The sequence below is a fragment of the Dendrobates tinctorius genome, unplaced genomic scaffold (assembly GCF_039654945.1).
Source record: "Dendrobates tinctorius isolate UK_male_01 unplaced genomic scaffold, ASM3965494v1 ptg000016l, whole genome shotgun sequence".
In the NCBI taxonomy this organism is placed as follows: domain Eukaryota; kingdom Metazoa; phylum Chordata; class Amphibia; order Anura; family Dendrobatidae; genus Dendrobates; species Dendrobates tinctorius.
Genome location: NW_027361684.1, coordinates 34,086,151 through 34,369,055, shown reverse-complemented (window position 1 = coordinate 34,369,055; position 282,905 = coordinate 34,086,151). Strand labels below are relative to the sequence as shown.

The 282,905-nt window shown below is 44.4% G+C and overlaps 2 protein-coding genes across 8 annotated transcripts; one reads left to right on the top strand and one right to left on the bottom strand.

Annotated features, from left to right (window-relative positions):
• Nucleotides 1-46,618: 46,618 nt before the first annotated feature.
• Nucleotides 46,619-140,197, bottom strand: LOC141080440 (coiled-coil domain-containing protein 63-like). 5 transcript variants are annotated; one of them, XM_073565659.1, is made up of 11 exons: nt 139,928-140,197; nt 71,309-71,484; nt 69,883-70,072; nt 66,357-66,458; nt 64,137-64,318; nt 60,308-60,492; nt 58,005-58,228; nt 57,623-57,697; nt 56,027-56,216; nt 53,561-53,755; nt 46,619-46,826 (listed from the first exon to the last, which is right to left on the bottom strand). In XM_073565659.1, exons 2-11 carry the CDS (start codon nt 71,467-71,469, stop codon nt 46,699-46,701), a joined length of 1,632 nt encoding a protein of 543 aa, XP_073421760.1. In that variant the 5' UTR covers nt 71,470-71,484; nt 139,928-140,197; the 3' UTR covers nt 46,619-46,698. The 5 variants fall into 5 exon arrangements, with proteins under 5 accessions (XP_073421760.1, XP_073421758.1, XP_073421759.1 ...); XM_073565657.1 differs by lacking the exon at nt 139,928-140,197 and adding an exon at nt 115,974-116,086; XM_073565658.1 differs by lacking the exon at nt 139,928-140,197 and adding an exon at nt 115,413-115,569.
• A 2,204-nt stretch (nt 140,198-142,401) lies between these two features.
• SLC43A2 (solute carrier family 43 member 2) lies at nt 142,402-222,666 on the top strand. Of its 3 annotated transcripts, none has more exons than XM_073565654.1 (14): nt 142,402-142,628; nt 159,569-159,754; nt 188,298-188,520; nt 188,602-188,657; nt 189,933-190,009; nt 204,925-205,017; nt 206,150-206,283; nt 206,367-206,569; nt 209,386-209,532; nt 215,986-216,124; nt 217,311-217,443; nt 217,582-217,655; nt 219,402-219,525; nt 220,028-222,666. In XM_073565654.1, the coding sequence occupies exons 2-14, from the start codon at nt 159,595-159,597 to the stop codon at nt 220,187-220,189; spliced, it is 1,725 nt and encodes a 574-aa protein (XP_073421755.1). In that variant the 5' UTR covers nt 142,402-142,628; nt 159,569-159,594; the 3' UTR covers nt 220,190-222,666. The 3 variants fall into 3 exon arrangements, with proteins under 3 accessions (XP_073421755.1, XP_073421757.1, XP_073421756.1); XM_073565656.1 differs by lacking the exon at nt 142,402-142,628 and adding an exon at nt 146,476-146,605; XM_073565655.1 differs by lacking the exon at nt 142,402-142,628 and adding an exon at nt 157,903-158,056.
• The last annotated feature ends 60,239 nt before the right edge of the window (nt 222,667-282,905 follow it).

Genomic DNA, 282,905 nt, shown 5'->3' with positions numbered 1-282,905 from the left:
TTAGTCCCAAACTATTTTAATTACGGGAAAGGCTATATAAAGGAGAGATTCAGAAAAACTCTCTGGATATGAGATTTATATTATGGTATTGAGACTGAAAAACCCGTCTAGAGTTTGGGTTACTACCTACTGCATCTTCAAGAGCGGTTTGCGTGTCTTTCTGTTGTTGTTTGTGTTTTTGTACATATTGACTGTTAATAGGGACTGTGGTCCTTTTTTAATTTTTGAAAAAAAGTAGATTAGTTTTATGTCTTAAGTTTATACATGACTGGCCTGCTGCAATACTTGTATAATCTGAGCTAGTTGATCACCTGCTGAAACTTGATTTGATATAGGCTATGGCAGGGTTCTTGACCACTGGTATTGACACTAATGCATGGATTTCAGAGGCTAGAGAAGTTTTTTCAGACAAAGTATTTACTCAAAAGAGGTATACTCCATCGTACAGTGCAGCATTTAAGGAATTGGATAAAATCTATAGGGATCAGATAGCCTCGTGGTGGGAGGTCCAAAGTCTGGATAACTATAAACGTTCTGGCATTGTACCTCGCCATCTGAGAATTACCCTCACCCCTGGTTTTAGAAATAAGAGTGCGCCCCTACTCATTAAGTGGGAGAAGGAGGCAACTGAGAGTTCTATCAGATTTATGAGACTCCTCTTGGAGGAGGAAAAGAGTAATCTCAGTAAACTCAATGAATCCTTAAAAGAGCAAATTGAGATTACCAAAAAATATTCAAGTGAGTCTGATTTCTCCGTAAAAGAAGCCAATCTGCAAAGTAGCCTTGAAAAATTTCAATACCACCTAAAAGAGAAGAAACATAAGCTGTATAATAGAGATCTCCAAGAATTTAGAGACAATAAAGCGGATTCAGTACAGGTGGTCAGGAACAATAGACCAGTAGAAACTGATATATCCTCGTCAGAGGCAGAATTTTCCGATACAGAGAATAGATCAAGGCACTTTAGAGGTAGAGGAAGAGGTAGAGGGGGATGCGGAGGTAACTATAATAGAGGCTCTAACAAGAGGTCACCACAGAAAGATTTTTTAGATCTAAGTTACCCTCTAAGGAACCGCTTGAATCCACACAGCGGACAAGAGGGCCAAAGGTGATCAATCTGTCCCAACGACCCCTAACTGAAACTGAGATGTGCGTATTAAGTAAAGGTCTCTCGTTTGTGCCAACATCAGATTTGGACATTTTTGAAACCGTTAAAGATCTACACCTGTTTGCCCGAAAATTAAAATGGAAAAAGCACTTTGCTAAGCAAGATCAGAGGTCCTCTCTAGAGTTGGGTATTTCTGAAGACCTGTTACAGGATGTACGGTTCTTGTTCCATCTGGGGGACACTGATCCAAATCTGAGAGGAGAGGGCCCATTTTCAGATTTGAAAAAGAAAAGCACGACTATGCCCCCTCCCTCTGGTGATGTCAATTCAATTGACATCTTTGTAAATCTTGACACAAATGATCTGATGAAATCTGGCGATCTCTTGAATTCAAAGCCTTATAATTTGAGTAAAGAGGAGATGGTGAGTCTCAAGAGACTTGAGAACGATAACAGTATTACTATCAAAAGCTCTGACAAAGGGGGTAATACTGTTGTCATGGACACAACGAAATATAAGAGCTTGTGCCTCTCTATACTAGAGGATCAGGTGAACTATGAGACTCTACCATCAAACCCAATAGCGAATCTATCTGATTCCCTCAAATTGTTGGTTAATGAAGGCTTCGATGTCGGAGTTATTGACAAAAAGGAGAAGGATTTCTTGATTCCATTACATCCCACTATGGCGACATTCTACTGTCTCCCAAAGATCCATAAAGGTCTGACCCCTTTAAAGGGCAGACCTATAGTGGCAGGTATTGATAGCGTGACTCAGAATCTGGGCATGTATATTGATCAGATGCTAAGACCATTTGTGACAAATTTGAGTTCATAAATACGGGATACGGGTGACCTTCTATGTAAATTGGATGGTCTATGCCTTGAGGAAGACATGATTTTTGGAAGTATAGACTTGGAGGCCCTATACTCCTTGATACCTCACGAAAAAGGACTGATGGCCGTTGAATACTACTTAAAGACTCGTGGACGCTTTTACACGAAACATAATGTCTTTGTTTTGAAGGCTTTAAAATTCTGCCTAACGAATAATGTCTTCCTGTTTGGAAATAAGTACTTCCACCAGTTCAGGGGCACTGCAATGGGTTGCCCCTGTGCGCCCACTTATGCAAATTTTCTCCTGGGATGGTGGGAAGAAAAAACTGTATTTAATTACATGAACTCTCGACAGGATAGCGTAGCCTTATGGCTACGCTATATTGATGATATATTTGTGATTTGGAAGGGCACAGAGCTTGATTTTATCTCTTTTGTGGACAGTCTAAACTCTAATAATTTGGGCCTACGGTTTACCCATGAGGTACATGGGTCAGAGATGATGTTTTTGGATGTTTTCATCCAAAAAGGGATTAATGGAGAAATAGAAACCAGTAACTATAGGAAGCAGACAGCTACTAAATCATTGTTGAGATGGGAGAGCAGCCATCCTGTCCCTCAAAAAAGGGGAATACCAAAAGGGCAGTATCTAAGGATACGCCGACACTGCTCAAATCCTCTGAAATTCAAAGAACAGGCTGATGATATGAGAGGGAGGTTTCAAGAGAGAGGATATCCAGACTATGTACTGAAGGCTACCTATGAAGAATCCCTTAAAAAAAGATTGCAAAGAATTATTAAAGAAGGTAGAAAAGAATGAAGAGAAAGAGGTCACATGTTTCATCACTAAATTTTCAAACGGGTCGGCGAAATTCAAAGAAATCTTAGAACGATATTGGTCAGTTCTTAGAATGGATGCGGACATCGAAAAAACTCTAGGTCCTAGACCTCAAGCGACATACAAAAGGAATAGATCCTTGAAAGACAGACTAGTGCATAGCCATTTCAGAGAGGCCCCGACACGTACATGGCTAGAAAGGGAGGTCAAAGGGTGTTACATGTGTGGGAGTTGCAAAGCATGTCAGTCAGTGACACGGGGGAAGACTTTTAAAAGTACAAATAATGACAAAATATACACTATAAAACAATTCATTAATTGCCGCACCACTGGGGTAATTTATAAGGCTACATGAACATGTGGGATGGAGTATGTGGGGAAAACGAGGAAGGAATTCAGGAAAAGAATTCGTGAACACATTGGTGATGTGGTGAATCGAAGAGATACAGCAATAGCGAACCACACTAATATGGTACATCAAGGAGATCACAAGAAAATTCAATTAATGGGGATTGAAAAAGTTTCTTATCCCTGTAGAGGAGGAGATTGGGGTAAATTGATCCTCCAGAAGGAATGTAAGTGGATCTTTTGGCTGAAGACGCGCCAACCAACAGGTCTGAATGATCAATTATCCTTTGCGGCTTTTTTATAGGTCTCCCTCTCTGCAACATTTTTGAATCTCTCTACCATGTGATTTGAGTGTTAACCCAGAGGTTACCCTCCATTGTGCTCCACGTGAAGCCAGATCCCTGTATAGGGGTTATAGTGTTGCGGGGTTACTCGGGAGTTTACCTGAAGGTTTTTTCACTCTTTTTCACTATAGGAAGAATATTATATGCTATATCCTCCCCATGATGTACTAAGAAGCTGAAAAATTATTATTTTTCACAGTTAAGAGAAAGAAACAGAATAAGGCAAGAAGTTCTTCTTTGAATCAAGCTGGATGTGTCAAAACCATGTCAAGTACTGTACATTGTCCTAGGTGACCCATGTTGGATTTAATAAGAAAGGAGAATATGATAAGGTTTGAAACTCCTTTTTATACTGGAATAGATTGAAAACTGAGTGAACAGTATCTGGGTGGATATCTATGACTATTCTGATGTTTGCGATGATTGCCATCCTTATATAATAATATCGAAATTAGGTATGGGTTTTTGTCTGTTGTCACTTGGGGGTCTAAGATGACGAGGAGTTTTACTAATTTGCATGAAATAAAACATGCTGCTCTGTGAAGATATGTTTAGCATAATGTATTATTTTTCTCTTAGACGCCGTAGGTATACAGAGGGAGCGCGTGCACAATGTTCACCATTAATTGGATTGTATATAGTGGCAGATGTGCGCATGCGCCATATATTTCCATACCACAATCAAAAAAAGAATGTAAAGCAGCCGAGACTACGCAATTGATTTGAATGTAGGCTGCTGAACGCTATGTGGGGAGCGCGCATGCGCGGTACGCTCCTTCGGCATATTGATGTCCTTGCGTGACAGCCTGAGAGGCGTGACTACGCAATCGACCTGACTAAGCGTAGGCTGTTGAATGCTGTATGGGGAGTACGCATGCGCGGTACGCTCCCTCGGTATATGGATGTTCTGGCATGACAGCCCGATAACAGGAAGTATTGAGCGCACCTGCGCAGTAGAGCGGAATGAATGTGATATGGTGAGTGGAGTGTGGGAAGCGCGCAAGCGCTGTATGCTTCCCCATAGAACTTGAAGAACAGGAAGTGGTCATTGGTAATTATCCGCCCATCTGCAAGAGGCAGGGAATTTTGAAAGGAGCGCATGATATAAAGGCAAACAGGTGAGCAGCCTCGGTGATGGCATTTCTTGAATATGGAGGCATTGAGCCTTACCCAGAAACTCCCCTGATGATCTGATAACCAGTGAAACGCGTAGGGAGAAGGGAGCGTTATGTGTATGGAGGAACTCATCACTGAAATGGTTATGGGTGAGACCCCTCCATGATATATGATATATGTGCAAATTCTGAGATTATGAGAAAGCATATGAAGTATAAGCCATATGAGCAATGAATATGTATACATAAAGCAAAGAATCTCAGTTTGCATGATATGCCACCTATTTTTTACAGATTGTCACTATTATAACTTGTCTGTGAGAATTGTGCGCAATGATGGTATATGCGGATATATAATCACCACATCGGTCTCTGTATGTTAGACAGACCATAGACAGTTTATAACACCCTAGAATTTAGAGAGGAGTGTTGTTGTTAGTCCCAAACTATTTTAATTACGGGAAAGGCTATATAAAGGAGAGATTCAGAAAAACTGTCTCTGGATATGAGATTTATATTAAGGTATTGAGACTGAAAAACCCGTCTAGAGTTTGGGTTACTACCTACCGCATCTTCAAGAGCGGTTTGCATGTCTTTCTGTTGTTGTTTGTGTTTTTGTACATGTGCACTTTTAATAGGGACTGTGTTCCTTTTTTAATTTTTGAAATAAAGTAGATTAGTTTTATGTCTTAAGTTTATACATGACTGGCCTGCTGCAATACTTGTATAATCTGAACTAGTTGATCACCTGCTGAAACTTGCTCTGTTAACAACGTAGCAGACAAAGCGGCCCACAACCAGACAGGCCCTTCTGGCATTTGCCAGAATTGTCAGATGGCCAGTCCAGCCTTGTATGGGGGCATAATACTGTGCGTTGGACATCACTAAGGACATCATTCTATGTATGTGGGTCTCTATTTGGACATTATACTGTGTGGTGGGACCCTGGGGATATCATACTATGTGTAGGGAGATACTGTGGCAGTATCATATTGTGTTTGGGGACACCAAACACATAATACTGTGTATGAGGAGGAGACTGTGGGACATCAAACTATATGGTGGGACAGGTGAATCATGTGGATGTGTGGAAGGGGGAAGCCTACTGTGTGGGGAGGGGGCACTATGGGGCCTCATACTTAGTGTGGGGGCGGTGTGGGAACATCACACTGTGTGTGTAGAAATCTCTGTGGGGTAATTCTACACTGTACGCATTTACTTTACACTGCTCCATAATGATAGCCCACGCATAAGCAAAAAATATTAAAGGGGGGGACTTATGGCCGCATAGACCCTTGTTGTGGTCCCTATTCTATGTAAAGGTCACTTTGGGGTCAAATTTAGGTTAGTTATTTGAGCTGTGTTTTACTGTAAACAAGCTGGAACCAGTTTTTACCCGTTCTTGGCGCCTATTTTATTTGAGTTGTGATTGGCTAATGCCCTTTTTGCGGGCTGTTTTGTGGCTATAAATAGCCCTGTTTTTATCTCTGGGGACTATTACGTCAGTGGTTGAAGAAAAGAAGATCCCTCCCGCCCTCCCCTGTTTTTTAATTTATTATTTTTGTCGTGATGTTTTTTGTGGGGAAATCGCCCATGTCCTGGGTGGATTGGTGTTGGTCTTTGAAGTATGGTTATTTAATACGGTATTTATTTATTGTGGTAATTTATTAAAAATTAATTTATGTAACCCAAATAAACATCACGGCCATTTTCTGCCAAAAAAGTGTGTCAAGCTTTTATTGTATGAATGGGTTTTGTGCGGCCATGCATAAATACTCCCCTTTACAGGCAGATAGTTGATTTCTAAACAATAATTGCTCAGTATTAATAAAATTATTCTTTATAATTGTGACAAAATAATTGTTATCTGTAGCACAATTGATAAATGTAAATGCATTTTACTGACTTTAACAGTTCCTACTACTACTTAGTGCCCAGCCAGATCCTGTTGTTTAGTGACTGTAGTGCATGGGATAGCAGGCGCCAAAACTCCCACGCCTCTAACCACCTTCCCCACTTACCAAATAAATGACACAAAACACATGGTATGAAGATAAAAGGCCGCGGTATTTATTAATGGTTACTCAAAAATAAATATATTCAACCAATAAATAACAATAAAATTCATTACTCCATGGACAATAAAACCATCCAGTCTCCACCCAGAAAGCTGAGCGAGCACCATCTAATAAATAGCCTGACCACGTTAACTTAGGGAGGGCGGGCAGCTGTAACTAAAATCCCGGCTGCTGTAACTCTTCTGACAGGAATGCAGTGTTTAAGAAGTTCTTCTCCTTGGCGCTGAAATCTGTTAACCAATCAGATTCCTGCTGCTCATTTCTGCCTGTCACCTGAGGACTAGAAGAACCAATCACCAAAAGGTAAGTACCATTAACATAACAAATCAAAGAGGGAGGAGATATGAATAAACCTTAAACATTGAGAGAATTAAGGGAACAGACCAAAACTTAACTCTAATCCAATTAGCCAATAGAAAACTTGGGGGAGCTGGTGCTGCAATCCCATGAAGACCCCATGCTATTTGCTCTAAAGGGGGGCTTGTACATTCCCAAAGAATCATGGGCTCTACTTGGAAATACAGGGCACACAATGCTGTATCCAAACAAAATGCATAACATTAGCTCTACCCCTAAAAATTAGTATAGTGGCTTAATATTAACACCATACCTAATTGAATAATACAACTCTACCATACTATGACTAGATAACACTATCGTTACTTATTACTAGCACCATACTGCAATAACTCCACATGATAAAATATGCCACACCTATACATTACTATACAAACCAGCATGCTGCATTGAAAAGAAACAAAAAACACCTGTTATCAGTGAACCGGTTAATGGTATGGAGAACTAATCTCTATATGGTGTTCAATACCCAACCAAATAAAAGATTTAAAAAAAAATGTTGGGCATCACCAATATAGATTGTACAAATTAACTTAATCTATAGAAAAATGGATTGAATTATAGAGCCCTCAACATATTAGATAGCTGTCTGTTCAATAATAATAATAATAATAATAATAATAATAATAATCTTTATTTATATAGCGCCAACATATTCCGCAGCGCTTTACAGTTGAACTGTTTCAAACACAACAGTCATAAGTAACAACGTTAACAATACAATAATTAAAGCGAAATAAGCCACCCCTGCTCGTGGGAGCTTACAATCTACAATGAGGTGGGGGAGATACAAAGCACAAGTTTGTATTTACAATGATGTATTTACAATGATGGTCCAGCCATCTTCAGGGGGTGGGGGTTAGATGGAGATAGTGAATGGGCTACACACACACACAAACATAAAATGACTTTGATTACTGAATGTGATAGGTCGCTCTGAACAAATGTGCTTTGAGCGAGCGCCTAAAACTATGCAAATTGTGGATGGTCCTAATATCTTGGGGTAGAGCATTCCAGAGGATTGGCGCAGCATGGGAGAAGTCTTGGAGTCGGGAGTGGGAGGTACGGATTAGGGCAGAGGTTAGTCGAAAGTAATTTGCAGAGCGCAGCGGTCGGTTAGGCCAATAGACAGAAATGAGGGAGGAGATGTAAGGGGGTGCCGCACTGTGGAGAGCTTTGTGGGTGAGAACAAGTACTTTGAATTGTATCCTGTAGTGAATGGGCAGCCAGTGCAACGACTGGCGAAGAGCGGACGCGTCCGATTAACGATTAGCCAGATGGACAACCCTGGCTGCTGCATTAAGGATGGACTGGAGAGGGGAGAGTCGAGTGAGGGGGAGGCCAATTAATAGAGCGTTACAGTAGTCCAGGCGGGAGTGGATCAGGGCGACAGTGAGGGTTTTTGTTGTTTCCATGGTGAGAAAAGGGCGGATTCTAGAGATGTTCTTTAGGTGTAAGCGGCAAGAGCGGGCAAGAGATTGTATATGGGAGGTGAAGGAGAGATCGGAGTCAAACATAACACCCAGACAGCGCGCCTGCTGTCGCGGTGTTATTATGGTGCCACCCACGGAAAGGGAAATGTCAGATTTAGGGAGGTTAGTAGATGGCGGGAGCAGAAGAAGTTCAGTTTTGGAGAGGTTGAGTTTCAGATAGAGAGCAGACATGATGTTGGAGACTGCAGACAGACAGTCAGTGGCGTTCTTTAGTACAACAGAGGTAAGGTCAGGGGATGATGTGTATAGTTGTGTGTCATCAGCATAAAGATAGTACTGAAAGCCAAATCTGCTGATGGTCTGTCCAATTGGGGCCATGTAGAGAGAGAAGAGAAGGGGGCCAAGGACTGAGCCCTGAGGTACCCCGACAGTGAGAGGAAGAGGAGATGAAGTGGAGCCAGAGAACAGAACACTGAAGGAGCGGTCAGAAAGATAGGAGGAGAACCAGGAAAGAGCAGTGTCCTTAATGCCTAGTGACTGGAGCCTAGAGAGTAGGAGAGGGTGGTCAACAGTGTAGAAAGCTGCAGAAAGGTCGAGAAGAATGAGCAGAGAGTGGTCACCATTATATTTTGCTGTCAGAAGGTCATTGGTCACTTTGATGAGTGCAGTTTCTGTCGAATGTAGGGGGCGGAAACCGGACTGTGAAGGGTCTAGGAGGGAGTGAGTGGAGAGGTAACGGGTAAGGTGGGAGTATATCAGGCGCTCCAAGAGTTTAGAGATGAAGGGGAGATTGGAGACTGGTCTGTAGTTGTTTGTGCAGGATGGGTCGAGGGTGGGTTTCTTTAGTAATGGAGTAATGATAGAGTGTTTGAAGGAGGAGGGGAAGCAAAAGGCAGCCCCCAACATATAATGACGGTGAAGCAAGAAGAAAGAACACTAACACAGACAGAAAGATAGACTGAGCAAAGACGGGGCCCAAGCTAACTAGATAGGAAAGGACAGGTAGGCTGCTGTCTGCAACCCGTGAAAAACCCTATGAAAATAAGAGCCAACAGACTGACAGTGAAAAAGGCCCTGAAGACACTAGGCTTCAAAATGGCTATGTCAGTACTCAGGAATATTCTGAAGACAGAGCAACCGGCAAAAGGAGATTCAGCTCACCCCAGCAGGGAATGGCAGAATCCAGAAAAGCAAGGAAAACAAAAACAAAACCAAATGCTAACAAGCAAAGCAGAAAACTTAGCTTTAGAGGAGCAGAAATCAGACTGGTGTCCTAGAAGTCCACAGAGAAAACACCCGCAGGGCAGAAGGGCGTCGGCAGCCTTATATCCAGTCCGTGACTCCACTCAGCCAGTCATCCTCATTAGGCTCAGGTGCCTGATAATCAGGCTCATTACCTTCCTTTACCAGAATAGGGAGTTCACCAGACCTCAGTGACGAAGGGGAAAATGAACTCACAACAGTACCTCCCCCTTGAGGAGGGGTCACCGAACCCTCAACCACGCCACCAGGGCGATCAGGGTGAGCCCGATGAAAGGCACGCACCAATCTTTTGGCATGAATATCAGAGGCAGAGACCCAGGAATTATCCTCCTGACCATAACCCTTCCACTTAACCAAATACTGGAGTCTCCGTCAAGCCAGACGGGAATCCAGTATTTTCTCTACCTCGTATTCCATGTTACCTTCAACCAATACAGGGTCCGGAGGTGCCACCCCAGGAACAACTGGTTCAACAAACCTCTTCAACAAGGACTTATGGAACACATTATGGATTTTAAATGTGACAGGAAGAGCCAAACGAAAAGAGACCGGATTAATAATCTCCAAAATCTTGTAAGGTACAATAAATCTAGGCTTAAACTTAGGAGAAGCCACCTTCATAGCAATATTTTTTGATGATAACCACACCATATCACCAATCTTAAACTGGGGACCAATGGTCCTATGTCGATTGGAAAACCGCTGGGCCTTTTCCTGGGAGAGAGATAACTTATCCACCACTTGGTCCCAGATGTGGTGCATTCTCTCCACCACAGTGTCAACACCTGGGCAGGCAGAAGGCTCCACCTGCCCTGAAGAAAATCGAGGATGAAACCCAAAGTTACAAAAAAAAGGTGACATCAAAGTGGCAGAACTAGCTCTATTATTTAAAGCAAATTCGGCCAAGGGCAAAAATGAAACCCAATCATCCTGATCAGCGGAAATAAAACATCTCAAAAACGACTCCAAGGTCTGGATTGTTCTCTCTGTCTGCCCATTGGTCTGAGGGTGAAAAGCAGAGGAGAAGGACAACTGAATTCCCAGCTTGGAACAGAAAGTCCTCCAAAATCTAGACACAAACTGAACTCCTCTGTCAGATACAATGTTCTCAGGAATCCCGTGCAAGCGAACCACCTGTTGCAAAAACAGGGGCACCAACTCAGAGGAAGACGGCAACTTAGGGAGTGGTACAAGATGAACCATCTTAGAGAACCTATCACAAATCACCCAAATAACAGTCATTCTTTGAGAGACCGGCATATCAGAGATGAAATCCATTGAAATATGGGTCCATGGCCTCCTGGGGACCGGCAAAGGCATCAACAACCCACTAGAGCGAGAACAAGATTTAGACTGGGAGCAAGTCCCACAGGACTGCACAACATTCCTGACAATATGAGACAAGGTGGGCCACCAAAAAGAGCGACTCACCAGATCTCTAGTTCCAAAAATACCTGGATGACCAGCCAATGCAGAGCAATGAACTTCAGACATCACTCTCTTCTTCCACTGGTCAGGAACATACAACTTTCCACTGGGACAACGCTCAGGTTTGTCCTCCTGGAACTCTTGCAGAGCAAGTCTCAAATTGGGCGAGATGGCAGAAAGAACTACCCCTTCGCCTAAGATGGTAGCAGGCTTGGTCACCACAGGAGAATCAGCAAAGAAGCTCCTAGAGAGGGCGTCTGCCTTGACATTCTTAGTTCCAGGAAGAAAAGAGACCACAAAATCAAAACGTGTAAAAAACAAGGCCCACCTAGCCTGTCTAGGGTTCAAGCGTTTAGCCGACTCTAGGTAAATCAAATTCTTGTGGTCAGTGAGGACCACAACTTGATGTTTAGCTCCCTCCAACCAATGTCTCCACTCCTCAAATGCCCATTTCATGGCCAATAGTTCCCGATTCCCCACATCATAGTTACGTTCAGATGGAGAGAACTTTCGGGAAAAGAAAGCACAGGGATTCATTTTAGATGTTACAGGATCCTTTTGGGACAAAACAGCTCCTGCACCAATCTCAGAAGCATCCACCTCTACCTGGAACGGGAGAGAGACATCAGGTTGCCGCAAAACCAGGGTGGAGGTAAATCTTCGCTTCAGCTCCTGAAGGGAAGCAACAGCCTCCGGAGACCAATTCAACACATCAGCAACCTTCTTAGTCAGATCAGTCAATGGCTTGGCAATACTGGAAAATTTTGCTATAAATTTCCGATAAAAATTAGCAAAACCCAAAAACTTCTGGAGGGCCTTCAAAGAAGTGGGCTGAACCCAATCATAAATGGCCTGTACCTTGGCCGGGTCCATTTCAATAGTTGACGGAGACAAAATAAATCCCAAAAATGAAATCCTCTGTACTCCAAAAAGGCATTTCGATCCTTTGACATACAGGGAATTCTCCCTCAAGATCCGGAACACAGTCCGAATATGTTCCACATGAGAATCCCAATCCTTGGAGAAGATCAAAATATCATCCAGATAATCAAAAATTCATCGACAATGTCTCGGAAAATATCGTTCATGAAGCACTGGAAGACAGAAGGGGCATTAGTGAGCCCAAAAGGCATCACCAGGTACTCAAAATGTCCCTCCGGAGTATTAAACGCCATCTTCCATTCATCCCCCTGCTTAATGCGGATAAGATTATACGCCCCCCTGAGGTCAAGCTTGGTAAACCAGCAAGCACCTCTAACTCTAGAGAATAGATCCGAAATCAGGGGTAACGGATACTGATATTTAATAGTAATTTTGTTGAGGGCACGATAATCAATACAAGGCCTTAAAGAACCATCCTTTTTGGCCACAAAAAAAACCCGGCACCTAAGGGTGAAGAGGATGGTCTAATATGACCCTTCTCCAATGCCTCCTTAATATAGGATCGCATAGCCTCGTGCTCGGGTACAGATAAATTGAAGAGCCGACCCTTGGGAAATTTACACCCCGGGCTCAGTTCAATTGCACAGTCATAACTCCTATGAGGAGGCAAAGGTGCAGACTCATTCTCACTAAATACATCATAAAAGTCCGCCAAATAGTCAGGAACATCATGCGACTGAGGAGAGGTGGAAAAAAATGGAGCCTCACTAAAGGCACACCGACAACTCCAACTCACCACAGACACAGATTTCCAATCCAAAACTGGATTATGAATTTGCAACCAGGGAAACCCCAGAACAACGGCATCATGCAGACCATGCAACACCAAAAATCTGCAATTTTCTTGATGGTCTGGGGCGACCCGCATGACCACCTGGGTCCAAAACTGAGGTTTATTTTTCGCCAAAGGAGTAGCATCAATCCCCCTCAAAGGGATAGGCATCTGCAGAGGTGTCATCGGAAATCCAACAACAACAACGTTTAGCAAAATCCAAGTCCATTAGGTTTAGCGCAGCTCCTGAATCCACAAAAGCCTTGGCGGAAAATGTGGTCAGGGAGCAGATCAGAGTAATTGCCAGAAGAAACTTAGGTTGCACACCACCAACAGAAAACGTGTGTGCAAAGCGTTTCTCTCGTTTAGGACAAACAGAAATAATATGCGAGGCATCTCCACAGAAAAAACACAGCTTATTACGCCTTCTGAACTCCTGACGTTGCGCCCTAGACAAAACTCTATCACATTGCATAGGTTCAGACGTTTGTTCAACCGGTGGCAACACCTCTCGTGCAATCCTGCGTTCACGTAAACGCCGATCAACCTGAATGGCTAATGACATAGAATCGTCCAGACCAGAGGGAACAGGAAATCTCACCATAGTATCTTTTACGGCTTCTGACAAACCCTTCCGAAAGAGAGCAGCCAAGGCATTATCATTCCAGGTAGTAAGGACCGCCCACTTTTGGAACTTTTGACAGTACAACTCTGCAGAATCTCGACCCTGGTTCAATGCCAACAGGGTCTTTTCAGCCTGATCAATAGCATTAGGTTCGTCATATAACAACCCCAAAGCTTGAAAGAATGCGTTCACATTAGTCAGAATAGGATCATCTGGTTTCAAAGAAAACCCCCAATCCTGGGGATCGCCACGCAGCAAAGAGATGACAATTTTAACCTGCTGCGCGGAGCTCCCTGATGAGTTAGGCTTCAAGGCAAAAAATAATTTACAATTATTTTTGATACTCAAAAATTTAGATCGATCCCCAAAAAATACATCAGGTGTAGGGATCTTTGGTTCAACACCATGCGAACGAGCAAGGTAGGCGGAAATTCCCCGCACTTCCGCAGCGAGCTGCTCCACATGATCAGACAATTGCTTTATCTCCATTGAGAGAAAAAAAAATTCCCCCTACGGCCTCAGAGATATAGAGGAAAGAATATACACACTCTTTTTTTTTTTTTTTTTTTAAACACAATTCTTTCCTGCTATTGAGTACCCTAGGATCTGCGGTATGGCGGGTGATTCTGTTATGAATGAGTCACCGTAGGAGGCAAAAACAGAAATGCTAGCTAAGTCTAGAAAACCAGAGAAGTTGGCAGCTATCGGATTGCAGACCCCTGAACCTATCAACACAACTAACAGTAGCCGTGGGGGGTTCCTACGATGCCCTAGACCCCTCGATCACAGCCGGAGGACTATTTAGCCTAAAGACAGAAAGGGAAATCTAAACTGCCCCAGAGCAGACCCCAAAGCAAAAGGCAGCCCCCAACATATAATGACGGTGAAGCAAGAAGAAAGAACACTAACACAGACAGAAAGATAGACTGAGCAAAGACGGGGCCCAAGCTAACTAGATAGGAAAGGACAGGTAGGCTGCTGTCTGCAACCCGTGAAAAACCCTATGAAAATAAGAGCCAACAGACTGACAGTGAAAAAGGCCCTGAAGACACTAGGCTTCAAAATGGCTATGTCAGTACTCAGGAATATTCTGAAGACAGAGCAACCGGCAAAAGGAGATTCAGCTCACCCCAGCAGGGAATGGCAGAATCCAGAAAAGCAAGGAAAACAAAAACAAAACCAAATGCTAACAAGCAAAGCAGAAAACTTAGCTTTAGAGGAGCAGAAATCAGACTGGTGTCCTAGAAGTCCACAGAGAAAACACCCGCAGGGCAGAAGGGCGTCGGCAGCCTTATATCCAGTCCGTGACTCCACTCAGCCAGTCATCCTCATTAGGCTCAGGTGCCTGATAATCAGGCTCATTACCTTCCTTTACCAGAATAGGGAGTTCACCAGACCTCAGTGACGAAGGGGAAAATGAACTCACAACAGTACCTCCCCCTTGAGGAGGGGTCACCGAACCCTCAACCACGCCACCAGGGCGATCAGGGTGAGCCCGATGAAAGGCACGCACCAATCTTTTGGCATGAATATCAGAGGCAGAGACCCAGGAATTATCCTCCTGACCATAACCCTTCCACTTAACCAAATACTGGAGTCTCCGTCAAGCCAGACGGGAATCCAGTATTTTCTCTACCTCGTATTCCATGTTACCTTCAACCAATACAGGGTCCGGAGGTGCCACCCCAGGAACAACTGGTTCAACAAACCTCTTCAACAAGGACTTATGGAACACATTATGGATTTTAAATGTGACAGGAAGAGCCAAACGAAAAGAGACCGGATTAATAATCTCCAAAATCTTGTAAGGTACAATAAATCTAGGCTTAAACTTAGGAGAAGCCACCTTCATAGCAATATTTTTTGATGATAACCACACCATATCACCAATCTTAAACTGGGGACCAATGGTCCTATGTCGATTGGAAAACCGCTGGGCCTTTTCCTGGGAGAGAGATAACTTATCCACCACTTGGTCCCAGATGTGGTGCATTCTCTCCACCACAGTGTCAACACCTGGGCAGGCAGAAGGCTCCACCTGCCCTGAAGAAAATCGAGGATGAAACCCAAAGTTACAAAAAAAAGGTGACATCAAAGTGGCAGAACTAGCTCTATTATTTAAAGCAAATTCGGCCAAGGGCAAAAATGAAACCCAATCATCCTGATCAGCGGAAATAAAACATCTCAAAAACGACTCCAAGGTCTGGATTGTTCTCTCTGTCTGCCCATTGGTCTGAGGGTGAAAAGCAGAGGAGAAGGACAACTGAATTCCCAGCTTGGAACAGAAAGTCCTCCAAAATCTAGACACAAACTGAACTCCTCTGTCAGATACAATGTTCTCAGGAATCCCGTGCAAGCGAACCACCTGTTGCAAAAACAGGGGCACCAACTCAGAGGAAGACGGCAACTTAGGGAGTGGTACAAGATGAACCATCTTAGAGAACCTATCACAAATCACCCAAATAACAGTCATTCTTTGAGAGACCGGCATATCAGAGATGAAATCCATTGAAATATGGGTCCATGGCCTCCTGGGGACCGGCAAAGGCATCAACAACCCACTAGAGCGAGAACAAGATTTAGACTGGGAGCAAGTCCCACAGGACTGCACAACATTCCTGACAATATGAGACAAGGTGGGCCACCAAAAAGAGCGACTCACCAGATCTCTAGTTCCAAAAATACCTGGATGACCAGCCAATGCAGAGCAATGAACTTCAGACATCACTCTCTTCTTCCACTGGTCAGGAACATACAACTTTCCACTGGGACAACGCTCAGGTTTGTCCTCCTGGAACTCTTGCAGAGCAAGTCTCAAATTGGGCGAGATGGCAGAAAGAACTACCCCTTCGCCTAAGATGGTAGCAGGCTTGGTCACCACAGGAGAATCAGCAAAGAAGCTCCTAGAGAGGGCGTCTGCCTTGACATTCTTAGTTCCAGGAAGAAAAGAGACCACAAAATCAAAACGTGTAAAAAACAAGGCCCACCTAGCCTGTCTAGGGTTCAAGCGTTTAGCCGACTCTAGGTAAATCAAATTCTTGTGGTCAGTGAGGACCACAACTTGATGTTTAGCTCCCTCCAACCAATGTCTCCACTCCTCAAATGCCCATTTCATGGCCAATAGTTCCCGATTCCCCACATCATAGTTACGTTCAGATGGAGAGAACTTTCGGGAAAAGAAAGCACAGGGATTCATTTTAGATGTTACAGGATCCTTTTGGGACAAAACAGCTCCTGCACCAATCTCAGAAGCATCCACCTCTACCTGGAACGGGAGAGAGACATCAGGTTGCCGCAAAACCAGGGTGGAGGTAAATCTTCGCTTCAGCTCCTGAAGGGAAGCAACAGCCTCCGGAGACCAATTCAACACATCAGCAACCTTCTTAGTCAGATCAGTCAATGGCTTGGCAATACTGGAAAATTTTGCTATAAATTTCCGATAAAAATTAGCAAAACCCAAAAACTTCTGGAGGGCCTTCAAAGAAGTGGGCTGAACCCAATCATAAATGGCCTGTACCTTGGCCGGGTCCATTTCAATAGTTGACGGAGACAAAATAAATCCCAAAAATGAAATCCTCTGTACTCCAAAAAGGCATTTCGATCCTTTGACATACAGGGAATTCTCCCTCAAGATCCGGAACACAGTCCGAATATGTTCCACATGAGAATCCCAATCCTTGGAGAAGATCAAAATATCATCCAGATAATCAAAAATTCATCGACAATGTCTCGGAAAATATCGTTCATGAAGCACTGGAAGACAGAAGGGGCATTAGTGAGCCCAAAAGGCATCACCAGGTACTCAAAATGTCCCTCCGGAGTATTAAACGCCATCTTCCATTCATCCCCCTGCTTAATGCGGATAAGATTATACGCCCCCCTGAGGTCAAGCTTGGTAAACCAGCAAGCACCTCTAACTCTAGAGAATAGATCCGAAATCAGGGGTAACGGATACTGATATTTAATAGTAATTTTGTTGAGGGCACGATAATCAATACAAGGCCTTAAAGAACCATCCTTTTTGGCCACAAAAAAAACCCGGCACCTAAGGGTGAAGAGGATGGTCTAATATGACCCTTCTCCAATGCCTCCTTAATATAGGATCGCATAGCCTCGTGCTCGGGTACAGATAAATTGAAGAGCCGACCCTTGGGAAATTTACACCCCGGGCTCAGTTCAATTGCACAGTCATAACTCCTATGAGGAGGCAAAGGTGCAGACTCATTCTCACTAAATACATCATAAAAGTCCGCCAAATAGTCAGGAACATCATGCGACTGAGGAGAGGTGGAAAAAAATGGAGCCTCACTAAAGGCACACCGACAACTCCAACTCACCACAGACACAGATTTCCAATCCAAAACTGGATTATGAATTTGCAACCAGGGAAACCCCAGAACAACGGCATCATGCAGACCATGCAACACCAAAAATCTGCAATTTTCTTGATGGTCTGGGGCGACCCGCATGACCACCTGGGTCCAAAACTGAGGTTTATTTTTCGCCAAAGGAGTAGCATCAATCCCCCTCAAAGGGATAGGCATCTGCAGAGGTGTCATCGGAAATCCAACAACAACAACGTTTAGCAAAATCCAAGTCCATTAGGTTTAGCGCAGCTCCTGAATCCACAAAAGCCTTGGCGGAAAATGTGGTCAGGGAGCAGATCAGAGTAATTGCCAGAAGAAACTTAGGTTGCACACCACCAACAGAAAACGTGTGTGCAAAGCGTTTCTCTCGTTTAGGACAAACAGAAATAATATGCGAGGCATCTCCACAGAAAAAACACAGCTTATTACGCCTTCTGAACTCCTGACGTTGCGCCCTAGACAAAACTCTATCACATTGCATAGGTTCAGACGTTTGTTCAACCGGTGGCAACACCTCTCGTGCAATCCTGCGTTCACGTAAACGCCGATCAACCTGAATGGCTAATGACATAGAATCGTCCAGACCAGAGGGAACAGGAAATCTCACCATAGTATCTTTTACGGCTTCTGACAAACCCTTCCGAAAGAGAGCAGCCAAGGCATTATCATTCCAGGTAGTAAGGACCGCCCACTTTTGGAACTTTTGACAGTACAACTCTGCAGAATCTCGACCCTGGTTCAATGCCAACAGGGTCTTTTCAGCCTGATCAATAGCATTAGGTTCGTCATATAACAACCCCAAAGCTTGAAAGAATGCGTTCACATTAGTCAGAATAGGATCATCTGGTTTCAAAGAAAACCCCCAATCCTGGGGATCGCCACGCAGCAAAGAGATGACAATTTTAACCTGCTGCGCGGAGCTCCCTGATGAGTTAGGCTTCAAGGCAAAAAATAATTTACAATTATTTTTGATACTCAAAAATTTAGATCGATCCCCAAAAAATACATCAGGTGTAGGGATCTTTGGTTCAACACCATGCGAACGAGCAAGGTAGGCGGAAATTCCCCGCACTTCCGCAGCGAGCTGCTCCACATGATCAGACAATTGCTTTATCTCCATTGAGAGAAAAAAAAATTCCCCCTACGGCCTCAGAGATATAGAGGAAAGAATATACACACTCTTTTTTTTTTTTTTTTTTTAAACACAATTCTTTCCTGCTATTGAGTACCCTAGGATCTGCGGTATGGCGGGTGATTCTGTTATGAATGAGTCACCGTAGGAGGCAAAAACAGAAATGCTAGCTAAGTCTAGAAAACCAGAGAAGTTGGCAGCTATCGGATTGCAGACCCCTGAACCTATCAACACAACTAACAGTAGCCGTGGGGGGTTCCTACGATGCCCTAGACCCCTCGATCACAGCCGGAGGACTATTTAGCCTAAAGACAGAAAGGGAAATCTAAACTGCCCCAGAGCAGACCCCAAAGCAAAAGGCAGCCCCCAACATATAATGACGGTGAAGCAAGAAGAAAGAACACTAACACAGACAGAAAGATAGACTGAGCAAAGACGGGGCCCAAGCTAACTAGATAGGAAAGGACAGGAAGGCTGCTGTCTGCAATCCGTGAAAAACCCTATGAAAATAAGAGCCAACAGACTGACAGTGAAAAAGGCCCTGAAGACGCTAGGCTTCAAAAAGGCTATGTCAGTACTCAGGAATATTCTGAAGACAGAGCAACCGGCAAAAGGAGATTCAGCTCACCCCAGCAGGGAATGGCAGAATCCAGAAAAGCAAGGAAAACAAAAACAAAACACAAATGCTAACAGGCAAAGCAGAAAACTTAGCTTTAGAGGAGCAGGAATCAGACTGGTCTCCTAGCAGTCCACAGAGAAATCACCCGCAGGGCAGAAGGGCGTCGGCAGCCTTATATCCAGTCCGTGACTCCACTCAGCCAGTCATCATCATTAGGCTCAGGTGCCTGATAATCAGGCTCATTACCTTCCTTTACCAGAATAGGGAGTTCACCAGACCTCAGTGACGAAGGGGAAAATGAACTCACAACATCCCCCCTTTAGAGGGTGCTACGGCGGCATTACCTGTCGGTAATCGGCCATGCGCACCTCAGCGGGTTCGCCCCGGCGGGACAACCCATCGGCATTGCCATGTTCACTGCCCTTTTCGTGTTGTACAGTAAAGTCGTACTGTTGAAGGGCAAGGCTCCAGCGGAGCAACCTTCCATTGGTTCCAGACACTGTGCAACCATCTCAGAGGGTTGTGGTCGGTTACCACCGTGAAGGTGCGCCCATACAGGTAGGGCTGCAAACGTTGCAGTGCCCACACCATGGCCAGACACTCCTTCTCGATGGTGGAGTATGCCATTTCCCTCGGCAAAAGTTTCCGGCTCACGTACAACACGGGGTGCTCCTGGTTCCCCGAGTTGACCTGACTGAGCACAGCACCGAGGACAAACTCGCTGGTGTTGGTCTGTACCAGAAACAGGCGACTGCTGTCGACTGCTCTCAACACTGGAGAGCTGCACAGGGCTGCTATGAAAGCTTGGAAAGCCGCCTCACAGTCATCTGTCCAGTTGACTGTTTGGGGTAGCCTTTGCTTGGTAAGGTCAGTCAAGGGTTTTGCAAGGGCGCTATAGTCTTGAACAAACCGCCTATAGTACCCTGCAGTGCCCAAGAAGGACTTCACCTGTTTCTTGGTCCTGGGGGTGGGCCAGAACGGGATTGCGTCCACCTTTTCTGGCTCCGGACTCATGGAACCCCCGCCTATCCGGTGCCCCAGGTAGTGGACCTCGCGCATGCCATCTGGCACTTTCCCGGCTTGATAGTCAGGCTTGCCTGGTGAAGACGCTTGAGCACCTCCTGGAGATTCTGAAGGTGTTCCTCCCAGGTGGAACTGAAGATGGTGATGTCGTCTAAGTACGCCACTGCGTACTCCTCTAGTCCCCGAAGCAGGTGGTTGACCATCCGCTGGAAAGTGGCAGGGGCATTTTTCATGCCGAAGGGCATGACTGTGGACTCGTACAGTCCAAAGGGGGTGATAAAGGCGGATTTCTCCTGCGCCTCAGGGCTCAGGGGAATCTGCCAGTATCCACGACTCAGATCCATGATGGATATGTACCTTGCTTTCGCCAACCGCTCAAGCAGATCCTCGATGCGCGGCATCGGGTGGGCATCAGAGGTTGTGATGGCGTTGAGCCCCCTGTAGTCCACCCAGAACCGGGTGGTCCGATCCTTTTTAGGTACGAGGACTACAGGTGAGGCCCACGCGCTTTTTGACCATCGAATCACCCCCAGCCTCAACATCTCATCGATCTCTTGGCGCATGACTTGTTGCACCGCCTCAGAGATCCGATAAGGTGTTCGCCGTAGTGGGGCGTGATTCCCGGTGTCCACCTCATGAACCGCTAACTCCGTCCTCCCAGGTCGGTTGGTGAACACGGCCCGGAAGGGTTCCAGGGCTTCCACCAACTGCGACCGCTGGGATACGGTTAGCAAACCACTTATCTCCATGTCCTCAATGGACTCATCGGCCTTGGCTTGGGCCAGCATGTCCAGGAGGGGATCTTCCTCCCCATCCTCGGGCAGGTTGCAGACTGGTAGGGCGCACGCTTCACATTCCTGGTGCGCCTTCAGCATATTGACGTGAAAGGCCTTGCGCCTACCCCGAGCATGGTCAAGCGTGACCACGTAGGTGACCAGGTTTTGCTGTTGGTGGACGATATATGGGCCTTCCCAGGCTGCCTGAAGCACCAACACCTTTTGACCCACCTGGTAGGACCGCTCCCGGGCATTCTGATCGTACCAGTGCTTCTGGTCAGCCTGAGCCTGCGTCATGTTGTCATGCACCAACTGCGTCAAGGTCTGCATCTTGTCACAGAAGCGCATGACATAATCCACGATGGACACTTCTGTGGGGTTTGGCTCATCTTCCCAGGATTCTCTTATCAACCCAAGGGGTCCCCGGACTCGCCTGCCATACAGGAGCTCGAAGGGGGAGAACTCGGTCCAGGCCTGCAGAACTTCTCTGTAAGCGAACAGCAGGTGTGGGAGGTACTGCTCCTAGTCGCGCCCTTGGGTCTCAACCAGCATGCAGAGCATCTGTTTGAGGGTACCGTTGAAGCGTTCACACAAACCATTAGTCTGTGGGTGATACGCACTCGATACCAGGTGCTTCACCTGCATTTTCTCACAGAGCCTCCATTAGGCGAGACATGAATTGGGTTCCTTGATCGGTAAGCATCTCCCTGGGAAATCCTACCCTTGAAAAGGGTGGTCACCAGTGCGTCAGCCACCTTATCTGCCCTGGTTGAAGACAGAGCTACTGCCTCTGGGTACCGGGTAGCGTAGTCTACCACGGTGAGAATGTATCGCTTTCCAGAGCTGTTGGGGACGGCCAGCGGGCCTACAATGTCCACCGCGATTCTCTGGAAAGGCTCCTCTATCACCGGCAAAGGAATAAGGGGAGCCTTAAGCGCAGGCCCCGCCTTACCCACCTTTTGACAGGTGTCACAGGAGCGGTAGTATTGTGTTACATCTGTCCCCATCTTGGGCCAATAGAAGTGTTGAGACAGCCATGCCTTTGTTTTGCTGATCCCCAAGTGTCCAGCGAGTGGAATCTCATGGGCAATCCGCAACAACTCAGTTCTGAACTGTAGGGGGACGACTAGCTGTCTTTCCCTCAACCACTCCTTTTGAGGATCTCGGGTACTGTCTCCCGGTACAACCTTCCTCGTTCCCAGAACACCCAGGTGTCTCAATTTCTCCAGGCTGGCATCTGAGTGCAGAGCAGCCTGGAACTCCTTGCTGGAGGCTACCAGAAGTGATGTCAGGGTCCCTTACTTACTGGGACCCTCTGGAACCGGCTCTGGGTTCACCTCTGGTTCAGTCTCTCCTGTAGCAGAAGAGGGTCCAGAAGACAGTGCGCTACCTGCGATCTGGGCACTCTGACTGCGTGTGACAGCTGCTATGTATGCTGTCTCCCTGGGGATGTCTACAGACCCACCAATCGGTGCTGCCAAGGGCCCTACCTCCCCATCCACCCCCAACACTTCAGGAGCAGTGGTACTTATGGGCCAATTACCTTCCTCGTTGGCACTGGTCAACTGCATAGCATTACCTTCCTCATGGTCCCCATGCACCTCCCCATTTCCTTGAGCACCATTGCTTGCTCCTGCCAGGGGTTCCTCAGCCATCTCACTTCGCAGAGTGATGGGGCTGAGCACTTCGGTACCTGTGGACACATCTACCATTTCAAAGAAAGGGTTAACAGGTTCAGTCGGCACAGATACATCATCATCATCATTATTCCTAGGAACAGAATGGTTATCAGATTGCTTTGGTACATTCACATCACCATCAGCATCATACCTGGGGAAAGAATGGTTGTTAGTTGCATCATTACTCATCAAGGCATTAGCAGGTAACACATTCAGTTTCCCATCATCATCAACACCAGGGTTAACGTTACCCTTATTATCAGATTGGGGAAGGCTGTCAGGGACATAGTATGCAACCATCCTCCCCAAGTCAGTCCCCAATAAAACATCAGTGGGCAGGTTTTCAGACATTCCCACCTCCGTCAACCCGCTCCCAGCACCCCAATCAAGAAAAACCCGGGCCACTGGCAAGGGACAACGGGTGCCTCCAATCCCGGTGACAGTCAGGGTTTTCCCCTCAACAAACTCTTCAGGGGCCGCCAGTCCAGGACGGATGAGGGTTTGTTCAGCCCCAGTGTCCTTGAGGCCTGTAGCAAGATGGGCCCCCACCTGAACAGGTTGAATGTTGTAGTCAGTCCTCCCAACCACACCTCCCACCAAAAGAACAGAGGCGTTGGGCCCAGAGGCCTTGGCTGGGTGGTTCTTTGGCCTCTCCGGAAAGGTGTAACTGAGGTGACCAGGCGGCTTGCAGTTGTGACACAGGCGACTGTCAGTAGTAGGCCTGGTGTTGGCAACAGGGACAGGGCCTCCGGAGTGACGGCTAGCTGGGGCACTGGGGTTGGTTGCAGGCTTACCCCCTCTCCAGCTGATGTTGACTGGCCTCCGCATCTCTGGCTTCCGGTTGGCCTCATAGTTGTCGGCGATCTGCGCCGCTTTGTCCGCATTCGGTGGTTCGCAGTCCAGGATGAACTCAGCTGGCAGAGATGCAGGAACTGGTCTTTGATCATCAGGTCCCGTAGCTGCTCAAAGGTGTTCACTGACAGTCCATGGATCCACTCGTCAAAGTGGGTCTAGAGTCCTTGCACCACATCACTATAGCTATCGTGTGGGCCACGTTGGAGGTTCCAGAACTTCTTTTGGTATACCTCAGGTGTCAGCCGATATTTGGCGATCAGGGCCTGCTTTATGGTGTCATAGTTGTCATCTTCTTCTGGTGGAAGAGAAGCAAATGCCTCCAGAGCTTTGCCCTTTAGCCCTGGGGTCAAGTACCTGGCCCATTGGTCAGGGGGCAGACGGTACTGTCTGCAGGCTTTCTCAAAGGCTCGCAGAAACGTGTGCAAGTCCCCGTCCTTTTCCATCACGGGAAAATGCTCTGGCCGGGGTTTAGGAGTCTGGACGCTGCTGGGCTCACTGCTTCAGGCTGTGGGGGCATTCCCCTCTTGTTGGAGCATCTCCAGTTCATGGGCTCTCTGAGCTTCAGCTTGGCGCTCAGCTCTCTCTTCCTGTGCCTGTCGCTCGGCTGTAAAAAATGCGTATTCTTGTAAAATACTTAGGACTAGTTACCAGATGTGATATGACAATGCAAATATTCTTATGAAAAAATGTAGTGGTTTATTTGGATTCTTCCATCAAAGAAAAGGTTATTACAGAAAAACATAAAAATAGGTGAAGAGATTGTCCATTTGTTCATAGCAAAGCAACATGTATTCTTCTTTCTCTGGGATCCCACATGGCAATGGCGTCTGTCTCTCTTAGGCTTCTTACGTAGTAGTCAAGTTACATATCAGCTGTCCATTCAATGCTATGTCCGTGCAGAGATGACATCCTTGCGTCTGTGTCTCATGATGGGGAGAGAGCAAGCGTGACCCCTAGAGTAAGCCCCCACCTTAAATATACATCTTTCAAAGCACGTAGTCTCCACATATGGAGTTGTCCTTTTCCATGAGCTAACCTTACAAAAATAGCCTATGTAATGTCAGCTAAAGCACTGTACAGAACTGTGTGTAATAAGAAATTAACGGATTATTAATATTTAACAATTCCCCCTTTTGAGGGAGACAGACATTAATTGGAACCCTCAAAATATAATAAGGTCTTCTTTCTTCTTCTTTGACAAAATAATTTAATATCAATAATAATATCAGATTATTGTTGTGCGTACTCAATGACATAATTGATGTGAATTCATGTTATGGTAAGCCGTGAACAATATTCATATAAAATATATATAATTATACTTCCCTAAATCTAAATTGAAGCATCTCAGGTCCAGTCATCATCATCTGATGTCATGTGGTCTTCATTTTGTTGTCTTCTGTCTTCTTTTAAAAACACAATTTTCCTATAGCATATAGATGTTGTAGAAATCGTGTTGTGTATCAAATCAAAGTCCATAAATTCAAATGTTGATAAGAAAACAAAGTCTATAGATGAAATGTAGCTTTAATATCTGTGCCTTGGATATTTCTGGAATCCTCCATCGGTACTGGTCTTTGAACAGGTGTGACGTCTTTGGTCAGCAAAGCAAGGGTTAAAATGACTCTTCCTTGCTAAACATAGCACCATAACCAGTCCTCAGTCCTAATGCACAGGACATATGTCAGGGTTGTAGCTCCCTGACAATTACCTTATTGTTCACCAGCCTTCATTGAAGCTTTTCAGGTGATTGAAAACCACTGGAACTTGGTAAGAGCGTGATAACATAGTTCATCTCAGCATCGTAGGATCATCGTCCTCTGGTTGTCAGGTTAGACACTTTAATTGTGACTGTCAGTGGTGGATACTGCACTTGTAATTAACACAGTCCATTATTACTCAGAAATCATAGCTTTGTTACCTTCTGGGACTACTGGATCACATACTTCTTCTTGCAACTGATAAGAATCAATTTAGAAATATGAAAAGTCTTTATTAACGTAATTTCAGTATCTTGCTTGAAGTCTTCATTCCCATTTCTATACCAAATCTGGTAATTTTCCTAACCTATAATATCACAGCGAACCATAGCAATCAGTAATATCCATATAATTATCAGAATTTGTTCCATATATGGATTTCATGTTTAGAAATAATAAACCAATAATAAGTGATAATACATTATTAACCATATTCTTCATGTGATAGAACATTTTTTTTGTCATAGGTGTAATTACCTTTTTCAACCCATAGGTGTCAGTGTGTTTTATGTAACAAGTGTTTTCATCTTTATTAGTAAGGAATATATTTATTATACCAATAATATGTAAGAATGTATAGCCATGAACCAAAATACCAAAATAAGAATATATGAGTGAGTGAATGGATGAATGAAAGAATTGTTGCATATAACTCAGAATTGAAACATTTTTCTTTGTAATGGAACCATATCATCGCTATATTTAATGAAGCAATATTCTTATAGTAGATATTACTTTATTAAATATTGATGGAAGAATTAAAAATAATGAAAAATAAAAATAAGAATAAAATAAGAAATAAAAATAAGGATAAAAATAAGGCCTTTATGTTGATACCAAATGCAGAGTAGTTATGTCCTCAGTAACATGTACCCTTAATATTTCCATGATCTGGATTATTTCATAATTGTCATAAACTTGTGTTACCAAAATATTCGAAATTATGCAACTTTGCATGTAATACTCTTCTTAGTGTAAAGAAATGACTCTTTATAATACTCAATGTAATTATACCCAATACTTATACCATTGTACCTTATTTATATTTCTTCTTTATTAAAATTTGTGAAGAAGAGGTATTAATCAAATGTGATGATGTAGTCAGGATCAAAACACATTTTCCCCCTTAATACCAAAAAATATTGTTTCATGAAATAATTCATTTATCAAAACCAAAATTAAAAATAATTAATTTATAAATTGCGTGAATATTATTCTTGCGTTATACCATTTATTTGTCTGAAGATGTATAACCATTAAAATTAATTTGAATATCATAAAATTATCCTTTGGAAAAATTAATCTAAATGTAGATTTTCTTAAACCATTTTGATGTGTGATAGCACTTATCCACAATTAACTAAATCAAGAAATAATTACTAAAGAAATATAGAAATATATGTTGTGCAGCATAAAATATCTTAATATTCTAATAATTTGACTGACCTGTGTATTTCTCCTAAAAAATAAAGGTTTTTGGGGTTTTTTCTCTCTTGCATACAAAATCCTGAGGGTTAACACACATCAAAAATATCACATTTGTCATGATCCAGGACGGGGTTTCGCTTTGGCCCGTCCTGGTTTGACTGGGGGTTAATTGTTCCGCCTCTCCCTGGCAGAGGGCGGCTATTTAATGCTCACTGGACCTAGGTCCGGTGTCAGTTATACGCCTGCCCTCGGCTGAGTTAGTTGACCTTGTGCGTACGTGTGTCTTGTGCCTGATAACTTGCTTGCCTGTTTGGTTTTGATCCGGTTCTGTCCCTGTTACGAGTTCTGCCTGTCCCTCTTGTACTGCGCTACCTCTCGTGTATGACTCTCTGCTTGTGACCCGACTTCTCTCTGCTCGTCCCCTTGGTACCACATCGCCCTCTTGTGTATGACCTTTGGCTTTGTCTGACCTCCCGTCTGTTTATCCCTCCTGTACCTCGCTGTCTGTACTGTGTATGAACTCCGTTTTGCCTGACTCTGAGTTTTCTGTCTTCTCTGAAAGCAGGACGCTAAGCCCCGCCCCATTGCAGTCACGTGACCGTAGGTCCCGTGCCGGCTTGCTAAACTTCATCACTCAGGTCCTGTGCACCTATACTTTATGGCTGTCCTGATCCCCAGGGGTCCCTACAGTGCGGGTGAGTCCCTGCTCAGCGAAGGCTGTACGCCGGCGCTGTCAGGATCCTGATACATTACTCCTAAGCAGCTGCTCATACACTCATCTTGTCATATGTCACTCAGACTGTGTCACATATAAGTTTAAACCAAATTCCACAAACGAAGGTGTGATGAATACATGTATTTTAACTCAAATTATAGTATCCTAATTATCAATGCGCATTGTAAACTATTAACTTTAGTATTTAATATTTCTTTGAATATTCCCCAAATACACATAACATAAATATATATTGTATAGCTATACTTGAAACTTTAGGCCTGGGAAAAAAATTCCTTTGATTTGCAAAAGCTGAGACCCCTTTAAAAATTCTTTTCACTAAAGAACAGGGACATGGTATACTGGTATACTTATTATTAGGACAAGGTTCAGATATCATCTGCTGTAGTTGTCATGTCAAGCTATGCAGCACACAGAACACATTTAAAATGCTGTTAGTTATTTTCTTTTAAGTGTTAAATATATGAAATCATGCAATTATTGCAACTTCCTGTGTAAATAAAGGCATAAATCCTTGTAAGAGAATTTTTTCCGGATTAAGTCCTGCTTTGAAATGAAAATTCTAAGGAAAAAATAAAAGAGAAGGTTAATATCATATTCATAATTCTAAATATTATTACTGGAGCAGATTTTAATTTTCACTAAAAAATACAGTTCTACAATCTCTACTTCTACAAACACTCTATATATACTGTATGAATATGTATATCTACAAAGCTATAGAACTACAGAATTATACTCTATATAATAATTACATATAACTGACATTTTTACACTTTTACACAACATTTAATTACATTTTTAGCCAATTCCTAAACCCAGTCTTATAATATGTCTTGAAATATTTTTGCTATTTTGAAATTAACGGATCCTCTGAGCAACTCAGATAATGGACAGTTCAGCTCACAGTTGATGTCACTCTCCACCTGCTTCTGTCCATCAGATTCCGATGGACTCTTCAGCTCACAGCCAATGGTCTCACTCACCACCTGCTTCTGTCTGTCAAATTCCGCCATCTTTTTTACAGAAAGATCAGAACTCATCTTTACATACGGCTTATAACAAATATGTGATTTTCTTCGTTCTTCATAGATTTGATTTCGGGGATACTTTAATACAGGCTTCTCATAAGATTTTACTTTGCCTGTCTTCACAAAATTAGCACGATTTACTTTCCTTTCACGACTCTCGTGTTTTCTGGCAAAATGAAGGGATTCCGCACATTCAAATAAAGAATCTTTTTGTGACGCAATAACACGAGATGAAGGATTTAGAAACCAAAATTTGCATACAAAAGTCTTTATGAGGGACTGTGTTTTGACATTCTCCATGACCGTTCTATACAAGCGGTGAAATATGGACATGAATGTGTAGCTCCATTCCTTCCGACCAATCCTTAATTTTTGAAGAATATCAATATCTGGATAACTTTCATTTGATGCACAAAAAATCTGAATTTTTAATCTGTCTTTATCATTTAAGTTCTCATGTGTTTCACCAGATATCTTTAAAGATAATCTCCTAGCAAAGTTTATAGGAATCCACATTTTAAACAACTGATTATTTTCCTCGTTAGTTAAATCAAATTTGTCAACACAGCTTTCAAAAACCTCAGAGTTTCTACAAACATGGATTTTGTTATCATATGCAGGAATGATTTTGCATATTTTTAACAAATTTTTCCTTACTTTACTTCGGAGTTGGGCCTGTGAGTCGTCTATTTTTAGTGGTCCATCTTTCCCTTGTACGGCATCTACATCAGTTCTGAAGTCTCCTCCTACTTCTCCATCTTGTTCCACATCTGCAAGGTCACCTTGAATGGCTGCTACAGACACTTGATTACAGTCTTGTTCAATCTCCCTAACTTTACAGCCAATCTCAGGAACATCTGCACAACAATCATTTTTGGATTTCTCTGACACAGATCTATGAAAAATATCTACCATTTGTAGAATATTTTCTAATTTCTCTCTTTCTCTATTAAAAAGCTTAGAATCTAACTTCAGATTTTCCACTTCACATTCTGCATATAAGTTGAGCCATAATACGTCTAAATTTGACTCTTCTACAGACTTAAATTTCAGTTTACTCTGCTTAGAAAAAGAAGTAATGACATCAATTTTTCTTACCTTGAAATATCTCAGCTTGTAGTTCCTTTGATGGACAACGCTGGGCTCTTGTCTTCACATGACTACCTTCAGCACGTCTGACACTTGTAGTACTTCTCAATCCATCTGGCAATTCTTAGTCCTCACTTCTAGGTTCTGTCTGATTCTTGTGAGTAGTGGAGTTCCTGATAACTTGCACACCTAGCAAAGTTCATTAAAATTCCCCCTCTTGCAAGTTGAAGGAAATCCACAAAAAAGTACAAAAATTCAGATCTGGCTGGCTCTCCAATGTAAAAAATGCATATTCTTGTAAAATACTTAGGACTAGTTACCAGATGCGATATGACAATGCAAATGTTCTTATGAAATAATGTAGTGGTTTATTTGGATTCTTCCATCAAAGAAAAAGATTATTGCAGAAAAGCATAAAAATAGGTGAAGAGATTGTCCATTTGTTCATAGCAAAGCAACATGTATTCTTTCTCTGGGATCCCACATGGCAAATGGCGTCTGTCTCTCTTAGGCTTCTCACGTAGTAGTCAAGTTACATATCAGCTGTCCATTCAATGCTATGTCCGTGCAGAGATGACATCCTTGCGTCTGTGTCTCATGATGGGGAGGGAGCAAGCGCGACCCCTAGAGTAAGCCCCCACCTAAAATATACATCTTTCAAAGCACGTGGTCTCCACATATGGAGTTGTCCTTTTCCATGAGCTAACCTTACAAAAATAGCCTATGTAATGTCAGCTAAAGCAATGTACAGAACTGCGTGTAATAAGAAATTAACGGATTATTAATATTTAACATCGGCTCTCTCAGCCTCTCGGGCCTTCTGCCGATATTGCTGGATCAGCCTCACCCGCCCCTCACGGTCTTCGGCGGGGAGTTCGTCCAAGGCCATTTGCAGATAGGGGTCCACCCCGCTCTGGTTGAATGTGGGGCCAGCGTTCATGAGTGGAGCCTCTGCTGCAGCCCCATTGTCACTTGGGCCAACTTCTGCGCCTGCTGGATTCTGGTCGTTGTCCAGCTGCACCAGAGCAGCGATCAGTTGGGCTCTGTGTTTGTTCGTGGCATCAAGGCCTTGGTACGTGCATAACCCAGCAAGAACTTCCTTTGTCTGCTGTTTGTACCAAGTTTCTCCTTTTGCGGCCATGGTTGCCAAATAAAAGACAAAAGAAAAACGGAGAGAAGGAAGGGAATACTTGCAAGTACACACTAATGTCTCAGGACTAGTTACCACTGAGTCTGTTCTCCAAAACCTATGATGCAAGATTCCCGCAGGAACCGTGCAGGTCTTTAGTGAGAGGAATGATTGCTCAAACCAAATCACTAATGCTCTAGGATTATCCCACCGCTCTGCCACCAATATGTGATGAACAGCCCACCGCTCTGACACCAAATATGTGACGAACGGGGGTCCCGCTGCCACCAAAACGTGACGGACAGCGGACCCTGTGTCACCACTATGTCACAATCCCACCACTGACACGGGTGTATCAGCGGACGGAGGGACGCGACACACTGCCAGCACATGGCTATTACAGGCACAGTGGGGACTTATCTTAGTTATCCCACCACTGGTACCATGTGACAAAAATGCAGCAAGCTAACCTTGCTCTAACAATTTACCGCAGGGGGGGTAATTTTGGATGCCCCACCACTGCTAACAACCTTCCAAGAACTGCGGGGATTTATGTATATCCCACTTTCTCAGCTCCACTTTGGAACTCGCAGCTCTCCAGCACCCCCTTACCCTCAGGTCAGTCAGGGAACTGCACCTAGGATAATTAGTCGCCGGACAGGCTGCTTGTTGTGCACGGGCAATTAGACTACTGCAGTAAGGGAATTATCAATGCTGTGGCCGCAGCCCCCCTTTAGCAATATAAGACCCTTCTGTCCTGCCAACTCGCCTAATCAATCGCACACACCACGCTGCCACCATCCACGCTTTACTTAATCAAAGAGTTAATTAAGAGGGTCCGCCGCAAACCCCTTGAATCAGTAGCCATTATCTAAGCAAGGCATATAGTTCGTTTCCTAGAGCATGAAGGCAGACTGAATTATTATATCATTTATTCCCCAAAACGAGGGCAGTGATTATATAGATAAAAGTTGCTATAAAATTGAGACATAAAATATGTACAGATACAAGTATAAAACAAAATGGATGAAAGAACAGAAAATAACACGCACATGTGTGTAGTCGGTATCAGGCAGACCATGTGGCTGGGGAGAGAAGGCGGAGCCACACGTCTCCACTCATCTGGGTTCTGGTCAGCACGGACGCTGTAGCTCCAACTGCCCTGGAATATGGTAGGGAATGCCTATAGACTAGGGTTTGTGACCTCATGAAAGGGGCGGTCTGGAGAGGACCAACCTCCCTCTCTTCAAGTTATGATTTGGCTACAAAACTTATGAGGATCATATCTTAGCGAGGGGAGCCCGCACAAACACATATATGGTATCATTGTTTGTGATTTACCGAATAGAATCTGAAAACACCAAGCATGCCATAACTAAGACCCTCTATTTGGGAGCAATCCATATTTCAGGTTCTGGAGGTCCGAGAACCTCGCCAGAGGCACCGTAGCGAAGTCGGTTCCACTCAGATCACGGAAATATGGCTATTATATCTCTGTCATGAGCGGAGTATGAGCTAGACTTCTTTTAATATTTCCTATACCTGTAACCAGCCTTTGGTTTTAAACAAAGGACCATCTTTTCACTTAGCTAATTAACATTCCTAGCTCACAGGAAATGGACAGTTTCAGGTTTCACAGAGCTGTGCACATGAAGACACTGGTGTGTGTGTGGGGGGAAGAGAAAGGGGGTTTGCAGCTACATGGCAGGCTGCAATGTTCTGATAAGGGGAGACTTCTAGAAGGTTCCAACAGAAGACATCATATTTTGCAGACATTACATTACAGACCTTTACTGGCCAGCCATGCTGTGGACTATTTGGATGCATGTGATGGAGCATTGTCCTGCATGAAAATCATGTTTTTCTTGAACGATACCGACTTCTTCCTGTACCACTGCTTGAAGAAGATGTCTTCCAGAAACTGGCAGTAGGTCTGGGAGTTGAGCTTCACTCCATCCTCAACCCGAAAAGGTCCCACAAGTTCATCTTTGATGATACCAGCCCATACCAGTGCCCCACCTCCACTTTGCTGGCATCTGAGTTGGAGTGGAGCTCTCTGCCTTTTACTGATCCAGCCTCGGGCCCATCCATCTGGCCCATCAAGAGTCATTCTCATTTCATCGGTCCATAAAACTTTAGAAAAAATGGAGATTAGACCTACCGGTAATGTTATTTCCAGGAGTCCATCCTGACAGCACGATGGGGCTGTCCTTTCATCCTTACAGGGACAGGAAATGCACGAGAGGTTAAAGGTCCCCTCCCACATCCACACTCCGGTGACTTTTCCAAGTACCACACCAGTATGGATGCAATTAATATCTATTGAGATTTAGTACAAGCATAGTAACACAAATACAAATCATCAGGAGGGAACTACCAGTGCTGTCAGGATGGACTCTTGGAAATAACATTACCAGTAGGTCTAATCTCTGTTTTCCAGGATGTCCTATCCTGACAGCACGATGGGGAATACCAAAGTAGGAATTCGCTTAGGGTGGGACTACAGCTTGTAGCACCTTACGACCAAAGGTCGTCTGGCTGGCTGTTAACGTGTCCAATTTGTAATGTCTACAGAAAATGTTTAGTGTAGATCAGGTGGCGGCCCTGCATATCTGCTCTACTGAGGCTCCCGCCCTCTCTGCCCATGAATTTGCCATTGCCCTGGTGGAATGGGCTCTAAGCCCCTCTGGTATAGGTAACCCCTTGGCTTCGTACGCTGAGGCGATAACTGATGTTATCCATCTTGCTAGCTTGTGTGTAGATGCGCCTCTACCCCTATTTTTACCCCCGTACTGGACAAACAATTTTGTGTCCTGTTACCACTCCTGCGTGACCTCTAAGTAGCGTGTGACTGCTCGTCTGACGTCCAATCAGTGAAAGGGCTTTTCTTTATTGTTTTTCAGAAATGGGAAGAATGAGGGTAGGACTATCTCCTGGTTTAAATTCTGGGGAGATACCACCTTAAGGAGGAAACCTGCGCTCAGTTTTAGTATTATGCGGTCCTCGAAGATCTGTATGTAGGGGTTCTGGACTGACAGGGCCCGGATTTCGCCCAGCCGCTTGGCTGAGGTGATGGCTACCAGAAAGACTTTTTTTGTGTGAGCCTTGTGATGTCTATCTCGGATATTGGCTTGTAAGGAAGCCTGCTGTTATGAATTAGTCACCGGAGGAGGAAAAAACAAAAACACAAGCTAAGTCCAGAAAACCAGAGAGGTTGGTAGCTAGCGGATTGCAGACCCCTGATCCTATTCACCACAACTAACAGTAGCCATGGGGGGTTCCTACGGTGCCCTAGACCCCTCGACACAACCGGAGAACTAAATAAGCCTAAAGAAAGAAAGGGGAAATCTAAATTGCCCCAGAGCAGACCCCAAAGCAATAGACAGCCCCCAGCATGTATTGTCGGTGGAAAACAGATGAAAACACAAACACAGACAGAAAGACAGGCTGAGCAAATGATGGGGCCCAACTAACTAGATAGGACAGGACAGAAAAGATGCTGGCTGCAATCCGCAAAAACCCTGCCAAAAATAATGTCATAGAATCATAGAATCATAGAATCGTAGAGTTGGAAAGGACCTCCTGGGCCATCTGGTCCAACCCCCTGCTCAAAGCAGGATTCGCTAAATCATCCCAGTCAGATGTCTGTCCAGCCTCTGTTTGAAGACTTCCATTGAAGGAGAACTCACCACTTCTCGTGGCAGCTTGTTCCACTCATTGATCACTATAACTGTCAAAAAGTTTTTCTAATATCTAATCTGTGTCTCCTCCCATTCAGTTTCATCCCATTGCTTCTAGTCTTTCCTTGTGCAAATGAGAATAAAGTTGGTCCTTCTACAATGTGACAGACCTTTAGATATTTGTAGACAGCTATTAAGTCTCCTCTCAGTCTTCTCTTTTTCAAACTATAAATCCAAAGGGAGTTCGTAGCTATATTCCGCGCTGCCGCTTTAGACAAATTCCAGGAGAATGCTGTATGATTGCAGTGGTTTTATTCTACGCGTTTCAGGGGTCTCATGCCCCCTTCATCAGGAAATACCACAAAATACATACAGGTATCACAGACATAAATAGGTTTGGAAGGACACGTCAAAGTGAATGAGTGACTTCATTAAAGATAAGATCGCAGGCAGCTTTTGTGTTCAACGCGTGACACATAAGTCTTTCCACTGCACAGGAGAGGCAGTAACATTCTTGTACTGCTCACTACTACAGTACAAGAATGTTACAGCCTCTCCTGTGCAGTAGAAAAACTTATGTGTCACGCGTTGAACACAAAAGCTGCCTGCGATCTTATCTTTAATGAAGTCACTCATTCACTTTGCCGCATCCTTCCAAACCTATTTATGTCTGTGATACCTGTATGTATTTTGTGGTATTTCCTGATGAAGGGGGCATGAGACCCCTGAAACGCGTAGAATAAAACCACTGCAATCATACAGCATTCTCCTGGAATTTGTCTAAAGCGGCAGCGCGGAATATACAGTAGCTACGAACTCCCTTTGGATTTATCATTTCTTCTGGTCATTGAAGACCTGTGGATCTGCTGCAGCCGCTACCTACACGCTCTTATCTCATCCTAACCAGGTGAGCATATTTCAAGATATACTGTCCTTTGTAACGTGGATAAGACCCTATTGCGCTTTTGTCTCCCCCCTTTTTCAAACTAAACATTCCCAAATCCTGCAACCTTTCATCATAAGACAGGGTTTGCAGACCGGTCACCATTCTGGTTGCTCGTTTCTGAACTTGCTCCAGTTTGTTGATGTCTTTTTTAAAATGTGGTGCCCAAAACTGGACACAATATTCCAGATGAGGTCTGACCAAAGAGGAGTAGAGGGAAATAATGACTTCACGTGATCTAGACTGTGTGCTTCTGTTAATACATCCTAAAATTGCATTTGCCTTTTTTGCTGCTGCATCACACTGTTGACTCATATTCAGTCTGTGATCTATTAGTATACCCAAGTCTACTATACCCAAGTCAGACGTGTCCAACACGTCTGATAGAAAAGGCCCTGAAGTCACTAGACTTCAAAATCACTATATCAGCACTCAGGTATATTCTGAAGACAGAGCAAAGAGATCAACTGATCAGAGACAAAATGGAGTTCAGCCCGTCCCAACCAGGGCAGGCTGAACACAAACACTAAGTAAACAGACAAAATCTCATGGAAAAATAGCAGAGCAAAAATGTAGCTTTTAGTAGACAGGAACTAAACTGGATGCAAGAGCTCAGAGCAGAAAGGATCACCAGCAACCCTGCAGGGCGTTGGCTGCCTTATATCCACTCAGAGATTCCGGATGTCCAATCACACTCCGCCTGTTCAGATGACAGGCTCTTCCCATCCCAATCAATTTCACTACCTCTCTTCACCAGCAGAGGGAGTTCATCAGACATCAAAGGTGAAGGGGAAAATGAACTCACAACAGCCTCCATAGGGCGTTAAGTACCAGATTTTAGTCCCACGGGGGAACCGTTTTCCTTAACATGGGTCTCAATCTCTGGATGGCCTTTGTAAACCGCGCTATCCATGGATGAGAGGCTAAGGAGAAATTAAAGAAAGAACTTAGAGCTGCTATCTGGACTTTTAACATGCTTGGAGATAGACCCTTATTAAATCCTGGCTGCAGGAAGTCAAGGATCTGAGGGAAATTTGGGCGAGACGGGTCTATAGGGGTACTACCACCTTCCAAGCAGAACTTCTTCCAAATTTTCCGATATGTAGCACCGATGGCACAGATCTCCGAAGATCTCTTCCTTCAATTCCCACTCGGTGGCTCGGACTTCCTGTCTGCTCAGATAATTGGCTATGCTGTTCTGGGAGCATTCTTCTAGGTGTACTGCTGACAAGGAGCGAACATTGTTTTCTGCCCAGGTGAGGATGCGGGCTGCTAGGTCCTGCAGTTTCCTGTGTCTTGGGCCACCCTGATGCCTTAGGAAAGCTACTGTAGTCATGTTGTCTGACATGATCTTTATGTGTTGATCCCGTAGCTCTGAGCTGCTTCGTTTTAACGTCTCCCACACTGCTCGTAGCTCTCTGTAATTTGAGGACTGCGCGCTGATGTTTCCAGGCCGTGTTCCCCGCAGGTACTTTCCTTCCAGATAGGCTCCCCATCCGTCTCTGCTGGCGTCCGTGATGATCGTTATGGATGGTGATAGGATCCAAGGCACCCCCTGGCTGATATTCCTGTGACTGATCCACCATTTTAGCGATGCTTTCAATGCTGGGGACAGCCGAATCTTTTTGTCCAGAGAGGACTGCCATCTGTCCCATTTTGTTAGGATCTCCCTTTGTAGGCCTCTTGTGTGGGCCTGGCACCACATTACACAAGGTATACATGCGGTCAGAGTACCCAGGATCTTCATAGCAGTCCTTATGGATTTCTGATCCCGCCATAGCTGACGAACCTTGTCCCTGATGGGTCTCTTTTTCTCCTCTGGTAGAAACGAGATTCTTCTCCTGGAATCCAACATGACTCCCAGGAATTTTTTTCTGGGTACTGGGCAGCAGGTCCGACTTCTCCTTGTTTAAGATTCAACTTAGGCTTTCGAGCGTGGTTATCACCGAGACTAGTTGTTGCTTTAACTCCGCCGTTGACTGGGATATTACCAGGAAGTCATCTAGGTATGGCACGATGATTATGTCGTTCTGCCTCAAGTATGCCACCATCTCAGCGACAAGCTTCCTAAATACTCGAGGTGCTGAAGCCAAGCCGAAGGGAAGAGCCTGAAACTGATAGTGGTAGTACCTGCTTCCTTTTTTGAAGTGCAAAGCGCAGGAACTTCTGAGAGTAAGGGTGGATGGGAACGTGATAGTATGCGCTTTTTAGATCTATTGTGCACATAGCCGCATTCCGGTCTATCAGTGGGGTGGTGGTCTTTAGAGACTCCAATCGGAATCTTTTGTATCCGATCCACTAATTTAATGGCTTTAGGTTTATAATGGTGCGACTGTCCCCCAACGTTTTTTTTTACGATGAAGAGGGTTGATTAGTGGCCCTCTTTCCTTTTCTGGGACCGGAACTACTAGCCCTGATTTTAGCAGGTCCTTTATGTCTGCCCAAATGGGGTCTATAAGAGTCTTGGACCGAGGATTTGTTACGACGAACCGTGCAGGGAGGGGTTCTGTGAATTCGAGGGTATAGCCCTGGGAGACCATATTGAGGATCCACCGGTTTTGAGAGATGAGTTCCCATGCCCCCGCGAAGTGTCTGAGGCGACCCCCTACAAGTATGGCGTCATTGTCTCCTGCACCTTTGTCTGGAGCAAGACGGGGAAGCCCTACTTTTCCCCCCTTTTGTGTACTCCCAGCGAGGTGATTTCCCCTTCCCTGTATATTCCTTATATCGGGGTCTCTGAAAGGGAAATTGTCTTTTTGGTTTTTCCTCCGGAAGACCTTTTTTGTCAACCGAGGCATTCTCCAGGATCTTATCTAAGGCCGGCCCAAAATACCCTCCCACCTGGGTATGGCACATAACTTATTTTTTGACTGATAGTCCCCTGACCAGGTCTTCATCCAAATGGCTCAATCAGCCGCATTGGACAAAGAATTATTCCTGACCGCGAATCGTACGGATTCAGCTGAGGCGTCCACCAGGAATCCGGTCGCGATTTGTAACAGGGGAAGGCCTTCTAAGATTTCACCTCTAGGGGTTTTATCCTTCAATTGTTGTTCTAGGTGGTCGATCCATAGATGCATGGATCTGGCGACCGATGTGGCAGCTATGTTTGTCTTCCTAACCGCTACAGAGGCCTCCCAAGCCCTTTCCAGGAGCACATCAGCCTTCTTGTCCATGGGTTCCTTGAGGCTGGAGGAATCTTCAAAGGGAATTGAAGTCTTCTTTGACACCCTGGCCACTGGGGTGTCGATTTTAGGCACCTCGTCCCAAGTGTTAATGTCCTCCTGGCTAAATGGTAGTCTAAGTCTCGAGGTATGACTAGTAGTTTCTCGGTGTCCTCCCATTCCTCCAGAATCATCGAACGGATATGGACGTTAACTGGGAAGACCTGACGGATCCTCGCTCTCAGGTCTCCGAACATCTCATCCTGGATGGATTTTGTCTTTGGGGCCTCCTCAATTTGCATGGTGCTTCTCAAGGCGCTGAGAAGCTCGTTCGTGTTGTCTGAGGAGAAGAGGTATCTCTTCCCTATCTCCAGGGGTTCAGAGGTGATCTCGCCTTGCTCCTCCGAGTCCGTGTCAGGGATCTCCTCGTCCGACAACTGATTGGACTTCTATCTTGGTCTCTTAGCCTGGGGCTGGCTGGAAGACTGAGCGAGTAGCAGTCTGGAGACGGATGTCTGGACCTCCTCTCTGACCATTGTGCGTATTTCTGCAAAAAGAGAGGCCTGTTCGCCCCTGATGATCTTCAGGGTGCACTCCACATAGGGGCTTTTCCATGACCCCGGTAATTTATTGGCACAGATGGGGCATTTGGGTCTCTTGGAGGTTGATGCTGTGGCTGCCGGTGCCGTCTTCTCCTACAAGAACAGGAGTTTTATTAAGCTCCTGCCTTTTGGAATATACAGCCCCCCACTCTAGAGCCCTACTTACGGACGCTGGCTGCTCGGGCTGTGCCGCGTTTTCCATGGTGGGGAGTGACTACAGCGCATCTGCCTGGTCGCCCCCTCCCCAGTTTTATCCTACCTTGTCCTGAGCAACCTGTCCACCGCGTCCGGCCACGCTGATGTCGACTGTCATGGCGCCGCCGGAAGTTGTCATCGGGCACCCGGAAGTGACGCGGCCGCCGACACCTCCAGCATCTCTGGACCATGCGGCGGGAGCTGAGAGTCCCGGTGAGTGGAAGCGGCTCCGAGTCCCGGAGCAGCGCTCCACGGGATGCCTGGCGGAGAACTCCCCTTAGGGGGGTGCCGCCCCGGGCCCTCTGACGGGAGGATCCGGCGTTTGGACCCCGCTCCTCCTGGCCCTCGGCAAGTTCTTGCTTGCTAGATGCCGCGCTTCTGCAGCGCTCTCGTGCCAGTCCTTACAGGGACAGGAAAAACAGTGGAGAGTGGATGTGAGAGGGGACCTTTAACCTCTCGTGCATTTCCTGTCCCTGTTAGGATGAAAGGACAACCCCATCATGCTGTCAGGATAGAACGTCCTGGAAATCAGTCTTAAGATAAAATGTCAAGACTGGGCCAAGAAATATCTTATGTTTCTTGTTCAAAGGTGGTCGTTTTTCAGGCTTCCTTACCTTGGCCATGTCCCTGAGTATGGCACGCCTTGTGCTTTTTGATACTCCAGTAACGTTGCAGCTCTGAAATATGGCAAAACTGGTGGCAAATGGCATCTTGGCAGCTTCACGCTTGATTTTCTTAAATTCATGGGCAGTTATTTTGCGCCTTTTTTAATCAACACGCTTCTTGCGACCCTGTTGGATATTTGCCATGAAACTGTCATGATCCAGGACGGGATTTCGCTTTGACCCGTCCTGTTTAGACTATGGGTTAATTGTGCTGCCTCTCTCTGGCAGCAGGAGGCTATTTAGTGCTCACTGGTCCTGGGTCCAGTGTCAGTTATACTCCTGCCCTCGGCTGAGTTAAGTGACCTCTTGTATACGTGTGCGTTGTGCCTGATATCTTGCTTGCTTGTTCGGTTGTGATCTGGTTCTGTCCCTGTTACGAGTTCTGCCTGACCCTCTTGTACTGCGCTACCTCTCGTGTATGACTCTCTGCTTGTGACCCGACTCCTCTCTGCTCGTCCACTTGGTACCACGTCGCCCTCTTGTGTATGACCTTTGGCTCTGTCTGACTACCCGTCTGTTTGTCCCTCCTGTACCTCATTTGCCCGTACTGCTGTGACCTCTGTTTTGCCTGACTCTGAGTTGTTGTATGGTGTCCTGTCCTATCTGAATACAGGACGCTAAGCCCCGCCCCCTTGCAGTCACAAGACCATAGGTCCCGTGCAGATTATTCAGTTTCAGTGTCCGCAGGTCCTATGCCTCTTTACCTTCCAGCGCTGACTGGACCCTGACACTATTAGCCTGAAGCACGCATGGTCACCTCTGCTGCCCGTCTCTACAGGTATCTTTTAGCACTGCATCTGTACTCAGGACACGCGCACTGGCTCTATGAGCAAGTGCAGTGTGGTGTCTCTGACATTATAACTGACCCATACCATTTTTTTTTCCTCTGCTCCCATTCACCTGTGTGTGATGGATCCTATGCACGCTCTTTCTGAACAGGTTAAGCATCTGACGCAGATGTCTCAGAAACTCTTTGGAGAACAAAGAGTCCTGGCTCAGTCTCAGCAGCTGATCGCTGACACTGTGCAGGGGGTTCTTTCATGGGGGGCTCGGGATGTTACATTAATTTCCCCTGAGTCTCCAGTGAAGTTACCAGATACCTTTTCTGGAGATAAAAATGACTTCAGAGTTTTCAAGGAGGGCTGTAAGCTTTTTTTTCCTTAAGACCACACTCTTCTGGGGATGAAAGTCAGAGAGTGGGGGTCATTATGTCTCTGGTAAGGGGAGCCCCCCAAGCTTGGACTTTCTCCCTTCCTACCACGGCCCCTGAGCGTATGACTGTGGATGCATTTTTTGAGGCCCTGGGGCATATTTATGATGAGCCTGATCGGGTGCGTATGGCTGAGGACAGGCTGATGAATGTTTGCCAGGGGAAACACTCAGCCGAGTGGTTTTGCTCAGAGTTCAGACGCTGGGCTGCTGAGGTCTGCTGGAACTACGTCGCTCTCCGGGGGTTGTTCCGTAGAGGCTTGTCTGAGCATCTGAAAGACGCCTTGGCTCTCCACCCCCCACCTGATGCCCTGGAGGAAGCTATGACACAGGCCGTCCGAATGGATCGCAGGTTACGGGCAAGGGGAGTGATACAAACCGAGACATCATTATTCTCCCAAGGAAGGGGAGCCAGTTCTTCATTGAAAATCACGGAGATGGGAACCATCAACCTTAAGGAGGAAGAAAGGAGACAACGGCATGTGAGAAAATGCTGTGTTCACAGTGGCGAGTCTGGACATGGGAAAAAGGATTGCCCCTCCCGGCCACTAACCAACAAGCGACTGAGCCCGGGTGATTATCGTGGAGGTCACCCAGGCTCTCAGGTACCCTTTTCTGCATTTTCTAAAATGTCATTTCAAGTGGAACTTTGTTGTGGGGGTGCCTCCACATCCACTTCTGCCTTCGTGGATTGCGGTTCATCATTGAACTTTATTGACTCTGACTTGGTGGCCAGGTGTAAGTTAGGGACAGTTAGGTTGGAGACTCCGATTCACCTTGTTGCTATTGACAAAACACCACTGGTTAAGAATGACATTGTGTTTTGTACTGAAGAGTTTCTCCTTAAAGTGAGTTCCTTACACCAGGAACGTATTTCATGTTTTGTAATGAACAACCTGCCTGCGGGACTGGTGTTGGGGTTCCCCTGGTTACAGCTGCATAATCCTGTGATTAATTGGGAATCTCGGGATATTGTTAAATGGGGTCCCTATTGCTCTGAGAAATGTCTTGTTTCTGTGTCTGTGTCGTCCGTGGGTCTAGAAGGCATTCCGGAGTGCCTGATAGATTATACTGACGTTTTCTCCGAAAAAGAGGCTGAGGTTTTACCACCACACCGCCCATTTGATTGTGCCATTGACCTGGTTCCAGGTGCTAAATTGCCCAAAGCCCGCCTGTATAACCTCTCGGGTCCGGAATGGGCTGCGATGAAGGAATATATTTCCGAGAGCCTCCGTAAGGGACATATTCGTCCTTCTGTTTCTCCTGTAGCGGCAGGGTTCTTTTTTGTAAAAAAAAAAAGACGGTGGTTTGCGCCCATGCCTCGATTTTCGTGAGTTAAATAAAATAACTGTGAGGAATACTTATCCCCTTCCACTTATTCCTGATTTATACAATCAGTTGTCCGGAGCTAAGTGGTTTTCGAAATTAGATCTACGGGGAGCGTATAACCTTATCCGAGTCCGGGACGGAGATGAATGGAAGACCGCTTTTCTCACTACTGAAGGGTTGTTTGAAAATTTGGTCATGCCCTTCGGCCTGACCAACGCTCCAGTGGTCTTCCAAAATTTCATAAATCATGTGTTCTCCGATTTGATTGGACGTTTTATGGTGGTGTATTTGGATGACATTTTAATCTACTCGCCTGATAAACAGACTCACATTGGTCATGTTCGGGCAGTTCTCCAAAGGCTCAGGGAGAACTGTCTGTTTGCTAAACTTGAAAAATGTTTATTTTTTGTTCAGGAACTGTCCTTTCTGGGGTTCATCGTGTCTGCTGAAGGGTATCGCATGGATCCTAATAAGGTGCAGGCCATTCTCGAGTGGGTTCAACCGTGTAATTTGAAGGGTCTGCAACGTTTCCTAGGGTTTGCTAATTATTATCGGAAATTTATAAGGGGGTTCTCACAGGTGGTTAAACACCTCACAGACATGACTCAAAAGGGGGCCGATATCAAGAATTGGTCAACCGCAGCGGTAGCGGCATTTCAGTTTTTGAAAAAATGTTTCATGTCGGCCCCGGTTCTTATCCAACCGGACCCCTCTGAACCATTTATTGTTGAGGTAGATGCCTCAGAGGTGGGGGTGGGGGCGGTATTGTCCCAGGGACCCGCCACTTTGACCAATTTAAGACCTTGCGCCTTTTTCTCAAAGAAGTTCTCCCCTGCGGAGAGAAACTATGATGTGGGGAATCGGGAACTTCTGGCCGTAAAGTTGGCTTTTGCAGAATGGAGGCATTTTTTGGAGGGGGCTGTTCATCCTATAACGGTAATCACGGACCACAAAAACCTAGCTTACATTGAGTCAGCTAAAAGGTTGACTCCCAGACAGGCTAGATGGTCACTTTTTTTTTCCCGATTCAACTTCTCGATCACTTTTCGACCAGGATCCAAGAATATCAGAGCGGATGCGTTGTCACGCAGTCTTGATCCGGTGTCCCCCCGGAACCTCCATCCTCCATTCTTCAGCCTGGGGTGGTGGTGGCAGAGGTTTCTAATGTGTTGGAACGGGAGATTCGAGAAGCCCAGGCTCTTGCACCTCCAGCTAAGCCGGTGGATAAACTTTTTGTGCCAGCTCAGTTTCGTCTCAAGGTCCTGCAGGAGTTCCATGACTCAGTTCTGGGTGGACATCCAGGGATCTCAGCGACCCGGAAGGCCATTGCTAGAATATTCTGGTGGTCTTCTTTAGCCTCTGATGTTGGGGAGTATGTGTCTGCGTGTGAGGTTTGTGCCCGTGCGAAAACTCCCCATAACCGGCCGGCCGGGGAATTGGTACCACTGCCAATTCCTGAGAGACCATGGACTCATCTGTCCATGGATTTCATCACCAACCTTCCCCCTTCCAAGGGTAATACCGTGGTCTGGGTCGTAGTGGACAGGTTTAGTAAGCAAGCACATTTTGTACCTTTGGCAGCTCTACCTAATGCGGAAACATTGTCCAGATTGTTTGTGGAGCATGTGGTGCGGTTGCATGGGGTACCCCTGAATGTGGTGTCTGATAGGGGAGTGCAATTTGTGTCCAGATTTTGGAGAGCTTTTTGTAGGAGGTTGGGTATTGGTCTGTCCTTTTCATCCGCCTACCATCCAGAGACTAATGGGCAGACTGAGCGGACCAATCAGTCTCTGGAGCAAATTCTGCGTTGTTTGACCTCAGCCCGACAGGATGATTGGTGTTCTGTGTTACCATTGGCTGAGTTTGCTTTTAACAACCGCACTAACCAGTCTACGGGTACATCTCCTTTTTTTTTGCAATTATGGGTTTCATCCTCATTTTGGAGAATTTTCCCGCTTGAATTCTGGGTGTCCTGGGGCGGACGAGACGATCCAGCGGTTGGGGGAGGTATGGCGAGAGGTCCAGAATAACATTACGAAGGCCCAGGACAAATTTAAATTTTTTGCGGACAAAAAACGATCCGTGGGTCCAGTGTTTCAGGTCGGAGATAAGGTATGGTTATCCACCAAAAATATAAGGCTCAAGGTCCCCTCTGCGAAGCTTGGACCCAAGTTTATAGGTCCCTATGTAATTACCGAAGCAGTTAACCCGGTGGCTTTTCGGTTGAGTCTTCCGCCATCTCTAAGGATCCCTAATGTTTTCCATAAGGCCCTTTTGAAACCTGTGAGGTCCAGTGGGGAGGGATCATCATCTTCCCCGACACCGGTTCTGGTAGATGGGCAGGCTGAGTACGAGGTGGAACGAATTGTCGACTCCAGGTTGGTCCGTCGCGCCCTTCAGTATCTGATACATTGGAAGGGCTATGGTCCTGAGGAACGCTCGTGGGTTCCTGCTCGATCAGTTCATGCGGATCGGTTGATCCGAGCCTTTCACGCCAAGTACCCTGAGAGACCTGGGGGTCCGGTGGCCCCCCATTGAGAGGAGGGTACTGTCATGATCCAGGACGGGATTTCGGCTTTGACCCGTCCTGGTTAGACTATGGGTTAATTGTGCTGCCTCTCTCTGGCAGCAGGAGGCTATTTAGTGCTCACTGGACCTGGGTCCAGAGTCAGTTATACTCCTACCCTCGGCTGAGTTAAGTGACCTCTTGTATACGTGTGCCTTGTGCCTGATATCTTGCTTGCTTGTTCGGTTGTGATCTGGTTCTGTCCCTGTTACGAGTTCTGCCTGACCCTCTTGTACTGCGCTACCTCTCGTGTATGACTCTCTGCTTGTGACCCGACTCCTCTCTGCTCGTCCACTTGGTACCACGTCGCCCTCTTGTGTATGACCTTTGGCTCTGTCTGACTACCCGTCTGTTTGTCCCTCCTGTACCTCATTTGCCCGTACTGCTGTGACCTCTGTTTTGCCTGACTCTGAGTTGTTGTATGGTGTCCTGTCCTATCTGAATACAGGATGCTAAGCCCCGCCCCCTTGCAGTCACATGACCATAGGTCCCGTGCAGATTATTCAGTTTCAGTGTCCGCAGGTCCTATGCCTCTTTACCTTCCAGCGCTGACTGGACCCTGACACTATTAGCCTGAAGCACGCATGGTCACCTCTGCTGCCCGTCTCTACAGGTATCTTTTAGCACTGCTTCTGTACTCAGGACACGCGCACTGGCTCTATGAGCAAGTGCAGTGTGGTGTCTCTGACAGAAACGCTTGATTGTTCGGTGATCACGCTCCAAAACTTTGGCAATTTCAAGACTCCTGCATCCCTCTGGAAGACATCTCACAATTTTTGACTTTTCAGAGTCCGTCAAATCTCTCTTCTGACCCATCTTGCCAAAGGAAAGGAAGTTGCCTAATAATTAAGCACACCTTATATAGGGTGTTGATGTCATTAGACCACACCCCTCCTCATTACAGAGATGCAAATCACCTGATTTACATAACTGGCAGTTGGCTTTCAAGCCTATATAACTTGGAGTAGGACAACTTGTATAAAAAGAATGATGTGATCAAAATACTCATTTGCCTAATAATTCTGCACACAGTGTTACATTGGTATTGGAGTGATGTCTTCCCTTTTCTGCTGCATGTAAATAGTGTCAGCAATCTGCTGATGGATGCAGGGCTGTAGTGAATAAATGTAGGATTTACATTACGGACACATGAATAAAGGTATTTAATATTACTTATTTATTGCCTCTTGATGTTAACACGTCATATTTTTCAGGCTGTGCATCTTATTAATTTTTATTGCCTCTTGATGTTTCCACATGTCATATTTTTCAGGCTGTGCATCTGTCTCTTTGTCTTAGTCTTCTTTTCTCTGAATATCACTTGATTCAGAACTTTTTCCCGTAGTTCTTTAAATCCCAGAACTTTGCAAATGAAAAATGTACAGAAAACAATCATTAATGTAAATAATATACAATGATTTCCATCCCCAAAGTCTTGCTCGTTTAGACATCATAATTCTGAGCAGTAACCAAACAGGTAGGTGACAAACCCAGTGAGATTGAGATAGACTGAGAAGGGTGATAGCTCCTTTGGAGCCAACCACTGAGCTCCTGTAGATAGAGTGAAGGAACTACACAATTAAGGCTTCAAGTAGGATTTACCGTCAGTATTTAATATCCATTGGATACATTGCGGTAAGTACAGTATTACGTTAATGTTTTGAGTGAAGAACCTTCATCAGACGTAAAGGCTATGTTCAATGCATAAAGGTCAAAGGGGTCCAGGCTGTGGGGTGGGATTCCTTGAAACAGGGACAGCCAGGATCCAGCTGTATTAAGGCCTATATGTTGTATATGCATTGAACTTAGCTTATACGTCTGTTGAAGGGTCTTCACCTGAAATGCTAACGTAATATTCTACTTACCGCAGTTTAACTAATGGATGTGAAATACCGTCAATAAATCCTATATGAATGTAACCCCAGTGGGGGGAGACTGGTGTAAAGAAACCAAGTCTGACAGGAGGAGAGAGTATCAGAGAAAATGAGGACTGTCATACATTACTGGAAAGAGACAGCAGTGAACCAGAAAGAGAGCATCGAGTGCAGACTGATAGTTCTGCAGCTCCATGTGAGAGGACAGTGACTCTTGGAGCTACACTACAACTGCAAAGCAGCCAGGTTTTGTAGGGTTGCCCACCTCCTCCTGGCTTCCCATCATGGAGAAGAACTCGGCCTCGCATCCCTAAGCAATTAAATCCTGAAGTTTCAGGCTGGAACCCTGTGTGACTGTAGAACTGCCACATCGAGGAATGCGTAGCTTACTGGGACTTGTGGTTCCACTGAAGACAAGTACATTTATGGGAAAAAGTGTTCACTCCCTTCCTGATTTTCTATTCTTTTCCATGTTTGTCACACTTAGGCTAGCTTCACACTAGCGTTTTTGAGCGCGGCGATGGCCTGCGCACGGCCGCCGCTAAGCCCCGCCCCCTGCCGCACCTCCGTCGGTAGCTCCGCCTACCGGCGCATGATGCTGCATGCGCCCTGCGTCCCCTATCTTTATCACTGGGGGTGCAGGCCGTGCGCAGTATGCGTTTGGCGGCGCATGCGCCTTTTTGACGGTGCGCCGGGGCAACCAAACTGCAGCAGGTTGCGTTTGGCGCAGGTCGTCGCACCGTCAAAAGGACGCATGCGCTGCCAAACGCATACTGCGCACGGCCTGCGCCCCCAGTGATAAAGATAGGGGACGCAGGGCGCATGCAGCGTCATGCGCCGGTGGGCGGAGCTACCGGCGGAGGCGCGGCAGAGGGCGGGGCTTAGCGGCGGCCACGCGCAGGCCGTCGCTGCGCTCAAAAATGCTAGTGTGAAACTAGCCTTAAATGTTTCAGGTCACCAAACAAATTTAAATATTAGACAAAGATAATACAAGTAATCACAAACTGCAGTTTTTAAATGAAGGTCCTTATTATTAAGGGAGAAAGAAATCCAAACCTACTGGACACTGTGTGAAAAAGTGATTGCCCCCTAAACCTAATAATTGGTTAGGCCACCTTTAGCAGCAGCAACTGCAATCAAACGTTTGCGAGAATTTTAGCCCACTCATCTTTGCAGAGTTATTGTAATTAAGCCACATTGGAGGGTTTTTGAGCATGAACTGCCTTTTTAAGGTTATGCCACAGCATCCCAATCAGATTAAGGTCAGGACTTTGACTAGGCCACTCCAAAATCTTAGTTTAGTTTTTCTTAAGCCATTCAGTCGTAGACTTGCTGTTGTGTTTTGAATCATTGTCCTGCTGCATAACCCAAGTGCGCTTCAGTTTGAGGTTATGAACAAATGTCCGGAAATTCATCTTCAGGATTTTTTGGTAGATGGCAGAATTCATGGTTCCATTTAGCACAGCAAGTCTTCCAGGTCCTGAAGCAGCAAAACAAGGACCATCACACTACCACCACCATATTTTACTGTTGGTATGATGTTCCTTTTCTGAAATGCTGTATTACTTCTGCATCAGATATAATGGGACATAAACATTCCAAAAAGTTCAACTTTGTCTCGTCAGTCCACAGATCAGTCCACAGATCCCAAAAGTCTTGGGGATCATCAAGCTGTTTTGTGGCAAAACTGAGACGACCCTTTATGTTCTTATTGCTTAGCAGTGGTTTTCGTCTTTGAATTCTGCAATGCAGGCCATTTTTACCCAGTCTCTTTGTTATGGTGAAGTCATGTAAACTGACCTTCACTGAGGCAAGGGAGGCCTGCGGTTCTTTGGATGTTGTTGTAGGGTATTTTTATACCTTTAGGATGAGTTATCACTTTGTTCTTGGGGTAATTTTGGTCGCCTGTCCACTCCAGGGAAGGTTCACCACTGTTGTAGATTTTTGCCATTTGTGGATAATGGATTTAGCTTCACAATTTGCTTTATAACCTTTTCCAATTACTTTGTTTCTCATTTGTTCCAGAATTTCTTTGGATTGCGGCATGATGTCTAGCTATTGAGGACCATTTGATGTCACGCACAGTGTAGGAAAGACTAAGTGCAACACGAAGGTATGAGGAAAAGAGAGCCCAACACTATTGAAGGGGGGAGTGGAGACCCCTAGGCATCCTGAGTCTAAGAACTTGTGTGTTTGAAGCGCGCCCAGGTGCTCTGCAATTCAGTCCAAGGTAATTCCCTTCAATGGGTATACCTATTTGTACATAGCTGCCATTTTGTACTAATGATTTTACCAAAGTTAAAATAAAAATCATTTTATCCTTTGAGCGGATTTCCCCATTTTTTGGAACATTCTCCAGGTTTGCAGAGACTAATCCGTGCTCGGATTGCATCATGCCAACAAAGAAACAGTGAGGTGAGCTGAAATAACTCCTGTGAGATCTAAAGTCACCCTGTCTGCCCTAAACATCCCTCTATACAGTGGGGAAAACAAGTATTTGATCCCTTGCTGATTTTGTAAGTTTGCCCACTGACAAAGACATGAGCAGTCTATAATTTTAAGGGTAGGTAAATTTTAACATTGAGAGATAGAATATCAAAAATAAAATCCAAAAATTTACATTGCATAAATTATATAAACTCACTTGCATTTTGCAGTGAGAAATAAGTATTTGATCCCCTACCAACCATTTAAGGGGGTTTTACACTAAGCGATATCGCTAGCAATATCGCTAAAACGTCACTGGTTTTGTGACGTTATAGCGATATTGCTAGCGATATCGCTATGTGTGATACTTACCAGCGACCGGCTCCCCCGCTGTCCATCGCTGATCGCGCGAGAATGCCCGGCTCCATTTCTCGTCGGGCGCTTCCTGCTGAGACTTCCTGCTGTGACGACGAGCGACGCTGGACGCGGGCGGGAGGACGCAGGATCGCTGTGTGTGAATGGTAAGTATCGTGCGCTGCGTCGCTGCTGCATCGCTGTGAGATCTTTCTGTATGAAAGCTCACTAGCGATCATTTAGCGATGCACCAGCGATCCTGACCGGGTCGGATCGCTGGTTGGATCGCTGGTGCATCGCTAAATGTAAAAGGGCCTTAAGAGTTCTGCTCCTAAAGGCCATGTAGACACTTCTAATCAAGCCGTTATCTGCACTAAAGACAGCAGTCTGACAAAGTCACCTTTATAATAGACTCCTGTCCACAGACTCAATTAATCAGTCAGACTCTAACCTCTACAACATGGGCAAGACCAAAGAGCTTTATAAGGATGTTAGGGACAAGATCATAGACCTGCACAAAGCTGGAATGTACTACAAAACCTTAAGTAAGATACTGGGTGAGAATGAGACAACTGTTAGTGCAATAGTAAGAAAATGGAAGAAATCTGGGGCACCATGCAAAATCTCATCTTGTGGGGTATCCTTGATCATAAGGAAGATGAGAGATCAGCCTAAAACTACACGGGAGGGAACATTTTAATGATCTCAAGGCAGCTGGGACCACAGTTTCCAAGAAAACCATTGGTAACACATTACGCCAGATGAGACAGAAATTGAGGTCTTTGGCATTAACTCAACTCGCTGTGTGGGAGGAAGAGAAATGCTGCCTATGACCCAAAGAACACCGTCCCCACTGTCAAGCATAGAGCTGGAAACATTATGTTTTGGGGGGCTGTTTCTCTGCTAAGGGCACAGGACTACTTGGCCGCATCAGTGGGAGAATGGATGGATTCATGTACTGTAAAATCCTAAGGGACAATCTCCTTCCCTCCGCTAGGATATTAAAAATGGGTCGTGGCTCGGTCTTCCAGCAAGACAATGACCCAAAACATACAGCCAAGGCAACAAAGGAGTGGCTCAAAAAGAAGCACATTAAGGTCATGGAGTGGCCTAGCCAGTCTCCAGACCTTAATCCCATAGAAAACTTATGGAGGGAGTTGAAGCTCCGAGTTGCCAAGTGACAGCCTCACAATCTTAATGATTTGGGTTAGATCTGCAAAGAGGAGTGGACCAAAATTCCTCCTGACACATACGCAAACCTCATCATCAGCTACAAAAAACGTCTGACTGCTGTGCTTGACAACAAGGTTTTCTGCCACCAAGTATTAAGTCTTCTTTGCCAGAGGGATCAAATACTTATTTCTCACTGCAAAATGCAAATAAATTTATATACTTTATACAATGTGATTTTTCTGGATTCTATCTCTCAAAGTTAAAATTAACCTACCCTTAAAATAGGCTGTTCATGTCTTTGACAGTGGACAAACTTACAAAATCAGCAAAGGACCAAATACTTATTTCCCCCACTGTAGGTTCTGCACCTATTGCTGAGCAGGAACTTAATCCCTGCCTGACGCTGACGATAAGCCCTACTTAGAGATTGATGAGGGGAAACACTTGTCGATCACCACTACCACTAAAGACAGCTGGGATAGATGAACAAGAGGAACTCCGTTCTTGAGTAGACTCAGAGATTTAACAAAGACATACTCCCGCAACACTAAAGATGAAGATAGCCGACTGCTATAGCTCCAAGCCTCAACAGAGGGAAATGAAAGTGTCACTGACAACTCCCAGCAGCAGGCTGGGAATCTATAAACAAACAGGTCCAGGTGTGTCAATTAGAGCCAGAGAAAGGTTGCCACTGGGTCAAAGAGTCAGAAGGGTTAAGAAGGTGTCTGCTAGATGCCGCCTCTGACATAGCCGTGACATTTGGTCTACTTCATTTTGTCAAGCAGGTCCTATTTAAGTGATTTCTTGATTGAGAACAGGAGTGGCAATATCCAGCCATGACTGTAGCTAAGGAATTTGAGCTCAGCTTCCCAAAGATGTGATAAACCACAGTTAAATCACAGATTAAGGGAGGGAGTCAATCACTTTTTCACACAGTGTACTGTAGGTTTGGATTTCTCTGTCCCTTAATAATAAAACCCTTCATATAAAAACTGCATTTTGTGTTTACTTGTGTTATCTTTCTCTAATAATTTAATTTGTTTGCTGATCTGAAGCATTTAAGTATGACAAACATGCAAAAGAATACGAAATGAGGAAGGGGCAAACACTTTTTCGCACAACTAAGAGCTATCTATAATGGAACATTTCTGGGACTTGTGGTTCAAAACTTGCAGTTATAATAGGACCAGCTGTGGATGGAATCTTGTTCCTATGCATTACATGAACCAACGGATTCTGCAAAAGTGCCATCACCCATGGCAACCAGGCTCCAAAATTAAACTTTGTTTTTTCCATTGCTGCAGCCATTTATAGTTTCATCTGTATAAGTTAGCTGTGTGCTTTTTACAATTTAAAAGAAAAGTGTCATCCTAACATTCAGGCTAACTGCAAAGTCAGATTGTGTAATACTATTTGTTTTATTTTTGCTTGCTATTCCCCTTACCATATTCATCATTTTTCAGCTGGTGGCATGAGGAGGGGCCTTCAGCAAAGGTATAAATTTAATCTGTATTACTTTAAATTACAAAAAAATTGTGCTGACAGGTTCTTTTTAAGACTGGAGCTACATGGCGACTTAGGTAAACACCACAGAGGCAAGATATTGGCACGTCATCAGTAGAGTTAAGTGAATTTTTGAAAATTCAGTTCCTATTATGATCGGCGACAAATATGGTTTTTGTAATATTCGCTGAACACAGCCGAACGTCATTGGAGTCAATGGGAGTGCAAATGACTGAATATCAAACATAAATTTGGCACGAATATGGCACCAATCTGGCACGAATATGGCAAATTCAGATTCAGCGACCGATTCCAAACATATTCGCTCAACTCTAGTCATCAGTTCAAAAAAGTAAGACAGATGAAAATCACCGGAACGGTGACGCGGAAGCAACAGGGAATTAGCCATTGAATATAAATAATACTTTTAACAACATTTTCTGCTTTTAAATTCTAAATACCTTTGTAATTTGCTTTGTGGTGGTGCTGTGGGGGGAATTGAATGCTCAGCTTTTTGATGGGGTCCTCACAGCAGGACAATTTGGATTGAGTTTATTATAATCTGAATTTTAAATCCCTTGCTTGGGCCATTCCTGATATGTTTATCCTCTCTTTGTGAGCGTCTTCAATATTTGTTTATTTTTAATTGTTTTCAATTATTCTGTTACAATGTTTCAAAGACTTATAAAATGTATTCTTTATCATTCAGCCTATGATTATTAGTAAAATCCAAGCATTGCTTATGATGCAATATATAAAACTTACCAGTGTCATCAGTGACTTTGATCGTTTTTGGCATGGATGGTAAAGAAATCTTCTTGTGACCCAAAATACAAGACACCTTAGACGGGACCAAAGTGGAGCTAATAGTGGTAGATGAAAGACTCCCTGGAGCCACATCACGTAATGCACAATAACTGTGGAGCTGTATTAGTTTGTCCATTTCCATTTCCAAAATTTCTAAGAAAAACATAAAGAAAAATTCAAGTCACACTTTTTTTTAAATCAAAATTAGATGTCATAAATGCAACATCCATCATGTGCTGACAGCCAGAGACAGTGACTGAAAGCTTGTTCCATGGCACAAAACAGATAGACAAAGCTGCCACCATGGCAGAGCAGCTGGTACTGAAAAAACTGGAGCAAGCGGTGAGTCCCATTACTGGACACAATCTGCAGCTTGGTGACCTTTACATAGGAGTCCATGCATTTTAATGTGCCAGAAACACTGGATTTGTGAACAAGTTACAGTTTTAGGATAGGTTCACACAAGCTTTTTTTCAGTCCAAAGGTCTACAAAAAAAAGGACAGCACAAGAACCGAGCTTATTCAATGGGGCAGTACAGTTAAGCGATTTTTTTTCATGGACCGAATCCATGTATGAAAAAAAAAAGTAGTATGTACTAATTTCATTCAGATTCACCCTTTGAATTCTATGGGTGTGCAGAAATAAACAGATCCCATATGAAGCCACAGTATACCATCCATTTTTTTATGGATACATTGCAATTCTTTAACATAGGAAACTGTACATGGTCCTATAAATGGTTAATAGCTGCTGCTGTAAAAACCTATTGCACACAGATGGCACGGGAGAAAAAAATTGTTGAAGTTTTCTCACGTAAACCCAGTTGAGGAGGCACATAGGGCTTGGTACACGAGTAGCAGGCATACGAGGTGCGTCTGACAAGTTGCTTCCTAAATGTTGCCCTGGCTTTCCGCTGCATCACTAGGAAAGATTTAGTACTGGCTTCCTTACTGTTAATGGCAACATGGTTTCTCCAATTCTATGCAAACAAAAATTAAAGGGACTATGGCAGCAGGTTTTTGCTACCTTATCTGACAGCAGCATAATATAGGCAAAGAGAAGCTGAATCCAACGATGTATCACTTAGATTACTGGGTGCAGCTGTTCTGAAACATTCAGAGTTTTTAGATTTAGAATGAAGCAGAGCTGAGAAAGCTAACCCCACCCACAGTCCAGCAATATTAATCTTGTAGTGATAAATGTTTCACAGTTAGTAAACTACAGCATGCACTTTGACAAGTGACACATCCCTGAATTCTGTGTTTCAGCCTCTATCTCCAGCTGTCTTGAGATTAAATAGCAAAAACCTGCTGACAGATTCCCTTTAATTTCTAATGATGCAGCAGAAAGCCAATGCAACATTGAGGAAGCAGCTTTTCAGGGGCCCAAGAGGTAAAGGAGGCCCACTTCTACCTCTGTAAGGGGTCACAGAAATGGTTTATGCCCTAAACACATCCCGGTTCTGAATGTCTTACTTTGAAAAATACTTAATGTACTTAATGCTGTTATATGTATATTATTGTTCAGGGAAATCATAGTAATTAAGTTAGCCCACTAGTGGGGGCATTTTAGCACACTTAGTTTAGGATAGGCAACTGTTAACTTTAGAGGGGCCAACTGTGCGTAAGCCAACAAGTTCGCAGCATTTTAGGCAGTAGGACCAGGGAGCCCAGACAGTCCAATAGGGCCTTAGAGCCCAGGCCACACAATGGACCACATAACGTTCAAGATAGGAGCCCAGTCATTCAGGGCTTGGGACCCGAAGGCCCCAGCAGCAGAGGATTGCAGAGCAGCACCAAGATGTGGCAGCTGACTACATGGGCTGATGCCCTTATGTCTGGGGTGAAATGGACAGGGAAACTCCTGAAGGTAGTTAAGCTGGACAGAAGGAACATTGCAGTAGCGGACGAGTCGGTACAACCCGGGAGCATTCTAGAAGAAGTGGGGAAAACCACAGGAATAGACAAAGATGCGTACTGTGATGTTCCCTGTGATGTTGCTGTAACTGAGCTGGACATACTGCGAATGGATTCAAGTAAAACTGTTTGTTACAAGTTTAAACTGGACTCTGTCTCTCTTTGAATGATACTGACAGGAGTGAACCCACCACAGATCAGAGGAGACCCTGGTGGTTCAGAAGGCATTAAAGAAGGTACGTTGCAAAGGGGACATTGTATGCATGTGACGGGAGACCAGGGCGTGATTGAGCAATCTATGTCAGCCACGACTATGGCCCTAGCACCCCTCACACCTCCAAGGCAGGTGTAATTGTATGTTGGACTGCGAAGGGCCCATATGTTGTTCTTGCACCTGGGCCTCTTCTGTCTGCGTCCGATTCTGCTATAATATGGGACAAATGATTCAGCAAATCCTTTATAGCGTCTCACTTTCTTCAGTAGGGTCGTATATTACACAATACTTACTGAAATACTGTAATTTCTCCTGACATGTGGATTTGTCAAATCTGAGCTTCTTCTTCATTGATGATATGTCACAACCCAGATTGTTCACCAAATCCTCAGCGGCCGATGTTATTAGTAATAGTTCTCTACTCATTTCGCTGTATTTAATTTTATATTTTTCTGTTGTTTCAGAAATGTTCTGCAATTTTTCCTGCAAGAATTTCACATAAGAAGAAGAGATATGAGTCGGTTTATCAATAGAAATGAGCTTCCTAACATGAGTCACAAATCCCTGGATTTTAGAACAGCAGGAAGAGTTTTTCACATGTTGTCATTGTCTGAACCACTCCCAAGAAAGAAAGCAGTATTGCGGTTTGTTAAGACAGTTGCAACACACAGTGATACAAAGATGAGGTAGCAAAAATCTGCTGACAGATTCCATTTAACCTTGTAATCTAATCTGGAAATACATAATTCAAATAGGGCTTGGGAGAAACCTTGGAAGAAAAACTTCACCTATGAAATTATTCCGCTAATACAATTTGAAGATGGCACCTTTTTCTGGGCTAATGGAATATGTCAGCAGTTTTTTTCTATTTAATCTGAGAGCTTCATGATGTGGGGGCTGAGACACTGATTCCAAGGATGTGTCACTTAGCTGTGTGCTGTAGTTTCGATATAATCAGTATTTTATCAGAAGGAGATTATGATTAGATGACTTGTTGTCAAGTGCAGGCCAGTCAGGCTAATCTGTGTAATCCCGCCCTCACCACTGATTGGCAGCTTGCTGACAATGTACGGTGTACAAAGGGATCAGCCAATCATGGGTGTGGATGGGGTGATACAGAGCTCAGAATACTGTACCACTGTTACACCTACAGCAGAAAAAACAGGGATGCTGAATATCCAAATATCTACTAAGCCAGCATGGAGCTGTGTGTAGTGTGATAGCCACTTCCTTACATGTTTTACCATGTCACCTCTGTTTTAGTCCCTTCTTTTTATATGTCTTTAATTCCCCAATTATATAATTTATTAAAGGATATATTTAGACGGCATTAATGTCTGGCATTTTCTCTTCCCCCCTCTTTGCTATACAATTTTGTGTATGATTCAGGCACAGGATTTTGACTACATTTTTGCCCTGTATGATTACTACGTTGCACAATGCAAAATCTTGCAGCAGGGTGTGGATGCTATAATAACCATCATCTGCATCAATCAACGGCCCCGGGGCTGGTATATCAGCAGTGGACATCAGCATGGACTAGCGTGACTGTATATAGGGCGCTGGATGCGGCACTACCAGGAAGGAATAGCTATCAGTATACAAAGGTGCTTTCTAACACAGATCTAATACCACTATAATGAAGCTTAAATCGGGCAATCATTTGTAGGTCTATGAGTGGTGGAAGGTAATGCGCTACTAAACCCATCCAAAGAGCGGTCTGTGACAGACAAGCCACAATATCTGTTCCTTCTGAAAAAACAAAGCATGATCCCGTCATATATTGAAATATCGGCATATCCATACCATTCCATACTGACCCTGAGCAGTCTAGCAGTCTAGTTGGAGGGAAGAGACCCCAATAATCCTCCATAATAACAATCTCTTACCTCTAATTCCTTCTGCCTGACGAGTTGCTCATCCAAAAGGTTTTTGTTGCAAGATTCCAAATTTAAAATTTCATCCTAGATGAACAATAAAAACAAGAAGAATGAGTAGATATTCACACAATGGCAGGAAGAGTCATAGAATGGTAGAGTTGGAAGGAACCTCCTGGGTCATCGTGTCCAACCCCCTGCTCAATGCAAGACTCACTAAACCATCTCAGACAGATGTCTGTCCAGCCTCTGTTTGAAGACTTCCATTGAAGGAGAACACACCACCTCTCGTGGCAGCCTGTTCCACTCATTGATCACCCTCATGCACAAAAACAATGTGAAAAACCCCCAATAGTGTTCCTGAAAGAGGTGACACTGGTCAGACAACTCTCACCTCAGAAGATTTGATGTCTTGTTTAATCTCTTCCACTTCATTATTCAGTTCGGTGACGTATGTAAAAAGTGAGTACATTTTCATGTCATTCAACATATATCGCTTTGCCATCTTGTCGAGGTCTACATCCTGTTGTCCAAATATATGTCTTAGCCTCTCACAGATGGAGTTGTAGTTGTCAATGATTCCCTGTTTGTGCTTTTTCACTTCTTCAAGTCTTTTTTCTACAAAAAGATGTACAGTTTATTACTGAACCAAGACCTAGCATTGTATTGGCCTATTGGTCATTTTCAGTATTTTTCTCAATATTTTCAGGCCTGTCTGAGATCTCTACTTGTAGAGTCGAGTGAGTTATAGGATCTACCAGAGGGGCACAGCAGCTGATATTTTATGCACTCTTAGTTTGGCTGGCCCTATAAAAGTAACCGCAGCGTCAGTTGCAACTTATCATCTACTCCGTTGCTTTATGAAGCAGCGATGCACTGCTGTTCTCATGATCATGTGGGCAGATGATAATTAGTGATTTGGAGACAACATTTTAGAGGTTGTTCTTTTGGAATATAAAAATGTAAATACCGTATATACTCGAAAATAAGCCAAGATTTTCAGCCCAAAAAATTGGGCTGAAAGTTTCCCTCTCGTCTTATATTCGAGTCATATACAAAGGGGGGTCAGAGGGGGGGCGGGGGTGTCAGGTCATACTTACCCGTCCTCATGATACAGTATGATCAAGGCCACATGGGTCAATGAATGGGTCACTATCCTCTTAGTATATTGATTCCAGGTGTGATTTTGTTCAATTCAAACCTCAGGATTGGACTTTCATGACCTGTTTTCTGACCCTATGTTTCTATGAGCGTTTGATTATAAGATTAGACACTTTTGTATACACCTTGTTTGAGACAGTATTTTGTTTATAGGCAGGATTTTTGTATTTTATACAATTTAGTAAAAGTTATGTTTTATTCTACCTCTCACTACCTCATGACCTCACACTGTCTTCATATTTGACAGTGAGTTGCAGTGTTAGGCTGGGGTCAGACTAGCGTATGGCATCCGATGCGATATGCTAATGACCCTCGGCTCCTGCTCTGCTGCGAGCGGGATCCGAGTGTCATGCTACTGTGCTCTGAGGCTCTCGCACAGAGAGGATAGGAGCACAGCTGCGGAGGAGGCAGAGAAATGAATTTCTCCATCTCCTCCATTGCTGGGGTCAGTGTATATTGCACAACACTCAGATGATAACCGAGTGATGTGCGCTGTGTGACTCGCACCCACAGGCTTATATGGGTGCGAGTGCGCCGAGACTCGGCCGAGTGTTGGTGACGAACGCAGCATGCGGTGATTTCTCTCGCCCGTTGAATACGGCCAAGAAAAAAAGCGCTGATGTGAGCGGCCCCACAGATGAATACTGGTTCGAGTACTATGCAATGTTTTATCGCATAGCACTCATCCTTATTCATCGCTAGTGTGACCCCGGCTTTATGGTGGTATGCACTCCAACTTTTTTACGGTGTTCTGTCAGGTTTTTATATAAATCAATCAAACATATGACGGACTATTAGTACAACAGAATAGCCCAATACCTTACAGAGAATAAATGGCAGTATCTTAAATTGATAATCTGCCATAATATATGGTTCCACTCCATACATACATATATATTCAGGAGAACAGGAGTGATTGAATCCAAGAGGATTTATTTAATATCAAGCAAATTGCCAATTTATTAGTACAAAAACACATAAAAATATGTAACAATCATAGCACAGTTGCACATAGTATGTGACGTCAAAAGCCAGGAGGAATATGTGGGGATAATCAACAAGGCACCATCATGCTGAAGCTCATTGTGAGGGTATGGCCCCTGAATATAAACCCGCTATCTCTATAGAGTATGGTCAGAATCATAATAAGTCAATAGTAGCTGTAGGGCCTCACACAAAAGCTCAGTACGCATAGAAGATGTTAATCTTCTATGCGTACTGAGCTTTTGTGTGAGGCCCTACAGCTACTATTGACTTATTATGATTCTGACCATACTCTATAGAGATAGCGGGTTTATATTCAGGGGCCATACCCTCACAATGAGCTTCAGCATGATGGTGCCTTGTTGATTATCCCCACATATTCCTCCTGGCTTTTGACGTCACATACTATGTGCAACTGTGCTATGATTGTTACATATTTTTATGTGTTTTTGTACTAATAAATTGGCAATTTGCTTGATATTAAATAAATCCTCTTGGATTCAATCACTCCTGTTCTCCTGAATATATATGACGGACTATGCCTAACTTTACCTTGTCTCATTTTTTGCAGCTCCCTTTCCTTTGAAGAGCGATCAAACAATTTTGTTTCATTAAATTGCTGTTGCTTCTTCAGATGGTCGAGATATCTGTTAAGCTCTTCAATCTTTATATCAAATTTTTTAGACTCTTTTTCTGCTACGTCTTTAATGGTCAGGACGTCTGTCTGGATATCAGTTCTATAAGATTATGACATAACACTTATTAGTTTGATAATTTAGTCCCACAAGTGCTGCGATTATAGTGATGGTGAAGTTCAGAAATGCAAAGTTGAAAGGGGATCAAGGTTACTAGTGCTGTTCACCTGGGAAAATAGCCCAGACTTGGTGGCTAGCTTTCCTGTTCTCAAAGGTTTTGCACAGTGGTGCACACTCCAGGTTGAAGGCTTCATGACCATGGAGTCTGCGCTAGTCTGCAAAACCCATGGGCATAGAAAAGCTACCAATGGAGTCCAGGCTATTTTTCAAGGCTATCAGTGCAAGTAATGTTATTCCCCTTTCCACTATCCATTCAATTATTCATCGTATCAACATGGACAAATCCAAATTAGACCCAGAGCAGCGGTCTCCATACTGTGTAAGGCCCCCTTCTCATGTCTACTTAAACAAACATAGCAAGAGACAATCCGTTTTTACTTTCTGGGTGGTTTTCTGTTGGCCATGTGTACTTGTGTGCCATCCATGTGCCATCCACGTGTACTTGTGTACCATCCGGGTCCTGTCTGTATGCCATCTGTGTGACATGTACCGGAATAAAATGCATTCTCGAAATTCTTGTGTTTTATGTGTTAAAGATGTGTAAAGATAATAGATAGATACTAAATAGATAAACAGATAGACAGATAAACAGATAAATAGATTGATAGAAAAATATATAGATATCCATCAGACATATAATTTCACAATCCCACAACAAATTATCAAATTGCATCCTTTAGTGCTTTGCATATGGAGTTCATTGTACAGTTTTGTATTAACCTAATAAGTAAATAAAAACAACGTGGGGTCCCCCATTTTTGATAGCCAGCAAATGTAAAGCAGACAGCAAAGAGCTTTTATTATCAGGCTGGAAAGGTCCATAGTTATTGGTCCCTCCTCAGTCTAAAAATATCAGCCACAACCGCCCCAAAAGTGGAGCATCACATGAGATGCCCTATTTCTGGCGGTACGCCTTGCCACTTCCCGATGCCCTGGTGCATTGGAAATTGGGCTAATGGTGCTTGGGGTTGTTGTCAGGTGAGAACTGTCCAAAAACACACCTGACATGAAAACATGGTGCTGGTAATGGAGAGGTGTCTATCATATACCCCCATTACTGACTCAGGAAAAAAGGAAACACACACAAAAAATTCTTTATGGAAATAAACACTCCGAGACATTTTCCCTGGTTCAACACTATAAAAAAAATGTTCCCACGCAAGTCCGACATAGTCCAAGCGAGTCCAATGAAGTCCAGTGAATCCCCCGTACAAACCTATGTATCCTCGTTCTGACGCTCCATAGGTTTTGCAAACGTCCACTTCTAGGTACGCAGTGTTGTGCGAGACCCGGTCATTCTGAAGAGTGGTGATGTCAGTAACATTCTCCTGTGAGGGTGAATGAGTGACAGTGTCTGTTTTATTTCTCTGTGTTTCTCTGTGTTTTGTGTATATGTTCTTTTTAGGTTTCTCTTCGCTGAACTATGTCTGATTTGGTGGACTACGTTGCACCGCGTGGGATTTTTTAAAAAATTTAATAAAATGGTGAACCAGGGAAAGTGTCGGAGTGTTTATTTAAATAAAGTATTTATTTTTTGTTTCTTTTTTTTCCTGGGTTAGTAATGGGGGTGTCTGATAGACAACTCTCCATTACTAACACCAGGGCTTGATGTCAGCTGTGTTTTTGGACAATTCACAGCTGATATCAACCCCAAGCCCCATTACCCTGATTGCCATCAGAGAATCAGGAAGAGCCAAGACGAAGGCGAAACGCCAAAATTGGAGTATCTCATGTGATGCGCCACTTCTGGGGTGGATGTGTGCCAGTATTTTTAGGCAGGGAAGGAATCAAGAATCATGGACGTTCCTAGCCTGAAAATATCAGCTCAAAGCTGTCTGCTTTACCTTTGCGGATTACAAAAAATGGGGATGACCCAAAGTGTTTTTTTTCCATTTATTTAATTATTTATTAGGTTAATACAAAGCTGTACAATAAACACTACATGCAAGGAACTAAAGGGTGCAATTTTATGATGTCTCATGGGGTTGTGAAATTATACATATGACGGATATCTATCTATCTGTTATCTTTGCACATCTTTAACACATAAAAAAACAGTAATTTCAATTCTGCATTCTATTCCAGTACATGTCCCATGGACCCATAGACTTTTATTGGTCTATGTCATCTGAGCTGCCAGTACAAAATGGACATGTCTGTATGTGCGTAACACGGAAGTGAGCAGCCACATAGGTTATAATGGGTACATGTGGATACGTGTCTCCGGTAAGTATGAAAATGGATGCCACACGTACCGGAAACACATACATGTGAAGGGGACCTTAGAGAAACTCCAGCTCAGGTTAACTCTTATAAAGACAGTTGTTAGGAATCTGTGTCCTGCCATACTTATGCAGAGATCCAGATCCTCACATTTGTCTCCAGAGGCTGTCCTTTCAGCCAGCTTCTGAGCATGCTCGTGGAATGAGCTCCCATTGGAGTTCAGGAGTCAGGTGCTCAGGTCCTGCTCCTGATTCCATTGGTTCAGCTCAGGGCTCTGGAGATTTCCAGCAGGTCCCGTACGCTATAAAAAGTGCGCATGGCCGTTCCGCCATGCGCTAGTATTTTCATACTTGCTGCTGTGTGTTTGGTAATGGATCCTTGGACTGGTGGATGACTTATTATGAAACCCCTTCCCTCTGATATTACGATTGTGTGAGTGATTGGGCAGCCGCCAGTAGCAGCGCTAGCGCCAGCACGCTCCAGCCATTCGTTTTGCAGCAGCTAAGCGTCCTGCATTGTGCCAGCGTCCTTGCAGCGCCTTGCTTGCGGCTCTGTTCACGCCGCGCTGCGGTTGCAGCCTCCCGGGTGTTCACAGTTGCGACACCTCGTACCTTATTTTTTACGGTAGGTCTAGAGGGGATAGTCCTGGTGTTTAAGGCTATTTCTGTGACCTTTAATACCGTGTCCACATCGCTGAAGTCTGTGACTCTATACAGACTCAGCGGTATTTATGTTTTTGTTGGCAGCTATAACCCTGTGCACATTACCGCCTGAGTGTCCTGCCTCTTTTAGCAGCGGTTACCCCATCTACTGCACGGTGGACCCCGAGCGGTGAACGCACTTTATTTTAATTTTTATTTAGTGCGTTCCACCGCTCATAACAACAGTGTTAAGAATAACAATTCTTTTTAAGATCTTACACATGAGCTCACGCTATGTGTCTTTTGTCTTTTCTATTTTCTCATAGAACTATAAGAGAAGTAGTTGTATTTTTATTAAATGTACTATATCGTATAACTTTAGAGTGCAAAGTTCATGTACTGATGAGATGCCAGGTAGAAATGAAATGTGGGACCAATCATAGAGTCTTCCATCATGGACGCTGTGAAACACCAGGCCACCCGCCCTGCTGGTGCATTGTCGCTGTGATGGTGGTTAGCGCACAACTCCGCTCCTTTAAGGCGATAAAACTTAGTACTCACTAAGGGTCGCCGTGACGTGGCAGTGGGCATCATACAGTCTGATCAGCATGTTAAGCTGAGAACCTAGCGGCATTAGATCAATGTATGATTTTTTGGAGGTGCTGTCCATGCTCTTTTTTTTAGCAGATAGAGGTCACTTACTTTTCATTATGCATGGACGTGATCCTCTCTTGCATTTTCTCGGTGAGGGCCTTCTGATGGGTAATCTTCTGGTGCATTTTATCAATCAGGTACTGATATTTTGCTTTCTTGAAGCGCAGATGGTTAATACTCTCCTTGAGTTTTTCATTTTCAGTTTTGATCACATTAAAAGTTTGAGTAACCTGTGTTAAGATACATCACAATATTATAATTGATTGTTCCACACTTTATGAATAACCAAAAGTTTGGTCTCAAAAGTTAGGTTTTTCCCATATATCGTTGAGTTTGCTGGCCTTAAACTCTATCCGCATTTCTTAATTTGCTTCTGTTAGGCTGGTTTCACATTTGCGCTTTTGTGCGCAGCGCATCGTGCGCACCCGTGCGCATGCGCACTGCGCACCTATGTTTAACATGACGTGCGCATGGTCTTGCGCACACTTGCGTTTTCGTGCGCATGCGTTTTTTTGTCTTTTGCGCCAGGCACGCCAGACGCAACATGTTGCATTTTTTGGTGCGCCCTGTCTCGGCAAAAAAACGCATGCGCACGGTTGCGCACGGAATGCGCAAAAACAACACATTGAAGTCTATGGGAACGCATGCGTGCGCATGGTCTTGCGCACGGTTGCATTTTTTTGCGCATGCATTTTTGAGTGAAACAAGTCTAGAATGTTCTCTAGACAATGGAAAAAATGTCACACCTAAAAACGCATGTGCATAAAAAAACGCAAACGCATGCAAAAACGCATGTAAAACGCAAGCAACGCTGCGTTTTTTTGACGCATCAGCGTGCGCATGACGTTAAAAAAACGCGCGTTTGTTTTGCGTTTTTCTTTGCGTTTTATATGCGCACGATGCGCTGCGCAAAAAAACGCTAATGTGAAACTAGCCTTAGAGGAGCTTTCCAGATACATCACACACATGGTACACCTCTGACAACAGCATCAAACATATGGCATATAGTGCAATACATAAGCCTTTAGCTCCCATTATAAAAAATTGTATACTGTGCAGTGTCTATTTTTCTGCCATGTTCCTAGATGTGGGATAGCGGAATCTGGTACTCTTTTCCGTATGGACTTGTAATGTGACTTGATAGAAATAGCGTTAACATAGCTTTAACAATTAATACATAACACTGGGTGACATGGAAAGAAATAGCCACAGCACATGCGACACACATCATAAATGCGATTTCTTTTCTGAGGAGATACTGGATGGCCTGACACCAATGGACAGCACCAGAATAAATACTAAGTCACAGAGCTTCAACTCAGGGTTGACTAATGTCATGGTGCTGTCAGCTCTACTAATTTCTGTTCCCCGGGAACCGTCCCAGCAGGAACTAAACCATAACTCAATAATGAAGGGTCAACATATCTATGTAATTCTCCATTAACCAAGGCCATCCTTGACCTCTTCATCTCCTGCTGCTATGACATGATATTAAACAACCAAAGACCATCACATTACCGCCAGAATTTATATAATAGCAGAAGAAAAGGGGCATAACATAAGGACTGATGGTTCACTGTTCCTCGATCCACAAGGTAAGATGAAGATCCACAGTTCCTCCTTTTCTTTTTAAGGTACCTCAGATTCCCTCACCCCCTTTCACATAACTTCCTATGCGTTCCTAAACAGAATCCCATCCCAAGAGACCTAAACTCAAACCCCACGCTCCCTAACTTTCTTTTGTGGATATACAAAAATAACTATTAATCCTTTCCTAGCTGAAATAGCTATTAACCTTTTTCTTGCCTCCTCCTTTAAATCCCTGTAATGTCCGGGCCTACACTTTAGCTATGTCCGTTGCAGCCCTATCTAGAGAGTAATATATTTAGACTACATTAAACACTATATTGTTGGGATTCACTCTCTCTGGTAGGCATTAACCATTAGGAGGTAGATAGCATTCACACAGACAATGAAGCTTTGGTCTCTCTCAGCTCATTCACCAGCAGCACACTTGACTCTGCTTCACCCAGCAGACTGAGCCTCCCTCAGGAGACTGACACTCCATGAAGCTACTTCCTTTTTTTAGCAAAACCCCACAGGTGTATCTAAACAGACACTGCAGAGCTGGGATTTAAACCTGTCCTTCCCAGCTATGCTATATATAGACAAGAGTTGTAGAGGTTATGGGATTGCCAGACAGCCCTTGCTGTAGGCAGAGCAGACCATATGCTGGGAGTACAGTGTGAGAAGAGAAGGGATACATACGTGTTGCAGTTCATTTTCCAGCTGAACAGTACGTCCTTGTGAGGTTTTAGTGTTGGACATTGCCTTTTTCTGTTGTACAATTTCTTCTTCTTTTTCTTTAATCTGTAATAAATTATCGTAAATTAGAGTTAACATGTCGCATTTGGCCTGTGAATAGGTGATTACTGGTTGTTAAATAAAGGTGACACGTGCCAGAGACATTTGCCAAAGCAAAGTGTGTTCATTGGGGAAAGAGGGCACATTCTCTTTTATATTAATGTGCCCTCTCCTTCCACTGTTCATGTAAAGCTTCTTGTAGCCTCCTGTCCATCCATTATAGCCTTACTGCTGCAATGTTTCAGTGTCCAGTATCTGCCCCTAAAAACTTCCTTCCTGCAGAATATGGGCACATTGATGCATGCCGAACGCAGCCGTTAAACGACCGCTGATCGGCTGATGCAGGCCACTTAGTAGCCTGTTTAGACCACACTTCTACATGAACAGAACAATAGTTCGATCGTTCTGTGTACATACAGTATAGCATCATTATAAAAGTAGCACATGTCCTGTTTGCACAGCATGGTATGATGCCCAAAACAATAATTTTACAGTTTACCTAAAATTCATTGTAAATAACAAACGAATGTTTTGCTCATTCGTTGGGTGATCAGGAGCCTGTTTAGATGGGCTGATAATCAGGTACACTAGTTATACGATCTTTGGCCTGCCTCAAAACAGTGTTTTGCTTGCTTGTAATGTGTTGTGTATCCATGTGTGTTACGTATGCTGTGACATGTATAAGTTTGGGCACCCCTGATCAAAATTACTGTTAATGTGAACAATTAAGCAGGTTGGAGATGAAATGATCTCTAAAAGGGCTAAAGTTAAAGATGACACATTGTATTTCAGGCAAATATATATATATTTTCATATTTTACATTTTAAAATTACAAACTGGAAAATGGGCCGATGCAAAAGTTTTGGTTCCCTGCATGGCTAGTACGTAGTAGCACCCCTTTTGCAAGTATCACAGTTGGTAAACGTATTTTGTAGCCAGCCAAGATTCTTTCAATTTTTGTTTGAGGGATTTTCATCCATTCTTCCTTGGAAAATTCTTCCAGTTCTGTGAGATTTCTGGGTCGTCCTGCATGCACTGCTATTTTGAGGTCTAGCCACAGATTTTAATTGATGTTCAGATCCGGGGACTGTGAGGGCAATTGTAAAACTGTCAGCTTGTGCCTTTTGAGGTAGTCTCTTGCGCCTTTTGATGTGTGTTTAGGATCATTATCCATTGGTAGAGGCCATCCTCTTTTCAACTTCAGCTTTATTTTACAGATGATGTTATGGTCTAGAATTTGTTGAAATTTCCTTTAATCCATTTTTCCCTCTATCCGTGAAATGTTCCCTGTGCTATTGGCTACAATACAGCCCCAAAGCATGATTGATCCACCCCATGCTTAATGGCTGGTGAGATGTTATTTTCCTGAATTTCTGTGCCTTTTTTCCACACATACCTTTGATCATTATGGCCAAAAAGTACTATTTTAACCGGTCCATAGGACTGGTTTCCAAAATGCATCAGGCTTGCTTAGATGTTCTTTTGCATACTTATGGTGAGGATGCAGGAGAGGTTTTCTTCTGATGACTCTTCCATGAAGGCCATACTTGTGCCGGTGTCTCAGAAAGGTAGAACAAAGTACCACAACTCCAGATTCTGATATATATTTCAAAGGTCTTTTGCAGTCAAACGGGGATCTGAATAGCCTGATTTGATTTAGCTTGGTCTTCCAGACCTTATCCTAACCTCGACTATTCCTCTTAACTGCCATTTCTTAAAGGGTATCTGTTACCGGTTTTGTGATATAGTAGCTAAAAATATCGCTCTATTCAGTGTCTGCTATGCATTCCCTACATCCTTACAGAACCCCCTGACTCCCCTTGTATACTCATGAAAATGTTTTTTAATGTCTCCCGCTCTGTATGGTAATCTTCTCAGTCCGGTCCAATGGGCGTGGTTTTGGGACTCTACATCACTCCCATTGGCTGTTGCTCGCTGTCCTACTGCATGGATAATGCCTCTTGCGCCGTGTGACATCTTGCGCCTGCTCAGAAATATTGCATTTCACGCCTGCACAATACACTTTGCTCAACTGTGGGCAAAGCCGAAAAACAGAAGTGTGGATGCGCTGGCAAATGTAGTTCCTGTTCATGTTATGTTTAATAGCATTTTGAACTGAGGAAAGGGCAACTTGAAAATGCTTTGTTATGTTCTTATAGCCTTCTCCTGCTTTGTGGGCCTCCACCATTTTCAGAGTACTAGGCAGCTGCGTAGAAGGACCCATGGCTGCTGTTTTTGGCACAAGGTTAGAGGAGGTTGGGTTTTTATAAAGATGGGAAACTTGAATCACTTGCCCTTTCCTAACGATGATAGCAAACAAGCCATAACCCTAACAAGCTAATTAAGGTCTGAAACCTTGGTCAAAGTTATTTGAGCACACACATCTCCACGGGTGCCTAAACTTTTGCATTTCCCTTTTAAAAGGTTAAAAAATGACAATATATTTTTTTGCCTAAAATGCAAAGGAAATGTGTAATCTTTAACTTTAGGCCTTTTAGAGATTATTTCATATTCAACTTGCTTAACTGTTCATGTTAACAGTAAATGTGACCAGGGGTGCCCAAAGTTTTACATGTCACTGTACATGTACACAGTTTCAAACATTTTACATCATTTTAGGCACACGTCGTCTTTCATAGGAAATGGTTACTGTTATGTTATGTGGTCATTCTGTGTACAGCTAGTTATTGTCATGAGATCATCATATTGATCATGAATCAGATACCGTCTGCGCAATTATAGCCAGGTATGTTTTACTCCAAAACGCTGTAGTGTTTCCGAATACACTCGGAATTAAAAGCCGGCAGTAACTATGGGACTGATTCATCAAGCATAGCACTCGCTCACAAAACGCCGATCATGGTGGAACACAAAAGGAGACTTATTCATGAAGAGGACAATGCCCCTTAATGAATTTAGCGCTTCTTCTCAGTGACATGTGCCTCTGTGTGCCGTGCCAGAAATGAGGGCATTTTTGATGAATTGGGCGGGAGGGTGTTGCCAATACCATCCTGGCTCCTTCTCAGCTCCTCCAATTTTGGCATGGCTGATTCAAATTGACGTGAAAACTTGCGCAACGTTTTTGTGACTTTTCAACACTTTTTACAAATTTTTGTGACTGTGATGACTCGGCCTCTATGGATCTTGACTGACTAGTCCATGGCAAGTTTCCAGCCACCTTCTCCCTATTCCACTTGTCATTCAAAGAGACTGGGGAGGGCGAAGGTGGCCAGGGTCCATATTGGTTTAGTCAGTTGAGTCACAGTCCTTGGACGGCTTTTTAAAGTATGAATAATCTAAATTACCGCAACATTTTAGACAAAACCATAATTGGCTGCAATCGCGCAGTCGGCGTCTGAGTCTGTGGTTCGGGCAGCATGATCCTCATGACAGGTTTCCAGTATGGTAATAAACAATAGCACACACTACCTTCATGTTCAGGTCACTTATCAGCTTCTTCTGCTCTTCTACAAGACGGTTATGTTGGTCTTGCGCTTCTGCCAGTTCACAAAGCTTTTTGGCGCTCTCTTGATCTTTCAGAAAACATTGCCGAGATCCTCTGCACAATTTGGTAAGTTGCATTGCTTTCTGTTGCTCCTTCAGCAGATTTATTTCAGTTCTATAATAATACAATGTTTTGGTTATTTATATAAATATACTGTTATATGTGATGACTGATGCTCTGTTCACATCGGAGTCAGAGGCTTTGTCTGCATCATGCATCACAGATTCCTTATAAAGACGGCTGAAACAAGAGTGCAGAATGATGGGCTATTTATTTCTGGGGGGCAGACACTACAATCCGAGTCTAGAGACCCCATTGTAGCCAATTGGGACAGTTGGATGCCAATAGTGTCTGTCATGTGATGCTGCGGCTAATCACTGATTGCAGTAGACATGTCTGTCCATACAGAGCAGGAAGTATAGAGACCCAGCCAATCACTGCAGTCACGCTTCCCTGGTCTTCAAAAAGTACCTAACCTGGTGGAGACCATGCAAGTATTGGCGTGGGGAACTGAGTGTTCTCTTACTATGTTATATGACCTGCCATCCCCATCAGTCATATGGATGCAATAGAAGGTGGTTCTCACCTGGGACCAGGGCCAGACTGGCCATCTGTCAAATGCCAGAAGAGCCTGTCTGGTGGTGGGCCACCTTGTCTGCTATGTTGTTAACAGAATCAGTGTTCTCAAGACACCCATACTGTTAAGAGTTGTGACGGAGGTATCATTAGAAATATTGGTCTTGTAGTAAATCTTGCTTTCCTCCACACAGGGTAAGATTAGTAATATATCCCATCTGGTGCTTGGGGACAAGGCAACATGGGCCTGTGTGTTTTCAAATGCCAGGGCTGAATTTCAGCCCCAGTCCGTACCTGCCTGGGACTCTGTGACCAAGAACAGAAGTCCAGTCATCCATCAATATCATTGGCAAGTTTATTTGAATGAGCAGAATGTAATGCTATATGTCTCCTAAATGTTCTCTTTAGGATAACAGCAGACCTCACCTCTGGAAATTCAAGAGGCCAGGATCAGCCTATTTTTCTTAAATGGTTGTCTTAATGAGACAACTCTTCTATAATAGTACAATACATGAGAAGGACCTGATATTGAGGCGCATTTCCAGATTTCATCACAATCTAGCATTGTTCTTGAGACTGAAGATTATTCCCCTATTTAAAACAATTGGGGAATTTTAATAAGGGCTTAATGATGTCACATGTGACATATCTGGCTCCATAGAGATATCACTGTTATCCAAATTCCCACAAAAGTGTCTAATCTCTGAAGAAGAAATTGATTTTATATATAGAATTGATCTACAATGTCTGTGAAACGGAGACAATCAAACTTACTGCTGACTGAGAAGATGATGTTCTGTCTGCTTTCTGAAGGACGCTTTCATGATCTCAGCCACTCTATAATGCTCTTCTAATTTTTTTAAATCCCTTTCTGTGGGTTCGGCATCTTTATTCTTACCAAGGCTTGGTAAGTGCCAGTTGAGCTTCTTCTCCATTAGTATCTTTGTATGCTGGATATCAAATGGATATAGGAGTTGTTATCAATTTGCAAAAGAAAAAAAACTTAAAGAATCAGCACTGCATCCTCCACCGGTCTGGTGAGACCAACATAAAACAGGGACTTCTCGTGAGTGATGCAGCCAATCACTGAGCGCTGAACAGCTGCAATGCTCATATTTAAGGCCCACAAACATATTAGACTAATGTTGGCTGAACCCGCCTAATGTGTATGGGGGACTTCCAGGTCCTCACAGAAGATGATGACAAACAACAACAGAAAAGTCTGGCCCTCACTTGCAAGTCTTTTTCTTGCCTAGACACGAAAACCATCTACTCCGAGTGACAATTGGAATTGATATTCCGACGAAGATGTCGGAAGAGAAGGATCCGACATGTCAGATTTCCAACAACTGATCCTTTTATTTTTTAAGCCACCATCAGAGGAGTCTGGCATTCATTCTCTCATAAAGAACACAGAAGAGATCTACGGAGCTGAACGTTCCTGTGTATGGTGAACTCGGGAGAGATAGCTGATGGCCGAATGATCGGCTGTTTCATGTGTTCGGGGGCTTTTAATCCAAACCAAGCTGAAAAAAATACTATTTCTTTATACTCTTGACAAAATGTGAATGCTGCAGCCAATCAGCGGCCATTGATTGTCTGCAGCACTCATGTCACGCCTCTGATGGATGTTGATCACAGAAAACAATGGGGAAAGCAACTCTGACCATGGAGGAGGAGGAGCAGCAGTCCAAGGGGTTACTATAATTTTTTTTGTTACTTCTCATGACCCATTTATAAGGGGGTGACCAGTAGGGGACAACTCCTTTACAGTCAGGTGAAACTACCAATGTGTAGGGGATTTCTTCATTCTCTCCTGATATCAGATGTCTGAAGAGGGAAGGATCAGGTAGTTGTATTTCAACACAGCTGATAATGTCTGTTACCTTGATCTTTATACCACAGCAGAGAATTCATCAAGTTGTTAGTATGTACCATGTATGTGCCATGTATGTACCATGTATGTGCCATGTATGTACATGGTCAGCCGAGCTGTTGGTACTATGTGGGTACATGAGCTCATGGCTCTGATAGTACAACTGATACACAGTTCACAATGGTTGGGATAAATAGCACAATATATATATTTCTGTCAATCACGTGTAACACATTAAGTGTTGTGGGATAATCATGTGGAATGTGATTATTATTTTTTTTATTACTTATTGTATTATTCCCTGCTCAAATAAAGAGAAATAAAAAATAATTGGGTCTATGTGTCAATACTAATTTTTTTGACAAAACAGTTGAAAAATGTGTCATAGTGATTAATGCTGGTTATTAAATATGGCCCATCATTAGACTGCCTGGTCTGAGTTTACGACAAATCATGAAAGATAAAAATGCATTTTGCCAAAGTTCATTTTTATCAAGGCTAAAATCTACATATTAAATCAAAGGTCACGTGTCGGAAAAGATTGAATTTTAGGCAACTGCCATATGCAGCCAAAACCATGTGCACATGTGGTGGTCAATGACCCAAGGATTCTCAACTGGGGTATTACCGTTACACTCTCCTGACCATACTAAACTGCAGCCGCACCGTGAATCCGGCCGAGAGCTTATTGTAGGATTTCACAACTATAGTTCAGCTGTTCATTTTTCCCCAGAGAAAGTTTCCTAATAATATCAAAAGACTGATCATCACTTCCAAACAGAAAACTGGTGTGAACAGGTGCATACTAAGAGCAGCCATATCCATCCATAACTAACAAATAAAGTTGCGCTCTGTGGATATATACATATATTACCTGTGTAAGCGTTATAAGGTTTGGTGACTTGTTTCATCAGAATCTGTGACCTACGTACACGCTGTAAGCCTTCATTGTGACACCACACGGCATTCCATTGGGTTATGTGTGTATCAAGCCCCGCCCCTCATTATGATGTCATAAAGGTTGCCATGGCGACGCTGATGTCATAATATGTTGCAATGGCGAAGATGATGTCACATTGGTTGCCATGGTGACGATGATGTCATAATGGTTGCCATGGTGACGATGACTTAATAGGTTGCAATGGTGACGGTTATGTCATAACGGTTGCCATAGTGATGATGATGTCATAATGGGTTTATGGGCACTGGACTATGGGATGTAGGATATGTATGATGGGTATATGGGCATGGGACTATGGGATGGAGAATATGTATGATGGGTATATGGGCATTGGAATATGGGATGGAGGATATGTATGATGGGTATATAGGCACGAGCCTATGGGATGGTGGATATGTATGAAGGTATATGGGCATGGAACTATGGGATGGAGGATATGTATGATGGGTATATGGGCACGGGACTATGGGATGGAGGATATGTATGATGGTATATGGGCATAGGACTATGGGATGGAGGATGTGTGATGGGTATATGGGCACAGGACTATGGGATGGAGGATATGTATGATGGGTATATGGGCATAGGACTATGGGATGGAGAATATGTATGATGGGTATATGGGCATGGGAATATGGGATGGAGGATATGTATGATGGGTATATAGGCACAAGCCTATGGGATGGTGGATATGTATGAAGGTATATGGGCATGGAACTATGGGATGGAGGATATGTATGATGGGTATATGGGCACGGGACTATGGGATGGAGGATATGTATGATGGTATATGGGCATAGGACTATGGGATGGAGGATATGTATGATGGTATATGGGCACAGGACTATGGGATGGAGGATATGTATGATGGGTATATGGGCATAGGACTATGGGATGGAGGATAATTATAATTTGTTATAACTAATCACAGTTAGTTAATATGCCCGGGCAATGCCGGGTTCTTCAGCTAGTTATGTATATAGTTAGGCTGCCCCAGACTGTATGTTATAGTGACATTATCTATATTCCATAGGGTTATTATGTGTGTAGTGACCTTGGGTATATACAGTACTTTGCACCATTATAGAGTAGAGAACTGGAAAGTTAAACGGGTTACACACTCCTTTTTTGTATTAAATGTGTAGCAAAACTGTGATGCAAAAAATTGTTTTTAGATCTCCCATGATTACTATGTCCTGCCGAATGGGTCCCCCTACACTATCCTGGCCTGGTCAGCACTTCGCTGCTGCATCTAGTCAGGGGCTACAGCTGCCACTGATCATGTGCCAACAAGGATGAAGAGAAGGAGAGGCGAGTGGCTGTCTGAATAGGGGACTGTTCTTCTCAAACACATGGGGGCCGATTAATCAAGACTGGCAAAGTGAACACTCGCACCACAGTTTTTGCTGGAGTAGAAGGCACTAAATTCATTAAGTGGCACATGCCACTGCGTGCTGCACCAGAATTGCTATTTCAGTCAGTGACTGGAACTGGTACTCTTGATGAATTTGACAGGGGGTCATGATCAGGCACCTTTCCCTCACTCGGCCCCATTCCGGCTCTACCTATTTCGGCAGAGCTGATTCAAACTGGCAGGAAAACACTAAAAGGTAGAAAATATCCAATGGTAAAAAGAATTTAGGAACACCATTTCTAGGTTCAAGTTTAGGGGGGCCCCTTACATAATAGATAAATTGATAGCTGTCAACTGAATGTTGACTGAGCCAATGGTTTGGCCAGCAGCAGTCTCTCCTAACTACTCCATACCCGGGAACGATTGTTCTGGTTTGTGCTTCTGTGTCGTCTCCTCTGGTGGTAACTTATGCAGCCAAGAACAAAAGGATCAGCAGTCCGAAATCAGACATGCTGGATGTTTATCTTCTCTGCCTGTCGGTGGAGAGTTGGGACGACCTCCATACACATTAGACTGTCTACCGAGCTCGGCAATTTGGACAAAATTCCAATGTGTATGGGACGGGGCCTCTAGAATCCTACAGTCATCTACATCTCACATACTCCTAACTACAGGAAAGATGTAAATCTTTGTACCGTTTAGCCAGTAGATAGAAAAATATTCAGGATTGAGAGTCCTTAGTAGTTGATACCTTTTAATGGCTAACTGAAAAGATGGTAACACATTGCAAGCTTTCGAGACTACTCAGGTCTCTTCATCAGGCTAGACGAATACAAAATACAAAATCATTTTTTCTAGGCTGTATTGTGCATAAATATGTGACTTCAGATTTTGTATTAGTCTAGCCTGATGAAGAGACCTGAGTAGCCTCGAAAGCTTGCAATGTGTTACCATCTTTTCAGTTAGCCATTAAAAGGTATCCACTACTGAGGACTCTCAATCCTGAATATTATTCATACTCCTAACTATAAACCACCTTAGGGCTCATTCAGACATCAGTGATTTTTCATCCATTTGTTTGGCTGCACAATGACAAGTGACGTTCGAGTCATGTGACAGTCTTAGTTTGTGCAGCTTAACGAATACAGTCTTTTTATAAGAATTGTGCATGGCTTTGGGAACCAGTCCTAGGGGGTTGGCACACAAAAAATGTTTTGTATATGTGATAGAAATACATAAACTAATAGCTTTTTACAACTCCAAAAGAGTGACACCACACTAATCAGCTAAACCAGTGTGCACAGAGACCTCTTGTATCACTTCATATAGGAATATGGTGGGGCTCAGCTTATATAGCAGAATAAGATGCCAGAAAAAGCGGCACTCGCATTCCATAAACTAGTCCCATATTCCATATCACGGGACATAAAGTGGTAAGCAGGGAGCAAGGAGGCTGACATTAATTAGCTCACTATTAATAATATATTAATTATAATAATTTTATATTAATAGTATCACTTAACACACAGCCCCCTATATATAGTATGATCCCACACGCAGCCTCTATATACAATATGATCTCACTACCAGCCTGTCTATATACAGTATGATCCCACACACAGCCCCATATATACAGTATGATCCCACACACTGCCCTCCTGTGTACACTATGATCCCACACACAGCCCCCTATATACAGTATGATCCCACATACCAAACCCTACATTCAGTATGATCCCACACACAGAACGCTACATACAGTATGATCCCACACATAGCCCCTATGTACAGTATGATCCCACACACAGCCCCCTATATGCAGTATGATCCCACACACAGCCCCCTATATACAGTATGATCCCACACACAGCCCCCTATATACAGTATGATCCCACACACAGCCCCCTATATACAGTATGATCCCACACATCGAACCCTACATACAGTATGATCCCACACACAGCCCCTATATACAGTATGATCCCACACACAGCCCCCTCTATACAGCATGTGATCCCACACACAGCTCCCTATATACAGTATGATCCTACACATATATACAAGTGAACACAGCCCCATATATACAGTATGAGCCACACATAGCCTCAGTATATACAGTATGACAAAACCACATACTCGCCTCGCTCCCATTTCCTCTGCACTGAGCTCCAGTCTTTGCTGTTCTCACACCATTTTCACCCAGCTACAACAAAGTGGGCTGAGCTGGGGTGGAAAGGGTGCAAGGAGTCTGCTGCTAGTCAACTTCATGAAGGTTTCGCTATGCTACGAATCTTAGTCCAGTAGAGACAGGAGCAGGATTTGAGATGAGGTGCATGCAGAAGTGTTTGCCACAAGTTTGCAGAACCATTTGGGCCCAACTGCACCCTGAAAAAAATATAAAAAGTGCACAGAAAACATATGGGCCCAAATGGTTCTGCAAACTTGTCGCCTCTGTTCACAAGGGTTGCATTGTAGTTGGCACTGGGCAGCCCCCCTATATGGTGTTACTAAGAGGTTATGAACCAGAAGCCCTGCATTCCCTGTGTGAACACTGCCACATGCGGATTATTTCTTCTGCACTGGTGTACCACACGGCCAATCCCTGATTGTAGGCTGGCTGTTTCATTTGATATTTATGCACCTGTGCAGCTGCCATTTTACTTGGGTCCGCTGCACCCTGCATTAGTGCAGATGCATTTAGGCCTGTCTGGTTTGTATCTGAATTTTTTGGAGGATTTTTTCCTCTTTTTGAGGTTTTCATGTTAGAGTAAGACTGGCAAGTGTAAGGAACTTTGACACAGTTTGCCAGCTTCCGTATTAAGGCCTTAATATCAACCAATACCTTACATATATTGATGTTTTTTGTGCACTTTTTATATTTTTTTCAGGGTGCAGTTGGGCCCAAATGGTTCTGCAAACTTGTGGCCTCTGTTCACATGGGATACATTCTAGTTGGCACTGGGCAGCCCCCCTATATAGTGTTACTAAGAGGTTGTGAACCAGAAGCCCTGCATTCCCTGTGTGAACACTGCCACATGTGGATTATTTCTTCTGCACTGGTGTACCACACGGCCAATCCCTGATTGTAGGCTGGCTGTTTCATTTGGTATTTATGCACCTGTGCAGCTGCCATTTTACTTGGGTCCGCTGCACCCTGTATTAGTGCCGATGCATTTAGGCCTGTCTGGTTTGTATCTGAATTTTTTGGAGGATTTTTTCCTCTTTTTGAGGTTTTCACACAACAAAGCTGCAGGGGCCCCCGGGATTGGACTGAGATACCAACGCTATTGTGAGTGTTAACCTCTTTTGTGTAAAGGCTAGGGTTCAGAATAGGCTGCAATAGATAGAGCACGGCAGCTGTGTGGCCGGTGTAGCAGAGGCCAGATAGGTTATAGTTAGTGTAGCATCATACATTAGTTTACTGTGTTGTCTTGCCAGTTGGATAAATACACTGAGCTCTTATATTCGGTGCTCCATGCTGTTTCACGGCCCAGCTAGAGAATATTACCCTTGTAAATTGTCTGTTTTCATTGCATACCCCTTTTTCTGCATTTTCCTTAATGCTGCATTCCTTGCCTGTAAATATATTAACCCTTTTTTGTTTGCACCTCATCTTGTGTGTGGTGGCCCCCCGGCCATCGCTTCAAGTGGCGCAGCGAACAGGGTTACTGTCACCAAGATGTAGGCAGCAGGTGGCAACAGCGAGAGTGCTAGTGTTAGTGGGGATGCTGTGGGCATTAGTGGAACCTCTGCAAGGACACTCCCAAAGGGCACCATATTTAGTGTGCTTCCAAAATTTGACGGCATTAATATCCCCCTGTCTGATTGGGTGTCCCGGCTTCAAAGCACCCTGAAGATTTATAACATCAGCACAGACCTTGAAGTGGACATTGTGTTGACTGCCTTGGAGGGACATGCCCATAAAAATGTCTGTCTACAGCTGGAACTCACCCGTAGTACCCTGAAGGAGTTAGTGAAATTCTTGGAAGAGATCTACGGCGAGACTGCTAGCGTGGGACACCTTTGTGTCAAATTTTTCTCTAGACTGCAGGGGGAAGAGGAAGTGATCTCTCAGTATGCGACAGCACTGCAAGAAGTGTTGGCAAAAGTGTAGAGGAAAGAGAAAGATGGGCTCAGTGGCATTGGCTTCAAAGACTGGATACTCCGGGAACAATTCATTCTGGGTGTCATGATACCAGTGCTGGGTGACCGGCACTGCTGGGGTTAATGTTCTGACCTCAGTGCAGACTCTCACCTGCACACCTGGGACCTATTATGGTGGCCTCTCATTGGTTCTGGGGAGGCTTCTTATAGCCTCAGGAAGCTCCCATCCCCTGTCAGGTATACTTTCACCCTTGGCATTGTGTGGTGACCCCTGAGTGTGTTAGTGCTGTGTTCTGGCTGCATGATTCTCTGTGTATGACTCGGTCTGTTCTCTGGATATTGCTTTTGATTCTGCTTGCTACCTTCTACGTCTGTTTGGTTTTGATCTCTGCTTGGCCCTGACTATCCGTTCTAGCTCATCCCTGGTACTTTACTGATATCTTGTGTATGACCTTTGGCTTTGTCTGACCTCCCGTCTGTTTATCCCTCCTGAACCTCGCTTGCCTGTACTGTGCATGACCCCCGCTTTGCCTGACTTTGAGTTTCCTACCTTCTTTGAAAGCAGGATGCTAAGCCCCGCCCCCTTGCAGTCACATGACCGTTCACATGACCGTAGGTCCTGTGCCGGCTTGCTAAACTTCTACATTCAGGTCCTGTGCATCTTTATTTTCCGGCTGTTCATGTCCCCAGGGGTCCCTACGGGGGCGGGTGAGTCCCTGCTTAGCGGAGGCTGTACGCTGGTGCTGTCAGGACCCTGACACTGGGACTGCACAACACATCCTTGAGGAGAGCACTGTCAGAATGGATCCGCGCAGATCCGGCTCTTTCATTCCGTCAAATCCTGGCAGAAGCAGTGTCTCGAAGCAAGGAAGATAGCTACGCGTCTGAGGTGAAGCGTTTCCAGGGTGCCAATACCAGAGGGGACCCAAATCATCAGGAGGCGCTGGTCCAGGTAGTGCAAGACTTGCAGCGGTCTCTTGTCAGTATGCAAGACAAATTAACCCGGATGGAGCAAAGAATGGGAGAACAACAGTCTGACCCATCGTACTTATATAACCACTCTTCGGCTAGACCCATAAGGGATCAGTGGGTGCAGACCCCCTCCCGTCAGACATCGGAGGCATGAATACAGGCTCAGGGTGCCCCTTGGCGGAGAGGAGGCATCCAATGCTGGGAATGTGGAGGACAAGGGCACCTTGCCAGAGACTGTCGGAATTATGCTCAAAGCCAGTCACAGCCACTGTTAAACTACCAACCCCTGCAGTAACGCAGCACTCTGCGGGGGAGGTAAGAAGAAAAGCCGCACCTTATCATAATGAACATTTGATTGCTGGGACTCCCATCCTGTGTGCCGAATTTGAGGGTGTTCCAGTGGATTGCTTGATAGATACTGGGTCACAAGTCACAGCGATGCCAGAATCATATTTCAAACAGCATTTTCAGGCCCTGGCCAAGCCAGAGAAGGAGATATTGATCCAGTTGTTTGCTGCCAATCAACAACCAATCCTGGTCACGGGGGTCATGTAGATGAAGATTCGAATCTGTCGGCAAGAAGTGGGAAAGAAAGGGATTCTGCTAGTCCCTGAGCCCATCAAAGAAGATGTGCCTGTAGTACTGGGAATGAATATCCTACGAGAACTCGATCAGATAATGTTTATCAAACGGGGACCCAGTTATTGGAAGAAGGCTGCTACACACAAGCCTATTCAAGAAGCCCTTCAGCGATTGATCCGCATCTGTGGGACCCAGAAGAGTGTGCCGTCCTATCAGAAGGTAGGGGTTATCAGGGCCCAGGGAAAGATCTTGTAATCCTGCCTCCTGAGCGAGAAAGTAAATTATACCTTCCAGTGGGGACTCAACGCAACCTTGACAGGCTGGAGGTGATTGTTCAGCCTGTGGTAGACGGAAGAGTGGGCCAAGAAGTCATGATAGCTCGTACGATATCGGTGGTCCAGCGAGGACACGTGTCCATAAGAGCTTTGAACGTGGGCCCTAGGGAGGTCACCTTGCCGCGAGGGACAGATCTGGCCCGGGTGTACCTACACAAGGGCAATGGACCACATAGTGTTACAAGACAGGGTTCTACCCTCACCGGAAAAAGTGGCTGCTATCCAGAACTGGCCAGTCCCTCGAACAGTGAGGGAACTCCAGGCCTTCCTTAGCTCGCCGGGTACTACCGACGGTTTGTCAAAGATTTCGCAATGATGGCGGGTCCCCTGAATGAGCTGCTGAGGGTGACTGTCGGAGTGCCGAAGACCCAGTGCATCCCTTAGGACCAGAGGCGAGATGAGGCCTTCCAGGCTATAAAGAATGCTTTTACTTCAGCCCCAATTTTGGCTTACGCAGATTTTGATCAACCGTTCCTGTTGTACACAGACGGTAGCCTTCATGGACTCGGTGCAGTACTTTCCCAAATACAGGATGGACATGAGATAGACATCGGGTATGCTAGCATGTCCCTGCAAGACAGCGAAAGAAACCCCTACAATTACAGTTCTTTCCAGTTAGAGCTCCTGACCCTGGTGTGGGCCATGATAGTGAAGTTTGCGGGCTTCCTGGCAGAGACCAAGATTCTAGTTCGAACGGACAATAACCCCCTGGCCCACCTTGAGAATGCTAAACATTCGGAAACACCAGTGGGGGGCCCTCAGCCGAACAGAAATAGTAATCTTCCGGAGGCACCACTGCCGCCACGTGACGATGAGTCCAGACAAGAGCCTACTACAACTCCTGCAGCAAGTATTCCTCTGGAAGATAGTCAAGACATCCGGAGATCCCAGAGCTCCACTGCAGGGGTTCCACCAGCCTGATACATAGCCTGATACATAGAACAGAGCCTGATACATAGAACAGTGCTCTCTGTCTGTTTCTCCGCTTGTGTTTTCTTCCCTATAGGTGCTGTTCCGCATTGCAAGTGGCTCTATCCCACTGCAACCTTAATGCTGTGATGGTCGAGAACGACCATCTTTAAGTAGGGAGGCATTTAAAAGGGTGGTGTTGCTATGGACCATAGAGACAAGCTGCCACTTTAAGAGACAGAACCCCCTTGGTTAGAGCAGTTGGACATTCTGTGCTTCCCTGCTGTAAAGACTGTTTGGTTTCTTCTGCCAGGCTGGAGAGGGGAGGGGTTGCTTTTCTGTGTGTGAGGAGAGAGCCGAGATTTCTGCAGGAATGACACGTGCCTGAGCTGTGAAGGAAAGACTTTGTAAACTCTTCTGTGGAAAACAAGGTGGCTTTCCTATGTTGCTGTGAGGAGCCACGAAGAAAAGACAAGAAAGGAATCCAGAGGAGGGAATCCACCATTTCTAGGAGCATCACTGGACCTGCACACAAGGAAAAGACCACGTTGCACAGAGCTTCCAGGAAGAAGTGCGCACCATCTTGCAAAGCTGCAGGGGCCACTGGGCTTGGACTGAGATACCATTGCTATTGTGAGTGTTAACCTCTTCTGTGCACATGCTAGGGTTTAGGATAGGCTGCAATAGATAGACCACGCTAGCCGTGTGGCCGCTGTACCAGAGGACAGATAGGTTATAGTTAGTGTAGCATCATACAGTACTTTACTGTGTTGTCTTGCCAGTTGGATAAATACTCTGAGCTCTTATAGTTGGTGCTTCGTGCTGTTTGACGGCCCAGCTAGAGAATATTATCCTTGTAAATTGTCTATTTTCATTGCATACCTGTTTCTGCATTTTCCTAAACACTGCATTCCTTAATTGTAAATAAATTAACCCTTTGTTGTTTGCACCTTATCTAGTGTCTAGTCTTGTTAGGGACAGGGGAACGCACTAAATATGAAATAACGTAAAGTGGGTTTGCCACCCGGGGTCCACCGTGCAGAAGGTGTTAACACTGCTGCTAGCTAATGGCGGACATACAATATGGCGGTATTACGCACGCGGGTTGAACGTCACCCAGGTGCGCTGAGCGATCTCTGTTTACTCACAGAGTTGCCTTAAGTGAAAAACACAAAAAGGCTGAGCCTGTTAGCGTCACAGGTCTCAGAGAAGTGCACGCACGATATATGGTCACAGGAGCTGGGCCCTAGGCAGAGGGTCTGCGTCCATCTAGACCTACTGTGCGTGTGGTGTTGCAACTGCGGACGCCAAGAGGAGCTGCAGACTGCAGCGCGGCGACAGACACTGCCGCTAGTCGACAATGCCTGGAAGCAGGCGCACTGTCGGATGCTAGCACTGTGAAGGATGCTGTAGTGGCTTGTAGCTTGCCACTGGCTGGCGCTGACTCTATAGCTAAGTCCCTATACACACTCGTAATATGAGAGGGAGGGGATCTTAATGAGTCATTCGCAGGTTCATGCATCCATCAGATCTGGAGAAGGACCTGGACATGTGGCTCCCGATCTCCAATGGGAGATCGTCTCGTGAGCATGCTTAGTGGAGCGACAGAAGGACTTAGCCTCTGGAGCGATTTGCTGCTGAGCAGCCTGCATTGCCATTGCTGACCCAAAGGTGGCAGCAATAGCCAACCCTACAGAGCAGGTCTGGGCAGAGCATCTGGGAAGCTGGGATTGCTGAGCAATCTCCTCTAAGGTTGGGAGACCACAGAATGTGAGGCTCTGGATTCCAGTTGAACTGCTGCAGTGGTCCAGTTGCGACAGAGGAAGGGACTGGATGCGGGACCAGGATAGCGGGAATCTTTTTGTTCAACACTTGTAGTAATGTATCAGAAATAAATAGTTTATTAACAATAATTACACACTAAAATAGTGAGTGTATTTTTCAGATAATGTATAGCTTTACTAATACCATCTTATGATGCTATACACTGTCTAATGGACAGCAATAATTACATATTCTTAATCTTAATTACATACTGTAAACCTGAGTAATGTTCCTTAAAATTTTAGCAGAATCTAAACTCTTGTGTGAAACACAATTTGTAATAATAAAATAGAACAGCCTTTTCTTATGTGTATTTTTATAACAATGTTCTGATGGGATCATCCTATACTGACATCAAGCAGTGGCGTAGCAACTGTTTGTGGCGCCCGGGGCGGTCGAAAAATTTGCCGCCCCTTTGGTCGTTGATAATTCGGAAGCATCCGAAGAGCCCACACTACACTCAAAGATCTAATTTTTAGTCTGCTACTAACTCTGCTATTATTTCTAAATTTCTAGACTTTCAACTTCTTGCAGTTCTCTATATGTATGTATTAGCTTGATGATGCTGGATGAAGACCTAATGGCTTTTTTTAATACTAATTTTTAATAATGTGACAGAAAAAAAAACAGAAAGTACAAATTATTTTGGCGGACAGGGGGCGGACACTGACAGCTTGGGGTCCCTGTGCAAGAAATGTGTCCGGGCCCCCCTCCTTTTATGGCGTCAAAGCTACGTGTGTGTATATATACATATATATATAGATTATTGATGTTATATAGCCACACACACACACATACAGGTATATATTACATAGTCTCCTTTATTATGTATATCCCAATCCCCCACACCCCTCATTGTCCTCCTCCCCTCGCATCCCATTATTGTCCTCTCCCCCACCTCCATCATTTTCTTCTCCACCACTATCTTTGCTTTCTCCCCCACCACTCCCATCATTGCCCATTCCACCACCTCCATCATTTCCTCCTCCTCCACCACCCCCATTTATTGCCCTTTCCACCACCACCATCATTGCATTCTCACCCACAACCCCATCATTGCCCTCTCGACCATCACCCCATCATTGTCTTCTCCCCATCACTGCCTTCTCCATCACCCCATCACTGTCTTCTCCCCATCACTCCCATCATTGCCTGCTCCATCACCCCATCACTCCCATCATTGTCTGCTCCATCACCCCATCATTGCCTGCTCCATCACCCCCATCATTGCCTGCTCCATCACGCCATCACTCCCATCATTGCCTTCTCCATCACCCCATCACTGCCTTCTCCATCACCCCATCACTGCCTTCTCCATCACCCCATCACTGCCTGCTCCATCACCCCCATCATTGCCTGCTCCATCACCCCATCACTCCCATCATTGCCTTCTCCATCACCCCATCACTGCCTTCTCCATCACCCCATCACTGCCTTCTCCATCACCCCATCACTGCCTGCTCCATCACCCCCATCATTGCCTGCTCCATCACCCCCATCACTCCCATCATTGTCTGCTCCATCACCCCATCACTGCCTGCTCCATCACTCCCATAATTGTCTGCTCCATCACCCCATCATTGCCTTCTCCATCACCCCCATCACTCCCCTCATTGCCTGCTCCATCACCCCATCATTGTCTGCTCCATCACCCCATCACTGCCTGCTCCATCACCCCATCACTGCCTGCTCCATCACCCCATCATTGTCTGCTCCATCACCCCATCACTGCCTGCTCCATCACCCCATCATTGTCTGCTCCATCACCCCATCACTGCCTGCTCCATCACCCCATCACTGCCTGCTCCATCACCCAATCACTGCCTGCTCCATCACCCCCATCACTGCCTGCTCCATCACCCCATCACTGCCTTCTCCATCACCCCCATCATTGTCTGCTCCTTCACCCCATCACTGCCTTCTAGACCATCACTCCCATCACTGCCTGCTCCATCATACACACAGACATACACACAGACATACACACACAGAGACATACATACATACATACACACATACATACACACAAGACACCACCTCTCTCCTCTCACCTGTCCGCAGCATCGCCAGCGCTTCCTCCCTCACACAGCAGCGGCCGCTGAATGATGACGTCATTCAGCGGCGCTCCTCTGTGTGAAACAGGAAGCGCGGCCTCCGGGCAGGAAGCAGGACGGACCCTTGCCGCTCCGTTCCTGCTATTCACTCTTGCAGGCAGCGGAGCTGCCGTGATCGCATCGCTCCCTGCCCGCCGCTGCACTGCACTGCAGGGTGGAATTGCTGCTGCCGCGCCGCCCCCACACACATGCCGCCTGGGGCGGACCGCCCCCCCCGCCCCCCCACGCTACGCCAGTGACATCAAGTATTAGTGTTGGCATAGACTTTACTTTAGAAGCTGCATATAAGTATGGATTGAGAAACAGTCAAGATGTTGTATGATTTTGGCAAAATTTGCCAGCAATCTTGTATATAGTATTTAGCATAAATAAGTAGACTCCAACAGATTAGTCAGAAAACCTTTAGTTTCCGTTCAGAATCAACCATACTAAAAAAATACCCCCACAAATGTGGGCCATTGATTAAAAACAAGATTTGTTAGTGTACACACAAGAAAGTAATTTTCATAACAAATTCCTTCAAGACCATGTTGCAAATGAGTACACACCAATGAAAGTCCTAGGGGCAAAGTTATTAGACTACAATATTCTAATTACCAAGAATTCAACCACAGGTAAGTCTAATTATTCGTTAAGCAGTAGACAGTTGCTTGTGAAAGGTTGTAAGAAAAACATTTCTTTACACAAAAAAGGTGAAGGCTACAAGAAGATCAGCAAGACTTTACTTATCAGACATAAAATGGAACTGCAACCATCTCACTGAGATGTCCAGGCTGGCCACGGAAGTTAACACCTAATGATGAGAAGGGTTGAAGGAAATCGACAAGCAAGTTCACTGCAGTTAGCTACAGAAGTAGAAAGCCAAACTGGGGTGTTTTTCTGAGACACCTTACAATGTCATCCGAGTGCAGTCCAATGTATCACATGCACTTGTATGGGTGAGCGAGATAAGACCATTGGAGGAACTCACAACATGATGCAATCATTTTCTCATGCCGAATTGGCATGATAAAATAATAATAATAATAATAATAATAATAATAATCTTTATTTATATAGCGCCAACATATTCCGCAGCGCTTTACAGTTGAACAGTTTCAAACACAACAGTCATAAGTAACAACATTAACAATACAATAATTAAAGCGAAATAAGACGACCCTGCTCGTGGGAGCTTACAATCTACAATGAGGTGGGGGAGATACAAAGCACAGGTTTGTATTTACAATGATGTATTTACAATGATGATCCAGCCATCTTCAGGGGGTGGGGGTTAGATGGAGATAGTGAATGGGCTACACACACACACAAACATAAAATGACTTTGATTACTGAATGTGATAGGCCGCTCTGAACAAATGTGTTTTGAGCGAGCGCCTAAAACTATGCAAATTGTGGATGGTCCTAATATCTTGGGGTAGAGCATTCCAGAGGATTGGCGCAGCACGGGAGAAGTCTTGGAGTCGGGAGTGGGAGGTACGGATTAGGGCAGAGGTTAGTCGAAAGTCATTTGCAGAGCGCAGCGGTCGGTTAGGCCGATAGACAGAAATGAGGGAGGAGATGTAAGGGGGTGCCACACTGTGGAGAGCTTTGTGGGTGAGAACAAGTACTTTGAATTGTATCCTGTAATGAATGGGCAGCCAGTGCAATGACTGGCGAAGAGCGGACACGTCCGAGTAACGATTAGCCAGATGGACAACCCTGGCTGCTGCATTAAGGATGGACTGGAGAGGGGAGAGTCGAGTGAGGGGGAGGCCAATTAATAGAGCATTACAGTAGTCCAGGCGGAAGTGGATCAGGGCGACAGTGAGGGTTTTTAGTTGTTTCCATGGTTAGAAAAGGGCGGATTCTAGAGATGTTCTTTAGGTGTAAGCAGCACGAGCGGGCAAGAGATTGTATATGGGAGGTGAAGGAGAGATCGGAGTCAAACATAACACCCAGACAGCACGCCTGTTGTCTCGGTGTTATTATGGTGCCACCCACGGAGAGGGAAATGTCAGATTTAGGGAGGTTAGTAGATGGCGGGAGCAGAAGAAGTTCAGTTTTGGAGAGGTTGAGTTTCAGATAGAGAGCAGACATGATGTTGGAGACTGCAGACAGACAGTCAGTGGCGTTCTTTAGTACAGCGGAGGTAAGGTCAGGGGATGATATGTATAGTTGTGTGTCATCAGCATAAAGATGGTACTGAAAGCCAAATCTGCTGATGGTCTGTCCTATTGGGGCCATGTAGAGAGAGAAGAGAAGGGGGCCAAGGACTGAGCCCTGAGGTACCCCGACAGTGAGAGGAAGAGGAGATGAAGTGGAGCCAGAGAACAGAACACTGAAGGAGCGGTCAGAAAGATAGGAGGAGAACCAGGAAAGAGCAGTGTCCTTAATGCCTAGTGACTGGAGCCTAGAGAGTAGGAGAGGGTGGTCAACAGTGTCGAAAGCTGCAGAAAGGTTGAGAAGAATGAGCAGAGAGTGGTCACCATTACGTTTTGCTGTCAGAAGGTCATTGGTCACTTTGACGAGTGCAGTTTCTGTCGAATGTAGGGGGCGGAAACCGGACTGTGAAGGGTCTAGGAGGGAGTGAGTGGAGAGGTAACGGGTAAGGCGGGAGTATATCAGGCGCTCCAAGAGTTTACAGATGAAGGGGAGATTGGAGACTGGTCTGTAGTTGTTTGTGCAGGATGGGTCGAGGGTGGGTTTCTTTAGTAATGGAGTAATGATAGAGTGTTTGAAGGAGGAGGGGAAAATGCCAGAGGAGAGGGAGAGATTAAAGATTGTAGTTAGGTGAGTTGTGACGACTGGAGTGAGAGACTGGAGGAGATGTGAGGGAATGGGGTCGGTTGTGCATGTAGTTGGACGAGAGGAGCCTGGAGACTTCTTCTGTGATGGGATCGAATGTGGAGAGTGAGCCAGGGGAAATGCAGGGAGGGATGGGAGTCACTGAACTTGGTGATTGGAAGCGGATTTCCTGACGGATATTGTCTATTTTCTCTATAAAGTGGGAGGCCAGGTCATCAGCGCAAATGTCTGTGATAGGGGCTTGTTCTTTTGGCCTGAGGAGGGAGAGAAAGGTGTCAAAAAGTTTCTTGGGGTTGTTGGATAGTGAGGAGATCAGGGTGGTGAAGTAGGTCTGTTTGGCGAGGTGAAGGGCAGAGTTATATGTCCTTAACATAAATTTGAAGTGTATGAAGTCTTCTGGTGTGCGTGTTTTCCTCCATAAGCGTTCAGCACACATAGAGCATCGCTGGAGAAATCGGGTTTGTGATGTGAGCCAGGGCTGTTTCACTCTGTGTTTGGAGGTTCTGAGGGTGAGGGGAGCTACTTGGTCAAGGGTGCTTCTAAGAGTGTCATTGAAGTGAGGTACAGCCAGATCAGGACAGAAAAAAGAAGAGATTGGGGACAATGATGAGTGTAGGGAGTCTGAAAGTGTATGAGGGTTAATGGCTTGTAGATTTCTGACTAAATGGTAGGTAGGAGGGTGCTGGGGTGAGTGAGGATTTGTGAGTGTAAAGGAGAGAATGTTGTGGTCAGAGAGGGGAAGCGGTGAGTTATCTAGGTAGGAGATTTAGCAGAGCCGGGCGAAAACCAGGTCCAGGGTGTTACCGTCTTTGTGTGTTTCAGAGGTTGAGAGCTGTGAGAGGCCTAGAGAAATGGTTAGTGATAGAAGCTGGGATGCAGATGTGGAAGTGGGGCTGTTAATGGGGATGTTGAAGCCTCCTAGGATAAGGGTTGGTAGTTCTGAGGACATGAAGTGCGGCATCCAGGCAGAGAAATGGTCCAGGAAGTGGGTGGGTGAGCCTGGGGGCCGGTATATGACCGCTACTCTGAGGGAGAGGGGACAAAAGAGCCTGATGGTGTGGACTTCAAAAGAAGGGAATGAGAGTGATGGAACTGGGGGGATGACCTGGAAAGTGCATTGTGGGGACAGGAGTACGCCGACTCCACCACCAGGTCTGTTTGTCGGTCTCGGGGAATGGGAGAATTGTAAGCCACCATGGGAAATGGCAGCAGGAGAGACAGTGTCAGAATCCTGAATCCAGGTTTCCGTGAGGGCCAACAGATTCAGAGAGTTTTTCAGAAAGTAATTGTGTAGGAAAGGAAGCTTGTTGCATACAGACCGTGGATTCCAAAGGGCACAATTAAAAGAAGGAGATGAAGGAGTGCAAATAATATTAGTAAGATTATTAAGGTTTCGATGTGAGGTAGAGTAGGGGTTGAGGTTGGGGGATGGTGGACTGGGGTTGGGGGAGATGTCCCCTGAAATCAGTAGGAGCAGGAAGATAAAGAGCAAGTAGTTTTTGGAATTGTATGAAGATTTTTTGTGCAGTATGTTTGGGCAAGATGGGCTGAGGTTTTTTAAGAAGGTGAGAAGCGCATGGGAGCTGTACATGGGAGAAGGAAAGAGAGAGGAGCTGATGTATATGAGTCGTGATGGAGGGGGGATTGGTCGGTGAAAGTGGATTGCAAGAGAACATAGGAGGATAGGAATAAAGCACATGGATAAAAGGGAGAGCAGAGTGTGGGTTACCAGACTCCTGCCCTGACTAACTGCCATGTAATAACTGCTGTATCACGACGCTTATCTTCGTGACGCTTTGCTTCTGTGATGCGTGCACCCTCACATGCGTGCACCCCTAAGGATGGTTCTAAATTTATAGTCCAGACTGCAGGGTCAGAAGAGATGGATTGTGGGAACTGGTTGAGGATAATTTGCCAGCTGGGGTCAGCAGTTCAAGTTGTGCAACCGACAGCTTTCACCTCTGCGTTCCCCATACACAGAAACGCTCTATGATAGAGCCACTCTCCAGACTCCTCTGTCCTCCCCCAAACTCTTCCATCCTCCAGACTCCTCTGTACTCCTCCAAACCCTTCTTTCCTCCAGACTCCTCTATCCTCCTCCAAACCCTTCTGTCCTCCAGACTCCTCTGTACTCCTCCAAACCCTTCTGTCCTCCAGACTCCTCTATCCTCCTCCAAACCCTTATATCCTTCAGACTCCTCTGTCCTCCTCCAAACTCTTCCATCCTCCAGACTCCTCTGTACTCCTCCAAACCCTTCTGTCCTCCAGACTCCTCTGTCCTCCTCCAAACCCTTCTGTCCTCCAGACTCCTCTGTCCTCCTACTAACCCTTCTGTCCTCCAGACTCCTCTGTCCTCCTACTAACCCTTCTGTCCTCCAGACTCCTCTGTTCTCTTACAAACCCATCTGTCCTCCTCTAATTCCTTCTGTCCTCCAGATTCCCCTGTCCTCTTACAAACCCATCTGTCCTCCTCTAATTCCTTCTGTCCTCCAGATTCCCCTGTCCTCCTCCAAACCCTTCTGTCCTCCAGACTCCTCTATCCTCCTCCAAACCCTTCTGTCCTCCAAACTCCTCTGTCCTCCTACAAACCCTTCTGTCCTCCAGACTCCTCTGTTCTCTTATAAACCCATCTGTCCTCCTCTAATTCCTTCTGTCCTCCAGATTCCCCTGTCCTCCCACAAACCCTTCTGTCCTCCTCTAAATTCTTCTGTCCTTCAGACTCCTCTGACCTCCTCCAAATTCTTCTGTTTGCCAGACTACTCTGTCCTCCTTCAAACTCTTCTGTACTCCAGACACCTTTATCCTCCTCCAAACCCTTCTGTCCTCCGGACTCCTCTGTCCGCCTCCAGACTTCTCCAGCGACGTCGGCTCGGCACTGCAATTCCCAGCTGCTGATCATCTGCTACTTTTATTAAACCATTAGAGCAGACGTCCACTCAGAATATTGATGAGCTGCAACCAATAAAGGTGTCATTTTTATAGGGGCACGTGTATTTAAAGGTATGATTTTTATACAGGAGCATGTGCCTAAAAGGTATAATTGTAATAAAGGGACCAGAGCCTACTCATTTTTACCACTACTTCCAAATGTAAAAATATTCTGACAGGTTCCCTTGAGGGTGGACATGCACATTAGATAGCTGTTGCCTGACCGCTATCTTTCCCGAACCAACCATACACATTCAGGTCTTGTTCAGCCATGAATGCATGTGTTCTACATGGGGAGAAATGAGTAAGCCACTGTCAGACATTTCTGGGGACAGGTTATTTTCCGGGAGCAGAAAAGCATCAGACATTAAAATCAGTCCAATGTTCCTCTCTCTAGACATCACCTGTCAGGGGAGAGCCAGGTGGCCATCGTACACATCAGATGGTTGCAAAATTGGTAGGTTTGAATGACGTTAATCTAATATGGATGAGGACCTTTATGTTTTTTTTTCAGGGTGCCGGCCAATAAAACTGACCTTCCCAGAAGCAAGCAATGTTTTGATGGATATAATGTAGATATGTTCTATGACATTCAATTTTGTTGATATTATGCAATAATTATTATTGTGCTACCAAATTACCAGATTTGCATCATTGTAACATATATTTATACTACAAATAGAAGCTGTATTTTTACGTTATTCAGTAGGGTTGCTCAACTTTTCTGGACTCTGGAATTTGTTTTTCAGATAAAAAAACAAGGACAGCCATCTTCATCACATCCAAAGGAAATGACTGCGTAAATCTGTGTAAAGAAGATTTCTTTGTACAAATTGTTCGGCCAAGTTTTGTCTGTGATAGATAACATTAATCACTCTTTTAAAACATCAGTTACCCGTTATCTACAATATGTGAAGATGTTGGTCAGCAGAGATCTTATCATAATAGTGTTTTCTTAAATTGAAAACACACTTTACAATGTCACTGCATGTAAAGTGTTCTAACTGTGGCAGAGCTGACATTAGTTTTTTTTATTGTGTTATCATTTCAAAAAATTATACCATGTCAGAAAAACCAATAGTAGCAAGGCTGAATCAACTTACCCAATAATAGAACAGTTAGGTTGTGTGCCCACGTTGCCACGCTACTAAAACGCATCTCCATGGAATCCTATGGGATTCCGCAGTTGCTGTGCTAATGCTGCAGATTTTACAGCTGCGGAATCGCATAGTGGTAAAATCTGCAGCATGGCCATTATTTCTGCAGAATCGCAGTGATTCCACCACCATAGGATTGCATTGAAACGCTCACTTTACGCATGTAGCTAAGCCCACCATGCGTAAAGTGAGCGCTTCATGTGCGGATGGTACCCAGGGCCTGGAGGAGAGGAGACTGTCCTCCATGCCCTGGTACCATATTCCTGTTAAAAATAGAATTAAATAAAAAAATAGTGATATACTCACCTTTAGAGATGAGCGACTTTGCCTTTTTTAGGGTGGAGTCGGGTTTCATGAAACCCGACTTTCTCAAAAGTCGAGTCGAACGAAATTAGCCGACTATCGTGAAAAGTTGAAGGTCCGACTGAAACACGAAACCCAATGCAAGTCAATGGGGAAGAAAAGTTGTCAGGGAGTGGAGGACAGTAAACACACCTACATGCCGGACTGCTTTTTTAAAGTGCGCGAAAACTCTCTCTCTCCCCGGACGCTGCACACATGTCATCTCGTTGCCCACAGTGTACGTCCTTGCTCATTGGCTGAAAAAAAGTCACGTGCAGGCATTCTGGGAAAACCGACTTTGTCGCTCGGGTCGACGACCGCATGGCCGACTTCACGCTGTGGTCGGGTTTCGGTTGGCAAAACCCGACTTTGCCATAAGTCGGCGACTTATGAATCTGGCCGACCTGTTTCATTCAACTCTACTCACCTTCTGATGGCCCCCGGAGTGCTCCCGCCTCTCAGCCACGCTGCCAGCATCTTCTGTTCGCAGGAATGCATTGCGCGAATGACCTCTGATGCTACGTCATCAGAGGTCATTGTCTCAAGGCATCCCTGGGAACGGAAGATGCTGGCAGCGTGGCTGAGAAGCGGGAGAAGTCCGGGGTCTGACAGAAGGTGAGTATATCCCTATTTTTTATTTTTTTATTATTTTTAACGTTCTATCTTTTACTATTGATGCAGCATCAATAGTAAAAAGTTGGTCACACTTGTCAAGCACTATGCTTGATAAGTGTGACCAACCTGTCAATCACTTTTCCAAGCAATGCTTCCAATTGCTTGGAAAATCGCAAGCATTCTGCAAGCTAAAAACACTTGCAAAACGCTTGTGTTTTACGGGAAAATGAATGCGAATTCCGCATGCGTTTTACCCGCGGCAGGGAGTTGCGGAAATTCTGCGGACATTTCCGCAGCATTTCTGCAACGTGGCCACTTAGCCTTAAAGAGGTTGTCCGCTACTTCATTTGCGGCCACTATCAGAAGTCGAGCAGCTCCACAGTTCAAGACTTCCAGTCTAGAACAGTTGATCAGTGGGGGTGCCTGGTGTCGGAATCCGATGAGCTATTCTAAGGATAGGTCATCAATGATAAAGTAGTAGACAATCTCTTTAAGAAATATGTACCTGACCCGGATAACTAGACTAAAGTTCCATTCACACAGGCTGATTTCTGTCTATAAACAAGCACTGATTGATGCTCATTTAATGGCCTGTTCAATTGGGCAGACATTACTAGTCCAGGACAGAAAGATTGGTATCATGGTTATTTTGTCCCTAAACAGCATATATGTTGCCGGCATCACATCCCGTTTACATGGGGTAATATGCTGACATAAGCGACCCAATCAGCGGACAAATGAGCACATTGCTCGTTCAACTGAAGATCAGCATGATGTTGGCATTCACATTCGTATAAAGACCCGTTCATATCAGCCGGCAACGAGATCTCGTCCCCCGAGATCTCGGGACGAGATCTGAGCCCGCGCATGCGCCGTCCCCGGACCGGCGGCCATCTTTCCGGCGTCCATGTTCCCGGAGGCCCCCGCAACATGGCGGCGGCCAGCAAAGGATGTGCGGGGGCCTCCAGGCTGCGAGGAAATGCCGGCGGAGCCGCCGCCCCTGCATCGGAGCACAGCCCGCCGCCACCCTCACCCCGCAGATCCCCGCCCGCTGCCACCACCGCACCTAAGAGCCCCACCCGCTGCCACCACCGCACCGCAGGTTAGTATATTGCGACCATAAGACGCACCCCCCACTTTCCCCAAAAATTTTTGAAATACGGTATATAGATATATATACACTCACTGGCCACTTTATTAGGTACACCATGCTAGTAAGGGGTTGGACCCCCTTTTGCCTTCAGAACTGCCTCAATTCTTCGTGGCAGAGATTCAACAAGGTGCTGGAAGCATTCCTCAGAGATTTTGGACCATATTGACATGATGGCATCACACAGTTGGCGCAGATTTGTCGGCTGCACATCCCTGATGCGAATCTCCCGTTCCACCACATCCCAAAGATGCTCTATTGGATTGAGATCTGGTGACTGAGGAGGCCATTTGAGTACAGTAAACTCATTGTCATGTTCAAGAAACCAATCTGAGATGATTCGAGCTTTATGACATGGCGCATTATCCTGCTGAAAGTAGCCATCAGATGTTGGGTACATTGTGGTCATAAAGGGATGGACATGGTCAGCAACAATACTCAGGTAGGCTGTGGCGTTGCAACGATGCTCAATTGGTACCAAGGGGCCCAAAGAGTGCCCAGAAAAAATTCCCCACACCATGACACCACCACCACCAGCCTGAACCGTTGATACAAGGCAGGATGGATCCATGCTTTCATGTTGTTTACGCCAAATTCTGACCCTACCATCCGAATGTCGCAGCAGAAATCGAGACTCATCAGACCAGGCAACGTTTTTCCAATCTTCTACTGTCCAATTTCGATGAGCTTGTGCAAATTGTAGCCTCAGTTTCCTGTTCTTAGCTGAGAGGAGTGGTACCCAGTGTGGTCTTCTGCTGCTGTAGCCCATCTGCCTCAAAGTTCGACGCACTGTGTGTTCAGAGATGCTCTTCTGCCTACCTTGGTTGTAACGGGTGGCAATTTGAGTCACTGTTGCCTTTCTATCAGCTCGAACCAGTCTGCCCATTCTCCTCTGACCTCTGGCATCAACATGGCATTTCCGGCCACAGAACTGCCGCTCACTGGATTTTTTTTCTTTTTCGGACCATTCTCTGTAAACCCTAGAGATGGTTGTGCGTGAAAATCCCAGTAGATCAGCAGTTTCTGAAATTCTCAGACCAGCCCTTCTGGCACCAACAATCATGCCACGTTCAAAGGCACTCAAATCACCTTTCTTCCCCATACTGATGCTCGGTTTGAACTGCAGGAGATTGTCTTGACCATGTCTACATGCCTAAATGCACTGAGTTGCCGCCATGTGATTGGCTGATTAGAAATTAAGTCTTAACACACAGTTGGACAGGTGTACCTAATAAAGTGGCCAGTGAGTGTATATACACTGTGTTCAAAATTATTATGCAAAAAATATTTCCTCATATTTTCTCTAAATTACCTCTATGAATTGCAGTCATTGTTATTTTCCAGTCATCTAATACTCTAGTATAATTGCAATGTTTTTGAACAAACTGCCTATGAAAACAGTATATTTTTAAAAATAAGAAACACTCAAAATGCATGTTCCAAATTATTATGCACAGCAGAGTTTTCAACCTTTTTATTTTTATTTTGAACAAAAAAATGGTCAATTGTGAAATTATAAGCATTATCAGCTTATTACAAACTGAAATCAAACAGTTTTCAAGTCAAAACTTTATTCTAGGTGATGTTACATTTGCACATAGGACCCCTTGTTCGAAAGAAGCTTCTGAACTCTCTCGTCCATTGAATTTGTCAGTTTTTGGATGGTTTGTGCTTCAATTGTTTTGCATGTGGACAGAATACCCTCCCAGAGCTGTTGCTTAGATGTGAACTGCCTCCCGCCATCATAGACACTCCTTTTGATGATGCTCCAGAGGTTCTCAATGGGGTTGAGGTCAGGGGAAGATGGTGGCCACACCATGAGTTTGTCCTCTTTTATGCCCATAGCAGCCAGATATGCAGATGTGTTATTTGCAGCATGAGACGGTGCATTATCATGCATGAAAATGATCTTGCTGCGGAAAGCACGGTTCTTCCTCTTGAACCATGGCAGGAAGTGCTGTTTTAGAAACTACACATAGATTATGGAGTGCATCTTTACCCCTTCAGGGATCCTAAAGGGGCCGACAATCTCTCTCCCCATGATTCCAGCCCAAAACATTACTCCACCTTCTCCTTGTTGGCGCCTTAGCCATGTTTTCATGGGGTGTCCATCAACCAGCCATCCTCCACTCCATCCATCTGGACCATCGAGCGTTGCACGGCACTCATCGGTGAACAAATCAGTTTGGAAGTCAGTCTTCATGTATCGTTTGGCCCACTGGAGCAGTTTCCGCTTGTGTGCAGTGGATAGAGGTGGTCGACAGGATGGCTTACGCACAGCTGCAAACCTCTGAAGGACCCTGCATCTTGTTGTTCGGGGGACGTTGGAGGCACCAGCAGCTTCAAAAACTTGTCTGCTGCTATGACAAGGCGTTTTTGCAGCTGCTCTTTTAACCTGACGCAATTGCCTGTTGGAAAAAGTCCTCAATTTTTCCTTATCAGCACGCACACGTGTGTGCTCGGAATCAGCTACATACTTCTTGATTGTGTGATGATCACGATGAAGTGTCTTGGCAATGTTGATTGTAGTCATGCCTTGACCTAAATACTCCACAATTTGTTGCTTCTCAGCAGCCGACACATCTTCTTTCTTTCCCATTTTGGCAAAAAATGTAGGCTGCTTAATAATGTGGAACAGCCTTCTTAAGTAGTCTTGCCTTTATTTGGACACACCTGCCAAACTAATTTGCACAGGTATCTGCAATTGCTTTCAGTGATATAAAGAGCCCTGACACACATCACCATCAATGAGTTTAAATGACAAACAAAAAAATTCTAACCTTATCACTCCGAAACTCTTTTTGCATAATAATTTGGAACACAGTTTATATATACAGTAGAGCGGTGCATTCACATGCACTAGTGTCACCTTGCTAGTCTTTAACTATTTTATGTTTTTATTTTTTAGATGTTTCATTTATTTGTCTTATACGTGGACTGGAGTCTGCCTTTGGACCTTTGGAGTATTTGCTTTCTTCTACCCTCTTGGTTAACAACACTTCTGGATATTGCCATATTGAAGACATGGATAATATGTCATATGCTGTAAATCATATAGTTATATCTTGTGCAATTCTAAAGCTTATGCCATGGATATAAAGTGATACTTTCCTTACACAGATATTTATATTTGTAGTTATAACCATTATATATGTACGTATAATATGAATTTTCATATATATCTATATAAGGCATATAGTATTATTAAGGGCAAAGTTGTTATGAATGGGCACCGAGGAGGATAGCAGGCCCAAGCTAAGCCACAGAAAACCAGAGAGGTTGGTAACTAAGTGGACCCCTGATCCTGTCCACACAACTAGCAGTAGCCATGGAGCGTGCCTACGATGATCCTAGACGCCTCGGCACAGCCGGAGAGCTAACTAAGCCTAAAGCATGAAAGGGGAAATCTAAACTGCCCCGGAGCAGACCCCAAAGGAATAGATAGCCCCCAAACATATATTGTCGGTGAGACAAGATGAAAACACAAGCTCAGGCAGAAAAATAGACTGAGCAAACGGTGGGGTCCACACTGACTAGACAGGACAGGAAAGGAAAGACACTGTCTGCAATCACGCAAAAAACCCTGCAAAAAGTCCAACACTTCTGATGCACAAAAACACTGAAGTCGCACGACTTCGCCCCCACTATATCAGCACTCTGGTATATTCTGAAAGCAAAGCAAAAAGAGACCAATATAACAGGGGAAAAAACAAACTGGCACATGCAGTAACATATGGGCGGTGATTCAGCACAGCCCCAGCCGGAGCTGGCTGACCTGCACAAAGTAGAGATAAACAAAACCAGATCAAATGCAAACAGAATAACAAATGAACCACTTAGCTGAACATGCAGGGAAAGAGCAGGAGAAATCAGACCTCAGAAGGACATGGAAGAAAATCACCAGCAGGGATAGAGGGATTCAGCTGTCTTAAATCCCAATAAGAAACCCCAGATCTCCAATCGTCTGCCTCATTATCAGGTGGCAAGCCTCTGACAATCAGATCAGCTCCACTACCTCCAGTAACCACCATAGGGAGTCCAGAAAGAGAACTCGCAACCCCTCTGTCAATCTGACACAACACATAGTGGTTTGGCATTATACAGTGGGGAAAAAAAGTATTTAGTCAGTCAGCAATAGTGCAAGTTCCACCACTTAAAAAGATGAGAGGCGTCTGTAATTTACATCATAGGTAGACCTCAACTATGGGAGACAAACAGAGAAAAAAAAATCCAGAAAATCACATTGTCTGTTTTTTTTTTCATTTTATTTGCATATTATGGTGGAAAATAAGTATTTGGTCAGAAACAAAATTTCATCTCAATACTTTGTGATATATCCTTTGTTGGCAATGACAGAGGTCAAACGTTTTCTGTAAGTCTTGTCTTCACAAGGTTGCCACACACTGTTGTTGGTATGTTGGCCCATTCCTCCATGCAGATCTCCTCTAGAGCAGTGATGTTTTTGGCTTTTCGCTTGGCAACACGGACTTTCAACTCCCTCCAAAGGTTTTCTATAGGGTTGAGATCTGGAGACTGGCTAGGCCACTCCAGGACCTTGAAATGCTTCTTACGAAGCCACTCCTTCGTTGCCCTGGCGGTGTGCTTTGGATCATTGTCATGTTGAAAGACCCAGCCACGTTTCATCTTCAATGCCCTTGCTGATGGAAGGAGGTTTGCACTCAAAATCTCACGATACATGGCCCCATTCATTCTTTCATGTACCCGGATCAGTCGTCCTGGCCCCTTTGCAGAGAAACAGCCCCAAAGCATGATGTTTCCACCACCATGCTTTACAGTAGGTATGGTGTTTGATGGATGCAACTCAGTATTCTTTTTCCTCCAAACACGACAAGTTGTGTTTCTACCAAACAGTTCCAGTTTGGTTTCATCAGACCATAGGACATTCTCCCAAAACTCCTCTGGATCATCCAAATGCTCTCTAGCAAACTTCAGACGGGCCCGGACATGTACAGGCTTAAGCAGTGGGACACGTCTGGCACTGCAGGATCTGAGTCCATGGTGGCGTAGTGTGTTACTTATGGTAGGCCTTGTTACATTGGTCCCAGCTCTCTGCAGTTCATTCACTAGGTCCCCCCGCGTGGTTCTGGGATTTTTGCTCACCGTTCTTGTGATCATTCTGACCCCACGGGGTGGGATTTTGCGAGGAGCACCAGATCGAGGGAGATTATCAGTGGTCTTGTATGTCTTCCATTTTCTAATTATTGCTCCCACAGTTGATTTCTTCACTCCAAGCTGGTTGGCTATTGCAGATTCAGTCTTCCCAGCCTGGTGCAGGGCTACAAATTTGTTTCTGGTGTCCTTTGACAGCGCTTTGGTCTTCACCATAGTGGAGTTTGGAGTCAGACTGTTTGAGGGTGTGCACAGGTGTCTTTTTATACTGATAACAAGTTTAAACAGGTGCCATTACTACAGGTAATGAGTGGAGGAAAGAGGAGACTCTTAAAGAAGAAGTTACAGGTCTGTGAGAGCCAGAAATCTTGATTGCTTGTTTCTGACCAAATACTTATTTTCCACCATAATATGCAAATAAAATGAAAAAAAAACAGACAATGTGATTTTCTGGATTTTTTTTTCTCAGTTTGTCTCCCATAGTTGAGGTCTACCTATGATGTAAATTACAGACGCCTCTCATCTTTTTAAGTGGTGGAACTTGCACTATTGCTGACTGACTAAATACTTTTTTTTTCCCCACTGTATGTGAAGTTCAAATGAGGATATTAACGATATGGTTTTTATGATGAGCCGATATGGTGCTGCAGTCATTCAGTATTCTAGATGAACAGTATTGACTCCACTAATTCCCTGTGGGCACATTTGGCTGATCATGGAGCTATATTTGATGGTTTCTTAGATATGCGATCACCCATCACAAGTACTCTATGAGGCTTCTTATGTTTAGGAAGCTTGGTCATGTTTTGGCAGTGCCGCGGCCATGTACGCATGCGCACCTTGCCCCGGCATGCTTGATGGCTTTCGGTGTCTCTATATGGTGTTGGTTGTCATGGCAATTCACCTGACACCGCGCAATGCATGACGCCGATGCCACCTGGCATCTCGGGTTGTCATGGCTGCAGATGCGTCACTTCCAGTCCGCGGCATCATCATTTCCGGTCCGGCGGCAATTTAAACCCCAGATTTCTATTCACTGTTACGCCCCCTGATGAAGGAGCAAGTCACCGAAACGTGCGTTGGGGTAGACGTGCAGACCCGGACCACACAGAGTCACCTTTTTAAGGTAATATCATAAAATGGATACCTCTATTAATTCATAAGATTAAGCTTTTGGGATAGGAGTTGGCCCTAATATGGTCAATGGGGATTGGGATATTGGCTATGCCAGACTGGAGTATATATGCCTGACCTAATTGTAGGAGGCAGTTATTTATAGCATCTTCCCCTTTTATTGTTGTGCTAATTCAATTATACATTATCCTATATATATACACTCACTGGCCACTTTATTAGGTACACCTGTCCAACTGTGTGTTAAGACTTAATTTCTAATCAGCCAATCACATGGCGGCAACTCAGTGCATTTAGGCATGTAGACATGGTCAAGACAATCTCCTGCAGTTCAAACCGAGCATCAGTATGGGGAAGAAAGGTGATTTGAGTGCCTTTGAACGTGGCATGATTGTTGGTGCCAGAAGGGCTGGTCTGAGAATTTCAGAAACTGCTGATCTACTGGGATTTTCACGCACAACCATCTCTAGGGTTTACAGAGAATGGTCCGAAAAAGAAAAAAAATCCAGTGAGCGGCAGTTCTGTGGCCGGAAATGCCATGTTGATGCCAGAGGTCAGAGGAGAATGGGCAGACTGGTTCGAGCTGATAGAAAGGCAACAGTGACTCAAATTGCCACCCGTTACAACCAAGGTAGGCAGAAGAGCATCTCTGAACACACAGTGCGTCGAACTTTGAGGCAGATGGGCTACAGCAGCAGAAGACCACACTGGGTACCACTCCTCTCAGCTAAGAACAGGAAACTGAGGCTACAATTTGCACAAGCTCATCGAAATTGGACAGTAGAAGATTGGAAAAACGTTGCCTGGTCTGATGAGTCTCGATTTCTGCTGCGACATTCGGATGGTAGGGTCAGAATTTGGCGTAAACAACATGAAAGCATGGATCCATCCTGCCTTGTATCAACGGTTCAGGCTGGTGGTGGTGGTGTCATGGTGTGGGGAATTTTTTCTGGGCACTCTTTGGGCCCCTTGGTACCAATTGAGCATCGTTGCAACGCCACAGCCTACCTGAGTATTGTTGCTGACCATGTCCATCCCTTTATGACCACAATGTACCCAACATCTGATGGCTACTTTCAGCAGGATAATGCGCCATGTCATAAAGCTCGAATCATCTCAGATTGGTTTCTTGAACATGACAATGAGTTTACTGTACTCAAATGGCCTCCTCAGTCACCAGATCTCAATCCAATAGAGCATCTTTGGGATGTGGTGGAACGGGAGATTCGCATCAGGGATGTGCAGCCGACAAATCTGCGCCAACTGTGTGATGCCATCATGTCAATATGGTCCAAAATCTCTGAGGAATGCTTCCAGCACCTTGTTGAATCTCTGCCACGAAGAATTGAGGCAGTTCTGAAGGCAAAAGGGGGTCCAACCCCTTACTAGCATGGTGTACCTAATAAAGTGGCCAGTGAGTGTATATATATATATATATATGAATTCATGGTATCTTGCCATATATATTTCTTGTTAGGGCTTGTGGAACGCACCTAATAATATAAAGTAGAGGCTAGGTGCGTTCGCAGCCCGGGGTCCACCGTGCAGAGATGGTAAACTGCTGCTTAGTAATGGCGGAGTACAAAACGCACACCGGCGGGTTAACCAGTGACACGGTGTGCTCAGGAGCAAACTCTGCTACCTCACAGAGCCGCTAAAACAAACGCCGGAGCCTGTTGAACTCACAGAGCTCGGCTGGGTGAGCGCTAAAGGTCACAGAACTCTGTCCCAGAGGCACAAAACTAGAGTTCCTCTAGACCATCAGCGCTCGGCGTCGTGGCTGCGGTGCCAGCAAAAGGAAAGGAATATATAATCGCACCAAGTGCGCACTGTACAGCTTCGGCGGACGCCACTAACCACCCAGAGTGGGGAGGAAAGCGCTAGAGTTGTGCACGGCGCCGCGCTGGCGGCTACTGCTACCTGGCGTGGTACGACAGTGCCCTGAGCAGAGAGGCACAATCGAACGCTAGCAAGTGCAGAGGACTGGGATGCATTGTGGCATATAGCCTAGCCACTGACTCCAACCACAAAACCCTAACAACAGACACAACCAAGGGTAGGGGTTTTATAATGAGTCAGTCACCAGATACATGCATCCATCATCATACACACCATAAGCATTTGAGTCTATACTAGCACATGGCCGAGCGGCCATGCAACTCTTTTATAGCAGCGTCCTTCCGGGACCTTCCCAGTGGACCAATCCGAGCAGGAACGGGACCTGCGCATATGACCTTCGACCTCCAATGAGAGGATGTCCCACGGGCATGCTCAGTAAGCAAAACACAGGACTTAGTCCCAGAAGCGTCTGCTTGCTGCTGACTCAAGCATGGTGTTATAGCAGAGCCAGAAGTAGCAACCAGACGCCTAGCATCAGCCTGGGCAAGACGCCTGGACCGACATCTCTGCGGGCGCAGAGGAATGGGAGACCGCAAAGGGCATGGCTTGAGATTCTCCCTGTGCAGTGTTTGTCTAAAATACTTAATAAATGAAATTGTTTTATTTTTCATGGATCTTTGGTCGTACTTGTGGTTTTCACACCCCCTCTGCTTTCAGCTATTTATTAGCGATCGATCCACATTAATGTCCATGATTTGACAGCAAATATTATCTACGTAACTATGTTACATTGATTCTGTAGGCATACGTATGATGTTGCTGTCTACTATTTGCTTTATTCTATTTTGGAAGGTGAGCAGGCAGATATCTGCACACATGGCATCAGTGACACTGGTCATCACTTGATGAGGAAATGTGAGGGGCTGTTTTACCCCTTTATCTTTTGAGGGAACTGATTAGATTTAAAGTCTGTGTGGTCCATAAGTCAGGTATGTATTTTGCAGTTGTGCCAGATGTCTACTGTTAAAAAATGACAACTCACCTGATGTAGATATATAGCAAAGTCATTTGCAAGAACCACACACCAACAGTTTCACCAAACCTAAGAGACTCACCCAAGTGACGTTAAAGACTGTACAGAGAAATACAGGGTTCTGGATTATTCTCACCAGTAGAAGACCCTTCAAGGAGTGAGTTCCTGGCTGAACACGACATCATTTCTTCTACCAGGCAACAATGCAGAATGTCCAAGGGAAAGCACAGGTCTTCCATCAGGGACTACACCCACAGGTCAACATCCTCTCCTCCACTCTGCCTTTTTGCTTACATAGTAATATATTTCCATATCATTAACATGTCTATGAATATTATGATTTCCAAAATTCCATGACTTTTTCTTCTTGGTGTTACAATTTCAATGTAAAGGAGTATATCAGACCAGAAGAATCGACTTGCTTACAGGCTGAAGACTGAAACCAGACAAAATGCTAATACAACCAGAGCTGAGCTCAAATGAGAATCAATGCTGGTATGAACTATATCTGGCAACTCCAAGCATTAAGTTAGAATATTATGTAGGGAGTGGAGCATTCTCATTGGCAACAGCTGAACAGCACACACTCAGGTGCCCACGTAGCGTTTTTCATGCAGAATATTCCTGAGCGGAAACGTACACCCTCTTCCCGGGAAAACGCATGCGTTTTATGGAGCGCTTTTGTAAGCGTTTTTGACTCTTTTGTTAAGCGTTTTAGCATGCGTTTTTCTATGCGTTTTTGCAATACAATTGTATGTATGCAGAAACGCGTGCGTTTCCGCAAAATTAATCAACATGCTGCGTTTTTTTCCGCTTAGCGTTTCCGCAGTGGAAAATAACGCACCATTAGCACAACATGTGCGGATTCAATTATGTTTCCATGGGATGCTTTTCTTAAGCGTTTCCGTGGCAGAAACGCGTCTAAAAGCGCCACGGAAACGCTTAAAAAACGCAACGTGGGCACACAGCCTCATACTGCCAGACTAGACGGCACAACTGGTCCCAGTTACACTAGCCTCTGTGGCTGGACAGAGCCTGCGCTGCCAAGAATTTCTGGTCCTCCTTATGTCTCCTCCATTATTATTATTATTATTATTATTTATTGTTATAGCGCCATTTATTCCATGGCGCTTTACATGTGAGGGGGGTATACATAAAAACAAGTACAATAATCTTAAACAATACAAGTCATAACTGGTACAGGAGGAGAGAGGACCCTGCCCGCGAGGGCTCACAATCTTCAAGGGATGGGTGATAATACAGTAGGCGAGGGTAGAGCTGGTCGTGCAGCGGTTTGGTCGATCGGTGGTTACTGCAGGTTATAGGCTTGTCGGAAGAGGTGGGTCTTCAGGCTCTTTTTGAAGGTTTCGATGGTAGGTGAGAGTCTGATATGTTGTGGTAGAGAGTTCCAGAGTAGGGGTGATGCGCGAGAGAAATCTTGTATGCGATTGTGGGAAGAGGAGATAAGAGGGGAGTAGAGAAGGAGATCTTGTGAGGATCGGAGGTTGCGTGCAGGAAAGTACCGGGAGACGAGGTCACAGATGTATGGAGGAGACAAGTTGTGGATGGCTTTGTATGTCATGGTTAGGGTTTTGTAATGGAGTCTCTGGGCAATTGGGAGCCAGTGAAGGGATTGACAGAGGGGAGAAGCTGGGGAATAGCGGGGGGACAGGTGGATTAGTCGGGCAGCAGAGTTTAGAATAGATTGGAGGGGTGCGAGAGTGTTTGAGGGGAGGCCGCAGAGCATGAGGTTGCAGTAGTCAAGGCGAGAGATGATGAGGGCATGGACTAGGGTTTTTGCAGATTCTTGGGTGAGGAATGAACGGATGCGTGAAATATTTTTGAGTTGAAGTCGGCAGGAAGTGGAAAGGGTTTGGATATGTGGTTTGAAGGAGAGATCAGCATCAAGGATTACTCCGAGGCAGCGAGCTTGTGGGACTGGGGAGAGTGGGCAGTCATTTACTGTAATTGATAGGTTCGTAGGGGGGGTCACGTGAGATGGGGGAAAGATGATGAATTCTGTTTTGTCCATGTTGAGTTTCAGATATCTAGTGGAGAAGAAGGATGAAATAGTGGACAGACATTGAGGGATTCTGGTTAGTAGGGAGGTGATATCTGGTCCAGAGATGTAGATCTGTGTGTCATCAGCATAAAGATGATACTGAAAGCCATGAGATTCTATGAGCTGTCCCAGGCCAAAGGTGTAAATAGAGAACAGCAGGGGCCCTAGGACTGAACCTTGTGGGACTCCGACAGATAGGGGGCGAGGTGAGGAGGTGGTGTGTGAGTGGGAGACGCTGAATGTCCGGTCTGTTAGGTATGATGAGATCCAGGAGAGGGCCAAGTCTGTGATGCCGAGGGATGAGAGGGTCTGTAATAATAGGGAATGGTCCACTGTGTCAAAGGCAGCCGACAGGTCCAGGAGGAGGAGGACAGAGTAGTGTCGCTTGCTCTTGGCAGTTAAGAGGTCATTGGTGACCTTAGTAAGGGCAGTTTCAGTGGAGTGGTGTGACCGGAAGCCAGATTGTAAGCGGTCGAAGAGGGAGCAAGAAGAGAGATGGGAGGACAGTTCAAGGTAGACGTGTTGTTCCAGTAGCTTGGAGGCGTATGGGAGAAGTGATATAGGGCGATAGCTAGATACAGAGGATGGGTCAAGAGAGGGCTTTTTGAGGATAGGTGTGATGGAGGCATGTTTAAAGCTTGAGGGTAAAACACCAGTTGTTAGTGATAGGTTGAAGAGATGGGTTAGGGTTGGGATGAAGACTGTGGTGAGGTTTGGGATGAAGTGGGATGGGATCGGGTCGAGTGCACAGGTGGTGAGATGTGATCTTGAGAGTAGAGTGGAGAGTCGATCTTCTGTAATGGTGGAGAAGTTGGTTTTGAAGGTGGAGGGCTGGGAAGTCGGGAGGAAGGGCTCTGGGGGTTGTTGACCAAAACTGTCCCTGATGTTATCAATTTTCTGCTTGAAAAATGAGGCAAAGTCTTCAGCTGAGATGAGTGGGGAGGGAGGAGGTGCTGGGGGGCGGAGGAGAGAATTGAAGGTGTTGAATAACTGTTTAGGGTTGTGAGACAGGGAGGATATGAGAGATGAGAAGTAGGTTTGTTTAGCTGTGGCGAGTGTGGTCTTGAAAGTAGTGAGGGACTGTTTGAATGCGATGAAATGCTCGTTGGAGTGGGATCTTTTCCATCTGCGCTCAGCAGCCCTGGAAGCTCGCCTCAGCTCTTTGGTCAGGCTGGTGTGCCAGGGCTGTCTGTTGATTTTGCGAGTTTTGGTATGTGTAAGTGGGGCAGCGGATTCCAAAGCTACAGCTATTGTGGTGTTATATAGAGCGGCAGCGTCATCCGCATTGTGTAAGGAACTTATATCTGTAAGAGGGAGGAGGGATTCGGAGAATGAGTGTAGGTCAAGGTGTTTAAGATTCCTGCGAGGGTGTGAAAGTTTGTGGGGTGGGGATTGTAGACATGGAGTGAAGAGGGAAGAGAATGTGAGCAGGTTGTGGTCAGAGAGAGGAAGAGGTGAGTTAGAGAGGTTAGATAGGGAGCAGAGGCGGGTGAAGATGAGGTCCAGTGTGTGGCCATCTTTGTGGGTGGCTGTAGAAGACCATTGAGTGAGGCCGAAGGAGGAAGTGAGAGATAGAAGTTTAGTGGCAGCTGAGAGGGAAGTGTCAATGGGGATGTTGAAGTCGCCCATGATGATAGTAGGGATGTCCGCGGAAAGGAAATGAAGTAACCAGGTGGTGAAGTGGTCAAAGAAGGTGGTGGCTGGCCCTGGGGGGCGGTAGATGACAGCCAGTTGGAGGTTGGAGGGGGAGTAGATGCGCACAGAGTGCACCTCAAAGGAAGGGAGGGTAACAGAGGGTGGCAGTGGGATTGGGGTGAAGGAGCAGGTATCTGACAGGAGAAAACCAACTCCTCCACCATGTTTGCTGCTGGGGCGGGGGGTGTGAGAAAGGTGGAAGCCGCCATACGAAAGTGCAGCAGGAGAGGCTGTGTCAGAAGGGGTGAGCCAGGTTTCGGTGATGGCGAGGAAGGAGAGTTTGGTAGTAACAAAAAGATCATGGATGTAGGAAAGCTTGTTGCAGACAGAGCGAGCGTTCCACAGAGCTCCTGTTAGTGGGACTGGGGAAGCGGGGGCTGGGTGAATGGGTATAAGGTTGGAGAGGTTACGGAAGGTTGTGATAGAGTGTGGATGGGAGGTAGAAATGACTGTGGGAATGTGGTGAGGAGGACCAGGATTTGGAGAGATATCACCAGCAGTGAGAAGGAGCAGAGAAAGTGTTAGCAGGTGGGAGCAGGAGAGGGCATGAGGGGGCTGTCTGTGTTTGGAGACAGAGGATTGTATGTTAAGGAACAGTTTTGAGGCGGAGGTGAGGTGGATGGGGAGGATTGAAGAAGAGATGAACAGTTCCTTACTAGGAGTAGGGATTAGGGGAATTAGCAGAAAGTGAAGGATTATTGGGGTGAAAGTGAAAACAAACAGAAACATTGTTTACAGTGACTGTGTCCAGTTACCTTCAGTTCCCTTCTGGTTCAATTCTGGTTTTAATTCTTAAATTAATCTTCACACTTCTAGCACACACTTATAGCAATCACAATGCAGACTGAAGTCTATGCAGACTTGTGCTCTGCAATATATGTACAACTAAGTGCAGTCAGGTGTGAAGCAGAGAGGAGTGGTCTCTGCTCATTTTGGTCAGACAATTAAGAGTGGACCAGATGTATATGATCAAGCCAGAGTACCAGTGACACCCCAAGAATGAATACAACAACACCTGATTACAGAAGCAGAAGTCGTGGAATCAGATCCAGGTTCAGATGTGGCACCACAGATGTGTTGTTGAGCAAATTCCATACTCAGTTCTGTACTGGTTGAGTATGACTAAATGTTGTGAAGACAATCCTCCCTGTATCATATATGCTCCAGCTTCCAACATGCACTGTCTATAAGTACAAGCACGTCTTCTGTCGGGGCAGCATCCTGTGTCCTTTCCCCAGTGTGAGCTTGTAGGAGGAGGAGTCCCCGCTGTGTATCCGGGCCGGAACCAAGGGGGGCGTCACCAAGGTTCCTAGGGAGACTGTTTCTGGGGGACACAATTGGGGGACGGACCACAGAGACTTCTAGCAAGGTTGGGGGAGGAGCTACTATAAAAGGGGCTGAGGACGCCAGGAGTCAGTCGACGCAGCAGCAGGAGAGGAAAAGTGAGGAAGCTAGAGGGCGCCAGAGAGCCAGAGCAAGAGCCAGAACCAGAGCAAGGAGAGCAGAGCAGCGACAGGAGAGACTGAAGGGAGACTCACCACTAACAGAAGGGAGACGGCACCGAGCCATCCAACGGAGAGACACCGCCCGCCTCTGCCCTGTGGGTGTGGCCTGTCCGCTGCCGCCCGCCGCCGCCCGACTCCACCCCACGGGTGCGGCCCGACCGCTCCCACCCGCGGCAGATGCCACCCAACTCCAGCCCGCAGGTGCGGCCCATCTGCTGCCGCCCATGGCCACCGCCGCTTCACTCCAGCCTGCAGTTGCGGCCTGTCTGCTGCCACCTGCGGCCCCCGCAGCTCGGCTCCGGCCCGCGGCTGCGACCTACACCGTCCGGACCCTGGGCAACGCCGTCCCACCTCCGCCGGGAGGTGCAATGCAGACGAACTCTTCAGGGGCCTGCTGTGCCCCCACTTCACCAGGGTGTAGGAACGCCCGAAGTCTCCGCCAAATCCTCGTCGGCTGGGCCCAGCGGCTGATACGCTGAAGCTTCATCGACCATCGCTCTGCCAGATGTCGGGAAGGATAAGTGACACGTTGTAGTTAACATTCTGGACCCGTAGTCAGCCATACCGCGGCCCTATAGTGACCGGTCTTTGCCGGGTTAGTCGTGTTTGTGTCACCAGTGTATTCTTGTTTTGATCCCTCCGAGAATAACTGCTGTGAGCTTGTTTGGTTGCTCGAGATAGCCCCTATAGGCATCTATATTTATATAAAAGTTACATCTTAAAGTTCATCCCGTCTCCCGTCTCGTCACTGCATCCCGTGTACCTGCGATTACTACATTTGGTGTAGTCGGCAGGATGCAGTCTTTGAGCGCGAGCGGAGATGGTGTGGGCCAGGGGGGCAACGGTGAGCCCCGGCCCAGCCTATCCTTGGGGGCTATGCTGAGCAGTCTACCCAGGTTCTCCAGCAGCAATACTATACTGTGGAACTGGACAGAGCGAATACAAGGGCTATTTAAGATGCATCCGCTGACCCCTGACCTAGAGGCAGAAGTGGCTCTAATGGCATTGGACGGGGAGGCCCGGGATTCCGTAATGCTGAGGCCACGGGGGAGTGAAATACCTTCATCAGGGTGTTACATATCTTAGAGGAGACCCATGGGGACCCAACTGATGTGGGAGAACTGAGAGCCTGGATGTTTAGTCGCATGCAGAAAGAGGGGGAAACAGTGACGCAATATATGAATATTTTGCAGGAATTGTTTGTAGCCATTGAAAGGAAGGATGGGATCGGCGTGGGGACCGTGGATGCAACATTACGTGACCTTTTAGTGACCGGGCTACGAGACACCCTGATGAAACAGGCTCTGTGAGAGCGGGTGTGAGTAGACCCGCATCTGACCTTTTCAGAGATAGGAAAGGAGGCACGTGTTCGGGAACAGGAGCAAGGGGTGACGGTCCCTGTGGGGATGGCTCGGAGTATTGAAGCATCCGTAAACGCCCTGGAAGAACCCCACTGAGTACAAGAGATGAGGCAAGAGCTACAAAGTATTAAAGGTGAATTGGCCAAAGCGAAGAAAGAGGCCACAAGAAGTCAGCTGGGGCCGGGCAGAGAAGGCACGAACCATCGCGGCCCTCACCAGAGTCGGTTCCCACGATCACTCGCCTGTTACGATTGTGGAGGATTGGGACACTATGCCCGAGAGTGCCCACGTTGCAGGAGAAACCTGCTCCACCGGCCATTACAATCATAGGACCCTGAGCTGAGGGAACACCGCTCGGAGCCAGAGCCCACCACACGGGGTGGTGGAAGTCACGAAGATCTGATCGCGCAGTGTCCAGTGGTATGGGCAGAGGTCGAAGGCCGTGCCGTACGATGCCTAGTAGATACAGGGTCGCAAGTAATGACCATACCAGAGACTTATTTTTGGCAGCATTTTCCCGAAGCAGTGAGACCTAAGTGGGGGTCAGTGTTAAAGTTGGTGGCCGCCAACCAGCTACCGGTTCCTGTCGTCGGAGCAGTCTGGATGCAGATTTCGCTATGCGGCAAATCACTCAGCCGCCGGGGAGTGATCCCGACCCAGGGATGCGCAAACGACAAACATCCGGTTACCCTGGGTATGAACATACTGCGAGAGTTCGGCAACCTACTCCTTAATGAGCCCACACAAGAGACTCTGATCCAGTGGGGCTCCCGCACGCCCCAAGGGCGTGTCTTCCAGCAGTTGGTGGGGGAGCGCGGGTCCTCCAGGACTGCCAAGAGGGCGAGGTACTAGGGAAGGTGATTGCGCCGGGGGCTCCACCACTCGTGCTGACTCCCGGGCAGACAGTTGTGGCCTTACCTATCCGGGCCCCAGTGCCCCTGGAGGGAGTGGAGATGCAGGTGGAGGCATGCCTCTTGAAGCGCCTCCCCTCTGGAGTCCTGGTGGCCCGCACCCTGGCCACTGTGCGGAAAGGGACCGTCCTGGTGCACTGCGTCAACCTAGAAGACCAAGACATCATCCTGAAGCCACAAGCCGAAATGGCAAAGCTGGTGAGACCTTTGGAAGAGGTGCTTCCAACCTCTGAGTTCCAACTGAAAGTGCAGGCAGGGGACCCTTGGGCGGTGTCTATCCAGTCTCTTCAGACTACTGGGACCTCGACCGAAGAAAAGGGCCGAGCCATCCTGGAGAGAATGCGAGCAGAACTCTCTGGTATTACCCAGGCCCAAATCCTCCAGGTAGAAACACTTTTGGGCCAGTACCAGGAGGTATTCGCCAACCATGAGGATGATTATGGATGTCCGACCTACTTACAGCCAAATCAAATGGACAATACTCTGTACTCCTTCTTCTAGACCTGTCCTCTGCATTCGACACAGTTGACCACTGCCTCCTACTACAGATCCTCTCCCCCTTCGGCATCAAAGACCTCGCCCTATCTTGGATCTCCTCATACCTTTCCAACCGCACATTCAGCGTCTCCCACTCCCACACCACCTCCTCATCCCACTCTCTCTCTGTTGGAGTCCCCCAAGGCTCTGTTTTAGGACCCCTACTCTACTCAATCTGTACACTTGGTCTGGTGCAACTCATAAAGTCCCATGGATTCCAGTACCACCTTTATGCTGATGACACTCAGATCTACCTCTCTGGCCCAGACGTCACCTCTCTGCTGTACAGAATCCCAGAGTGTCTATCAGCCATATCCTCCTTCTCCTCTCGCTTCCTCAAATTCAATGTGGACAAATCTGAACTCATCATCTTTCCTCCATCTCACAGATCTTCCTTACCAGACCTAGCTATAACAATTAATGACATCACGATTTCCCCAGTACCGGAAGTCCGCTGCCTCGGAGTAATCTTTGACTCTGCCCTGTCCTTGAAACCGCACATCCAAACTCTTTCTACCTCCTGTCGCCTCCAGCTCAAAAATATTTCCAGAATCAGTCCTTTCCTCAACCCTCAATCTACTAAAATGCTTGTGCATGCCCTCATCATCTTCCACATCGACTACTGCAACATCCTTTTCTGTGGTCTCCCTGATAACACCCTTGCACCTCTCCAGTCCATCTTTAACTCTGCTGTCCAACTAATTCATCTCTCTCCTCGCTACTCCTCTGCTTCTCCCCTCTGCAAATCTCTTCATTGGCTCCCATTCCCTCAGCGTATCCAGTTCAAACTACTAATACTGACCTACAAGGCCATCTATAATCTGTCTCCCCCATACGTCTCTGAACTAATCTCCTGATACCTTCCCTCACGTAATCTCCGGTCCTCTCAAGACCTCCTTCTCTCCTCCATACTTATTCGCTCCTCATCCAACCGCCTCCAAGACTTCTCCCAAATTGCTCCTGTCCTCTGGAATTCTTTGCCCCAAGTCCGACTATCAACCACATTTGGATCCTTCAGACGGAACCTGAAAACCCATCTCTTCAAGAAAGCCTACAGCCTGCAATGACCCCGCTACCTCCTTCTCTCTCACCACTACCGGAGATATCACCTCAACCAACACCGGAACTGATGCAACCCACCAACCTACTGTCTCCTTCCCCACCATCCTGTGGCATGTAAGCCAGAAAGGGCAGGGTCCTCTCCCCTCTGTATCAGTCTGTGATTGTTAGTTTGTTTACTGTAAATGATATCTGTAATTTGCATGTAACCCCTTCTCATGTACAGCACCATGGAATCAATGGTGCTATATAAATAAATAATAATAGTAATCTACCACAGCCATCATGCACGGCATCCCCACTGCAGGAAAGGCTCCCATCAGGGAACGATATCGACAGATTCCCCCGCAACTATATCAGGAGGTAAAAACATTACTGGGCCAAATGCTGCGGAAAGGAGTTATCCGAGAAAGCCAGAGTCCCTGGGCGGCCCCCATCGTGTTGGTCTGCAAGAAAGATGGCACCTTGCGGTTCTGTGTGGACTATCCAAAATTGAATGCTTGTACCATCAAAGACTCGTACCCGCTGCCTTGGATAGAGGAGTCCCTATCCACCCTGGGGAAGGCGACATACTTCTCGACTTTACATCTGGCCAGCGATTTTCACACTAGACACTGAGGATTTTTTCCAGTTGTTTCAGGAATTTAACATGTACATTAGCCACAATGAACAGGGTCTGACCTTATCTTTTATATTGCGGCATCTAATGAGCGTGTGCGTAGGTCAATGTAGAGGGAAGGGAAGCAGGAGGAGCTGTGACATCGCCAATTGTGATTGGTTGATACTGAGTTTTCAGCAGTGTACAGAGGCTGTATCAGTCATTGCAATCCTGTCTCTGATGATAAGGAGTCAACTGAAAACTGTTCTTGAAAGGATATAGGAAGTATGACTCTAAACTAACCTCAGTGGCCAGTGTGAAAACTGAAAGTTTACTGTTTTTAATAAAGATCGTAATGTGAAAAAAACTGCCAAAAGTATATTTAAAAAAAAAACAGTCATCTGAACACGGCTTGCAGAAATCGAGCGCATTTATGTAACGAAAAACTGATCTTTTTAGATGCAGAGATTTTTGTAACAAATCTGTGCAAACAAGTGTAGAAATAAAATCGTTTTTTTCTCCACCAGTTTTGGCTGATTATTTTGACATAGAAAAGGAAATAAATGGAATTACTTTATGTTTAATTTGATTTTAGTATTTTTTATTATGTTCTTTATGTGCCCTAAAAAGATCAAAAATTAAGATGGATGGTGGTGGGTGGAATTTATAACTTTTATAGTTTTTCTTATCCTGTGACTGAAGCTGCCATCAGCCCTGATCATGTGACTAGATTTCCCCTGACCTATTGGTCACATATCTGGTCTGTTACCACGCTTCATCTGAACCAATGAAGGCTGTTAGATTACCGCTCCTTCCACTGTATACACAGCATAAAGAACGCATCAGTACAGGTTCAGTGTTATCGGACATTGTGTGGGTATACAGATTTTAGTGGTGAAGCAAATTAAACAGCACAAGAAAAAAAAAGCACTACAAAACTACAGCACATCATAAGAAAATCACAGGCAACAAAAACAAGATTAATATACAGTATGCGGTCAAGAGTATCTAATTTACCCATAAATGACTATGGTTATATACTCACTGCCGGTTATACAAAAGTTCTCCGAGAGAATAATAAATAGAGTTACTAGTTTATGTAACTGCAGAGTAATAATGGCTGCTGACTCCCAGAACAGGAATGTGCAACACACATACAATACAAAACCTGTACTGATCTGGAGTTACATTCTGTATTATACTCCAGAGCTGCACTCACTATTCTGCTGGTGAAGTCGCTGTGTACATACATTACATTGCTGATCCTGTGCTATATTTTCTATTTGGTGCTCCTCAAAAAAATAAAGTGAACACTAAAATACCACATCCTAGATATCACTGCATGAAATATTAAAATTGCAAATCTTTATTCATTTCATAGTGGAATGTGTGGAGAACAATAAAACATAAAAATTATCAAAGTAAATCTAAATTAATATCCCATGGAGGTCTGGATTTGGAATGATACTCAACATCAGATTGGAAAATCAAATTACAGGCTGATCTAACTTCATCAGAAAAGCCTCAAGACAAGGAAATGATGCTCAGTAGTGTGTGTGGCCTCCACATGCCTGTATGACCTCCCTACAATGCCTGGGCAAGGTATTGATAAGGCAGCGGATGTTCTTCTGAGGGATCTCCTCCCAGACTTAGATTAAAGCATCCGTCAACTCCTGGGCAGTCTGTGGTACAATGTGGCATTGGTGGATGGAATGAGACATGATGTCCCAGATGTGCTAAATCGGATTCAGGTCTGGGGAACGGGCGGGCCAGTCCATATCATCAATGCCTTCATCATGTAGGAACTGCTGGTACACTTCAGCTACATGAGGCCAAGCATTGTTATACATCAGAAGGAACCCAGGACCCAGTGCACCTGCATATTGTCTCACAATGTGTCTGAGGATCTCATCCCGGTACCTAGTAGCAGTCAGGGTACCTCTGGCGAGCACATGGAGGGCTGTGCGGCCCTCCAAAGAAATGCCACCCCACACAATTACTGACCCATTGTTGAACTGGTCATGCTTGGAGGATGTTGCAAGCTGCAGAACGTTCTCCATGGCGTCTCCAGACACTCACGTCTGTCACATGTGCTCAGTGTGAACCTGCTCTCATCTGTGAAGAGCACAGGGCGTCATTGTCGAATCTGCCAATCTTGGTGTGCTTTGGCAAATGTCAATCTCCCTGCACGGTGTTTGGCTGTGAGCACACCACCCACTTGTGGACTTCGGGCCCTCATACCACCTTCATGGAGTCTGTTTCTGACAGTTTGAGCAGACACATGGATGTTAGTGGCTTGTTGGAGGTCATTTCGCAGGGCTCTGGCACTGCCCCTACTGTTTCTCCTTGTAGAAAGGAGGTAGTGGTCCTGCTGCTGGGTTGTTGCCCTCCTATGGTCCCCTACAGATCAGAGGAAAATGGAGTGCAGAGTCATAGTGGCTATGATCTGTCACTAGGACATGCCATCCTCTGACTGCTGGTAACCCCTGGTCTAAACATATCAGAAATAAAGTATGAAGCAACATTGCTAATAGCCCTAATATCCTCCGCAGATTTATGACTTACCAGTTTGATGCAGTTTCTGCTCCATGGCTGCAGATTAGAGCTCTGCTTCTATTCTGATCCAGTCATGTATAACCCGTCACATGGAAGCCCACTAAGCTCTAAACCTGCTTGCTGACAAGGAGGCATAGAAAGAAATTATGCAAATTAAAGGAGCAACACAGAAATCAGCCACAATAATAATTAAACTAGTACCCCTCTATTTACATAGATTCACATCTGAAATATTTATTTTTTCCCATAGCAAATGTGCAGATGAGATTGAAACAATGTATCACTCTGAAGTCAACATGTCAGAAATAATGTAGACAATGACAAATTAAACAAAAACAACATGTCGTTCCCGAGAAGATCACAAGGTGGCAGTACAGAACGAAGGTCCCTTTACAGTATACAATAATGTAAGATGTCAAGTATGTCTGCTAAGCCGTCTGGAAATAAGGAAAGTCTCAGTGATAGAGAGAAGTAATTAGAGAGACCAATGTTATCCTATAGGGCAGTGTAGATCAGCGTTTTTGTTTCACGCTGATTTAGCATGAGAAAAAAGATTGCAGCATGCTCTGATTTGCAGATCAAATCGGATGTCTTTCACCCAATCAAGCTTATTGATGCGTGGAAAACATTGGACTGCACTCTGATAACATCCGAATGCAGTCCGATTTCTGCAGACTCACACAAAGAAGAAAGAGAAATCTTGTTCTCCATCTTCTCCTTGCATGTGCTCGATTCTCTGATCACACCAAGCTAACAAGTGGATCAGAGTTTGATCAGAGTGTCAATTGCATAATCGATCTGATTCACTAGGGACAGAGAATCTACAGTCCTGTGACCGTAGCCTAATCCTGCACCCACTATAGTTATCCCTAGGGTTTTGTACTACTGAAAGACTATATGAAACTATACTTGTGTGCATTCCCCCTACAACTCCACCAGATGGCGCTATGTGACCTCTTTTTCTTTCTTCCAGACCAACTGGTTTTGCAGATCATGTTTAAGGCTCTGTTCTACAGCTTTAACAGTCATGTTAATCTCAGATCTTTCCAGGAGATTTGTAAAGAACACAAACTACAGCTGGCTTCTTTTTGAAACAAATACAGTCTGGGATGTAAAATTCTGCCAAAGTCCAGTAATTCTTACACTTTCTGTTTCCCTCAACCCAGATGAAGCAATAATCTGTTATTTTGGAAAAAGTAGAACATCTGCAGAAAAACAGTCCATTAACTGCACTGCACACAGAGACAAGGCTATAAAGACAAACCTAAGGCTGTGTGCACACGCTGCGGATTTAGGTGCGGATTCATCCGTGCGGATTTTGTAAAATCCGCAGGTGAAACCGACCTGCGGTTTTAACCCTGCGGTTTTTCATCTCCTCAATGGAGGAGATGGCAAACCGCAGCAGAATCCGCAGAAAGAATTGACATGTCAATTCTTTCTGCGGATTGAAAACCGCAGATAATCCGCGCGGAAAAATCCGCACCGTCTGCACTGCGGTTTTTGATTCCCATAGGGAATAATGGTACTGTACACCGCAGCAAAAACTGCTGCGGATCCGCAGCGGCCAAATCCGCTGCGGAACCGCAGCAAAATCCGCAGCGTGTGCACACAGCTTAATTGTACAGCAGCACCCCCAATAATGAGCTGATCACTGGGAGTCACCTTACTGGGGGGCTCTGCTGCCATCTTCACATCTCCCTACGGGACAATCTGTATATCTTGGTGCAAAGTTCTCCAGAGTTTTAGTTGCTCTTTTCAGCAGCTAATAACAAAGGATCCCAAATAGTGTCCCCCTCCCCCCTTTAAAAAAAAAACAAAACATTTGTCCTAAGTCAGGACAGGTGCACCTTTAAAACTTTCTAAAGTGTCCTCCTCTGATCCTAAGCATGCCTTTTGGCTTTGGCCAGATTCCAGACACATTTGGTGACTGGCAAACTGACATCACATTGCAGCCTAGTGTGTATTCACTGATCACTCAGCACTTTTCTCTCACTTTATCCTTAAACACCCTGTACGAGACTTACCGGTACTTTGATGGGGGGGAGTTTTGGAAACTATGCTTTTAAAAGGAAGACAATAATAGACCCCAGAAGGTCTGAAGAGCAAATTCCTTAATTGATGTAAAATGTATTTTTACATTCTGGGGTCATCACAACACAGAACAAGACCCCAATAAGAGGGCAATAAAATTTTAACGCCCCTTATCTATGAACTGTTCCAATATTTATGTTTATCCCTCTCCCATAATGACAATCCTGCTTCACATCACTTGTCTTATCTATTGCCGTTATTTCTGTGTTGTACTGTGTATAAATATGTGACTCTTCAGATTTTGTATTAGTCTATGCCTGATGAAGAGACCTGAGTAGTCTCGAAAGCTTGCAATGTGTTACCATCTTTTCAGTTAGCCATTAAAAGGTATCAACTACTGAGGACTCTCAATTCTAAATATTCTTCTTAGAGCAAGAAGGCCATACATTGGTCAGTCCTGTCGTGTCCCAGGTGGTGAGGTTCTCCATCCAAGAAATGTCCAGGAAGGTATCTAGCTACTCCACAAGAGACAGAACCAGTGGGGTCTTCCAATGATGTGGGACAACTAAATGAACTGCTTGTGTGAAGGAACGCATTAGACCTCTCTTCAAAAAAGAGAGTGAGCCTGTTATATTAGATAACATCCATAACCGGGACCAGTGGACTGAAGCTGAACAAACTTTGTTATAAATATTATCATTAGCCGACCAGAAGTGAACAATTTTGGAAATAACCCTTTAACCCCTTAGTGACGGAGCCAATTTGGTACTTAATGACCAGGCCAATTTTTACAATTCTGACCACTGTCACTTTATGAGGTTATAGATCTAGAATGCTTCAACGTATCCCACTGATTCTGAGAATGATTTTTTTGACATATTTTACTTCATGTTAACGGTAACATTTCTTCGATATAACTTGCGTTTATTTATGGAAAAAATTGAAATTTGACAAAAATGTTTAAAATTTTGCAATTTTCAAACTTTTAATTTTTGTACCCTTAAATCAGAGAGTCGTGTGACACAAAATAGTTAATAAATAACATTTCCCACATGACTACTTTACATCAGCACAATTTTGGAAACAACTTTTTTTTCGTTAGGATATTATAAGGGTTAAAAGTTGACCAGCGATTTCTTATTTTTCCAACAAAATTTACAAAACCATTTTTTTAAGGGCCCTTATCACATTTAAAGTGAGTTTGAGGGGCCTATATGACAGAAAATACCCAAAAGTGACACCATTATTAAAACTGCACTCCTCAAGGTGCTCAAAACCACATTCAAGAAGTTTATTAACCCTTCAGATGCTTCATGAGAACTAAAGCAATGTGGAAGGAAAAAATGAACATTTTACTTTTTTCACAAATTTTTTTTTTATTTTCACAAGGGTATCAGGAGAAGATGGACCACAAAATTTGTTGTGCAATTTCTCCTGAGTACGTCGATACCCCGTATGTGGGGGAAAGCCACTGTTTGGGCTCATGGCAGGGTGCAGAAGGGAGGGAGCACTGTTTGACTTTTTGAACGCAAAATTGGCTGGAATCAATGGTGGTGCCATGTCGCGTTTGGAGCCCCCCTGATGTACCTAAACCGTGGAACCCCCCCAATTCTAACACCAACCGTAACCCCAACACACCCGTAACCCTAATCCCAACCCTACCCATAACCCTAACAACAACCCTAACCCACCCCTAACCCGAATGCCAACTCTAACCACAAACCTAACCCTAACACACCCCTAACCCTAATACCAACCCTAACCGTAATCCCAACCCTAACAACAATCCTAACTTTAGCCCATCCCTAACTTTAGTCCAACCCTGTCTTTAGCCCAACTCTAACCCTAATGAAAAAATGGAAATAAATAAAAAAATTTATTATTTTTACCTAACTAAGGGGATGATAAAAAAAGTTTTATTTACTATTTTTTTTTATTTTGATTACTGTGATAGGGTCTATCACAGTGATCAACATGAACCAATAGGAAAAATTTCCTATTGTTGCCGGCGGCAAGTTCTCATAAGGCGCAATTGCGCATGTGCCCGCCATTTTCTCCTGGAAGAAGACGCTGGCGACCCGGGGAATTTCACGGGGGGTTGCAGGGACTCTGGAGGTACAGGGGGGATCGGGGGGACCCCATTTCTCTCTCCAATGATGTACAATCACATCAGGGGAAAGGAAAATTAAATGGGAAATCATACTTTTTTTTTCGGTCGCCGTTATACTGTTAATAACGGCGATCACAACACTAGGGTCAGTAAAAAATGACCCGAATCATGTTCTCTGGGGTCTCAGCTACCCCCCAGTAGCCGAGACCCTGGAGAAATTTTGACCCTGGGGGGCGCTATACACTTATTTCTCAGTGCCATTAAAAAGCGGCGCTGAGGCATAAGTACACTTAATTGCCGCCGTTAAAAGCACTAATGCTTTTCGTCTTTGCCCGCAGTTGGGCAAAGCATACTGCGCACCTATTCACATATCGGAATGCGTACAGCACGCCGATTTGGGGTGGAGAGAGGGACCAGAACCAACGCTCATCGGACCGGACCGAGAATATTACCATACAGCATGGGAGCAATATAAAAGGTTTTCATGGGGGATTCATGGGGAGGCAGGGGGTTTCATAAGTAGTTGGGCAATGTATAGCTCACACTCTATTAGATGATATTTTTAGTTTGGTCAGACCTCATCTGGAATATTGTGTCCAATTTTGGGCACCACATTTTAAAAAAGACATCAACAAACTGGAGCAAGTTCAGAAAAGAGCGACCAGAATGGTGACCGGTCTGCAAACCCTGTCTTATGAGGAAAGGTTGCAGGATTTGGGAATGTTTAGTTTGCAAAAGAGAAGACTGAGAGGAGACTTAATAGCTGTCTACAAATATCTAAAGGGCTGTCACATTGTAGAAGGATCAACTTTATTCTCATTTGCACAAGGAAAGACTAGAAGCAAAGGGATGAAACTGAATGGGAGGAGACACAGATTAGATATTAGAAAAAACTTTTTGACAGTTAGAGTGATCAATGAGTGGAACAGGCTGCCACGAGAAGTGGCGAGTTCTCCTTCAATGGAAGTCTTCAAACAGAGGCTGGACAGACATCTAACTGGGATGATTTAGCGAATCCTGCTTTGAGCAGGGGGTTGGACCAGATGGCCCAGGAGGTCCCTTCCAACTCTACGATTCTATGATTCTATGATTCTATGATTCTAGTTGATAGGCCAAAACACTGGTGACAGATTCCCTTTAAAAAACAGCAAAAGCTGGTCGCTTTTGACATGGTGACAGGTGCGCTTTAAAAACTATATTAATTTTCAAAATCAAATTTCATGCCTGTAAACAAACAAAAAAAGCAACTTTACAATAGGGTTTAAAAATTCTCTTTGACATAGTACAGCTCCTATGTATACAATGCATCTCCGAGGTAACAGACAACAATCCTGTATATCCTGCAGCCTTTACTCATTGCACTACTGGAAGGCTAGCAAGAAGTAAATGGCATTGTATGACTGCAGGGTTTGTTTGTTGTCTGTTACCATGGAGACACATAAAGCGTTCCACAGATCTGCACCATCATACATCTCCTCCCTCATCTCTTCCACCCTACCCGTGTCCTCCGTTCCGCTAATGACCTATGACTAACTTCCTCAATAATCTTAACCTCCCACTCCCATCTCCAAGACTTATCGCGTGCTGCGCTAATTCTCTGGAATGCACTACCCGGGACAATTCTATTAATTCCCAATACCCACAATTTTACACTGGCCTCACCTCACTTATGTAACTATTCCCATTTTGGTCTTACAAAATTTTCTTCCAAGTTTGGTCCCTCGTAGCATCTGTTTACACACCCTACATGCACTTAATAGCACTCTGTACTTATACAGATACTGGCTGCAGCGTTATGTGAATACCCTATTTGTCATGAATAACAGGGGGGTCACATGGATCCCAACGCTGTTACCAGGTTTTCAGGGAGACACATCTCCGCTGCCACCAATTGTCAGGGCAATTATGCAATCGACTGTCGAGTGAGGGATGAGGCTGCAGCGGTTTCCACTATTAGGCCATTATAGGGGAACTCACAGTGAGCGTATGTGTATATACAACTCTGATTCCAGCTCATGGAATATATATACAGACAAATTGACCTACTAGCTGCCACCAACAATCATTTATACAGGCAGTTTGGACACGCTACATGTAGCATATGGCTTAAGGGGTGTGGTTTACAGAGAAAGACGAACAGTGCTATTACATTTTATATATTTAATGCAGAAAGGTAGGCAGTGTTTATAAAAAAAATTATAGAAATGATGCCAAATGGGAACAAAACAGTACAGTATAGACAATTGCATAAAATAAAAAGGAAAGAGAATTACTAAACCTGATGTTCAAGGAGTGGCTCTTATCTTTATGGAGGGAAGCGCTCCAATTAGAAAAGTGGAAAAATATCCCAGTGAACTGAGTCTTCCAGAATGAACAATGACAGACACCCAAATTCTGCTTTTTATTAGATCAAGGTTACACCCTCATACCTTCCCTTGATGAGTTCATAAGGGGGCTGGTTGTGGGATGTGCTAGGTCTGAATTTTATAAGATCCCTAACTGTAGCGGCGGTGTCCCTGCTTGCTTCTCCCCTCCCCCAGCAGGGACGCCGACTCACTCACTACTGCGACCCCTGCCCTGCATTTCCTCCTCCTTCTCTGTCTGATGCCCATAGTCTGTGAATGGTGCGCAGATCCCCTGGCATTGTGCATAGGGCACGCTTGCTCCCTCCTTCTTTAAGGGGCCATGCACACTGTCCTAAAGTGTCCCCAGCCAATGGCTGGGAGACATTTATTATTTATGGTACCTCTACCTGAATTGAGGTGTCTGAGCAATACCACTCTGCACCTGCCAGTGCTTATTTGTTTACCAGCCCGCACCTACCAGTGCTTATCGGTATACCAGTTGAACCAGCCTGCACTTGCCAGTGCTTATCTGTATACCAGCCCGCACCTGTCAGTGCTTATCTGTATACCAGCCTGCACCTGCCAGTGCCTACCTGTATACCAGCCATATCAGCCTGCACTTGCCAGTGCCTATCTGTATACCAGTCGGACCAGCCCGCACCTGCCAGTGCCTATCTGTATACCAGTCGGACCAGCCCGCATCTGCCAGTGTCTATCTGTATACCAGCTATATCAGCCTGCACTTGCCAGTGCCTATCTGTATACCAGTCGGACCAGCCCGCACCTGCCAGTGTCTATCTGTATACTAGCTGGACCAGCCCGCACCTGCCAGTGCTTTTCTGTATACCAGCCTGCACCTGCCAGTGCCAATCTGTATACCAGTCGTACCCGCCAGCATCTGTGGTTTCTCTGTTTCTTCCTGTATTAGCTATACTCTCCTACCAGGCCATTCCAGCTACCTGTCTCTTGGGGATCAGCTGCCATGAGTCCGACGTCTGTCCAGGTGTAGCACCTGCTATCCATCGGGAGCCAAACCTACCCTATTGTCAGGGGCTCCAGTGAAGAGTCAGGTGATCACCTAGCCATGCCCCTCCAGGCTCTCCTCAGATCACATTACAGTGGTTCCACCACTCCTGTTACACTAGTTTTAAGGATATCTTTGCTCCTGGAGGATCCGGGTGGTAGATGTTGTCATCATGTCTCTTATTGAGATTTTATCTGTTTATAGAGATGAAACATAGCATGGATATCATCATCAATCAGGCCGATATTATGTTGGAACAGTGAGAATGGCCTTACGGTGATGTGAGGGAAGGCGTTAAGTGTATCCCTTCGCTACGATGCTGAAAATATATCTCTCATAAATATCGGATCAATGCAAACGGCACGGGAGACCTGAGAGGTTCCCTTTAATGCCAACGCTCTTGATTATTTATTAATTAAATCTATCTGTAATAACCTGCACATATTTTTATGTTGTAAAGCTGTGGGCGTATTGAGACATTCAAGGTGAATATTTCAAAGGGCGGCCAATGTTTCAGCAGCAGCACCCAGTGCAGGTCAGCTTGTCATATTTACTACACAGACAGTTTGTCACATTGCATTGGGCATTACTCTTTTATTCCAAGCAGCCTAGCAGGGGGATCGCTGTCTGCAAACATCTCTGAAAACTAGGGGGCAGTTCACCTGCTTTGTACATAACTTAAATAGATTTTATCAATTTCAGTATTATCCCTATGGAGTGTAAAACACGAGTATATCTACAGTGTGGGAAAGAATTGCATCTGGGTCTAGAACGGACCAAAAGGTCTCTAATGTGCATACGAGAAGGCATTAAAGGGGTACTTCGATAATGAGCCGAAATGGCAACCCTGATATAATTCAAACAGCAACCTGTCCTAGTCTTGTGTCCGTACAGGCTGCAGACTAAAGACATGCAGCTCCAGAGACCTGTGTCTCAACTGACAAAAGATTTATAACAAATATCACAGTCAGCAATTAGGAGCACCGCTGTCATTTATTATAAAATATATCTATTCCCCAATGTTTATTTCTTTTCCAGTTGGGCGTAGTCAGTCTCTGTACATTGCTATAAAGCTGTCAGACTGACTGGGAAAGATGAAGCTGAAGATCTCTTCGCTGAGCACAACATAAGTTAAAACATATTTCTTCACATATCGCAGCCGTGCTCCCGACTGGGTATGTGTGATCAGGGCCGGTTTTAGGCAAAGTGGGGCCCTAGGCAAAGTTTAAAATGGGGCCCCAAATGCTAATATATTGCTCCATCACACAGAAGCATTTAGGTTGTAGTTACATGTGCTGAGTGCAGGACGCTAAATGAGTGTGATCGACAATATTGAAGTTGCTTAACAATTGTTTCACCGTGGGGCAGCACTTGCAGAGCTGGGGTCCTGGGTTTGAATCCCATCAAGGACAACATCTGCAAGGAGTTTGTATGTTCTCTCCGTGTTTGTGTGGGTTTCCTCCCACATTCCAAAGACATACTGATAGGGAATTTAGATTGTGAGCTCCATCGGGGACAGTGATGATAATGAGTGCAAATTGTAAAGCACTGTGGAATATGTTAGCGCAATATAAAAATAAAGATTATTATTATTGTTTCCCGGCCTCGTTCCACCATCTGAGAAAGAAAGAATGATGGGAACAAAACAATCACTAACAAATCACCATACAGTATCATGTTATCAGCAGCACATCTACAGTTTACACCCCATAGTCCTCCATATTGTATAATACACTCCCTATAGTCCTCCATATAATATAATGTGCCCCATAGTCCTCCATATATTAAAATACACTGCTCAGTTCTTCATATAGTATAATACACTCCTCATAGTGCTCCATATAGTATAATGCACAGCCATAGTCATCCATGTAGTACAATTGACTTCCCATAGTATAATGCACCCCATAGTTCTTCATATAATGTATTCCCCATAGTCCATAGTCCTCGATACAGTATAATGCAGCCCACATATAGTATAATGCAGCCACCCCATAGAGCATAATGCAGTCACCCCACAGAGTATAATGCAGCCCTGCCATAGAATATAATGTAACCTCCATAGAATATAATGCAGCCACCCTCTTATAGTATAATGCAGCCACCCCTTAGAGCATAATGTAGCTACCCCACAGAGTATAATGCAGCCACTCCACAGAATATAATGTAACCCCCCCCATAAAATATAATGCAGCCCCTCCATAGAATACAATATACGGCAACCCCCTCATACAGTATAATGCAGCCCCTTATATAGTATAATGTAGCCCATCCATAGAACACAATGTAGCCCTCCTCATATAGTATAATGCAACCCCCATAGAATATAATAAAGCCCCCATACAATATAAGCTAGCCCCCCATAGAATATAATGCAGCCCCCAATAGAATACATTGTAGCCTCCTCATATAGTATAATGTAACCCCTTCATAGAGTATGATGCAATCACCCCCATAGAATATAATAAATATAATACAGCCTCCCCATAGAATATAATGTAGCCCCCCAAATTATATAACAGCCTCCCCCATAGAATATAATGTCAAATGTACCCCCCTTGGTATATAACACAGCCGCATAGTATATAGCCCAGCACCACATGGTATATAGCCCAGCACCACATGGTATATAGCATGGCACCACATGGTATATAGCACAGCCCCACATGGTATATAGCCCAGTACCACATGGTATATAGCCCAGCCCCACATGACATACAGCCCACCATGGTATATAGCACAGTACCACACAGTATATAGCACAGCACCACATGGTATATAGCACAGAACCACCATGGTATATAGCACAGTACCACATGGTATATAGCACATCCCACCATGGTATATAGCACAGCCCACCATGGTATATAGCACAACACACCATGGTATATAGTCCAGCACCACATGGTATATAACCCAGCATGGTATATAGCCCAGCACCACATGGTATATAGTCCAGCACCACATGGTATATAGCCCAGCATGGTATATAGCCCAGCACCACATGGTATATAGTCCAGCATGGTATATAGCCCAGCATGCTATATAGCCCAGCACCACATGATATATAGTCCAGCATGGTATATAGTCCAGCATCACATGGTATATAGCACAGCACCAGATGGTATATAGCCCAGCAAGGTATATAGCCCAGCACACTACATGGTATATAGGCCAGCATGGTATATAGCCCAGCACACCACATGGTATATAGTCCCGCATGGTATATAGCCCAGCACCACATGGTATATAGCATGGCACCACATGGTATATAGCACAGCCCCACATGGTATATAGCCCAGTACCACATGGTCTATAGCCCAGCCCCACATGACATACAGCCCACCATGGTATATAGCACAGTACCACACAGTATAAAGCACAGCACCACATGGTATATAGCACAGAACCACCATGGTATATAGCACAGTACCACATGGTATATAGCACATCCCACCATGGTATATAGCACAGCCCACCATGGTATATAGCACAACACACCATGGTATATAGTCCAGCACCACATGGTATATAACCCAGCATGGTATATAGCCCAGCACCACATGGTATATAGCCCAGCACCACATGGTATACACTCACTGGCCACTTTATTAGGTACACCATGCTAGTAAGGGGTTGGACCCTCTTTTGCCTTCAGAACTGCCTCAATTCTTCGTGGCAGAGATTCAACAAGGTGCTGGAAGCATTCCTCAGAGATTTTGGACCATATTGACATGATGGCATCACACAGTTGGCGCAGATTTGTCGGCTGCACATCCCTGATGCGAATCTCCCGTTCCACCACATCCCAAAGATGCTCTATTGGATTGAGATCTGGTGACTGAGGAGGCCATTTGAGTACAGTAAACTCATTGTCATGTTCAAGAAACCAATCTGAGATGATTCGAGCTTTATGACATGGCGCATTATCCTGCTGAAAGTAGCCATCAGATGTTGAGTACATTGTGGTCATAAAGGGATGGACATGGTCAGCAACAATACTCAGGTAGGCTGTGGCGTTGCAACGATGCTCAATTGGTACCAAGGGGCCCAAAGAGTGCCCAGAAAAAATTCCCCACACCATGACACCACCACCACCAGCCTGAACCGTTGATACAAGGCAGGATGGATCCATGCTTTCATGTTGTTTACGCCAAATTCTGACCCTACCATCCGAATGTTGCAGCAGAAATCGAGACTCATCAGACCAGGCAACGTTTTTCCAATCTTCTACTGTCCAATTTCGATGAGCTTGTGCAAATTGTAGCCTCAGTTTCCTGTTCTTAGCTAAGAGGAGTGGTACCCAGTGTGGTCTTCTGCTGCTGTAGCCCATCTGCCTCAAAGTTCGACGCACTGTGCGTTCAGAGATGCTCTTCTGCCTACCTTGGTTGTAACGGGTGGCAATTTGAGTCACTGTTGCCTTTCTATCAGCTCGAACCAGTCTGCCCATTCTCCTCTGACCTCTGGCATCAACATGGCATTTCCGGCCACAGAACTGCCGCTCACTGGATTTTTTTTCTTTTTCGGACCATTCTCTGTAAACCCTAGAGATGGTTGTGCGTGAAAATCCCAGTAGATCAGCAGTTTCTGAAATTCTCAGACCAGCCCTTCTGGCACCAACAATCATGCCACGTTCAAAGGCACTCAAATCACCTTTCTCCCCCATACTGATGCTCGGTTTGAACTGCAGGAGATTGTCTTGACCATGTCTACAAGCCTAAATGCACTGAGTTGCCGCCATGTGATTGGCTGATTAGAAATTAAGTCTTAACACACAGTTGGACAGGTGTACCTAATAAAGTGGCCAGTGAGTGTATAGTCCAGCACCACATGGTATGTAGCCCAGCATGGTATATAGCCCAGCACCACATGGTATATAGTCCAGCATGGTATATAGCCCAGCATGCTATATAGCCCAGCACCACATGGTATATAGCCCAGCATGGTATATAGTCCAGCATCACATGGTATATAGCACAGCACCAGATGGTATATAGCCCAGCAAGGTATATAGCCCAGCACACTACATGGTATATAGGCCAGCATGGTATATAGCCCAGCACACCACATGGTATATAGTCCCGCATGGTATACAGCCCAGCACCACATGGTATATAGCCCAGCATCGTATATAGCCCAGCACCACATGGTATATAGCCCAGCATGGTATATAGCCCAGCACCACATGGTATATAGCCTAGCATAGTAAATAGCCCAGCACCACATGGTATATAACCCAGCATGGTATATAGCCCAGGATGGTATATAGCCCAGCACCACATGGTATATAGCCCAGCATGGTATATAGCCCAGCACTACATGGTATATAGCCCAGCATGGTATATAGTCCAGCACCACATGGTATATAGCACAGCACCACATGGTATATAGCCCAGCAAGGTACAGTTGTGGTCAAAAGTATTGACACCCCTGCAATTCTGTCAGATAATACTCAGTTTCTTCCTGAAAATGATTGCAAACACAAATTCTTTGGTATTATTATCTTCATTTAATTTGTCTTAAATGAAAAAACACAAAAGAGAATGAAGCAAAAAGCAAAATATTGATAATTTCACACAAAACTCCAAAAATGGGCCAGACAAAAGTATTGGCACCCTCAGCCTAATACTTGGTTGCACAACCTTTAGCCAAAATAACTGCGGCCAACCGCTTCCGGTAACCATCAATGAGTTTCTTACAATGCTCTGCTGGAATTTTAGACCATTCTTCTTTGGCAAACTGCTCCAGGTCCCTGATATTTGAAGGGTGCCTTCTCCAAACTGCCATTTTTAGATCTCTCCACAGGTGTTCTATGAGATTCAGGTCTGGTCTCAGTGCTGGTCACCTTAGAAGTCTCCAGTGCTTTCTCTCAAACCATTTTCTTGTGCTTTTTGAAGTGTGTTTTGGGTCATTGTCCTGCTGGAAGACCCATGACCTCTGAGGGAGACCCAGCTTTCTCACACTGGGCCCTACATTATGCTGCAAAATGTGTTGGTAGTCTTCAGACTTCATAATGCCATGCACACGGTCAAGCAGTCCAGTGCCAGAGGCAGCAAAGCAACCCCAAAACATCAGGGAACCTCCGCCATGTTTGACTGTAGGGACCGTGTTCTTTTCTTTGAATGCCTCTTTTTTTCTCCTGTAAACTCTATGTTGATGCCTTTGCACAAAAAGCTCTACTTTTGTCTCATCTGACCAGAGAACATTCTTCCAAAACGTTTTAGGCTTTTTCAGGTAAGTTTTGGCAAACTCCAGCCTAGCTTTTTTATGTCTCGGGGTAAGAAGTGGGGTCTTCCTGGGTCTCCTACCATACAGTCCCTTTTCATTCAGACGCCGAAGAATAGTACAGGTTGACACTGTTGTACCCTCGGACTGCAGGGCAGCTTGAACTTGTTTGGATGTTAGTCAAGGTTCTCTATCCAACATCCGCACAATCTTGCGTTGAAATCTCGTCAATTTTTCTTTTCCGTCCACATCTAGGGAGGTTAGCCACAGTGCCATGGGCTTTAAACTTCTTGATGACACTGCGCACGGTAGACACAGGAACATTCTGGTCTTTGGAGATGGACTTGCAGCCTTGAGATTGCTCATGCTTCCTCACAATTTGGTTTCTCAAGTCCTCAGACAGTTCTTTGGTCTTCTTTCTTTTCTCCATGCTCAATGTGGTACACACAAGGACATAGGACAGAGGTTGAGTCAACTTTAATCCATGTCAACAGGCTGCAAGTGTGATTTAGTTATTGCCAGCATCTGTTAGGTGGCACAGGTAAGTTACAGGTGCTGTTAATTACACAAATTAGAGAAGCATCACATGATTTTTCGAACAGTGCCAATACTTTTGTCCACCCTCTTTTTTATGTTTGGTGTGGAATTATATCCAATTTGACTTTAGGACAATTCTTTTTGTGTTTTTTTTCATTTAAGACAAATTAAGTGAAGATAATAATACCAAAGAATTTGTGTTTGAAATAATTTTCAGGAAGAAACTGAGTATTATCTGACAGAATAGCAGGGGTGTCAATACTTTTGGCCACAACTGTATATAGCCCAGCATGGTATATAGCCCAGCACACCACATGGTATATAGCCCAGCACCACATGGTATATAGCCCAGCATGGTATATAGCCCAGCACCACATGGTATATAGCCCAGCACCACATGGTATATAGCCCAGCATGGTATATAGCCCAGCATGGCATATAGCCCAGCACCACATGGTATATAGCCCAGCATGGTACAGTTGTGGCCAAAAGTATTGACACCCCTGCAATTTTGTCAGATAATACTCAGTTTCTTCCTGAAAATTATTGCAAACACAAATTCTTTGGTATTATTATCTTCATTTAATTTGTCTTAAATGAAAAAACGCGAAAAGAATTGTCCTAAAGCCAAATTGGATATAATTCCACACCAAACATAAAAAAGAGGGTGAACAAAAGTATTGGCACTGTTCGAAAAATCATGTGATGCTTCTCTAATTTGTGTAATTAACAGCACCTGTAACTTACCTGTGGCACCTAACAGGTGTTGGCAATAACTAAATCACACTTGCAGCCAGTTGACATGGATTAAAGTTGACTCAACCTCTGTCCTGTGTCCTTGTGTGTATCACATTGAGCATGGAGAAAAGAAAGAAGACCAAAGAACTGTCTGAGGACTTGAGAAACCAAATTGTGAGGAAGCATGAGCAATCTCAAGGCTACAAGTCCATCTCCAAAGACCTGAATGTTCCTGTGTCTACCGTGCGCAGTGTCATCAAGAAGTTTAAAGCCCATGGCACTGTGGCTAACCTCCCTAGATTTGAACGGAAAAGAAAAATTGACAAGAGATTTCAATGCAAGATTGTGCGGATGTTGGATAAAGAACCTCGACCAACATCCAAACAAGTTCAAGCTGCCCTGCAGTCCGAGGGTACAACAGTGTCAACCTGTACTATCCATCGGTGTCTGAATGAAAAGGGACTGTATGGTAGGAGACCCAGGAAGACACCACTTCTTACCCCGAGACATAAAAAAGCTAGGCTGGAGTTTGCCAAAACTTACCTGAAAAAGCCTAAAACGTTTTGGAAGAATGTTCTCTGGTCAGATGAGGCAAAAGTAGAGCTTTTTGTGCAAAGGCATCAACATAGAGTTTACAGGAGAAAAAAAGAGGCATTCAAAGAAAAAAAACACGGTCCCTACAGTCAAACATGGCGGAGGTTCCCTGATGTTTTGGGTTGCTTTGCTGCCTCTGGCACTGGACTGCTTGACCGTGTGCATGGCACTATGAAGTCTGAAGACTATCAACAAATTTTGCAACATAATGTAGGGCCAAGTGTGAGAAAGCTGGGTCTCCCTCAGAGGTCATGGGTCTTCCAGCAGGACAATGACCCAAAATACACTTCAAAAAGCACTAGAAAATGGTTTGAGAGAAAGTACTGGAGACTTCTAAGGTGGCCAGCAATGAGTCCAGACCTGAATCCCATAGAACACCCGTGGAGAGATCTAAAAATGGCAGTTTGGAGAAGGCACCCTTCTAATATCAGGGACCTGGAGCAGTTTGCCAAAGAAGAATGGTCTAAAACTCCAGCAGAGTATTGTAAGAAACTCATTGATGGTTACCGGAAGCGGTTGGTCGCAGTTATTTTGGCTAAAGGTTGTGCAACCAAGTATTAGGCTGAGGGTGCCAATACTTTTGTCTGGCCCATTTTTGGAGTTTTGTGTGAAATGATCAATATTTTGCATTTTTCTTCATTCTCTTTTGTGTTTTTTCATTTAAGACAAATTAAATGAAGATAATAATACCAAAGAATTTGTGATTGCAATCATTTTCAGGAAGAAACTGAGTATTATCTGACAAAACTGCAGGGGTGTCAATACTTTTGGCCACAACTGTATATAGCCCAGCATGATATATAGTCCAGCACCACATGCTATATAGCCCAGCACCACATGGTATATTGCCCAGCATCGTATATAGCCGCCCCCCCCCCCCCCCCCCGGGAATGGCCCCACATTCCAGTACTCACACTGATATATTAAAAAAAAAAAGAAACAACACACTCCTCACCTTCTCCCCGTGCCCGCGTTGCTCCTGGCTCCTGTCTCCTGCTCTGTCTGGTACAGATTGAGTGCGCGATGACTTCATCGCGCACCCGCTGTGTCAGAGGCAGAGCGGGGAATAATGGGAGAGGGAGAGTCAGCTGACTATGACGCCGGTATAGTTCAATGCGGTAGCGGGGGGACTCGGCGCTGGGGACAGGCGGGCCCCCCTGCCTCACAGGAGTCCCATAGCGGCTGCGTGATGTGCCGCTAGCTGGGGGCCCCTGGGGGAGAGCGGGGCCCTAGGTAGCTGCCTGGTCTGCCTGCCCCTAACGCCGGCCCTGTGTGTGATACAGCTCTTATTAGTTGAGACACAGGTCTCGGGAGCAATACGTCTTCCATATGCACTCTGTCCTGAGACGTGACTAGGATGAGCTGCGGTTTGGATTATATCAGGGACGCCATTTTAGCTTGTTCTTTGGGAACTTTTTCAAAGGCCTCTGATAGTTGGGGGCCCTGTTGGTAACGTTGCATTGAGACCCATGAGATGAAAACTATTAGGGTATGTGCACACTAGGGTGACCGCAAAAAATCGATGTCGGAATTTTGTCCGTCTGGACCCCACAAAACGATTCCCCTTTCCAGATACTGAGATAGCCAAAATTTGAGCTTGATCAAACGACGTTAACCCGTGCCGCTCGTCGCTCAAAGTTTGAAAAAATCCAAATTGAGGTATTTTAAGATTTAGGTATTTTGCATAGTCTGTTAGACTATAAAGAATGTGACAACAACATTGCAGAAATAGCCCTGACCAAATTTTCGAACCATTTGTGGTATTTGAATGCAGAGTTGGTGGGATTATCGTTTTTTGATCCCACCATTACAGACAATGAAAAGTTGTTAATGGCTAATAAATTGCTCAGTAGCACAGATGAACCATCAGAGCACGCTAGGGTTTTAAATCCAAAAGTTAGGAAAGAAAAATTAAAAGAGGTAGGAAGTAACCGACTGTAACGACCTTCTGACAAAAGATGAAGAACAAAAGCAATATGTCCTGCAAGTTGTAAGCAAATGCCGAGCATTATATTCTGACGTTTCAAAAACTACTTTAACAAAAGCTCTAGAATAGATTAGATAACTATGTAAAATTATCAACTCATGTAGGTTAGCGTGCTCTGATGGTTCATCTGTGCTACTGAGCAATTTATTAGCCATTAACAACTTTTCATTGTCTGTAATGGTGGGATCAAAAAACGATAATTCCACCAACTCTGCATTCAAATACCACAAATAGTTCGAAAATTTGGTCAGGGCTATTTCTGCAATGTTGTTGTTACATTCTTTATAGTCTAACAGACTATGCAAAATACCTAAATCTTAAAATACCTCAATTTGGATTTTTTCAAACTTTGAGCGACGAGCGGCACGGGTTAACGTCGTTTGATCAAGCTCAAATTTTGGCTCTCTCAATATCTGGAAAGGGGAATCATTTTGTGGGGTCCAGACGAACAAGATTCTGACATTTTTTTCCCCCCATATGAGATCCGGTCACCCTAGTGCACACGCTGCGGATTCTGCTGCAGATCCGCAGCGGTTTTGGCTCTGCGGGTCAGCAGCAGATTTTGCTGCGTTGTACAGTACCTTTATTTCCTATGTAAAAAAAAAACGCAGTGCACATGCTGCGGATTTTTGCGCGGTTTACAATCCACAGTATGTCAATTCTTTTGTGCAGAACCGCTGCGGTTTCACACCTCATCCATTATGAGGTGTAAAGCCGCAGGCAAATCCGCAGATAAGCCGCAGGACTTTATCTGCGGATTTTACTACAAAATCCGCAGATCCAAAAAAACTCCGTGTGCACATACCCTTAAACTATTTTGCAATACTTCAATATTTTGTTTTAATCAACAGCTTTGCATAAATAAATGTAAGGAACTCCATAATGACTGCTGGAACTAGGGAAGATTTCTTAATAGGCCTGTTTCACACATCCGTTTTTCAGATCAGTTGTAATCCGCGAAAATGGCGGAAAACGGATCCGTTGGCGGATTGACAGCAAGGTGTGGCACCGGACTGTTGTATTTACGGATCCGGCGAAGGTTGAATTTTAAAGGTACGAGAGAGAGAGAGAATTTTAGCGGCTCCCGGGACAACATTTCAGGGTAAAAACTGCTCCCGGCTTTCACCTTTCGGGCATGCGCAGCTAAAGATAGCGGACCGCCAACCAAAAAAAAAACGTTGCAGTGTCCGTCTGGTCCGCCCGGGAGCCGCTAAAATTCTCACGGATCCGTCAAATAACGGACCCAACGGACGACCATCAGTCAAAATCCGTCACTAATGCAAAGCAATGGGGGAAAGAATGGATCTGCCCCTTTTTTGGCGGATCCATTTTTTTATAAAATTGGCGGATTTTGACTGATGACCAGAAACGGATGTGTGAAACAGGCCATACTGATGCTCAATAAAAAACACTGTGCCCATCTCTCCTGCAGTGCAGATAGATGTCAGATTTATCAACCACTCTTTTCCGTGGTCAAGACTCTTGGTGCAGAATTTGCACTGGAAATAATGACAAATTATATATATAGGTGTGCAAGAACAGCACATACTAACATGATAGTAATAAAATAAAGACATTTAAGCCCCACCACCCGGGAAATATCCTTTAAATGCCCACTTTCAAGTATTTAGGCCCTGATCCATTAAGAAAGGTTATTTGTATGTCAGTCTTAATGGAGTACATTTCTGACTTACTTTATGGCACTTTTGTTAAGTAAATTATGATGTATTTGTTGGGGTGAGCTTGGCTGCTCTCCTTCATGCCTGAGCTCTGCCCACTTTTCAAAAAGTTAACAAAACTGGCCAAGGCAGGATTGTCCTGGCAAAAAAAAATAGAAAAAAACAGGACTGCTGGCAAGTATGACAACAGAAAGAGTCATAGAGGACCTTATCTTTACTGCAAAAAGTGGAGCTGTGACCTACAGCAACAAAACTAAAGGGGGTTTTACACATAGCGATATCACTAGCAATATCGCTAAAGCATCACCGATTTGGTGACGCAGCATCGATATTGCTAGCGATATCGCTATGTGTGATACTTACCTCCGACCGGCTCCCCCGCTGTCTGTCGTTGATCGTCCGGCTCCATTTCTCGTTGGGCGCTTCCTGCTGGTGCCAACAAGTGACACGTGGACGCGGACGGGAGGACGTCAGGATCGCCTCGTCTGAAAGGTAAGTAACGACCGCTGTACCGCTGCTGCATCGCTGTGAGGTCTGCCTGTGTGGCAGCTCACTAGCGACCATTTAGCGATGCACCAGCGATCCTGACCGGGTCGTATCGTGGTCGGGATCGCTGGTGCATCGCTAAATGTAAAGGGGCCTTAAGACCCATTTCAGGTATCTGATTGGAACCTTTGGGAAAATGCTGCTCTGTTGATGTTAGGATAAATTGAAGCAGAGGAATTGCCAGCAGGAGATGTCCGTAACTGCCCTGTGTCGAAAGAGAATGGTGTGGGGAAGAACAGGCAGGTAGTTGCTAACCACCTGCCTGTATGTTCATAGCCCTATAGCAAAAAAAATAAGCAAATTCTTGGATAACCCCCTTTAATTCTGAAATTTGCAGAAAACTCATGAAAAATGGAAAACATTTTATACAAATAAGGTAATGTTTGGCTACAAAGTCAGTGTCAGTTTATTGGCAATTTTCACAGCAGTACAATGCAGTGTAAAATCCGCAACAAGATCCACTTAAAAAACATGTAAATGCCAAGCGCTCCTGTGTTCTCTATGAAAAACCTGCTGCCAGACTCCTCTGACAGAGGCTTATCTCTCAGAACAAAAGCACTTAAGGCCCCTTTACATTTAGCGATGCACCAGCGATCCGACCACGATATGACCCGGTCAGGATCGCTGGTGCATCGCTAAATGGTCGCTAGTGAGCTGCCAAACAGGCAGATCTCACAGTGACATAGCAGCGGTCGTTACTTACCTTTCACACGCAGCGATGCTGATGTCCTCCCGCCCACGTCCACACGTCGCTCGTCGGCGCCAGTAGCAAGCGCCCGACGAGAAATGGACCCGGCCGATCTCGCGCGATCAGCGACAGACAGCGGGGGAGCCGGTCGAAGGTAAGTATCACACAGCGATATCGCTAGCAATATCGATGCTGCGTCACAAAATCGGTGACGCTTTAGCGATATTGCTATGCATAAAACCCCCTTTACAGTCCAAAACTGGACATGTGGGGTCTTTATCTCCCTGATAGCACCTGTCAGGGGAGCCTCATAAACATTCTTGACATCATTTGTCAGGGTAAGGTGAGTCAGGTGGCCCCCCCATGTTGGCTGAGACCACCGATTCGTTAGTCCAATGTGTATGGGGGGTCTTTAGGGGAACTCTAGTGGATGATAGACTTTTGCATGGATGCATGTTTTAAAATCACAAAACTTGAAAAGCAACTGCCAGCAGCTCTATTGTATACAGGGGAGAGAAGCAAAGCAGTTCTCCTGGGGAGCCATATTGTCTTGTGGGGAATCAACTTGCCTCTGACATAATACTCATTACAGAAGTTTGGCTGCCAAGTGGCCAAGGGAGAGAAAGTCCTACTCTTGGGTAAAAAGTGTAAGGGGATATTCTCAGTAAGGGGTGTCCCGCTCTGGAGCAGCAGTCCTAGGTGTCTGACATACAGTACAAACCCCATAATACAGGGCTTAGAAGAAGCAGATTAAATAACATGCATTGCTATTCTATGGTAGTATAAAGCCACTTTTTAATATAACCTTTATTTATTTCTAAGGCAAATCAGGTTACAACGTTTTTATTAGTAAGATGAATGAACTTTATATCCTCCAGTCACAGCACATGGACTGAAGGTGTAACCATTATTATTGATTGTTTTTACTGACTGCTCTATAGTTACATTGTGGCCACACTGTGTGTATATATGTGACTCTTCATACTGTACATACGTTACCTTTGCTTTGGAGACCTTACAGATCGTGATGGATGATACCCTGTGGCACTGCCATACCAGGCGACTGTGGTTGGTAAACGATGATAGGATATTGAAGAAAGCATATACCCAAAAACAGCAGTCAACAGTCTCCAGCAGCAACTATGAACTTCAACTTCAGCACACCAACTCTATCAAGCCAGGAAGTAAACTTTCAAAGGCAGGGATGAGAAGGTCTGGCCAGGTTTTATACAGAGAGAAAACCATCAGGTCAGGAGCAGCTGTGAGATGGCGTTGCATGTCCCTAACCAGCATACAAAGAGTCGTTAACTTCTTCGGCGTCAATGGAAACGAAGTCCATTTAATATGAGGAACAAAACACACAAGCTAAATGGAAGATCTACGATTCACAGTACGTAAAGATTGCCTAAAGGGCGTTTTACACATAGCGATATCGCTAGCAATATCGCTAAAACGTCACTGATTTTGTGACGTTATAGCAATATTGCTAGCGATATCGCTATGTGTGATACTTACCTCCGACCGGCTCCCCCGTTGTCCATCGCTGATCGCGCGAGATCGGGCGGCTCCATTTCTCGTCGTCTGCTTCCTGCTGTGTGAGACGAGCGACGCTGGACGCGGGCGGGAGGACGTCAGGATCGCTGTGTGTGAAAGGTGAGTATCGTGCGCTGCGTCGCTGCTGCATCGCTGTGAGATCTTCCTGTGTGGAAGCTCACTAGTGATCATTTAGCGATGCACCAGCGATCCTGACCGGGTCGGATCGCTGGTCGGATCGCTGGTGCATCGCTAAATGTAAAAGGGCCTTCTCCCCAGTTTTCCAGGAGGACGTGACATACTCGTCAGGACAATGGCTGTTTACATCACCACCACCAGAGGTGATAACAGCTGATCGGTAGGTGGGGCTGGGTGTCAGACCCTCACCAATCTTATAATGATCACCTATCCAAAGGATAGGTCATCAATATAAAAGCAGTGAACAACCCCATTAGACCGGGATCACACATGCGAGAAACATGGCCGAGTCTCGCCTATTAATACCCGGAACTGCCACCGGCACTCGGAAGTGGTGCATGAGGCTGCATGTATTGCTATGCTGCCGCACGCTCCGATCCGAGTGCCAGCGGCAGTGCCGGGTATTAACATGTGAGACTCGGCCATGTTTCTCGCATGTGTGATCCCAGCCTTAATCTGTAAGTTGTTTTCTTTTGAAGGAAAAACATTCACATAAATGCCACATTACGTATTTATGCATATAGTGAAGAAGTAAAGCTGGCCATAGACGTAGAGTTTTTAGGATCCATCACGTAGCAATACAAGTATTTATGTATTATTCAAAAAACTTAATACAGCAAAACAATAACCCTATACTGCCCCCAACCTATTGATCATCACATAAATTAGGACAAATAAGACATGCAATAGATTAGACACATTAAAAATCCTTGTTGTCACTTTTTGGGAGCCTTTATAGATATTTGTCAGATCCTATCTAAATTAGTACTGACAGAAACTAAATTTTTACGGCAAGCATCAAAGTACTCCAACATTCGTAAATTGGGGGGTCTTCTCTAATGAACAGCTGACAGACGTGTTAGGTATGGTTTTCTACGACTGTATTCTCTCTCATCTGAGACAATTGGTCTGATTATGTTAATCTCACCCTGATCGGAGTATGATCAGACTGAGAGGACAGTGTGATCCAATTTTCTCTGATGTGAAGATATAAATAAAAAAAATTCTCCATCTTCTCTTTTCTGTCAGTCCACAAAAATCGGAATGCATAGAGTGCTCTCTGATTTTTTTTTTATGGACCTACTGACTTGCATGGCCAAGTGCAATCCGAATTCCAAATGCAAGTCATGCAATTTTTTTCGTCAGATAGACTCAGTCCGAGGAAAAAAATGTACATGTGAACGGCCCAATAGAATTACATTTGTCCAAGCGTGATCCGATGTTTTGTTGGATTGCACTTGGACCAAAAATACTGTTGTCTGCACGAGCCCTTACTAAGGAAAATCACATGCTATATTTTTAATCAAAGGGTGTCTTTATTTAACTTTTTGACCCCCTTTCTAAATGAGAAAATAATTTCTAACAACCAACGGCGCTGTGTGAGGGTATAACAGCTGCAAATTAACAGACTATGCCACCTTTTTGTCTGAATATTAAAACAATTAAAAATAATTAAAAATAAAGCAGGAATTTGCGCTAGTAATACCCACACGGAACCACTCTCTCAAGAAAGCAAAATTAATGCCAAAGAATTTTGATATACGTCTATATACAGCAATAATAATGATACCCCTTAATAACTGTGGGGGTGTATTATAAATATATATCTCACTGTAAAAACTGTATGACAGTCTAAAAAATACAACCAGTCTCACCGCCCAATGTGCATAAATGCGTCTGTCACCAGAGCGGAGACATCATACTAACCGTCCAGGTTACTGTTCATACCGTGTGCGATAATGGCAGTCTTGAATTCAGCACATAGCAACTCCTCTCCTGATAGGCTTTGATGAATTCCAATGGTGGTATATTGCTCAGTCCAAAATATGCACAATCCGAAAGAAAGCGGGCTAATATTGGGTAAAGTTCAAAAGGGTCACCTCTGCTATAATCACGGGCGATGCTCCGGCCGGTAGCAATCGCCCAATTCTCCCGTTGTTGTGCTGCCCGTTAATGGTGGGACATGCAGCGGGAGACGCGGTTAGTGCCGGCAAGGTACAGGACCTTGCGTGACGTCACAGTCACGTGTTGAGTCACGTGACCGGCTTAGAAAGACTGACAGAACCAACAACCAATCCTACGCGTTTCGGAGGCTTACTGCTTCCTTCCTCAGGAAGGCACCTTGCCGGCACTAACCGCGTCTCCCGCTGCATGTCCCACCATTAACGGGCAGCACAACAACGGGAGAATTGGGCGATTGCTACCGGCCGGAGCATCGCCCGTGATTATAGCAGAGGTGACCCTTTTGAACTTTACCCAATATTAGCCCGCTTTCTTTCGGATTGTGCATTTTTTGGACTGAGCAATATACCACCATTGGAATTCATCAAAGCCTATCAGGAGAGGAGTTGCTATGTGCTGATTTCAAGACTGCCATTATCGCACACGGTATGAACAGTAACCTGGACGGTTAGTATGATGTCTCCTCTCTGGTGACAGATGCATTTATGCACATTGGGCAGTGAGACTGGTTGTATTTTTTAGACTGTCATACAGTTTTTACAGTGAGATATATATTTATAATACACCCCCACAGTTATTAAGGGGTATCATTATTATTGCTGTATATAGACGTATATCAAAATTCTTTGGCATTAATTTTGTTTTCTTGAGAGAGTGGTTCCATGTGGGTATTACTAGCCCTTTCTAAATGAGCCCTGGTCCTCACAGATCCAGAGGCTTCTGGGGAATCACCAATTGGCCCTGGTTAGTAGATAGGGATTCTGTATGAAGGAAATACATAATTCATAATGAGCAGGGTTCCCAAATAATTGTAAATCTTGGAGGTGTTGTCCAAGGTCATTATTTTAATTTTGATGGGACAATCCGTACTAGTTGCTCTTCAGTGCGGTCATATGATAAGGAGAAAACTGCTGATTGGGACCCTTGATCTGATGACTATTGGGCCCCCAGCAATCAGACACTTCTCTCCTTCTTTGTGGGAAAGCCAATTCTCTCCAGAGTTTGGGAACATTGCCTGGTTTTTGCAATGAAGGAACGTCTTTTTTTGATGGTCAAGAGAGTTTTCCTTGTCTTGCTGTTGGGTGATGGTCTCTGTCTGTGGTCCTCTTTGTCTTTGCTGTGGAATCTCATTGGCTGGTGTCCATGGATCAGGTTTCCTCGAGCGGACAAAACAACAATGGACGTCTAGAAGTCTCCATATGTCTTTCCATCTGAGCAATGTAGTTCTGAGGTTAAAATGCTCAGTTCAGAGCTGGTGTGCAGAAGGGTAAATCTTGCTGTGCCATAGTGACATGTCAGCTGCTCACTCCATTGTACAGCTATCTGGCTCATATTAGAAGGTGCCAGCTTTCAGCTTCTTGACTTCTTTGTTGGGCAGCACTCAGATGTCAGTACAATGCACTGCTTATTCCAGCAGATCCTGCACTGCACTCACTGGGCATAGTGTAGGTGAATGGCTTCTTGGCAGGCTAGGATGCAGTGAGCTGGGGATCCCCTCATGGGGTGAGCTGGGGGTCCCCTCATGGGGTGAGCTGGGGGTCCCCTCATGGGGAGAGATGGAGGTCCCCTCATGGGCTGAGCTGGGGGTCCCCTCATGGGGAGAGCTGGGGGTCCCCTCATGGGGAGAGATGGAGGTCCCCTCATGGGGTGAGCTGGGGGTCCCCTCATGGGGAGAGATGGAGGTCCCCTCATGGGGAGAGATGGAGGTCCCCTCATGGGGTGAGCTGGGGGTCCCCTCATGGGGAGAGCTGGGGGTCCCCTCATGGGGAGAGATGGAGGTCCCCTCATGGGGAGAGATGGGGGTCCCCTCATGGGGAGAGATGGGGGTCCCCTCATGGGGTGAGCTGGGGTCCCCTCATGGGGTGAGCTGGGGGTCCCCTCATGGGGAGAGATGGAGGTCCCCTCATGGGCTTAGCTGGGGGTCCCCTCATGGGGAGAGATGGAGGTCCCCTCATGGGGAGAGATGGAGGTCCCCTCATGGGGTGAGCTGGGGGTCCCCTCATGGGGAGAGATGGGGGTCCCCTCATGGGCTGAGCTGGGGGTCCCCTCATGGGGAGAGATGGGGGTCCCGTCATGGAGAGAGAGGGGGGTCCCCTCATAGATCTCCACTTCTCTGCACTCTGACTTTACTCTCTCTGGTTACTATATGTATTTGTTCCATCACTTCTCTTTATCTCGCCGCCTGCTGATTGGCTGGATTCTGTTTCTAGCCCCTGTCGGCCAATCACATTCGAGCACTGTTTTTCTCAGAAGCTCCGCAATAAAAAGGACCCGAATAAAGAGCAATGAGAAAACAACTCGGTCGGGCCCGAGAAAGGAGAGAAGAGGCTGCGGCACCGGAACCGATCCGGTCCAAATAAGGAAGAGAGGCAGCCCCGGGACCCGCACCGCCGGGATCAGCGAGAGGAAGGACTGCGCTGGCCACGATCCCGGGCAGCATCCACTGTCATCAGAGTCCACTGCACCGGTGAGTACCGAGTCCTGCCGGGCATGACAGCTGATGCCCCGGCCGTACATGGAGGGGCAGCGCTGCCGGAGCACCGGGGAGGCCGGAGAGATGGAGGCGGGCGATGTGCGAGACAAGTGCCCGGGAGCTGAGAGCCCACGATCACTGCACGGAGCTCGCGCGGGGTCCAGCCGGCAGCAGAGGTGTGCTAGTGTGAACAGGCAGAAGGCTGATCTGTCAGTAACTGTGCTGTATATTACTGGGAATAGTGGGAGAGTGGTGGTGCCACCATGATATATATACTGCCCTGTGTATACTGTGCTTGTACAGCCCTCATCTACATAATGCCCTGTAGATACTACCCTCATATACCGCCCCCTGTATATACTGTGCTTATCTGTGTACTGCCCTGTATACTGACCCCTGTATACTGTCCTGTACACACTGCCCCCTGTATACTGTCCTCATATATATGTCCTGTATATACTGCCCCCCGTATATACTGTCCTGTACACACTGCCCCCCGTATATACTGTCCTGTAGTGTACACACTGCCCCCCGTATATACTGTCCTGCACACACTGCCCCCCGTATATACTGTCCTGTACACACTGCCCCCTGTATATACTGTCCTGTACACACTGCCCCCTGTATATACTGTCCTGTACACACTGCCCCCGTATATACTGTCCTGTAGTGTACACACTGCCCCCTGTATATACTGTCCTGTACACACTGCCCCCTGTATATACTGTCCTGTACACACTGCCCCCTGTATATACTGTCCTGTACACACTGCCCCCCGCATATACTGTCCTGTAGTGTACACACTGCCCCCTGTATATACTGTCCTGTACACACTGCCCCCTGTATATACTGTCCTGCACACACTGCCCCCCGTATATACTGTCCTGTACACACTGCCCCCTGTATATACTGTCCTGTACACACTGCCCCCCGTATATACTGTCCTGTAGTGTACACACTGCCCCCTGTATATACTGTCCTGTACACACTGCCCCCCGTAAATACTGTCCTGTACACACTGCCCCCTGTATATACTGTCCTGTACACACTGCCCCCTGTATATACTGTCCTGTACACACTGCCCCCCGTATATACTGTCCTGTACACACTGCCCCCGTATATACTGTCCTGTAGTGTACACACTGCCCCCTGTATATACTGTCCTGTACACACTGCCCCCTGTATATACTGTCCTGTACACACTGCCCCCTGTATATACTGTCCTGTACACACTGCCCCCCGCATATACTGTCCTGTAGTGTACACACTGCCCCCTGTATATACTGTCCTGTACACACTGCCCCCTGTATATACTGTCCTGTACACACTGCCCCCCGCATATACTGTCCTGTAGTGTACACACTGCCCCCTGTATATACTGTCCTGTACACACTGCCCCCTGTATATACTGTCCTGCACACACTGCCCCCCGTATATACTGTCCTGTACACACTGCCCCCTGTATATACTGTCCTGTACACACTGCCCCCCGTATATACTGTCCTGTAGTGTACACACTGCCCCCTGTATATACTGTCCTGTACACACTGCCCCCCGTAAATACTGTCCTGTACACACTGCCCCCTGTATATACTGTCCTGTACACACTGCCCCCTGTATATACTGTCCTGTACACACTGCCCCCCGTATATACTGTCCTGTACACACTGCCCCCTGTATATACTGTCCTGTACACACTGCCCCCCCGTATATACTGTCCTGTACACACTGCCCCCTGTATATACTGTCCTGTACACACTGCCCCCTGTATATACTGTCCTCATATATATATACTGTCCTGTACATACTGCCCCCCGTATATACTGTCCTGTACATACTGCCCCCTGTATATACTGTCCTGTACACACTGCCCCCTGTATATACTGTCCTGTAGTGTACACACTGCCCCCTGTATATACTGTCCTGTACACACTGCCCCCCATATATACTGTCCTGTACACACTGCCCCCTGTATATACTGTCCTGTACACACTGCCCCCCGTATATACTGTCCTGTACACACTGCCCCCCGTATATACTGTCCTGTACACACTGCCCCCCATATATACTGTCCTGTACACACTGCCCCCTGTATATACTGTCCTGTACACACTGCCCCCCGTATATACTGTCCTGTACACACTGCCCCCTGTATATACTGTCCTCATATATATATACTGTCCTGTACATACTGCCCCCCGTATATACTGTCCTGTACATACTGCCCCCTGTATATACTGTCCTGTACACACTGCCCCCTGTATATACTGTCCTGTAGTGTACACACTGCCCCCTGTATATACTGTCCTGTACACACTGCCCCCCGTATATACTGTCCTGTACACACTGCCCCCTGTATATACTGTCCTGTACACACTGCCCCCCGTATATACTGTCCTGTACACACTGCCCCCGTATATACTGTCCTGTACACACTGCCCCCCGTATATACTGTCCTGTACACACTGCCCCCGTATATACTGTCCTGTACACACTGCCCCCCGTATATACTGTCCTGTACACACTGCCCCCTGTATATACTGTCGTGTACACACTGCCCCCTGTATATACTGTCGTGTACACACTGCCCCCCGTATATACTGTCCTGTACACACTGCCCCCTGTATATACTGTCCTATACACACTGCCCCCTGTATATACTGTCCTATACACACTGCCCCCTGTATATACTGTCCTATACACACTGCCCCCTGTATATACTGTCCTGTACACACTACCCCCTGTATATACTGTCCTCATATATATATATATATATACTGTCCTGTACATACTGCCCCCCGTATATACTGTCCTGTACATACTGCCCCCTGTATATACTGTCCTGTACACACTGCCCCCTGTATATACTGTCCTGTAGTGTACACACTGCCCCCTGTATATACTGTCCTGTACACACTGCCCCCCGTATATACACTGTCCTCATATATATATATATACTGTCCTGTACACACTGCCTCCCGTATATACTGTCCTGTACATACTGCCCCCCGTATATACTGTCCTGTACACACTGCCCCCCGTATATACTGTCCTCATATATATATATATATACTGTCCTGTACATACTGCCCCCCCGTATATACTGTCCTGTACATACTGCCCCCTGTATATACTGTCCTGTACACACTGCCCCCGTTTTCTGTGCAGTTTATTGATGCTGGCACCACCGGAGCCTGTGTCACCCTCAGCCGCCATCACACGTCCCATCCTGGTGTCGCTCCCTGCACTCTCTGATACACTGGCCGTCTCCTTTGTCCGCGGCCTCCGCTCCTCACACAGCGGGCTATGTGCCCGTTTTCCGTCCGTTACGCCGTGTCCCGGGCCCTCCTCCTATACTCCGTCCCCCTGGTCCGTCCCGTCCTCTCACACTGGCGCCTTTCCGTGTTTTGTGCCTCATGTCTCTCCCATTATCAGTGTCGTCGCTGAGCTGACGGTACACCGGCAGCCCGTTCCCGTCCGTCATTACTGACACCTGTGCACTGTCCTGTCCACAATGTTCCATACTGTTTGTGTTACAGCTGCCGCCGAGCTGTCGGTCCATGGCAGCGCCCCTGCCCCCTCTCCTTCTTCCCTCAGTCCCAGCACACACACACCCTCCCTCCTCCGCCGTGCCCAGCCGCGCTCTCCCGTCTCCCCTCACGAGCGAGCACTTCTTCCGCAGAGCCGCAGCCTCGCGCCTGCCGGTTCAAACCGGCTGCTGTGACACCTGTCCCCCCCTCCCCTTGCCCGGCTTTAACTGACCGACCAATCACAGGAAGCTCTCAAGTCTCGGTCGACCAATCGGTGTTCTGGAGGCGGAGCCTGTCCATCAGGAGCGCGCCTATTTGCTCTTTTTTAGCAAAGCCGGGCGCTCGTCCGGGAAGTCGCCCCGAGCGTCTGACTGTGTCACAGGTGACAGCGGGGTGGTCTCCTCTTGCGAGGGGCGGCAGCGGCCCGGTATCTCCTCACGTGTAAGAGAGAAATCCTTCCCCTCAGACCGAGTGCACCAAAACCTTCACCACAACCCACCGAAAGCGTCGTTTGTACATCGGGTCCTATCTCCCCATAGACCTTTACGCATCCCGTGACTGCAGCGCCTGCGGGCAAGAAGACAAAGCTGTTAAAAATGTGTCGGTTTCCTGAAAACCGCTATGTGTGAAAATAGGCGACAGTAACTACACTGCAGGCGGCTGCAAAGAAAAGTATCACATGCCGCTGTACAGACCGTGCTGCTGTATACTGTCAGTGCTCCTTACAGACTGTGCTGCTATACAGTGTCAGTGCTCCTTACAGACTGTGCTGCTATACAGTGTCAGTGCTCCTTACAGACTGTGCTGCTATACAGTGTCAGTGCTCCTTACAGACTGTGCTGCTATACAGTGTCAGTGCTCCTGTACAGTGTTAGTACTGCTGTAGTGTCAGTGCTTCTGTACTGTGTTAGTGCTCCTGTACAGTGTTAGTACTGCTGTACAGTATCAGTGCTTCTGTACAGTGTTAGTACTGTTGTAAAGTGTCAGTGCTTCTGTACAGTGTCAGTGCTGCTGTACAGTGTTAGTACTGCTGTACAGTGTTAGTACTCCTATACAGTGTTAGTGCTTCTGTACTGTGTTAGTACTGCTGTACAGTGTTAGTGCTGCTATACAGTGTTAGTGCTCCTGTGCAGTGTTAGTACTGCTGTACAGTGTCAGTGCTCCTGTACAGTGTTAGTACTGCTGTAAAGTGTTAGTGCTGCTATACGGTGTCAGTGCTACTGTACAGTGTTAGTGCTTCTGTACAGTGTTAGTACTGCTGTACAGTGTTAGTACTCCTATACAGTGTTAGTGCTTCTGTACTGTGTTAGTACTGCTGTACAGTGTTAGTGCTGCTATACAGTGTTAGTGCTCCTGTGCAGTGTTAGTACTGCTATACAGTGTCAGTGCTTCTGTACAGTGTTAGTACTGCTGTAAAGTGTTAGTGCTGCTATACGGTGTCAGTGCTACTGTACAGTGTTAGTGCTTCTGTACAGTGTTAGTACTGCTGTAAAGTGTTAGTACTGCTGTACAGTGTTAGTGCTACTGTACAGTGTTAGTGCTACTGTACAGTGTCAGTTCTGCTGTACAGTGTTAGTGCTGCTATACGGTGTAAGTGCTCCTGTACAGTGTTAGTACTACTGTACAGTGTCGTGCTTCTGTACAGTGTTAGTGCTCCTGTACAGTGTTAGTACTGCTATACAGTGTTAGTGCTTCTGTACAGTGTTAGTACTGCTGTACAGTGTTAGTGCTCCTGTACAGGGTTAGTGCTGCTATACAGTGTTAGTGCTCCTGTACAGTGTTAGTACTGCTGTACAGTGTCAGTGCTCCTGTACAGTGTTAGTACTGCTATACAGTGTCAGTGTTCTGTACAGTGTTAGTACTGCTGTAAAGTGTTAGTGCTGCTATACGGTGTCAGTGCTACTGTACAGTGTCAGTGCTTCTGTACAGTGTTAGTGCTGCTATACAGTGTTAGTGCTTCTGTACAGTGTTAGTACTGCTGTAAAGTGTTAGTACTGGTGTACAGTGTTAGTGCTGCTATACGGTGTAAGTGCTCCTGTACAGTGTTAGTACTACTGTACAGTGTCAGTGCTTCTGTACAGTGTTAGTGCTGCTATACAGTGTTAGTGCTTCTGTACAGTGTTAGTACTGCTGTAAAGTGTTAGTACTGCTGTAAAGTGTCAGTGCTTCTGTACAGTGTTAGTGCTCCTGTACAGTTTTAGTACTGCTGTACAGTGTTAGTGCTCCTGTACAGTGTTAGTACTGCTATACAGTGTTAGTGCTTCTGTACAGTGTCAGTGCTCCTGTACAGTTTTAGTACTGCTGTACAGTGTTAGTGCTCCTGTACAGTGTTAGTACTGCTATACAGTGTTAGTGCTTCTGTACAGTGTCAGTGCTCCTGTACAGTTTTAGTACTGCTGTACAGTGTTAGTGCTCCTGTACAGTGTTAGTACTGCTATACAGGGTTAGTGCTTCTGTACAGTGTTAGTACTGCTGTAAAGTGTTAGTACTGCTGTACAGTGTCAGTGCTCCTGTACAGTGTTAGTGCTCCTGTACAGTGTTAGTGCTTCTGTACAGTGTTAGTGCTCTTGTACAGTGTCAGTACTGCTGTACAGTGTCAGTACTGCTGTACAGTGTCAGTGCTTCTGTACAGTGTTAGTACTGCTATACAGTGTTAGTGCTGTTGTACAGTTAGTGCTGCTATAGAATGTCATTGCTGCTGTACAGTGTCAGTGCTGGTCAGTGCTTCTGTACAGTGTTAGTGCTCCTGTACAGTGTTAGTGCTCCTGTACAGTGTTAGTACTGTTGTACAGTGTTAGTGCTCCTATGCAGTGTTAGTGCTTCTGTACAGTGTCAGTTCTTCTGTACAGTGTCAGTTCTTCTGTACAGTGTTAGTACTGCTGTACAGTGTCAGTGCTTCTGTACAGTGTTAGTGCTCCTGTACAGTGTTAGTACTGCTATACAGTGTCAGTGCTGTTGTACAGTTAGTGCTGCTATAGAATGTCATTGCTGCTGTACAGTGTCAGTGCTGGTCAGTGCTTCTGTACAGTGTTAGTGCTCCTGTACAGTGTTAGTACTGTTGTAAAGTGTTAGTGCTCCTATACAGTGTTAGTGCTGGTCAGTGCTTCTGTACAGTGTTAGTGCTCCTGTACAGTGTTAGTACTGTTGTAAAGTGTTAGTGCTTCTGTACAGTGTTAGTGCTCCTGTACAGTGTTAGTACTGCTGTACAGTGTCAGTGCTCCTGTACAGTGTTAGTACTGCTGTACAGTATCAGTGCTTCTGTACAGTGTTAGTGCTTCTGTACAGTGTTAGTGCTCCTGTACAGTGTCAGTGCTTCTGTACAGTGTTAGTACTGCTGTACAGTGTCAGTGCTGCTGTACAGTGGTGTTAGTGCTCTTGTACAGTGTCAGTTCTGCTGTACAGTGTTAGTGCTGCTATACGGTGTAAGTGCTCCTGTACAGTGTTAGTACTACTGTACAGTGTCAGTGCTTCTGTACAGTGTCAGTGCTCCTGTACAGTGTTAGTGCTCCTGTACAGTGTTAGTGCTCCTGTACAGTGTTAGTACTGCTATACAGTGTTAGTGCTTCTGTACAGTGTTAGTACTGCTGTAAAATGTTAGTACTGCTGTACAATGTCAGTGCTTCTGTACAGTGTCAGTGCTCCTGTACAGTTTTAGTACTGCTGTACAGTGTTAGTGCTCCTGTACAGTGTTAGTGCTGCTGTAAAGTGTTAGTACTGGTGTACAGTGTCAGTGCTTCTGTACAGTGTCAGTACTGCTGTAAAGTGTTAGTACTGCTATACAGTGTCAGTGCTTCTGTACAGTGTTGGTGCTGCTGTACAGTGTCAGTGCTTCTGTACAGTGTCAGTGCTTCTGTACAGTGTTGGTGCTGCTGTACAGTGTTAGTACTGCTGTACACTGCCCCATTCCCGGGGGAATCACAAATACAAACTGTTTGAATTAAATGCTATTACAAAAAATGTTTTTAGCCAAAAGATGCATGCCTTCACGATATCACATACTGTAGGTTGTGAAAGACAAAAACCATCAGCTCACCCCTTAGTAGATCCAGGAGACCTGAGCACGGAAGTCTGCAGTGTAGCAGGAGGGGAATCCAATGAATAGAAAAATCCAGCTCTTGGTTCTTACAGGGTTAAATTTATTGAAGGAGAAATTTTGCTCCAATGATTAAGAGCTTGTAAGCTCGAAACGCATCTGTTCTTGTGTCCCCAAGTATGGTGGTGACATTTATGCTGTCTTTATGAAGTTGGACTTTTAAAAAATTTCTCTTTGAACAAATTTAACCTTGGAAGAACTAAGAGCTGGATTTTTCTTTTCACTGTAGGTTGTGCTGCCAATCAGTGGGGTCCGCGTTCTAACACCCACATTGACTGCTGGATTTTTGCCATCCGCGCACTGTCCGTTTTCCCCAGACCGATAGGAGAAGCTGCAGAAAACATTGAGATTTAATTTTCATATGAGAAAAACTGACGAAACGCTGATAGTAAAAACTTACCAAACACTGATGAAAATTTGATCAAAAGCACAGATTAAAAAAAATTAAAGGACTCATTTAGACTTGGAGTTTTTTCAGGTATGAGAAAATCGGACCAATTGTACTGATCACGGTCTTATCAGAGTGTGGTACTAGTGTCATTCAGTTTTCCTTTACATGGTTAAAGTGTAAAAAAAAAGAAAAAAAAAAACCCACCGTCTCCATTTTGACAGTCCCTGAAAATCGGGACACAATTGGATATTATCCGAGTGCATTCCAATTTTTTCACTTCCCCTTTGACTCGCATTGCTGATTTTGAATCGACCCTCGGACATGTCTCCACTATATTCTGTGGACCTCTTGGTCCGATGAAAAAAAATCGTGTACATTTGCACACCCCCATAGACTATCACAGGTACGAGGGGCTTGCCATGAGAATCACGGATAACACTCGTGTGCAAAAATCGTACGTCTGAATGAGCCGAAACAGTGTGTTATGTGAACACCGCTAGAATCCGCCTCTGCTTGTCATTTCGACTGGTGACGTTCTGTTGAGAGACGTGGATGAGAAGCTGGTCGGCACACGACCACAAACATGTAATCACATACTATCGACACACAATGCCAGCTTGCCGTGTCGTGTGATATTTGCACACGACATCTTTTGGACGGTCAGTGGTGGTTTTGCTGAAGTGGATTTCTTGGCATCTTTTTGGACGCTTTTTGCAATGGCTTTCCCGAACATTTTTTTTTTTTTTACTTGTGCATATAAAATAGTGAGATTTATTAAAGTATCATCCACTTTGCTCTTCCTGTCAGTGTAAGTGCGCATACATATTTTTACGGCGGATTCTACCTATAAACTGCCTGAAAAAGTGCCCCAAAAGATCGAACATAATTCACAGCAAAGTAAATAAATTGCTTGTGCTCGTGTTCAGTCATTTCTTACGTCTCCTAACCGCTTCGGGCATCGGAAACTGACACGGTTGAAAGAGGTCACTTGTTCATTCTTCGGGCGTCTTCATTTGGAAGCTCCCTGCTTGTTATAGTTGGAAGTATAGACTAAGGAAGCCAGCGCCACAAATAACGATGGCAAAACCACTAGCGAAGCCGCTTCAGGTAAAAGACCACTGGCTTCTTCCGGAAGTGGCTTCACTTTGGAAAACTCGGCAGTTCCTTAATACCCTGCAGATTTTTATACCTGGAAAATCCATGTTGTGCCATATCTTCACCTTGTGAACATACCCTTTTGGTTCGGACAGTCACAATTTTGCTGGAAATCTTCTGAAACAGCAGACAGGCGTGAGATTAGGCACACTTAGGCCAAGATCACACTCGCGCAAGTCTCTCGCATCAATACCCGGCACTGCCGCCGGCACTCGGGACCGGAGCGTTCAGCTGCATAGAAATACATGCAGCCGCACACTCCAGTCCCGAGTGCCGGCGGCAGTGCCGGGTATTGATGCAAGAGACTTGCGAGAGTTTCTCGCATTATGCACGCAAGTATGACCCCGGCCTTAGGCTGAGATCCAATAATTAAGTGGGATAGTTAGTTTTCTATATCCAATTAATAAGCAAGTGTACATAGTTCCAAGTGCGGACATTGAGCCAGGAAGCAGTGCCAAGAGGTTTTAGATATTAGAAGAGTTGTTAGGTCACCAGATCTTGATGATGTATCCTGACTGAGCATATAGGAGCTGATCTGCAGTACCCAGCAGTGGCAACTACACATTGAATGGAGCGCCTCAGTGCAGCTCCAGATAATTACAGCTGATCGGTGGGGGTGCTGGGTGTCGGACCCTCACCAATCTGATATTGAATACCTATCCTATGATGACCAATCCCTTTAGTCATTAGATTTTTGGAATGCAATTCTGGATCATTGCACAGACTGCATTTACAAACATGACAATGGCATTGATGACATTTCTCAACACTTTATCCAAAGAAATCTTCATGATATCAAAAGCTAGACATGTGTTTTGAAAAAGTTCGCCACCAAAATCTAATTTAGGAAATTATTAAGCCTAAATCTGAGCAAGACCTGAGTAATCTGATGACCTATTGCTACAGACATGTACAGCTTTAGATGTGAGCCTGTACGTCAAGCAAGAAGTCTCGCGGGATCGAGATGTTTAATGAATCATGATTGGCACTATGCTGCCAGCAGAAAAGATCCACCATGCCAATTATTAACAATCACATTCTCCATCACACCCAGCATTAATCAGATTTTCTAACCTGGAGTTTAATTAGAATATCTATCTAAAATCACAATCTTTTTCTACCGTGTGTAGCTTTATGGCATTACGTTGCATAAAGCAATATTATATTTGCCTGGCCCTTTTTATATTTATCATTGATTACTCTGGTAAAAAGCTTCAGTACATACAACCATGGTGCCTGGAATATAAGACATCCATGTCATGTCATCCTGTTTGATTTCTCCTATGATCAAGTCAGTACCTTTGCTGAACTGCTTGTTCTGGTAAATAATTGAAACCTCTCCATTTTTCTGGATATGCTCTTAATAAACATCTTAGGCCTCTTTCACACATCTGTTTGTGTCCATCAATCAAAATCAGCCGTTTTGCAAAAAAAACGGATCCGCCATTTTTCTTAGCGGATCCGTTTTTTTCCCATTGACTTTCATTATCTGCAGATCTTGACGGATGGTCATCCGTTGGATCCGTTTTTTTTACGGATCCGCCAAAATTTTGGTGTCCGCTGACATGACAGGACGGGCAATGCAATGTTTTTTTGGCTGGCCGGATCCGCATTTGTAACTGCGCATGCCCGGAAGCATTGCTTTTGCCGGAAATTTAACCCTAAATCCCGCTCTGGCGGCTGGTAAAAACTAACTTTCTTTCTTTCTTTCTTTTCTCTCTCTCTCTTCTCTCTCTTCCTTTAAATTTCTCCCGTTGCCGGATCCGTCAAAGCAGCGGTCCGGTAGCACACGTTGCTTCCAAAACACTTGCATATCCGTGTCCCGCCATTTTTGCGGATTGCAACTGATGCAAAAACGTATGTGTGAAATAGGCCTTAGAGACACAGTGATGCAGCTCTTTAGTACCAGATTCCATTGGCGTCGTAGGAGCCGTCATTTTGTTATCGTGTTAGCATCCAGACATTGTTTCTGGTGGAGGCCTATTTTAGGACTATGTTAAAACATTTCCTATGTGTCTTTTTTCATGAAGTAAGCCATAAGGTTTTGGACAAATCATTTGTAAAATGAGTAGATTTGATTCAATTTGCTTTTCTTAAAAAACCTACACGAGTAACACTATAAAATTTACATAAAAAGGGACATTACAATTATACCTAATGTATAAAATCTTATTATGCAGTGTACATATTTAATGAGAAATACCAGAACAGGAGATATGTGAAATAAAGTATTGATTATGGCACACATGTCAAACTCTGGCCCGCAGGGTGAGTATATCTGGCCTGCGACACCAGGCAGGTACCCTGAGTATATTTGGCCAGCGATATCGCTTTTTCAACTATATTGGCCTCCTAGATGCCGATACAGTTGAAAGAAATTATGGAGGAGGAAGCATTAGCTGACGCTCCCTCTCCCATCATTCCCTCTTTGCATCTGACATCTCAGCTCAGCGAGCACGATGATGTCACTACAAGACGACCGCTCTATGGGGTCATTATACTGTATGGAGCACTATTTGGGCTTATTATACAGTATGGAGCACTATGTCAGCCCATTATACTGTATGGAGCACTATGATGGGTCATTATACTGTATGGAGCACTATGATGGGTCATTATACTGTATGGAGCACTATATGGGGCCATTATACTGTGTGGAGCACTATTTGGGCTTATACTGTATGAAGCACTATGTCAGCCCATTATTCTGTATGTAGCACTGGATGGGGTCATTATACTGTGTGGAGCACTATTTGGGCTTATTATACAGTGTGGAGCACTATGTCAGCCCATTATACTGTATGGAGCACTATGATGGGTCATTATACTGTATGGAGCACTATGATGGGTCATTATACTGTATGGAGCACTATATGGGGCCATTATACTGTATGGAGCACTATTTGGGGCCATTATACTGTATGGAGCACTAGATGGGGTCATTATACTGTGTGGAGCACTATTTGGGCTTATACTGTATGAAGCACTATGTCAGCCCTATGTGGGGTCATTATACTGTATGAAGCACTATATGGGGCCATTATACTGTATGGAGCACTATATGGGGCCATTATACTATTATACTGTATGGAGCACTGTTTGGGGCCATTATTGTGTATGGAGCACTATTTTGGCCATTTTACTGTATGGAGCACTATGCGGGGTCATTATACTGTATGGATGACTATGTGAGGCCCATTATACTGTATGGATGACTATGTGAGGCCCATTATACTGTATGGATGACTATGTGAGGTCCGTTTTACTGTATGGAACTCTATGTGGGGTCATTATTCTGTATGGATCACTATGTTGGGCGATAATACTGTATGGAAGGCAATACAGGACCCCGTTATACTGTATGGATGACTGTGGGGCCCATTATACTGTATGGAGCACTTTTTTTGTGGCCATTATACTGTATGGAGGGCTTTTTTGGGGATTACAGTTGGAGAATCATACGGTGATGGGATCAGTATTCTTTGTCAAGGGGATGGAGGGAGGGTTCAGTAGGGTCAATCATACTGTGCATGTGGAGGAATTCACTGTGGGGGTATCATACTGTGTTTGAGGGAACTTTTTTGTTGTATCTTACTTTATTATTTATATTATCCAAGGTTTTTATCCTTTGTTATTACATATTTAAATTAGGCCGTTGGGTCATATACTTTTTACTTACCTAATGTGATGACTCCTGTAGTGGACCCTCTGGGTCGTGATACCAACCCACCCAGGGCGAGCTGACCTAGTGACGACCACCCCTTACACAGGGAGTGTCAGGGGCAGACCCAGGGGGGCAAAGTACCATGACTGCTGGAACCAGGTGGCCGGCTCACAGAGCAAGGTGCAACAGGGAACGCGCAGAATGCAAGAGCATGCAAAGCGTGGACGCAGGGGCACGCTGGGTAAAGGATAGTACAGGGCGTGTGCACGGAAGTACGGAGGGTTCAGCACAGTACAGGGTGTGAACACAGGGGTACGCTGGGTACTGGATAGTGTAAAGTGTGTACACGGGAGCACACTGGGTACGGGAGCGCGTATGGCGTGCAGTGACAAGCACACCTGGGCATGGAGCAAAGCAGGGCGCCTGCAGGATAGCACACCTGAGTAAAAGGCTAGACAGGGCGAGTTCTGGGAAGCACGCCTGGATGCAAGGCAAAGCAGAGGGTGTGCTAAGAAGCTCGACAGAGCACAGGGCTAGAGCAGAGCGTGTGATAAGGAGCACGACAGCACAGTACAGGAGCAGAGCGTGTGCTAAGAAGCACCGCAGAGCACAGTGCAGGGGACCTGAATACAGAGCGCGGCCAAGCAGGCCTAGCAAGGAAGTCCAACAATAATCGGGCACCTCCCACAGGAAGAGGCAGCCTGATAAATTGCATAAGCGCTGGGACTTCCAGGTCAGGTCCTCCAGGACCATAGAGATGTCGCGGCTGCAGACAGGACATGGGGAAGCGCATGCGCGCTAGACAGAGTCATGGAGTCGAGTGAACAACCACAGAGTCAAACACGGGAGGTGCACGTGCGCACTCAACAGGAGCCCCGGACCGGCCGTGACACCAGAAGTGGTGACGTCGGGCGCCGAGTCCCGTACTCGAGGGAATGTGGTGAGAGCAGCATGACCCATAATATATTATTCCAATATTTTATTCAAAGATCTATTAATTAATATATGTACTTTAATATATGTACTTTCTTCATGAGACAACCCCTTTAAGTTTGTTTCCATGTGAAAAAAGTTCATTGATATGTTTGATGAGAAGGAAAAACTTTTTCAGTTGTAGAATTTTATTAAATAAATATCAAGGTTGGTCCGAGACTATGTCCAAGATGTATTTGAGTTTGACATCCCTGGATTATGGGTTGATATTTTTGTAGACTTCCAGGCAGTAATCACATTGACAGACACTATACTCAATCTGAAATGGCTTCTTACAGGAAACCCACAACTTTGCAGCACAAGAAGATAAGGTAGACTTAAAGGGGGTTTTACACTAAGCGATATCGCTAGCAATATCGCTAAAACGTCACTGGTTTTGTGACGTTATAGCGATATTGCTAGCGATATCGCTATGTGTGATACTTACCAGCGACCGGCTCCCCCGCTGTCCATCGCTGATCGCGCGAGAATGTCCGGCTCCATTTCTCGTCGGGCGCTTCCTGCTGAGACTTCCTGCTGTGACGTCCAGCGACGCGTGGAGGCGGGCGGGAGGACGCAGGATCGCTGTGTGTGAATGGTAAGTATCGTGCGCTGCGTCGCTGCTGCATCGCTGTGAGATCTTTCTGTATGAAAGCTCACTAGCGATCATTTAGCGATGCACCAGCGATCCTGACCGGGTCGGATCGCTGGTTGGATCGCTGGTGCATCGCTAAATGTAAAAGGGCCTTTAAAGGGGTATTTCCACCAAGGACACATCCACAGGATATGCTATAAATGTCTGTTAGATGCAGGTATCCCCTGACTGCTGGCAGCTGCCACATCCAGGAGGAGGAGGATGGAGCAGTACCGTAATCATTCTGATATGAGGGCAGAGGCCACATCTGTCTGATATTTATGGCATATTCTTTGGCTGACGGATTTCGCATCCAATAAGGAGTGATTGAAAAGGTGGCCTTGTATGTGTTTGACTCTTTCTACTCAAGTATGTTAGGAGCATGTATGTGTCCAGCACGACTTTCCGCCTCTTCATATGATGACCCCTTTGGCCAGAAAACAAGACTCCAAGGATCCCTGTTCTCCTGATAGATGGAGGTCAGACAAGTGCGATCAGCTGCGCCATCTGGTCTCCCCTTAATCTTAGCGGTGTCTGGTTAATGAGCTGTTCCTAAAAATATGTTTATGTGTTTTTGGATGGGTCAAAGGATGTTTGTCACCTGTTTATATCATATTTGTTGAAAAAGAAAGAGATATCAGAATGGGAAGCAATTGCACTTAGGTAAAGGATTCTTATCTGTTTCCAGGTTGTTTGTTGGAGGTTCTCTTATCTGGGGTTTTCTTTTACTTCCCACTCCTGTAATCTTGAAACTTTGTCAAGGAATTAAAGCAATAGATCTTTGCCCCTCTTAATATCATGAAGGTGATAAGATTGAACCCAGGGACTTTGTGTTTACTTGCTAACTGCTTTCCTGCCTGTGCATTGTGTGCCTCCTCTGATCGTTGTGTGCCTCCTCTGATCCCTGTACATGGTCGTGTTGTATAAGCAGGCGCCTGTTAGGTGTTCACAGCTACCTGGCAAAGACACGGCAGCGGGCACAGGTGAGAACTTCTTTAAGTGGTAGAATTACTATTGGAGAAGGCCTTTCAGTAACAGGTAATTATCATTTCAACCGAATTCTACTGTTATGCAGAATGATTATGTATGAAAGGGTTGAGATGTTTTGCAGATTCTTTGTTTTCCTTCTCTAGTACCACTTTTTAGTCGTATCATGTCACATTGACCGTCCAGACAGTGTAGTAGATTCTGAATTTTGCACGAATCCTCAGTGAAGTGCGATGTATGAATTGGGTTTACAGTCAGGGGCAGAGTTGAAGGGGGTTAAGAAATAGCAGAAAAGACCCAAAGGCCCCTCTGCCACAAGAGAGGGCATCGGTTTTGTAACTAATACGGGGCAGGTAAGGGTCCCTGCTACAGATTTTTCACTGGTGCACAGCAGCTTTGACCCTTCTGATGACAGTTATACACTTATATGGGTTGTCCAGATTTTTTAGATTAAAACATAGGATCAGTCATCAGTATCAGATCGGTAGGGATGACTTCAACGGGAGCAGAATGGCCGCTGCGCAGACTAGGGAGCCGAGGTGTCCTGGCTCCTTACACTATCAACAGCTGATCGGTGGAGGTGCCGAGTGTCCGACCCTCACCAATCTCATATTGATGACTTGGTCACATGTCAGGTAATGTAATAATAGGAGAATTTTGAACCCTAAGGCTTCTTTCACACATCAGTTTTTTGCCATCAGTCACAATCCGTCGAATTTTGAAAAACACGGATCCGGCGACTGATGCCGCTGGATCAGCTTTTTTCTCATAGACTTGTAAGGCCTCTTTCACACTTCAGTTATTTGCATCAGTTACAATCCGCCAAAAAGGCAGACAAGCGGATCCGTTCTCAACTGATGTGAACGGATGGCACAGGATCCGTTTTTAGACGGATCCTGAAAATGAGGAAATTTAAAGGAACCGCTGGCTGGGGGGAGAGAGAGAAAAAAACGTTGCAAGCTCCGTTTTGAAATCTTTGAGGATGGTGACGGACAGGAACTTTTGGCAGATCCGCAAAAAAACGGATGCAACGGACGGCAATCCGTCACAATCCGCCAATATTGGAAGTCAATGGGGGAAAAAAACGGATCCTCAAAAGAAAATTGCGGATCCGTTTTTTCAAAACCTGGCGGATTGTGACTGATTGTAAAAAACTGAAGTGTGAAAGAGGCCTAATCATAAGAATCTCTGCTTGTGAACGGAGAAAATAACCGACCGAGAACTAATGTCCCTTACAAAAGAGAAGGATCGTTCACATCACATATCGGAATAATGAGTACATCCAACCATCAGAAGCAGTATAAGCAGTGGTGAATACATTGTTACACACCCTACTAGGACATGTGGAGGGGGTTTGTCTGACTTTTGGCTCTGGCATCCATAGAAACCACTGAATGTAGATTGATCTCATTGATTTGTGCAGGATTGCATTACAGCAGAAGATAAATGAACATTTTATAGTGTTTCCCTACTAAACATATCTGTTTCTTTCTTTCTTTATTTTACAGACTGACAATCACTAGAAGAAAAGAAAATGGCTCCTACATTGGCTACAGCGCACCGACGTCGGTGGTGGATGGCATGTACTGCGGTGGTGGAAAATCTCTTCTTTTCTGCAGTACTTCTAGGCTGGGGATCCTTGCTTATCATGCTGAAATCTGAGGGTTTCTACTCCCACTTATGCAGCTATCCAGGTACTTCATAATTTAGGATTACCGTAGCTAACCAGTTTTCTATTCTTTTACTATATCATTATTGTAATGATTTTTTTTGGGGGGAGCTAAAAAGTGATGGCCTTCGCTGCTTACTTGGCTACGTATGTCTTGTACTGCAGCTCAGTATTATGAGCGCCCCCTCCTGCTGCCGCTGAACGACAGAGGTCCCAGGGGGTCTGACCACCACCTGTGACAAATGTCGTTTACTATGGATTGACCATTAGGTCGTCACCACTATAGATGTCATGTAACTAAGGAACAAGCCATCATTCTGTGAATATGAAGCATGATGGCTTGCTGTTTGGATGGGATGTATGCAGAGCTCACCCACTCAATGTGACACATCTCTTCATTATGGCTCAGTTACTCAGGATATTTTCTAAGCCATTATTGATTTGATGAAGGATTTATAGTGACATCGTTAGAAAATTGACAAAAATAGCAAATGTGGTGTTAAAAGTTTTGCTCATGAGGAGCATCACTGGTAGATTGAAGAAGAAAACACTTATTTCATTCATTCATTCATTCATTTATTCGGTAGCTGACGGCTAAAATACAATGTAATGTGGCATGCGATAAACCATACAGAGCAGTAAACATGTTACATCTCACTGAAAAGGAGAGGCCATACTTAACGGTGCATTTATTGGCTGAAGGGACACTTATAACAACACACAATACGGATTATGGGCCTGTGAAAAATGCAGGAGATCACCCGACAAATGAGCAAACCTTCGTTGGATGACGGGATCGTATACACTGACATATAAATCCTAATGTAACCAGGGGATGCGCTGACGGGGCAGAATGATTGCATCAATGATCGTTCTGTTTCCATCAGTTTTTGTTGTCCTGTTTAAACCTACAATGAACGCCGATTAACTTGTATATAGATAGCCCTTTGGCTCTAATTAATGGGCAGAAATAATATAAATGCATTTTTACTGATTCCAGAGCAGACTTGGTTTAATACTAATTCTCAGCAGGATGCATAAGCATTGGATATGCTCTACTTTTAGAGATCCACTATGGTACAATTTGCATTACGGACGGATGAGGTTAGGATTTGCATTGGCGGTTATGGATGGGGGGTATGGTTTATATAGCGATTTCATCCATACGGTCATCTGCATAGATCTGTGCCTACATATAGTGCCTTAATAATACAAGGCGAATGTACATGGGTAGGCTGGGTCCGCTAGCGTAAGAGTCACTATTTGTGAGGGGCTCTTTGCTGTAGGTAATAGTGAGGGATCCTGTTGCCTTTGTACCCTCATTGGACATATGGAAAGGAGACTGTCTAGTGAAAAAAAAAAAGCTTTTCTCTATATACGATTTTACATTTTTGTAGGGATTTCAAATTTTATGATGACCTAAAAATTGTTTGCCAGCAGGATATCCACTGGTTGTTAAGGCCCTAAAACACAGAATTAAGTCGGCGGTACCTGCTGATTTTGGGGAGACCGGCCAACCATCTAATGTGTATGGGCGAGTCAGGAGAGATAGATGCCAGCTTTAGTAATGGAAACAGAAAAAGGGGAGGAAAGCAATCAATTACACAATCATGACTGCTTTAAGAGTATGTGCACACGACTTCCTTAGCTCTCATTACCCAGCAAAGCTTGTATTCTTGTGCTCGGTAAACACAGAGATGGAAAATCTTCCAATATGATGATGGCCATTCATCTTTCTGTTGTGGATATATGAGATTTCTGAGCCTGCTCAGTGTCTGGGATCAATACTGCATCTGTTAGTTTTAGATCTGCAAGCACAAACTCCGAGGATGATTAACAAGTACAGAACATTAGATGACTGGTTCTGCTCCAACGTGTCCTGCTCATCACTAAGCATGCTCCATTAGATTTATTGTGCCAGCCATTTGCATCCATGTGTGACGTGCAGAGTTTTATCGCTCTTACCCAGTTCCTTTTGTGGCTAAAACAGCATTTAAAGAGGATTTATAACTTTTATAAATATATTTTCATATATGTTTTTACCACACTGGAAAATGCTCCAGCTGTCAACTCCAATTATACCGATAGCCTCTGGAGCGGAGATCCCCAACCTTACTGACCTTGAGAGCCACATTCACCTTTGAGAGAGGGTCACGAGCCACATCCATCTCCTGCCCCCTCACAGTAGTGACACTCAGAGCCCCCTACTTTTCTGGTTTAACGACTTTATCTTACCCCCATTAATATTTGCACTTTTGTACAGGACTACTCACAAAAGTCACTATCTAGAGATCTGCTCTTAACACCTGTTAGCTACACCTGGTGCTAATGCATGGAGCTGACAGACAGCCACGAGCCACACATGACAGGCACGCGAGCCTCATGCTCATGTGGGTCTCGAGCTACAGGTTGGGGACCCTTGTTGTAGAGGAACGATGTGTCCTATTGACATATGGTCCCCGATTCCTCATTGCCTTTGCTCATCATTTTTGTCTAGTTTGTATGTTTTGCGCCTTCTTTTTTGTTAGCACCCGATTCATTATTCTGTTTGCGCTTCTTAAAATCTTTTTATATGTGCTCGCCTGTTTTTTTTCCCACTTTGTGGGTAGAATCTAGCAATTCCAGATGTTTTAACCTGATTCATCAATTGCAACTTTTTAAAAAGTTGCAAAATTTTACACGACTTCACTCCAGTCCACCCCTGATGTATTTTTGAGTATGTCAAAATTTTGGCCCAATTTTTGTGACTTTTGACACCAGAAGTTGCAAATACACGTCAAGATAGGAAGAGAGATTATTTTTACAAAATGTATGAATTGCATGCACCATTTTGATGGATTTGGCACCAAAAATATCAACTAATACCACAAGACAAATAAAGTAAAGAGACCTTAAATACGCCAACGAATGACAAATCGGGGCCATACTGTGTTTTGGTTAGACTGGGTGATGATGTGGATATCCCACCTCTCCCAGATGGTATGTGTATGAGAAGATCTGCAGGAATAGCTGATTGAACGAATGTTTGGCCACCATATAAGCTTTATTTGTGGTACAGATATAGTTAGAATCTCTAAGTTTAGCCAAAGTTGCTCATAATATACTGCATGACAGCACGTCTTCTCCATCATTCATTTAGCGCTGTCTCGTACATTACATAGACTCTAGTTATAATGACCTCTTTATGCCATTGTCAGCAGATGTACTTGGAGCCAGGTAAGTGAAAAGCCTACTGAATGTCAGATGATGGAAGACCGGAGTAATTATACCTCCTGCTTGGTAATAGATTCAGTCAGGAGATTTGTGCCTCGTGAGTCAGGTACACATAGTGGATAAATTAGTGTGAAAGCCGTGATCTTGAAGCTGCGGCGTCTTTATGTCGGAGTCTTTTTACCTCTAACAATTCTAGCTAATTACTCAGAATGAAAAGTCACTTACACAACCAAGCAATACAGTAACACACTTACCTACAAAAACTTATACACAGCAAAACTCGTTATCACGGCACAGCTTTCATTTTTCCATAAAACTGAGCTCTGTCTTTGGTAAGTGCACACAGGTGGCATAGATTTCACAGTCCATGTTTCCTCTCATTCTCACAATGGAGATGATTATCCCTCAAAGACCATTTATTACTAGAGTCGGTGCAAATTCCCAAATCCCACTCCATCGGCCATGACAATGATCTATGGCCACTGGACAGGCAAGGGAGTGCCGCCTCTTTTCTGACTTTATCAGCGGCTCTTCTTTTGATTAGCCGGTCTGGCGTAGCCTGACGTAGGTGTGATGTTACGCCAGGTCGGCTAATCAAGAGAGACACAAACATGGCCAGATAAGAGGAGGTACTCCCTTTCCCGTTCACCGGCCAGACAACTGTTATGGCCGATGGACTGGGACGAGGGAATTGATTTTCACCAACTCTATCCAAAGGACAGGTTATGAATGAATGATGGCTGGGTGCCTCAGCTCTGAGACCCTCAACAATCATGATAACTGTGAGCCTGTGTTCCTTATGTTAGTGGATCGGTATGTGCAATTGTCGCTTGATCACTGTCTATGGGAGCGGTGGTCATGGTTGTGCTCAACTGCACCCATACATCCAGAGAAGTGAATGGAGCAGTGGTCGTGCATGCACATACCACCTGCTATGAGACTCAGGTATCCTGGCGGTGCATTTATCACCTATCATGATTTATGCTTGTGGGGTAACTCCTTTAATAACATCAGGTTGTCTCCTGAAGACAACGCCAGTTCATGTGCCCTATTAAGATTATATAGATGTGATAAATGGGGACTCTGTCCTCTATATAGCAGCACAGAGCCCCTTTTGATATACCCAGCATTATATGAATGGACATAACAGTCCTGCATATGAATCTGACATCGGGTTATCATCCCCATGGATTTAGTATTCTCTATTCTTTCTTGCATTTACTCCAATTTCCTCCGCTCCAAAAAAACAGTGTGGTATCGTCTTATAAACCATCTTGCATCTGTTCAATACTAAAAGTATTATTTTTTTAGTACTCTTTTCTTTTTCTTGGACGGATTTGGAAATTCTTTGCTCATGTTTATTTTAATGCTACATTTACCTCTATGTCTTTGGAAAAATTGTTCTAGTTGTAATTTTTATGGCTAAAACCTTTACACTCTGTCCCCACGTCATATTATTTCATTAGCATTTGACTTTACCACACGGTCAGAGGGCAAGAACATTTTCTCTGACATTAGCAATTCAGTAAGTAATTCAGACAACGCCTCAGCCATAACGTGCTCCCAGAGCTGCTGCCACAGGCAAGAAAATGAGTAGATGTCGCATAACAAAGGGTTATGAAAGAAGGACTCTGCTCACATCTGCATGAAGTGTTGCTATCTTTACTCAGTCCAGAAAAAGCATCTCAGCACTCCTGGAGCCGCCCTTTGGACCGCAAAGTAAACCTCAACTGTCAGTCCATGGAGCTCAGGATCTGCTGAGTCCTCCATTGAACTTTGGCCAGAAAGAAGTCCGTTCCATCCAAGTCTGTCAGTTCAGAGGAAACATGAATCAGCTCATTAGAGTTGCTCGGTCTCCTGATGCCACATTATACAGTGCACAAGAAAGCCATAAAGTATACATGCAGAGACACGCGGCATTATGGCTACATCAAAGAATAGGTGATAAGATAACTTGTTTTCACCGGAGAACCTCTTTAAGCTGAGTAGAGAATTTAGATGTCCAAAAAGGCAGGTGATATAAACCAATTTCTGCTGACCAAATGAGAATGAGACATTACACCCAGAGTCAAATATCTGTCAAAAATTGTTTTGATGGATTTTTGGGAATGCTATTAGATGCTGTAGTTGGAAGGCTATTAACGTAAGAAAAACAGACCTGCATCAATGGAAGCTCAGACCTTGACACAGAGATCAATTGTTGATGTGTTGTTTTAGCTTTGCTCAGAACTAAAACCTTCACAGGCAAACCATGAAGGACAGATAACTCTGAAGTCATGTGTATGGTCAGCTAAAGGCCACATGCACACATTCATTATTTGGTGAGTTTTTTACCTGCGTATTTGTAAGCGAAAACCAGGAGTAAGTGAAAAATGCAGGAGTGGTGCAAATGTTTCTATTATGCTTTTCCTCTGACCGTTCCACTTTGGCTTACAAATACTGGGGTAAAAAACTCACCAAATACTCAGTTTGTGCACATGGCCTAAGATATATGTTGGCAGAACAATAAACACATTACATTATTCCTGTGCGATCGTATGGTCCAACAGGGCAGAAGCTAGATGACAGAGATGTGGCCACAATACTGTAATGTGTGCAGTTGTGTAAGCCTGGTGCTGTGTTCAGACAGATTCATGGAAAAGTATTGATAAATGATTGATAAGTGTTAATGGCCGTGCAGTATTGCAGGTTACCTTGAATACCACGTGGCCATTGACATTCAACATTCAGTTAGTAATCCATTATTATGAATCTGTTTAGCAATAGTTCCAGACATGATTCTTCCGTGTCCTTCCTCAACTACTCACACTTTTCTGTAGAATGGCTGTCCTATTTCATCCATGTTCCAAACTCCTGAAGCTGCACATCCACGCTGAACTTTCCTCCCACCTCTCATCTAACTTGCTCTTTGACAATCTACAATCTGGTTTCCGTCCCCATCATTCCACTGAGACAGCCCTGCCCAAAATTACTAATGACCTACTTATAGCTAAAGCAAACGGACAATACTCTATACTTCTGCTTCTAGACCTGTCCTCTGCTTTCGACACAGTTGACCACTGCCTCCTACTTCAGATCCTCTCCTCCTCTGACATCAAAGATCTCGCCCTATCCTGGATCTCCTCATACCTTTCCAACCGCACATTCAGCATTTCCCACTCCCACACTACCTCCTTATCCCACCCTCTCTCCGTTGGAGTTCTCCAAGGCTCTGTTCTAGGACCCCTACTCTTCTCAAACTAAACACTTGGCCTGGGGCAGCTCATAAAGTCCCACGGATTCCAGTACCACCTTTATGCTGATGACACTCAGATCTACCTCTCTGACCCAGATGTCACCTCTCTGCTCTCCAGAATCCCGGAGTGTCTATCAGCCATATCCTCCTTCTTTCGCTTCCTCAAGCTCAATGTGGACAAATCTGAACTCATCATCTTTCCTCCATCTCACAGATCTTCCTTACCTGACCTATCTATCACAATTAATGACATCACACTTTCCCCCGTACCGGAAGTCCGCTGCCTCGGAGTAACCTTTGACTCTGCCCCGTCCTTCAAACCGCACATCCAAGCTCTTTCTACCTCCTGTCGCCTCCAGCTCAAAAATATTTCCAGAATCCATCCTTTCCTCAACCCCCAATCTACTAAAATGCTTGTGCATGCCCTCATCATCTCCAGCCTCGACTACTGCAACATCCTTTTCTGTAGCCTCCCTGCTAACACCCTTGCACCTCTCCAGTCCATCCTTAACTCTGCTGCCCGACTAATTCATCTCTCTCCTCACTACTCCTCCCCTCTGCAAATCTCTTCACTGGCTCCCATTCCCTCAGGTATCCAGTTCAAATTACTAATACTGACCAGGGGAAGAGTCTTGAGGAGATCATTTGCATATTCCCAGTGCCTTCTGGGATAAGTGAAGAGTCTCCGCGAGCTCAACGATCACTGGGTTTTGGCCGTTGCAGCTGAAAAGAGGAAATCGGAAAACCAGGGGAAGAGTCTTGAGGAGATCATTTGCATATTCCCAGTGCCTTCTGGGATAAGTGAAGAGTCTTGAGGAGATCATTTGCATATTCCCAGTGCCTTCTGGGATAAGTGAAGAGTCTCCGCGAGCTCAACGATCACTGGGTTTTGGCCGTTGCAGCTGAAAAGAGGAAATCGGAAAACCAGGGGAAGAGTCTTGAGGAGATCATTTGCATATTCCCAGTGCCTTCTGGGATAAGTGAAGAGTCTCCGCGAGCTCAACGATCACTGGGTTTTGGCCGTTGCAGCTGAAAAGAGGAAATCGGAAAACCAGGGGAAGAGTCTTGAGGAGATCATTTGCATATTCCCAGTGCCTTCTGGGATAAGTGAAGAGTCTCCGCGAGCTCAACGATCACTGGGTTTTGGCCGTTGCAGCTGAAAAGAGGAAATTTGGGCTCATCTTTCATTGTTTTTAAGAAATCTCAAGATGGAAGAGGCCAGGAGCCATTTGGTGAGCTGCATTTCTTGCTACATGTTCACAGACTTACCAGTGGAAAAGCCAAACTTCACATGCCACAAATGCAAGCTTGTGTCCCTGTTGGAGGAAAAGTTGCAAAATCTCGAAGAGAGGTTAGCTACGTTGAAGATCATTAAGGAAGGTGAAGAGTTCTTGGACAGAGCAGAATTATCTCTTCATGTTACAGAAAGAGAAGAAATTCGAAGTGCACCTGAAGAAACAGAGGAATGGAGACATGTGACCCAGAGAAGCAGGAGGATCAGGAGGCAGTCAGCACCCATACTGCACAGAAACCAGTACCAGGCTCTCACGTAGGAAAACAATGAAGAAATACATCAGGATAAGACTTTGCCAACAAGCAGCAACCTTGTACGCCTTCAGAGTCCTCCTGGATGGAGAAAGAAAAATGTTGTGAAGAAGAAACGGAGAGTGGTGGTCATGGGGGATTCCCTGTTGAGAGGAACTGAGGCCGCTATCTGCAGACCGGATATAACTTCAAGAGAAATGTGCTGTCTTCCAGGTGCAAAAATTAAAGATGTGTCTGACAGGATATCAGGACTCTTCAGACCTACAGATGACTACCCATTCCTGCTACTACATGTGGGGACAAATGACACTGCAAGAAACGACCTGGAAACCATCTGCAGAGACTTTGAAGACTTAGGCAAGAAAGTGAAAGAACTGGGAGCGCAGGTGGTCTTCTCTTCCATCCTCCCAGTGGATGGCCATGGAACAAGGAGGTGGAATAAGATTCTGCAGGTGAACAACTGGCTACGTCGATGGTGCCGTCAGCAACGATTTGGATTTCTGGATCACGGAGTGAACTACTTATACGATGGACTACTTGCTAGAGATGGGGTGCACCTTACGAAGACTGGAAAGCATGTATTTGGAAGTCGCCTTGCTACACTTGTAAGGAGAGCTTTAAACTAGAACAACATGGGAAGGGAAGCAAAAGACCAGAAAAAGCCATACACCTGACAAATGCTATTGAGAACTCTGCTATTAGAAGTGAAAAGGAAGAACAAAGACGAAAGAATCTAATTAATAAAAATATTGGAGAAAGAGAAACCAATCACAAACTAAAATGTTTCTATACTAATGCACAAAGCATGGGCAACAAACAAGGAGAATTGGAACTACTAACACAGGAAAAGAAATATGATGTCATTGGAATCACTGAAACTTGGTGGGACAATACACATGATTGGAATACAAGACTAGAAGGATACAACTTATTTGCAAGAAACAGACTTGATAAACGAGGAGGGGGTGTCGCATTGTATGTTCGAAACGCGTATATCTGCACAGAGATTGAAGCTTCAGAGACTGGGAGTTCTGTGGAAACTGTTTGGGTAAGAATACAAGGACAGAACAATGGAAAGGACACCATTGTAGGCATTTACTACAGGCCGCCTGTGCAAGCTGAAGCTATGGATGAACTCTTTATGCATCAAATGGCCAAGTTCTCCAAAAAATATGACATAGTTGTCATGGGAGATTTCAACTATCCAGACATTTGTTGGGAACCTCTCTCAGGCAAAACTAACAGGTCAAGGAAATTCTTATCCTCTCTTGCTGACAACTTTATCTTCCAAACGGTAAGGGAGAAAACAAGGGGAACTGCTACTTTGGATCTAATCCTTATAAACAGGGAGGAAATGGTTGAGGAGGTAAAAGTGGCTGGGACCCTAGGAGGTAGCGACCATGCTATTTTAGAATTTTGGATAACTAGAGGCGGAAGACCTGTGAAGACTCAGACTTCAAGGTTAGATTTCAGAAAGGCAGATTTTAAGGGATTCAGAAAGAGAATTGGAGGGATCCAATGGCTGGATATCCTTAAAGACAAAAATGTCCAGGAAGGATGGGAAATCTTGAAAAATGAAATTCTCAAAGCACAGTTGTTAACAATTCCGAAAAGAGGGAAGAATAGGAAGCAGTTAAGGAAACCAGGATGGATGAACACAGAACTTAAGCACATGCTAAAAAGGAAGAAAAAAATGTTTATAAAATGGAAAGAGGGAGGCATATCTAAAAAAGAATATAATGCTGTCTGCAGAACCTGCAGGGCACAAATCAGATTATCTAAAGCTGAAAATGAATTGAGGCTTGCAAGAGATGTCAAAAGCAATAATAAAGGATTTTGGGGATATGTCAAAAGTAAAAGAAAAGTCAAAGATGCCATAGGATTTTTACAGGATGAAAATGATGAAATGGTAAGACAGGATGTTGAGAAGGCTGAACTTTTAAATTCCTATTTTGCATCTGTTTTCTCTCAGAAAGGAAATGTAACATCAACTGTTATTCACTGTCCTATTAAGGGAATAGAAGAATCCAGGATATCTATAAACAGAAAGATAGTGAGGAAACACTTAGCTAGCCTAAATGAATTCAAGTCTCCAGGTCCAGATGAATTACACCCCAGAGTACTGAAGGAGATAGCAGAAGAAATTTTTGAACCCCTCTCTATAATCTTTGAAAATTCTTGGAGAACAGGAGAAGTGCCAGAAGACTGGAGAAGAGCAAATGTTGTTCCTATCTTCAAAAAGGGGAAGAAGGTGGACCCAGGTAACTATAGGCCGGTGAGTCTGACTTCTATACCAGGAAAGATCTTTGAACAAATTATTAAACAACATGTATGTCAATACCTGGATAAGAATGAAGTGATTAAACAGAGTCAGCATGGGTTTGTAACTAATAAGTCATGTCAGACTAACTTAATTTCCTTCTATGACGGTATCACTGATTGGGTGGATCAAGGAAATGCTGTAGATATAGTATATCTTGACTTCAGCAAAGCATTTGACAAAGTCTCTCATACAATCCTTATTGAAAAAATGATTAAGTATGGAATGGACAAGGCAACTGTTAGGTGGATTCATAACTGGCTTAGTGATCGGACCCAAAGAGTGGTCGTAAATGGCTGCACATCCAGTTGGAAGAATGTCTCAAGTGGGGTACCACAGGGCTCTGTCCTGGGCCCTGTATTGTTCAACATCTTTATCAACGATTTAGATGAAGGAATTGAGGGTAAACTGATTAAATTTGCTGATGACACAAAGCTAGGAGGGATAGCTAATACTAGAGAAGAGAGAGAGAGGATTCAAAAAGATTTAAATAAACTGGAGAAGTGGGCAGCAACTAACAGAATGGTTTTTAACAGGGAGAAATGCAAAGTACTACATCTGGGCAATAAAAATGGAAAAAGCATATATAGAATGGGAGGAATAGGGCTAAGTGACAGCACATGTGAAAAAGACTTGGGTATACTAATAGATCACAGACTGAATATGAGTCAACAGTGTGATGCAGCAGCAAAAAAGGCAAATGCAATTCTAGGATGTATTAACAGAAGCATACAGTCTAGATCACGTGAAGTCATTATTTCCCTCTACTTATCTTTGGTCAGACCTCATCTGGAATATTGTGTCCAGTTTTGGGCACCACATTTTAAAAAAGACATCAACAAACTGGAGCAAGTTCAGAAAAGAGCGACCAGAATGGTGACCGGTCTGCAAACGCTGTCTTATGAGGAAAGGTTGCAGGATTTGGGAATGTTTAGTTTGCAAAAGAGAAGACTGAGAGGAGACTTAATAGCTGTCTACAAATATCTAAAGGGCTGTCACATTGTAGAAGGATCAACTTTATTCTCATTTGCACAAGGAAAGACTAGAAGCAATGGGATGAAACTGAATGGGAGGAGACACAGATTAGATATTAGAAAAAACTTTTTGACAGTTAGAGTGATCAATGAGTGGAACAGGCTGCCACGAGAAGTGGTGAGTTCTCCTTCAATGGAAGTCTTCAAACAGAGGCTGGACAGACATCTGACTGGGATGATTTAGCGAATCCTGCTTTGAGCAGGGGGTTGGACCAGATGGCCCAGGAGGTCCCTTCCAACTCTACGATTCTATGATTCTATGATTCTACAAGGCCATCTATAACCTGTCTCCCCCATGTGTCTCTGAACTAATCTCCCGATATCTTCCCTCACGTAATCTCCGGTCCTACCAAGACCTCCTTCTCTCCTCCACACTTATTCGCTCCTCACCCAACCGCCTCCAAGACTTCTCCCGAATATCCCCCATCCTCTGGAATTCTTTGCCCCAACATGTCCAACTATCAACCACGTTCGGATCCTCCAGACGGAACCTGAAAACCCACCTCTTCAAGAAAGCTTACAGACTGCAATGACCCCGATACCTCCTCACCACTACCGGAGATATCGCCTCAACCAACACCAGAACTTCTGCAACCCGCCAACCTACTGACTCCTACCCCAGCATCCTGTAGAATGTAAAGGCCCCTTTACATTTAGTGATGCACCAGCGATCCCGACAACGATACGACAGTCAGGATCGCTGGTGCATCGCTAAATGGTCGCTAGTGAGCTGCCACACAGGCAGATCTCACAGCGATGTAGCGATGCAGCAGCGGTCGTTACTTAGCTTTCAGACGTGGCGATCCTGACGTCCTCCCGCCCGCGTCCACTCGTCGCTCGTGGAGGAAGCCCAGCATGAAGCGCCCGACGAGAAATGGAGCTGCACGATCTCGCGCGATCAGCGACAGACAGCGGGGGAGCCGGTCGAAGGTAAGTATCACACATAGCGATATCGCTGCTGCGTCACAAAATCGGTGACGCTTTAGCGATATCGCTATGTGTAAAGGCCCCTTAAGCCCGCAAGGGCAGGGTCCTCTCCTCTCTATATCAGTCTGTCATTGTTAGTTTGTTTACTGTAAGTGATATCTGTAATTTGTATGTAACCCCTTCTCATGTACAGCACCATGGAATCAATGGCCCTATATAAATAATAATAATGTTTCCATCTTATTAGGTAGAGTGGGGTAATGGGGGTCCCATATTCTAGAGATAAGTGCTGGTTGCAGAAGTGGTGTCTTTAATTAGTTAAGGGTGGAAAGCTTTACATGTGTTTTATAATCATGGCTATGATTAGGTGGAATGCACTACACTTAGTGATTCCAGTCTGTTCAGACACGTAATGCCTTCATGCTCCTAATGCCTTCATGCTCCTAATGCCTTCATGCTCGTAATGCCTTCATGCTCGGTGTGATTTTGTAGATATTGTTATCTGAAACTAGACAAAATTCCTGATCCTGTATACAGTATTGCATTTCAGCACATAAAAGCTTTTGTTAGGTGAACTTTGGTTCTAAAAGTGTAAAGTTAGAGTCAAACTGCAATGAGAGCTCATACTTAGAGCACTTCTTACTATTGTCCATGGTCTTCAAAGCCATACACACAAAAAAAGGTGTCCAAACCCACCAGGTGGATTTCATAAATATATATAATGCACTGATTCCTTGGTGTATGGGGTAGATAATTATTGCTAACATGTGTTGGCTGATTTTCCAAGTATTTTTTGGCAGGTTGAACTGAAGGCCCAATTATACCGTCCGGTTTATGCACATTAAGGACGCAAGTCAGACAGCTGTATAAATCAAATTGAGATCGGAACGCAGTGCAGGGACTGGCTGGCAGCTCTCCCAACCCGAGCGTGACATCTGCATAGAAATACATAAGGATGTCATGCTCAAGTCAGGAGAGCTGCCAGCCAGTCCATGTACTGTGTTCCGATCTCAGTCCATTTTATATGGCTGTCTGACTGCACCCTAAGGAAGAGCAATTGACATTATACAAATTGATTGGTGGTCATTTATGGATCCTTTTGCATTTGCTAAGAAAACCATAGGGAGTCAGAGCAGTTGTTGTTATGCTGTTTCTGACTGCATACAACATGCATGTTGTCTACAGCTGTTTGCACAGTGTGATGTGCTGCAGGCAAGGATACTTAAATAAACCCACATAAACTAACTAATCTGCTGTTTTGCCCGCCAACCTGCATGTTTACACAGGCTCGTGTTCGGATGTGAGTGTCCCTATGAATGCTAGTTTGGCCCAAGTAAATGGGACTTAAATCTACCAAGGAGATCGTATTTAATGTGTGTGTGAGTGCAGCCATGCAGACCATTGCCTACAAGAAGGGGCATCCTCCTATATATCATCATGCCTAATTCTTTTCCTCCTTATGGTATGTGCATAGAGTTTTCAGAAGTTTTCAGAAGTGCCTTCGCTCCAATTAAAGACTGAAAAATAACTCAAAAACTGCATGGCTTATTCGTCCTATTCATTTCTATTGTAAAACTACTTTTTCGTTTATATGTTCAGTGGTTTGGGCATTTTTTTTTACATTTCAAGTTTTGAAAGACGCCTGGTGGGAGAAAAGCAATTCCTGACGGAATTGGCATTAAACTATGTACTGTCCTATCAAAAGGCTGAAAAACACGTCAGGAGGAAAAGAAAACTCCTCCAAAGAAGGAACGTTATCTGAGACTGTTTCCGCTACAAAACTCGTCTTTGACTGTTTCGAAAAAGATTCCATGTGCACAAACGTTAAAACTATGGACTTTTATAGTTTTTTCATCACTGGTGAACTAGAGTCACAATAAATATACATCTCCCTTTGTCACTAGTGACTTTGTTTTTTACCGCTCGTCAATAAATTGCAAACATTTTTCCTTTGGGTTTCTTGCCTGGTTTTGAACAAATATTCCTGAGTTGAACTTATGAACCCGAGTGCCCTAAGTCATCAAGGATCTAATCTTTACAAAAAGTACATTTTTGTCAGCATTTGTGACAGATGGAAACTGTTGAGTCATGTTGGAGTTGAAGGAACATTTCTTTATTGATGTCCATATGAGTGAGTTGCGGCGGCTTTTCATTGTGCAGACAATAATACCAACATTATTCTCCTCATACTGCCCCACTAGATATCAGGAATGTGTTCTTGAGAGCCAAGGTGATCTTCTCAAAATTTGGACACTATTTTCTAGTGCTGATAGATTGATTCCAGAAATTGATGAAAGGGTAGTCGGTCATGATTATTTATAGGATATTTATACCCATTATGAAATTACAGCTTAGAACCACCCAAATGTCCGTAATAAACTTTTATGGTAAAGTTACAAGATCAATGCATTGGTGTGACATGTACTGCCTTAGTCGCCTTAAAATTTAGGCTAGAGCATAGATTGGGTTCACATAGCACTTGCCACTACATTCAGTGACCCGTTGGAGGTTACGTTAGAACCATTACAAAACCGGGTTGGGTCAAATGCACTGACCGAGCCATTGGCTCTAATGTTGGAGATGAAGTCACAAAGTGCTCTGTTGAGCATCATTTTTGGCCGTTTACACCTTGTTGATGCTGGCAGCAAGATGCAGTCCACTATGTCTTGTTGCCCACCTGCAATAGCCGTATACAGCTGAAAATAATGTACAACAGAGCACACGGTGACTCCCTCCGCATCTTTATATTCAATGACCTCATCAACGTGTACGCCCCAATCCTGTTTTCTGCAGTTTGGATGTAAACCCCAATGGGACCACTGAACAAATGCTATGTAACCCCTATAATCTTCATTGTTAAGTAGTCTCATCTAGTAGAAATACCCTTGGCTGATGTTTGCTAGATATGCATTATAAATAAGTATTTGTCTCCAGGATATGCTGAGAGACGAGTTGTATAGTTGTAGAGTTGCATCCACACCCTTCATTCTTATCTCTGTGGGACCGGACAATTCACATGTAGTGTAGCAGGAGGCCTTCTCCCTGGAGAGCTGTCATTGCTTTTCCTTGTGCATTCATTGCAAAGAATGAAAATGGGTCCTATTGTATTTTGTACTGTGCACTATAGTAAAGGTAGCCTTCCACCATTAGTGTCTCTATTGGAATGCAAACTAGTGGAAATGAGGAATCCATTAGAATCTAAAGAGCCACATTGGATTCCAATACATGAACTGTTCCCACAAAGCATTTCCCACTTATGGTGTGGATGGTATGTTCCTGACTAGTATTTGTTGAATCATGCTATATTACTGGTGGACTGCATTCATTAAACTAATTTAAAGGGATGTTCTGGTTATAGAAAACTGCTGTCCCCGAGCTGTAGCTTGTTTTAAAAAGAAAAAAAAAAACTCTCTTCTTTACTCATCTTCCCCAGGTCCAGCGCGGAGTCTCGGCTGCAGTTTCCACCTTCTGCTACTGCCTGCAGCGTTGCGTCACGTAGACAGCGCTGCAGCCAGTAACTGAGCTCAGCAGCTCTGCCCGAGTCTGTGGTACAATCCGCTCAGAGCTGCTGAGCTCAGTGTTTGGCTGCAGCGCTGTCGCCTTGACCTCAGCACGGTAGACCATAGCATATACCTGGAGGAGACCTGGGGAGGGTGAGTAAAGCGCAGTTTGTTTTTAAACTGAACTGCAGCTTGGGAATAGCAATTTTCTGAGACCAGAAAAAAACTTTTAAGGGGTATTCAAACCTCTCCATTCACAGCGGCCGTGAGGTGGTGTCCTGTTGTCAGTATAAGAGCCACATGTATCAGACATTTATGGTTTATCATGTGTATATGCCAAAAAATGGCTGAGATGTGAACCATTAAAAATGAGTAACCTCACTGTTTCTGCACATTATCTGTAATTAGAGGCTCTACAATTAGAGTATAAAGCAATGATTTGTTGTTGGCTATGCCTGGCAGGGGGTGACCACTTAACAAGCAAACAGCATTAGTTCATTACACAAAATGTTCCGGATAATGTGACGAGTAGAGATGAGCGACTTTGCCTTTTTTAGGGTCGAGTCGGGTTTCATGAAACCTGACTTTCCCAAAAGTTGAGTCGAACAAAATCGGCCGACTATCGGGAAAAGTCTGAGGTCCGACTGAAACACAAAACCCAATGCAAGTTAATGGGGAAGTAAAGTCGGCAGGGAGTGGAGGACAGAAAACACACCTACATGCCGGACCGCTTTTTTAAAGAGCGCGAAAACTCTCTCTCGACGTTGCACATGTCATCTCGTTGCCCACAGTGTACGTCCTTGCTCATTGGCTGAAAAAAAGTCACGTGCAAGCAGTCTGTGAAATCCGACTTTGGTGCTCAGGTCGCCGACCGCATGGCCGACCTCACGCTATGGTCGGGTTTCGCTCGGCGAAACCCGACTTTGGCAAAAGTCGGCGACTTTTCAATCTGACCAACCTGTTTCGCTCAACTCTAGTGACTAGGTTATTTGGAATCAAGATCATATATCCTCATTAGGAATCTGTTTATTGGAATTATGTATATACTGTTTATATATATAAATATATATATATATATATATAATGTCTTTACTGCAGATCCAGGGTTAAGGAGCTTCAAGGTACAGTAAATTACTAGTGTGAAATTTGCTCCTTTTTCTCTGTGACAATAAATTAAGGCTTTTAAAATGCACATATATGTAAAGTCTGCTTTCTCAGAACACTGAGAATGGAGTTTTACATTTATAACATTATAATAATTACATATAAGCAAATGGATCCATAACAAAATCAAACTTGTTCTGAATTTCTCAAAAGTTTTGGATTCTGGTAAATCCAAAATTTTGGGTATTCAGTTCGTACTTATCCAGCAAAATTGCAGCAAGCTGGCCTTGGTGTCTTCTTTTATGGGCTTGGTAAGGGTTAAAATAATAAAATAAATTATACTTGACTGTCCTAGGCCCTCATGTGTCCTTAAGCCTCCTCGAACGTTGCACTCCCCAGTCCTCCACGCCATTCTTCAATTTTTCCAGTGCTCCTTTCACTGGTGTCGTCACTAGATGGGAGCGTCAGAAGGGCCATAGACTTGTAATGTACTGTATTAATTTTGGTGTCTTCTCTACCCTTAGTTTATTATGCTTTTGGGGTCTGGAGAGTCCTCAAATTATAATAAACGTCTTTTCGGGCCACCGGTGGTCGAATTGAGCTAATCTGCCCCTAAAATAATATTGGGAAATTTGCTTATCTCCATTAATAATCTAAATAACCTAAGTAAAAAAAAAAAAATTGAAAACTCTTTCATACTTTTTCTATATTTCTGGATGGACCAAGGGATAAAATGTCCTGCAAGTATCAATGATCATTCACTGCAATGTGTCAAATATATGGTGAATCTTGTAGGAATCGGTATCAGGGCATGCATTCCCATCTGCACAGATATTTTTCACAACATACTAATGAGCCTTAATTCCATTAATAGTTCTATCCGCTGCAAAAATCTGTATTAGACATACTGTGAACCCCGAGGCTGTGATTCCCAGCTATGGAGGATTGCAGGAGTTATGTAAATCTATGGATATCCAGTGCATCTCTGCCAGAGCCTGATGTGTCTAATGAGATCAATAGGAGACTGCAGATACAGATATTGGTGCCTATTAGGAACCAAGTCCAAAAATTCTGGATGCTTGGCAATAACACTGCTCTATGTGTTCTATTATTTCCAAATAGTCAGATTTTATCAACCTCAAATTACACTTAATCTAAAATTAGATGGAGACAACAACGTCTGTTTCCTCTTCGGTGAACTGCCTACAAGTGTATCCCTGGATCTGTACTTATAGGAGCGGAATAATGGTTCCTGACTGTGACGCTCATGGAAATCTCCAAGGCTTGCAGTAGTAGCAAGACAATGAGCTTCTTTATGAAGCGATATTTTTCGCTCCGTACATTTGGCAGATCACTATAGTATCAGGCACCTAAGGTCACTTCCTGCTTCAGATCTTCACTCATCGCCCCCCAAAAAATGCAAAATGTGACCTCTCTGTGGCATCATCTAGTTTTCGGCCATGACTTTTCTGCATGATCATAAACCACGTGCTTCTAATCCGAGCATAGAGAGCATGCATTACAGCTGTCGGCATACACATTATATCCCTGGCCTAAGATACAGTATATGTGTATCCTCTAGGAAGACAACAGGAAGTGGCAGGAAGGGATTTCGACATTAAACACAGCCGGTACGGCACTTCCTATTTTCCTGGAAAATACCCAGGCTACAGAGTACGGGTGTACTCTAATGTTTCTGGCACATGGGTCGTCTGTTTCAGGCTTTTACAGCTTAGCACACAAACACAATGTTCGTACAGAGTTTTTGAGGCTTTCAAAAATGCTCTTTTTTTTCTCTAAAATGTTTCCTAAGGCTTTGTGCACCTTTTTGAAGCAGTTTTTAGGAAGGATTTTTGAGTGGATCCGCTGAATAAAGCTCCTTGAAAAACCCTGTGTAAACATGATCGTGTGCGGGGAACCCTCTTGGGCCTGCAGCAATGTGATTTTTCTCGGACGTAAAAACACTGACAGTTATTAATCAGTTTTGGTTTTGGTTCCGTGTTTCATCAGTCCGTGATTTTCATTGATGAAGAAAGAAATAAAACTTCAAAGCTTCTCTTATACATTGCAATGTTAATAACGGACAGCCCACAGATGGTATTCATGTACCGTCCATGATTTCCACAGACCCCTATGGGCAATTTTAATTTATGACGCTGCTCAAAAACAGATGCATCCACAAAAAAAACAGTGATAAGAGAGCAGCCCCATATCAGGAATAAAACATGTATGTGGGAAAATGATCTATGAATGAGGCCTGCAGTGACCATGTCTGATTCAGCCAAACTTTGCTTGCCTTTCATTTACTTGGTCGGCTTTTACTAATAGCAGCCTTTTTGGTGTAGTTGTATATTTCACATTTCTCATTTAATTCTTTGTAACTAGAGCGGTCACATTCTTAAGCATCTGTTATACCATGAAAAAGCCAACTCTGGTTACAGATTAACTAGGAGGTCATCCCAAATGTGAGTCACCATAGAAAGCCTTTCATTATGTTGTGTCAACAAGACCAACTCAACCAGTAAGGTGTTATGGATCTGGTATTTCCTCTCTTGGGATAGGTAGCACTGTCATCTCAAAAGTTTTGCATTCTCTCTTGGGGAGTCTTCCTATAGATATAACTATGTATATGATATAAGTGAAAAATACAAGTGTAACATTGCATTTTGTTTGGTTTACGTGGAAATAATTGCAATATGTACTAGTATTATCCATTTTGAGTGCTAGTTTCAATTATGCTGAATTTCACTTAGCATGTGTGCCCATCCACAATGCAAATTTTTTTCTGGGAAGGCTGTGTGGCATTACTGCAGCCCACTGATTGGCAGTTGCGGTCATATGATGTGACGTTACTGCTGCAGCCATATCAACGAAGACCGGAGACAACAGCGGAGTGCTGGCACTGGAACGACTGTGGGAAAGTGCAGCAGTATTTGTATTTTTAAGTACAAGAACCCAATAAAATAAAATATTTATGATGACAACCCCTTCAAAGGTGTTTCCAAGGTCTTAGATATTGATGACCTATCCATAGGATAGGTCATCAATATCAGGTCGTTGGGCGTCCCAGTGTTTGGCCATGGTGTTAATAAGATCCAAAGATCAGCTGTTACCAGGTCCCGCTGGCTCCAGATGTACAGAGTGTATGGAGCGGAGTGCCACGGATCTGTACACTGTGTAGTTGCCGTTCCTGGGTACTGAAGATCAGTGAAGTTAATGGCATCTGAGGGACTGTTTCGGAGACAGACTATACGCAGGTGCTGTTCTCCATCCAGAGGCGGCAGGACCTAGTGACATCTCATTGGTGGCTGTGTCAGGTGTCGGACTCCCATCTATCTGATACTGATGACCTATCCTAAGGATATCTAATCAATACACAACCATTTTTACAAAGGTTACCAATGAATCTGGCTGCCAGATCCTGTTTCAGCTATAGAAGGAATGTTAGCTAAAGCAAGAGTTGGCAGGGAATGCTCCTCAGGTACTGAGTGCCAGGGGGTGCATATGAGGCACTTGGCTTTGGCCAGGGTATTTAGTTACAAGTCTAAGGCAGAGAAGTTAAACTTTCCACTTGGTTAGGTCAAGACCAGTCACGATGCAGGCTAAATCAAGCATTAAGTAAGTATTAGTAATAACAAGTTATACCCGTGTGTTATTCAGGCTGGAGAATGTTTACGTAGTGTTTGGAGCACATCATGAATTAGAACAAGTCTCACTTGAATTTACAGTCTAGTTAGTATGTTCCCACATGTTGAAAATAAGCAAATATATCACTGCTCACAATAAACAATTACTGGCAGATGAAGAACTGCAGAAACGGCCATGGCCACACCTCGCATTTCATCACACACAGGCACGTCGTCGATAGTAGGCCCTGAAAGTGCAGAACATTGGACGACTCTGTGTAAGCGACGGCGGCTCTGCAGATGCTGAAAATGGCTGATGTGACGCTATGGGAGGCAGAAGAGGTTAAAAGCATAAATTACTGACAAAGGAAGACATCTCAGTACAGTGATAGTGCAAGAACACCCGACTCAGTTATTTTTTTTATTTTATACTAAAGATGCACTTTAATCACTCAGACTGTTATTGTTTTGTGTGATTTTTTATTTTCTTATCAACGTTTGGGATGAACTTGCCAAATTTTTTGAGAGAAAGACACTTCAGGAAACACCGGCGCTTTTCTCCTGAAGCGTCTTTTTTTTAGCATTTTTGGTCATTTCCTGAGCACTTTTTTTTTTGTCTCTGGCATTTTTCTTTTCTGTGTTTTTCCAACTTTTCCGTATTTTTTTAGTCATGTTTTTTGGACTTTTTTAAAACTCCATTCAACAATGAAGAAACCACCAGTTTTTTCATGTCAGAACTAAAGGTACTGTCAAACTAAGCGATATCGCTAGCAATATCGCTATAACTTGTGACGTTATAGCGATATTGCTAGCGATATCGCTGTGTCTGATACTTACCTCCGACCTCTCCCCCGCTGGTTATCGCTGATCGCGCGAGAACGTCCTGGACTGTTTCTTGTCGTCAGCTTCCTGCGGCGCTTCCTGCTGTGGAGACGAGCGACGAGCGTGGAGCCAGGCGGGAGGACGCAGGATCGCCTAGTGTGACAGGTAAGTAGCGACCCCCGTACCCAGCGATGTCGCTGGTGAGATCTGCCTGTGTGGCAGCTCACTAGCGACCACTTAACAATGTACCAGCGATCCTGACCGCGTCATATCACTGGTCGGGATTGCTGGTGCATCGCTAAGTGTGACAGTACCTTTAGACCAACACCTTAATCATCGCCTGTGCTGCATTCCATAAATGGGGATTCCCCCTGTATACCTCCCAAAAATCTTTTGAAAATTCTCCTTCGCTTTATGTAAACCCTGCCAGCCTGTCCTTGCTGGGGCGTCTACTCCTCCTCCCGGCTTCTGATCACTGTCCTCCTGCTCTGGTTGACTTGGATGACTGCTCCTGCATCATTCACATAGCCGGGTGAAATATAGCCTTTGCACAGAAACATTGCCGCCGGCGCGTTTTGCTCTGTCCTACTGTGGGCAGAGCCTAAAACATGCGCACTTATGTGTTAGGCTCTCATCATAGTAGGACGCATGGGCATCTTTGGAAACCTAAAGCACTAAAAGATGCTCAGAAGACTGAACAGCAAGTCATTTTTACACGGAAATATGTATATTCATTCTGAAAAAGCCATTGTGTGCTCATACTAAGTGCCCATACATATTAGACAGCGCAGCTTGGCAAAACATAGGTGCACTTTTAGTATAAGAACCTCTGCCGGCTGCCTATCTCTGACAACTAAAGTACCCAATTCTTATCTCTGCTAATATCTGCTGGTATGGCCACTATGCATATAACATTTATGGCCAGCTTTAAGGCCCTGTCATAGCATTAACTTTGGCAATAAGCTGCAATACTTTGCAGCCAAGTAAGTGTGCTACTTTTGTTAAAGGGGGCATTTCAGATGGCCTTGACTCTTTTGTTTGATGGTGATCTTCAAAATGTGGTTCTGTTATCAATACCATGAATGGCAAGAAGAATAAATAAATCAATTTTGGAACAATTCAAGACAGACACGTCACTAGTAGCAAGGATCACCAAGCTATGACTTGCCTACTTTGGACACATCATACAAAGAGAGCCATCACTGGAGAAGGACATCATGGTCAGAAGAATAGAAGGAACAAGGTGAAGAGGAAGACCAGCAAATCCATGGCTTGATACTACGGCGAAGAAGACCCTAGTGGACTTACTGTATCTAAGGCTTGCAGAAGATCAATCTTCCTACAGAACGTTCATCTATTAAGTAGTCATGTCTGGAGATAGAGCCGCAGACCGTTAACTATATAAACAATAATGGTTGTATTATTTGAGCACTATATGGTGATATTTGCTGTGTGGCATTATCTAGTCACTGTACCATACATTATTTTTGTAGTGTTTGATGGTGATGGGGTAGGACTACATCATTTTTATTTTGCCAACTTATGTATGGTTTTTGCACAGTAAATGGGACGTAGTGGTATCATGGCGGACATTAAACAATGCGTGGCGGTCCTGCCTTTAGGAGCCATGTTGGCAAATTATATTTGATCAGTTTAGATTACTGGTACAATACATTTTTTTTATGGGGCGTTACACTTTTTTGAAATGTTTCAAATGTCCTAATGTCGCTCCAGCCTCATAGACATAACTTGGGTGGAGTATCTGTGGTAGACTACCTCTTGCGTCTTGGTGAATGATGTACTAAGATATAAATTATCATGCCTTGTAATACAAACAAACCCTTTTCTGTTTTGGGAAAAGAGCCAGGATCCTTCAAAACAGTCTGAAAGTGCCGAGGACATGGGCGAAGACCTTTCTGCAGACAGCCTGTTCCATTCCAGAGCTAAAACAGACTTGTTTACTGTCAACTTATACCCGCACCTCCTGATGACTATCTACAGATCTCACATAATGTGAATAGGTGCCTGGCAAATCCAAAAGTATAATTTACTTTATTAATTAAACCTTAAAAAGACATATCACATGCTACAATATATAAATGTTTCATCCCGCTAGTCTTTTATTTTTGTATTCTTTTTTATGTCCTGTTTTGCCTCTTCATGTATTTTATGTGTTTTTATAATTATTTGTTTTTATTGATTAATTAGTAAATTAAATAATCTTTTTGGTTTTGCATTTCATTGACTTATTGATTGTGGCTATAGGTGTTATATCTACAGATCTCATTAACACCCAGCAAACCACTGACTGCTGCTAAGAGAAAATGACAGTAAGAGATAATCAGTGGCAAGTGCCACCATATTGCATTGTTTTCTACCTTTTACATATGGCCCAAACACCATTGGTTGCTTATCTGACTCTTCACCTACATCTGTTTCCTGGTATCTTATCCCTGACACATAGCCTGGGGGGATGGGAAGGAAAGGAAGATAATATGTGTGCTCCTTCACTAATTATTAACATACTGCCTGCAGTATGGAGGTCCTTAAGTGTACAATTACATTGTATTTTTTCCCTTATTATTTCTTTTATAGTAACTTTTTTTTTTTTTTTTTGCATACTTGTTCTATCGTCTTCTAAAAGAAGTCACAGATAGTTGATTTGTTGCAATTTGTTTCTAGGTTTTTTACAATATCATGGTTTATACATTTGCAATCATAATTTCTATAGAAGCTGTTGCAAGTTTACGTCCTAGGTCTAGTCCTGGAAAAAAATGGCAACCATCCTGTGGATGTGGCAAACACAGTGCAAATACTATGCCCAATCATAGCGGGTTACTCCACATCGCCTACAAGTAACGTAATTTGTGGCATCCCTAGAACTTCAATGTGCCACTATCTCATTAAAGAGATCCCTCTATGTATGGAGAGAAGAGAAGTGAGAATCGATTCACATGATTCCAGTCCCATCAGCTTGGGAATCTCCTTACCTCCTGCCATTCCTGGCTCTTCTTTTATTACCCGGGCTGGTGTGATGTTATAAATGCAGCGTGATGCACACAAAAAGTTATCCAGGACCAGCTAATAAAAAGAATAGTTGGGAATGGAAAAAGGTATGGCGATTTGTAGGCCTGCGATCCAACAATCACACATTACCGCCCTGGACGATGGACCGGTGTCCTGCAAATCGATTCTCCCCATCCTTGATGGAGACTTATTTTCAAGACAAAAAAAAACAAACACCAGGGCCATACACATTTCGTAGTATTAAATTAAACGCTATGTGGCCAACAAAAAAACATATACATACACAATGCGTCAGCACACTGCGATTAATGAATACATGAACTTGCTGTAAATGTTAAAAACGTAAAGGTACTTAGCGGTTTTTGATCAAAGTGCACAAAAGGGACAGGAAGCTGTAACATCCAGGAATGGTAAGACTCGGTTGGTACAGGCAGGCACGACAGGTGTAGAGGAATGGCAGGTGCTGCCAGGCTCGGCTGGTATACAGAAAGGCAAGACAGGTGCAGGCAGGCAGGGCTGGTATACAGGCACATCAGGTACAGGTAGGTGCTGGCGGGAATAGGTAGGAACTGGGAAACAGGACCTGACAACTAGCAAGCATACAGACAAACTGACGGAACATGTTGTTCAGGCACCTCCTAACCAGTGGAGGCGCCTTAAATAATAAGTGTCTCCCAGCTATTGGCTGGGGACACTTTAGGACAGTTCGCTGTCTCTCTAAAAGAATGGGAACGGGCGTACACCCTAAGCACAATGCCCGGGGATCTGCTAGATGTGTGCAGACCCCGAGAGACTGCAGCGGCAAGAGGAAGCGAGGGCCAGGGCGGTGAGTGAGTTGGCGTCTGCTGTGGGAGAGGAGGATGGGAATCGCGCAGGGAAGCCAACTCTACACCAACCAATAACTTCCCTGTACTGATGAGAAGCAAAACCCCTAAAACAGTTCTGTTTACAGATGGGTCTCTAGCTTGGCTGATATGAGCTACTTGGAATATTTCCATAATCATAAATGTTATTTGTACATCTACTGGCCCAATTATCATTTAAATGCCACAAAGCACAGAAGAGTAATAGTGTTTTTAAATACCTAAACTTGAGAAATGCAGCACTTTTTTCAATTGTAAACATATTTTTGTCTAGAAAAGTCCTGAAAAGCACTAAGCACATATGGCTGTCAGCACATCACCATTTTAGTAGCAATCCTAAGAAAAGAAAACAAGAGCTAAAGGCAGCAAAGTTTTGTTTAAAATACATTTTGCTTGCATTCTTTCTTAAAGAAGGATTGGATATCTGTAATCATTGAGGAATGCACCTGATGTTATCAATGCACTGTTATATATATTCAAGGTTTTACATAGTCAGCAAATCATAAAATCGCCTGAAGAAGAAACAGATTATTTGTTAAAAATGCATAAAAATAAACTGTTTACTGAGTATTTTTTTTTTGAGGAGGACTTGGAGAGTTTTGGCTCAGTTTCTGCTCTAAAACCTCCTGCAAAAATCTCAGTGTGAACATGGCCCTACAGTGGCTCTCACTGTTTCCATTAGAATTGGTACAAATGACATCCAGGCCTCATAAATAATGCGTTTCTCACTGCAAAAATCTGAAGTCTATGGCCATATTTCATTTTTTTAGAACAGCACATTACTTAATTGCTTACTTTGTGTTAGATAGACATTTACTTCCCAATCTTTTGAAGATCCTTGACCATGACTTCTTTACAGAAGTCTTTTGTCAGTTTGTATTCAGTACAAGTTTATACATGCTTTTAGTTCATATTTGGATTATATTGTTGACCTTTGAATTTTCAGAAGCATTTAAAGTAGTTGTCTGATATTAGAAAGTGTCCCAGAAACAGTGCTGCCACTTTTGTCCATTGACTATTACATATCAGCACCGTTCACTTCAATTGGGGATTAAAAGCAATTCCAGACATAGTACATGGTCCAGAGTGACACTGTTTCTGCAAAGGGGCAGACCCTTTTTTTATAATGGTGGGCAACACCATTAAGGATTTATTTGGCATTTCAGACGCTGCTTACATTTCTTAAAAGGGAACCTGTCACCAGTTTTTTCCCATATAGAGTACGGCCGGCATGTTTCAGCCCTTTGTTACAATGTACTAGAATGCTGTATTATACTTACCTACTGGCCGGTCTGATGGTCGTCATTGGTCTTAATCCACCACCTCCTCTCTTTTTGCAATCACTGTCTTCCTTCTTGCTTCGTGCAGATGACGCGTACTATGTCATCCACACAAGTGTCCTCCATTCTACACAGGTGTACTTTTCAGTGTCCTGCCGAGGGTAGATCAAAATACTATAGTGCGCCTGCGCTGGCGCTCTTGGCCTTTCCCCGCGCATGCGCATTACAGTGTTTTGATCTTCCCTCGGTAGGGCAGAGAGGTGTAAGCCTGCTCATGAGCGCAATGAAGGACACTGTGTGGATGATGTAGGACACGTAATCCACAAAAATTAAGAAGTGATGAAGCACCGGATCAAGACAAGAGAAGCCCATCAGACCAGACCACGTTGTAGGTGAGTATAATATAAGCTCTTTTTTTATGCAGAGTTCATTGGAGAATTATGGGCTTACAGATGCTGGCCGTATTGTATATGTGAAAAACCTGGTGACAGGTTCCCGTTAAGGGAATGTGCCATGAGAAAATGAATGATTGTTTAAATCAAGCTTTGTAACAAATTAATTTAAAAATGTGAACATTTATTTTATTTTTTTTACCTATATCACAATTCTTATTAAAATAAAAAATTTGAAATCTTGCACTTTTCATACAGGCCACTGGGGCATTTAAAGAATCTAAGCTCAAGTTGTTTTGGGAAATCTACATGTACATTAGCAGCATTAACCTGACTCAGACCTTATCTTTTGTATTGAAGCATCAAATAAATGTGTGCAAGGGTCATTGTGAAAGTCAGGGAGCAGGGTCAGCTGTGACATCGCCTGTTGTGATTGGTGCATCCTGTGTTATCAGCTGGGATTCAGGTGTTATCTGTGATTGTAACCCTGCCTCTGTTGATAAGGAACCTGCTGAAAACTCTTCCTGAAAGGACAGGAAATATGAGTCTATAGGAAACATTGATTGGACTCTTATGTAATCCCAGTACTGTCCGATGTACGCGTGCAAAGACAATGGAGAAGATGGAGAAATTAAGTTCTCCTTCTTCTCCACACTCAGATGACGCTTGGATCATTGTCTGACAGAGTTTCATCTGAGTGTCATTAGCATAATCGTCAGTGATAAGCGGTCATAGAGGAGCGCTTAGGAAGCAACCCAGGGGCAGACAAAAATGTCAGGTCTCCACCGCAGCTCCAGCCGAAAACCTCCAATGGAGGATAGGAGCAATGAGAAAATGGAAACGGTCTTAGGAGCGCAGGAAAGAGACTCAGACAAGAGATGGGGTTAAACCACAACGCGTTTCGACGGAGAATCCGTCTTCATCAGGTGGAAGTTCCACCTGATGAAGACGGATTCTCCGTCGAAACGTGTTGTGGTTTAACCCCATCTCTTGTCTGAGTCTCTTTCCTGCGCTCCTAAGACCGTTTCCATTTTCTCATCATTAGCATAATCGGCCCGGTTCTCTCACTTAAGAGAGCATATGCCAGTGTGAACGAACCCTAAGGCTATGTGCACACGCTGCGGTTTTTGCTGCGGTTCCGCTGCGGTTTTGGCCGCAGCAGAACTGCAGCAGTTCTGCAGACAGTGTACAGTAGCATGTTATCCTATGGGATTTACAATTTTCTGTGCACATGCTGTGGATTTTTAATTGCGGAAAAGCTGCGGTTTTGAATCCACAGAAAGAAATAACATGTCATTCTTTTCTGCGGATTCTACTGCGGTTTACCATCTCCTCCATTGTAGAGGTAATAAACCGCAGGCCAATCCACAGGTAAAACCGCAGGTCATTTTACCTGCGGTTTTACCTGCGGTTCCGCAGATAAAAAATCCGCAGACCAATCCGCAGCGTGTGCACATAGCCTAAAAGTAACCCAGTGGCCAGTGTGTAAATTCTTAAATTACTCATTTTGCTTTTTAATAACTATCATGATATGGAGAAAGAAAAAACATTACCGATTTTTTTTCAAAAGGACATGTAGCACAAAACCACAAAGCACAAAATCCAATTTAAACAATAGTTCATTTTCCTTTCCAATTTTGTTCATTATGCTCATTTCTTACCCATCTTTCTTAACCCTAGATAACTATACATGGGACAACTCCACCAACGGCAGCTCTCAGCTTGGGAATAACACAAATGAAAAACAAATCATTAAACTGAATGGCTGGCTGGTGTGCAATGAGCAGGATGAGATGCTGAACTTGGCCTTCACAGTGGGGTCTTTTCTTCTCAGTGCCATTTCCCTGCCTTTGGGAATCATCATGGACAAGTATGGGCCCCGCAAGCTGAGGCTAAGTGGAAGGTGCATGATGTGATATAAATTTGTTATTATGGCTTCAGTTTATATGTCATATAATGTAACTGCTTGCTTTCTGTTTTTCAGTGCCAGTTTTGGTGTTTCTTGTCTTCTAATTGCCTATGGAGCAAGTAATCCCAACTGTAAGTAAGAGTCATCTGCCAATACATTGCAGTTCTTTGTGCCATTAGTTTATGAGTTATGTGTTATGTACATGGCATAGTCTATATCAGAGACCTAATCCGACAAATTGTGACACCACAGAGGAGCCCTATTGGTGAGCCAGCTGTATTTTTCCGGGAAGCCATATGGATATGCATATAAGAGCATCTAGGCCTTTCAAAGATAAGGTATTCTATTGCTCCATGACCAAAAATTATGCTTTATTCCACATGCAAATGAAGCTGAAGTGCTCTGGGTGTGGTCGGAGAAGTGCCTGAGCCTCCGCCTCCCGGCACTATCCCCAGCTTAGTGCTACCTACTTCATCTTGACTCACTAACCTGACTGACTACACAGCCAGTGAGCTGTCAGACAAGCAGAAGAAGGGTGCGCTAAGTGGGGAATGGAGCCGGGGAGGCGGAGGCTCAGGCACTTCTCCAATCACGCCCAGAGCACTTCACACTCACTTGTATATGCAATAAAAGTTTTTTTTTTCAGTAACAGAATAACGGATCGGTTAAGTAAAGGTACAGATTGTCTTATATTTAAAAGCCCTACATGTCCATGTGTGCAGTTAGGGGGTGGAACATGCTGACAGATTCCTTTAAAGATGACCTGCCTACTCTCCTGACATGTCTACCTTAGGAAATACTTGTACTCACCATTAAATGATAATGTTGTAGATTTTTTCTTAGATCTGTGTTGAGCTGTTTCTCTGTTATTCCTACTTTAAATATATGAATAGATTGAAAACTGGTTGGTACCATTCGTCTGGTTAAAGAACATGTCCGTTCAGACTCAGATTGTGAGAGGACACCCCCTAATTACTAACCCCCAATTGTCAGTTTATTCTTACTCTTCCATGAGCAATAACTGAAGCACAGCAGAATGCATAGTTGTAAGAAACAAGATTCCAAAATTGAACTTACAAAAAAAGAATTTTTTTCTAGAGCACAGATCATGAGAAGGTCTCCTAAATGCCATCTCTTCACACGTGTGTTTCACGGTCTGAGAACAAACCGTGGGTCTCCTGACCCGAACTCATCACCCTCATAGGCATATATCAGGTTGTCGAGTTTGGGTCAGGAGACCCTGATTGGACCATAATTTGCAGATGTGTGAAACGGGGCTTATATCTAGTACATACCAGTGGGCATAAAGTCCTCTGTTAGCCATCTTTGCCAGCTAGTTAACAGGTAAGGATGTCACAATTATATGTCAGATTGTAACCCTATGCTTTTCTTGCCTCCCATTACAGCTCTGTCTGTGCTGATTTTCGTAGCCTTATGTCTGAATGGTTTTGGTGGAATGTGCATGACCTTCACTTCTCTTACAGTAAGTCTAAAATTAACTTGAACTGTGCAACAAAATTGACACTGTCATCTACAATCATTGAATAATATCCTCCCTTAAAGCAATTTTACAAAGTTGAGTCCTTGTCATGAAATGCCAGTCTGTGGTGGTATAGCAGCAGGAATACCCACAGATACCAAGCTGGTCTTCAACATTATTATGGGGAGCCAAATATACAGTGTGTAGCCCAGTATGAATAAGAAACCTATAAAGGCACCGATACAGATAAGACTAACTTTTTTCCGAATCCTCTGATTCGCAGACTAATGTGTATGGGATCTCCAGATTCTCTGCTGACAGATATCATCAAAGAAAATAAGGATCTTGGATGTCTCACTTAGGAATAACAATCCTTTTGTCTTTGTGACATAAGCCACTGCCAGAGGAGTCTGGCAGGGGCTCTCATGTATAGCACACCAGAGCGCTCAGCAGAGTGAACACTCCCTTTTTTGTGGATAGTTGAGGGAGACAGTTGCCTGCTGAATGAGCATGTAGTAGACAGTATGTGCACACTGAGTCTTTTTTTCTGAATCTTTGGAGCACAAACTCCCAAGTTTTTGATGAGTTTTGAGTTTTTCAGAAGGATTTGTAGAGTTTCCTCCTCAAAAACAACCTGTGAACATCCCCTAATGTGTATGGAGCCCCAAAGAGAAAGCCCTTATAGGTTTTCCAACCATCCACTCATTTCATTGGAGAGAATACAGACAAATACTGTCATCTTCTCACTGAGGGTCTGAATCTGGAATTGTTCATTCTTCAGAATGGTTGGGGTCCAGCCTCGAAACCATTCTGACGATATGGACATGACATAAAAAATTTTTTTTTTTTTTTTTTTTTAGAATATTCCTGTAAATTAGCTGAGTTGCTACAGCTGTGTTGATTTATTCATAAATGTCCAGGCGATCACATGACGACTATAAGCTGATATCGGCCTAATAGTCCTAGTGATAAGATGCAAGTAGGAGCTTTGGCTGCACCACCAGCAGGTCTTGTTGCTCGCAAAGGCAATGGGTCGCATTCACTGTTGTTATGCGCCTTCTGTGTCACTGCCCTAATGCACAAATGGGTTTGCTTATGTGTATGATCCTTGTTTGCTTTTCAGTACCAGCTCTCTTCTTTATATAAGTGTTTATAGAACACTTACACTAATCCCTTTAGGGCACCAAGTCCAAATTGTTTTGTTACTTTATGGCTTGTGATATTTTTTTTCTGTTTTGTATCAGTACATTGCTATAAATGATACCAGTTAACCCCAATAAATACCATTCCACTTACTAGCTAAACTGAAAACATAACAGCATTAGGCCTGTTTCACACGTCCAATTTTTTTTTTTTTAATATAAGAAAAGTGATTTGATATTCAATTTTTGGTTTGTGTTTCTGATTTTTGCTATCCGTGTGTCTGTGATAATGTCACGCACAGTGTAGGACAGACTAAGTGTAACACAAAGGGCTAAGGGAAGGGGAAACAAACACCAGGGAAGGGGGGAGTGGAGACCCCTAGACAGATCTAACGTCACCCTGTCTGCCCATTCGTCCTTATATAGGTTCTGCAACTATCGCCAAGCAGGATACCTAATCCCTACCTATCTTTTTTTCTCATGGACCCATTGACTTGTCTGGATGTTTTTTATTCTCAAATCAGATCAAAATCAGCAAGTCTCCATTTTGTTTGTTTTTTTGGAGACAATCGGTCTGCACAAAAAAAAATGTGAATATGTCTATAGTGTGACGTCCGTCTGCGGTTCTGGGCTGCAGCCAGACAACACCCCGAGAAACACTGATACCCTTTACCCCTATACAGGGATCTGGATTTACAACAGAGCCCAGGAGGTAGCTGTCTGAATATGAGCAGCGGCCAGAGCAGGACGGTCGTCAGAGAGGGGTTAATAAACGGGACCAAAAGCGTAGACAGGAATCCGAGTCTTAACCGGGCAGGCAATAGCAGAGTCAAATTCAGGCCAAGGTCAGAGTCAAAAACCAGGAGGACGGCAGAGGTACAGAATTGTTAGGCAGAAGCAGAGTCAGAATATCCAGGCCAAGGTCAAAAACCGGGAGAATAGCAGAAGTACAAAATCGTCAGGCAATAGAGGGGTCAGAAATCCAGGCTGAGGTCAGAGTCAAACAATAGTCAATCACCAAGTAGCGCACAGGGGAACCAAGAATATATCCGGCGGCTTGCAAGACCAGTCCCAAGGTATTTGAGGGATCAGGTCACCCCTCACAGGTTCCTGGACTGATGATGTCATCAGTACTGCCCCCAGGACCAGACCAGATGATGATGCAGTAACCTTCTGATGACTGACAGAGGGGCGGAGCCTGCGTCCACCAGTTACCTGCGCAGGTGCCCTTACTCTGTCAGCACCATAACTCCCGGGCGAGCCATGGCGCCTCCTAGTGACCGCGACCGGAACAGCAGACCCCGAATTTAAAGGCAACGTGATAGACCGGCGCCTCCTAGAGGCTAAAGCCGGGACAGTAGGCCCTGAGTCTGATGTGACGGAACCACGGCCCCTCCCAGTGGCCAAGGCAGGAACAGCCGTCCCTGAGTCTGGCGATGAAGTAGTGGTCCGGCGCCTCCTAGTGGCCGCGACCGGAACAGCAGGCCCCAAGTCTGGCGGCGACGTGACACATAGGCCATAATGGGAGCAAGTTCCATCCATACAGACATGGATAAAGCATGTATGTGAGACAAAGTCATCTGAATGAAGCTTTAGGGTGGTTTCACATCAAGACTTTTTTAAAGAAAAAAAAACACGTTTCTTTGACAGTTTTTAGACAGTGGGATTTTATTTAGACAAAACCAGAAATGGGTTCAAAAGGAATGGGAAATATGTTAGGTCTTGTACTTTTCCTTCCTGCTAAATGCAGTTGCCTTCTAAAATACTGCATCAAACTTGTTCGTAAGATCTATTTTTCCTGTGTAAATCTATATTTTTTTGAGCTGTACAGAGTAACGTCGCCGACGATGCTATTCTACACATAGGTATCCAGTAAAAAAAAAAGTGTATACTGCCAGTGGATACCTATACAGTGGCATCCACTGGATGTAAAGCTCAGGAAATGATGTCTGCGTGTACACCCAATGTGCAGCGCAAACACACAATGATTGCACCATTATTCATTTGCCACCACTGTTAGGCAGAATAGGGCACTCAGATTAAAATAACAAGTCCCCCCCATCATGTTTCACCATATACAAGGCTTCATCAGGGGAAGTACTACTTTTGTGCCTTCCCTTGATGATGCTGTGTATAGTGTATATGGTGAAACATGTCGGGGGGACTTGTTTTTTTAATCTGAGTGCCCTATTCTGCCTAGCAATGGTGGCACCCCGGGGTGCTATTGTCTGGTAATCAGAAGCAATAGCTTATTTAAAACATGCAATTCTAGCAGATTAGAAGCAAATCTTTTTTAATCTTTCATCTGCAATAAACTTATTATTTTGATATTGAATAAAAGTTAAGTTTTATGGCCTGCTAGAGAGGTCACGCCGTGGAGTTCTCCCCTTTTCAATTAGTAATATATCCGTCCCAGGTCATTTTTACATATATTCATCTAATAATTTGGGTACATCATAGGAAAGGCTCCCAGCATGTAGATACATGTGATTAAAGTCTCAGTAAACTATCAGCAATATTGCTATTAAAGTGGTTGTCTCGTTAAGGAGATTATAGGCAATACTTTAGGATAATCCACTGATCTCCGAATGATTATGACACCCGCAGAAGGTGACAGCAGTGCTGCGAAAACAACGTGCCCTTAATCTCCATTCACTTTTTTCCAGGAGGCCACATGCATGGCTCTTAGGGTTCGTGCACATAACCGTAATGTCAGTCCAATCACTGCCCGTTAAAAAAAAAAAAAAAAGATTGAACTCGGACCAATGTTATTCCATGGGGCAGTGCAGCTGACCAATTTTTTTCTCTGTCTTAATCGGCATGTGATTAAAAAAAACACAGCACGCTCGTAAATCGGATGAGACTCTGCCATTCAAGTCTAATGGTGTGAGAAAAAAACATTGGCTGCCATACGGAGCCACAGTACAGCATCCGACTTTTCTGGATGGATTGCAGTTCTGTAAGATAGGAAGCTGTAAATGGTCTTGGAAATGATGAATAGCTGCTGCTGTAATAAAACGGATTGTATACGGACGACAAATGAGAAAATGTTTTTTTTTCCAATTTTCTGAATGCAACTGAACGATTTGTATACGCTCATGTGAAACTACCCTTATAGTCAGTGGTTAGTCGTTCCCGTCCGCAGAAAGGCGAGTGTGCCATTTTGTTTTGGGTTGTGAGAAGTTTCAGAACTCTAGCCACCATCAATTGTGCGTCATTAAAGGGATTTTTCCATGAACAAAGTACATTTTAATCAATCGATCTTGTAATAATAATAATTTCCTCAATTGGATGTGATTAAATATACAGTAATGTTCCTGTGCTGAGATAATCTTATAAAGGTGCCCCTGCTGTGTACTGTGTAATGGCTGTGTCTGACCGTACAGGGACATGGTCACATCTCCTGGGCAGGGGAGGATGTATACTTTTTTGGTACACAGAATATTCTTTCTATGAGGTAAAACATTTTTTAAAAACAGGCAGGGAAATGTTTTACCTCACAAAAAGAATCAGCTGCAATCCCCTGCTGTAATATCTTTATCCTCTCTTATCCCCCCCCCCCCGCCACCTAGAAAATGTGGTATGGTCTAACCATGTCTTGCATGGACAGACACAGCCATTACACAGTACACAGCAGGGGCACCTTTATAAGATTATCTCAGCCCAGGAACATTTTTTGAAACACATCCAGTTGTGGAAATTATTATTATTCCAAGATCTATTGATTAAAATACATGAGTCCTGAAGTCTAAGCCTTATATATTAATAAAATAGGCAAACTTAACTAAAGGTAGAATCCTAGAATGTTAGAGTTGGAAGGGACCTTCAGGGTCATCGTGTCCAACCCCCTGCCCAATACAGGATTCACTAAACATATCAGACAGCTGTCTGTCCAGCCTGTTAGAAGACTTCCATTGAAGGAGAACTCACCACCTCTCCTGGCATATCAGCCTCAAATCTTGTTTTTCTTGCATATTCATACCTGAAGATGATGGCTACAATGAAAAAAATAAAATATGATAAGTGATTCAGCGCCACTCCCAGTTGACTGACTCCTGCCGATAAGTGGAGTCCCTTGAGATCTTAAATCTATAGGCAGACAGCAAGGAAAAGCTTTTCCTAATTTGTTTTGTTTACATGAGAGAGCTGGTGGCCGAATGATAGTTTGGTGGCAGCGATTTCTGTTGGCTCTCCCATCCACAGGATCACTTGTCTCCTGTGTTCTCTACGAGAGAGACGCCTCCACCGCACCAAACAAAAAAGGATCGGCTGCTAAAATTCAGGCTAGATTCTTTTTTCCTCAATGTTATCTGGAGGGGGATAACCAAGAGACCCCCCCCATACATATCACATGGTCGGTCAAGCTGGACAAATTTATTGGGTTCGGTTGACTTTTTTCTAATGGGGCCCTTTAGTTTTATCTGTGGTGCAGTGGTTAGCACTGGGGTGCTGGGTCCTAATTTAACAAAATTGGGCAAAATCTCTATGGAGTTTGTATGCTCACCTTGTGTTTTACTTGGGTTTCCTCTTGGATTTTGGGAATCCTGATGATAAACTCATATCAACCGAGAAACCAATGTGTTATAAGGATCACACTGCATTTATGGTAAGTCCAGTCTGTATGTGGTGAAGAAGTCCGATGTTACCTGGTGAAATATCACAGAAGGCTTGAAATAAAACCAAACTAGGTATCAACGACACCTTCTCCTACGTCAGAAGGAAATAGAGCTTTAACTTGCAGAACAGGTAAGGCCTGTTTCACACTTCCGTTTTTGACCATCAGTCAAAATCCGCCGTTTTTAAAAAAAACGGATCCGCCATTTTTTTTGGCGGATCCGATTTTTTTCCCCATTTAGTTGCACTACCGGCGGATCTTGACGGATGGCCATCCGTTGGATCCATTTTTTTGCGGATCCGCCAAATTTTTTGCGTCGGACCATGCAACTTTTTTTTGCTGCAGGATCCGCAGTTTACAGTGCGCATGCCCGGAGGAAGGAAGACAGCCGGAAATTTAACCCTGAAATCCTTTCTGGCGGACGGAAAAAATTCTCTCTCTCTTTCTCTTTTTCTCTCTTCCCAGGCTGCGGTTCCTTTAAAATTCTTCATTCATCGGATCCGTCAAAAAAACCGTCCGGTGGCATCCGTTCACATCAGTTACCAACGGATCCGCTTTCCGCCATTTTGGCGGATTTTAACTGACACAAAAAAACTGAAATGTGAAACAGGCCTAAGAAGAGCAGAGAAGGTCTCACCTTCCGGCAATGACAGCCGTCCTTCTACAGGTGTCGTCCTTGTCACAGTGTGTATTGTTTGCAGCTGAATGCAGTCCAGCTTGTATAGTATAGATCAGGGGTCCTCAAACTTTTTAAACAGGGGGCCAGATTACGGTCCCTCGGACCGTTGGAGGGCCGGAATATAGTTTAAAAAAAATTATGAATAAATTCCTGTGCACACTGCACATATCTTATTTAGAAGTAATAAAACAAAAATAGGAACAAATACAATGTTAAAAATGAAGTTAAATCATCAAACTTACCGATTTTTTGGGTTCTTCGAATATCCTACACTTCGAGTCAATTTTTTCTCTTTCTTGATATCATTGTTTCCTAGGGATTCAAAATTGCTATTAGTAAAATACCAACATATATACAGCGCTACAAAAACAATATACCAGCAATAAAACTGCCCACACAGAGACATACAGACTGCACTGCCCATCAATGCAGTCTGATCAGTGCCCATCAATGCAGCCTGATCAGTGCCCATCAATGCAGCCTGATCAGTGCCCATCATTGCAGCCTGATCAGTGCCCATCAGCGCAGCCTCACCAGTGCCCATCAGCGCAGCCTCACCAGTGCCCATCAGCGCAGCCTCACCAGTGCCCATATTGGTGGAACTCCACTTTTACCTCAGGCTCAGACTGGTGTGGTGCAAGAATCCCCAATAGGCAGCATTGGTCCCTAAAAGGCAGGTAAATGTACCCAATAGGCAGCATACGTCTCCAATAGGCAGGTAAATGTCCCCAATAGGCAGCATAGGTCCCCAATAGGCAGGTAAATGTCCCCAATAGGCAGCACAGGTCCCCAAAAGGCAGGCAAATGTCCCCATTAGGCAGCACAGGTCCCCAATAGGCAGGTAGATGTCCCCATTAGGCAGATAAATGTCCCCAATAGGCAGCATTGGTCCCTAAAAGGCAGGTAAATGTACCCAATAGGCAGCATACGTCTCCAATAGGCAGGTAAATGTCCCCAATAGGCAGCATAGGTCCCCAATAGGCAGGTAAATGTCCCCAATAGGTAGCACAGGTCCCCACTAGGCAGAACAATTTCCCCACTAGGCAGAAAAATGTCCCCACTAGGTAGCACAGGTCTCCACTAGGCAGGAAAATGTCCCCACTAGGCAGAAAAATGTCCCCAATAGGTAGCACAGGTCCCCACTAGGCAGAACAATGTCCCCACTAGGAAGAAAAATGTCCCCAATAGGTAGCACACCCCACTAGGCAGGAAAATATCCCCAATAGGACCGGCATTACAAAAAAAAAAACAAAAAAAAGTACTCACCTATGTCCCCGCGCTGCTCTGAAGAGGCGCCCGCTCGTCTACGTCTTCTTCCGGCACAGGCCCAGGCGGCGTGACATCATCAGACCGCGCAGGCGGCGTGATGACAATCACGTCGTCTCTGTGCACTGTGCTGTGGGAGGGCGGCGCAACGCCTTTCCTCGGCGCCTCGTCCCACCCGCAATTACACAGCCCGCCGGCACTGAACTGCAGTGCAGTTCAAGAGCTCAAAGTCGGCCTGGCGGGGGGCCGGATAAAAGTCTTTGGAGGGCCGCATGTGGCCCGCGGGCCGTAGTTTGAGGACCCCTGGTATAGATGATGGTGTGTGGGGAGCTGGTGCTGTGTTACTGCCTTTTGGTGGCAGGGGCGGAGGGACGTACTCCATGTTCTCAGTTTTAGGAGGTCAGACAGAATGTGCTTGTTTATTATTACAAAGGCAAAGCTGAGAGATTTAGGAAGGACTCAGGGAATGTGCCCATCTACAGGGGGATTTGTGCCCAGACACAGGTCATGGAGAGCTGATAAGAGTCTCTCTGTCAAAAGGGAAAGGAAGGAATAACACTGAGCAAGGCCAATAACTTCAGGCTGTTTTTAGAAAGAAGATTGTGAAGAGGCTGGTAGTCCTTTCCTCTAACTGTCAGCACAACTAAAACCTGGAATTAACTTTCTTAGAATTGAACTTCCTTTGATGGTATATCAGTGACCGGTGCACACAGTCCTGCTTTGTCAGCAGCATTCGCCTGTATTTTCAGCATGACATAGGTGGCGGGTGAGCTGGCATGAAAGATCTAGCGAGACTTGGAATGTTCCCTGCTGGCAAACTGCAGTATTTCCTCAAGTGAGCTTTTATAACAAATAAAAGTGTTTTATGGACGGGATTGTATTGTTATGTATTATTCTGCCTGGTAAAATGGACTACATAGCGGAATAGAGATCACAAGAGGAAAATTCTGGTAGGCGTTCCCGTTTCAGGAAAAAATATCTAGTGCGATGGTATTAACAGGATAACTTCGTCAATAAAAGCAGGCATTTATTGAAATATAATAAAAAAGATACATAATAATTTCTAAAAAATATTTGCGTATATTTATGTATATTTCCACACAACGTGTTTCGGCTTAACAAAGCCTTTATCAGGTGTTGCGCTTGCATGTTGGATACACAGCTGAGAGAGAGTATCAGGCCGATGGAGGCCGGATCCTGACTGGTTTTATATTAAGTTTATAGAACGAATTAAGAATATGACTTTGGTTTTGCCAGATTGGCTCTAGTTTCTGAGATATTTAATAGCTGATTAATTAATTACAGTAGAATCCGTGGTGGGGGTGGGGTTATACAGAACTCATGAACGTGAAAGACTATTTAGCAGCAGGTTTACTAGTCCTCTTGTGATAATCTCCTGCTGATAAAACACCGATTTTATCAGTGCTGCAGCAAGCAACCCAGTAAGTGATATATCACTGGAATCAGGGCCTCTGTCACTACATCATGCTGCTCTCAGATTAGGAGTCAAAAATACTTTTAAGGGGAAATGATTAAGTCATAGTCTAGTACAATATTAGAAGGTATTACCAGGTGGCTTCACAATAAATTGACTATAGCATTACAAGGGACCCAAGGAGATCAGGTTGTTGGTGTTTTTTAAACAGGTGATTACCCCGTGTGAGGATGTTTTGATCCGTATATGGCAGGATTACGGCGTCTGACTCGTCGAGGTTGTACGTTTACAATCTCCTCCTGCAGATACTATTATATCGCTCCACCGTTACCGCTCTTGTTATGATCCATACTTGACAAGACCAGGTGCAGGCTGTTGGGTTAGTGAGCTGCTCATGTCTGTCATTATACACTCACAATGGAGGAATTCCTCTAGAGCTTTAAATAAACCAGGTGAGACTGCAATATATCAGAGGATTAGGAATGAGAAGAGCTGATTACAAACCCTCTTGGGCTGATCCACAGCCTCACTTAGTCTGTCCTCATGAGACACGTTAAGCACTGCAGGTGATTGGGCCACAGGGGAGCAAGCGCCAATTACCTGGTCAATGCTCTGCCTAAACGAGGGGTGCAGACAGGGGTTCATACAGGGGGCACAAATGTGGTACTCGCAGGTACGCAGGATGCAGTGACGAGCCAGAGACGGAGCAAGTGCAAACTCAACCTTTATATATAGATTATATGGATAACTGGTAAGCTGACAACAGTTTTCCACGCAGGGAACTTAGACACAAATACACAAATAACCCGATATAAGACTACTCGGCAAGTGCCGACAACTATATGGCCATGATATGGCCGACTACAAGTCCTGGAACTATAGTTAACAACCAACAGAGTGTCACTTATCCTTCTCTGACGTCCTCCAGAGTTGTTGTCCGGGAGGTGTCCGTTCAGCGTCTCAGCCGCTGGGCCCACCCAACGAGGAGTTGTCGGAGGCTTTGGGCGTTCCTACGCCCAGGTGCAGAAGGGGCGCAACAGGCCCCAGAAGAGTTCCTCAGCGTCGGGACCGCTCCTCTCGGAGGCGAGATGGTGGCAGCAGCGGACCTTGACGTACAGGCCGCAGCCGCGGGATTGAGCGGGGCAGTGGCGGCCGCGGGCCTCGGCGTCTGGGCCGCAGCCGCGGTGTGGAGCAGAGCAGTGGCGGCCGCGGTGGCAGCGTACAGGCTGCGGCCGCGGGATGGAGCGGGGCAGTGGCAGCTGCGGTTGGCAGCGTACAGGCCGCAGGATGGAGCAGGGCAGTGGCGGCCGCGGGTCTCGGCGTCTGGGCCACAGCCGCGATGTGGAGCAGAGCAGTGGGCGCTGGATGGAGTGGGGCAGTGGCGGCCGCGGATCTCGGCGTCTGGGCTGCAGCTACGGTGTGGAGCGGGCAGTGATGGCCGCGGGTGTCAGCGCTGTGTCTCTTCCTCGCTTCAATCAGTACCATCCTCTCCCTGGGTTAGGTAAGCCCCCGTCCTGTCTCTCTGGAAGACGCTAGCTCACTCCTGCTCTCCAGCGCCACCTAGGCTCCTCCTTCCTGCCTCTTGTCTTTCTCCACGTCGAGTGCCCCCTGCTGGTCTCCTGTGCTCCTTTAATAGTCGCCCTGCACTTTCCAGAAGCGTCTCTGTGCCGGCCTGCAACTCCTTCCTCCGGAAACATACCCCCTGGGAACCTAAGTGACAGCCCCTTATTTCCGGTCCGGTTACATAGTGGGGGCTCTCCCTCCTACACATACAGGGGGTGCATACAGGGGTGCATACAAGGGGTTCATACAGGTGGTGCATACAAGGGGTGCATACATGGGTGTGTGCAAAGGGTGCATGCAGACAGGGGCATAAGGCCGGGGTCACACTGGCGAGGAATACGGCCGAGTGAGAGGCGCTAAAAGCACGCATTAGACACGAACAAATTATTCTCTATGGGGTCCCTCGCACCAGCCGTATATTTCTCATCCGTATTCTACGCTCCGTGCCAATCGCAGCATGCTGCGATTGTCAGCGTACTACGGCCGTAGTACGCCAATGCAAGTCTATGGGTGCGCAAAAAATACGGATTACACACGGACCACACATGTGACTTGCGAGAAATACGCACCAGGTGTCTTTTAGCAAAGGCGGCAATTCAGTGCGCTATACAGTAAACGCACACTGACAGGTTTAATAAAGAAACCAAAGAATAGATATAGACACATAGAATATATATATATATATATATATATATATATATATCTATGCATTCTATGTGTCTATATCTATTCTTTGGTTTCTGTTAGAAAACCTGTCATAGGGCTCCATTATATGTCCATTTTGCAAGCCTGCGAGAAAATCTCGCCATACGGATGCCATACGCAACCACACCTTGATTACGGATGACATACGGAGCACTGTTTAGGGGCCATTCATCCGTATTACGCATGTAAAATACTGACCGTATTTTGCATTGGTTAGTGTGACCCCGGCCTAACAACCCCGGTCGCCACTGTGACTGGGCCCGGGGGGGAGTCAGGGGCCTGGCAGGTCAGACCATGTTATCTCCCAACCATGCCAATTCTCGCGGGACAGTCCCGTTTTTGACCCCCCCGCATCCTGCACTGAGCCGCCACGCCCCCCCATGCACCCCATCCTCCCCCTCCCAGATAGACCCACCGCAGCCCCCACAGCTTGCAATGAAGTCCTAGGCTGTGTGCACAGGACCTGTGATGAAGTCACAGGAGGAGAGGCGTCAGGGGTCACATGATCAGGAGCCTCGTTGTCTACAGGACTCTGCTGTGCTGGTTGTCGTGATGCTGGATGAGGTAAAGTTTCTGTGTGGGGTTAGGAGGGGTTTACAGGGTGGATGTAGCAGAGCTGTGTGTGTACGGAGCGAAGATGTGTGTATATGGGGTGTGCAGAGCGGAGCTGTGTGTGTACGAGGTGTACGGAGCAGAGCCGTGTGTGTACGAGGTGTACAGAGCAGAGCCGCGTGTGTACGGAGCGGAGCCCTGTGTGTACGAGGTGTACGGAGCGGAGCCGTGTGTGTATGAGGTGTACGGAGCGGAGATGTGCATGTATTTTGGCATGGGGGCCCCATTTGAAAGTTCGTACCGGGGCCCATAACTTTGTAGTTACGCCACTGCATACAGGGGTGCATACAAGAGGTGCATACAAGAGGTGCATACAAGAGGTGCATACATAGGCATAGTGTCCATACAGTGTCTATTTATATTATTTTGTATTATTGTTAGCGGATAGCTAGACGAGACCTGGTTGAATGGCCACAATGGTCGTCAGACGTTATCCAAATGGACTTTCTTCCAGGGATCATACCAAAGATTAGGTACATTCAAGAAAACCATGCACAGCTGACAACATGATTATCATTCCACTTATATATAAACTATATTCCTACTTCTGCACCCCCTATATACAAGACCATAACTCATAGTTACTTATTAACAACTGTACGTGTGGAATTTATGACCAGTGGCTCCGTACTACCCATAGCCCGAGCACATTACACTACTGCTTGCTCCCATAATGTATGCAGCTCCACTGCACCTCAAGTAAAGACATTCCAGAGCGCCAGTTTGAGAGTCAGGAGGGTGGTGGACCCCACACAACGCTCACAGACTCCTCACCCCACAAATGGAATATCAACCTATGTGTCCACCACTATCATAACACGGTCCCTGGGTGCGCTCCTGGCACTACTAGTACACAGCTGGTTTTGCAACCTCTGTTTTTTTCACACTTTACACAAATGGTCACACCAAAAAATGCAATAGCAATCTGCTGTTTATTGTATTTTTTATGTGTTTTTTGGTGCGGATTTGACAGTATTTTTTATTGCATTTTTAATGCATGTAAAAACACAACTGCAATGTTACGTGTGGGTTTTTTTCAGGCTCCCCATCGAATTCTATAGGGGAAAAATGCAGCAAAAAAACACACAGTTCTGCAGAACTCGTAGGGCATACGTTTTCATGAAATCCCATCCACTTTTCTCAAACTGGTCAACGCAGCATATTTTATGCACAAAAAAAGAATGTGGCAAAAAATGCACTACATAGGAAAATGGCCTTACATGGCGGTCATTGAGAGAAATGGCCATCCGTGTGATACATGGTGGCGGCAGTCAGTCTGAGTTGGAGGTGCTCGTACTGTGTATCTCTCCAGTCTGGCTCGTAGACGGGGGCCATGATCGGGGATCCCCCTATATGATGTCCATAGTTGGGTGTATGGACAGTGGTTACCTTCATGTGACAACCCCCTTATCTAATACCGGATATATGTTCACTCATAAAGTGCTATAAGGGCATAATATATGATATTTTCCCAGACTTGACAGTCCAGTGTATGTGCACATGTTAAGTATTTGTAAAAACCATTTCTGCACAAAAACGTGTCTCTTGGCAGTTAAAAGATTGCATAAAAAACATGCATATTTGATGCATTTTTTTCCCATTCATTAGAGAAGGGCAAAAAATGCTACAAAAATGCTGAAAGAATTGACATGCTGTATGTATGAAACTGCTTCAAATCTGCAATGTAAAAAACCCCGGAAGGCTACACAGCCGAAACGCGCGTCGGGTCTCAGGTGTGCTGCAGCCCCAAAGCAGGTATTTAGCAACTATCTAATACAGAATCCAATATTGGATTGTGAGTTTAGAGATGTACTTAGGGTTAGTACATACAATTATTAATTTCCTTATGGTACCATTTGAATGAACGTTAGTGTAACAATTGGTTCTACTTACAATAACCCTTAGATATGGGAACTGTGGCACCACCTTGTGGTCTCCCACTTTTTAAATTTTTCTGTGTTTTTATTAGATTTTTGTATTGTTGAATAATAAAGATAGTATACTACCATATTCTTAGAATCTCTTGTATCTTCTGGTTCTTTGGTACAATTCTTTCTATATGATTGCAAGGTTAAAAAAAAAAAGCATTGTGTGCATGAAACTTCAGAAATCTCATTCACTTTGCTGGGACAGTAAAACGCCATGTGTTTTCACTCCAAAATCGCTGGAAAAACATAATGTATGAACAAACCCTTATCATGAAGAATCAGATTCACAGGCCAATAAAATATGATCTAGAAACTATAACAGCAATGTAATCTAACGTGTGCTCGTTACTCCCCCCATGAAAAACAGATAAATGGGGCATATATCTGCAGGTCTTGATCTGTGTCAGGTCATTACCGGTGGATCTCCATTGATTGAAGACCATGGCTTTACCCATTCATATGCCAGATCTCCTATCTATCGTTTAGTCCCTTGAAGAGTTTTGCGGTCAGCGATGAGGATACAGTTATTATGTGTGATACCACATTCACTAATATTGGCTCCTTTGAGAAGAAAAGTAATTAAACATGGCCGTGCTTGTATGTGTTATGTATCAATGTCATATCATTGGATCGGATACTTTCAGTATCTAGAGAAAAATCCTGCTGAAAACTGAGAAAGTCTTCTGCATTGTCAGGAAATAGCAGCGTTGCATATTATTCTGGTGTCATGCGGTGCGCTATACCCCAGGACAATACCCACATGATAAACTGCTGTCATTAAGACTACTCTGTAATCATTCATCTGTCACACAGAGGCAGATAGTATCTTTTAATTTCCGCTTTCGACAGATAAAATATAATAATTCCGTCTTACGGCTTTGTGAAGCCGTTGTGCTCTGCTGCTCCTGGTGAGGTTATGAAAGCGTTCATGGCTCCATATGGCCCCTTTAACTGTCTCACTTTCTTTTCACAGCTGCCCAACATGTTTGGCGACCTGCGCTCAACTTTTATTGCACTGATGATCGGGTCCTATGCTTCCTCTGCAGTCACCTTCCCCTTCATCAAGGTGAGGACTTGTTGTCGGAGACATAGTTGTCAGTAATTGAGAATTACATGTCCCAGAAGAAAAGTATACATTACATGCACTAGACTGGTTTTTCTCAGCAAGAATCATGTTTCCTGGGACCTTCCTCAGAATGAGCATTTGTGGCGATTAGTAACAAGAGGCATTAGGCCATATTCACACGGTCAGTATGTGGTCAGTATTTTACATCAGTATTTGTAAGCCAAAACCAGGAGAGGAACAATCAGAGGAAAAGTATAATAGAAACATGTCACCACTTCTGTATTTATCACCCACTCCTGGTTTGGGCTTACAAATACTGAGGTAAAATACTGAACGTGTGAATGTGGCCTAAATAGGTGAAAAATACAGCTATAATGTATGTTAGCACATGAACTCTCTGTAGGTCCATAGGCACTCCGCCATATAGTGCTCACAAAAGGCACTGTGTTCTCCTTTCGAGGCAAAGTTTCTAAGGAACGATTCCTCCTTAATACATGGAATAGCACATTCCACCATCTTTCACTTGTGGAATCTCATGGAATCCTAAAGAAAATGTGTAAAACTAGTGGCACATGGACCAACAATAGGCCCCATACCAGACCATGGTCTCATAGGACATTTGTAATAATCCGTGTATCATCCTCAAAGCTAATAGAACCAAGAGGCAACATAAAGGCACGATGATCTGGCATGCTGTGCAACGTGCGACTGGCTTGTCAGGCATACAATCCACTTAGGCTATGCACTGTTGCACAGGATTTGCGTTCAGGAGGTCCGTTCTAGTACACTTCATAGTAAATAAAGCAGAAAACTTACTTTAAAAAAATATTTTATTATATTCCGATATTTGTATCATTCAAGTTAACAGGGAAACATTACGTTTTCTTTTTCAAGCAGTTAAAAACAGAAGTGGGACAATATTGATTATAAAGTCTTGAATGGGCATAGCATGAACTTGCCATGACTCGCTTTAAGCTTCGGCGACAGGTTTACAAATAAAAAATGGAAATTATTTAATTGAACCATAAATTTTCCTTGTATTCAGAATAAAAAAAAACACAAACCAGAATTTTCTAGAATGGTGACTTTCTATCACAAGAATGTCAAATTGAATTCCTGCTTCTGTCTGCAGGTTATCTATGACCTTGGTGTGACTTTTATAACTATTCTGATTGTCTGGGCTGCTTGCGCCGGACTCGTTTTCTTCAACTGCTTCTTCAACTGGCCTCTAGAGCCATTCCCCGGACCAGAGGACATGGACTACACGTAAGGGCATCGCCGGTACTAACAAATCCCTGCCACCATGATACTACTCGGAGTCACGCTAACGCTGTTTGTTCTGTTCACAGTGTGAAGATAAAGTTCAGCTGGTTGGGATTTGACCACAAAATTACAGGGAAACAATTCTACAAACAAGTGACTACGGTGGGCCGACGGCTGAGTGTAGGGGGGTCCATGAAAAATCCCAAAGAGCTGTCAGCATTACAGGAAGGCAATAAACTGTGCCTGTCTACTGTGGATCTGGAAGTGAAATGCCAAGCTGACAATGCAGGTAAATGCTTAGTCTGACAGACCGACCATGCAAGGGACATCTAAGTGGCAACTTATTGGGAAAAAATAAATTCTATTTAATGGTTAATGGTTCGCATAGTTAATTTTCAGCCCCCTGGGGTCCCAGTTTCCTTCGCACTCCCAAAAAAAATCATACTGATAAATTAATTTGCAATTAGGTTAAAACCCACAACTATATTAGAAGCTTTGCAACTTACTTGCTATTATATATCCTCTCTACTCTCAAGAACGGGGAGAATTTTAATTTTATTGTTTACGGCTCATTGCCAAGGTTACCGCCATCTCTGCAGCCTGGCAGCAGTGGCCGTTGTCATAGTTTTTTTTTTTATCCTTATCCTCAGAGTCAGGATTAGAATGCCGGGTAACACCTCTGTATTTAACAGAGGATAGGCGATGTCACAGCTGACCCTGCTTCCTTCACATGACCTTTGCACAGGCTCATTACTCACTTTCATAAAAAGATAGGGTCAGGAGGTCTGATCATTGTAGCTATGTACATGTGTTATTTCCTGAAACAAACAGGAAGTTAGAGTCTAAAAAAAGCCCCAGTGGCCACTGTGAAAATTGCAAGATTCCTATTTTTTATTTGTAATACAGATTGTGATATAGGAAGAAAAATAAACACAACTTTGCCAAAAATGCACAATATATTAACACAAAACCTGATTAAAGAATGGGCCATTTTCCGATGATGGCTTCCCTGTAATAACAAGAGAGGTAAGTGATGCCTGGCAGCAGCTTTAGGTTTAGTGTCTCGTTAAAAGTTCTCCATAGACTTATTATCGTAGCCGAACAAGAAATGAAGTATCACATAAAGGACGGCAAAGAATGACACTGTAGAGCCATGTACCGTATCTTTCTATAGGCAGTCACACAGATGATGGAGGCGATCAGCGTCATATTGTTTCCCCAGACATCCCTTCTGCATTTATTACACGTAGTTAGACATTTGCTTTTCTGCTTCAAAGGAGCTCAGCCTCCCGTTAAATTAGATCAATAATTTCCTGTCCTGTAGTTTTATGTTCAGGGTATGAAGATGTAAATTGATTATGGCCTTTCTACAAATGCAGGATTCTTATCACAGTAGTTTGGTCGATATGACATTTGCTTTGCGGAATATATTTCAGTCTATTCAGAAGCTACAACCCACAATCTTCTACCGTACAAAGTTTAAGCCTTCCATGTTCTATTTCTAAAGCGCTTGATTACTCTTTGCTTGTACTCACTCTAAATGCCAACCTGTAGGAGTTTGTATTGTGGCTTAAAGCACCATTTCAGCTTTTTTCCAGCTGGAGTGGTGCCTCTAATCTAAAGTCCTTGCCTGTACCCTTATACTTACCTGCCACCACCGTGTTCACCTTTTAGTCCCGCGGAGCCATCTTGTGTCCACAACTTCTGAATGGTCAGAAGTCAGAAATAACGGGCACACGCTCTAATTGTAAGTCTGAGATCCAGAACGATGGTCTCATAGACTTCCATTGAAAAGTGATCCGGCAGGTCACAAACTGCTGGAGACCGACGGGAGCAGCGGCAATAAAAAAGGAAGACAGTGATGGGTAAGTGTAAGACTAGGGGCAGGGACCTGAGATTAGAAGCACCACTCCACCATAAAATAAAAAGAAATGCTGGAGTAGTGCTTTAAATTGGATCGGATGAAGTCTACAGCAAAGAAATCTGCACAAACCAGTACAGGGATTAAGATCAGTCGAAGAAGGCAGGAGCAATGCAGCACATCCAGCTGGTAAAATAAGTCATTTATTCAAATTCCATTAAAAACAAGTGGATCCATGCAAGAGCATTAACAACCGATGCGTTTCTGGTGCAATAAACGCCCCTAGTCATAGTATATGGTGAGTCCCTATCCTGCCACCTATTAAAAACAGAGGTTGCCCATTTATCTTAAATTATCTTACTTTAAGGAAGTTCGAGCACCTATCCATATCTTACCCCTTTAAAATGAATATAAACCCTTAAAAACAATGTTTGTAAATGTAAAATGGGTGCAAAATTCTGTGCTTATAAGTCTCGACATTACAGATGAATTATTCACTAACAGTGCTGTAAGTTTGCCATACTCTGGATGAAATGGACCCGCATTTGGTTGTGTGGGAGGTAAATTGCTCTCTTTTTGCTGGTACAAAGCTTTGAATTCGTTAGGCCAGTTTCACACTTCAGTTTTTTTACGTCAGTCAAAATCTGCCAGTTTTAGAAAAAAACGGATCCACCCCTTTTTTGGCGGATCCTTTTTTTCCCCCATAGACTTGTATTAGCGGCGGATTTTGACTGACTGTCGTCTCTCTCTCTCTCTTTTCCGGCCCTTTGCAACTTCGACGGATCCGTCCAAAAAAAAGGTCCGCTGACATCCGTTGGTTACAAAACGGAAACGGAGCTGTTTTTCTCATCTTTGGCGGATTTCAACTGATCACAAAAAACTGAAGTGTGAAACAGGCCTTACAAAGTGATAGTACTCTGGCTGCCTGCAGCCACCACTAGAGGGAGCTTAATCGCTTGCAGTGAACTATAAAGCAGTGAGGTTCTAAGATCCCTCTAGTGGTGGCTGCAGGCAGTCAGCGTTGTACCATCTAACACAATGCAGAGAATTTGACACTTTGTATGAAATAAATAGAGCTATAAAACTATATGATTAAATAAATCAACACAAAATGTGGTACTTTTGTCAGACATTCACATTAATTAAAATGCGTGCCATCTTGTTTTGTTCTAATGTGATACATAAGGCATTCTGTACCCATATAGTGGAAATAAGCAATGTGGTTTTGTGCTTCTTCCTTGCAGCAACTCCTTCTTTCATGAAGAGTGTTTTCAGCCCCATATTACTGCTGAGCCTTATTACAATGTGTGTCACCCAGCTACGTCTCATCTTCTACATGGGAGCCATGAACAACATACTGGAATTCTTGGTGGATGGGAGTTTGGAGACCGGTATGTGCTTCACTGCTACTATCTGCCATTAATTTGCAGAGTCACTGACACGCTGTATAGTCATTTTGAAAGAAAAACTTGTTGGTGTCCCTGACAGTACAAAACGAAGCATTACTGAGCACCATCGTCACATTTATTGGCACACGGGTCCATATATGTTGGAGAATGTTCTAAGACAGAACGCATAAAACTCTAGAACAGTCCTAGATGTCGGGGTTTCCTCCATCCATGAGGCCGTGGGGTTGTTATTTTCTGCTTGCTATGGTGTTCACACACAGCTAATGATTCATAGTAAAAGTATGTGTTGTCTCGCACCTGAATTATTCCCACGTCATCATTTAACATACAACTTTACCCTGAAGGAAACTGAGCACTGTCTTAGGCTTACACCTGTTTCATGTCTTCATCCTTTCCACGAAAGGACTGGGGTTACACGGCGACTTGGGGACGATACACGCTATCAGCCAGATATCACAGTATAGCACTTCTACATTGCATGAGAAGGCGGCAACCCTCAAGGTATTGCGAGAAGCAAGTGGTAAAAAATCCAAATGATTCTGACTTTTTACGACTTTCTTGTCTTGGTCACGGTACCTTGTTGTGACTGCATTCACTTGCAGATGAGAAAAAGTTGTAATCCGGCACTAAAAAATGGATTAAAAATCTATTTTATAGATATTCATTAAAATAAAATAAAAAATAGAGCATTTAAAAGAAAAGGGAGGTTAAGGGTGAGATCTGAAAGGTGTTTCTTTGGGATCCCTACCACTACCTCCTTCGTACATTCTCCCTTCTTTTTTTAAATGCGCTGTTTTTTATTTTAATGGATATTAATAAAATGGATTTTTAATAAATTTTTTGGTGCCGGATTACCACATTTTCTCAGCTACAATTAGCTATTGGGGACACCAGCCCCGAGATATCTGAGCATCAATTAGAAAATTGAAAAGTGCTTGTGAAAACAAGCAACTTTGTCATTTAATTCTTTTTAAAAAATCCTCCTTGTTCTTAAGGACTGAGAGATTTTTTAATGTTATAGTGTACATCTCGTTGCCTAGGTTACCGGTCACCTCTGCGGTCTCGGAGTGGCCACGGAGTGTGCAACCGCTGCTCTGAAGCTAAGCGGATGTCTGGATCTGGCCAACTTCAGGGCCCCTGTGCTTCTCCTGTGCTGCAATGGAAAAACAGTCTGAGTAATCACTCATTTTGGACCATCGGCGCTGCCATGACAGTGGTCCAGACTGTCAGTATTCAGGAGCACAGCAGCCCTAGTAACCTGGAGGCAGGGGAGTAGTTAATAGAAAGATCCATAGCCTTTCTGTGCTTATATACCTAGGGCCATGTTCATATAGTGCAGCTCAGTATAGATAGTGTTAAAATATATATATATTTTTAAAACACAATTTTTTTCGTACAACCCAATTGTCTGTGGTCCCTTTCAGTCATCATTAATATGGTGATGTATTATGGTCTGTTGTGTGGCTGCTAGACTGGGACATTATGTGGTCCTACTGATCGGAGCTCAGCACAGGGTTCTATGAGGATGACGGTTCCATCCGGTAGAACGTCCGTTATTACAAGCCTTATCACAGGCACATATTATATTACTGGCTGCGTCATGGGAACTCCGCCTTCCAGAAGAGCGAGCCCTCTCACATACATCCATGACCTTTACGGACAGCATTTCTCCCATCTGTCCATGTCTGATACACAGTACAGTAAGGAAGCGTCCATGATGCCACAGCGCCCTCCGATGTAGGAACTATTATTAACATGTGCTGTTTGCCTCCGTTACTCATCCCAGATTGCAAAATGATTTGTGGCAGAAGTTCAATGAGGGAAATCCAGTTTGAACCTGATCTATCAGGAACGATGAAACCAGAAGTGGAAAGTCATGTAATGAGACAGGCTGTCAGGCGTGCAAACATACGCATATAGATCAGACCTGGGCACATGAGACGAGGGCGCAGAGGAATCCATCAGAGCGGGCAGCGGCCAGACCTAATGACAGGGACTTCTGTCACTCACATATATAGGACCTTACTACAGATACATAGCAGATCCATAAGGATTCCTTATTTATTGCTTAATGTCCATCAGCAGAAGCTTCCATTATGGGTAGATTTCAGAAATTATCATTAAATTGTATCAAAAGATACATGTTATATACAGGTTTCCTTACGTTGCCTCCAAAAATCCCAGCAGGGCGACGTTAACCTGCGTATCTCTGGCTGTTGTGTTGCTGCCGCTCAGAACAAGCTGTGCCTGTTCTATCCAGAGAGCTCAGGTTTCCCAATATTGCCCTGGAGTGTTGGTGCGAGGAAAGACGTAATGTGTAAGGTCGCGCGAGGACAATGCATCCTGTGGGATCATGTTTTGGGAAATGACTTCACGAAACCAAAGCATGAAATGAGCACAGGGATAAAAACAAAGTGCGTATAAAGAGGGCATCTTTGGCCAGATGCCGGCAGCAATGGTGGGGCTTAGCTCCTGTACATCAGAGTAACGGGAAGGGAACGTGACTGCCCAAGTTACGCTTATGATGCTAATGACTAATCTAAGAAAAAGCCAAATAATAAGCCATTACCTGATAATGGGACTCTACGTGCCAAGCATGTACCCGAGTGGTGCCTGCACGGCACATAACATGTGACTCAGATCTACCTATCTGGACCCGACCTCCACCTTACTGACTGAGATCCCACAATGTCTGTCTGCTATCTCAGCCTTCTTCTCTGCTCGCCTTCTCAAGCTGAACATGGACAAAACAGAATTCATCATCTTTCCCCCATCTCACTCTACCCCTCCACCAGACCTATCCATCAATGTCAATGGCTGTTTTCTTTCCCCAGTCTCGCACGCTCGGTGCCTTGGGGTGATCTTCGACTCTGCATTCTCTTGCAAACCACATATCCAAGCCCTCGCCTCCTCCTGCCGCCTCAAACTCAAAAATATTTCCCGGATCCGATCATTCCTCAACCACGAAACCACAAAAACACTAGTGCATGCTCTTATCATCTCCCGTCTCGACTACTGCAGCCTCCCCTCTAGCACTCTGGCACCACTCCAGTCCATCCTACACACTGCTGCCCGACTAATCCACCTGTCTCTCCGCTACTCCCCAGCCTCCCCCCTATGCCAGGCCCTTCACTGGCTTCCTATTGCCCAGAGGCTCCAATTCAAAACCCTAACCATGACATACAAAGCCATCCACAACCTGTCTCCTCCATACATCTGTGATATGGTCTCCAGGTACCTAGCCGCACGCAACCTTCGATCATCTCAAGATCTCCTTCTCTACTCTCCCCTTATCTCTTCTTCCCACAACCGCATACAAGACTTCTCCCGTGCTTCCCCTTACTACTCTGGAACTCTCTGCCGCAACACATCAGACTCTCACCATCAATGGAAACCTTCAAGAAGAACCTGAAGACCCACCAGTTCGGACAAGCCTACAGCCTGCAATGATCCTCGGTCTACTGAACCACCGCTTGACATGCTCTACCCTCTCCTACTGTATCCTCACCCATCCCTGTAGACTGTGAGCCCTCGCGGGCAGGGTCCCCTCTCCTTATGTACTTGTGTGTCCCTTGTCTTACACATATTTATTATACTTGTCTATATTTCCCCTTTTCACATGTAAAGCGCCATGGAATAAATGGCGCTATATACATGCATAATAATAATAAATAATAATAATTTCCCCCCCCAGAATTGTAGCATTAGGGGTATTACCACAATAGAAATGTATCACCTGTCCACAGGATGGGTGATAGATGTATGATTGCGGGGGTCCTACTGAGCACTAGAATGCTGGTGGCAAGTCCCTGATCCTTTTCAATTCTGGGAATGAATGGAGCAACATGGTTGAGTATAAGCAATGTCACTCCATTTATTGTGTATCGGACTGGCAGAGATAGCTGAATACAGGGCAGTCCTATAGATTAGTGAGAAATATCTTATCGTTGGGGAAGCTACCCCAGGGACCCTCATTGATCAGTAAAATGGGGGTCCTAATGCAGTATCTCCTCAGTTCTTCCAGGAATGGCGTGGCATGCTTGTTTCTGCTCCATCATTGTCTATGGGACTGACGGAGATAGCGCAACCTTATCCTGTAGGTAGGTGGTAATAGTTTTATATCTTCATTCCACACTTTTGAAAGGTGGCAATAAAAAAAGTGGACAGGGGCTAGTAAGCGGAGGCATGGCCAACAAAACTTCGGCATGAGTCAGATCAGTTCTCTAGATAGACAAGTGTCCACTTACTGAGAACAATTTTTCAAACCTCGTATGACTGATTGATGAATTGTTCCTGAGTATCAGACGGTCATTTTTATCCTAATGATCACTGCTAGCATCTGGGAGCACTTTCCTTCTGGCCAGTTAGGGGCGCTGTTGTGGCCAGGGCCCTGCACTTGACAGCAATGCATGTTGCTAATGTAGATCTCTACAAGCTGATGATTTTAGAAGGTTAGAATGGTTGATGATACATGATGATTCTCTAGTTTCTTGGTGATCTTTGCAAACTGGCCAGATCCTCTCTGGGGACAAGGACTGACACGACCATTTCTGTACACGGCTCTGGACTATGTTGGCGCTATATATGTAGCGGGAAATAAATTAAGATAATACGACACAACTTTAGCATAGATAGGGCTATGCAGAGACAGATGCAATACAATATATAGCAAGGTAAATGCTATCAGTTCAGTTTTAATCAAATGAATGATATTTTTTGCAGCTGCACATTTCTACATTTCTAATTCCAGTATTTCACATTTTTCACTTCCCCTTCTGGGTAATAGACACGAAGTCAGCGTAGGCAAGCAAAAGATGTGGTGGTTTCCTTTTTCTCTGAGAGGCTGAAACCAGTTTCATGTCAGCGTATTCGTCATCCTTTGAACCATTCTATGTGTTTGCTGAAACCACTTTCTGCTGTCTGTGCTAACCCTTGTCCTCTTGTATTGCTTCCTCTGCTGTCACATGCTGCCTTGCTTTCCTCATACAGTGATGCACACGGGTAAGATTTGAGAAGTATATATATATATATACAGTATATATAACACCCCAGAAGGAGAACATAGTTCAGTCATTTTATGTTCTCTTTGCCATTGTTGCACCACATGAAACTGTGAATTTCTGATGTTCACCTTTTGGCTCCATGATCTGTGTGTAATTGCTCACATACAAGGTTATAAAGTGAGATGGTCAGTTACCGTCATGACTGTACAGATTGGTGAGAAATCCTGATGTTTGGTGCAAATAATCACTCCTAAAAGAGGTTAGAGAACAGAACCAAGTGAAACCCAACAAACATGATTGTATTCGTATCTTATAACTAAAATCCTCCGGGTGTTTAGTGGCCGGTAGGGATGAGCGGATCCATGGAGGGTCGGGTTCGACCAAACTTTAGTTCAAAGTTCGGCTCTGGTACCAGAACTGTACCCGAACTAGAACCTGAACCCCGTAGAAATCAATGAGGACCCAAACTTTGAAGCTGGAAAATGTTTTTTCTCTCTTTCTCTCTGTCTCACTCACTCTCTTTCTTTATTTCTTTCTCTCTCTTTCTTTCTCTCTCTCTCTTTTTCTTTCTCTCTCTTTTTCTTTCTTTCTCTCTCTCTCTCTCTTTCTCTCTCTCTCTCCTTCCTGAACTGTAAGACGGACTTCCAGGAGAAGTCCGTGTTCACAGTTCACCACTTGACACTAGGTGTCCGGTACGAACCCCGAACTTTACAGTTCGGATTTGCTCATCTGTAGTGGCCAGCAGTGGCTAAATAGTGGTTAAATAGTGTACAGAGCTGTGCTTTTATGATCCATACATCCAGCCGCTGCCTGGTGTGCAAAGGTCTGACCAGTGGGGGTGCTGAGTATCAGACCACCTTTCTGATATTGATCATCTGTCCTAACATTAGGTCATAAATATCATAGCATAATAGTAAGCTTTTACCTGTTTTCCATATGAATGTACACTAAAAGATCTTCTGATAAACCTCCTATAAAAATTTCTGTAAGTGCCATAGACTAGGAGTAGCCCGGGGCATTTTAGACCACCGCTCCCTTTATACTCTTCCTAGACCTGGTCTTGCAGATAGAGGTAAAAAGATGAAATGAAGAGGGTCCCAGCAGACATAGCCCTTATCCTGTGGATAGGTGGTAAATGCTTCTGGCTAGATTACCCTTGAAGAAGGTCTTCTCCACAATGGCAGACACGTGCAGTCTCATCCGGATTGTAATGCACTTTCTTGGAAGGACATTTGCTCCGTCTTTGATGCCTGGCAGAACGGTGTGAGGTCATTTTACCATCCTGTTAGCCAGCAGCTTTCTATTCCCTGTACTTTGTTCCTATACTTGTGATAGTCTTACCGTACTGCATGTCTTCTTTAATCACAATGCAATGATACTCAGATGAGTTATTACATATCTGGAACTAATAGCGGTGGTTTCTGTTTTACAGTCAGTCTGTACACCTCCATCTTTGGTGTGTTACAACTTCTGTGCCTGATGACAGCCCCTGTGATCGGCTACATTATGGACTGGAGGCTTAAAGACTGTGACGACGGCAGCGATGATGGAGAAGACAAGGACGCTGCTCCGTATGTCATCTTTTTCTTAATTGAACTTGAGATTTTAACATTTATTTTTATATCCAGAGTCACTACCACAGTCTTTGGTGTTTTAAGACCCCAACACTCCAACCTTCTTTTACAGCAAATGCAGAATAGTGTTTTCTTCTATGCTCTTTGCCTTAGGAGCAGAATGTGAAATGTATTATGTCATATGTCCTATTATATCATATGGGAATCCTAGATGCCCCCCATCTGATTTGGGTGATTACCCCCCCCCCCCCCCCCCCCGATCACCCAATTCAGACTCCCCTCTATGAGACGGAAGGGAGAGTTGTTCTATGCTGTCAACCTCATGAGAATCAAAGGCTGTCACATGAAGACAAACCCTACAGACGTGTCCTATTTATAAGGAGGGTTGTAATAGAGAGGGGAGTCATCCATTTGTGACACCTCTGTAGGTGACAGAGGAGAGAGAGACGCTCTATAATAGCTTCTCCTTTTCATTCTGGAATTAAAAAGAAACTAATTTTAATTCTTTTTCATAAATCAATAGTACATGTGAAAATAAAAAAAAAACTTTGTAATATACCTTATCAGAGAAATTTGCTTCTTTCGCCTCTTAAACTGATCATTCATTCTCAAAATTCTAAATTCATAAGTAAAGTCTGTGTTGAGTGAATATAGATTTTCCCATTACTGAGATAGGAGACAGCAGTTGGTGCTTATAAAGTTCTGTGGAGAACTGTAACTGTCATTTGAGGAGAACTTGCAGCAGAATGTCTGCGTTTTTTGGGGGTCTCGTTCCTCCTAACTTCTCCATAGAATTTTAAAATCACCAACTGTCATCTTCTATCTCATTAATGGAGAAATCTGTCATCACAGAATACAGATTTAGAGATTTTACCCATGAATTGAGTGTGATAAATTAGTCTAGAAAGAAGCAGATTGCTTTGGTAAGATATATCACGCAGTTTCTTCGTTTCATGTGTGCTATTGAATTATGAAATAAAAATTAAAATGACGGCTACTATTTAACTCGTCACTGGGTTACAGGATCAAGTATCGTATTTTACCTTTTATGTTGTATGATGCTTGGATGACCGCGACTTCCATTGGTAAAATCAGTTGCTGCCGCATTCGGAAAGGGGTTGTCTCTGATGTTCACATTTTAATCTTCAATCTTATTTCTTAATGCATTCATTTATTTATGCAGAGATGCAAAGAAAAAGAAAAAACCAGATCGTCAGATTCAGAAGATCACAAATGCCACAAGAGCTTTTGCTTGTACCAACTTTTTGTTAGTGGGATTTGGGATCACATGTCTCATCCCTAACCTGCCATTACAGGTATGATAAAGTTCCTCCGGAGTTTCTGTTGCCCGTGTTATACTCATTGTCTCATCGCCACTTCAGAATAAATGATTGTTGTTTTCTACTGTTGTTTTTACAATTGTGATAACATCCATATTATTTTTGCTTCTACAGATTCTGTCATTTATTTTGCACACAATAGTGAGAGGATTCATCCATTCTGCTGTTGGAGGGCTCTACGCTGCTGTGTAAGTGCCCGCAAAACAGTTGACTACATTTTGGTTTTAAAGACCTTTGGCTCGATCTCCAGCCATGGTGATGTGATAGATGAACGCTCTGTAGGATGATCGATCTTGTGCAAACTTAGGTACAGAAGGTCCACAAGGGTGTCCTGCGCCATTATCTTGATAGTATCAAGCCATTGGGTAGCTCGTCTTCCCCTTCGCCTTGTTCCTTCTATTCTTCTGACTGATGTCCTTCTCCAGTGATGGCTCTCTTTGTATGATGTCCAAAGTAGGCAAGTTGTAGCTTGGTGATCCTTGCTTCGAGTGTCTGGCTTGATTTGTTCCAAAATTGATTTTTTTTTTTAGTTTACCTGTACTTTATTTAAAAGAAATGTTTCATCAAAATAGAACTAATATTTAAAGGGGTCGTCCACTACTCGGACAAACCCTTCTCATTTACAGTATTACCCCACATAGAATACAAACACCGTATATTCACCTCTGGTGCTGGTAACGTCATCATCGGGTCTCCTGGGGCTCGCGTCACATTATGCGATTCAATATCGGCCAAAAGAAGTGAAGTGGCTCATAAGTGGCCGATGATTGGCTGCAGGGTTTACGCGAGCGTTACGTGAGCTCCGGGAGCCAAGAAGGTGAGTACAGTGTGTTTTTATCCTACGTGGGGAAATGTTGTAATTGAGAAGGGGTTGTCTGAGAAGTGTACAACCTTTTTAGATCCGTTTTTTTAAAACCTTGGATAATGCATTTCTTTTTTATACTTTCCACAATCTTTAATAAAGAAAATTCTGAAATCTTGGATTTCTCACAATGGACACTAGGCCTAATATTAGACTCCTACTTCCTGTTCTTTTCAGCGGTCTCAGAGATGTAAGCAGCCGGAGACTGGCTTTGACACATTGACTTGTATAGAAGTATTTTCTTGGTATGATCAGCTTGGAATAAAGGTCATTATGCAGGAAGGGGGAGGAGGGGAGCTGTGAGTTATTGTGAATGGTGACTTCTGTTTTATCTACTGTATATAGAAATGTTACCTTTCATTGATATCCTGTCTGTGATGATAATGCAAGTGCTGAAAAGTCTTCAGTACAGAAAAGGAAGTGTGAGTCTAGAATTAGGCCTAGTGGCCAGTGTGATAGTGGAAAGATTTCTGAGATTTTTGTGGATGAAGATAGTGATAGGAAAATTGGGAAACAATTATATATATTAATTTGAATTTCTTTTCTCCAATTTTCCTATCACTATACTTCTTCATTCTAATTTATCAACACTGATTTCAGCTGAAAAGTCTGTAAAATGGACAGTTCAGTAATCAATAAGCCGTATACTGTATGTAGATAACAATACATTTTACAACAAGGAAAACAATGACACATAAGAGCTAACTGGTATATCAACCTTCAGCAATCCCAAATAGTCTCGCCTCATTGGTGCCGCTTATAAGCCTGTGGCATTACAGACGTTGTATACAACCTATTACTACGCTGAAGACTATTGACATTTACCAAAGTAACATGGCTGTAAATTGTGTGACAGAGGCGACAAGGCCAGCTATTTGCACATTCCTATAGAGTTAGTGGTTTCATCCGTCACACTCCAATGTAGCGTCTGACAGTAACCTCACCAAGCCAGTTAACGGGCTCTGTACCCGACTGGTCTCATGTGCTAGGTGCCGCATATACAAATATGTTAACTTATGTTTCAGAGGACATATAGTTACTTAATTGTAGGTATTTTTGCCTATTTTTGCAGATATCCATCTTCACATTTTGGCAGTTTGACAGGACTTCAGTCTCTTATCAGCGCTCTCTTTGCACTTCTTCAGCAACCACTCTTCTTGGCTATGACGGGACCCCTGAAAGGAGATCCTCTTTGGGTAAGGACTAATTTATCCAATAATTCATAATATTATATATGCTTGATATCCAGTGTCGGATTGGGATGCCAAGAGCCCACCAGATACCAACTCCGGGGCCCCACTTTTCAGCTACATGCAAATACGACATTATCTTCAATTACAAAATTATATAACAATGAACTGGGTAGATTGTTAAATGAATAAGATGCTACCTTGGTCTGTACATAGTGATTCAATATATTGTGCCACGTACTGATCATATAGGAGGGTGATGGCCAGTCCTGCACTGAGGCCCACCGGAGGATTCTCCCGTTCTCCTGTCGGCCAGTCCAAGCCTGTTGATATGTATGGGTCCAGAAAAACATGGAAAATCTGCCCATCAGATACTGAGAATTGTACTTATCCTAGGCACCTAGGCTGATACTGGTTTAAGTCATCTGATCTAATGTGATAGTTGTTGCATCACATCTGTCCCTTTTACCTCACTGACTCATACTTTGGTTTCTCGCTGCAATGACAGGTTAATGTCGGACTGCTGGTAGTGAGCATGTTCGGGTTCTGCCTCCCACTCTACCTCATCTTTTTCAAGCGGAGCCTGGAACGCCAGAGGAAACAGAAGATGGAAGACTCTAAACTGTATCTGAAAATAAACGGCACCCCTGATCATGAAGCCTTTGTTTAAGTGACATCAGGTAGATGCTAGGGGCCGGATAATCACAATGCTCCTTTCCACTCGATCTCTGGAAAGGTATCACTCCAGCATAAAAAGTCACCATCTTAGAACATATCTCCAATTCCAGCATCCCAACCACCGGTGAACCAGCCTTCTCCTCAGAACAGGAGGCTGAATCTCTTCATCATAGAAATCCAATAAATCCTACTGCGAAAGAAAATCCAAAGTTGATCCTGTATCTTGGGGAATGAGGCGGATGTGAATTAATTTGAGTGATTGGACTGGAGATTCTTCCTCTGTGGTGACTCTTGGTGACTTGAGATCGCTGTAGTAAGTTGCCATAAGGCTGGAGATTATCCCCTGCTGTCTGGAATGATTTTCCTGGGTGCTCAGCAGAGTGGTAGCAGGATTTATCATTCTACCCAAGATTACTTCTACGATGATCCAGTTAGCATGATCTCCGGCTCTGATGATGCCTGTTGTGCAACTGGCAAAACCAGATAAACTAGATTCTTAGGGCATTCTCCAGTGGGTATTGTGAAAGCCAAGCCTTGTCAGCAGGAAGCACAGCCGCGAATTTCCGCACCCTTGAGGAGTTCGTCCCTGTCCTGCAGCATGATGCCTGTGGTTTGATTTTTTTTGGTGCATTACGATGGAGAATATGCACCTGTTCCTTGAACTTTCTCTTTCTCTGCACTAATGGAACTTGCTGCTTTCCACATATAGTTATAGTAGACAAAGGCAGGCATATCACTTTAAAAGGGATAACGCATCCATCCTCTATGTCCATATAGGTGATGATATATATGTGATGCATATATAATTGTTGTGCCATAATACCTTTATACCTGGCGAATGCTCACAAGCCAGGAATTGATGATCTGTGACCCCCCCTAGTCGTTACTGCATCCCTTTTACCATGAAGCTGGGGTGCAGCATTCAGGGCTGTGTCACTGATATCTAGTCTGTGTTCTAAGCAATACCTATGTCTATTTCTTCTTTTTTAGTTTTTCTTTCTTTTTTTTTTTTATATAAATTACTAATATGATGTTTTATGTTCCTTGCATGATATATTTAGGTATTTTTTATATTTGAGACATAGAATTGTCTGTGTGAAGTGCTTTCTGATGAATGGAGCTGGAGATACTCCTTGTCACAAAACCTTTTATCCTCGACAACCAAATAAGTAAGGTGAAGCAGAAAGCCGATGTCTACCCTCCCTTCGTTGATTTTTTTATTTCCTTCTTATAATCACTCCAGCTAATCTTATTGACGTGTGCTACATTTTCTTGTCTTTTTTTCCATCAATCATTTCGTTCTCAAAATTTTTATATGTCTCCTCGTTCTCGATAGTTTCTGATTATATTTGTGTGATATTATATTCAGATTTCTGATATTTTGGGGGACATTTATGAGAACTGCAAACAAATACGGGGTTTTATTTTGCAAACCACTAGAAGGTGATAACATCTGCTCGGTTGCTCATTACATCATCTCCTCTTGTAATACTTACATACTGGGTGTACGATTTCATAGGTGCCCTCCAATATATTGGGAGATCTGCCGTTACCTCACTCCAGTGCACCCTTCTGTAAGACTTCAGTGTAACTCTCCGGTCACCCCAATATACCGGTTGTTGTGCAGAACAGGGTGTATAAGACATGATTACTGTCAGGTCTACTAGTGATTTGTTGCACTCAAAGTATATCGATTATGTTAGCATTTCCTTTATTCAATATGTTCATTTTTTTTTCTAGATTAATATAAACTTTCCAAAACAAAACACATCTACAAACACTGTGTTGTAATGGAGGCTAGCCTAAAAGTCCCAAGAGGCTCCTTCATCACGTGATAAACATTTGACACCGTTATTAGGTAAAGATTAAAAATCAGATCATTCTAAGGTGAATCAGTATTTTGGCTATCTGAACTATAAAGAGAAGACCCAGTTAGTATATTGTCATGCACTTGTCACCTACATGCACTAATTATATATAAGATCATGAAATAAAATGAGGAATCAGCGTTGTAGAGGCCGGACTTACCTCTGTAAGTAGGTAACAGGTGCATTTTAGTATCTTCTCATGTTCCTTTTTTCTAGCGCTGTCAAATCAAGTAAATGGAAGAAAGTTTTAGTTGAACTCGATGAGTGAAACCACAGGGAAGCACCAGTATTTTTCCTAAACTGCAGTCATAATGGCGGGGACTATAGAGCGCAAAAGCAATACACCATTTTCTCCCAATGTCTAGTGCTGAGCTGGCCTTCAGGAGAAGACATCTTGATATTCCATCTCTATATGGAAGCAGTAAGGCCGATGCTGTGCAACCTTGAGCAAATCACTGTATCTCTCAGTGCCTCAGGTGCAAAAAAAGATTGTAAGCTCCCATGAGTGGGTATTTATTGTGCCTGTACTATCTACATACAGTGCTTGTTGTTACTATAAAAAATAATAAAAATAAAAAAAATAAACCCTTTTTATAACGAATTGCTTCTCAAGACTCTTGCATTATATTTTTCTGTGCTTGCAATATGTGTGTTAGGTGTGGAGCATGTGATGTACAGGGAATTTGTAAGATTGTGGTTCAGTGTTTTTTTAACGGAGTCTATCAGCAGGTTTTTGTAGGCTGAGAACCTGATGTTTCACTTACTAGGCTGTGCGTTGTTGTTTCAATAAAATCAGTGTTTTATCAGCAGAAGATTATCACTACAGTCTCTACTACTACTTGTGACTCCTAGTCATCCTGCTTTGTTCAACCCCGTCCCACCACTGATTAGCAGATTTTCTGTCAATGTACAGTGTACGAAGAAAGCTGCCAATTAGGGGTGTGGGCGGGGTTATACAGGGCTCAGTATTCAGGGCTCTGCTAGATCTACAGAAGAGAAAGCAACAATTTTATCAAAACTGCTGCACCCAGTAAACTAAGTGACACATTACTGGAATCAGGGTCTCAGATCCTACATCATGCTGCTGTCAGATTACAAAGCATAAACCTGCTTACAAATTCAATTTAAGAAATCACAGACAAAATTTGATTGAGCAAGAATGTTATTTTCCTTTGTTTAAACAACAATGTGACACACGGGTACAGAAGCTACGCATCAGGTTGCACTATGTCACACACGAGTATAGAATCTACACATCGGGTTGCACTATTATGCCTGACGGATGCTATTATACTTCACGTGATAATTTTGACATCTGAAGGGAACTTGTTTGAATAATTAAACAGGACAGTCCCTTCTCTTCCAGACCTTCCTTCGAAGAGATGTTTTTTCAACCAACACCACATAAATTTATCATTCAGATTGTAAAACAAAAGGACTGAACTCCCCAGACCGTCTCACTGGCCACATGGCAGCCATCTTCCACTGCAAACTGGTCACCAACCCTTCCCAGGGTAACATCCCACATAGTTCCTATTAGGTCCAGAGAAAACCTTTCCAGATCCAGTACCTTCCACAACCCTATGCTTATTGACTCTCTCAAGCTGATGTCTTTCTTAAATCCTAAGATGAGTCCTCAGAACGGACTCTTCTCAGGGCTGACAGCATTCCCAACCCACACCATTTCAGAAACGGACTACTCAGAGCCATGCAAGCAGTCCCTTACCGCAGCTAGACTCCCCCAGCCCTCTAATGGCAATGGTTCTCAGCTCACTGGCTACCCTAATGACTTTCTCCAAGCATTGCTCAGCAATGTCTACATGGTATGGTCCATATGGCATCTTCCAAGGATCCTTGTCATTTATTGGTCTCCAGCTCACTGCCTCTTTTCTTTCTATAAACAAGCTTCCCAGCCATGGTTCCTGATGAGCAAGCTGGTCATCCTCCAGCTCACTGATGTATCACCAATGGCTAGCCTGGGCATAACAGGTCCAGTCACTGGTCTTGTAGTCACCACACTGAGGACCATCTGCACTCTCTGATTGCCAAACCATTCCTTTTATCCTTCTTTCTGTCTCTCCTATCCTCTGTGGCACAGTGTTTAACAATGCTGACAGCCAGTACACCATTAGTCCCACCAGGTCATATTGGCGCCACCATATAGGGCAACGCACCATATCATGAAACCAGGGACGTCTCAGAAAATAATTTCTGGAGCTACAAATATCCACACACATTAGAGCTTAGCATAAAGCCGACTGCTAAAAGCCATATAACTCCGCTGAAGTCAGCAGATCAAATCAAACCTATTCATTTTCCACCAGATGTCGGCCAGAATCACCAGAACTTTGCTATGAGACTAAATAATGTGTTGCTTTGAAATTCATTGCAATGTATTTGGGGGCCATGAACAATTATATATTCACTGCTGGAGGCCTTAACGCATTTAGCCTATTGCATTTCAAGGCCAGATTCTGTGTATTTACTACACTTCAGTGTTATTGTATCCATTGTAGAATTACACGGACCACATTGTCCTGTGGATCCTTCACTATTGCCCAAAAGCCCCAGCAGCTTATGACCACCGGCCAGGAAACATGATGCACTGTCTTTATAAAATGCAACATCAATGAGACCCAGTACACAAAAAAGTGTCTGCATCAAGTCTAAAGACCCCATCCATATTAAATAGCGGTTAGCCGACATCTATCTTACCCAACTCCACCATACAAAAGAAGGTTCTGGGAGTTCATGTGCTTCCAAGGGAGAAAGTAGAGATCTGCTGCCAAAGGGCCCTGAAAGCAGCTTATCTCCTGAATGATAAAATTGTCAAACTGCCCAATCCTTATCTCCCCCAACATCATCAGTCAAGGCAATCGAAAGGTCCCTATCCATATTAGACTGTCGGCCGATCCACCAATATCAGCTGGTTTGGATGACTTTAGCTTAATATATGGGGGCCCTTAATTTTTAGATATACCATTACTTCACATGCAAATAATTGACAATGCTGGATATCGCAAGGAGAGAAAATACGAGAAAAAAAAGCATTATTAAAATTGATGATGGGAAAAAAATGGCGGAGAAATGGGCAAAGAAGCCAAGATCTAATGGATCAGAACACATGATCCTTATGAGAGTAGATGACTACCAGTTGGTGATATAGCAAAATGGCGGAATCAAAGAGACATGTGGAACCGCATATGGTCTATAGACTTTAAATGATATAATAGCTGTAAATCTGATATGATCTGGCAACAAGGTAGTCGCCTGTATACAGTCTCCTGGCTGTCAATTGAGCTGTGTGAAAACAACATAGCACTAGTGGTCAGATGAATATGTAACTTTGTGACCATTGCAGATTTGATCATATATACCTGCAAGTATATATTAGTGGAGAATCTGAATGTGTGATTCCCCAGCAGTGATCTGATTGTGAGATTACACTGCAGAATAGATGATGATTCCTTAGTGATAAAATCATCTATGTATCACTAATGCCAATGAGCTTTAATGCGATTTAATATAGATCTGAGTACGCTAAAATAGTAATCTGCTATATTTCAGTACATGTTAAAATAGTGGACCCAAAGGTGAGCCCTAAGCTCTATTAACCCCTTCACCCCCAAGAGTGGTTTGCACGTTCATGACCGGGCCAATTTTTACAATTCTGACCACTGTACCTTTATGAGGTCATAACTCTGGAACGCTTCTATGGATCCTGGTGATTCTGACATTGTTTTCTCGTGACATATTGTACTTCATGTTAGTGGTAAAATTTCATTCAAATAACTTGCGTTTATTTGTGAAAAAAATGGAAATTTGGCAAAAATTTTGAAAATTTCGCAATTTTCCAACTTTGAATTTTTATGCCCTTAAATCACAGAGATACGGCACACAAAAAACTTGATAACTAACATTTCCCACATGTTTACTTTACATCAGCACAATTTTGGAACCAAAATTTTTTTTTGTTAGGAAGTTATAAGGGTTAAAAGTTGACCAGCGATTTCTCATTTTTACAACACCATTTTATTTTTAGGACCACATCACATTTGAAGCCACTTTGAGGGGTCTATATGATAGAAAATACCCAAAAGTGACACCATTCTAAACACTGCACCCCTTAAGGTGCTCAAAACCACATTCAAGAAGTTTATTAACCCTTTAGGTGCGTCACAGGAATTTTTTTGAATATTTAAAAAAAAATGAACATCTAACTTTTTTTCACAAAAAAAATACTTCAGGTTCAATTTTTTTTATTTTACCAAGGGTAACAGGAGAAATTGGACTGCAAAAGTTATTGTGCAATTTGTCCTGAGTACGCTGATACCTGATTTGTGAGGGGGAACGACTGTTTCGGCGCATGGCAGAGCTCAGAATGGAAGGAGCGCCGTTTGACTTTTTCAATGCAAAATTGGCTGGAATTCAGATCGGACGCCATGTCACGTTTGGAGAGTCCCTGATGTACCTAAACAGTGGAAACCCCCTACAAGTGACCCCATTTTGGAAACTAGACCCCCCAAGGAACTTATCTAGATATGTGGTGAGAACTTTGAACCCACAAGGGCTTTACAGAAGTTTATAACGTACAGCGGTACAATTAAAAAATCATATTTTTTCCACAAAAATGATCTTTTCACCCCAATTTTTATTTTCCCAAGGGTAACAGGACCCTAAAAGTTATTGTGCAATTTGTCCTGAGTATGCTGATACCCCACATGTGGGGGTAAACCACTATTTGGGCGCATGGCAGAGCTCGGAAGGGAAGCAGCGCCATTTGACGTTTTTTGCCTGGAATTGAGATCGGACATCATGTCGCGATTGGAAAACCCCTGATGTACCAAAACAGTGGAAACCCCCCACAAATGACACCATTTTGGAAACTAGACCCCCTAAGGAACTTATCTAGATGTGTGGTGAGAACTTTGAACCCCCAAGGGCTTCACAGAAGTTTATAACATAAAGCCGTACAATTAAAAAATCATATTTTTTCCACAAAAATGATCTTTTCACCCTCAATTCTTATTTTTCCAAGGGTAACAGCACCCTAAAAGTTATTGTGCAATTTGTCCTGAGTACGCTGATACCACACATGTGGGGGTAAACCACTATTTGGGCGCATGGCAGAGCTCGGAAGGGAAGCAGCACCATTTGACGTTTTTGGCTGGAATTGAGATCGGACACCATGTCGCGATTGGAAAACCCCTGATGTACCTAAACAGTGGAAACCCCCCACAAATGACACCATTTTGTAAACTAGACCCCCCAAGGAACTTATCTAGATGTGTGGTGAGCACTTTGAACCCCCCAGTGCTTCACAGAAGTTTATAACTCCCGGGCGTGAAAATAAAAAATTTGTATTTTTTCCACAAACATGATCTTTTAGTCACCATTTTTTTTTATTTTCCCAAGGGTAACAGGAGAAATTGGACCCCAAAAGTTGTTGTCCAATTTGTCCTGAGTATGCTGATACCCCATATGTGGGAGAAAACTACTGTATGGGCACACGTCGGGGATCGGAAGGGAAGTAGTGACGTTTTGGAATGCAGACTTTGATGGAATGGTCTGCGGGTGTCATGTTGCCTTTGGAGAGCCCCGCCCCCTAATGTACCTAAACAGTGGAAACCCCCCACAAATGACCCCATTTTGAAAACTAGACCCCCTAAGGAACTTATCTAGATGTGAGGTGAGCACTTTGAACCCCCAAGGGCTTCACAGAAGTTTATAATGCCAGGGCATGAAAATAAAAAAATCGTATTTTTTCCACAAACATGATCAATTATTCCCCAATTTTTTTATTTTCCCAAGGGTAACAGGAGAAATTGAACCCCAAAAGTTGTTGTCCAATTTGTCCTGAGTAAGCTGACACCCCCACCCCATATGTGGGAGAAAACTACTGTATGGACACACGTCAGGGCTCGGAAGGGAAGTAGTGACGTTTTGGAATGCAGACTTTGATGGAATGGTCTGCGGGTGTCATGTTGCCTTTGGAGAGCCCCTAATGTACCTAAACAGTGGAAACCCCCCACAAATGACCCCATTTTGAAAACTAGACCCCCTAAGGAACTTATCTAGATGTGAGGTGAGCACTTTGAACCCCCAAGGGCTTCACAGAAGTTTATAATGCCAGGGCATGAAAATAAAAAAATCGTATTTTTTCCACAAACATGATCAATTATTCCCCAATTTTTTTATTTTCCCAAGGGTAACAGGAGAAATTGAACCCCAAAAGTTGTTGTCCAATTTGTCCTGAGTACGCTGACACCCCATATGTGGGAGAAAACTACTGTATGGACACACGTCAGGGCTCGGAAGGGAAGTAGTGACGTTTTGGAATGCAGACTTTGATGGAATGGTCTGCGGGTGTCATGTTGCCTTTGGAGAGCCCCTAATGTACCTAAACAGTGGAAACACCCACAAATGACCCCATTTTGGAAACGAGACCCCCTAAGGAACTTATCTAGATGTGTGGTGAGCACTTTGAACCCCCAAGGGCTTCACAGAAGTTTATAATGCCCGGGCATGAAAATAAAAAAATCGTATTTTTTCCACAAACATGATCAATTAGTCCCCAATTTTTTCATTTTCCCAAGGGTAACAGGTGAAATTGGACCGCAAAAGTTGTTGTCCAATTTGTCATGAGTACGCTGACACCCCATATGTTGGAGAAAACTACTGTATGGACACACGTCGGGGCTCGGAAGGGAAGCAGTGCCATTTTGGAATGCAGACTTTGATGGAATGGTCTGCGGGTGTCATGTGCGTTTGGAGAGCCCGTGATGTACCTAAACTATTGAAACTCCCCACAAATGACCCCATTTTGGACACTAGACCCCCCCACGGAACTTATCTAGATGTGTGGTGAGCACTTTGAACCCCCAAGTGCTTCACAGAAGTTTATAACGCTCGGACGTGAAAATAAAAAAATCATTTTTTTCCACAAAAACGATATTTTTGCCCCCAATTTTTTATTTTCCTAAGGGTAACAGGAGAAATTGGACCCCAAAAATTGTTTTGCAATTTGTCCTGAGTAGGCTGATACCCTACATGTGGGGGTAAAACACTGTTTGGGCGCATGGCAGAGCTTGGAAGGGAAGGAGCAGCATATGACTTTTTCAACTCAGAATTGGCTGGAATTGAGATCAGACGCAATGTTGCATTTGGAGAGCCCCTGATGTGCCCAAACAGTGGAAACCCCCAATTCTAACTCCAACCCGAACCCCAACACACCCCTAACCCTAATCTCAGCCCTAACCCTAGCCCTAACCCTAGCCCTAACCCTAGCCCTAACCCTAGCCCTAACCCTAATGGAAAAATGGAAATAAATACATTTTTTTAATTTTATTATTATTTTTCCCTAACTAAGGGGGTGATAACGGGGGGTTTGATTTACTATTTATGGCGTTTTTTATGTTTGGCGGCTGTCGCACGCTAAAAGACGCTTTTTATTGTAAAAATAGTTTTTGCATCACCACATAGAGAGCTATAATTTTTCCATATTTTGACCCACCGAGTCATGTGAGGTCTTATTTTTTGCGGGACGAGTTGACGTTTTTATTGGTACCATTTTCGGGCACGTGACATTTTTTGATCGCTTTTTATTCCAATTTTTGGGACGCAGAATGAACAAAAACCAGCGTTTCCTGAATTTCTTTTGGGGGGGTGCGTTTACACCGTTCCGCGTGCGGTAAAATTGATAAAGCGGTTTTATTCTTCGGGTCAGTACGGTTACAGCGATACCTCATTTAGGTCGTTTTTTTATGTTTTGTCGGTTTTATGCAATGAAAACTATTTTATATAAAAAATAATTATTTTTGCATCGCTTTTTTCTGCGAGCTATAACTTTTTTTTTTCGCTGATGATGCTGTGTGGCGGCTCGTTTTTTGCGGGACAAGATGATGTTTTCAGCGGTACCATGGATATTTATATGCGTCTTTTTGATCGCGCGTTATTACACTTTTTGTTTGGCGGTATGATAATAAATCATTATTTTTTGCTTCGTTTTTTAGTTTTATTTTTTAAGGGGTTAACTCATGGGACAGTTTTATAGGGCGGGTCGTTACAGACGCGGCAATACCTAATATGTGTACTTTTATTGTTTTGGGTTTTCTTTATTTTCAAAAAAATGAATTTATTGAGGAATATTTTTTATTTTTTTTACTAATTTATTTGGCGATTTTTTTTTTTTAATTATTTTTACACTTTTTATTTTTTTTTTACTTTATTACATAGTCCCAGGTGGGACATCACTGTCCTGTGACAGATCGCTGATCTGTCACATCACAGATCACTGTGACAGATCAGCAATCTGTCACAGGCATTGAAGAAGACTTCCTCTTGCCTGCGCTTTGCAGGCACTGAGGAAGCCAGCTTCCTGCAGGCCCCTGTCGCCATCTTGGATTTGGGGGCCTGGAGGAAAGGAGTCCCCCGCAGCAGCGCTGCACATTGCGCTGCCGTGGGGGGCTCAGGGAAGCAAGGAGGGAGCCCCCTCCCTGCCGATGCTTCCCTTTAACTCCCGGTACACCGCGATCATGTTTGATCGCGGTGTGCAAGGGGTTAACGTGTCGGGGGCGGTCCGTGACCGCCCCTGACACATTGTGCCCGGTGTCAGCTGTGATAATCAGCTGACACCCGGCCGCGATCAGCGGCGCTCACCACGTGGGCGCCGCTGATCGTGGTAGACGTACTATCCCGTCCATGGGCATAGGGGCCTGGGTCCCATGGACGGGATAGTACGTCGGATGTCAGGAAGGGGTTAAAACAAAGTCATTGATAGAGTGATCTATTGACGTGTTCTATATTAGTATAGGATAGTGACGTTATAGCTCGGCGTGAAGGGAGGCTTTGGGTGAATTTCATCTTGAATGGTAACACTGAAATTCCCTCTACAGCTTGAGCCATTAAAACCCTCCGTCAGGCGCAATAGATCTGACAGGCACACAGTAATTAGTTTCACTTCTCTCTCCTTGCCCACTTATCAGAAAACCCCACCCCTCCTAGTTATCTCCTGACTCTACAGGCTCTGTGAAACCTGATATCACAGTGACTCAGCAGACCTACTAGTGAGCAGATATCAACACTTTGGCTTCTCAGGCACATTGCGCCTGATTTCAACACAAATTGAAAGGTTAGTATTTTCTTTTTTTATTCATCACGATTGTGTATTTAGCTTGTTTTATGAAGGATTAGTGCTAAGTTAGTGTACATAAGTACTGTTTTCTTAGACAAAAGGAGGGTGGCTTCTAAGGCACATTGCGCCCTAACACATACTCTTTCTCTCTTGCTTCAGATTTTCTGCTGCAATGGCCAGAAAACAGTATGATTCATCTAAACCCCTTCATTTAGAAGAAATGAAGATTTTTTTGTTAGAAGATGATGAGGAAGAACCAGCAGTAACTGAGGATTTAGAGGAATCTAGTGACATTTCATCTGAAGATGAGGTAGCAGAATGTAACACTGATTCTGGAACAGAGCAGGATGGTGATGACACTGATACAGAGGAAACAGACACAGATCTAGCTTATTATTTGGGCAAAGATAAAAATACAAAGGACGTCCCAAGGACGTTCCAGAACAAACACCGACTCTACCACCTTCTAAAAGACGCAGTTGTACTACCTGCTCATTTGTATCTGGTTTCAGAAGGCTTTCTAAATATGACTGCAAAATATGTAAAGAATCAATCTGCCTTTCCCATGCAACTTTCGTCTGCCAGCCTTGCTTTTCTAAGTGTACCTGTGCTGCTTCTGCTGCAATTGAAACCACTGAAGATGAGTAGAAAATAATTAAGTAACATCTAAGTGCAATATCCTTTAAGTTTTTTTTCCATAATTTTATATTTAAGCATTTAAGCAATAGTTAAGTAAAGATAACTGGAGCCTATTTGGCGGTACTACCGAAAAGTGGTACTTTTAGTTTAAATAAGTTTATGGTTAATAAATGTTTTTTTTTGCATCTGATTTGGTGTAATCTCTTTTAATACATTCCTATGAAGGTCACTGACTACTTCTATAGTCCTGAAATTGAAATATGTAGCTACTATAGGTGGTTTTCTGACCTGTGCTTGTCAGGCACATTGCGCATGAACTGAGGAGAATCTATATTGCGCCTGACGGAGGGTTGGGTAGTGCAATAATAATAAAAATTGGACTTATATGCACTCGAACTTTTGCTACTAAATCACTTTTGTGGTACACTCACACACACATTTGTTTTGTAATTATAAAATGTGTGTTTCCTTTGCAAAATAATTAAAAGTTATGTTTTACTTTAGGATCTTTAATAGGGATCTCTAGTTGCCTTAGGCAAATTGTGTGTTAGGTGACAGCTGTGGCACAGTTGCTAAATATAAAAAGCCAGGATGGCAAAGCGGGAATTGAGTTGGTGCCGAGATGTGAGAAGGGAAGGACGAATGACCAGATTAAAGAGATTGTGGTCATTGTCAGAGTAGGTTGGACTCTGTTCTTTGGATGGGACGAAGCGTCTATCATAGAAGACGGGGATGAATCGGGCCATTACCTCCAGTGAATACTTACGGTACAGGGTGTGGACCAGAGCCGTGCTTCAGGGAACATAGGCGGTCAGTGATAGAAACACTGAGGGAGAACGTGCTTTGTGCTTTATGATCCTTCTCTAGCCCATCATCTGGTAATGGATGAGGCACTTATCCCTGAGTATATTTCCGCGTACCTTCTCTTATGAGCAGCATCTTGAATTTCCACGACTGGTAGTTCTGGTTAGTGATGCTTGGCACTGAGAACTTGACAGTATTGCTGCTAGTGGACATCTTCTCTGTTGCTCTATTACTCTGGGGTTCTGAGTCACTCTGGGCCCATAACCTGTTGGCAGCAGATTATTCAGGATACTCTCCAAGCATGTGACAACCAGGGCTGTGGAGTCGGTAAGCCACAGTTGTGACTCCGACTCCGACTCCTGGATTTTATCAGGCTCCGACTCCGACTCCGGCTCCGACTCCTTCATAAATGGCCAATTCATAATAACAAATTTACTGTTGCAAAATATTAAACATCGTGCTTATTCAGTTTCTCACCATCATATAAGTAATCAGACCACTTAGAGCAAAAACTACATTTATTAGAATACAATTAGAATATAGCAAATAACTTTTATAAACTTTTCTAAACTGTAAGTAAATATGCAATAAACACTTTTATGCAGTTAATAAGAAGAAATCTATACATTTGTCCTCAGAAAAAGTATTGCCTCTGTCAGATCCTCCTTCATGGATGCCCTCAAATCTGATCTAATTATTTTGAGAGCAGAGAACAACCTCTCTACACTAACTTGTGTTGGTGGCAAAGCAGTAACCACTCGGGCAACATCTCTGACAATGTCAGGATACAGAGGAATCGCTTGTTGCACTGTTATTTTTGATGAACGGTCAAATTTCTCAATTTCTTTTAGTGCACATGAAAAATTCTGCTGAAATGTACTGGCTGTGTTCCTTGATGGGGATGACTCTTCTTCTATGCGGGAACGCTTTACACGGTCCTTGTGATCCAAATATTTTTCAAAATTAAATTCTTCATCAGTTGATGATGAGGGTGAAGATGTGGCAGGACGACCAAATTCTTCTTGTTCCTCCTGACTGTTCTGCAACCCTTTCATCCTTACTGCTATTTCAAACAGAGCTTCTTTTCCTTTACTTAGCTGTTGATCATCTAGAAGAATCCGATGCATTGGGTCTACATAAACAGCTGCCAAAAGAATGTTATTTTGTAATAGTAGCTCCTCTCGCCGTTTCATTGATGTAGCAATGCCACTTGCAATTAACCCTCCTCTTTGGGACAGGCGAAACATCAGGTTCTTCCACTCCTTTAAGAAAATACCTGGAGTTAAGTCCTCTGCTTGTAATTTTTTAGTCACTGTAAATGGGTGCTCTAGCAATTTTTCCAGCTCAGTCACCTGATTCCAATGACTTTCATTTAGCATCAGTTGAGGGTTAGCCATGTCTACAAGAAAGGTTTTCAGTTCAACCAAGCGCTGAATCATTAAGTAAGTACTGCCCCATCGTGTGGCTTGATCAATAATTGCCCCTTTTCCAGCATGTCTCTTCAAAATTGAGTCAACTTTAGGGGTTCTGGCAACAGTAGCCAATTTTCTCACCTTGCCAATCAGTGCAGCAGCATGTCCTTCTTGCAGACTGTCTCTTATAGCCAGCTGTAGCGTATGCACAACACAGTGCATGTGATGAATGAAAGAACATATTGACACAGTTTCAACAAGATCATCTAAACTATCATGTTGCTGTTCATCTGAAGCAACTTCAGTTTGCTCCTCAGTTACAATACTGTGTTCCTCTATTTCAAACATTTCTGTGTCTGTGGACCAAGAATGTTCTTCTAGCTGCTGGTCACCATCATTACTCTCATTCATTAGCTTAATAGTACTTATCATATTTGAAGCATTGTCAGTTAAGACAGAAAGAACTTGCTCTTTTTTAAGTTCATAGTCTTGCAGAACCTTTTCCACCAAGACCTGGAGAAACTCACTGGTGTGATGAGCTTTGGTGTCTTTTACTGCCAATGTCTTGGTAACTATTTCATTTTTGTCACAAACAAATCGGACATTGATGGCAAAATAGTTCACTCTGTGACGTGTGCAGGCATCCATTTTAAGAAACAGAAAGCGTCCCTTGAGAGTTTTTTTAAGTTCTTCCTTTTGTTTAAAAGCTTCTTCGATTACTAATTTTCTAATACTCTCTCTCTCTCCAGAGAAACACCAAGCTTGCGGGCCATTTCCCCATTCAGACACATAAAAGCTGGTCGTGAAAATAATGAAATAGGCACACTATCCTTTACAACAAGCTCTATGATCTGTTTTTTAAATGTATCTACTGTCATTGTCACAGTAACTTTGTCACTGACAAAATATCTTGCAACTGATGGCTGCAAAGTTCTCTGCTCCTTTGTTTGGCTGGAAGAGCTGGGCACTGGTTCATTGGTTTGGATGCAGTCTTTCTCATCCACTGCTTTCAGTACTTCTGGATGAAAGCGCTGTAAATGTCTCTTTAGATTAGAAGCTCTGGTAGGAGCATTTTTATCTTTGCCTGAATATGCACTCATCTTGGCTTCACAGCATTTGTTTTCGTCTGGATCATTTGTCATACACTGACAGACATAATGTTTTCTATCTTGAGTGATGGTGAAATGTTCAAATACAGCTGATTTAATGTGATGCTTCTTTGACATTCTCAGGTTTTTAATTCTGCATTCACAATCCAAATGACAATTGTTTTTCCTAAAAACAATTGTACAAAATTATTGCCAGGTCGTACAACTGATATAGTGGTCAGTAATACTGTTATTATTCCTCATGTACTCACAGTTAACTGATGCAAAGTTTGTTGAAAGGATACTTCTTACAGTCTTCCTCTTCTGAGTAGCAGGCAGCTGTGAGATGCTTGGAAGACGCACACCTAGTATGATCTAGTCTAGAGGAGGAGCTTTACTACTAAGAATTTGCAACACATTTTCACTTTCAGTTTCATACATTGTAAGTAGGGGGGTTGGGGCAGCATGAGGTTAAGGCCCTTTTACATTTAGCGATGCATCAGCGATCCGATGAGCGATCCGACGCGGTCAGGATCGCTGGTGCATCGCTAAATGATCGCTAGTGAGCTTTCATACAGAAAGACCTCACAGCGATTCAGCAGCGACGCAGCGCACGATACTTACCTTTCACACACAGCGATCCTGACGTCCTCCCGCCCGCGTCCAGCGTCGCTCGTCGTCACAGCAGGAAGTCTCAGCAGGAAGCGCCCGACGAGAAATGGAGCCGGACATTGTCGCGCGATCAGCGATGGACAGCGGGGGAGCCGGTCGTTGGTAAGTATCACACATAGCGATATCGCTAGCAATATCGCTATAACGTCACAAAACCGGTGACGTTTTAGCGATATTGCTAGTGATATCGCTTAGTGTAAAACCCCCTTTAACCAAGTATAAGATTAGATAAGGGCAGTGGAGAACAGTGACACACAAGAAGTAAGAAATGTCTCTATCTCCAGCAGAACTGCTTATCACTGTTGTTCATAGTTTGATAGAACATATATATTTGAGTAACATTTATAAAATTCATATGAAAGTTCAATTATGAAATATTAATACATTTTTTTTAAAGCTGGAGTTGGAGTCGGTACATTTCTACCGACTCCGACTCCGACTCCAACCAAAACTAACTCCGACTCCACGACTCCGACTCCACAGCCCTGGTGACAACAGACCTTCTTTATTCAGGAACAAACAGGAACAATATATGATAAGCTTAACAGATCAGGAATAAATCATTTGTGTGTCTATCTGTGCAGCATCTACAGCAGGCTGCTTCTCTCATACACAGACACAGGAAAAACAAGAAATACAGTCACATGCTATCCCTGCGTGAGTCTCCGGGAGTTTTTTTTTTTACTTTATAAACAGCATACAAATCTAGCAACTGAACACTCATAAACAGGAATGGAGTTGTTGCACCAAACATATTCCAACACAATCACTACCTAGGACAGTGAAGCAGAGGACAATGGAAGCATAACTGAGTTCCTGAGACACACAGGGAAGATTTTTTATTTTATATACAGGTGCTTCTCACAAAATTAGAATATCATCAAAAAGTTAATTTATTTAAGTTCTTCAGTACAAAAAGTGAATCTCATATATTATACAGAGTCATTACATACAAAGTGATCTATTTCAACTGTTTATTTCTGTTAATGTTGATGATTATTGCTTACAGCCAGTGAAAACCCCAAAGTTATTATCTCAGTAAATTAGAATACGTTATAACACCAGCTTGAAAAAATGATTTTAACCCCTTAAGCCTCAAGGGTGGTTTGCACGTTCATGACCGGGCCAATTTTTACAATTCTGACCACTGTTCCTTTATGAGGCAATAACTCTGAAACGCTTCCATGGATCCCAGTGATTCTGACATTGTTTTCTCGAGACATATTGTACTTCATGTTAGTTGTAAAATTTAATTCAAATAACTTGCGATTATTTGTGAAAAAAATGGAAATTTGGCAAAAATTTTGAAAATTTTGCAATTTTCCAACTTTGAATTTTTATGCCCTTAAATCACAAAGATATGGCACACAAAAAACTTGATAAGTAACATTCCCACATGTTTACTTTACATCAGCACAATTTTGGAACCAAAATTTTTTTTCGTTAGGAAGTTATAAGGGTTAAAAATTGACCAGCGATTTCTCATTTTTGCAACACCATTTTATTTTTACGGACCACATCACATTTGAAGCCACTTTGAGGGGTCTATATGATAGAAAATACCAAAAAGTGACACCATTCTATAAACTGCACCCCTTAAGGTGCTCAAAACCACATTCAAGAAGTTTATTAAGCCTTTAGGTGCGTCACAGGAATTTTTTGAATATTTTAAAAAAAATGAACATTTAACTTTTTTTCACAAAAAAAATATTTCAGGTTCAATTTTTTTATTTTACCAAGGGTAACAGGAGAAATTGGACTGCAAAAGTTATTGTGCAATTTGTCCTGAGTACGCTGATACCTGATATGTGGGGGGAAACCACTGTCTCGGCGCATGGCTGAGCTCAGATGGGAAGGAGCGCCGTTTGACTTTTTCAATGCAAAATTGGCTGGAATTGAGTTCGGACACCATGTTGCGATTGGAAAACCCCTGATGTGCCAAAACAGTGGAAACCCCCACAAATGACACCATTTTGGAAACTAGACCCCCCAAGGAACTTATCTAGATGTGTGGTGAGAACTTTGAACCCCCAAGGGCTTCACAGAAGTTTCTAACATACAGCCGTACAATTAAAAAATAATATTTTTTCCACAAAAATGATCTTTTCACCCTCAATTTTTATTTTTCCAAGGGTAACAGGACCCTAAAAGTTATTGTGCAATTTGTCCTGAGTGCGCTGATACCCCATATGTGGGGGTAGACCACTATTTGGGCGCATGGCAGAGCTCCGAAGGGAAGCAGCGCCATTTGACGTTTTTGGCTGGAATTGAGATCGGACACCATGTTGAGTTTGGAGAGCCCCTGATGAACCAAAACAGTGGAAACCGACCACAAATTACACCATTTTGGAAACTGGACCCCCCAAGGAACTTATCTAGATGTGTGGTGAGCACTTTGACCCCTCCAGTGCTTCACAGAAGTTTATAACGCCCGGGCGTGAAAATAAAAAAATCGTATTTTTTCCACAAACATGATCTTTTAGTCACCAATTTTTTTATTTTCCCAAGGGTACCAGGAGAAATTGGACCCCAAAAGTTGTTGTACAATTTGTCCTGAGCACGCTGATACCCCATATGTGGGAGAAAACTACTGTATGGGCACAAGTCGGGTCTCGGAAGGGAAGTAGTGACGTTTTGGAATGCAGACTTTGATGGAATGGTCTGCGGGTGTCATGTTGCCTTTGGAGAGCCCCTGATGTACCTAAACATTGGAAACCCCCACAAGTGACCCCATTTTGGAAACTAGACCCCCTAAGTAACTTATCTAGTTGTGTGGTGAGCACTTTGAACCCCCCAGTGCTTCACAGAAGTTTATAACAACCTGGCGTGAAAATAAAAAAATCATATTTTTCCCACAAACATGATCTTTTAGTCCCCATTTTTTTTATTTTACCAAGGGTAACAGGAGAAATTGGACCCCAAAAGTTGTTGTCCAATTTGTCCTGAGTACGCTGACACCCCATATGTGGGAGAAAACTACTGTATGGGCACACATCGGGGCTCGGAAGGGAAGTAGTGATGTTTTGGAATGCAGACTTTGATAGAATGCTCTGGGGGTATCATGTTGCCTTTGGAGAGCCCCTAATGTACCTAAACAGTGGAAACCTCCCACAAATGACACCATTTTGGAAACTAGACCCCCTAAGGAACTTATCTAGATGTGTGGTGAGCACTTTGAACCCCCAAGTGCTTCACAGAAGTTTATAACGCCCGGGCGTGAAAATAAAAAAATCATTTTTTTCCACAAAAATGATATTTTTGCCCCCAATTTTTTATTTTCCTAAGGGTAACAGGAGAAATTGGACCCCAAAAGTTGTTTTGCAATTTGTCCTGAGTAGGCTGATACCCCATATGTGGGGGTAAAACACTGTTTTGGCGCATGGCAGAGCTTGGAAGGGAAGAACCACCATTTGACTTTTTCAACTCAGAATTGGCTGGAATTGAGATCAGACGCCATGTTGCATTTGGAGAGCACCTGATGTGCCCAAACAGTGGAAACCCCCAATTCTAACTCCTACCCTAACCCCAACACACCCCTAACCCTAATCTCAGCCCTAACCCTAGCCCTAACCCTAGCCCTAACCCTAACCCTAATGGGACAATGGAAATAAATACATTTTTTTTATTTTATTATTTTCCGATTTTTGTGACGCAGAATGAACAAAAACCAGCGTTTCATGAATTTCTTTTGGGGGGTGCGTTTACACCGTTCCGCGTGTGATAAAATTGATAAAGTGGTTTTATTCTTCGGGTCGGTGATACCTCATTTAGGTCTTTTTTTATGTTTTGTCGGTTTTATGCAATGAAAACTATTTTATATAAAAAATAATTATTTTTGCATCACTTTATTCTGCGAGCTATAACTTTTTTATTTTTTCGCTGATGATGCTGTGTGGCAGCTCGTTTTTTGCGGGACAAGATGATGTTTTCAGTGGTACCATGGATATTTATATGCGTCTTTTTGATCGCGCGTTATTGCACTTTTTGTTCGGCGGTATGATAATAAATCATTATTTTTTGCTTCGTTTTTTATTTTTATTTTTTAAGGGGTTCGCTAAAGGGGTTAACTAATGGGACAGTTTTATAGGGCAGGTCGTTACGGACGTGGCGATACCAAATATGTGTATGTTTTATTGTTTTTTTTTTATTTCCAAAAAATGAATTTATTGGGGGAATATTTTTTTTTTTTCTAATTTATTTAGCGATTTTTTTAAAATTATTTTAACACTTTTTTTTTTTACTTTATTACATTGTCCCAGGTGGGACATCACTGTCCTGTGACAGATCGCTGATCTGTCACATCACAGATCACTGTGACAGATCAGCGATCTGTCACAGGCAGTGCAGCAGGCTTCCTCGTGCCTGCGCTTTGCAGGCACTGAGGAAGCCGGCCCCCGAAGGTCCCCGTCGCCATCTTGGATTCGGGGGCCTGCAGGGAAGGAGCCCCCCGCAGCAGCGCTGCACATTCCGCTGCTGTGGAGGGCTCAGGGAAGCACGGAGGGAGCCCCCTCCCTGCCGATGCTTCCCTTTAACCCCCGGTACACCGTGATCATGTTTGATCGCGGTGTGCAAGGGGTTAACGTGTCGGGGCGGTCCGTGACCACCCCTGACACATTGTGCCGGGTGTCAGCTGTGATAATCAGCTGACACCCGGCCGCGATCAGCGGCGCTCACCAAGTGGGCGCCGCTGATCGCTATGACGTACAATCTCGTCCCTGGGCGTTAAGTCCCAGGGCACATGGACTGGATAGTACGTCATATGGGATTAAGGGGTTAAAATCTGAAATATTGGCCTACTGAAATGTATGTTCAGTAAATGCACTCAATACTTGGTCGGGGCTCCTTTTGCATCAATTACTACATCAGTGCGGCGTGGCATGGAGGCGATTAGCCTGTGGCACTGCTGAGGTGTTATGGAAGCCCAGGTTGCTTTGATAGCAGCCTGCAGCTCGTCTGCTTTGTTGGGTCTGGTGTCGCTCATCTTCGTCTTGACAATACCCCATAGATTCTCTATGGGGTTAAGGTCAGGGGAGTTTGCTGCCAATCAAGCTCTGTGATACTGTTTTTTGTAAACCAGGTATTAGTACTTTTGGCAGTGTGGACAGGTGCCAAGTCCTGCTGGAGAATGAAATTTCCATCTCCAAAAAGTTTGTTGGCAGAAGGAAGCATGAAGTGCTCTAAAATTTCCTGGTAGACGGCTGCGCTGACTTTGATCTTGATAAAACACAGTGGACTTAAGGTACTGTTACACTAAGCGATATCGCTAGCAATATCGCTATAACTTGTGACGTTATAGCGATATTGCTAGCGACATCGCTGTGTCTGATACTTACCTACGACCCGCTCCCCCACTGGTTATCGCTGATCGCGCAAGAATGTTCGGGACCGCTTCTCGTCATCAGCTTCCTGCGGCGCTTCCTGTGGAGAGACGAACGACGAGCGAGGAGCCGGGTGGGAGGACGTCAGGATCGCCTAGTGTGACAGGTAAGTAGCGACCCCTGTCCCCAGCGATGTCGCTGGTGAGATCTGCCTGTGTGGTAGCTCACTAGCGACCACTTAGCGATGTACCAGCGATCCTGACCGCGTCAAATCGCTGGTCGGGATCGCTGGTACATCGCTAAGTGTGACAGTACCTTTACACCAGCAGATGACATAGCTCCCCAAACCATCACTGATTGTGGAGACTTCACACTTGACCTCAAGCAGCTTGGATTTTGTGTCTCTCCTCTCTTCCTCCAGACTCTGGGACCTTGATTTCCAAGTGAAATGCAAAATTTACTTTCATTTGAAAACAACACCTTGGACCACTGAGCAACAATCCATTTCTTTTTCTCCTTGGCCCAGGTAAGACGCTTCTGAGGTTGTCTATTGGTCATGAGTGGCTTGACACAAGGAATGTGACACTTGCAGCCCATGTCCTGGATACGCCAGTGTGTGGTGGCTCTAGAAGCAATGACTCCAGCAGCAGTCTACTCCTTGTGAATCTCTCCCAAATATTTGAATGGAATTTTCTTAACAATCCTTTCAAGGCTGCGGTTATCCCAGTTCCTTGTGCACCTTTTTCTACCACACTTTTTCCTTCCCTTCAACTTTCCATTAATATGCTTGGATACAGCACTCTGTGAACAGCCAGCTTCTTTAGCAATGACCTCTTGTGGCTTACTCTCCTTGTGGAGTGTGTCAATGACTGCCTTCTGGACATCTGTCAAGTCAACAGTCTTCTCCATGATTGTGGAGCCTAATTGTCACGTCGCTGTCAGACTCAGGGCCTGCTGTTTCGGCTTCGGCCACTAGGAGGGGCCGGACTGGCACGTCGCCGCCAGACTCGGGCCTGCTGTTCCGGCTTCGGCCACTAGGAGGCGCCGGACTGACACGTCACCGCCAGACTCGGGGTCTGCTGTTCCGGTCTCGGCCACTAGGAGGCGCCGGACCGTCGCGTCACCGTCGGACTCGGGGACGGCTGTTCCTGCCTCGGCCACTGGGAGGCTCCGTGGTTCGCCCCTGGGTGAGGGTGGTGACAGAGAAGAGGCTCCTGCGCAGGCATCTGGTGGGCGCAGGCTCCGCCCCTCTGTCAGTCATTTAGGGCTTACTGCATCACCATCAGGCCTGGTCCTGGGGGCGGTCCTAATTACATCATCAGTCCGGGAACCTGTGAGGGATGACCTGATCCCTCAAATACCTTGGGACTTTTCTTGCAAGCCGCCAGATATATTCTTGGTTCCCCTGCGTGTTACTGTGTGAATTGCTGTAGTTAACTGTGACCTCAGCCTGGATTTCTGACCATTCTATTGCCTGTCGTTTTTGTACCTTTGCCTCTCTTCCGATTTTTTGACGCTGACCTTCGCGTGGATTCCTGACCCTTCTGCTGCCTGCTGATTCTGTACCTTTGCTGCCCTTCTGGTTTTACTGACCTCGGCCCGGACTTTTGACTCTTCTTCTGTCTGCTGACTTTGCACCTCTGCTGCCCTCCGGCCTCTGACTCCTGCCTCCTGACCACGACGATTACGGGTTTTAGTTTTAACCCCTTGGCGGCCGTCCTGCTCTGGTCCACTGCTCCACCAGACAGCTACCTCCTGGGCCTTGCTACAATTCCAAATCCCTGTATAGGGGTTAAGGGTCTCGGGGTTACTCGGGGTGCTGTACCTACCGCAGCCCAGATTCGCAGACGGCCGTCACACTAATGAAACAGACTAAGGGACCTTTTGAAGCACTTAGGAAGCCTTTACAGGTGTTCTTTGGTAATTGTTCTAATTTACTGAGATAATGACATTTGTGTTTTCATTGGCTGTAAGCCATCATAGGACAATTACATTTTCTAATGCTACCAAAATGAATTCATGACAATTTTATCATAACTTTTATATTGATTGCCGATTGTGAGCGTCATGATTTATGACAGAAGTAAAGACAAATCCCTAATCCAGTTATATTTATACAAATTGACCCCCCAATCAAATGGATGCCTAAATTACAACATTACCAGTGACTAGATCAGATAAAATAATAATATATACTGTATGCATACAATCTATATGGCCTAATGACCCAACACTTTTTGTGTGATTGAACTGATAATTACTATTCATATATTCAAACTAAAATATGTAGTACATAAAATTATTTTTCACAACGTATACAGTACAAAACTTTTAAGCAGATGTGAAAAAAATGCCTAAAAGTAGTAATAATTAATTTTGTCAATTAACAAAATGCAAAGTAAATTGAGGAAATAAAAATCTAAATCAAATCAATATACGGTGTAACTACCCTTTGCCTTCAAAAGTCAGCATCAATTCTTCTAGGTACACACAACTTTTGAAGGAACTCGGCAAGGAGGTTGTTCCAAACCCCTTGGAGAACTAACCACAGATCTTTTGTGGATGTAGGCTCTGTGCATTGAGGCTGTAAGTGCACCCCCGGCACGGACTGATAGCAGCTCATCATTAGGGCTGGCTGTCAGTCAGTGCGGGGGACACAGATTCCCTTGTTTCTGTTTCAGTCAATGTATGTGCTTCAACCTACATCTGAAAATGATGGTCATTATTATGTATGGTACAATTTGTTACTGAGACACCTGACTGTAATCCTACAAAATCCCTGACTTTATGCCAGTATACCTAGAAGAATTGATGTAGTTTTGAAGGCAAAATATGGTCACCCCAAATATTGATGTGGATAAGATTTATCTTTTATTCCTTCACTTTGCATCATATTGAGAAAAATAGCATAACACTTCTATTTTTTAAAGCCTTTTTTACTTTGCAGCATTTTCCTCACACCTGCCTAAAACTTTTGACATTAATGTTTTTACGTGGCAAAAAAACAATATTTGGCCATTAAACAACAGCCGATCAGCAACATTCAAGGAGATCAGCGGTCATTTAATGGCCTGTTTAGACAAGTAAGTGCACATGGCAGGATCGTTCTTTGTGCATAACACATCATTTTCTCAGCAGCACATTTGCGATTTGCTCAGAGCAATGTGCTACCAATGTTGATGATTTTTACCGTAGCTTGTTCACTGGTAGTTTGCCATCCTGCTTAGACAAGCCAATAATCAGGAATGAGTGTTTTTACATTTACTGTCCTTCTTATGCACTTTTGGTCATGTGCAGTGCGCCTTTGAGGCCGGGCAGCATACACCCAGCTTCATATGTGCAATGATGCTGCCAAATAGAGCCACACGCATTCATGAGATTTGCAGGGAGCTGGTGATGACAGGGGCGTGATAGTTTGCAAAGAAGGCCGACCAGTCTGAGAAAACTAGCCCCACTGACTAGTCAAAGCCATAATTAGCATAAGAATAATGGAACTTTTAAATACATTTTTTAAACATGGATTTTGTTATGGGCATACTGCGACAGAGACGTGTAAGGAGATTGTAGCGTCTGGCTACACGTGCACCTGCACTGGTTGGATCTGCTTTGCCTTCCAGTTAGCTTTGCAAATTTTCCTTGCTCTATTGTTGCAAGGTTTAAACTTTTCTGTTATCTCCTAGAGCTCTCTCAGCTGTTCTGACATCCCCACTCCTGCTGGTATGCCCACCTTTTAGCTGGAGTAGTTGCCAGTGATAGCTTGCTATACCTTGGAGTTGGTTTGGGAGCTGTGAGTCATAGAAAGACAAGTAGTTTAGGAGTTGTCTCTTTAGTTTGCTGTTTGGAACCTTGTCTGGTGTTTTCCCAATCTCCCTTATTGGTTTGTCTCTCCCTTCCTCTCCTGTTATATACCATTCCTTTGTCTGGGTGCGCTGAAAGTGATTGCTGTTTTCTTTACCCTTGTTTCTTTCCCTTTGTGTCTGTGTTTGTGCTGCCTCATGCACTAGGCAGGGCAAGACAGGGATTAGGAACGGGATCGCCACATGGGGTGAAAGAACTCATCTAATGACGTCAAGGAGCTCAGGCTTGCGCAGGGCAAGATTTGGTGGTGTCCCTTTAATCTTTACCTAGTTGCAGTGCTTCCCTTACCATCCGTTTCGCCGTGCGCCATCTGGCTCTTTAGTGAAGCATGACAGATTTAAGTGACTAAGAGTATAAAGGCAAGGTTGGGCAGGGAATTTAGTAATACATATGAGAATGCTGTTAACAGATCAGATTAATTTACTTTATATTTTGATAGATTGGACATTTCTGAATGCAGCGATACCAAACGTATATTACTTTATTTTTTTTTACTTGTTTTATTTTGAATGGTTCAATGGGGCAGACACCCGGGTGTCATCACAACCCATCGGCGCACCACGATCACGTCCGGAACATGTTAAATGCCGCTGTCAGAGATTGACATTGGCATTTAACTTGTTAACAGCTGCAGATGGATCTCGGATCCACCGACAGCTGTTAGAGGCACATGACAGGTACATTTTCATTTAGTTGCCCAATAATTCTGCACACAGAGATATTCTCGTAAAATAGACAAAACCTCACTTTTTATTAACCTGTTGGATTGACGGCAGCATTTTAGTTGTTCAATAATAAAATTAATCATCAAAAATGCAAATTGCCTAATAATTGTCCACAAAGTATATAACGCCATTAGTTCCACAGCGTTTTACAGACTTTATCACCAACTTTAGATTGTCTGAACTCACTGATGTGTATGGGGGGTTTCCCACCAAAACCATAGGAAATAACACCTGACTTGCAAAGTTTAACTCACAAATGTTTTGTTCTTTAGACATAAGCCATCAGCAAAGATGTCGTGCAGCTATGGTAGCTTTAATCCTGGAAAAAACCCTGTCCTGGACAAACTTATATATTTGCAGGTAGTGATGTGAAGCAACTCTATCACCCCTACCCTATTAACAACTATCTGTAGGATATTGGGGGATGTGAATTATCGAGAACTATACTGACTGATAAAGGAGGAGGCTAAAGATCAATGTGCACAGACTGAACTGCTGGGGATGGGACTTTGCACCAAGCAGGGAGTGTAAGCAGAGAAAGCTTCTCCAAGAAAAAATATGCTCCAATAATACAATGGACACAGAGTCCATGTAAGCTTCATCTCTATTACACCCTGTGCTTACAACAAATCTCTCTTAAGATTAGTGTAAACAGGAAGAAATTCACTACAGCTACTTTTACATTGTGTTTTGCAATAACCACTATGTGCCACGAACTGCTTGTAGGTCAAATGTATTTAAGCTCGCTATACCTTTTTGTTTCTGTATGGAAAAGTGCAGCAGTCAGTAATATCCCATACAGATGCATTCATTCAAAAGCAGTGGCATACCATCAATGACGGCTGACCACATGGCCCCTATGGGGTCCGCATCGTACTTTCAACCGTTTCGGCATCCTGAATGCCAATACAGTTGAAACCAATGATGGGAAAAGGAACATCCATCTCCCGTCATTCTTCCTCTGGTAGCTAGAAGGAATATAGAGCGCACATAGGGTCTTATCCGAGCAGGGGATTGGACCAGATGACCCAGGAGGTCCCTTCTCATTCTACCATTCTATGATTTATGAGAGATAATACAAATTCACTCACCTATTATGGTTGTGTGAGACACAACCACTGCAGTTAGCATTGGCGGCTGCTGCAAGCTCCGATGTGATGATCCTTTCCTGTCCTGAGGAAGTGGTGTGATCACCACGAAACGCGTAGAAATAAAGTCTATTCTCCATTACATCTACTTGGACTTCTTTGGTACATTATCCTGACATGCGAGCAGCGCAGTCTGATGCCCCATTCTCTTCACCTAGCAAAGGGTCATTCTCCCTCTGCGTCTGACTTCACAACAGCGTGCCCTCTGTGCTGAGCAGTGCAGAGGGTCAGAAGATGCAGCAGAGGAGCTGGGAGAGGTGAGTATTTGATTATTTATTTTTTCTGTATGAAGCATTAGATTAGGTCATTCATATTGTATGGAGGAAAATAAGGGACCGATAACACTGTATGGAGCACTTTGTGGTGTCCATAATACTGTATGGATCACAATGTGGTGCCCATAATACTGTATGGAGGACTATGTGGTCCATAATACTGTATGGAATCATAGAATGTTAGAGTTGGAAGGGACCTTAAGTGTCATCGTGTCCAACCCCCTGCTCAATGCAGTGCATGATTCACTAAACCATCTCAGACAGTTGACTGTCTAGACCAGGGGTCCCCAAACACCAGTCCACAGACCAGGACCAGGCCGCTGGGGTTTTCTTGTCGGTCCACGTCGCCGCAGACCAGCACTAAGCACTGACTGTGTGAGCTGCGGCGGCTGCCGACCCCTTTAATTTTCCGTGTGCCGGAGAGCGGGACTTGGAAGGTCCCCTGTGTAGTGGGAGTGTCAGGGGAGTAGCAGTCTCTGGGAGCTGCAGCCGCTCATTGGCTGTGCAGCTCCGTGCTTTGATTGGCCGCCAGGCTGCAATTGGCCAGACGCTGATTGGTGCATCAGGGCAGCGTGGGGCAAGCTTAGAAAGTGGAAGGAGCGCATTCAGGAGCGCGCTCAGTCAGTACGGACTCGAGCGCCTGTGATAGCTGCTGTATGCTGTATATATACAGTGGGGCAAAAAAGTATTTAGTCAGTCAGCAATAGTGCAAGTTCCACCACTTAAAAAGATGAGAGGCGTCTGTCATTTACATCATAGGTAGACCTCAACTATGGGAGACAAACTGAGAAAAAAAAATCCAGAAAATCACATTGTCTGTTTTTTTTTCATTTTATTTGCATATTATGGAGGAAAATAAGTATTTGGTCAGAAACATGCAATCAAGATTTCTGGCTCTCACAGACCTGTAACTTCTTCTTTAAGAGTCTCCTCTTTCCTCCACTCATTACCTGTAGTAATGGCACCTGTTTAAACTTGTTATCAGTATAAAAAGACACCTGTGCACACCCTCAAACAGTCTGACTCCAAACTCCACTATGGTGAAGACCAAAGAGCTGTCAAAGGACACCAGAAACAAAATTGTAGCCCTGCACCAGGCTGGGAAGACTGAATCTGCAATAGACAATCAGCTAGGAGTGAAGAAATCAACTGTGGGAGCAATAATTAGAAAATGGAAGACATACAAGACCACTGATAATCTCCCTCGATCCGGTGCTCCACGCAAAATCCCACCCCGTGGGGTCAGAATGATCACAAGAACGGTGAGCAAAAATCCCAGAACCACGCGGGGGGACCTAGTGAATGAACTGCAGAGAGCTGGGACCAATGTAACAAGGCCTACCATAAGTAACACACTACGCCACCATGGACTCAGATCCTGCAGTGCCAGACGTGTCCCACTGCTTAAGCCTGTACATGTCCGGGCCCGTCTGAAGTTTGCTAGAGAGCATTTGGATGATCCAGAGGAGTTTTGGGAGAATGTCCTATGGTCTGATGAAACCAAACTGGAACTGTTTGGTAGAAACACAACTTGTCGTGTTTGGAGGAAAAAGAATACTGAGTTGCATCCATCAAACACCATACCTACTGTAAAGCATGGTGGTGGAAACATCATGCTTTGGGGCTGTTTCTCTGCAAAGGGGCCAGGACGACTGATCCGGGTACATGAAAGAATGAATGGGGCCATGTATCATGAGATTTTGAGTGCAAACCTCCTTCCATCAGCAAGGGCATTGAAGATGAAACGTGGCTGGGTCTTTCAACATGACAATGATCCAAAGCACACCGCCAGGGCAACGAAGGAGTGGCTTCGTAAGAAGCATTTCAAGGTCCTGGAGTGGCCTAGCCAGTCTCCAGATCTCAACCCTATAGAAAACCTTTGGAGAGAGTTGAAAGTCCGTGTTGCCAAGCGAAAAGCCAAAAACATCACTGCTCTAGAGGAGATCTGCATGGAGGAATGGGCCAACATACCAACAACAGTGTGTGGCAACCTTGTGAAGACTTACAGAAAACGTTTGACCTCTGTCATTGCCAACAAAGGATATATCACAAAGTATTGAGATGAAATTTTGTTTCTGACCAAATACTTATTTTCCACCATAATATGCAAATAAAATGAAAAAAAAACAGACAATGTGATTTTCTGGATTTTTTTTTCTCAGTTTGTCTCCCATAGTTGAGGTCTACCTATGATGTAAATTACAGACGCCTCTCATCTTTTTAAGTGGTGGAACTTGCACTATTGCTGACTGACTAAATACTTTTTTGCCCCACTGTATATGTGCGCATTCCCTAACCTGAGCTACTTGAGCTGTGCAGGTGAGTATCTCCGTCCTAAGCTTTATACTGTGAACAAAGCTATATATTTTAACCAGAGATGTATATTGTGTAGGTGAGCATCCCTCAGCTAAGCTATATACTGTGTATATGTGTGGGGCCATCATACTGTATATGGGGAATTACAAGTGTGGGGCCATCCATCATACTTTATATTGGGGGATTACAGGTGTGGAGCCATCATACTAAATATGGGGGATTACAGGTGTGGGGCCATCGTACTATATATACCCCACCCTCATATGACCAAAGCCCCGCCCCTGCCCCACCCTGCCGGGCCATGGAAAAATGGTCTTGCTTGAAGCCGGTCCCTGGTGCAAAAAAGGTTGAGGACCACTGGTCTAGACTCTGTCTGAAGATTCCATTGAAGGAGAACTCACCATCTCTCGTGTCAGCCTGTTCCACCTCTTGATCCCCCTCACTGTCAAAAAGTTTTTTCTAATATCTAATCTGTATCTTCTCCCTTTCAGTTTCATTCCATTGCTTCTTGTATTCTTTGTTTGCAACTGAGAATAAGGATGATCCCTCTACACTGACATCCCTTCAGATATTTGTAGACTGCTATTAAGTCTCCTCTTAGACATTCTTTTTTGCAAGCTAAACATTCCCAGATCCTTTAACCTTTCCTTGTAGTACATACTTTGCAGTCCACTCACTATTCTGATTGCTCCAGTGTTTCAATGTCTTTTTTAAAATGTGTTAGGCCGGTTTCACATTAGCGCTTTTTAAGCGCACGCACGGCCGGTGGTAGCTCCGCCCCCGAGCCGGCTCTCTGCCCGGCGTGCCCGCCCCTTGCTTGTAGCGCCGCCTACTAGCGGACAGCGGCGCCTGCGATCGGCGCACCCTATCTTTAGCATAGGGTGCGCAGATCGTGCGCAGGCCGTGCGCTAGTTGCGCTTTGACCTGCGCTGCGCACTTTTGACGGTGCGCCGTGCGCGCCAAAATCCGAAAAGTTTGATTTTGGCGCGCACGGCGCACCGTCAAAAGTGCGCAGCGCAGGTCAAAGCGCAACTAGCGCACGGCCTGCGCACGATCTGCGCACCCTATGCTAAAGATAGGGTGCGCCGATCGCAGGCGCCGCTGTCCGCTAGTAGGCGGCGCTACAAGCAAGGGGCGGGCACGCCGGGCAGAGAGCCGGCTCAGGGGCGGAGCTACCCCCGGCCGTGCGTGCGCTTAAAAAGCGCTAATGTGAAACCGGCCATAGCCGCTTAGCTAGGCTCCTTCCTGGGCAGGCTCGTCCTAGTGGCACAGTGGGTCCACAAACCACCGTTGAGCGTAACAATGTGGTACCTACAGTACAATACTGTATTTAGGACATTGTGGTTTTCATAATAATGTATGGAGGATGATGTTGTGCTCATAATACAGTATTTAAGACTATGTGGTGCTCATAAAACTGTATGGAGCGCTATGTGGTGCACATAATACTGTATGGAGGACGATATGGTGCTCATAATACTGTATGGTGTACACTGTATGGTGCCAATAATACTGTATGGTGTACAATGTGGTGTACACTGTATGGTGCCAATAATACTGTATGGAAGATTTAATAGGAGGAAAAACTTTGTAAGGGCTGCAAAGTTGTGAGATATGCTCTCCTGTGACTGTGCCGAATATTGAGGATTTTTTTTGGTTGGGGGGGCCCAAATAGAAATTCTGCTATGATGCCCCATGACTTCTATGTACGCCCCTGTTCAAAATAATAGTAAATATGTACTATATAAATCTGTACTATATACTAATAGTAAGTATATATACACATAAGCAAGATGGAAGACTAGACAAAATGATATACAGTAGAAACAACATGCAGATGGATATTATATGAAATATTAAAGGGTTATGCAAATTGTTAGAAGCTTTCACTTCTCATTTAGATGTTTTCACCATAGGACCAGGGGCGAAACTACCAGGGTCGCAGCGGTCACCACTGCGACTGGGCCCAGGGGGGAGTCAGGGGCCCGGCAGGTCAGACCATGATATCTCCCAAACGTGCCGATCCTCGCGGGATAGTCCCGTTTTTGACACCCCGCGTCCCGCAGTTAGCTGCCACGCCCCCCCATGCACCCCATCCTCGCCCTCGTAGATAGACCCACCGCAGCTTGCAATTAAGTCCTTTTCTGTGCACACAGGACCTGTGATGAGGTCACAGGAGGGGAGGTGTCAGTGGTCGCATAATCAGGAGCCTCCTTGTCTGACTCTGCTGTGCTGGTTGTCATGATACTGGATGAGGTAAAGTTTCTGTGTGGGGTCAGGAGGAGTTTACAGGGTGGATGTAGCAGAGCCGTGTGTGTATGAGGTGTACGGAACGGAGCCGTGTGCACGAGGTGTACAGAGCTGTGTGTGTACGAAGTGTACGGAGTAGAGCCGTGTGTATACGAGATGTATGGAGCAGAGCCGTGTGTGTACGAGGTGTACGGAGCGGAGCCGTGTGTGTACGAGGTGTACGGAGCGGAGCCGTGTGTGTACGAGGTGTACGGAGCGGAGCCGTGTGTGTACGAGGTGTACGGAGCGGAGCCGTGTGTGTATGAGGTGTACGGAGCGGAGCCGCATGTGTACGAGGTGTACGGAGCGGAGCCACATGTGTATGAGGTGTACGGAGCGGAGCCGCATGTGTACGAGGTGTACGGAGCGGAGATGTGAGTGTATTTTGGCATGGGGGGGCCATTTGAAAGTTCGCACCGGGGCCTATAACTTTGTAGTTACGCCACTGCATAGGACAAATAATAACTTACTGAATGGTGGGGGTCCGACACATCAATCCTAAAAAACAGACTTTGCAGACCCCATTGGAATGGAACAACAGCCAAGCATGCGCCCCTCTGCTCCATTCATTGTCTATGGGACTGTCAAGAAATGCGGTGCGCTGTACTCGGCTTTCTCCAGCAGTTCCATTGACAATTACATGTACAGCAAAGGATGTGTATGCACACCTCGGCTCCATCTGGGTTGGACCCCAAGTATTCAGCAAGTGTATATGAAACACAGCTATTAGGATGCAGTGACACAGAGGCACAGAGCAAGGGTTAACAGGGGGAATACAATTACTTGTTTAATCAGTACAATAATAACCTCCTTCCAGGGAGCAACAGGGAATAAACAAGGTGAAGGCTGTGGGGTACAAAGGGAAGAAATAACTCAAGATGGCATCTTATAAATGTCAATTTCACTTAGCATAACTAACATGTCTTTCTCTGTTCCTGGATTGGATGGCTGGCTGCCGGCTGAGGCCGGTGCTGGGTTCTTCCGGCTTCCCCGCCTAACAAGTCGGTCTCACTTCTGGCGGCAGCGGGCGGTCACCGTTCTGACCCGCTGAGCCCCTAGTCCATTAGTGCAGCAAAGAGTATTCCACTACGAGCCTCCACTCAGCGTACATTCCTTGGCACACCTGATGAGGTCTGAGAGTCCTTGCTACACTCGGCCGTAATCGCTGCCGTGTGGCCTATCTTTACCCGTGGCTCAGCGCTGGTCCTCACTGACTCCTTTCTCTGGCGGGAAGCCCCTCTCTTTTCCCACGTAAACCCTCAAATACCACTCTGGCTCACCACGCCCCCTCTACACAGATCAAGGGTCTGCCCCGTCCTCAATCTCCTTCCCTCCTGCAACAGTAGGACCGGCCCCAGCAGTTCCGGACCCGATGCCTGGTCAGCACCCACAGCCCGGACTGGAGATAGCTAGGAGATAACTTAGTTTTACTGGGAATAACATTTTAATTATTCATTGAAATCGTTTCTCATTCTGGGTTTAACAGTCAAGTGGGTGGTCCTAATCAGTGAGAGCTGGTGTGTAATGCAAAAATATGTGAATAGCCATTTCTGTTCCGTGTGTTCCTGGTGTTTCCTCCCTCTCCTAATGTACCTATACCCGACATTGCTATTTCTGTGTGTGGCTCCACTATTACTCCCCAGCAACAGGCCCGTTGTCTTGGGGTCATACTTGATTCTGAGCTTTCCTTTGCCCCCCACATTCGATCACTGGCTCGCTCTTGTCATCTGCACCTCAAAAACATTTCTAGAATTCGACCTTTTCTTACTTTTGACTCTGCAAAAACTCTTACTGTTTCTCTTATTCATTCTCGTCTGGACTATTGTAACTCTCTTCTAATTGGTCTCCCTCTTACCAAACTCTCCCCTCTCCAATCTGTCTTGAATGCTGCAGCCAGGATCATATTCCTCGCCAATCGTTACACCGATGCCTCTACCTTGTGCCAGTCATTACACTGGCTACCCATCCACTCCAGAATTCAGTATAAACTTATTACCCTCACCCACAAAGCTCTCCATGGCTCAGCACCACCCTACATCTCCTCCCTTGTTTCAGTATACCACCCTACCCGCGCCCTCCGTTCTGCTGATGACCTGAGGTTAGCATCCTCAATAGTCAGAACCTCCCACTCCCGTCTCCAAGACTTTACACGTGCCGCGCCAATTCTTTGGAATGCACTTCCCAGGTCAACACGATTAGTCGCCAATCCCCACAATTTTAAGCGTGCCCTGAAAACGCATTTATTCAGACTGGCCTATCGCCTCAACACATTAACCTAATCTATCCCTGTGTGGCAGAGCCAAAAGTTTTACCATAACCAGATTTCCCGAATCATGCTCCCACATGCTTTATGCATCCATTAGCCCTCTATGTCTGTACTGTTACACACTTAACATTATGGCTGGTCCATACAATCAGGGCAACTGTTACCACCCACCTTTCGTGTCTACCTCTTTCCTCATAGACTGTAAGCTTGCGAGCAGGGCCCTCATTCCTCTTGGTATCTGTTATAATCTATGTGATTATTGTTATGCTGTAATGTCTATTGTCTGTACAAATCCCCTCTGAAATGTAAAGTGCTGCGGAATATGTCGGCGCTATAAAAATAAAATTTATTATTATTATTATTATTATTATTATTATTATTATTATTATTAAGTGTTCACCTATAAGTATATATTATAGTATGCCATCCATAGTCACTAAGAAAGTGCATATCAAAACACTGGGGAACTGGGGCAAAAGTCTAGTTTCCCTTTATGACTACAGAAAAACAATTTATACAATAAAAAAAGGAGGCAGAAGAGCTGATTGTTGCAAAAAATTAAGTCAAGAGCAGCACATTTTCTTGCAGTGCAGACAGATATGATCTCACATACAGGAAGCAGTGCTGGGTTTTCTTTAGCACTTCATTGCCACCTAGTGGACCTCACACAAAAGTACCCATAAAACGCAAGCTTTTTAAAATTCTTATGCTATTATACAACTTTACAAATAACTAAGTTTTCGGCGACATTTTTGATTTGATTTGAGTGACTGTGCTAAAGATAAACCTAATTCAGAAGCTTGAATATCAAAAGGGCTGTCTGGTCCTAAAAAGTACAAGTCTGCATTCACTTTATGTACCTGTGAATCCTCACATTGCATGCACACATGTGCAGGCCTCTGCATATCTACATATACACACACGTAGGCAGAGACCTGTCAGTCCAAGGCTGCAGGCAAGGAGAAGTTGCCGGGGACCCACCTGTCCGACTAGTCTAACTGCACAGTCTCGGTCCCCAGCGGCTATTACAGTATGTTTTTCTCTGAAACGCCGCAGCATTTCAGAGTTAAACATACCTGGCTGTGTTCATACACAGAGACGTACATAGAAATCATGTGGCCCCATAGCAGAAGTTCTAATTGGGTGCCCCCTAAGCAATAAATAAATATTCGGCGGGGTCACAGAAGAGCATATCTCACAACTCTGCAATCCTTACAAAGTAATTTTCCTACTGTTGAAGCCACAGGGGCCAGGATGGGAGAACATATAGGGCTAGGATAGGCAAACATATAGGGCAAGGAATGAGACACATAGGGGCCAGGCAGTGTTTGACTGGGGTGCCAAGGACCCACCAGTAACATTGACTTTGGGGGGCCCACTTTCCACCTTCATTCACAAACTTATGTATCTCTCTATATAATAATAAACTGGGTAGTTTGGTTAATGAATGATGAGACGCTGCTTTTTTCAGTACAGGATTAATCAAGTGAATTATGCCAAGTACTGTACACAGAGTAGGGCTGGGGGCCCAAATCTGGACAGGGGCCCACCGGGGGATTTCCCTGTTCCCCTATAGGCCAGTCAGAGCCTGGGGCCAGGAATGAGACACAAGGGGCCAGGAATGAGACACATAGGGCCAGGATGGGGGACATTATTACAGGAAGGGACCAGCATGTGGGACATTATTACTGTGGGGACTAATTAAGGGATATTATTACTGCTGTGATGTATTTTTTTTTTTATTTTTTTTTAGGATAATGTTTTGAGTGGTGGTGGTGGTGAAGGCTTTCCTATTACTGCGCAGCACTTTTTTTCTTCATCTGGCGTAGTGTAGAAGTTGGGGAAAAATTGTGGAATGTGCTCTGGAGCCAGTGCTCTAAATAACTGTGTGCTATTTTCTGCAGAGATGAGTCATGGCTGGAAGAATTGATGGCGGTCTGTGCTGGAAGAAGAATGAAAATTAAGATTTTCTACCTTCAACCAGAGACATCACTGGTGAGTCAGTGTGTGCACTTACCTGTACTCTTACACTATATACTATATACAGAGCTCCTGTGTATAATGTCGCTGGTGAGTCACTGTATTACCTGTACACTATAAATTATTTACAGAGCTCCTGTGCATAATGTCGCTGGTGAGTCACTGTATTACCTATACACTAGAAATTATTTACAGAGCTGCTGTGCATAAAGTCACAGGTGAGTCACTGTATTACCTTTACATTTACACTATACACCGTATACAGAGTTCCTGTGCAAAATGTCACTGATCACTGTATTACTTCTACACTTAGATTATACATTATATATGGAGCTCCTGTGTATAATGTCACTGGTGATCCCTGTATTACCTGTACACTAGGAGTTGGGGAAAAAATGGGGAATGTGCACTGGAAGCAGTGCTCTAGATAACTGTTTATTATTTTCTACAGAGACAAGTCCAGGCTGGAAGAAGTGATGTCGGTCTGTGCTGGATGAAGAAAAAAAGCGAAGATCTTTAACCAGAGACGTCACTGGTGAGTCAGCAATGTTACCTGTACACTTACAATATATACTATATACAGAGCTCCTGTGTATAAAGTCACTGGTGATCATTGTATTACATATACACTGACACTATATGCAGAGCTCCTGTGTATATTGTCACCAATGATCACTGTATTACCTGTACACTATACACTATATACAGAGCTCCAGTGTATCCCTATATTACCTGTACACTGATACTATATACATAGCTCCAGTGTATAATGTCATCTGTGATCCCTGTATTACCTGTACACTATACACTATATACAGAACTCGTCTGTATAATGTCACCGATGATCACTGTATTACCTTTACACTATACACTTTATACAGAGCTCCTGTGTATAATGGCACTTAAGGTTATATTAGTATTGTGTTGTTGTCTTTTATTAATGATCAGTATTGTAGTATTTGGTCACTACAATTAAAAAAAAATCAAACATACACAAATTTGGTATCACCGCTTCAGAATTGCCCAATCTATCAATATAAAAAAAGAATTAACCTTGTTTAAATGGCGTAATGAGAAACAATTCAAAATGTCAGAATTACTTTTATTGTTCCGGCGATAAAAAGATTGTATCTGCACCAAAATGGTATCAATAAAGACATCAGCTCAGCGTGCAGAAAATAAGCCCTCACCCAGCCCCAGATCACAAAAAATGGAGACACTACAGGTCTCGGAAAATTGCACCATTTTTTTTTTTAATAAACTTTGGATTTTTTTTTTCACCAATTAAATAAAAAAGAACTTAGACATGTTGGTGTCTATGAACTCATAATGACTTGGAGAATTGGAGCGCCCGCCAGGGTCGGGGGTACTCGGTCCCGGGCCGGTTCTTAAGGGGATGTGTCACGGCAGCAGTGACCTGGTCCGTGGCCCTGGGCGAATAAACAGGAGGACACAGCAGTGCAACAGTTTTCTTTACCGTTACTGGATGTTCTGAGGTGCAGACCAGAGCACTGGTACCGGTGGAAATGGAGATTCGGTCAGCCTGTAAGCAATTTAGGATCCCCTAAGCCAGATAGTGTTGATGGCCTCCTTACCGCGCTGTTCTCTGAGATCCTTGCTGCCTGAAGCTATGCTCCGTCCTCTGTTCCTTAATGTTCTTTAGTACTTGCCTGTATGGCAGGCAGCTTGAGCCTTTTACTGGTGTCACTCCTTCGTGATGGCTCCAGGTATGCTGCTGTGCCGTCAGGTGTGTGATGGGGCCAGGAGACCTGAAGTCTCCTGCCCTCTGGATTTGGCTGCTGAGACTTTTGTACCTGTGCAGCCACGGACTCCGGCGTCCCGTTTGAAGCGCTCTGCCCTGGGGTGAGTTTGGTCACAGCTCCAATCCCCAGGCTTTCCTAAAGTTCCACTTTCCTCTCTCTTCACTCTGCTCTTGGGACGAGCTCTTTACAGCTCCAGTCCCTTGTACAGACTCTCACAGACTGCAACAAACTAACTCCACCTCCAGCCCAGAACTTATAAGAAAGCTCCCCTGAAACTGGGTTTAGAGCTCCCCCTTCTGGTCTGGAGTAGGAAAAGTGTTGGATGTTGGTATTACCTGGCTAAGGGACCCCTCCTTGCTTCCAGGCATGTCATCACCCCCCTGTGAGGGAGGCAATGCCACTGTGGCAGCCAGACTCGTGGGGTGCCACAGAATCATAATGGTAGGTCAGTTTCAGCATTTAGTGAACATGGTAAAAAAAAAAAACAAGAAACAACTGTGGAGTTGTATTTTTGTTTGCAATTTCACCACACTTGGAACTTTTTCCCGTTTTCCAGTACATGATATGTTAAAACCAATGGTGTCAATCAAAAGTACAACTCGTCCCGCAAAAACAAGCCCTCACATTGTCATACTGACTGAAAAATAAAAAAGTTATGGCTCTGGGAAGAAGGGGAGCCAAAAACAAAAATGCAAAAACAAAAATTCCTCTGGTCATTTAGGGATAAATATAACTTAGAATGTGATTGGATAAGATTAAGGAATTCTGTCTATGCAATAATATATTTAGATTTTATTTCTTCTCCACAAGCTGAGTCACTTTTAGTTACAGTCTTGCAACGCACGAAAGTATGTCATTGTCAATCAGAATCTGCAGTGTAGCATATGCCATATTGCACACATTAGATTGAGAATATGCTCCAAGGATATCATACTTCCACTTTTCTATGCAAAAAAGTGATGCAATATATTCCTATCTCAGTTTCAACTAGTATGAGTGAAAATCATATAAGGCATGCCTTTGGCAGAGTGTCTTGTCACTGTCATGTCATGGCACACTCTCTCAATGTGTTTGTCAGACTCTCGCTCAGTGGCTTTACTTCATAGCAATGTACTCCTATAGCTGGTATGGCAGTCTTGTGCACTCCTGTGACCTATTCACTCAATATCAGTCCCTCATTTCGAACCTTACAGGCAGTTAAGCTTTGCTTTTTTGGCAGATACAATGGTTATGTAACGTGGCGCGGAGCGGTAGCTGTGGGCGAGGTACTCGTCTTATACACCCCCAGCACGTTACATTAAGGAGGGGGTCCTGGCTGGGTGTGTGGACTTGTGCAGTGGGGGCGCTATGCCCTTTCGGGCTGCATGTAACCAATGACTTTGGTTGGCCAGGATCAGATGTTTGACCGTTCAATGAGGGAGACCACTTGTCAAAAATGAACTTTTTACTCAACAATATCTTGAGGGGATTATATACAGTAGATAGCGGGTACAAAACTTGATGAACGTTTCCTTCACAATACGGATAATTTTCCACACACAGTTTCAACTCCTTCCTCTTCACGACGCTTTGGAACTCCTGCCCGGGACATTATCTTTGTCTTTGTGTCCTAAGCCCGTTACCGCTGTGAGTTATAAACTGTGAGCTGCACCACTAGGCATCCTACCCCAGGGCATGCCTCCAGTTGATCATTCTGTACCTTCAATCATTTCACTTCTACTTCCCGCTAGAATCTCATTAACTTTTATCTTGACCTCTTGTCATATTAGGGACATCCATGTCAACCAGCACTGTTCACCCTATATCTTCAGTCTGCTTTCTACACACACAGGGACCTGTCTCTCGCTCTAGCATGAAATTGTCTGAGTCTTTTTAGTTTAGCCCTTCCCTCTCTGGGCTGGTCTGAACCATTAACTCTAACTTTCCTTACTGTCAGGCAACACACAACATTAACATCATTGACGAAAGTCAAAATTCACACTACACTTGCTCATCAAGGGTGATCTCTGGCCAATATGTTCATCTCCTTACAGCTTGTGGAGACACGGGGGAACGGCGGGTGCCCCAGTCCGCTAGTCAAAACCGCGTCGACCAGGGATTGTCCCGTCGAACTCCTGCTCTCCCTTTAACGTGAGCATAATGCTACTTAGGCATAACAGGGTGAGGGTAAGACAGTGTGGCAATGCTTTACTGAACCACAAAACAGGCAGATAGCATGTAGAACAGTCCCAGCAAAATACCCCAAGATGGTGAACATTACAGAGTCTTACCGTTCGCTGACACTGGGATAATGGCAGCTGTTACTTCATGGCTCCCAGGGTCTGCTACTTCACCTGTGGCATGCACACAGAGAGGAAGTAACAACAAGTGTAGGAAGATGACTGTCCATTCAGGTACGAGGCCAGTTGACCGGAGGGTCACAACCTGGCTTCATCTTCCAGGGTTATCTACCCCACCTGTGGCATGCACACAGAGAGGAGTGTTATGAACTCATTTTCTGCTCCACCAGTTGAGAGTTCCCCTCCCGTTCTCCCTCTGGTGGTGACAGGAGGTAGTGAGGTTGGTTTAAGTGGTAGCGATCTGCCACCTGATGAGGAAGATAACGATTGGATCTCTGGAGTATCAGACTGGATATAAGACAGCCGACGCCCTATCCTAGTGCTGGTGATTCAGTCTGCTTCTCAGGTCCTGGACTTCAGCTCTCTTCCAGTCTTCTCAAGTTAAGTTTGTTTTTTGCTATTGTTCACACTTGCGCTTGTTGGTCAGTTCAGTTTCTTGTGTGGTCAGCCTGCCCCTGCTGGGGCTATGCTGAATTTCCACTCCTATGTATCAGTATTTGCCAAGCTGCTTTTTGTCCCTTATTGGATTGGCCGCTTTTTGCTCTGTCTCAGAATATTTCAGAGTGCTGATATAGGTGTAGAAGTCTAGTGACTTCGGGGTTAATTTTGTTATCAGAAGTGTTGGACAATATTTTTGTAGGTTTTTTTGGGCAGATTGCAGACAGTGTCTTTCCTTTCCTGTCCTGTTTAGTTAGCCGGGCCCCATCGTTTGCTCAGCCTATTTTCCTGCATTTGTTTGTAATTTCATCTTGTTTCACCGTCAATACATGTGGGGGGCTGTCTCTTCTTTGGGGTCTGCTCTGGGGCAGTTAGCTTTCCTCTTTTCCTGCTTTAGGCTTATGTAGCTCTCCGGTTGTGATGAGGCGTCTAGGACCAACTTAGGAACGCTCCACGACTGCTGCTAGTTGTGCGGTTAAGTTCAGGGATCTGCAATCTGCATAGTTACCAACTTCTCTGGTTTTCTGAGACTCAGCTTGTTGTTTATCTTTTCCTCCTCGGTGACCCTTTCATAACAGAGGAGATAATGACAAGCATATTAAGATGACAGTCCATTGAGGTACAAAGCCAGTTGACCTGATGGTCACAATCTGGCTTCTCTGAACATCTACATGGAGCCAGGTGGCCGACGGGTCCCAATCTTGGCTTTCTCCAAACGTATCTATGGTTCAGCGATGGTCAATGGAGCAGATCTATATTCTTCCAACTGGGGCCGAGGTCCCCTAGATTGTTTCCTGTAGAATGATAGATCCATGTCCTTTGTGATGGAGCCATGATGTATTGGTAGCAGTCCTTTAGGGTCCCCTGGATGTTTGGATGTCTTGGCAGAATCTCTGTCTGTCTCTCTCTCTGTGTGTCTCTCTCATAAAGGCATATCAACTCTTTTTATGTTTAACTAGTATCTTTCAGTCCAGTATCACAGATAAGGGAAAGAATGGTGACGACCAAGTCGCATTGTTTGATTATGTAATCTTTTTGTGTAGATTTTCCTCCTCTGTTTGGGAATGCCAAGAAACTGTCTAGTATGGACAATGTATGTAATCAACGTATCAGCAAACATCATTGTTCAGTGGCCATGCATTACTTCTTTGCAAAGATAACATAAAATAAACTGTAGGAGATAATAGGAGATTCAGGTCATCAAACACTTGATCCATAGCTCTGATGAAGGAAACTAAGTAATTCAGTAGGTTCAAAATCTTTTCCACATAAGGTGAAACCTATGCAAGAACCTCATCAGTCAGGAGATTAATGATGAAAAGAACCTTTTTCCTGACACTGGTAAATGGAGAAGGTTGCATCTGGAAATAGATACCGTCACGACTGCGGCCGCATACGCGGCCCAGCAGGCGCCTCCACGCCGACGGCGAGGGGGCGGGCATCCCCTGGGGACGCAATATGGACAATTTATACCACAGAGGGGACCTGGGCCTACCCAAACTAGGGAAGGGCAGCGACCGGGAAACTGTGGCAGCTGAGCTTGTGGACAAGGACACGTAGGACTTGATGACACCGCACAACTTCAGGTATAATAAAAGTAAAGTTTACTTAAAGTAAAGTCACAGTACATAGACAAAACAGGGCTAAACCAGGCTCCCGATTCCACACCTCCCAGAAGGGTACCACCCAGTGGACCCCAAGACACCATCGGATTACCGAGGCACTCATAAGCGGGACATCGGGACACAGGCAGGACATCAGGACACACGGGGTCATCAGGACATCAGGACACACGAGGTCATCAGGACACACGAGGTCATCAGGACATCAGGGTACACGAGGTCATCAGGACATCAGGGTCACCCACAGGACATCAGAGTCACCGGCAGACATCAGACGGGAGTCGTTTGGTTCCGGACATCCAACACGACCTACAGGCTCCACTGCAGTCATCCAGCTCCAGGCAGTGGTCATCAGGTTCCAGACTGCGGTTGACAGGCTCCAGGCATCAGACCTAGGAAGGCACTCCAGCGTGATGGTGCTTACACCACAGGATTGCTGGGCTTGCATGGTGCTAGCACCGCATGGTAGTCAGAGCACAGCATAGTAGATGCTCAGCAGGAACACCGGTTACAAGAGTCTCAGAGTCATTGGGTGCGTGGCTCCAAACACAGAGGGATTCCAGGAACACAACACAGCAGACAGTTCAGACATGGTTAGGTACAGGATAGGTTCAGGATCAAGGATTCAAGCCTGGATACACCACCTCCAGGCCAGGGCGAATTTAGACAGGGTCAGGTACAGGACAGGTACAGGATCAAGGATTCAGGCCCGGATATACCGCCTCCGGGGCAGGGCGAGGGTACAGGTTAAAGCAGGAATCAAGGCAGGGACTTTGGTACCATAACCGAGACAGACGAGGTCCAGAGACACAGACGCGAGACACACATGGCAAAGTTTATAAAGGGGCTGCCCCTCAGCAATTGGCTGGGGACAGCATTTCAAGTACACACACTAACCCTGATAAAAGCAGGGAAGGTGTGGCTGCGGACGCCCTAAGCACACACAGAAACCATTGCAGTACAATCAGTGCAGGAACTGCAGCTTAGAGCACCTGGCATTGTCTGAAAGCCTAGACACACGTGGAAAGTCATGCACCAGCTGCAAAAGACCTCACAATCCGCGGACAGCTTCCACAGCGGCGACCAGGGACCGCACATGCGAATGGTCAAGCAGCAGAGCAAAGACCTAACAACACATGTGCAGCTACGCATCAGAGCAGGGAACTGAGCAGGCTCCATACAGGTAAAAGCCAGCAGTATCCCAACTCAATTAGGGGGAAAGGAGCAAAGGGTTAAAGCAAAAAACATGCATTGTCACACCGACAAGCAGACACAGACAGACAGACAGAACGGCGTGACAGATACCACATTGATTAAGGAATCCATGATAATAACGATCCCCACTGAACTTTGCAAGCAGCAGCATGCGTGCGTTTGATTCCGGGCCTGAGTTGCACAAATCCAGAAGTTGCCTCTGCAACTCAATCATTTCCTTTTACTGACCCAACACCTGTGTTTGCAGCTTAGAAAATTTTTCTTGGTATGTGGCACCAGAATCGTGAAGTTCAGCAACTTGTTGCCTCAGGGTGGCTGCAACAGACTCCATTTTGTGTGCGAGATTATTCTGTAATGGACTGACCTGAGTTGGAGTAGTGATATGGCAACCCCTAGGGGCAGCACCAACAGGTAGCATAGTCATATCCAGAGGTCAGTACGCAGAACAGTAGTATAGTTGGGAAGATAAGCAGATATCGTAGTCAGGATAAGCAGCAGGTGGAAAGAAGCTAGACTAAAGGCTGGGAGCTCAATAATCTCACAAGGAAGGAAGTGCAATGCCAGATTTAAGTAGGGTGTTCAATCAGGAGATCACAGGGTTGAGCCAATCAGTAACTCGGGGTAGAGACAATCAGAAACTCATGGTGGAGACAATCAGGAATGACACTGGTACTAGTATCTGGTTTAGCAAGGAACTGTCCAGCAAGCTGAATAGCTCAGAAGGAAGAGCTGCTCCCTGGTGCACAAGAGCTCCTGGATTTGAGTCCTGACAATCCCAGTGCCTAGTTAAGAGCATTTGTGAGAATTTCCTGGTCATTTTTCTGTTCCTATTGTCTGTGATTCTTGTTGTTTTATTCACATTGTCTAAATTAGCTTTTCTTGTACACCAATTCATGGTATGACCTTTTCATCCTGTCTTTTGATATAAGTCTTGGGCCTGTTGGCAACATGGATTGACCCTTACCACATGATTGGCCTAGCCCACTGTCAGCTTTTTGACCATGTATTGAGAACTTTTTTGGGTTCCATGATCTGGATATTGAACAGCAAAGCCCATTCAGCCAGTGACAATTAAATAACAGTGTTCTGAACGTTTTTTTTCTTCCTTGCCATGAAGCTACTTTTCATTCCTGCAAGTCCAACTTGATCTTGTGCTAATTCCCATCTAGAAAACATGCAGTCTGTATATGCGCTGCACTGTGCCTGCATTCTCCCTTTATATATACAAAATATTACTGCTAAATTTAGCCTCATGTTATTAGTGCTTGAAGCTACTGACAATCTGACATCGTGTTAATTTGTGTTTCTATGTCTGCCAAGCTGCATCAGCATTTTTATGGTCTAGTGAGAGCTTGAAGAACAGCAAAATAACACATGAAAAATGGGTCAAAGACCCTAAAGTGTGTGGGACCACCTATATACCTCACTTAATCTAAATATTAGTAGCATGGTGAGTATAATTAAACTTAACTTTTAATCATCCAATATAACATAAAAGAGACATTCACTAAGATTAAAAATACCCAAATGTTCCCATGTATCATCTCATAAACCACAGTGGTAAGTAATAAGTCACAAAATGAAGTTTAAATCTTCAGGGACCAGAAATAACATTCATATCGCGGCTATATGATAGAGGTCATCATAGTCATGTACACAATCTATAAGTAAACTTATGGCTATTAGTGATGAGCGTGCTCAGGTGTTCTCCAAGTATTTTTGGCGTGCTCTGAGATTTAGTTTGTGTGATTTGCGTCTGCTAGACAGCCTGAATACATGTAGGAATTCTCTAACAAACAGGCAATCCCCACATGATTTCAGGTTGTCTAGCAGCCGCAAATCATGCAGCTGCGGCGACACAAACTAAATCTCCGAGCATGACCAAAATACTCGGAGAACGCCAGAGCATACTCGGGAAATCTTGTGTACTGAGCATACTCGCTCATCACTAATGCCTACAGTATGGTGTATACAATATCTGGGGGTAGACAGAACATTAGTGGGTATAGAATAAATGGATCTTTCTCACCCATCATAGATATAGAGGAAAGTCCTTCTGAGCAGAGGGTCCCCATCTGGTCAGGAGGATATGGAGCTTGGAGCTGGTCCTACAGTACTGTTATCAATTTGGGAATAGCAACACAGTGCCAAGTTGGCTAATTGAGCTGTGTTTGTGAAAGACTGAGAGGACCACTGTGCATAACCTAGTGTTATTTTTTTTTTGTTCTAGGAATTGGTGAGAGTTTTAACACTTAGACCCCCATCAGTCTCTAGAAGTGTCCACCAAGATATAATTGTAAATTAATCGTACAATGCTTTCTTGTAAAGTACCTCTTGATAACGCCTCAAAGATTATATTAGGGATCAGTGCTATAAGTTATTCTTGAATTTAAAGCTGTTCTTGTTAATCTCACCCTTGTAAACTCCATCTGCAGAATAGTGACAATGCCATTTAAGAAACAAATATAATAAATCCTGTGGATGCCCACTGTGCAAAGTGGCATCAACAAGTCTCCACTACAAATCACTCACCTCACTCTTACCACAGAGAGAAAATGGTAAGGGATTGTTACAATGGATGTCCATATAATTTCCACACTCCTGTAGTGCAGCTGTAAAGTCTAGTCTTAGACACAGATGTAATTCCAGGATCACTTACCATCAGCACACTGCACTGTACACTGATGTGATGCTTGAGATCCCCTATCCATTTATGTAGGTGATGTGAAAGTAGTATGATTATGCATTTAATCTCATAAAAGTAGGCACTTGCCACAATCCATAAACCTCATAATACAAACTTGGCATGCTGAATACTAGCGTTGATCGAGCACTGAAGTGCTCAGTACTCCAATCAAGCAAGTCGGACGCTTGGACAGACTCTATTCAAGTAACGAGTATAATCAAAGTCAATGAGAAACTTGAGCATCTTTCCAGAAGACCTTATCAAGAGGGCTGGGTAGGCAGGAAAATCGCTGAGATGGATGGAAACAGCACTCAGATAGAATGGAACATCAAGGGGAAAATGCCTGGAAGCATCTCTGTCTCCCAAGTCGCTATTGGGACCATGTTGTCAGAGTATTACACCACTTTTATGAAGTGACAATAAAACATACAAAACCGAAGATAAAATGGATTTTATAGTAAAAAATGCTAGGAAACATTATTTCCTCTATTTCAATAAAAGGCAAAATTAAAAAGAGGAAAAAAAAACCCGCCTCCTCTAACTAATAGCCGATCCTTCTCTCACCATATTAACCCGTCGCCTAGAACTTCAGCAGATGACATAGTAGAAGGGGACATAAAGATAAATCCAACAGTAGTCACTGGGAAATGTAATTTTAACATTGTACTACTTTATCTGGGCATGTGCTATGTGTGACATGGTCAGACACATCCTGTTTAATTTATGAAGGAGTGACTCTGAAAACTCACAAAGCCTATGCGGACAATGCAAGAACTGCCAAAAATTAGAAAGAAGTGGGACTATTATTTGATTCAAAAACATTAAAACAATATATTATAAGGTACATTTACATTTTAAATGATTTATCCATTACCTTCCAAAGGTCCTAGATCCAGCGGGACAGTTCTGAATTTGAGGAACTGTGCTACAATCCTGGAAGGTTATGAGGGTATGTCTCAACTTCAACTGTGCTGTGTCCTCAGGACTCAGCCACAGTAGTATATAATGGTAAAGCAAGACGCAAGATCTGATATTATTAGGTCATGCAATGGGCCATCAAAAGCCAGCTCAGTAGTAAACATGAAATGATGTGAATGGACACACAGGAAAGTGTAATGCTTGTGTGGCGCCACTGTGGGGGGAACATACTCATAGATTAGCTGTTATTTGCTGCAATGCGTAGTGGCTGCTGTTATGTGTTGCAGAATAGCTCTTATTCAAAAGAATGTTAGCTCTTGTACATTGACTGGCAGAGTCCGCTATACATTGAATGGAGCTCTATAGCTTTATTTCATGTGTTTACATTCAACCACCATTGGAGAAAACAGCTGATTTGCTGGGATGCCAGGGGTCAAATCCCATCTCACTAGCATTGATGCAAATTTATTTGCATATCCTATTACATCTGTGTGGCGCCCCTGAGGGTTCAGTCGCCACAGAGGTACTGCACCTCCTCCTGAGGTGTGGTGCCCCACCGTCCAGGTAAGGTGGAGACACCTGACCACACTCCAACACCTGCATCCCACACAACATAGTAGTGTAACAAAGCACCTTTGGTGGCTCCCTGCTTGGAACACGAAGAGTGCTGGGAGGTGGGTGGAGCTTAGTTGCACAAGAGAGTGGGAGAAGATTGGGACTAGGTCAGTCTGTGAGAGAAGCTCCCCTGAGAGGGATGGATTGAAGGAAGTGCTGCAGCTGACCTGAGTGACCTGGGTCTGCTGGCACAGGAAAGAGATATTCAGAAAGCCTAATTCTCCATAAGAAAGATAGTTTTGTACGGAACGTAAGGAGAAGAAGAGAACTAAGGATTAGGGTTAGAGCAGAGCCCTTCCTCAAGTTCTAAGTGCATGGCCGGGGTCTGGTCCCCGAGGTTGTATGGATACTAATGGTCCTGCGACAGACACCGGAGGAATAGAACTTGTCACCACTTTATTCCCACACAAGACTTGGGGGAACAACAGCAACGTGAGAGAGTCGGGACTTAGTAGCAAGAAGTCCCCGAAGCAGGCTACAGCTGTCTGCCGTACAAGTAGAGTTCTAAGAACATCTGAAAGGAGGAACTCCAGTGTAACTCAGTACTTTGAGTACTTCAAATAGGCGCTAGAAGGGAGAAGTTCAGAAAAGGCACATATGTTGGCGGAGTGTTGGAACGGAGTACTTCATCTTGCCTGGAGGTTGACTGAGCTCCTGACCTGGAGGACACAGCATGGATGTGGGCACCTGTATGCACAACAGACTGTGAGTAAAGCTTTGGAACTACATGCCCTGGTGTCCTCCGCTTATTCCTGCGCCAACCCACTCAGCACTGCTACATCTTTGTGCTGAACTCTGCACCATTACGCTCTCCTCACTAATTCTCCATCTACACTGCCCTAGGACTACAGCCCTGCCTGTGGAGGGCTACACCATCATTGCTTCACCACACCATCTGTCCCAGAGGATCTGTCTGCAGCGTCGGCTTAACATCTTCATTGCTGAACACCACAGGTGGCGTCACGAATCTTTCACTCATAAACTTTATTCCATCACTTAACCCCCATTTACATGGGCGCCCAGGGCCACGGACCGGGTCAACGCCGCTGTGACATTCCCCTCTGAGAGACCGACCCGGTACCGAGTACCCCACTGCCCTGGGAGGGCAACCCATCTGCATGGGAGGAGTAGCTGATGAGATCCAAGGCTCTTCTTTTGATTATCCAATCTGGTGTGACTTCACATATATGTCAAGCCGCAGCAATGGTGTCAATGCAGGGCAGTTAATCAAAAGAAGAGCCATGGATGTCAGCAGGAAGAGGTGGCACCCACTCTCCCACCATTCCACAACCACAGAAGACCCTCATGGCCAAAGGAATGGGATGTGCAAATCTATTCACACCAACTCTGCACTTCACACTGATGACCTATTATGTGGATAGGTCATCAATAAGAGGTGTCCAGGCAATCCCTTCACTCAAATATATATAAAAATAGGAATAAATTGGTTGTTTTGTGAAATGGCAGAATTATAACAATTAAAAACATTATTTGCATGTAGGAATGCTTAGTAGAAGAAGCAGCCCAGATCTCTTAGTATAGTGCTTTCAAACATACAGATTAACCACAGATTTCTTGCATCTCATAGAAATTAATCTAAAAATATAGAAAGTTATTTGCTTCGCTCCACAATCCCACAATGAATGGACACCATTACATGATGTTGCTATAGCTGTGTATTTAGCTTTGCGAGTCACCACTCCATTTTGTGACACTCATCACTAACAAAACCTTTCCGTCTAGATATTACAATAAAGAATCAAGAAATCTACAGGATCTTAAAAAAAAAAACTGGAAAAATCAATATCCTGTTTCTTGATATGCACTGCAGATAAATACTGCCACTATGACACAAAAAGCTGTGTCTTTTTTATAATATCTTCTCTGTAGTATCTATGTATAGTTGTACATACTGTAGGTGTTCTATGACCTGCATGAATTTTTACCAATGATGGGAAAAATTGCAGTGTTTTTTTTAAAAAAGATAAAAACAGGCAAATTTTCAATTCATTAATTCTTTTAAACATATTCTATAATCTCAAGAATGGAGCTATTTATTAATATCATGCTCATTGTCTAGGTTACCATCCACAGTCTATCGATGGTGGTCAGTCTTTAAGCAGGTAGCGCAGCACTTACAAGCTCTTTGATATAGTGATTGTAAGCTCTGCTCTAAAAGTATCTGGATACCTTAATTCAGATTGCTTCAGTGCTCTATGCACTCCCCCAGTTTTGTAGACGCAAAGGTCCAAAGTTTCCAGCATCAGAGAGCGCACACTTCTGGGTAGTTGGGTGCTAGTTTTGACCGTCAAGCAATCAGGACCATACCTCTACCCCTCTACCCAACAAGCAGGAAGCCAGGAGGCAAGGGAGTGTTGTGCTCCTCAAGACAATTGAGAAAATCCTATGAATGGCTCTTCCCCTATGTATTGTAGCTTAGGACATCATGCTGGTGCTTTAGAGATGTGGCTCAATGTTTTGTTAGAGTATACTTGATGTGCTGTTCCATCTAAGTTATGCTTATATGGTTTCATAGACTGTATTATTTTTCATGCTGTGTATAATCTAGTCCTTCATTTGCTCTGCTGCCACCTGCTGGTCCTTTTTCTGTATGGCAGCCTGCAGCTACTTAATTCTTTTACATGCCTTTCACGTCCTTGTCAAGGTTCAGGGTTTCTCTTCCTCTTTGCAGCCATTCTTAGTTTCACTTTCACCTGGGAGAGACATGCTTGTACAGAGCTGTGAAAGGCATCAGTTTTTCGACCACACTTCATTGCTGTATGTCATACGCTGTATGTCCAGATTTCTAATTAAACAAGTCTGGACTTAACAATCCCTGGTGTGCATTATCTCTCCGGAGGCTGAGCAACATATGGTCCTGTCTTCCCTGCATTAAGGAAACAAAGGTAGGAATCTCTCCCAGCCCTTATTCACCAGCCACATCTTCATTCACCTTATGCGGGGACAGAACAGTCGAAAAACTGCCTTGAAACCCGGCCAGAATTACCCTTATTTCCCTATCCATATGCCTGCGCTCTGCCTGCTCACATACTGCAGCCCTGCCCTGCTAAGACACTGTCTGCTGCATCACCCCAGACCACATTGTGCAAAGAGACTCTCTGTATATTATATAACATTGCTGAAGATTTTCGGACTGCAATACCCCACAATTCTCCAAAAACAGCTTGGGAATCTCGTCAGGATGTCTTAACTAAGCTGTACTACACGATTTCCAGCCCCAAATTCAAAAGTTCAGTTTCTTAAGGAGACAGTGCACCTTAAATCAAAATGGCCGAAAAAGACTCTGCATTGTTCCCCAGTGTTGAAACAGAGCAAATACAACCTGATACTGTCCATTATGAAGAGAGGGAAACAGCCAGCTTCACAAACAGACCAAGACTCACGACCAAAACGCTGTGTCAAACCAACCATAAAGGCTGTCAAAAACTATCACAATATGAAGGATGAGTTCAATGACAACCTGGACGACCTATGGAAAAGAGTCATCTCCCTCATGTCCAGCATCCAACGCCACAAAAATGATGCAGCTAGTCTACAGGACACTATAAAACGGCTAGACACGGCCCACGGAAGATTCAAGAGTCTATTCGCAAGGTACGACGCCTTCCTAAAAGACTCTAATATTGATGAAGCCTTATCAGAGTTAAGCAAAGTAGATTCCACAGACAGAGGAAGGAACGCCGCCGTGCAAGATGACAAAGATAAAGCGGAGTTCCGTATTGCTCATCTGCAAGAATCAAGATCCCACAGAACAGGCTCATCCAGACACTCTTCTCGGTCATACAAATCATCATGCTCAAGGACTTCAACCCTCAGCGACAGAATCCTAGAGGCCCGTTTAAACGCAGAGCGATCCAACCTAAGACGCTCCTACACAGAAAAGAAAACAGAGGCAGAAGCCAAGAAAGCAGGCAGAAGCCAAGAAATCAGGCAGAAGACAAGAAAGCAGAGGCAGAAGCCAAGAAACCTGAAGCACAGGCAGAAGCCAAGAAAGCTGAAGCACAGGCAGAATCCAAGAAAGCTGAAACACAGGCAGAAGCCAAGAAAGCAGAGGCAGAAGCCAAGAGAGCAGAAGCAGAGGCTCAAGCAAAGATTCTTCAAACACAAATGGAGGAAGAAATCGTGCTAGCCGAAGTAAAAATACTCGAGCAAGCATTCAATCAAAATCTCGACCCGATTTGCCTACCACCACTGGAAGAAGAGGACCCAGCCATCCGTACCAGTGATTACGTGCAGAAACAGATATCTGCAGCACACACCTTCTCCAGCGACGTTCAACCCAACAATGTGGAAACATCCAAGTCAGCCCAACGTACGGTGCCAGTGTTACCCACAGCATCTGCAGAGACCCAAGACCAATGCCATAATGTGTCCCCTCAGGAGCAGCAATTATCACAAGACGACCACAAGATGCACTCCAGTCCATCTCCACAGTTCAAGCCACAGTCATCGAAATCTCCAGAGGTTAAACCACAGCTCAACCCTGCAGCAACATCATTCTACCGGGGAACAATTTACCCTTCGACGCCACACAACTTATACGCCCAAGGGGCAACACAAGCTAACATGGTAACCAGGAGTGAAGGATCAGCTATGTCCGAGTTTGCCAGGTTTATGGTGAGCAAAGATCTAATCAGCCCCAGCCTCTCAAAGTTTGACGACTGTGCAGAGAACTACAGAGCCTGGAAAGCAACCTTCAAGGCTACCATTGCTGACCTCAACCTATCCGCAGCACAGAAGCTTGACCTCATGGTAAAATGCTTGGGTCCTGACTCCACAAACCATATCAAGAGCCTTCGGACCGTTTACGTGGGGCAAGCTGAAGCAGGTCTCGCTCCTGCCTGGCTGAGACTCAAAAGAATCTATGACAACGCTGAAGCTATAGAAAAGTCCCTATTCAAAAGACTGCAGAACGTTCCAAGGATCAATCTTAAGGAAGCCCACAAGCTTATGGACTTAAGTGATCTGCTTATGGAGCTGGAACTTGCAAAAAGAGACCCTCGTTTGTCTGGATTATGCTACCTGGACACTGCCCATGGGGTGAACCCAATCGTCTCAAAGCTGCCGCAGTCTGTAAGAGAAGTGGGCAGTATGTATTTCCAGGTACAAAAGGTCACATGATGTCACCTTTCCTCCGTTCAATCAGTTCTGCAAGTTCGTTGACGAACAGGCCCAAATGAGGAATGACCCTAGCCTAGACTTCCTGGAGTCCAACACTACAGCTCCAGCAGCACCCTCATGAAGGTATGAAAGCGTCACACATAGACGCAAAGACTTGAGGAGCAGTGTAAGTGTCAGAAAGACTAATCTAGAAACAAAATAGGAGAGAGGAGGGGGCGCTCCTGGTGTGATTCCTGGTGGTCAAATAGAGTAGGTTAGGAACAAAGTACACTAACCTGCCGTGGTTATGCTGCTGCCTTAACCACATTTGCAGAGCCTGCAGTGCTTATCGTGCACCATTCATCATCCTGGCTTCGAGGTTCCAATGTTAGTCGGTCACAAGGGGCGTCACATGATGCTGATGTCACCACAGGTCCTCCGTCTTTCAGGTCTTGCAGGATGGTTGGAAGCCTGCTGGGTCCGTGCTGCACCAAGCCGCTCACCCAGAAGGGTGTAAAATACAAGGAAAGAGAAGTACGGCTGATTAGGGCGCTCAGACCAAGACAGACACTTGTTTTGGATGGAAAAGAAACTTCTTTACTTGGTCATTATGTCCTCACAAAGCTTTTCGGCGGTGAATCCGCCTTCATCAGATTAGAAAGACTAATCTGCCACCACCTGCGGTACCCGCTGATAAGCAGTACACTGTTCTGTCAAGGAATAAATCTTTCAGTCGAGTGTCCCATTCACAAAAAACCACACTCGTTGAACAAATGTAGAGGCTTCAGGTCCAAAACCATCCAGGAGCGCAAGAAAATCCTCAGTGAACTTGGGGTGTGTTTCAAATGCTGCGCCTCATTAGAACACATGGCCAAGGACTGCAAATCTGCCATTAAGTGTGAAGAGTTTCATAGTGACAAACACACATCAGCTTTGCATCCAACCTCAGCCACCAGCGATCCAACAGTCGCCGTGACCCCTAGTCCAGCTACAAGCCATGGCGGGGAGCCACAGAATAGCACCAAGTCTACCACGGCTGTCTCCTGCTCATGCTCAGAGGTATGTGGGGAGAGCCAAAGTGATAAATGCTGTGCCAAGACATGCCTAATCAGAGTTTATCCAGAAGGGTATCCAGAGAAGGCAGTAAAAATGTATGCTATCATTGATGATCAGAGCAATCGTTCCCTAGCTGCACCTAAGTCCTTTGAAGTCTTTGGAATCAAGGAACCAGCAACGCCCTATACTATGAATACTTGCTCAGGTCGCATAGAGACTAGCGGCAGGAGGGTACAAGGTTTCATTGCTTCTCCTGTCAGCGGAGGCGTAGAAATACCCCTACCTACGCAATGTGAATGTGATCAAATACCCACCCAAAGGGATGAGATTCCTACCCCAGAAGCTGCGTTCCACCAACCACACCTAAGGCATCTAGTCAGCGTTATCCCATCTATGGACACCAATGCTGAAACCCTACTTCTGCTTGGCAGAGACAATTTAAGGATACATAAGGTCAGCCAACAGCGCAATGGTCCTGACTATGCCCAATAAGCACAGAAACTCGACTTAGGGTGGGTAATCATAGGAACTGTTTGCTTGGACCGAACAAGAGTTGATTCCTTTAAGACCTACGTATGCCGAGATGGACAAACTACTTTCTGCAAACCATGCCCTCATCACTATGAGGTGAAAGAGAAGCCTCCAGATCCCGTACAGCTGCCTGATGTCATTCCTTCTCCCTATGCAGATGACTTGGGAAGATCAGTGTTTCATACAACTAAGGATGACAACAAGGTAGCCCCGTCAATGGAAGACAAGGAATTTGTCAGGATAATGGACAATGAGTTCCTTAAGGACGAGACTAATCACTGGGTTTTTCCCTTACCCTTCCGAGCTACCAGGGTAAGACTCCCGAACAATCGGGAACAAGCCTTGTCCAGATTCAACTCTCTCCAGTGCACACTTAGCAACAAACCGGAGATGAAAGAACACATTGTCACCTTTATTAGCAATGTTATGAGTTCATTTTCCCCTTCACCATTGAGGTCTGATGAACTCCCTCTTCTGGTGAAGGAAGGTAGTGAGGCTGATTACCAAGCACCTGAGCTGGGAGAGGATGACTGGTCGACGGGGATCTCTGACTGGATATAAGGCAGCCGACGCCCTTCTGCCTCGCTGGTGATTTCTCTGTGGAATTCTAGGAGACCAGTCTGATTCCTGCTCCTCAAAAGCTAAGTTTTCTGCTTTGCCTTTTTGCATTTGTGCTTTGATTTTAGTTTGCCTTGCTTTTCTGGATTCTGCCATTCCCTGCTGGGGTGAGCTGAATTCCTTTTTTGTCGGTTTGCTCTGTCTTCAGAAAATACCTGAGTACTGACATAGTCTTTTTGAAGCCTAGCGTCTTCAGGGCCTTTTTCCCAGTCAGTCTGTTGGCTCTTATTTTGATAGGGTTTTTCGCGGATTGCAGACAGCAGCTTTCCTATCCTGTCCTATCTAGTTAGCTTGGGCCCCATCATTTGCTCAGTCTATCTTTCTATCTGTGTTAGTGTTTTTTCTTCTTGCTTCACCGTCATTATATGTTGGGGGCTGCCTATTGCTTTGGTGTCTGCTCTGGGGCAGTTTAGATTTCCCTTTCTGTCTTTAGGCTAGGCAGTTCTCCGGCTGTGATCGAGGGGTCTAGGGCATCGTAGGAACCCCCCACGGCTACTGCTAGTTGTTGATAGGTTCAGGGGTCTGCAATCCGATAGCTGCCAACTTCTCTGGTTTTCTGGACTTAGCTAGCATTTCTGTTTTTGCCTCCTACGGTGACTCATTCATAAGAGAGCAAGGTATTCCGGAATAACCATGCTGAGCCAGCGCCTCCCTTAAAGGAAAACGAGGAGTGCTAGTACCTACCCTCATTCGGAGTATATCACCCACGGAAACCCAAGCAAATTAGAGTTGTCTTTGATTCAAGCGCCAAACATCAAGGCATATCTCTCAATGATGTCCTCCTCACGGGTCCTAATATTACAAGCAACCTGGTAGGAGTGTTGATGAGGTTCCAGATGTTCCACTGTTTCATAGTCAGAGAGGACCATAGGAATTTCCTCAGGTTCCTGTGGTACAAGAACAATCACCCCAGTAAAGAGATGGTGGAGTATCGCATGAGGGTGCACGTATTCGGGAACAGCCCTTCCCCTGCAGTGGCAACTTACGGCCTGCGGAGAACCTCTCAAGAAGGAGAGTCCGAATATGGCACAGACGCCAGAGACTTTGCAGAGAAAGATTTCTACGTAGATTATGGACTAAAATCTCTACCCACAGAAGAAGCGTCGATCGACCTACTCAAGAGAACCCAAGGTATGCTGTACCAAGCTAAGCTTAGATTGCACAAAATTGCTTCAAACAGCCTGGCTGTCATGAGAGCCTTTGAGTCAAGTGACCATGCACCAGGATTCAAGGACATAGACCTGGGACCAGACTGTCTGCCTGTGCAGAGAAGCTTAGGCTTTAGGTGGAACCTGTCAGTCGACACCTTCAGTTTCCAAATCAACTGTGCAGACAAACCATTCACTAAACGCGGTGTCCTGTCAGTGATTAGCTTATACGACCCACTGGGATTCGTAGCACCAATTACCATACAAGGTAAATCCCTTCTGAGACAGCTTTCCGAAACCGTCAAGGACTGGGATGCCCTACTCCCTCCTGATAAGGAACAAAAATGGGAAACCTGGAAGCAGTCTTTGTATACTTTGGATGAAATCCATATACCAAGATGCTACGCCAGAATCTCACTTGCTGCTAGCACTAGGACGGAATTCCATGTGTTCTCAGACGCATCCACAGAAGCCATTGCAGCTGTCGCCTACTTGAAGGTGACGGGACCCGACAATCAAGATCACGTTGGGTTCGTTTTCGGCAAGCCTAAGTTAGCTGCCAAGCCTGACCACACTATTCCCAGGCTAGAACTCTGTGCGACCGTGCTTGAAGTAGAACGCGCAGACTTTATACAACATGAGCTGGACACCAACATAGACGACGTTCAATACTACAGTGATAGTAAGGTTGTCTTAGGATACATCTACAAACAAACAAGGTGCTTTTACGTGTACGTCAGTAACCGCATCGAGAGAATAAGGAGGTCTTCCAAGCCTGAACAATGGCACTATGTCCCATCTGAACTTAATCCAGTTGACCATGCCATTAGAACTATGTCTATAAGGTCCTTTGCTAACTCTTCTTGGCTTTCAGGTCCTAAGTTTCTGTTGGAACAGAAGGGAAGTGAATGTGTCCAGGAAGTCTTCAGCATCCAGGATCCGGATGTTGATCCAGGAGTCCGCTCCGAGGACAGTACTTAGGCCATGAACACTAAACCAACCTCCAGCCTTGGTTGTCAGTGCTTCGAACGCTTCTCCAATTGGATGAAACTCGTCAAGACTATAGCAAGGTTAGTTCACATTGCGAGATCTTATCACAGCTCACGTGGAGACAAAGACTGTCACGGCTGGCACGTCTGCCACAAACCACTCTCTACCAAGTACTTTCTGGTAGGATGAACCAGGAACAGAACACTGCCCTAGAACTTCGTCCATTGGATTACCTTTGGATCGGAGACAGTTTGGCCTAGTGCGGCTCCTCCGATCCGAAGATGGGTATCTTTGGATTGACTCAGGAACTGTCTGTCTTTTACCTCCTTTTGAAGTTATCATTGCATGGCATGCATATGTGTGTTTCTTTTCTAGGTTATTGAACTTTATTTAAAAAAAAACCAACAATAATATAGTGAAATCCCTTACAGAATTTCAGTCGGGGAGTGTGCTGTTCCGTCTAATTTATGTTTATATTGTTTCATAGACTGTATTATTTTTCATGCTATGTATAATCTAGTCCTGCATTTGCTCTGCTGCCACCTGCTCATCCTTTTTCTGTATGGCAGCTTGCAGTTAATTTATTCTTTTACATGCCTTTCACTTCTGGGTCAAGGTTCAGGGCTTCTCTTCCTCTTTGCAGCCAGTCTTAGTTTCACTTTCACCTGGGAGAGACATGCTTGTACCGAGCTGGGAAAGGCATCAGTTTTTCAACCACACTTCGCTGCTCACACCTTGTTGTTAACACTCTGCATTTCTGGAGAACCTATTGTATTACCAATCATACTCTGTGTGTGTCCAGATTTCCAAATAAACAAGTCTGGACTTCACAATCCCTGGTGTGCATTATCTATCCAGAGGTTGAGCAACATATGGTCCTGTCTGCCCTGCATTAAGGAGACGAAGATGCGAAACTCTCTCCCAGCCCCTATTCACCAGCCACATCTTCATTCGCCTTATGCGGGGACAGAACACTTGATCAGTCTATAGTGCATGTCTGAACTTTCAGCTGTAATTATTAAACCTGGGATTCCGTCCTCCAAATTACTTGACTCTTTACAAAGGTTAAAGAGGTTATCCATTATTAAATGCTGTAGTCTCCATTGTAAAATGAGAAAAAAAAATGTATACTCATCTCCCGCATAGGCGTCATTCCAGCAATGTCAGTGCCAGGATAAGCAACATGACCACTGCAGGTAGTTAGCTGTCACTGATAGGCTGCAGCGCTCACGTGGTAGAACAATGTCATGCAAGTGTCAGGAGACCCGGCGCAGAGATCACTGGAATGAGAGGTAACTATAATTTTTATTTGACACATTGCACTACAATATTTAAGAAGGGTGTTGGCGAAATAACAGACAAACTTTTTAAAAGTTAAAATCTAATAATTCTTCAGAATTACCACGCAGCCCATTTCTGTTCAAACCCAAATTTAGAGATCCTTGAGTCATGGCAGTAGATGATATGGAGATGATCACAAGTTTTCTCATATTTCCAGCACCATCTTATCTTGCCTGCACATAGCACACCTGCAACATACGGCAGAAGTTCATCATAAAGTATACAAGTATCAGCACTGACCTGTAAACCAGAAGCAGAGAAGCTTATTAGAGTGCTTAGTTGTCGAAATAATGTGAATGCGCTATTTGGAGAAACATGTAATCTACTTATAGAACAATTATGCCCTGTTTTCAAAGTTGTTTTTCCCCACTATCACAGTTATTTCTTTGTTTCAAACAAACATCACACTTTTAATGTCAAATTGATTCTACTAGACTTTACCCTCTTTAGGAGCCATAGAATTTTCTTTTCCCAAACGGATACATTATCGGAAGTGCTGAAATAGGGAAGCAAGGTTATTCTGCTAATCCTCCCTGTGAAAAGAGGGACGTGCACAGTTTAATGAAGAAAATGTCTTATTTTTGAGTTGGTTCTACAGTAAATCGAGTCAGTCTTCTTTTGTTTAGCCAGCCTAGAGCAATGTCATTGTTGTGAGATGACACACATGTGACACCACACCAGGCCAGCAAACTAAAGATGAGTCACGAACGTCAGCAGGTAAAAGGCATTAATCCCACTTTCTTTCATTGGCCACAGACCACTGTCATGGCCGATGGAATGGGACATGCAAATAAATTTGCGCCAGCTGATATTCAGACTGTGAAGATCTGAGGTTGTGTGTTGTAATAATCACCTAGGCAGGTTAACGATGCAACTATTTTTTATTCCATACATCCATGGTATTACAACAAATCCAGGTAGATGGGCAAAATAAAATGTTCTCAGTCCACAAGATCCCCTCCCCGGGGCTGACAGTCCCACTGCCCCTGTACCAGGCGATACTCACTGTCTCACAACTTTTGGTTGGCCCACAGATTTCTTATCTCCCGCCAGTATAGCCTGTCGTCATTGTCCAGGCTCCACCAAATGACAAATAACACAACCAACGTCCATGTATCCAGGACCAACAATCCTTAAAAAAATGTGTTAAATCCAGATGACAGTTCACTCAACCGTTGAAGGAGGGATCCTGCACAGCCAACAACCGATCTCCAAAACTCCGTAGGCCATCCATCTATCCACCGCAGCCTCGATACTCTCCCCTCGAAGTCACCTCACTCCATAATTAAATATGTGGGATCAGCCCCTGAATGGCAAAATTGTACACCCCCTCCCCTTTAAACAGTTGCTTTTAGCTCAAAGAATGAAGAATATTCCAGCTGCCCATCACGGCTTTTGGAAGTGCATTGAGCAGCAGGGTGGTGTGCTGGTAAAAGGGAAAAAAAAATCTCTTTTAAATCTTCTGCCTGAGCGAGTGTGAATGAACTGAGTGTGACCTGAGCATAAGTGTGAACTGTGGTAAGTGTGTGACTTGTGATTCAGTGACTTTGGATTCAGGGAGTTTCCAAGGGAGGTATTACTGAATTGCTGTTACATTTTATTAATACTTTTCTGTCTGGTGCAATCCCCATTAGGATGTGCTCCACTATTGCCAATGCCATCCAGTGCACGTCTTGCCGCATGTATGAAATCCTTGAACAGCCGGTCGAGGGTGCATATGCTGTGCGAGATGTGAGCACATTGTGCATTTGGAAGCCCAGATACTGGATCTAAATGTGCAGCTGGCAACACTGAGATCCATAGACAATATGGAAAGGAGTCTTCTGCTCACTGAGCCGACGCTCAATGGGATAGATGAGGGGGGATGCTTGATTGGAGCTGCAGGACAATGAAGCAGCTAGCTGGGTGACAGTTAGAAGGCGGGGTAGAGGGAAGAGCACCAGGGAGGCTAATCCTGATCTGGCACACCCCAATAAGTTTGCTAAGTTGGCAGATTTAGTACAGGAGTAGCACTGCTGCAGCAAGGCATGTCCTCTGAAAGCCGGAGGAGTGTCTGCTCCAGTTAGGGGGGAAATAGGAGAGCAGGGCAGGTGCTGGTAGTGGGGGACTCAATTATTAGGGGAACAGATAGGGCAATCTGTCACAAAGACAGGGATCGTCGAACGGTGTGCTGCCTACCTGGCACTCGAGTCCGACACATCGCTGATCGGGTTGACAGATTACTGGGAGGGGCTGATGAGGATCCAGCAGTCATGGTGCACATTGGCACAAATGACAAAGTTAGAGGTAGGTGGAAGGTCCTTAAAGATGATTTCAGGGAATTAGGCTGTAAGCTTAAAGCAAGGACCTCCAAGGTGGTATTTTCGGAAATACTTCCTGTACCACGTGCCACGCCAGAGAGGCAATGGGAGATTAGGGAGGCTAATAAGTGGCTCAGGATTTGGTGTAGGAAGGAGGGGTTTGGGTTCCTGCAGAACTGGGCCGACTTCTCAGTTGGCTAAAGGTTCTACGCTAGGGACGGGCTGCACCTCAATGAGGAGGGTGCAGCTGTGCTGGGGGGGAAAATGGCTAGAAGGTTGCAGGAGTGTTTAAACTAGGGACGGGGGGAGGGTATTCCTTTTATAGGAGGGGAAGACAGTGCAGAGAGAGACGTGGGCACAAATAATGAAATGGGGGGTGGGGTTAGAGCAGTTAATAATTTAAGAAAGAATAGAGGTACAGAGAGATGCATAAAGTGCATGTATACTAATGCCAGAAGCCTTGCCAACAAAATGGAGTAATTGGAGTTAATGTTGTTGGAACATAATTATGACATGGTGGGGATATCTGAGACATGGCTGGACGAGAGCCATGACTGGGCGGTTAATTTAAAGGGCTATAGTCTGTTCAGAAATGATCGTACAAATAAGCGAGGGGGAGGTGTGTGTTTATATGTAAAATCATCCTTAAAATCCATCCTGCGTGATAATATATATGAATCTAACGAAAATGTAGAGTCCCTGTGGGTAGAGATAAGGGGAGGGGGGAAAAATAATAAATTACTGATAGGGGTTTGTTATAAATCTCCAAAAATAATGAAAGCAACAGAGAATATCCTCATAAAGCAAATAGATGAAGCTGCGACTCAAGGAGAAGTCATTATTATGGGGGACTTCAACTACCCTGAAATACATTGGGGAAACGAAACCTGCAGTTCCAGCAAAGGTAATAGGTTTTTGACAACTATGAGAGACAATTACCTTTCACAACTGGTTCAGGACCCAACAAGAGGGGGGCACTGCTAGACCTAATATTAACCAACAGGCCAGACCGCATATCAAATATAAGGGTTGGGGGTCACTTGGGTAATAGTGGTCACAAAATAATAAGTTTTCATGTATCCTTTAATAAGATGTGTAGTAGAGGGGTTACAAGAACACTAAACTTTAGGAAGACAAATTTCCAACGGATGAGAGATGATCTTGGTGCAATTAACTGGGACGATATCCTGAGACATAAAAATACACAAAGAAAATGGGAGAAGTTTATTAGCATCCTGAATAGGACCTGTGCACAAAATATACCGTATGGGAATAAACATGCGAGAAATAGGAGGAGACCACTATGGCTAAATAGAGCTGTAAGGGGCGCAATAAGTGACAAAAATAAAGCATTTAGAGAATTAAAGCAAGTAGGTAGTGATGAGGCATTAAACAAATACAGAAAATTAAATAAATTCTGTAAAAAGCAAATCAAGACAGCAAAGATTGAGACAGAGAGACTCATTGCCAGAGAAAGTAAAATTAATCCCAAAATATTCTTTAACTACATAAATAGTAAGAAGCTAAAAAATGATAGTGTTGGTCCCCTTAAAAATAGTCTGGGTGAAATGGTGGATGAGGAAAAAGCCAATATGCTAAATGACTTTTTTTCAACAGTATTTACACAAGAAAATCCCGTGACGGATAACATGATCAGTGATAAAAATTCTCCATTAAATGTCACCTGCTTAACTCAGCAGGAAGTACAGCGGCGTCTAAAAATCACTAAAATTGACAAATCCCCGGGCCCGGATGGGATACACCCCCGAGTACTGCAGGAATTAAGCACAGTCATAGATAGACCATTATATTTAATCTTTAACCCCTTCGCACCCGAGCCTGTTTTTGCCTTCGTGACCGGGCCAATTTTTTCAATTCTGACCAGTGTCACTTTATGAGGTCATAACTCTAGAACGCTTCAACGGATCCTACTGATTCTGACACTGTTTTCTCATGACATATTGTACTTCATGATGGTGGTAAAAATTTTTAGATATAATCTGCGCTTATTTGTTAAAAAAAATCAAAATTTGGCGAAAATTTAGAAAATTATGCAATTTTCAAACTTTTAATTTTTATGCCCTTAAATCAGAGAGTGATATCGCACAAAATAGTTAATAAATAACATTTCCCACATGTCTTCTTTACATCTGTACAATTTTGGAAACATAATTTTTTTTTTTTAGGAAGTTATAAGGGTTAAAAGTTGACCAGCG

Bases quoted from the DNA above. Each gene is read 5' to 3' on its own strand.
- LOC141080440 (XM_073565659.1), bottom strand. From the start codon at position 71,469: ATGGAGAAGAAGCTCAACTGGCACTTACCAAGCCTTGGTAAGAATAAA. The intron at 66,459-69,882 runs GTAGTGTGTGCT...AATTTATTACAG, and splicing joins TAAGTGACCTGAACATGAAG to ATTAAAGAAAAAGAAGAAGA. The intron at 46,827-53,560 runs GTAAGTTTTATA...TCATTTGCAAAG, and splicing joins CAAAGTCACTGATGACACTG to TTCTGGGATTTAAAGAACTA.
- SLC43A2 (XM_073565654.1), top strand. From the start codon at position 159,595: ATGGCTCCTACATTGGCTACAGCGCACCGACGTCGGTGGTGGATGGCA. The intron at 188,521-188,601 runs GTGCATGATGTG...TCTGTTTTTCAG, and splicing joins AAGCTGAGGCTAAGTGGAAG to TGCCAGTTTTGGTGTTTCTT. The intron at 206,284-206,366 runs GTAAGGGCATCG...TTCTGTTCACAG, and splicing joins CCAGAGGACATGGACTACAC to TGTGAAGATAAAGTTCAGCT.